This window comes from Myripristis murdjan, chromosome 12, assembly GCF_902150065.1.
Source record: "Myripristis murdjan chromosome 12, fMyrMur1.1, whole genome shotgun sequence".
NCBI classification, from domain to species: Eukaryota; Metazoa; Chordata; class Actinopteri; order Holocentriformes; family Holocentridae; genus Myripristis; species Myripristis murdjan.
The window spans coordinates 29041634-29311591 of NC_043991.1; the positions used below are offsets into that span (position 1 = coordinate 29041634).

Consider the following 269958-nt stretch of genomic DNA (forward strand, 5'->3'; position numbering starts at 1 on the left):
GCCGGTCAGGCATTTCAACAGTTTCAACAATCTCTACACTGTTTTTGTGTCACACTTGTAGCTGTTATCAGTAACAGTGACTTTTCATTTAATGGGAATACTGTAAGGGCTGTGCACATCATACTCCTACTGCTCCTACTGTAATTATCACCTGCAGAGCAGTGGCTGATTCTCACAAACACTCCCAAAGAGGAAGAGCTTCTTCAGTCCTATTCATCCTGTGCCCTCATACATGATATACAAAACCCTGCATGTCCCATCATTAAGGAAATTGTGTAATTGCTGCAAAATAATCACGGTGGAAAGCACACAAGTACATGTGTCATGGTGAACAACAGCAGAGTGTATCCCTGAAACCACCTGAAACCTCAATGACACCTTGACTGACTTCTTGCCAAATCTGGTTCAGGGGTTTGGCCAACCAGTGGGGGTCTACATGAAGGACGGCATCATGCAGTCCTCCTCATCTACCCCATAAAACACAGCTTCTAAGACATCCTGTTTTTCTGTTTGCTAACATCATCATGTTCACAAATTGAAAGTCTGGCCAAGTGGTGGTGCGAGAGGAAAGGTCAGTATTGCCATTGATCAGTATTGTTAGGTGTTCACAGCAAATTTGAAAATAGTCTAATAGAAAGTTGAGTTATCACATTCACAATCAGGATGTGTGGCAACAGACAGGGCAGATCCATAATGTGCCACACCTGTCACTTCAGGGCCATAATAACTTCATATGTTCACAGATACAGAGCAGAGAGTGTTGTTCATCCTGGTGACTGCTTGACATGCACACACACACACACACACACACACACACGCACGCACACACTCACGCACACACGCACACACACACACACACACACCCATATACCCATGACCAGACAAAGCAGACAAAGCAGCCTGTAGCCATCCATCAACTATCAAAGATCACATCAATCACCAGTGGTTCCAGTGAGCAGGATGACCTTGGGTTTTTTTTGTCTTCTGCATGTGCTTCTCTCACACACACAGGCCTTAGTACAAAAACACACACCTAAACACACATTTTAGGAGTGGTTCACCCAAAAAGGAAGATCTTGCCAACATGGATGTTAGTCAAAACACCAGTGAAATATTGGACTCACAGTTCACTTGCTTGGCTTCAAAATTTGGATTACACTGTTTGGAGTAATTTTATGGTCTCCTGTGGTGTTTTGGGGGTAAAAAAAAAAAAAAAAAAGCCTACCACTTCTATTGTTGTATTGCTGTTCTAGCTAACTGTGTGCTATGTGAACATATGAACTTCACCGGTGCTCCAGGTGACATGAATGACGTGAGTAGAAAATGTGTGAACTTTCATTTTGGGGTAAACTACCCCTTTAAGACACGTACGCACGTGCGCAAACACACACACACACACACACACGCTGAGACAAAAGGAACCAAAATCAATAAATAAAGCAAAGCACCCCTGGGCTGCTGTGAGCTGCTATAGGCCATTAAGCAGTAAATAATTCCAGGCACCTCTGACGAGACGTAGTGACTGTGTGTGCAGACAGACTGTAGATGAGAGAGAGAGAGAGAGAGAGAGAGAGAGCGATGGATGAATGGGCAGAGGACAGGACAGCAGAGCTCCGCACATTAAAGCAGAGAAATAGGCAGTAGTGCTGCAGAGAGAGTAGAGATGAAAGGAAGGAGTACACTGGACAGAAGGGATCCACATGCTAACCAGAAAAGAGGACAGGAAGAGGATAGACTGTAGGTGAGAGCTGAGAGAGAGGAACAGAGAAAAAGAAAGACAAAGGAGTGAATGAAAATAGACACACATGGCTTCATGCTTTAAAAAGTCATTGTTTCTACTATCAGCAAACACAAGAGGACAGAGCTCTGCTGAGATACACTGAAAAAGGAGAGGGATAGGAACACAAATTCATGCTTTTTTAGCTCACAGGTCATGAACCAGTGTGTTTGCATGAACGTAGGCATGCATATGTATGTGTGGCTCTTTGTCTGTACATGTGTCTATATATGTGTACTTTATGCAAAGAAGATGCTAAAGAGGATAAAGCTTACTTTACTGGCAGTATTACACAAAACATGCGGAGAAAATAGAGGATAAAAGGACACGGGAAACTGAAGGAGAAAAGACAGTGAAAAGTGGAGGATGAGAAAGACATATAAAGCTATAAATTTATGTCTCCCCAAGAAATTAGTGTCTCCCCTGACCCTGAGAAGCACTTGCCATTTGATTGATTGCACAGCAGATCGATATTTGAGTCTACGCTGGTTACAACAGCCGCCGGCCAAGTGACTGGAGTGTCATTCTCAGGTGGCTGAATTTACACTCTGGTCCCAAATAAAATTCCTCTCAAGTTCAGATTTAATTCAGGAAAAAAAGTATCTGTCAAAGTTAAATTCATTATTAAAGAACAATGAAACCTACGTATTTGACATGGGTAAAAATTAGATATAAGCTATCATCTGACCAAATGCTCCACTGCACATAATGAAATTAACTCTTCCATAATGCACCCGTGATTTTATCATTAACATTTTAAGTATGAGTAGAAAATGTGTTAAACTCAGACACATGTGGATGAAATTTTTGTCATGGAATACCAATTAATTTTAACTCAGTATTTACCAACAGCAGCTGCTGCTGTAATATGCTGTCAGGGAGACTAAGGCTTAGGAGTGGAACACGACTGCAGGCGAGGGAAAAACTTCATGTGAGACAAAATTAAACTTTGATACCTGCCCAAGGGAACACTAATAGTTCTGAACCCTTATGAAATCATTGCTCCTTTTTAATCTAATGTATAATTCGATAATTTAGAGGGTCTACCAACATTAAAGAACGATCAGTCTCATGGGAATGAACTTTGATTGTGAATTCTATTCTTATTTAATTCACACGCTCATGAACATTATAGAGGAATGGTCCACAAAGCCTTACAGTCAGAAGTTCACAGCTATTTTATTAACATGGAAAGCTTATACCAGACACAAAATATGGAGGAATCTCATTATCAATTGCTTGGGAAAAGGTCACATAAAGCCGGGTATTGTGCAAGATGAGCCAGGCTTATGTAAGAGCTGCAACTGTGATAGATAGACAGCGTAATATGAAAAAAGCCCTCTATCTATTTATGGAGAGAAATAGAGAGAGAGAGGTAGAATGCACTTTTTTTTTTGGTAAATTGTACAATTAACTATGTCTTTTAACTTTTAAAACTCCAAGTGACTGTGATTTCAGTTAGGCATGGCAGAATGCACATCCATTTTGCACCTTCACTGTCACATTGTTCAGTCACTTTTAAATCAGCTTCTTTGTAGCCAGAAAGTAGCTAAGCCCAATCGCAGTACTTTCAGTTTAGACTCTGAGAGATTTGTGCATAGAGATGACATAAGTCAAAATCTTTCCAGGCAAAGCAGATAAGCTGTTTCTGGACCAGTAGCATAAAAAAAAAAACTTTTGCCCTTGCAGGAACAGAGGATGAATGTTAATGTTAGTTATGGGAAAGAAAAATGTGTTATGGTATATTGTAGTAATACCAACGTGTGTGTGTGTGTGTGTGTGTGTGTGTGTGTGTGTGTGTGTGTGTGTGTGTGCGTGCGTTCAATAGCAGGGAGATGCAGAGTCAAAATAAACAATCACATAAAACAATTTCTGCTAGTGGGTTTAAACCTCTGTTGTGCCGTTTTAACAGGGATCAGCAAAGTGCTGGAGAGTGTAAGAGTTGACTATGGAGATGACCAATGATGACAACGCTATAAAGATTGCCAAGTACCACCATTACCTGTGCCACTGCAGTGGTAATGGCAGTACTTTCACCCAGTGGCAATCATCTATAAGGCATTAGCTGCTGTATGAATCCATCATTTATCAGTGTGCCTCAAGAAACACCACTGTGATCTGTGTGTCAAAGTATACCGCTGTACTGTGTTGCACATTTTATTACACAGGCAATGTATGCAGTGATATCAAGGATTTTATGTTGCCACAAATCCCCTTCTCTGGAGGCAGGCAGTTTGTCTGGAGATGAGGAGAGGAGGGTGATGGAAGTCAGATAGAGAGAAAATACAGATTGGAAGGAGGGTGAGGGGGAAAAAGAAGATAAGAAAACTGAAAAACGCATTGCCAGCATACATTAGTGTAAGCAAAAATGAAATGTGGCAGAAGACAAGAAAAGGTCAAGGTCTAATCAGTGCATTGGTTTGTTTGCCAAGAATCACTCCCTGCCCTGTTCCATCTCTATTCAAAGACAAAGAATTAAACAGCTACTATGAATTTTTGTGCGGGAGAGGACGTGAGTGCACACCTGACAGAGGTGGGAGGGGGCGCGACGAGATGGATAGCAGCAGTAAAGTGACAGAACGGGAAGGACAGAAATGAAGTGTGCTGGTGGAGGAGGAGAGGTTTTCATGGGCAGATGATGGATTGTGCAATTGGTGGGCAGGGAGTGAGAAAGCTGTGTGCATGTGTGTGTATGTGTGTGTGTGTGTGTGTATGTGTGTGTGTGTATACATGTGTGTGTGTGTGTGTGTGTGTGTGTGTGTGTATGTCAGGTTTAACCAGGGGTAACCAGGAGGGCCTAGAGGTCTTAAAATACAGTATGACAACCAGAAAACACATCATGAAAACATATTATTATCTGTCAATGCAAATTATTGCAGAAGTTTGGATCGGTGTTAACATAAATTGGAACCACAGCTAGAGTTGGACAGGACTTCAAATTATTATGATTAAATTATTGTCATTATTGCTTTTTTCATGTTTTGTCCTCACTCGTCAGACACCCGCCTACACACATACACAAACACACACTCACACTTACACACACACACACACACACACACACACACACATACACAGTTGGTGGAATCACTTCAATTTCCTCTCCACATTGTGCCAAAGCCAAACAGTGCTCTTGTCAGGACATAATGAAGGCCTAGATGACTGTAATGCAGTGGTGGCTATTTTGACTTAACTATAAATACATTCTTCCTGCTATAGAAGAGCGCCTCATTTAATGGAAAAGCTCAGCCTTGCCTCACAATCTTTCACATGTAGTTACTTTCTTTTCCACCTTGTTCACTGTTCTACCCTCTCTTCATCCCCCTAGCATGCTAGAGCTACCCGCGCTAGTGGAAAATAAACTGCCAAACAAAGTAAGCCAGCAGCCATTCATCCCCTTTGCCTACATGTATGGCCGAGTCGCCACATCAATCTCATCCTGAGAGGCCTCTGTGAATACAATTACTGTGGCTCAGCTCTGCTGCTGCTGATAAACGAACCATGAGCACTTTCACAGGCGGACACTTTGTGTATGGAATAAGCTGCCATGCTAACAGATCCCTATCAGATCTGGAACTGTGACTGTAATGTCTCCCCCATATTTGTTAACTTAAATAAAGGAGATTCTGTGGATTGTACCCTTCTTCAAACATTGCATTCAATTAGGCTTAATGGCTTTGTTGTATCCATGTTCACAAACTAATTTTTTGTTGAGTTGCTTATGGTATGAGCTTTCATTTCCTTAGAATCTACACAGGGGTTCATCAAGGGTCTGTTTTAGGACCATTTCTGATTGCTATGTATATTTTATAATATCTAAGTAACTGAAAAATGCTGATGATAAAATCCTGTATTCCACAGCCTCTTCTCGGTCCTCAGCAATAACTTGTTTTTGTTCATCTGCAACTGACAGAAAATGACAGAAAAAAATGAAATGCCTTTGCATTTGGGTGGAATATTGTGTTTTAACATACATGCTGAGGAGCTCACTTGTAAAACGTTTAATATGTAAACACAAGCTATGCTTCCCTTACAGACAGAAAAATGGTGTTCCATCCACATTCTTGTTTGCATCGCGTAGACGGTGATGCTATTTACACACATGTAGCAGCATCTACATTTAAATTATCAGTTGTTTAATGTCATAGCATTTCTTCTAATGGCCACTAAAGGCTGGCTCCAGACAATCTTCATACCTAACTTCATGCAAGTCAATACACAACACAAACTCACTGAAAATATGGTCTGTTTTTCTACAAGAAGTCAAAAGCTACTTATTGAGTCATTTATCAAGTGATTGACAAGGCAACATCAATGTGCAGTGATTGACAGGTTGCTCATGCATTTCCAATTAGGAGGTCTATCCATTAAATTACAGTGACAATGACAGTGTTTTTGTCCTTCCTGAAATGACCATGACCATTTACTGTGTTTCCTCATCAGACTGTGATTGCTCTATAGCTAATCTCCTATGCGGGTTAAGATAGTGTAGTTTTATACTGCTTTGTCTACAAACCCAAATAAGCTACATGCGTTTATTTTACAGCACATATTCTGGCTACAAAAAAAATGACAAGATGACAGTGCCTGTAAACATGATCTCCAGGCTTCAAAACACCCCTTCGGAAACCAACAGGTGATATTTTTCACATCCACTATTGTCCATAGTTGTATTATAAAGCCCTACTGGGGAAATGGACTTCTATCCCTTCTGCTGTACAAATTAAGGAATTGCAACATTAAAACTGAACTGAACTTTGCAATATCATGCAAAATTGGATCATCTTTTTTAAAGTTTTGAGTCCCCCATAAAATGGCTAAATTTGTGTGGCTAGAGATGTGGATATATTTTCTTTGACTTAATTCTTTTTTAATTGACTGAATTCGTTCTGTTGTTGTATTTGTATGCTGAGTTATTGATTTATTACATATATAGTTCTTTAAGTTTTGATTGTCTATTCTTATTGCCCTGTGCACTGAGGGTGCCCATGTAAAAGAGAGTTGCTACATGTATTAGTAACTGCATAAAATAATGAATGAATGAATGAATGAATGAATGAATGAATGAATGAATTTGTAGTTAATGTTGGTGCCTCTGAGTGTGCTAAACAGAGCTGACAAGCTGCCAGTGGCAGCCAAATTGAGTTATTTGTTCTATATAAGTAAGTAATTCAGAATTATGTAAATGTGGCATTTGACAAATTGTTTGATTTAAAATGACAGTGTCATCTTGACAATATTTCAGCCTTGTCATCAGCCTTTAGAGGTCTCTTCATATGATCTGCTCATTTCTGAGAGCTCTTCATTTGGGTTGGAGGCATCTGAAAATGTGTCTCACACTCCTATCCCACCTGAAATGTATCCTCCATTAAAACAAGACAAACAGAAAAGAGCCAGCAGTGAGTGCAAAGTTTGAGTTAGAGAGACTGCTGCAGGATTATTTGTTAAAAACCTAAATGATATTTTCCCACATGATAGCAGCAGTAGCATTATGCTTAAATGAATCTATACGTATCATGGTGTCCAAACAGATTGCGATACTGGGCAAGACCATGCCATCCTGGGCAAATAGTGTATAAAACCAGCTGGGGCAAAATTTACTCAAAAGATCATAATAATGATCATCATAATGTATTTACTCATTATCTATAAAATAAAATTTAAAAAAATGTTTATGTAAAACTGGAGCCCTTACCCTGATGTAATTCTCATGTAAAGCCTGTTCAGATCCATGCTGTTATTACTCTAGTTAAGCATTAAACACAGAAATTAGAACAATATGCTATATTAATATTACATCAATATCACTGTCTTAATACTATATACACCTCAGTCTTCTTGTAAACCAGAAATACCTTAGCCCTTTGTCACAAGGAGCAGCTTTCTCCATATGTAGCTCTTGTAGTAAATCTCTCTGGGTACAAAATATCACTAAAATGTTGAAAATGTAAACTAAAACATGGAAATGTGATGCTAAGCCCTTTGCAGGATTAAGGATTGACGTCTCTAGTCTGGAGGAGGCATGTTCTCTGTCCATGGTGCTGAATCCATGGGTACAGCTCAGGGTAGCTCTCCATGGTGCTGAAACGAGACACTCCTCACTGGAGGGAGAGTCAGTGAAGCAAACGACTGCTGTGAATACTAATGTTAAGAATGACCTAGACAGAGCTGTTGGCAGAGACTTGGGGGAAAAAAAAGGTGGTTGACCCTAAATGAGCGCAAGGAGAAATACAGAATGGAGAAAACAGAGAGCAGGACGGAAAATTAGAGGACAGCAAGTGGGCAGATGGGGAAACATGACTTTAATAGACAGAGGGAGACAGGGCCTGAAGGAAATGAAACAGATTAATGAAATGAGATATCAGACAAGGAGAGAGAGAGGGAGACAGAGAGAGTACAACTGTGGTTCACAATGGGGGGCACACTTGTACCCACCAAGTGAACCTGCGTCACACAGTGTGTCTCCCTCCACTTCTCCCTTACTCCCCCAGAGGCTCTGGACAGCCCTCATTATTTATGACCAGTGGACATGTGCCTCATTACACCTCTCTGCCCCTACCCCGGTGACTCATCCACCATCGTTCTTAGCCATTCTGCCCTGCAAAGTACAAAGACACAGAGATGGTAATTGTAATTCTCCCCGGTTGACGGGAATCCCCACTGTCACGTCTACCCACGCCCTGCTGACATTCAGGTGGCAGTGCTAAATGAACCAAGAAATCCTGGAGATGATGCAGAGCCATAAAGGTCTTATTTCATTCTCATGATGAGAGAGACAGAGACTGGGGAATGACAAAGCCCACACATCTCAACTCTTAGTCTTGTTTCCCATCGATCATTATGTTTTTCCCCTGCCTCCACTTTGTCTCAGTTGCTTTCTCACTCCTCAAATCTGCTTCATCTGACAAAACGAACAGAAGCTTCACATCACACGGAGTCCCCTGATCATTATCCAGCAAACACTTTAACTGAACTTGTTTTCTGAAAGCATTAGTTTCTTCAGCCCTGCCGGTCCCATCGGAGGCTTCTTCATTACAAATACAGCTGCTTTGTTCAAACCGACAGAACTTTATTTTAAATTCTAGTGGAGATCTCAAGGTTTCCAAAGATACCAAATGTTTCCTGCTAAATTAAAGGGAAATTTGTGTATATAATGAGGCACAAGACATCTAGATATCTGAAGCTACTTACTTAAATAAGCATATACCTTAATAAGCATTTTCAACAAGAATCACATGCCAAACCACAGTTTCAGTGGGAATTTATCAACTTGAATATTCATACCAATGAGGACTACATAAGTTTTTTCAGAAGTCAGTTTTGCTAAAAGTAATCCATCTGTGTCAGCCAGTGGCACATGATATCAGCTGTTCTACTACCTACCAAGAGACTTCCACGCAAGTGCTTACAATGAATTGCTTTATCGGCATTGCATGTGGCCTACACTGCAGCTCTGCAGGGTGTTGACAGTGATGAGATGGCCCCTTGCTCCACAAAGGCAGCAATCACTGCTGACTCCACGGTCTGTGCACTCCTAAACAAAGGTCTCTCTTTCTCTCTCTCTCTCTCTCTTGCTCTCTCTTGCTCTCTCTCTCTCTCTCTCTCTCTCTCTCTCTCTCTCTCCCCACAAAGCAGAGAGCATAAAGGGCTAAACTCCTTCACCTGAGGTCAACTGCTCATATCGTCTTCTGTATCTCTCCCCACACACACACGCATGGTGCCTGGTAAAATGTAGTTTTGTGTCCAAGCAAACATAAGGTACACACACGCACCCGCACCCATTTAATCTGTGGAACTGTTTCCTCTCTACAGTATCAAAACCAAACCGTGCTCTCATCAGGACATATCTTTATGAGTCTGGGACAAACACCTTGGAGTATGTGGGTACAGTTGTGTTAACATTCGGTAAAATATATGATTCACAGACAAAAGTTATTATCTCAAGCTGTGTTTGTCCTGATTTTGGCAAACTCCACTGACTGATATGATAATGGCAGCATCTGTAGGCCAATTATCGCCGTTTGACATGGAGAAGTATACAAATGATTTCACACAGCTGGGGGAAGGAACAGACAAAACATCGGAGACACTGCATGAAAAAAGACGTTAACTAAATCACAGTTACACAAGCAGCTACACAGGTGAATCTGAGGAACAAATCTGAGAAACAGCACTGTTATGCAAACGTTCAAATTGACATGAGACAGCTAATGGAGGTCAAAGAGAGGTCAAATTATTAAGAGATATTTGCATGCATCTGTGAGAAAAACAACAAACAAAAAAAAATCAGTGTGGTAAGAGGAACAGTCTCTACACTGGCAAAGAGGAATCGTGATACCAAGTCAGAGCTTGTTATTTCAACATGATAATGCCCCCATGAGCTCTGCAAAGCATTTCAGTTTTCAGTAGGAAGGAAGTCAAACATCAGGTGCCATGGCCTCCACAACCACCAGATCTTTCTCCATAGATAGGTTCTCATAGATTTCCACCTCCTCCGTCTTTCAGCAAACTGCAGATTTTCCTTCTTGAAGATGAATCATATGCTCAGTAATCCTATACATTTGATTAGGTTGGCTGATATTCATATCATGTTAGATGTATCCGTTATTTTGTTTACCTGTGCACTGCGGATGGATTATTTGATCAATAATTCCATACATTGCTTTCACACATAATATGCCAATAGCTAGTGCAAAGTAGAAATGGATGTCAGACATGGAGGGAAATGGGGTGTCACGCATGTGTGTGACAGCAGATAAAAGTCTGCTCTGGAGTACAAGCAGGTGAATTTACAGTGTTGTTCAGGGTATCATAACTTTAATAGTGCAGTCCTGCAATCCCATTACTGATCCAGAATCACCTCTGAGACTAATGGCATTCCTGCCAGATCTTAAGGTTCAACCATGGTGTGTGTGTGTGTGTGTGTGTGTGTGTGTGTGTGTGTGTGTGTGTGTGTGGTGAGAAAGAGAGAGAGAGAGAGAGAGAGAAGGAGGAGGGGTGCCTTCACTGTACGTGACGCCCATGCCTATCCCCACCTTGTCTCACCTTGGTGCTGCAGCACGCCTCACTCCCTCCCTCCTTCCATTTCTCTTCTTTCCATCCTTTCCTACCCACTAAATTGCTCCTAACGTCGGCTCCCAAGTGACGGATTTCCACTGCCGTGGTTATTAGATTCTGTTGTTCTCCAGTCGGCTGGAGAACTGTGGTCTGATTGTCTGTGCGGTAAAACAGAGGCTGTTTAGAGGAGGACAAAAAAAAAGCTGAAGAGGAAGGGTGACAGAGAGGGTAAAGGAAGAGAAAGACATAGAAGGAGAGAGGAAGGGTGCAAAGGAGCAATATATTTGGAGATGTAGGTGCAGGAACCGAAGAATATCAAGTGGGAGGGGAAACAGGCACATGACTGGACAGGCATACAAAGCAGGAGCTGAAATGATGAAGATTATGGTCATGGTGATAGGTGGCTGGACTTTAAACTGTGGGCCAAACCAGAAAGATTCAAGCTGTGTGCTTTACTATAGCTGTAAAAAAGCATGAGTGGTTATGGCTGGCTGTAGCTACAGCTGCCATATAAATGTACAGTACAAACCCATCAAGAATGGAGGATTTCCAAATGAGAAATGCATTGTAAATACACTGAAACAAAATAACTCAAATTCATTAGGGACATTCACTCAAATTCACTCAAATTCATTAGGGACATGAATTGTCCCTAATGTCAAAAAACAATGCATTTAACATTTTTTTTATACATTTTTGTTATTCATTTTTCAGCAAAGACATAGGTTTGGCTTGGTACGGAAAATTTTTAAGCATTTGTCAGACCAGTACTTACTCCCTTACTGTCATTTCCTGTATACACACATGCATGGACATCACACATAAAGAGCTTGATTCTGCAGAATGTTTTATTGACTTTATTCAGTGCCTGTATAGCTTGCACAGAATATTGATATTTTCAGATTTTCAATAGACCCTTTAAGACCCTATTTGAAAGTCAATATACTGCAATATGTGTTGGGTTAGACCTCCAGAGATTTCTGCAACTAATTAAATGGTGCATTCATGACACTCACGTAATGCTGAAACATTTACGTATTTTTCTTTAAAAACGTCCACGATCATTTTTATTTCATGTAACTCATGACCATACAGCCGGCCATTTCAGCATGGCAGAGGAGCTCACCTGAGACCCTGCAGCTCCACCTGCCTGTGGAGTTTCTGTGCTGGTCCAGCTGCTGCCACCAGGATCATATCCACAAACAAATCAGCGTGCTGCAGCTACTTTTCCATATAAATAATGCTGATGTTAAAACGACCCATACAGTAACTGGACTTGTGATCCAGTGGAAAACAGTAGGGGGGCTTGAAGTTTACTAAACATAAGGGCTAAACAAGTTATCCACATCAAAGATGGTAACTGTTCAGATATGATTACTGAATATTCTTAAGTTGGCTAAGCTCTTACTTGTAGTTTGGTTCTTCTTCAAAGAAAAAAAAAATCTTTTTGGGTGGCATTTTTCCACCTACCAAAATAATGTTGTCACATTTGAGCAATGAGCACATGCTTGCAAACGTCTTGAAATTTCAATATAAAACTGACTGATGTTAGTTAGGTCCAGCGAAGACATATTTTTTTAATGCTGTGACGTTTTAATTATTTAACAATAATGTTTCCAACCATAAATACCATCTATTTTATTCAAATCAAACGAACGCTCACTTCATCTCGTAGAACAGAAGCTAAAGCCTGTGTTGCCGCTGGCTTACACTCATGTGGTACAGACTGCGGGTTGCCAGGTAATCATGTCATGTATCCCCCATGTCCTGTGCTTTCGCGCTCCATCTCTCATTAAAAAAACAGTTTTTCTACAAAACACATAAACATGGCAACTCCGCAAGTCGGCATAGAAATTTTCGCAAAACTTTTTGACAAGATCACTTGACTTTGTTTAAAAATGATTGGTTGGGACAATTAGTACCTTGACATTAGCCAGGACATGTCCCTACTTGCTCAAGCTTTGCAAATGACATTTCTTAGTTACTTGCTGTGCATTTGCGTCATTTTAAACAGAACAATCTGTGAAACTGTAAAGGTTTATTACTTAGTAAATTCAGTTTAATCACCCTGCATAAAAACATAGCATGAACATATGTTATCTGGGTGGGGGATTCCTCCAACTGTAACTGTTGGAGGATTTGCATCAGAATAAACAAATCTGAGCCGTTCCTCAGGAAAAGACCATCGGGTATATTTAATCCTTGTCCATGTGAATGGGGCTCTACTACTGTGCTGCTACACTGCAGATGAATGAGACACCGAGGCTTGGGCTGGCTGTCCTCCCAGAGGCTGCCTGATGAATTATGGAGGCCTGTTTGTTGCTGTTTACCCAGACGAATGTGCCCTTGCTCGATTCATTCATTTCTAGTGTGTGTGTGTGTGTGTGTGTGTGTGTGTGTGAGAAAAAGACAGAGAGAGAGAGGGGAAAAAAGCCAAGGCCGTGAAAATTAAGCTCAGTGATGTCACCAGACATCAGCTGACTATAGATTTCCCTCTTGTACGTGGACACATCCACAAGCATGGATGTCTGTGTTGATGAATGAAAACACACAGGCACACACACAGGCACACACACACACACACAGAGCCTTTATATCTGAGGGCTCTGTTGGAGCATACCAAGGACCATCAGGAACAATGTGTTCTTTGCCAGGGAGGGTAATGATTTACAGCTGCTGGGGGAAATCATGATGAAGCTGACTGCCAGGCCACAGTGCCAGAGACTGTCTGTCCTGTGCTACAGTATATCTCTCCTTTATGCACAGGGGCAAAAAGATAAGACAAGAAACACAGAGACTGGATATATAACACAGACCGGCTGACAGACCAGCATACAGAGAGACACAGAAAAAATACATTCATCTTTAATGATTATGTGGTGCAGATGAGGAGAGGGTTTGTGGTTTGAGCTAAACCATGAGAAATGTCGATTATGAACAGTCTGCCAGTGTCCAGTTGTTTCACAGGCAGGAGAGCAGATTAAAGGGCAGAGCAAAGGCAGGCAGATGAGCAGACTGACGGGCGGGCAGATATTTCAACAGACAGAGAGCCACATACACAGACGGATAACAGAATGGATGCCAGGCGGGCAAACAGATACACAAAAGAAAACAAAATAGAATGACAAATAGACAGGCGGACACATACACAGACTGACGTGGCTGACAGCAACATGACAAAGGTCACATTCATCTGATTAAACCCTTTACTTCCCAGCGCTCCGTCCTGTCATGCAACCCGAGCAGGGAAAAGGTCAGATCTTTCTGACTTGGTTTCTCACTCACTGTGTCTTTGTATCTCTGGGGGCAGCCCTGTCAAAACACCTCAGATCTCTGCAAGGTTGGGAAACAACAAGGACCGATACTATAGGAAACTTTACCGTGGGAGGGGAGCAAGGAAGAGCAGAAGGGATGGGGGAGAGAGGGAGAAATGAAAAAGCAAGAAACGGTGAAAAACACATACGGTACACTGCAAAAACTCAAAATCTTACCAAGATTATTTGTTGTTTGACTTATTTCAAGTCAAAAATGTCTTATTTCTAGTCAAAATATCTCATTACACTTAAAATAAGACATGATCACCTCAGAAGTAACTTGTTTTTAGACAATTGTCTCTTGTTTCAAGTGAAAATTTGCTTGTTTCATTGGCAAAATTTGTTTCTTGTTTCTAGCTAATTTTCACTTATTTCAAGTGAATTTTCACTTTTTCCACTGGCAAATTTTGCCAATGAAACAAGCAAATTTTCACTTGTTTCAAATGAAAATTCACTTGAAACAAGTGAAAATTGTCTAAAAACAAGTTACTTCTGAGGTGATCATGTCTTGTTTTAAGTGTAATGAGATATTTTGACTAGAAATAAGACATTTTTGACTTGAAATAAGACAAATAATCTTGGTAAGATTTTGCGTTTTTGCAATGTATACATATTCAAGCAAAACTTTTATTGACTTCATTTCATTGCGCTTTATTTCACCATGAGGTCAACTAATAAGCCATTGAGGCAACGGATTGGAGTGGTAGACAGTAGTGGAAGGAAAGGTTACACTGAACCACACATCAAACCCCAAGCCAAAAATGAGATCCAAAAGGTGCCTAGACAGCTAAGAGGCTGCATGGGGGGGTATATTGTTTGATGGAGAAGGAGAGAGGGAGTGACATCCAGTGCGGCTGAGAAAGCTGAGTCATGTGCACCGAGATGAAGGATGGAGGGAAGGGAACATGTGATGACAGCCGAAATGAATGGACAGGCATGCAAAGCGAGAGGGGAGAAAGTGATGAACGAGTGTTCATTGGGCTGCAGGGCTGCTGGGTGGGTGAGCTATGGGAGACCCTGGTGGTGACAGGGTGCGCGCTCCCCTGGACCCTGAGACTGGCATACACACAGACACACACACACACACACACACACATGCTGACGCAGTACGCACTGATAGAGATGCACACACGCACACATACATCAGTGACCGGTTTCAAGGAGAAGGAAAGTGCTACAGTCACGACTTCAACTCACCACGCCGAAGACACTGCAGAGATGTGTCAAAGTCACGCATCGCAGTACAGTACGTACAGCACTGCGCTGACTGAGGCAGCTCAGGATGTTGCATCTTTGAAAATGAATCTGTCAACTCGTATTCACATACACTGGATACCAACTTGCATCCTTTTTTGCATAACATCTCAAGGCTTAAAGGTACACTTCACCGAAAAGCTTTGTATTTTTGCCCCACTGGAAAGCACAGGTCTTTATATCACCACGTTGGGTGGATCATCTTGAAATATGGTGACAACATTCATGTTGGCTAGAGGATAAAAACTGTCCATTGGTGACCCTGTGACCTCCAGCACGACCGACAGATCAAATTCTTAATGTTGCACACGAATGTCTCAAAAGTTTTTGCAATTCCATGAAACATTCATGTTGACTAGAGAATGAAATTTGGAAATGTCGGTGACCTCATGACTGTTGTTCTAGCAAGAGAAGGCCAGGATACATCTCCAAATCACAGCACACATTTGGTGGCAACACTGAGGTTGGTTAGAGGAGGCTTAAGGTGCTTGTTCATCATTTCCTCGCTCCAAGTCTTGATTGGCCCACAGATGGTTTTCAGTGCACGCCTCACTGAGAATGAAGATCCAAAGTCAGTAATTTTGTCAGGAATTCCCAATTCCATAATTACTCAACTCGACAAGCCAAAAATCTTCATCTTCCACTGTATAAAACATCCCGTGGTCAATTCTCTATTAAATATGTTATTATGTGGAATAACTATGTACATTTAACTGATTCTTCTTTGTCATTGTCCATATACAAAAAGAAACTTAAAAATGCTCTTCTGTTGAAGTTTATTGATTTAGAAAAATAGAACCACTCTAAATTATTTTTTTCTTTTTTTTAAAATGTATAAATCATTGTCTATTTGTATTGATGAATTATGATTTTACTTTTTTTTCTTTTTACATGATATTTTCAATTTGAACATTTAATATGTATTTGTGATTTTTGTATTGTGTGTATCTTAACATTAGTATTTTTTTGGGTGTGGTTTTCATATAAGCCTCTATAGGTTTCTGACCACACCTCACACATATTTTTCTTGTTTTTTGTTGTTGTTGTTGTTGTTGTTGTTGTTTTTATGTGATTCCCCACCTTTCTCTTTGTATTTGTACATGTGTGAAACAAATAAATGAAATGAAATGAAAATGAAATGAAAAAGTCTGCAGCCATTTCTGTTAGAATGGAGTTGACTGGTGACTTTGGCAAACAGCAGCAAAAAGGATATCAAAGTATTTCACATCATTTCACATTTTCAAACTCTTCATGCAGCACGAACCAAGTCTTGACCTTCCATCTGTATATCCAGTATTCATTGCTTCCCAAACTGATGTCCTTGAACTAAAATTTTGTTAAAAAATATTACTAAAAACTTGTAGGCCAGACTGGCACAACTGCTCATACATGAGGCCGTTTTCCAGAAGTTGTTCATTTAGCAATGTTTTAGTGAAAGTACATTACTTTGGGACATAATAAACATATTTGGAGAGTAAAGACTTGCACAAGGCATTTGAAACATACATTAAAAACTGTTTGTCAGCCATTCAGTAGAACTCAGGGTGTGTAAGTGATACAGAATACACTAAGTATTCTGTTAAAAATTATTTTTCAGTCGTTCTGCTCCCTGCATCTCCCCTTCATGAGTGAAGAGACACACAAAAACAGCAGACTTGGACCTAGTATTTTGTATCCTAATGTTTTCACACACAGGTGGCATGGTGGCTCAGTGACTCAGAGAGTCTGCATGTCTTCCTGTGGGTTTCCTCTCAGAGGCGAAAGACATGCACTTCAGCTGAACTGGAGACCCATACTTAATCCCTGACTCTGTGCCTGCTTCTGTCTGTCTACAAGATAGTCCTGTGATGGACTGATAACCTGTCCAGGGTATTTACATGTCCCAGTGCATGCTGGGATAGCCTGAAGCTCCAACATGACCCTGAACAGGAACAAGCAGGCAAAAAATACACTTTTCCAAAACACTTTTCTGAAAAGTATGAGACTCAAAATGTAATTGAAAAAAAAAAAAAAAAAAATCTGTGTGTGTGTTTGTATGTGTGCATCACCAATGGCCCTTTGTATGCCTGCACCCACTGCTTCCATCTAAGTTCACAGTAGGGAAGGCTATTTTTCAGACTACACACAATCCCACCGCTATAACTGAGCAGTAACACTGCACACACTTCTGTGCCTATGTGACTGCATACAAACTGAAACTCAGACCTTCTTTTTACATTTACCAATATTTTATTTGTCGTTAGCACCAACACCAAAATATATCTGAGTAATTCTGACGAAACCTGGTGTAAAAGCATATTGCTCACTCAAGTGTATCGTTATATTTCTGCTCTCACCAACACCTAAGTAACTCTCTTGTACAGAGGGCATCCACAACCTATGGCCCTGTTTCTGATTTTAGCAGCTACAAACCCCAGTGACGTACTTGGACTCTGCGGTGCTCCCACCTTGTGTTCCAGTGAGCAGTGATCGCAGGGTATTATTAGCCTGGCGGAGGGCTGAAATAGAAGCAGCCTAGCCCAAACTTCCTGCACGCACATACCCAGTTCTATATCAATCAGCACCTCTGGCTTTGTCTTTGTTATCTTGACCTCATTGTGTGTAACACCTTACACATCACACAGTCCACAGAATACAGGACCCTCACTTCAACATGCAGGTGTGATTTCTCTCTCTGCCCACAGCATGAGTAAATCTCTACTATAGCTCTCCCTCTTTCTCTGTACCCTCCTTATCTTTTTATATCGTTATGTTTCACACATTATATCCTGAATTGCTACTGAACTGTGAATCCGGAGCAGGGGTTTCCCCATCAGTAGGGCATTCTTAGTCTGGATTTGAACTTTGTTTTCAAAGTCCGACTTTATTAATCTACACTGCTATGTAGTAGCTTTTCAATTCTGCCTCTGCATGGACAATGTGGGTTGTTGTAGTCCTAGGTCATATTTTAGCGAGACTTGCAAGCTATCACCACAGCCCAATTTGAGACAGGATATGTTTGGGAATTGAAAAAAGATTTTATTTACTGTGTGTGCTAATGATTTGGGGTAAGAATTTACCAACTCACGACTATGCTTGTTAAAATGAAAGGTGCTCTGTTCAGAGGAGTTCAGCTGGCCACAGAGCCTCTGAGAGGCCAGTGATGTGTAAAGATGCTCTAAGGGAACCTGACATCACCCGATACTGATCTGATGACACCAGCTTGAAGTGACACCATCAAAATATTTGGTCTCTCCAAATAAATGGACAAAATGTTTTGTCCATGTTTTTTTTTTTATTATTGTTTTTTGTTAGATAGATAGATAGATAGATAGATAGATAGATAGATAGATAGATAGATAGATAGATAGATAGATAGATAGATAAACGACTCACAGCATCTCCTGTGTTTTGTTTTGTTTTTTGCAGCAGAAACGTTAGCACACCGGTCATCATTACCTGGACAATAAATCCATAGCTGATCTTTCTCTCCATCTGGGATGGGTGTGAGATGGACCTTGAGCCGGACAGAGGCTAATAGTGCTCAGAATGATTGCTTGACCTAAATGTCAAGGCTGTTTAAAAGACTCATTGTCTAAACAACAAGGTAGGTCAGGGTCTGCCATTACTCTCAGCAGAGTCAACATGACAGAGTTTCATAGGAAGGTTCATTTTTAAACACTTTGTTTTGGAGGATTTTGAGAGAAGCATAAGATGGAGACATTTGCACAATTAGCTCAGCAGTTTGGAGGTAAAAGTTTGATGCAATTTCCACTTCCACATCCTATTGAAAAGCTTTCTGTCACACTGTATGAATCACAGATAGGTAACTGTGAAATCGTAGTTTCAGTTTGGTCAGTTGATGCAAATTATGCCTGAACAAAAATAACCAGCCTCAAATAATCCTGCTGCATCCTGGGAGGTCTGTAGATTGTGCTGTATGCAGATTAGATTTAACCCATTGTTCTGACTATGGGACAGAGCGGTAAGCAGGAGACCAACAGCACCACAGTGGGAGTTTCAGCCAAGGAGTGACTCCAGCTTAACACACTAAACACTAATCAGGATACACAGAATGAGAAAGAATTTTACATTATGTCATTAAAGAAGCCAGAGATGTGATTCCAAATGAAACTGAAACTGAAACATTTTATGAAAGAAATCTAAAAAGGGAGTGTGGAAAAAGCTGAGAAAGGAAAGGGATTAACCCAATCCTGAAACAAATTACCATGCCATTAACAATTCAGTTAAAAAACATTTTATTGCAAATACACCAAATACAGTATAGTCCTTTAAGAAGTCTACTTCCAGTCTCAGGGTGAAATGCAATTTACTTCAAAATGCTAATAAAACACTATGGTGGGATGAAGCTATGATAGGGAGGTAGACTATTTAAGGGGTACATGCTAGAGTTCTCACAGTGACCCTGAGCCGACCCGACGGGTTCCAGTGGGTCTTGTCAGCATTTTTGTTGGGTCCCATCAGCATTTTGCAGACAGCATTTTGTTGTGGGTCAGTCACATTAAAAAAAAAACATAGGGTTAGGGTTAGGCTTTAGCGAGATGGGAAATAAATAAACCCTGATTGTTTATCATGAAATGCAACATGCACCTCTGGAGATGTGATCACAAGTGGACAGCAGAAGTTTATTCTTTATTCTATGGCTTTTAACTGTGCTTTAACTATTTCAATCTTTTATTTAGTTTGATTGTCAAAACCTTCACCTGTTATGCACGCCGTTACAAAATTTCCACATGTGCAACGCGGCTTTTCACATTTGAAAATTTTTATTTCACATGTCAATTTACCACTTTCACATGTGACTGGCAATATTCACCTGTGAACTAACATTTTCACATGTGAACAGAAAATAATGCCATATGTGAACTTGAACTTTTCATGTGATTTTCTTTTCACATGCGATTTACAGGTTTCACATGTGAAAAGAAAACAATGTCACATGTGAACTAGATATTTTCATATGTTGAAATTTCCAATGTGTGAAAAGAAAATTTGTCACACAAAGTCATGTGGAATTAGGATTTTCACATGTGACTGGCTTCTGAACTCGAGTTTCCACAAAAAACATGGTTTTGGAAAATGTGTTTCTCATGTTGCTTTTTCACATGTAAAATAATAACATGTGGAAAAACCAACATTAAAATCATGTGAAAAAATTAAATGTGTTTGTAGATCACATGTTCTGGTTTATTTCACATGTGATTTCATTTTATTTTTTCATAACGGCATATTGTATATTGACTGAAAATATAAATTTTGTACATAATTATGTTAATTTCTTATGGCATTTATTTTATTCACTTTATTTTGTAAATCCACTTTGTATGTACATTATTGCTTTTGTGAAGGACTGTGGTGCAAAACCTATTTAGTTTTTAAAGTGGGATATAGGAATTAAGGACACTGCCACATATAATAGTAAGATTAAAATGTAAAATATGAGTGATCAGCCCAGCAATACAAGTAAAATAAATAAAGGGTCTCATTATCATCAGCAGCAGATGTTTCTAGGATCAGGGTTCTGCAGGGTATAAGAAAATTGAGGGATAAAGGGCTAAAATTTACAGAATATGTTAATTAGTATACTTATTATCAGATGGAGTAACCATAAGCAAGTTCTCAAGCAGATGGCCGGCGGCAGAAAAATATTTATTCTAAGCCGAAATCTCTAAGTGATCACTTATGATTATGATGGTCAGTTGCACTATGTGACGAAATCAGAGACTTGGTTTAATTACCTCCACCAATGAGGGGAAACCTTCGGTGGGGGGGTTATGTGATCGCCCTGTCCACCCGTTTGTCCGTCAGTCTGTCAGCAGGAGAACTCAGGATAACTGGATGGATTTCCTCTCCATGAAACTTTAGAGCAAAAGGGCCAGCAAAGACGTGATTAACTTTTCAGGCCAATCAGCCTGAGGGGGACGGGGCCCTCCACCAGGCACAGCACATACAGAGTGGCAGTTTTCAAATGCATCCATGTTGTATCACCAAGCCCAGCTGGGAGGTTGGTCATGCGTCGAGGCGGCACTGACCAATTTTCCACACTGACTGCTCGAGAGAGGAGTGTCCTATAACAACAATATGTGCTAGAGGCGGTGGAGCTTGGCAGACACAGGGTTGTAGTTTCTAAGGTATCAATAACAGTGATGTTATTGACACCCTCCCCTCATCAGCTCCACTTCTGAGGCACTACATGGGGCCACAGCGTTCACTAATTTTAGTGAGGCATGACACTCATGGATATCAAATTTGGTGTCAACTGAATACAGCATCACTTCCTGTAAAACTGTGAACAAAAGGCATTTGGTTCCACATTCTGTGATAATTCTTCATCATCAGGGTCTATAAATGGAATTCGTCGGGTTTAATAGAAACTAGCCATATGGCTTTGGTGGAATAGGCAGTTTTTTTGTTTGTTTGTTTGGTCGGTTAAATTCAAAATGATGGAAAATCAAGCTGGTGGACATGAAAACGGCTGATTGGCACATTGTACAGCATGAGCTTCTGCATCATATGACCAGTCACAAGTCTCTAGGTCAGTCGGGGCAAAGTTATAAGCGTTTGAAAATCAAAAGGTTGTCCAGATGGTAACACAAGAGGCACGGGTTTCTGGACACACAATGGCTCTGTTGGTGTTTGGAATTAGCACTTTATCATCCTGAAGAGTTTCATAGACAATTACTCACAGGAAGTGGGCGTGAAAGAGCACTGGAAGAAGAAGAAGAATACAAAAACCTGCACTTTTCATGCTTGGATCCCTAATAATACATAGAAAAACAAACGGATTCCGTGCCTGGAGCCCTAATTAGAGAGCTATTTAAATGATTCATTACAGAGCAATCCTACAACAGACATATAACTTGGCACTGGAGGAAGATTTTAGGTGAAATATTTAAATTTGAGACTCACCACACAAGAACTGGCATACATATTTCTCTTGAAATGACATGGTTGATAGCTGGACCTATAGTATAATACTTGAAAAAGAAAGAAAAAAAGGTTAGGCTATCTACCTCTAAGGTACTTCTAGCTCCTGACTGTCTGTTGTGTGGGAATGGATTAGCACTGCAGGGAAATGAGGGCATCACACCTGCACTCACACAAACACACACACACACACACACACACACACACAGACATGTATAAACACTAAACGGATTACATCTAATAAAACACTACCCAGACAGACAGCCCTAGAAATGGCTCTGCAGATGTAGACACTATTTTAACTAAAATGGGCCTCGGCGCTGCACTCAGGGGGAAACACATCTCTCAGCAACAGACGTTCACTAAAGGGAGAGCGTCGCAATCAGCCTGCATTACAATCTGTGTATTGCTTTGTCAGCCCGTTGATGGAACAAAGCATTTGTGTCATGTCATGGCTGGCGAAGACAGAAGACAGCTTCAGAGGAGTGGGAACTAAGTTACAGGCTGACTGGCAGATGAGCTAACAGAGCGCTGTGCTGTTACCGGAGATGAGCGATGACTGCACCAGACTGATCCCTATCACAAGGCCTCAGCTCAGTATCATGCAGGAACTGCTCATGCCCCTCTGTGGAGAATGCCAATCCTAGTCCTCCCCTGAGTCCACCTCCAAAATGTTAAAATGCACACACACAGACACACGCAGGCTTGTCAGTAATTTTGTTAAGATTGGATTTGGTCAATAAGAACAATGCACCAGGCAAAACAAAATAACTGCAGTAAGGCAAAAGAGATAAACACTGAATGTGCTACATGGCAAATTAGCACAAATGTTACCAGCAATTATAAGACTTTTGTCTAGTTTGCAGGGAACGGTTCAGTGGATTCTGCGTGGAAGCCTTCAGAAGCAGAAACCTAATTCAAACTATGAAATAATAACCATACGTCACGGCTCAGTTCAATGCACTTGGATGACCTTTGAAGACGTGTGTGTGAGAGTATTCGGATGTTTCACCATGAAATGAAATCCTCCATTTGCATAAAGCGACCGATATTACAAAATGATTGGCAGGGCTGCTGTTCAAACTGTAGAATCCTTTGTGTGTTTTATATTTCATGATCAGCCCGAGGCACTGATCCTAGTGAAGGCTCTACACCTTTTGGGAAGTGAAGGCTGGTCAATGTCAGGTCCATGTTCTTTGAGTGACACTGACACATTACTGTTCAGGATCTGTCTGTGTGTGCAGATTCTATTTCTGCATGCATACGTCAGAGATGTAAACACCTGAAGCAAAGAGAGTGACCTACTTACCTGTTTAAGTCCTTTTTGTCCCCATTTTACAAACGCCAGCAGACAGGGGAGAGTAGAATGAGAGGAGGGGAAAGAGAGGGAGGAAGGGAACGAGCGGCGCAGTGAGGAGGGAGAGGGATAACAAGTGGTTTTGGACCATTACACCACTCTCTATGAAAAACGCCGCCTGTCAGTTTAAGGTCAAGTCGTTCCCTCTTTCTCCTGCCTCACTTTCCTGTAAGTGGCTATCATCTGTGCATCTTTTACTGCCTTTCACAGTAACTCAGTTCAGAGCGGACTCGTGTGCCAACACACTGCCACCGTCTTACCCAGCTGTTCACTGTGACGTTTCTTTGCCAAATCCCACATCTTTTCTTTAACTTTTGATACCATGTAGGATTTATGATTTTATGATTTATGATTTCATGTGTGCATGTTTTTTTTTTTCTTATGCTGTGCGGGCAGTGCATTTTACATTATTTTATTCTATTAAAATTATAATTGTATTATTATTTTATTTTATTTTATGTTATTTTATTTTATTTTAATATTTTATATATTTTATTTATTCTATCCTATTTTGTTTTATTATTTTATTATTATTATTACTATTATTATTTTACTTTATCTGATTTTAATTTAATTGATCTTATCTTATTTTATCGTGTTATCCTACTGTGTTTTTTTTACCTTTTTATTCTGCTTTTGTTGTGTTATTTTGTGGTGTTTTATCTTGCTGTGCAGCACTTTGGAAAACCTTGTGTTTGTTAAATTGTGGTACACTATATTACCAAAAGTATTCGCTCACCCATTCAAATGATCAGAATCAGGTGTCATAATCACTTGGCTTGGCCACAGGTGTATAAAATCAAGCACTCAGGCATGCAGACTGTGAAACAAGACATTTGTGAAAGAATGGGCCGCTCTCAGGAGCTCAGTGAATTCCAGCGTGGAACTGTCATAGGATGCCACCTGTGCAACAAATCCAGTCGTGAAATTTCCTCGCTCCTAAATATTCCACAGTCAACTGTCAGCTCTATTATAACAAAATGGAAGCGTTTGGGAACAACAGCAACTCAGCCACGAAGTGGTAGGCCACGTAAAGTGACGGAGAGGGGTCAGTGGATGCTGAAGCGCATAGTGCAAAGAGGTCGCCGACTTTCTGCACAGTCAATTGCTACAGAGCTACAAACTTCATGTGACCTTCAGATTAGCCCAAGTACAGTACGCAGAGAGCTTCATGGAATGGGTTTCCATGGCCGAGCAGCTGCAGCCAAGCCACACATCACCAAGTGCAATGCAAAGCGTCGGATGCAATGGTGTAAAGCACGCCGCCACTGGCCTCTAGAGCAGTGGAGACGCGTTCTCTGGAGTGATGAATCACGCTTTTCCATCTGGCAATCTGATGGACGAGTCTGGGTTTGGAGGTTGCCAGGAGAACGGTACATTTCAGACTGCATTGTGCCGACTGTGAAATTTGGTGGAGGAGGAATTATGGTGTGGGGTTGTTTTTCAGGAGCTGGGCTTGGCCCCTTAGTTCCAGTGAAAGGAACTTTGAATGCTTCAGGATACCAAAACATTTTGGACAATTCCATGCTCCCAACCTTGTGGGAACAGTTTGGAGCGGGCCCCTTCCTCTTCCAACATGACTGTGCACCAGTGCACAAAGCAAGGTCCATAAAGACATGGATGACAGAGTCTGGTGTGGATGAACTTGACTGGCCTGCACAGAGTCCTGACCTGAACCCGATAGAACACCTTTGGGATGAATTAGAGCGGAGACTGAGAGCCAGGCCTTCTCGACCAACATCAGTGTGTGACCTCACCAATGCGCTTTTGGAAGAATGGTCAAAAATTCCTATAAACACTCTCCTCAACCTTGTGGACAGTCTTCCCAGAAGAGTTGAAGCTGTAATAGCTGCAAAAGGTGGACCGACATCATATTGAATTCTATGGGTTAGGAATGGGATGGCACTTCAGTTCATAGTATGAGTAAAGGCAGGTGAGCGAATACTTTTGGTAATATAGTGTATATAAATAAGGTGGATTGGATTGGATTGGAAATCATTCTCACAGACTAAGATACAAGACACACTATATGGACAAAAATATTGGGCCACCTATACATTACACCTAGCTTTTCCAGCTGTTCTGTTATCTGCCTCGACCCACTTAGTTGTAGTTTGTATATGACACTGTACTGGTCACAGCTGGTTGCCACTCTCCACAGTTAAGTCTCAGGTACAAGTTAAGTCTCAACAATAGGACTCCCAGGAAGAAGAGGTGTTGCATCTCAGTGGTACCCTCCTGGTTGAATAAAGGATAAATACATAAACAGGGGGGTTGAGTACAGGCCTCCAGTTGAAGGGCAGGCTCTCTAACAAATTGTCTTCCTTTCTTTTTTCGTTTTGTTTTGTTTTGTTTTTATTCCATTGATCCTTTATTTACTCAGAGCAGTCTCATTAAGATAGCTCATTTGGACAGACTTGCTGCAGCAGCACATCGCCAATTTATGAATTACTGGGTTCATTAAGGTAAAACTTCCTTAGTACCTATTAGTCCTGGCTCTGTTTGGAAGTGTCATTACTCATTCCTCTACCCCGGTTCAAGCTCTGCTGCCGTTCTGTGTCACTTTCCACTGATGCAGTCAGACTAAATAAAAAACAAACACTAATCTCGCTTCAGCATGTGCTTTATCCGTTCTCTTATGCCTAAAAACACACTGTTTCTGCTTGTACAGCACACAGAAGACAGATGGCAATTTAAAAAAAAAAAAAAAGAAAGGCACTGATTACAACAACTATCAGGTAGTTTATTAGCAACAATTGATTATCAAAACAGTGTTTATCAAAGAACATAAATATAGGTACAAGTAAATGATGTTATACAGGATTATTGGTAAACTGCATCAAATTCATTACGTTGAACTAATCGGAAAAAATGTGTGCCAATCAAGGCACCATTTCTGAGGGAATGCATCTTGTTCTGTCGGGGTCAGCTGAGGCTTTGTTTATGGCACAATTCCATACATTACATAAGCACTTCATCCATTACCACCTCTCCCATTTAATAAAGTAGCAAAATACTCCTTCCTTGTGCCAGACTCTTAATTCATTGTGCTTGGTTGTTGGATACGACCCAAATCTCCAACACTACCACTTCAGCTGGTAGGTAGCAACCATTTCCTAATTTCAGACTTGCTCACACATTCTGTGTCTAAACTCCACGGGGACATTCCCACTACTGAACGCAGGATTTTTTTTCACTGCCTCGACATGTAAGGCTACAGGAACTACAGCTGATTTAAGGCCACTGTTTCATACACTGCAGCACTTAAGGCACACAAGGCACAATAGGGAGAAAAAAGTATACAAAGAGTTGCTTTGAAAGGCATAATGATGTGTAGGCTGGCCTATAAAAAACATTGTAGTGTAATACAGAGGCAAGTTAATCAAGGCTATATAAAGACTCACTTGTGGAGTGATTGTCTGGCTGTCTCGGATTAAGCCAGTGTATAAATGCTATAGCAGCGTCTGCAGGCTGTGTTTACATTTGTGAATCACATGTGATTATAAGATTTTATTTATTTTATACTTTTTCTTTTTTTATACAATACATGCATATTACTGAGACTGTACCTTTCTAACAGCAGGCAATAAATGCAAGAAACATGAAGAAATTGGTTTCTTTTTCTTGTGTTTGGAAAGAGAATACTTCAGATCCAGATCACTGAAAAAAAATCTGATGTAATTCTCGACAAATCATTTTCCAAATCGTGCCTGCTACAATACGATATCCTTCTGTGAATAACCGACCAGCTGCCTTGAATTGCCCCTTCTGCTTAAATTGCACAAAGGCATCTAGAGCTTAGACTTCACCAAGCACATCTGTAGTGTCTGCTGCTCAGTCTGTGTCGAGCTAGGGAGAAAAAAAAAAAAAAAAAAAAAAAAACAGAACAGGCAGAAACAGCTCTCTCACCACCCCAGAGGAAAAGTAGTGCTTTGAAGTGACTTGCAGTGACTGCTTCCCTCCATGTCTCTGGCACATGGGGACGAAGCATTAATAAGAAGCATTCTGCACTGCTATGACTCATGTAAATGAACAGAAGACAGTCTTCTGTGTTCACTGGCAGTAGACACACAGGTACACTGGAATACACTATGAATAACACTGGCTGTTCAAGGTCTGACACCACCTGCCTGCATTCTGTTACTGAAGTGACGTTCCACTTTTGTCAGTCATAAAGCCAACGAGGCCAAGTGATATAGGATGAAATGATGACAGTCTTCAGGGCAGAACGAGAGGTCGCCTCGTAGGCTGAGTCACGTAGGACAGACTGGAAGGCAAAGTGTGGCTCGGAGAGGTTAAAATGTGATGACCCGATTAGGCTGACAGAGTTCATCAGATGGGTCTTTACTTGCTGGAGTGCTTAGAGAGGACTTCCAGGATTTTTAAGTGTAGGAGACGGTGAGTCCAGTGGACTGTCAGGGGCATTAAAGGAGTCTGAGGGGTGGTTCACAGCTGTGTTGGTGAGGGGTGGAATACGGTACAAACATCTCACCTCCAGCTCTTCATCCTGAGGATCAGAAGCAAAATAAATTGTCTTCGTACTGAGAGAGGGGAGTTAAAATTGCATTTCCATGCACAACTCATTAAAATATAAGAGAACAGGTTAAAAATGCAACATATATGCTTTTCACTGAATAGACCACCACGTGAAATGTCACAGCAATCATTCCCTGTTTTGTGGCAAGTGAGGCTGTGGCCACTGCTTTGTATTAGCATGAGTCATTTTCTTCCCTTTTCTGTTACATATAAACTCTCCTAGAGATTCTGGTGTAATTTATTACCTGGTATTCTCCATTTTTTAATGATGAAATCATGCTTGTGTTTTTCTATTCCCGAAAAGCACATTCACGTTTATTTAACAGAATATATAAATGTAAAAACCTTCACATGACTCCTTTAGACTGCAATAAAACTACTGTGGAGGACATTGTCTCAAAACCAGTGCATTCATCACTACAGCTGCTAAAAAGATCCAAAAGGAGCAGCTGACTGTACTTTCTGACTGTATCTCACTCATGTAGAACAATCACTCAATGACCATTTTTAATTCATGGTGGTTCAACGGTTGTCAAAAGAATTTCAGTGGCTGAATGTGTATAAGCTGACTTTATGAAAAGACGAGGAAAACACTCCCCCCACTCCTCATCTTTGTTTGCTACATCTTTCTGTGCACTGTCTCTCTAACACTGGTGCACTTTACTCCTCACTGCTTGTAATGTCGGTGGATCTAGGAAATTAGGCTCCTTCTACTATCACACTCTCAATTAGGGATCGACCAGTATTGATTTTTGATGGTCAATACCAATCATTAGTAATCCAGGACGTCAGTAACGGATATTTAGGCCCAATATTAATTTGTAATAAATTTGAAAACTGACAGTTTTAGAAATGAAAAAGAAAAAAAAGAAAAAAAAGTCTGATTCAAATAATGCTGGATCAGGTTTCTTGTGTTTAAATTAGGGTTGTTAACATTAACGTATGTCATTAATTTGAGGACCTGAACACATTATAAAAAATTAAACAAATTAAGGCAATATTAAACTTTGCCCAACTTTTGATTCTTAACCCCACAGGTGGTCACACATGATGCAGCGCATGCTGCCGCAGCGAGCTACTTCAATACTGACAACAAGCAAAATGACTGATACGACAACCTGTAACCTGCTGGATGCAAGTTTTCTTCCAAGAAACTTTCTGATGGATCTCTGGACAGAAATAAAATCATACAGACACACTGCAACACACAACCAAACTGAGTGCTGCAGTCACTAAATGGATCTCCACAGACTGTCGGCCCATCAGAGTTGAAGACAACAGGCTGAAAAACATCAGATTACATTGGGGAATCCATCATACAAACCCCCTCAAGAAGCAACTTGTTTCAAAATACACTATACAACAGTGGAAGAGTAAGCAAGCAAGTCAGTTTATATATTTCAAATATGTGATTTATCATAATTAATCCATGAATACCTTATGATTAACACAATTTTAAAAGTTAATTAAATAAATTAACTACCGGTAATTACTTCAGTGATTAACTTGTGGCCTAGTTTAGATGCTTATGAAAGGCGTCTGACAACATTTAAATCCAGTAAAACTAAACCAAACCTGTAACCCTTCTGTCCTTAGGGCCGGTAAGTCAGGGAAACATGACGCAACTCAAGTGTTTTTGTTTTTCTGTAAAACTAAATTGTTCCGCTGTCTTTCAGACAGACAGGCTGAGTGGTTTTCATATCAGCGGTCATGTATATCAAAATTACAATGCAAAGTTTTGAAAAACTTGGAACAACTGCCATGGTAAACTGGCTGGGACCAATAACTGGTCAATGCCTTCTCTGAACCACTTTGGCTCTGAGGAACTGTGATTCTACATTTTCATGTCTAATTTAGCCAAGTTACACTCAAAGGTGAAAATGTAACTAGTAATATGATATGTAATGTATAAAATCCCAACAAAGGGTGGAGGCACACTACAAGAGTATAACTAGATTAAACCCCACCCCAATCAGCCTGTCCCACAAAAATTTTGTGGTATTATGGCAAGAATCACTTTTACGTTCCAAACTGAAATGTTTTCTAATCTGCCTAAATAACCTTAAAAAACACAAACATGCTTAACTAGGACAAGCAACCCAGTAGTGTGAGTCCACCCTTGTGATCAGAGTTTCGCACCGTGTCAGCAGTCTCCTCCCCCTCAGTGTGCTCTCCAGAGTGATTGTACAGCTCCATGTCAGACAAAGCACTCTCCGCTGCTTCCTCCTCATAGTCAGTGTGGTAGTCTGACTCCTCTGAAGGAGGACAGAAAAGCCATGAGTGCGACAGGCAGGCAGTGGGTGAATGAGAGGGAACAGGTGGAGTGTACAGGAGGTGGCAGATGAAGGTGGGTGGGCCCGTGAATGAGTAAGTCAGTGAGGCAAAGAGGGTGCAAGGATTGAAAAGGAGGTAAGAAGTTGAATGGGGACTGAATGAGCGATGAATGAGAAGTACATATGAACAGAAAGATGAGCAAGAAATGAGAGGATGGAAATGCATGTGTACAAGCAACATGTTCAACACATCCCAAGGACTATAGCAGCACATTACCCATCAGTGAATGCCCAATCTAGAGCTGGAGCTAAAGGACAGTTCTGCCTAAATAACATTAACAGTTTCCAAAAACAGTGACTGGCATCATACACTGCTCTTCAAATAAGTGGAATCACTTAGAATCATTCTATCACTTAGAAATTGGACTTATTTTTTATTCACCAAAGAAGCATTAAATTGGCTCAAAAAAAATATATACTACTACAATCTACAATGATCCCTGGTGCCGATTAACCTGCTCAAACTTTAGTTAAATGGAATAAGACTGAGACTATTAAAAGCACAGTTTTGTGCACTTGCTCTATTTTTTGGAAATGCAATGGCATCGCAAATGAAAGAATGGCATGGAAAGCACAAAGGTGCAGCAGCGAAGACCAAAAAAATACATTAAAAAATCATCTAATAGAGCCACCCACTCCCCAAGGTGAACAAGAAAGTGGTGGAGTATTATCATACCTTCTCCACTACGCTAGAATCTAGAATGACTCTTCCCCGCTCAGCTCTGAGCAGAAGGTAACAGTAACTGTCAGTCTAGAATGTATCATGTAAATTCCAGCAATTAGTCATGTGAATATCTCTTTCTTCGATTGAGTAAAAAAGAACATCAGTGCCTACTCAGTGACTCCATGTGGGAAATATATCTTTTAATGATTGTGAAAGAATTTCGCTTAAAGTATTTGCAGACTTGGGTTGCCCCGGTGGCTCACCGGATAAGAGGGCGTACCATATGTTAAGGCTGGATCCTGATCACAGCGTCCTGGGATTGAATCCAACCTCAGGCTCTTTGCTGCATGTCATCACCTGTCTCTTCCTGCCTGTCCTGTCTCTCTCTACTGTTACTGTCGAATAAAGCAGAAATGCCAAAAAAAAAAAAAAAAAAAAAAAAAAAAAAAATCTTAAAAAAAAAAAAAGTGTTTGCAGACTTAAGTGGTTTTAAAACGCAAGAACTCTGCTTTGAGCCGTCAAATTGTTCACACTTCTTCCTACCTATGTTACATGACTACAGCCTAAGCTATAAATACCTCCAACAAGGCTGTTTCCATTAGTATGACATAGCAGGAAAGAAAGAATGCTTTCAAAAATTGTATATATTCAAGATTTTGAGTTCTCCCAGGTGTCACTCAATCCACAACATCTGAGATGGCATAGCTGTATCTTGTTGGCCCAGTCCCCTCAATTCAAATCAGATAAATATTATGACCCTAAAAAAACAGTACAGTAACAATAAAATATGGTAAAAGTAAATGAATAAATAAGTGCAAAGATGAGAGTGATCGTGTCTGTGTTGATAATTTTACCATCCACCACTGGGGGTTTGACAGGCTCGATACGGGACACAATCTCTGCCAGGTCAGTGAAAGAGGCGTTAGGACATGTCACCACCTGAAAGAACACACACACACACACACATATAAATATATACGTAAACTGGAGTAGACCAACAGCTAGAGGGCTATGTGCATCTTATGCAGCATTAAATACTCATAAAAAGCAAAACCTTAAATCTGCAACCACATGCACAGCTGTAGGGCTCAGTATGTTGTTGATTTTATTTCCTCAATTACCAAACACCTCTTTCCTTTCCTCCACACACCTCTGATTCCCTGTTTTGTTGCTGCTTAGGGCTCACTGTCTTACCTTGCTTCTCTTCTTTTAATCCTTCTTCATATTTTCATGTTGTTTCTCAGAGTAGGGGTGAATATCTTATCTTTCTACCATAATTCTGCTGTGTGCCTCAGTTGCGCCTGTTTTTTTTTTTTTTTTCACATCGTTTTTATGCTTAAGGGTGGGATTTGGTAAACGGTAAATACACTCCTCTGTACTTCAGGAGCACGCTGACTCATACTGTATGTTTACAATTAAAATCAGAAGTCACAAGCGTGATATTCTCTCAGAACTTTCTGATTTCTGTCTTTTTGTTACCACATAGAAAGTGTGAGAACTCTGATGCCATTTTAACATCATATTAGATTTATGTAATCAGCAGTTCTTGATTACAAAAAAAAAAAAAAAAAAGCCTGTCAACCTGGTAAAGTATTACAGGTAGGATGTGTGTGAATTTTTTGAGAGAGCAGCACTCCAGCAGCTGAGGCATATAGCTCCACGGTGGTGCAAGCCACAAAATTATGATCAGAATTAATCTGCATGATAGCAAAAACTAGGACAATAACACCCAGGTTGAAAATAACTGGAATGATTCTTTAAGTCTGTTGGCGTTCTGACAGAAAGTCTCCCTGGTGTTTTTTTCTTTCACATCCACCATCCTTACATTGTTGTTGCTCTGGGTTTTGTGGAACTCCTCCTGGTGCCTGTCTTTCAACATTTTCTCCACCACTCCACTGCGACTCCACACGTCAAATACAGTCTTGCCATGCTGGTAGCCCACCTCCTACATCACACGGACAAATACACAGAAACAATCTCATTTCAATATTATCTTTTGTACTGCTGGCCAAAATCCCTCAACGTGACACAAGTTAGAATCTCAGAAATAATGTATAAGATGAGTAGCATAAATTAGGTTATATTTTGTCTGACATGTCCAACATGTGGTGTACTGATAAATTTAAATTGACCTGTAAAAACAAGACTACAGACAAGGAAAAGACCAGAATTAAAAATCTGAATCAGAAGAAGCCATTACTGTTTGCCACTGTCAGACTTACAGCGATCTCATCAAACTTGCCAAACTCCAGGGTGCGGTATCTGTCAATTGGAGGTCTGATGTACTCGCAGTAATCACTGTTCTTCACTGACTCCAGCTGCCTGACGCAGCACACGTACGCCAGCCGGGTCTGGATCTCTGCCATGTTCAACACCTAAGACCACAGCCAAACCAACACTGAGATACAGCATCACTGCATGCTCATGAAAACGTCTCATTTTAACTGAGGAGTGTAGATTAACAGATTTACCATTAAAAAAAAACACCCCCATCTTGTTCCCTCAGTCTTTTTAACATCTGCCATTTCTCATTCATCATCACTATTTTTAATTAAAAAACACCCTTTAGCAATATGATGTATTGTTTTCTTTAAAAAAAAAAAAAAAAATCAACTCCATCTCATCCCTTACTTTGACTTTCTCAGCCAGAGGATTGAGACGTTTCCATAGCAGCCACCAGCCTGAGAGCGAGTCGCCATAATTGGTGAGGTTGGTTTCGTCCTGGCTCCCCACGTCGATAGCTATCACTACTTTGGCCCCCATGGAGCGCGCCACATCAGCTGGGGGCATTGGAGGAAACACAGGAACAAAGGTGGGACAGGAGATGACATGAGAAGACCGTCTGATATTTATGCCTCATCCTTCCAGCAAGTTAGAATGTGCTACAAATGGATATTGAAAGGGTAAAACCAGAGATAAAAGAGGCATTTGCCTCACCAGACTGCATTAAAGTTTTTGTTGTTTGATGAAAAAGAACCTCTGTGTGCATTATCTTACTAATGCATCTTACCAAATGTTAAAAATTGATAGACTAAAAACCTTGACTAAAAGCTTTCCACTGTTGTTGGAACAAATTAATTCCGGACAGAACTACTTCAAAGCTATGCATTTATAAAAAAGCATCTAGCAATCTGATTGTAATAGCGACTCCTGTGGAGACTACTAAATAACTTGTTCTGATCCTGAACAAGCCAGTGCTATGCAATACCTATGAATGAAGCTACAAATTGATACTGCAGGTACACAGCAACCTGAGCACTGAGCCACATGAACTCAACTCTTCTCTCTGCTGGAAATGGCAGAACAAAGTCACTAAGAAACTCTTTCATCTTTGGGTAGTGTTAACTCCCCACGCATCATATATTATTTCTGATCAATTATTACAATTAACATAAAAAATCAAATGCATAATCAATTTATTCAACCCAAACTCAACAACTGATCTGTTAAAAGAAAAAAGACAAGAAAGAAAACGAAGCCACTGAAAATCCTGGTAAAATAGTAAAAGTGAAATGATATTGGCTAACAACAGCAACTAATCAAGGTATTTCATGGCCATGACAAAGGTATGTAGCTATGTTGTCTGAAAATGTTTAAAAGCAGCAATGCAATAAACCTGGTAGGTTGTTGATGTAGCCTCCATCCATCAGCAGGTGTCCATCTTTGGGGTCACAGAGGGGAGGCAGATACCCAGACAGAGACATGCTGGCACGCACATACCGCCACAGAGAACCTCAGACAGGAAAGAGACAGCTATTTAAATTTTAAGCCCATAAAGAACTTTTTACAGCATCAAAAGAAAATGTAATTTCCTGTTATATCAGCTAAGGAGGCACTTACAGCCTAGAAGAAGTAACAGGTGAGGGAAAGGGCATTACCTAAGTAACAGTCTTACTCACCATCAGTGTGAACTCTCATAGCCGAAGCAGAAATATCAGTGGTAATGTTGAAATACGGGATCCAAAGGTCCTGAACACACAGGAGATTACATCAATACGACAGATGAACATAACTGGCCCATATGACCATCTTATTTATTCTTAATCACCAATAGATATTTTTGGCTGCCAATGTGCTAAAGCTAAATGACAGTCATTTCTATGCAGTCTTCATTCAAATTCCCTCCATTTTAAAACCCTCCATTTAAATTCATCAGGCAGTGAGCCCACTCCTGCTCACCTCAATCTGTTTGCCCTTGAAGACGTTGCTGATGCTGGAGTTGAAGGCAGCACCCGAGAACATGGAAGTGACTGGGTAGGTCAAATCCAGAACCTTCTTAAACACCGATGTCATCTCCTACAGCCAAGGTCAGATAAAGAGGTCATAAAGTTTTCTTACCTCCAGACTACAAGATCTCCATCACCCTTATAAGGGCAAAGCAGAATTCTAGGCTTGAAAAAGAAGTGGTTCGATTTTGTGGGGTCTGTATAAAAATGTTTTTGCTGAAGAAAAATGTTTCCCTCTTATGAAAAATGTTTTTACTCCTTGCTAACAGCATAGACAACAGACCAGGCTGCAATGAAGGGGGTTTCATTCTAAAGCTGAACTATATACTCTCCTTTGTAAGAAAAAAAAAAGTATCTGCACACCATGGATAGAGTATGGATGGAGTATTTTTTTTTTTTTTTAATCTGACAGATGATTTTGCTTGGGACTAAGGTATGGCATTGTTTGGAGAAAAAAAAAAAAGACCTAAATTAATAAAGCCAGATACCTACCTAAATGAACACCTATTTATTGTACCTCATTAAATCTTTATTACATATGTACCATCTCTTTGTAACATGTTAATGATAATAATTTTGTTGTTAATATGGTAATGTTTAAATTTGTGTACCATCTAATGAATCAGTTACTTTTTGAAAAATTGCCCAGTGATGAAGTTGGGGATATTTGAGGACAGGGCTGGGAAAAATATCTATATCATATCACTATCATGATATGAGTATCAATACCAAGGTAGTCGGTCAAAATAGCGTGATATTTGAGTTTGTCCATCGCTCCATCCTATTTGGCATGCATTAAAATTGGAATTGTTGGGTCAGGATCTCCCACGTTCAGGTAACACTTGCGGTGGCTGGATCAATACTATACTAATACTATACTACAATATACCAGTAGCTACTAGAAGTAAAGTGGAAGAACAGTGATGGTCTACGCAATTAGAAAAGATTGGGTGGACATTCACCCTGAACGTGCATCAAAGCTATCCCAGGCCCATTTGAAGTCCAGGGAAGAACAAAATGTGTTGACTTTCATGGCTTTCCCTTCACAGTCACCAGCCCTCAACCCCACTGAACATCTCTGGGAACATTTGAAAAGGGAAAAGATGAAACACACTCCAACATCACAAGATACGGTACTCCAGGAGGCTCTAAAAAAGTGTTGGATTAATCTGGATTCTGAAATTTTGCCAAAAAATACTAGAAGACCATGTGCAAGCTATGATTAGATTAGAAATTATGTAATCATGTTTGTGTAATCAAATGTCATTTCAGTTAAAATTTGCATTAGTTTGCAATAAATTAAACAAAAATGTTAAGATGGAAATATCCTGTGACATACCCCTAACCCCAATAAATCACGCATACAAACACAGAGTTCAGGGGTGAATTGTTATGGCAGAGGAGTATGTGCACGAGAGGCGAATGTTGTTCAGAAAAAAAAAAAAACTCCAAAAAAAAAAAAAAAAAAAACCCTCGGTGAAAAACAGTTACAGATGCATACTCTTGTCACGAAGCACTGCAATGTGACAAGCAGAAAAACAGGTCAAGAAGAGGTAGAGGGAGGTCATTACTCACCTTTAGTAAAACTAGAATGAAATTACTTTTAAAAAAAAATGTTTTGTTCAAGAATTTACATTCTCTAGTACTTTGGATACAAGTTGCACTTTATAAAAGGGTCTGATATTATGAAGTTGACTGTGGGGTCTAAACTGGGTTTCTTAAGGAGAGCCAGGACTAATGCATGGTTAGAGGATAATGGGAAAGACTCATGGGCCAATGGGCAACTGATGGCCAATATAATGTATATGTTGAAGCAAAGACTGTTTCTCAGTTTTAAAGAGAAATGGTCAGATGACATCTGGCTGAAGCCCAAGCTTAGATCTTATATTCAGATGAAGGATTGTTCTGATCCTGAGCCCTATGTCACTTCTTTTCTAACCAGAAGCCAGAGGTCACTGTGTGCTCAACTGAGAAGTGGTATCCTGCCTCTGGGAATTGAAGTAGGGCGGTTCACAGCTATTCCTGAAGAGAAAAGGATTTGTAATGTCTGCGATTTAAAAGATGTTGAAAATGAATTTCATTTTATGTTTTATTGCACCAAGTATGATGACTTGAGGGTCCCTTTATCTGAGGCCATGCAAAACCAAAAACCTGAGCTATTCTGGGTAGATGATGGCCAGAAACTGAAATGGCTCTTTAATACTGAAGTATTTAAGACTGCAAATTTTACTTCTAAGGCCTGGAACAGAAGGCAGCATCTTTTGTTTATTAACGCAAAACCTGAGGGGTATATTTTGGAAGTGCCTGGATTTGGATTTGACTTTGGATTCCTGATTTATTGTGATGTTTATTTTTGTTGTTGTTGTATGTTTGAGCATGGTTTGTAATGTGTACAACACTGTCTTGTAAGTCCATATGGGCTGGGCTTCTGAAATTGAAGCATGACACTTAGATAAAAGAATCAATCAAATCAATCAAATCATATAATGACTTAAATGACTTTAATCTTAAAGACTGCTTGTAAATTTCTGACTGGGACAATGTCCAAGAGGGCAGATAATGTGGTCAAAAAAACAGCAGGGTCAACTAGAGACATTGTGGAAGCCATGATCAATCTCATATCCATGACTTTGTTAATAAAAAAAAAAAAAAAATTGTTAAATTCCCTTCATGTAAATTCCAAATTAAAGTTGGAAAGGGGACTTGTGACTTAATTAATGTTGCTGAATAGAATGGAGTTTTGCCCTTGCATCTTTAAATGCCTTCTGGTATTTAGCAAAGAGGTCTTTAAAATGTCATATCAAACTTGAAATATGTCTTTTCTATTTGTCCTCTGGCTTTCTGCAGTTTCTCCCTTTGACCACTGAAATCCTTTACTCAAGAGGAGGCTGTAGCTTTTGATGCTGTTTTTTTTTTGTTTTGTTTTTTTTTTAAGAGGAGCAACAGAGTTGTGAATTGATAAGCAACACATTAAGAGGAGAGATAATTTCCTAAGTATCTGAAAGGAGTGAAGAAGCTTTGATAATGTATGTGCTGGGTGCTAGTTAGTAGTTGTCAGAAAATTTACTGGCAGCAGCTGAGTGAAGAAAGAGGGGGCAGACAGGTGCACTGAATGTAAGGGTGGCATGAGGCATCTGATCATCAGTAACAATCGTCTTGTAATCAAGCTTTTTTTTTTTTTTTTTCAGTCAAAATGGGATGAACCAGAACACAGAAATCAATGAGGGGTACGATCTTTGTTGTGTGCTGGGCCATTTACAGAGGTTAAAAGAGTCAACAAGCTCCAGAAGTTCATTTAGCAGTGCATGAGAGGGACAACTGCTTCGAATATTAAACTCACCAGAGATTAAGATCCCGTTATGATACAGCTCAAATAGATGAATAAATACTTTGTTCTGCTTGAGCGGCTGATGAATTAGGACATAAAAAAACAGGGCCTTGCCACTTACAAAAACAAACAGGAATTCCAAGGAAGAGAATGAGACTATGGAAACAGCAGTGCACTTCAGATGTTTTTTTTTTTTTTTTTTTTTTTTTTAATGAATTACTGTTTCCCCACCATAAAGCTAGATTAGATGGACATGAGCAGTCTTCAGGAGTAGTATTATGCTTGGTATAAACTTAAAGCATTACTCACCAAGTCAATATAAGTTGAATGTGTAAAAATTCAACTTGTATTGACCGATGGCGATGCCTTCAAGCAGGTTTGAAAGTATTACAAAGCTGTGTGAATATTCCTAAATCTGTGGTTTCAACAGATTATGATGTTCAGACAATTTTTCCCAAACAATGCCAATGCAAACCCAAATCTGAATAGAGAAAAAAGAGAAAAGGAAGATGAGGAATGCTTCACCTCCATACATTATTTGAATGGTTGCGTGTTATGGTGGCATGAGAGTTTATGTTTTCAAAATCTGCCATTAAGTGTGTGATCCCCAGTTTTGTTTATTTGTGGTATGTGCCCAGCCTAAATGTGAATGTTTGAAGGATGAAATACAGCCAATCAAAGCATCACCTGTTAATACAGTATTGCTTGGTATTGTATAGCAAGTGTAGGCCTTAAATACCTAATGTGTTTACACTAACTAGCTGCAGACAGACTCACCATTGCCCATTCTCTTGCCCTCACCCTCATGCGGCTATGGCTGCGGTCCTCAGCATACAAAGCCCCCATGAGGGAGCCGATAGATGTGCCGCCAATAAGGTCCACGGGGATGCTTGCCTCACTGAGTGCACGAAGTATCCCCACCTGAGAACAGCCCCTGTGAGTGAGGGGGGACAAATAAACAGGAGGACAGAAAAAGAGAGTGATGTGCATGACAAGAAAAGAAAAGAGAAAAAAAATGATTTAATGCTGACTTCTTTGTAGTCACCACACATGTACAGACAGGCAGACACACAAGTATTGTCAGACAGCAGTGTGATTCAGGTCGAAAGAATCTTAATTGACTGTTTGCAACATATCTTTTAACTCCCTTAGTTACTGTTGCTACATCAGACAAACTTTGAAGATGGATCCTACCGCAGATGCTACTATCTGCTTCAGTGGGTCCCCAACAATACCTTTTTACTGTTTTATATTCTTGTCAAACATCAAAGTGCTGCAAAACAACAAACTCCAGTCAGTGCAATGTTGGACCAATGCCGGATGCCATGTTTGAGTGGAAGTGTTGGAGGAAGTAGTACATAGAGACAGATGCTAAGGATAGATTAGTCATTATTTCATAAACAGTCAGATGTGATCACAGTGGCTGCCACAGCCATTTAGCAAAATCAATAAAGCATATCTGAAACTGCTGAATGCTACATTATATCACTAAAGCTTAAAGATAACATTATACCCAATATAAACAGAGTCAAGTTTTTATGAAAATCTTGGAAGGTCAGTGAGACTATGCACTGTTAGTGTGCTCTGCAAAAGACAAAAAAAGCAGGAAAATATACACACACACACCCACACCCCCTTTTAAGAGCACGAATTCCTCCTGTCCAGAATGTTTGTGAATATTTTAGCTTCCTTCATTTCACACATAAATTCACACCTAATGAGTCATTTTTCTACTGATGGAGTTGTCAAAGGAAAAATCCTCACTTGAATAAATGTACTTTTTTTCCCTTGAGCTTGCCTCATCTACAACTTGCACCCACCATTGACATGAACCTCTCAATTTCACTTAAAAGTGGCTGTAAGAGAATATAAACACGTTGATAATGTGATCATTCAGGTATGGGTTTTATACAGGTGGAGAAAGCAATAGCAATAAACAGCACTCCCTGTTCAAAATGCAGCATATCTTGTGGCTGCAATGCATTGTGGTACACAGTTATTGAAGCTAGAGTTAGATAAGGATGATCTCAGAACTTACTGTTTCCTGTTAATGTTCTACATATCTGAAAAATATTTGGTATCAAACACCACTGGAGAAGCACTGGGAGTATCTTGACCTATGATCTTGATGTGTCAAGTTGCCCACAGGAAAAAAATACACCAGTAAACCATAAAATGGGAGCAGTAACACTGGCAAATCACTAATAGTTGTTTTTTATGTGTGTGTTGGAGGGGTTACCTGGCCCCTCCTCCTCCCAGGATCAGGGCAATTGCATTGCCAGTGAGAACCCGAGCCAAACGGGAGAAGTCTGAGTGGCGATCTGCTGGCTTCTGGAAGACACGCTGGTACATTTCTCTCTGAGGAGGAGGAAACACAAAGACCGTTATGAAAACAGAGAGATGGAATGAGAGGGTCACAGGGATAAGAGGAAATGAGAACTGAATGGAAGAGAGAAACACTGAGGCCGTGAAATGAGCGAGAAAGGGAAGAAAGAATGAAAAAAATGGAAGTATGAGAAAAAATAAGAGAGTGAGAGAGGGGAATACCAATATGAATGGGGAAAAAATGACATGGGAGAGATGAAAGGATGAGAATAAAGAAAGAAAAACGTGACACAGATGAAGGAAAGCCGGTGAGAAACCTGATACTGAGAAAAGGCTTTGATTCATAGGATCAAAAATAATGAAAAATGAGAGAAAAACAGATCTTTCAGCATTGACAAAATGTCAAACAGAATGCCATTTTTGTGTGCCTGTGCCTGTGTCACTCTGTGACAAAATTTCCATGCCTACCAGTTTGGGCAGACTCCTCTTGGAGAACACCCTGCGGGGACAAGAAAGGTGGAGGTGTCTGGAGATCCAGCTGCGCATATTGAGCCAGTCCACAGTTCCTTTGGGTGGGGGTCCATCCTCCCTGTGCAACAGGACCAGCTGCTTCTGGGCGCGCACTGCACTTCCCTCCAACATTCGCTCCAGCTGGAGGAAAACCATGGGGCACAACTGTTTCAGAACATTTAAAAACATGAATTTCTTTCACGTGGCTCCTCATAGATGGTATATAAGTATTTTGAGCACTAGCCCAGCCTGTTAATTCTATTCTGCTGGAGACTTGTCACGACTAGAGATCAGTGAGAATTCAAAAGTATGACTAAAGGAGTAACAACTTGTTTTGGCTCAGGACTTGATGTTCAGAGGCAAAATTGAGCTCGCACAGGGATTTTACAACATAAGGCAAACACTATACACACAAGCAAAGCCCCTTGAGAAATTAAACCGAATGTTGAGTGTTACATTGTACAGGGTTTTTGTATATGTTTGGGTGGGGTAATTCTGGAACAGCAAACAAGCAAAATCAATTTTCACTGAATTTTCATTTTTTAGGTGGCTCACCCACAGACCAGGCAGATTGTATTTGTTTGCAGCTTCTTTCAGTGATGATACAGTGTGGGTCAGTCTCTTGCTTGACATCAAAAGGTCTCATGAATCTGTTCTAAATAACTTCAGAAACTGGCGTGACTAGTCCTTCCTTCAACTAAACACCTAAGGACATGAAAGACATCTCTAATGCTACCCTCTGGGAAACTGTTCAGTGCACATCACTGTAAGCCTAAAAAGGACCACAGGGTTCTTTATTCATGTGTAACAGCCCTCTATCTGCACACTGCCATTTTGATAAATTAAGGCCAATCCACTTTTAAATTTTGCAACTATCTCCTTTGTTCAAGCAGACTCCACAGTACCAGAGGCAAAGTTTTGTTGAACTCAAAGACCACCAGGGACCCTCAAAATAACCAAGCCTTTGAAAGCCCTGCACTCAAGTCATACTGTGAAACTGAATCGCTTCCATTTCACAGCAATGGCTCAACAAAGTAATGGCTCAGTAATGGCTCAACAAATTTGTGACTTGTCTGTGGTGACAAAGATTATGAAATCAAGTCTTGAGTGGTGCAGCCATAATGTGACACTAACCCAGCTATGTGTGCTGGATGGTTTAGGGGAAATTCCTCTAAAGGTTAACATGAACTTTTAAGTGAAAAATGAATTCTGCCCTCTCTGTATCGATTGCTTCTAGTGACTAAATGGTTAAGCTGTTTCCAGCTACCTTATAGCCACTAGAAGGTATCATTTTATTCAAATTTTCCAATATAAGACTAATAAGACTCATAAGACTATACTCACTAGTCTTATGAGAATCAAACTCCTAATCTTTTCAGTATCAGTGTTATATGTTACCCACCGAACAACAAACAAAGACTTCTTTAATGAAACCGTTTTCAAAAACAAAGATGTTCTATTTCTTAATAAAAGAATGTTGGCATAAAATGTCTGGTGTGTTCACACGCCCAGTTCCACATTTCATTCCAGCCCTCCTGAACTACAGAGCAGTCAAATAAAGGCTAAATTGTCCGAAATGAAGGTGATATCCAGATCACACTGCACTTTTGGTTGCAGTCAATAGGTTCTCTGCTAAAGGTTTAGTGTTTGCGCAAGGTGAGAAGCTACGTTTGTGTAGATAAAATCAACCCAGAGTGATGAGTCATTCTGCACCTAAGCAAATATTGATCCATCTTTCCATTTCTGCCCTCGTCTTCTGTTGAAAGTGAATACATTCTTCTATTTTCTCCATGCCCACTTTTCCCTGTGAAGGCAATTACCTCTCCTTCATCAGTTAAAGTTGCATGTCTTCTCCCTCCATTTCGCTTTCCTCTCTGTCCTCTGCTCTTTCATGTATTCTGTTTGCGTGGTTGAATACATAGACTTTACAGCCATTGCGACCATTAAGCTGGCTAACCACGTGGCCATAGCCGTTATTCAAAGGCATAAAGATCAAGTGTTCCATAAAACACCAATTTGCTCTAACAAGAAGATGCATGCTATGCAACTAACACACTCACACAACTGTGTAAAGTGTGTGTAAAGAAGAGTTTATATTCAGTAACAACTAATGTGATGATTTCTCTGAACGGAAAAAACAAACCAGTGCTGGGGAATTTGAGATTGTATGGCCACTGGTCACCCAAAACTTGGAGCATTTGAGCACTTTGAGCCTGATGCTCTTATTCAGCTCCAGCTGTGCAAGAGCTTCACCAGACCAACCTGTCTAACAAAGACTGGACCACTACAGCTGCTCAGTTATCCATGGCTGTCTTTAAAGCAGACATTTTCATAGTGCAGCCCGCAGGCCAACGGCAGCCCTCAGAAACGTTTCAGGTGTCCTGCGATGAGTCAACCTCTTAAGCTCCAAGGTCATTTCTGAGGCTGTAGAGGGCTAGTTTTAAAGCTAGAGTATAAATATTGCTTCAAACTGAATTTTGGCGAGGGAAAAACTGGCATGGCCATTTTCAAAGAGGTCCTTTGACCTCTCACCTCAGGATAACTGAATAACAATGGTTCTATGGGAACCCGCAGGTCTCCCCTTCACAGCCCACCTTATGCTAATCCCATGCAGTTTGGAATAAAGTTTTTAACAAACTACATTACACAGCACTTTGCTTTTACAAATTGGTAAAACTGCATCACCTGGGTTATGCTGTCAAGTTAGGAATGGTTGCATGGCATTATGATTTGTGAGATGCCAACTCGCGGTACTGATTTTGTCATCATTGTAGTATGTTAGCCGAATAGTGGCTAACGTACCTACAAGAGGGAGGAGCTGGGGCCAGTGTGTAAAAAACATTGTATCAGTGAGGAGAAAATGAAGTTTGAGGAGAAAACAAGGCAAGGCTTACTTCTTTGTAGCTCACAGGTTGGACAAAGTGATGCGCCTAATCTGCAAGCAGGTCAATGCAATACGCAAGGAGGTTAATATAAAAGAGTAATCAAAAAATGAGCGAGGTCACGGGCAAGGAGTGCACAGCAATTTTAAAGAAGCTCAACTGCCCAGCAGTCAGTTTTCACAAATCTCTTTGAGCCTCATTAAGTACAAGTTGTGTTTACTTGACATTACTGGCTGAAACCATTTCCAAAGTATAAATTGCAGACATGTGGCTTTGTTAAAACATCTTCAAATGGACAAATGGGATTTTTTTCCTCTGCCAGAAAATCTTTCTCACATGATTCACAATTGCCATGACTTTTAGTCTAGAATAGGCTATTAAAGAAAAGATTTGTGTTGGAAGTATTTTGTGTTCTGTTTTTTCTTGGGCAGTTCTCAATCCAATGTTGAGTCCCTGAATTGGCCCTCGGCTTATTTACGTCTCAACTGCCTGCTTCCATTTTCCACTTCTCACCTGACCTCTAATCAACATCATACCTCCCCAACTGCAGGGTCCTGCTCCCCAAGTCCCACAATAATGATGCAGTCGGCCTGACGGATGCAGCGCTGTGTCCATGGGGTCAGGGTGTAGTCTGTCTGGTAGAGAACAATACGATGGATATCTTCCTGTTGGCCTAGCCAGCTGGACAGACGGTACTCATGGACGCTAGAAAAGAAAATAGTAGTTCATGTCAGGCAGCATTGCTTAGTTGGCAACACTGTAAGCCTGTTTTCTTGCTGTGCTAATAAAGCATATTTGAATTTAATGAGTGCGACAGAAAGAAAAACTCAAAAAATGAACCAACAGGTAGTGAGACAGAAACACTGTCAGACTAGACAGATTATCAGACTTCTGAAATTAGATATTTGAGGCTTGTTCAAGACTATTATTGATCATCACTTATTGTTTCAGTGTTAAAGTGTTTTTTAGCTGTGTCAGCAAACTAAATGTGATATTCCAGAAATTGTCTGTCACCAAACCTACCTGTCTAGTGCAGCAGCTCCAAGGCGTTGTTTGATTGTATCGCTGGTCAGTAAAAGAGTGGGACCTGTATGTGAAGGATCACAGCAATTATAGAAGATAGTAGCTCTGTAGTAGAAGCTCATTATTGAACCTGCCAGGGTTTGACAGGCTACCTGCCATAATGTGCTACTCTTATATTCACTTTCAAGAAAAAAAGATTGCTTGTTAAAGTAATGAAGTCCCTCCAACACACACACACAAACACACACACTTACACACCTCAAGTCCCTAACTGTCAGTCTACTCCTCTCTCCAAAACATTTGATGTTCTTGTTGTAATGAAAACCTACCCCGTCTTAATTGAGTAGGATGGATGTGAGGGGTGCTGTTTACTTCAGAGAAAAGATTCTCACTTTGTCCAAACCTCATGTGCATGCACTCACTCACTCTCTCTCTCTCTCTCTCTCACACACACACACACACACACACACACAGAAGCACACCTCGCTAGTCAGCACGAAGAGCTGTGTCTGATGACACACTCTCAGTTCGGCTTATTCAAGGACATGGGCAAATAGGAAATCAAAATTCATCTACTGGGCAGAGCCAGTGAGTTTAAATCTTAGCAGGGAGTACCTATAAACATACTGTCAACCCCATATCCTATCCATATCTTTAGCTAAGGCCTGTAAAGGCAAGGCAAGGCTATTTTAAATATAAAACATGTAAAGAAGAGGGCGGCTGCTGATGAGAGTTGCACAGCCTTGAAAAATGTGATGGTGTGAAAGAAGTGTAGGACATTTGTGTTTGGTGTTGAAACTGTGCGTGTGAGATATGTGTAATATGTGCCCAGGTGTAGCGATGCCACACGAATTGATACTTAGGTGCTAAGTTAATACTAAAATTTTGAAAACGATACTAGTACCAATGCAATGCTATTGCTTTTGTAATTGATAGTAGCAGCACAACTTGATACCTCACTGTAACTCAGTGTTCTTTGTCTGCACACTTTCAACAGTGGGTGTCTGCATGAAACACACTAAGGTGCTTACAGCTTACATGATGTAAAGCAAACTGAGTTTTTATTGTTACAGCAGGAAATATCATGCAGTTTCTTTGATGTGACATTAGTATATTATTGAGGTGTTTTGTTTTCCACATGAAGACTACAGCCAAATGTTGCAACCTCATCCACATGGACTGTGGAGTTTCACTGTATTTGTTAGCTCCCCAAATTCTGGTATCACTACATCCCTGCTCAGGTGTGTTGTAGGGCTGTGCCAGATTCACAATGTCCAGAGTTTTTATTTCTTACCAATGGCAATGAGTGCGTGCTGCAGCTCCAGGGTGAATGCTGTGAGAGGTACTTCCTCTGACACGGGCAGCACTGTCACAGTAGAGAGGTTGGACGCTTGATTTCCTGCGTCCCACTTACTGCCGGGGGTGTGCAGGGCCAGGCTGCGAGCTAAGGACATATATAATTGTCAGCACAATTTAAAAAAAAAAAAAACACTTATTTGGACAATATAAGCTAAGTCAGTGTAGATGAGCATGGAACAAGAAAGAGAGAGTGAGAGATTGTAAGAGTGACAGAGAATGCACAGATATCTATCAGCAGGATAAGCTCAAAACAAACTTTACAGACTAGGGGACACACATACACATACAAAACACACACACACACACCTGTAAGAGGGCCATTTACTTGTTGGAGGATCTTCTGCCCTAATAAGTGGATCAACCTGGTGACAACCTGAGACACAGAACATTTAGAAAGCAACTACGTGTTATTCATCACACAGACAGCTGTAGTGTCCTTCAATTAACACTGCAATGGTACAAGCTTTCAATCCTCACTCCCAGCACTGAGGAGGAAGAAACAGGTTTACCCCCAATACACTTTTCACATTTTGGACTGGCTGTATCAAAGAGAAGAGACTAACAACATCAACACTGCCACAGCTCACCTGAGGAAACTTCCTCTTAATGGAGCTCAGTGCCCCTTCTGGTAGCTTGGCCAGCTCAGAGTCTCTTACTGCGTGCACCGTGGTGGCTCTGTTCTGATGGGTCAGGGCCTCTACCTGAGGAGGAACGGAGGACACATCACATTGTTCGCTAGGTCAGGAGAGGACTGAAAACTCAGGGCTGGACTTTAGTCAAGGAGCATGCAGAACAACAGGATGATTTATGAAAGGACAGAACAGCGACACAAACGGTATAATGGAATTTCTCGAAGACGCAATGCTGTGTTCATTATATCCTTCCCTGACCTGCTGATAAGCAGCCTCTTCCACCCCATCAGCCAGCTGCAGCCATAAAACCGCTCTCAAAGGATGGAAAATTTCTAATATCGAGGACACTCAGGCTGTGAATGGGCAATGAAGTTGTGGCCCTGGCTTTTAGTCATAACCTTGGCTTTCTACCCTGCCCGGTCACCATATAGATCTGTGAGTCCTCTGTGCTCCAAGCATTAAAGACTACCCTTAAAGACAGTCCCAAAATGTTCAGTTCCAAACAAAACATAGTCCAAATCATTCAGTATTACCACCCATAACACAATATAATACCAAAAAATAAGTGACATCTTCACTTGAGCATACAAATAAGCTATGGAAACTGTTCTACCAGAATGAGCTCAGTAAAATAATACTTGGTCCATGTCCTACCATGACTGTTGAGCCTTTTTAAGCTATTTTCAGTTACTTCATAGTTTTGATGTTAAAGTTAATATTAGGAAAGAGCTAAAAATACTGTGTGATCTCTCCAGCTCATCATCCAGATGATGATGACGGCAACACAGTCATGCTAAATTTGTCTCAGAGTGCTAACCACCCTTGTAACAATCTTATTTCCCACAGACTCTGCAACGACAGCTACCCTCCCCCAGGTAACCATAGCATCCATCAACCCAGGTATTATTAGAAGCATCACTGCAGACACCATGCCACATCAGCCAATAGGATAGTGGTGAATGTACCAAAATGACTTTGTGCAAGAACTAAGGTGTGAAGGGGTACCAGAATGGGGAAATTCAACCAAAATAAGAAACGCACATGGTACCAGCTCTAGTATACTATGGTCCAATTTGTTTATTCATCAATAATGACACTGAGATAACATTGTTACCCTGTCTCAAAGATGTGCATATTATGTATGAATTTATTAAAATGTATGCCTATACAGTATTTCCTTTAACTCAAAATAAATAAAAGAAACAACTATGGTGTGCGCACCCACACACTGTTAGTCAGATCAGTGGGAAGTGTTGGCATTTGATTTTATTTGAGTTACAAAATGAGCCCTAGACCAACTTATTTTTGCAGATCCAAATACAACAAAGACCCGATTTAGTCAAGACCTTATCTAACATAAAAAAATATGTTTTTATGTTGTTAGGTCTAGAGTTGCTGCCTGTATGTAAAAGGCTTTAGTGCAAAAATGTGTATTTGTGGTGCTTTCAAGACATTAATGAAGCAGACTCAAATACAACTGCTCATTTCATCTGAGGTATACAGAACAAAAAAAAAGGAATGCGTTCTCAACCACGATAATCACCAAAAATGGTGCTCTAAACCAAAAATATATCCACACCGCCTAACATCGTCTAACATAGGATATAGAAGGCAGAACCACAGACAACTGTTGTATTTACAGAGATGGGGCTGTACTAAAACCCACAACTGGGTATGCCCCATGTAACCAGTGGTTCTGAACTAATTAATAGAAACCTTCCCCAAAAGATGTTTTGGTGGGGTTCATTATTTTACTGATACAAGAATAAGTTTTAAAGTTGAAGTTGTTTAACTGTTTGGCTTCTGGCTTGTTTATATAATGTGTTTTTGTTTTGTTTTTTTGTTTGTTTTACAAGCATATACAGTAGTGTTAATTACAGTTTAAGTGAATTTTTTATTTGATTTGAAAAATCAGGCTGGGTTGCAATTATGTTATTAAATGTAGGTTTTACATTTTTCCCAAATATTTTAACTCATTTTAGTAGTGTGTACAGTGTACAGTAGGTGTAAATGTAAGGTACTGATGTAGTACTATTTATTCATTTAATACATATGCAAAAGCGGATTTTTTTTGTTTGACAAGTGGCTTAGCAGAAACACTGAGCACACCTCATGCTGACCTGTAGGCTTTAAATATAGTCATGAATATTTATGACAATGCCAGTAGTAAACTGAGGAATTGCATTACCATGCAGTGCAAGTAGACCTAGTCTTAAGAGACCTATTAAGAGATCTTAGGCCCGGCTCAGACTTGGCATTAACCTCCGTCCTGCCTGATCTGATCCCAAGCTGACAGCTTTAAGTGATTCAGTTCACTCCTGACATAGGAATGGGTCTCAACATGTGACTCAAGTGACTTGTGATATGATCTCACCTCCCCGCACAATATGCAAATAAACACAGATATCATTTCAAACCCATTCTAACCCTTCTTTCATTTTGTGCTCAAAATACACAGAAAAAGTTGAAACTCATTGTTAAAACTCTTATGTGGGAAAATGTTAGTGTCTGAAAACAATCTGAAAACAAGCATTTATAACGTTCAACCTGAACCCCATCAGACCCAACCCGATCACGTTGGTTTAGGCTCAGATTATTTCATTATTCCAGCGCAATTTGAGAGGATCAGGCTCTGAGCTGCAGTGAATAAATAAACATGAATATGAAGTTGATCTTGAATGTGCAGGCAGGCAGGGGCTCTTCAATTGTTTTGCATGTGTCAGAAGTAACAGACAAGGTTTACGCTACCTGCAGTTCAGATTGTATTTGGTCCATCAGCTCTGACTGCACTGAGCAGAATCACACAGGATATTTTTCCTATTGGAAAACTGACGGGTCAGGCCAATGTTGGGATTAAAGTATGGGGTGCTGGGCTAGAGCAGCTCTTACACAGTGGACATCAGAAGGTCCTTCAATGTAGCTGGGGACACATATGCATTGATTTCATGGCAAATGAGTTTCCCCTTTGGGGATTAATAAAGCTATCCATCTATCATATGTGCTCACACTTCAAATGTGATGTGAACAAATGTGTTGCAAGCCACCTCTAAATGTGGCTTAACTGTTGGTATCTCAATGAATCTTCAAAACATTTTGAGTGGATTTAGCAGGGTGAACAAATGAGAATGGGTAAAATTTGGGGACAGGGGAGGGTTAGACGTGGCCTCCAGTAAATTACATTCAGTCCTGGTACCTGTGGGCGACACCAAAATTATATTTCACAACCATCAGTAGTTAATGTTTTACTTGGCTAAAATTAATCAAAACTCAGGTTTTGCCTACTTTTCAGGACAAAGAGGACATGATTTGGGACAACTGCTTGTAATTCAGGGCTGTCCCGAATTTTCAGGACAGTTGGTTTCCCCAGAGTTCAGACCTGTATTCAAGGCTGTCCACTTGTGATCAGATCAGCCAGGACAGATGTTAACGCCATGTCTGAATAGGGCCTTAGTCTCTTGTCTTAAACATGTACCCTGAAACCAGAATTCTGCCCCATGAAATCACGGTCCTTACCACTCCGATAAGGTCACCACGGCCATACTCTCCTGTCAGCTCTTTCTTGCCGTCCTCCTTCATGATGACAGAGCGCAGACGACCGCTCAGAACTATGAATGTACTGTCTGACTTCTCCCCCTGCCTAAAACAGATATACACGTTCACATCAATCCACATCAAATCTGAAAACAAGCTGATGACACAAGCCCATTTAAAGAATTTAGCTGTGTTCATGTCTGGAATGGATCAAGAAGTGACTGCCTGGTGCTAAGGCCGCCACAAAACCAGAAATTCAGTAGTCGATACCAATACCAGTGAATTTCCTCAATATGCATTAAATAAGTAGGCTTATACATAATTAGAAAAACTGGAAACTTCAACTTCATCTTTATTGATCCTCTCACTATCAGTTCTGATCAACAAGTGTGCAGAGTAGCGGCACTGACGTCATGTTCAACAACCGCAAGTTGACGCCGGAACACCAGCGGCCGGCACCGAAATGAGGCACCGAAATTTTCGTTCTTATTCGGTCTCGTTACTACCGTTACGTCGGAACCGGTGCCCTATTGGCACTGCATTTCGGTACCCAACCCTACTGGTATCTATCTCTAAAGTTGGCCTTTTTCATTACAGTTTTTTAAGACATACTGTAAAAAAGGTTTATCTGTAAACTACCTGTAGACAGCCCTTCCAGCTTCCACTGCCATCCAATCAAGAGCAAAGTCAATCTGCCTGACAAAAGATGACATCCTCCTCACCACTGTGTGTGCCACATTTAGCACTACAGTTGGCTCCACACGCATGATCCTGAGAGACAGACAAACACATACACAGACCCCCAGAAAAAAATATTCAATAGGAGCATTCAAATAAAAAATATATATACATGTGCATGAGGACAATGTATCTCATACCTGCAATACAGATATATAATGGTGTGTGCATTTGTGTGTACGTCTTCATGTGACTAACTCATAGAAGTGTGTCTTGGAGATGGAGAGGAAGCTACAGTCTCGCTGGGCTCGGACAGTGAAGATGAGAGGCTCTCCGGTGAGGACCGCTAGCTGACCGACAAGCTCTCCAGGGTGGGTCACAAACAGACAACTCTCCTCTTCACGGTCAATCATCCGCTGGTAAACATGTAGCAGGCCAGAGATCACAAACTGGATGCTCACCTCCTAAGGCATCAATGGGAGAGAAGAGACAATATCATAGATTTGGGCATAGGTTGATGCATGCAAAGGTCCAGTTGACACCCACTTGAAGTGATTTTGCCCTATGGACACAGATTTTGGTTTGTTTTAAACATGAAATGGTCTTGGTTACATACCTAAACATTGTCAAATAAATTCCAAATGGTGACATTAAAGCATAATGTTAAAATAATCACTCACATGTTTTTCTGTGTTGTAGAAATGTCTTGTGAGTTAACTTACAGTGAATTAAACTATTCATCATTCCTTGCAAACATTAGTACACTTTAACCAATAAAGTTGATTCTGATTCTGATTGCTCCGGACCCCCTGGAAATCCCTCAAGGATCCCTGAGGGTCCCAAGACCAGCACTGCTCTAGAGTATGGGTCTGTCGGTGTGTCTATAATATTGTGTACTTAAATGTAAATAACTTTTACATAGTGTAGGACACAGATTAATACACAGGACTAAGGCCAATGTAAAGTGTTACTATTAGTTAACAGCTTCAAAACACTGAGATACACAAACTAATGTAACATATTTTTGATATCTTTAATCATTTGGCTATTCTTAACCAATAAAGTTGCTAGCATTTGTGGCAATCCCAAAATGTAAATGATAGTTTGTCGCTGTCAGTCTTGAATTTTGTGCACATGTTCAAAGCTACAGTATGAGCACATTTGTCCTGCTAATTTTAATCAGCTATGTATTAGCTGAGGCAGTACCTCAGCAAAATATAGCCTAATATAATATATAATGGCTCCTGAGCACATAAAACTGTCCTATAAATTGAAGTTTGGAGATATAATATGTAATCTTCATCCAGTACATAGCATATTATACATTTTGAAAATGTATTGGGACAAGGGTTCCTTTTGACCTACTGAGGTGAAATAACAAAATTTCATGGCATGCTAACATTTTTTAATGGTTTGCAAAGGTCGCAGTGTTCTACAACCATACCAAAGGCTGAGCAAACATTTTGTGCAGCTGGACTGAGCCAAAAGAAAACCATTAGAACCCAATTACATTTTTCTGTATAGATAGGTTCAGGTCTCCCCATCAGCAGCACATCTTTAGCCCACCTGACTGACTAAGGGTCACTGCATTCTGACTTGTGCCTGAAAATACAGCAGCACGGTGCAAGGTGCTGACAATCTGAGAACATCAGCTGTAAGAGAAAGAGTCGCAGAAAGTAGCTGCTTTGTTCAAAACTGTGCTGAAATGCAATTTGGAATTGCTATGAAACTGACAGAGCCACACTGAGTCACAACAAAGCCTTTCCCTTACAATCTTGGGTTACAATGTTGCGGATTATGCTCCATAGTACAGTGAGAAGAAAAAAACTTGTACATACCCACAAACATCATAACTACTCAGTTATTACTATTAGTTATTCTAACCTGGTCTCCCTGACGAGCCACCACAGAACCTGCATTGACCTGGTGGAGGGTCACTCTGCCCTCCAGCAGGCTGGGGTCCTGCAACAGAAAACACACATACTAGTTTGTACATGAACACTTCAAAATTACTGAACAAAAAAGTGTGAGTTCCATGCACTGCCAAGCTAGTTGTAAAAGTGGGATTTTTGAGAAAACGCCAGGCTTATTCAGCAGGTAAAAAAAAAAGAAAAAAACACACTCTTGACAATGACATTAGTCCATTCTCAATAAAATGTAGATGTCACACTACACAACATAGATGCTGAATCCATCATAACTTTCTCTTGTAAGGATCATTCTAAACCTGTGTCTAATGCGTCAAACCTTTTTTTTTTTAAACAGCGATTAATAAAATATCATTTCAGGCATTTTTCTTCATTTTTTGTGATCAAACTGTTCTCATCTTGTTATCCCTCAACCTTGCTCTCTCACCTGCAACTGGATGATACCGAGCAGGTCCTTCTTTGCAGCCTGGAAGATAGCGTTGACCTTACTGGGGTGGACAGCATTACTGCGCCCCCCAGTGTCCGTATAGTGAAACACTGCCGAGGGTGTATGCTGCATTGTGACACTCTTCTTCAGAATGGACTACAGGAAGAGGGCAGGAGGGGGACAGATTAGGAGGGACAGGACAAGCAACAGCAAAAGAAAGGAGGTACGTCATATTGAATAGTATTGTGCATGTGATGCACAGCTGCAGGTACAAATGGAAGATGTTTGTGTTATATCTGGAATGCACAGCCTCATATGTGTTGTAAGGAATGTTCAGATGGAGCACATTATGGGGGGGGCATCATATGGAGGGGTGGGGGTGGGTCTTACTTTGTGAGTGACAGGGCTGGATGGCGGCTCGTCTATGGTGACTCTGGCTCGCTCATAAGCCATGTTCAGGTCATTTCCTGTAACTCCTGACAGAGGAGGAAGGTGTTTGGAATGGGTGTGTCCTTTTCTTTAAACATATGAGTGACTGTGCTAAATATGTACAAGTCAGTGAATATGAACAGTTTCTACTTATTGGACTCTTCAACCCATGGCACACACATTGGCTCTGTAAAGCCATTACACATAGCTGACCCACCTGTACTGTCAATGGGCAACGAGATGGAACGGGGCTTCCTGCAGGTGTTTGGAGGGCTGTCCTTTGCACCATCTGTTTAATATTAAGTACACTATCAACAGGGGATCAGGCACCATCACACGTATTGCAAACAGTTTTAATTTATGATTTGTGTGATTTATGTGTGCAGGAGAGAGCGGGTGACCTGTCTCTGTGGAGGTTTCTGAGCTCCCAGTGGGCAGCTCCTCCTGGAAATGTTGACGGCGATTTATCTTCCCAGGAGTGGCCTCCCCAATCACACTGTTGACATTTGACAAGGGCACTGCCTGACACTCCTGTCAATTAGGTCGAAATAAATCTGTATTTATCACATCTGTTAGCGTGTACCATGGTGGCATTAGTAGCATCTTGGGAAAATAGAAATACTTTTTTTTTTGCTTGTTTGTTTGTTTGTTTTGTAAAGGTACAGAGAAATTTAATATTAAGATTTTCACTGGAATGTGGGCAAATTACAATAGAGAAAAAACTCTCATCCTGTGTAACTTTAAATGTCAGAGCATGCACTAACTGTCAGGGGAATGTATCTGATTTCCACTGGAGCAGCCACTCTAAAAATGTAGTCAGGATATACAGTCATGATACCATCAGACACTTACAAAGAGCCTCCCACTCTAGCTCAACTGTTCTCAGCCCAGTTTGATATGAGACACAAAGTAGTGAAGGCAATAAAACACACTCACACAGAAAAAGTATACTCACAATACTCGATTAGTTTTGGGGTTTTTTTCTTGGCAACAATTTTCTTTTGTTTGAAGGGTTGCCAGTTGTGTTTACAAGCGTCAACATATGAAATGTTGAACTTCAAAAAATAATGTAACTTTATCTTAATTGAGTGTCTTGGGATTTAATTGACGAATTATTTGAAAATGCTTGACGGCTTACAAAAAAAAAAAAAAAAAAAAAAAAGCCTAAGTTATGATACAAAAAAAATGGTGTGTCATTCCATGCGTGCACACATTCCAAAAGAAAAAAAAAACCTTACAATCCACTGACCCCTTCCTGGTTCCTGAATGGCAGATTTAGAACCAGCCCTTTATCTCCCTAATACAGGAAATAAGCGATTTTACAGTTATGGACAACTCAAAGATGAGAGAGTTGTAAAAGCTGCCCTCTCCTTTACCCCTGGAGAGGCAAGGATCCCTTTTATTCAGTCCCTGTTATTTTGAAGAGCATCATGAAAGACTGTGTTACGATGCTGTGCTTAATGTTGTGTGAAATTAGCTTGCACGTGTGTGTCCGAGAGCGTACACATCCATCTGCCTGCTTGTGTATGTACATGTTTATGACTAGTGGTACTTAGGTATTCTATGTGAGTCACCCTGAGTGCATGTGTGTGTTTGTGTGTGTGTGTTAACTGATTTCCCTCCTACCGGATTGAAGAGCTCAGTTGTTAGGCCCAGGTAGTTATGTAATGCCAGGAAGGTGACTCTCTGCAGGCGCACCATGATGATCTGGAACACACATGAAGTCAAAAACTGAGGCAAACAAGAGCAGCAAAGGAAAGCTCTTTGTGTGCAAGGCCGTGGTGAAATCAAAGCCATGTTTTTGATGCAGGTGTATGTGCCGGAGGGAGCTCCTAAGGAGGCAGCATGTGCAAAAACAAGACAAAATCATCTTTATCCAGTGTGGGTTCAGTATTAGGGATGTTACCTGAATGACGCGCACAAGTGTCTCCGGGTACTTCTCAAAGACTGACTGAAACGCTGATGCAGGTAAACGCAAGATAGTGGAGCGAGATGCTGCGCGTGCCGACACAGTCTTGTAGGGGGCTGGATAACCCTGGCAAAAACAAAACAGTAAGAACAAAAAAAAAAAAAAAGGCAGTGAACAAAGAAGAAAAAGAGAATGGGAAAAAGAGAATGGCGGAGCTTAAAGCCTTGTTATCAACCTGTCATCATCTTTGATTACAGTGTTGACAGTCACCCAATCAGGCTGTGCTTCTGAAATGATAAATGGGATCAAGGGCATTTTTTTCCTCTCTCAAATTAATTGCACTTTCCATATGCAAAACATTTTCCATTTTAAAAAATTGCAGACATTAATTTCTTGATTTTCTGAATTTGAATACTTTATGTGGTATTCAAAATCTATCCTGGTAGTGTCAAAATAACATTCAGATGGGCTGCCTACACTATGAATAAAAAAAAAATATTCAAAAAATAATCAAAAAATGTGTACTATTTTATGAGATGGAATAATTGAATATATTTTATATCTTTCATACTTTCTCTCACACACACACACACACATTCATGACAATCCAAAGAACCCTAGGGCTATGTCCATACTAAGCCGGGTAAATTTGAAAAAGCATCTTTTTTTTTCCAACTGCATCTAGGCTGGTGTTCCATCCTTGCTAAGTTTGCACTTTCAACTTGAGAAAACAGGGATTTTTGAAAACACGCTCCAAGGTGTGTACATCTGAAAATGCCAGTCTGGCGTTACAGTGTGGATGAGGAGAATGGAGCTTTTTGAAAACGCTGGTGTAGGATTGTCATGGGATCAAGGCCGTAGACCGGTATTGAGCACACACAGGTCATACAAGTGGGACAGATTCCCCCTCCGGAAGTTTTACTGTGTGTTATCTTATGCATGTATTACTGTATGTGATCTATGCATTTTTCATAATTGTAAGCTATTTTACACAAAACAGTATGGGGGAGGCATAATGGATGAACAAAACGGGTTGAATGTGGAGTACAGAGATAATTGTTCTTGACAGAGATGCATGAGTGGAGATATGGACAGTGGAGAGGAGACAGAGGGAGAGAGAGACGGGATAACATGAGACAGACAGAAAGAGAGAGAGAGAGAGAAAGTGAGAGAGAAACAAAATAGAGGGCAACAGAGGACAGAAGCAGAGAAGTCAGACTGAGGCACAGATGGAGGAGAAATAAGGAGCTCACGGTGATGATGTCCAGAATACTGAGCAGGCTGTGGACACTGTCTCCTGGGAGCACGTCCTTCACCACTGGTTCTGTTCCATCCTGGAACACACAAGCAATAAATGGCCAACACAAACCACAGAGACTATCTGAACTTTGCTAAAAGGCCATGTGTCCCAAACATTCAAGACAGTTCTATGGGGCTTATGTGCTGCATATTTACACTGCACAGCAAAGGATAAAGCTCCTTTAAGCCTAATGAGTTTGATTCATAATGGACGCTCTAATGTAGATCAAGTAACACCTCTAACACATTCCCTAAGAGTCCAAGGTAGAAGCCACCACACGGATTTAATTCATACCTTGTGATCACCCAGTGACCCCAGTTACGAAATGCTGTACATGAATGAAATACTCGATCTGCTATGAACTGAGATATTTAATTGGCATTTCACTTTCTGTGCACTAACAATGCCAAAGAGGTCATACTGAACAAGTTTTCTGACACATTACCATTTCCCTGTTTTGTAGAGGCACTGTTTTGCATCTCAAATAAAGAGGCCAAGACTGAGCCAAACTTATAAACTTATAAAGTTACAAAGTAGAAGCTACCAGTTATTTATCAAAACACTGCATTTATCCTATTGCAAAAGTATTTCTGCATCTGCAACCTGCTTGGCATGGTTATATGAGGAAGTAGTTCTGCAATGGCCAAACAAAGCACTTGGAAGGAGAAGTGCTTACATGCATTTTGTTCTTACAGGAAATTAGCACTAAAAGGGATATAGGTTTGTGCTAGACTGAACTGGACTTGATTTAGCATATCCACAAATCACGGCCAAACTGGAAACAAGGGGTGTTGGGGTATTGGGTCTTGGAATGAATAAATAAGAAAAGCCTTTCCTCAAAAGGATAAATAAAACGTTTTTCTTATGTTTTGTTTTGTTTTTTGTTGATCGAGTTTTTTATACTTTTATATGTCTCTCTATTTTACGATAGACAGCCCAACAAAGGGAATACAATAAACAAATCAATCATATGTAATTCCAACATATTGAGTTATTCTTGGAAATATTACTATGGCAAGGAACACTGATAAAAGCTGTAATGAGAAATCAAATCAGGATAAATAAGTAAACATAAAAAATGAAAGAAAGGGTGCATAAATTGTCAACTACTGTTAAAATGAATAAAAATATGCTTGGGTGGCCATTAACATAGCAGGCTGTCAAGTACAGCCTATGTGTGGGCAACATGGCAACACTTATTAAACTTAATGTGGAAGAAGAAACACTTAGCAGCAAGTTATCGAACATCCTCCAATTACGTTCTTGCTGGTTTGTTTTTAAACTGTTGGCCCCTAAAAACGCAGCTCTATTGAAGCACTCCTGCTCAAGTTTAAGTGCTGCTCACAGGGTGCTAAATATAACAAGTCCTGACTTTTTAAATAACAACTGTTAGCCTTTGCTCCGACTGCAATTGCTCAATTGCAGAAGTTATAAACAAAATGTGAGATGCACAACAACCATTGTGTGGCCAAAACAAATTAAGTTCAGGAATTATAGAAAATAGAGCTCCTGAATGAACCTGAACCAAAAGTCTGCTGAACACTGGTCTGCTGCCTACATACGTTCTCATGGATACAGAGCTCTAGTCGTCCATCCTGAACAACATAAATGCTGTCGTCGTCGTCTCCAGGCCTGAACAGACCCTCGCCCTCCTGCAGCTCAACAAAAACCATGTGGCGGCACAGCTCTAGAAACAGGGGTTTCTCAAAGTGACCCAGGACCCTTGAAAAAACACAGATAAACATAGGAATCACACACACCTTCACAATGGAAAAAGACTACTTTATTGGGAACCATTCTCTTTATATGCAGCTTAAACTCACACATACCTGACATTCTTGAGCATATAGAGGACCTCAGAGGGCAGGTTGGAGCTCTGCACGTCAAACTCCGTTAGATCAGCCTCCAGCAGGGAGGGTGGGGGCTCCTTGGGCTGCAAGGTGGGGGGGTCTTTACGTATCCGGAGGATTCTGCCGGATAAACAGAATCACAAAAGCCATCTTACAAATTCTGCTATTCAACACAAAGACTCCACTAATTTGAGGTTTTTCAAACTATTTGACTGCTAATGGATGTCTCCATTCATATGCACACACACACATGTAACAATAGGAACTGTAATATTAACAGATCGTACTTGCGAGCTATGCTTAAAACTTTGGTTCTCTTGCGTATGCGCTGTGGTTGTTTGGACACTGAGGTAGTTGGGGTGGAAGGAGTAGAGGAAAGCGTCTGGACCTTCAATGCAGAAAAAGATATTCAACATTAAAAGGCTGCTGTCCTTTAAAACAGACAAAAAACATTTTCTCTAAGTAAAAAGCTAATTAGTAGGTAGAAACAGAGAATCTATTTTAAATGGGTGAAAGGAATAACTTTGTCAAGGCCAAACCTTGAGGAACACAGTGTTTATCTATCAGTGTCTGCCCTCTAGTGAATGAAAAAGCAAATATTTTTGCATTATGATTTTTTTTATAAGGGGATGCAATAAGATCATGAGGGCTTTTATTGATATGCAAGCTACATGTTTCAGTCTTGAAATATCAATGTGCATAACACGGATAGGTGGCTTTAAAACAACTTTAACGATAATGTTGCCTGTAGAGTTTCATACATAAGTGTAAACCACAATCCCTCAACAACCTTTAGGAGAAAATGAATACATTTAATTTCATGCAAGGAAAAAACTGAAAATTCTGCTCATATCATGTTAACATGCGGTACATATAACTAGTTATACTTGCATATTAATATGCAAGGTAAGAAAATATGTACTATAAATGCCTATACTTATTCATGGTTTAAGGATGAGTTTGATGAAAAGAGGCAGCAAGTGCTTGTCTACAAGTGTGTCTTTTGTGTGACAGAAAGAAAAATAGAGTGAACCTTTCGCATAATCTTCCTTCCATAGAAGAGCACTTTATCCCTTTTCCTGAAACGATAGTGCGGTACACCAGGCTGCTGTTCACCTTGTCACACACACAAAAACAAATGCAGATAAAGGCACTTTAGTCTATATTTGTATGCATTTTAAAAGTCACATTTTCAAACAAGCAGTAGTCCTTAATGAATCCCATACTGGGAAATTACTTTGTCATTGTTACACTCAAGAATCAGAATGACTGCATTATGAAGCTCAGGGAGAGGTGGATGCATTACTCACGGGCCAGCTTGTATCTCCTGTAAACAAAGAGCACCACGATGCCGATCAGAGAGACTGCTACTGCGGCTCCGATCAGTACACCAGTGAGCTAAAAGACAAACCAGAGTAAAGCCATAACGGTCTGTACATGTGGGAAGGATGCTTACTCAGAGGGGACAACACTGGGATACGGGCGCTGCTTCAATACACTTGGAAAAACAAGTTCTCTACTTCCTTGACGCAATCATTAATCTGAAAATGGCTTACTATCATTTCTCTATTGTGAGCATTAGCGTCAGTGATAATCCTTAAAGGCTGGAGGGAAAGCATTCCACAGACTATTTAAATATAATCTTATGGTCACTGAGGAAAAGGCAGGGAATTCAGGCCAGAACGTTCTGTTCAGCTGACAATTTTCAACTGAAAGACTGCAGCATAACATAATGCACATTGTTGCCTGAAGGTGGACATCCAATACAAACTTCCTGTAGGTTTGTTTTATATCAGCATGCACATCCCCTTTAACTTCCTTTGGCTATGCAAGGAGGCATAGAGAACTGGTAACATCACTGATTAAAAACAAAAAAAAACACATGCATCATGGAAAAACTGTCTGTACAGTAAGATAAACACTTAATGATTATATTCATTTGAAAGCTTATTTTCTTGCTATGCCTTCTCCTGAGACATCCAATCCCTGTTTTTCCAATATGAGCAATCTAAGCTTTTTAACCTAATGTGGGGTACACAAAATTCAAAACAGGCTCCTTGAATGCACATTAGAGCTGGACGATATGAACCAAATCAAATATCACAATATTTTTGACCTCAATATTGATATTGTGGCGATATTGTAGGAATGCCTGTTGGTGCTTTCATATATTTATACACAAGGGTAAATAATCATTAGTAATGTGGATATTAACCAAGACACTACAGACAAACAATAAAACAGCTCCAACAGTCTAATAGGTTCAGTGAACTGCATGTATTTACTGTAATACAACTTTTAAAACCAGGAAAAAACAACTTACGTCATATTACAATATCTGAAAACCCAGACGATATGTAGTTTAATATCATGATGTCAATGACATAATATATCGCCCAGCCCAATGGCACACATAACTTAATTTTCAGTGAAACAGACTCTTAGTGGAAATCTTTTGCAATTCTAAGCTCTTGTCTCATAGACAGCAGTGGAGAAGTGTTGATCTAAAATGACTGTGTCATGTCAGCTCTAAAATCAGAAACTTAGATGAGTATTTCACTGTATCAAAGACACCAAGCCATACCATAGTGGTCTGCATCCTCTCCTCCACAAACTGTTGCACTCGTGCTCTGATGTCATTTTTGCTGTTCATCAATATCTAAGAAGATTAAAAGAAAAAAAGAAAAGAACAAACCAAGTCAAATCTAATATACTTGAAAAATATTATAACACTATTAACTATTATTTTTAAGAAATGATGGTGCTTACTGAACTGGCCCAGGTGCACAAGGGTACGTCATCGTCTCCTTGGCACTCCATCCTGTCAATCGTTATGAGTTTAAACAAAGTATACAAGTACAGTGATATTGTATAATAGCGCTTTAAATAGCCCTGTGTGTTGAATTTTAAGGAGGGTGTCCAAGTTGCAGGAATGAAAGTTATATCAGGAGAGACATGGACTGTGCATTAGCTGCATGCCAGGCACCAGATCAGCCGGCTTAGCCTCTTGAGCCCAACTATGTCAATACATCATCTTTAACTTACACAATGAATAAAATGGCTGGAAAACTACTGGAGACACAATAGCGGCAAAATAACTGCCAGGTGTTTTGTGACTAATTTTGGCCGTTTAGCGTTGCCCTGACTGAATTCTGCGCTCTGTTATCAACAAGCTCAACGTTAGCTAGCCACGTATTAGCTAAACTAACATTAGCCATCCATGTACTTTGCTTGATAAGCTCAAGTTAGCACCAAAGTTAATCAACTACACGGCCAACCTTCACAAAAAGCCCGGTGTATTAAGACAGTCCTTACTTTCGCCGATGCCTGGGGAGGTGACTGTGCCACTTTCTCGTTGGCACTAATGCCCGCGGCCGATGGACAAAAGTTAGCAGGTGGCTAACAAAGTTTTCTTTTATGCTGACAGTTGCTTGACTCCGCCTCCTTCGCTGCATGGACCAATAGCTGCTGTGATGCCCGCCGTTGCCTCGATACCGTGCAAACTACTCATCCAATCAGACAGTTGAAAAATTCTTCCTGTTTACAAAATCGAGAAAGGCATCACCTGACACAGCTGTAGAGACTGTATTGAACTCTGCCCCTTGTCATTAGACATGAGGACATTGTTTCTGATAAATGTTAGAAATGTGGCGGTGACTTTTACCAGTTTGAACCGCTTGTCAAAAGATGTAGCCGAAAGAGCTGTCAAGTTGTGGATTTGTTGGCTGTGGACAAATTAGACCTCTTAAAAAACTCCGATTTTGATATTTGCTGATTTACTTTTGTGAGCTTCAGTTGCAGATCTTTCGGCTGGTGTCATGGCAGTCCTTGGTAGAGTCTGAGAGAGACATTACAGAGGAGTGACTATGACTGCAAGCGGTGGCAATGTGGTAGAGCACTGTGTAGTTTAGTGAAAGCAACAAACACAGCAAGATAATGGAGAGAATAAATAACTTATTAGTTATGTATAGAGTTGATACTATATGCCCCTGTACAGTAGGTGGCGTTTTGCACCCATTTACTTTGCAATAAGAATTAAACATGACAAAGAAGAGGAAGATGAAGAAGACAAAAACTGTCTATATGTATACATCTTTATCTATGTATCTATATCTATCTATGTCTATATCTATGTATCTCTTATCTCTCTAGATAGATAGATAAATACATACATACATACATACATACAGACATACAGACATACATACATAGCTAGATATATGTCCACTTTCTAAGGTCCACCTGTACAATCTAATGCTGTTCACAGCAACAGCTCTGCCATAAATTCTACTCTTTAAGAAAGTTTATAATGTTCAGTTTGTGTTAACATTGTGGAGAATGTGTACATTTAATTCTATGTTTATTATGGAGGTTGTAGTTTGCAGAGGTCTTGTACTGGACTGCATTATACTGAGAGGTGTTTGCATTTTTTTTTTTTTTTTTTTTTTTTTTTTTTTTGTCCTCCCTATTTATATACATGAGGGGGACAGAAGAGTGGAAACAGCTCTCAGTAAAATGCAGTCCAGTCCAACAGCAGCACTAACTATGAGGTCAGTGCCAAACACAGAACTGAATGAACACCTCTATTACTGTGACAACAAGAAAAGCTGAGCATTATAGGCAGCAGGAGAGGAAACTTTATGGCACAACAGTTAGATTGGATTGGATTAGATTGTACAGGTGGACCTAATAAAGTGGCTACTGAGTGTGTATATATACAGATATAGATACATATATAAGTGGATGTTGTGGACTACTGTTTTATTTCTATAAATCAGTTAGGTTGCAGCATAATAAGATCTATGCGGCTCAGTTACGTATAACACAGAAACTGAATTTAAACAAATACTGCTTTTCAAGAAGAAAATCTTTCTGATTGTAAAAATCAAACACATTTAGAATTCCAGCACCAAGTGGCAAAGCAACATTGCATATCGAGCATAGCTTTTTTTATCCTGACACCCTGGAAAATAAATATGCATATGTGATGAACAGGAGGATTTGCAAAGGAGTGCTTCTGAAATGCTTGTGCAGGCCTAGTTCACACAGTATGGACACAAACCACCGTTGCTCATTGTCACTGGAGACAGCTTAACCTCTGAAAAGAAAAAAAGGGAGCACAGATAAAGGACACTGTAAAAGGGAAACAGATGTAAACTGAGTGTGATGAGATAGAAGTTTTTAAGGAGCCATATCTTGGTGCACTGTCACCTCCTGGACCTCATTTGTAAAGCAGACTGGCTCTCCAGATCCCTTGGAACCTGCACTTGTGTCCACTGTAGTACTGACATGCAGCATAATTGTTGGTCCACACAGGAAAACGACTCACAAAATGTTTGAGAAATACACACTGAAATGTCCGCATGGGTGCTTTTTTGTCAGCTGAAAAAAAGGAGATTAAAAGATGGGATGGTTGAAAATATAAATATCATTAGAAAGCCAAGGCCTTGAATAAAAGTCATAAAACATGGTAAAAATGGTTCTGTAAAAGTCTGGGTTTTGGGCGGAATGTATTTTTGTCTTGCCTTGATGTAGACAGATTAGCATGTGGATTGTTTCATGTATTAGAACTGAGGTTTAAATTAAATTCACGATGCAGGTCGATGTGCTGTTTTCTCTCTTAGTGATTGGACAAGAACAATCCACCCCCCATCTGTTTGTTCAATAGTTTTGGGACCCATACAAATACACAACAGATTATACACATCATAACAAGCACATTTGATTTTTACATGGACTGTATGGAAACTTGATTAAGAAAAAACACTAAGGAAGAAGAAAATTAAGCTTCTTTATTATTATTTTTATACAATAAATTAATTCCTCAATGATGTATTCTTCGATAATGACCTAATCACACTATTTTTTAAACCTTTTTTTTTAACCTTTAACTGTTTCTTTCCCTTCCTGTTCCTTCTTTTTGTTTCCTCTTTCCACTGTCTATGGCCTCTGCTCTTGTCTCGATTTGCTTACTAAGTACTGAGCATATAACACCAACCACATTTACTTACATTTACATTACAGACATTTATTGAGCATACTGCCTCATGACAAATATTCATACCAAAACTTTGTCGGAACGTCTGCCATTTATATTTGATTACTTTACAGAACAAATGAAAATATTAAGAGGGTTGAGTGTGATGGACAATTTAAAACTGGGTGATGATAAATCATTTTCTACAGAGCTTAATGTTTTTTGTTGGTGTGAAAACTCACCATAAAAATAGAGATAAGTATAATTTCACATAGTCATTGTCTCTGCATCAGAACTATTCCATAGCTGAAGCTGTTTGTGTTGCCTGTAGTTAACATATATTAATTCAAAACTGGTTTCCAAAGATTTCAAAGCACTTTACCTCAGCTTATACATACACAATAAATGTATACCATGCGATTACATAACAGAAATCTTTGCTGGTATATACAGTGCTTATAATTGTGCAATAAGAAATCCACATCAGAACAATTACAAGGTGCTGCAGTACATCTACATATAAAAATCTGAAGCAACTTTGAAGCAGTGGCTTGTCTGCTGTTTGTACAGTATCAGAACCCAATTCATGAACACAACAATACAAAGGCAGCATGAAGCAAATCAGAGGACAAATCATTTTCATTAAGCATGTTCAAACAATTCTGATACAGATAAAATCGAAATCACTTTCCTGTGATACTGAAACATTATCGTTTGTCTTTTGCATACAGTGCTTGTTCTGCTCTTCTATCGCCTTGTTTTTGCTTTATCTCTCGCCCTCTGTTTATTTGGTAAGGTACTTGGCCACAGAGTGGTAGGCCAGGAGGATCTCTGAGTCATTGGGGCAGGTGTAGCGGAACTCGTCTTGCTGGTAGGCCTTATCCAGGTACTGTGTCAGGCCTTTTAGTGCCGGAGGAATTGCAAAGTCGCGGTACTTCTTACACACCACCTGGGCCAGAGGAAGACACACACATGAAAAAAGAAATCATTAGAGAGATTATCAACAGTTTGTGCAAATTAAAAAGTAAACTCTGAGAATCCATATAAAGACATTATTGGTGATGATCCCACTGATGCTTCTTTTACAGCTCTTCCACTTTGCAGCTGAAATTTCTGAGATGACATGAAAGCCTAGAAATTAACCCTGTGCTTTCTGTTGGAAAAAAAATCTTCCATCGGTTGGCTGAGTATCATATGTAACATATGTAAAATATGTGCAGCTGATGCCACCCCGGTGCGTTCTGCTGACCTTGACTATGTTGAGTTTGGGCAGCAGGTTGCAGTCTGCCAAGGTGAGCGAGTTGCCGTCCAGGTATTGGCGTGAAGACTCGTTGGCATCCGGGTTCTGGTCCAGCTCATGCGGGAGAGGGGTCAGTAGGTATCTGTCCAGTTTTATCAGGGTTTTAAGAAACTTCTTCTCTAGCACTGAAAGAGAGCATAATGTGGCATAAAGGTTCTGTCCTAATGTTGCGGTGAAGCAAAAGAAAGGAACGGCATGGGCTTTAAATCAGTGGCTTCCATGGTAGTTTATTTATTTATCACTCCAGATTATTTTGTGGCAGTCTTTGCTGATCTATATTGAAGCTATATCTATATTGATCTATACTGAAGCTCTATAGGTTTGTATGCTTTTATATAGTACAGTATCAGACAAAATGAGCATTATTTTCTCATCTCATTTTGTCTTTTACAATTTTTCTCATCAAGTATGTGCATTAATTATAGTCTCAAACTCTAGATTTGCATTTTTATTTATTTATTTATTATTATTTTTTTTTAATTCAAGGAACGTTTTGTGAGCAGGTAAGCTCTTTGTAGCAACAGCTTTACTTATTTAAACCAAGGAGCTGCCCAGCATTTGAGCAGCTGGCAGTGACGGCGGCTGTTAAGGGAAAATTACATTTTTGCACAAATCTTTATAATCTTCAGTTGCTTGCAAGTCAAGATGCATCCTCTTACTAGTTCCCATCATCTTGAAGTGGCAGTGAGGGCTGTGATGTACAACTGTCCTATGTAATATTTATTTTACCCATGGGGTCAGAATATCCTGCATGTGGAGATGGGATACATAAAATATTTTTGATCAAACAGAAAGCATGATATTATCGCTTTCAAATGTCAAACTGATGCTCTTACTGTCATTAAGTCCAGGGTTGCCATTCTTGATATATGCAGAGAATTTATGGAAGATGTCATCTCCAGCACCGTTTGACTCTTTGTATCGACAGCACAGTTTTGGATACCTGCAATTAGAGAAACAAAACCGTTTTTGACTGTACACATGCAGACATGAATGATTCATAACAAGATATGTCATAAGCATAATGTGTGTGTGTTTTTTTTTGTTTGTTTGTTTGTTTGTTTTTTCAAATGAATTCATAAATCTACACATGTGCATACACGTGTGTGTTTGTTCCTCCATATTCTTTGTTTTGCTGAAAGGACAGGTGATGCTCTCCACTTACTGTGGCGGGGCTAATGTCTCCTCCAAGAACTCCTCAATCTTGTTGGTGTCTGTGCGGACCTCACCGTTGCAGATGAGGAATGGAGGCTGAGAGCCGGGAGCCAAGTCCTTGAGCACCTCAGGAGCCCTGCCAAAGAACAGCAGGACACAAACAACATTTAGCTTGGCAAACCTGGTCAGATCCAAATATCATAACAATCAAAAACCTTCCAGCCATGAACCAGTCCAAGATAAGGAATCGGCCTTGAAATGCATAACAGGTTCCGTCACAAGGTATGCTGCTCCAAATTTGTGTCAACATCTTGAAATACATTTTCAGGTTATTTCTCAGTTACATAAAGTTACTACCTTGAGATAGATCTCAAAGATACTGACCACGACTACAGACATTTAATGATAGAAAGAAAGAAAGAAAGAAAGAAAGAAAGAAAGAAAGAAAGAGGGAAGGAAGGAGGAAAGAACAAGAGACATCTTAACCGAGAAAGGAAGAAAGAAAGAAAGAAAGAAAGAAGGAAGGAAGGAAGGAGGAAAAAAACTAGAGACATGTTGACAGAGAAGAAAGACATGTCCTGTCACCTCTTCATGTCCACAGTCGTGAGTGTGAAGTTGGCCCCTTTCAACCAGAGAATCATGAAGAGTCTCTGACAAAAAGGACAGTTTCCCACACTCTCGCCGTCATCACTGGCCTGACACACAGACAGGCAGACAGACAGACAGACAAGAGAAAGAAAGAGTGAGAAAGGATAATTTATTACAGTAAATGCAAACACACTGCAATAGATTCCACTATAAACCCGGCTCTATATAAAGAGTAAATGTGTTGCTCAAATACAGAGGAGTGAAAATCATGTTTTACAAATGTGACAGATTTCTAGTGTGGAGGAAACACTGCTCTAAAAGGCGCAGCAGGTGGCTTGGCTGTGAGGGAACCGTTGCGATGCGGCCGACCACACACAGATTCAAGCTCTCACGCCTCATTTTTGTTGTTGGGCCTGGTCACTCCCCCAGATGAGCGCAGCAGATAGCAGCTGCCACAAGCTGCATTCAGATCATACCAGCATCGATCAGGTGTGGAGTGGCTGCGTTACACTGTGGAATCCATCAACCTGCGGCCGCTGCTTGGCTTTAGGGCTGCTGTGTGAAACTGGTGTGAATTCCTGCACAGATATTCTTGTCTTGCCTGTTCTGCTCCGAAAGTCATCATTAAATTGTGTATATATTTCATACGGAAGTTTTTTTGTTTGTTTGTTTTGTTTTGTCTTTGCTTTTCAGCTTTTTTTAAACAGTGAAATTTTGGCGAGCTGGAAGAAAAGCAACCAACTAAAATTTCAAATGTCAAAGGATCTCTTTAAGATCATTTGAGATATGTTTGTTTTTGGATCGTTTGTGGCTGCTTACATTTGTGAGTTTACTGTTGCTTCTCATCAACATAAATAGAGCTTGTGTCCATATTAACCGCAGTTACACTTGTGGTGAAGCATCCAAGCAGGAATTGGAGGCGCTGATTTACACATCACAGGGTCTTACCTTAATGAAGAGTTCAATCTTTGGGGCCTCTGCCATCTCTCCCTCCTCTCTCTCTCTCTCTCTCCTGCTGTCTCTCTCTTTCTGTTTGTGTCTCTTTCTCCGTTCTTCGCTTCTTCCAGGGGCTCCACGGCTCCCGCTGGCGCAAAGACAAAGCAGAGCAAAAGCTGTGATGGTCCAAAGTTTTGCTTTTCTACACAGATGCCTGTTGCAGTGTCTTTCACACAGAAATAAAAGCACACATCAGAGTGTCACCCCTGAGGTCAGACGAGGTTGGCGGTCAAAGTGCTCATTGAGGGCTACTCACAGTGATGGCCACAGTGTGCACGGGATACAGCCGCACTGCTTTGTCTTCACTCCACCTGGATGTCTGTGTTCCAGTGCCTCACTCCTCCCTGTCTTCCTCTCTGTATCTGTTTCTGTCACCACACCTGTCAAACTCTGAAAGCCAGCCCACACCCCCCCCTGACTTACCAGTCCAACCAGCAAATCTGGATCTGTCCTCCAAGCCTCACAGCCTTCTAGCGTATTCTTTCTCTCTCTGTCTCTGTCCTGATTCTCTCCCTCCCTCTCTGTTTCAGTTCAGACTCTCTCTCTCTCTCACTCTCTCTCTCTCTCTCTCTCAGTTTGATTCAATAGCTGCCTTATCCTTATGCTGCAGAGATTATTTTCACTGCCATGTGAGCAAATGATAAACTCTATTTTCACTATTGCTGTTTACAATAATCAAAACAGGACAACACGGGCATGTATGAGTGCTACGGCTCATTTATTGGTGTCACCTGTTTTTTTTTTTCCTCTTCACATTATATTTTTGAGAACTGGAAAGATCAACAAATATGAGAAAAGTGTATTTTGCTTTTTTTAGGTAGACGTTTATCTTACAGTAGTGTATCTTATAAGAAATGAGATGTGGACAGGTTCTCTCCCTCTCCTTCTCTCTCTATCTTTTCTGTGTGTCTGTTTTGGTGTCTCTCTTAGTCCTCCTCTCCTCATCTTCCGAGCATTTGTGGTGTTTGTTTTGGACACATCCTGCCACCCGTGCTCTCGCTGATTAGGATTCACGACTGACTGAAAGTGCTCTCATCTACCAGGTATTTCCAGCAAGGGCCACAGAGGCTGTTGTGATGAGAGAAGTGAAGGAGAAACACCTCAAGCAAGTTTGCGTGCAGACATGGGGGTTACGAGGGAGAGAAGAGCAAAGGGAGAGATACAAAGCCTGTGTGTGTGTGAGAGAGAGAGAGAGGGAGAGGGAGAGAGGAAGAGAGAGAGATCTGAAGTAGAGGCGTGTGATGTCAGTTATTTATGACTTGGTGCTGTGGAATCTGCAGGTTACACTCATGAATATTGCTAGGTGAATTAAAGCCATTTACCTGTTAGCTGACAAACAGAATGGCTAAAGAAAAACTAGGGTGTGTATTGATCATATTTATGTGCTGATCTTTGTATTAAGGGCTGGGTTACAAGAGGTAAAACCCACAGCTGATGCTTTGATGGTTGACTAATGGAGATCCCCCTGGGAATAAATGGATTTATTCAGCTCTAGCTGGATTTCTTTTCCTTTTTTGTGTGTAATTTCATTCAAAGCTGTATAAAGCCCCTGCTGCAGGTGTGTAATGTGTGTGGAAATGAACCACCCCATGCAATACAAACTGGTTTCCCACACTGTCTGGGAAAAAAAAAAAAAAACAAAAAACAAGGAGACTCTGTCTTTCTTTGCCCTGCATGTTAAAGATGTCGCTCTTGATGCTGTTATCATAGTGTAGAAAATGTTGAACATGTTGAATTTGTGGCACTATTAACTATGGAAGATGAAGTGATGTGCAATGGTGACACATTTTAGTGTTTGAATCTGTCATTTTGAAATGTACAAGTTAATATGAATATCTTTTTCATGGTTGAATATATGAACATTAAGGAGGGCCTAAAAAGCATTTGCCCGTTGAGCCAGACAGGCTCTTGCTTTAGTGGTATAATACGATGAAACCATGTGGGGACTTGGGATTTTCAACCTATTGACAACTTTATGAACCTGTATAGCCAAATTCATGCAATGCGGCCTCTAAGGACCCCGTGGAAAGCAGTTTAATTCAAAACCAAACTATTAGATATTTGAAAGGTTTTCCGCACAACTAGCCATTTATGAAAGCATGCTTTAAAAAAAAATGTATGAAATGGTGAAATTACATAATTTCTTTGTTCAAATGTCAGGAGGAAAGTTGACTAACAATATTTTAAATCAAAATAAACCTCATCATTTGTCCACAAGAGACTGAGTCTCTGATGAACTCATTCTGGTGTACAATATACATTTTGAAATAATCAATACAGAGGCATGGATTTAGTGAGTGGAGCAGTGAGCAGAGGGTGTGTGGAATAAAACACAGCTTAGGGTTTTTGTCCAGATGAAATCACACTTGTGTCCTGAACCTTACATCAGCTGCAGTCTGCAGGGAGGCCAAAGGTCAGTATGTGCTCAGCTGAGAAGCGGCACCTTGACTGGGGCAGCTGAGCAGATTTAACCCTATAAAGCCTGAACTATGAAAGAATTGGCAGAAAATTCCAATTTTTTGAAACTGAACCCTTTATTTAGTCCTATAACAAAATACATAAAAAAAATAAAAAAAAATCAAGAAATATGTTATTACACAACCTTTCTGGTGAATGATATATGATATGTACTTGAAGTGCCAATGGTATGGTCCAGGGTGAACAGGGGAAGTGTTCAAAGGTATACAACAGTATTTTGGTCAAGTATTGATTAAACTGAAAACGAAAAACGGAATTGAAAATGTGTATCATATATGATACGAATGGCTTTATAGGGTTAAAGGTCTACCTGAAGAACTGCAGTTATGTAAACTTTTGTAATTTAAAAAATTAAAATGATTTTCACTCTGTTTCACGGTATTAGATAATGTGAACCTGTTAAATGTTTTTTTTTTTTTTTTTTAAGTAAAGTTTATAACAAGTGCATATACATCAGTAGACAAAATATTCTTTATCAATAGCAGGATAACTTTCCAGTAATGGAAAGACTCTCCTTATAATGTCACTTACTGTGTTATACTTACAAATAGGAGCTGCTTACATCTTTTTTTTTCTATTCACAGAATTCAGGTGTTTCATTGTACTGAATTTTATGATTTACGGTATATTTATCTTGAATGCACAGTTATAACTAAACTTATAAAGCATCTCGCCTTGCTCATGTCTAGCCTGTCAGGAAAGTGGTAAACTGCCTTGTAAGTCCAAGAGGGCTGACTTCTCCCATCTGTGAGATGGGAGAAGCTAACATACATACATACTTACACAATAAATAAATAAACCATTGCCTGTCATTTTATGTGTCTCCTCTGGGATCATGGTGATGATGGAGGGAAATGAAAAGGAAAAAAAACCCAGATGAAAAATGCAAAACATCTTGTTTATCTTTTGCTGGTGCAGAGAATCGGATCTGTGAAAGCTCCAGTCACACTCCTACCCCCTCCCTGTCGTGCCTGCAGAGAAACAGAAAGGCATTTGTTGTTTACCTTCACTTGACAGACACACATTGTTTGAAGCAATCAACAAAGACATGGGAAATAAAGATGGCTACATTTTACTGTAAATATATAAATTATATAAAAGTGTGTAAAATCTACTTGAAAACTGCATCTAATGATTGAAGCACCTCAGCTTCAAATGGAAGTACAAATTATTGTTTTTCCATCTGAGTGGTGCAACAGACGGAAACTGTGTCGGGGTTACATGCTATCAGGTTTGATTAACAGAAAAAACTTGAATGTAACTTCTACTTTATCATGTACAGCGTTGGGAGGGTTACTTTTAAATTGTATTCCACAACAGATTACTGATTACATGCTCTAAAATGTCATTTGTAACGTAATCCATTAGATTACACAAGTTAAATAACATATTCTATTCTAACGTATTCTAGTTGTGGAGGAGCAGGAGGATGAGAGATATTCTGCTGCCTGTAGTATTCCTATGATATTCCTGTAATGTTTCTATGATCATTCCAAAGCGTCTCTGCTGCTAAAAATACACCCAGACCAAATACACCTCTGCAACAAAATATTTGATTACAGATGTAGTTTTTGCTGTAGATGTTTGCTCCCATTGGACCATCCCCCTTGGTAAAAAATAACAAATCAGCTGCTGTGTCCTGGCTGTGTCTCCCCTGCCAGTGTCCTGTGGTGGGTGGCAGCCTGCCAGGTACAATTGTTACGCCTTAAAAAAAATCTTTGTGGAAAATACGGGCCTGAGTTTTAGTGCAGATAAAGCAAAACAAATAATGTGGCCCCTTCAAGTATTCTATTTTTGCATCCTGTTGCATTCCATTGCATTCAGAACACCACCAATTTAAGCTGTAACTGTAACAGAATAGTTACTCATATTTATTCATATACTCATATACTGAAATCCATAACACTGTTACCTGTATTCCGTTAATCCCCAACCCTGCTAACACAGCAGATATTATACAGACATATACAGATAATACAGCATCATTTGTAAGATCAAATGAAGTAATGAGTGTAATAGATATTACCTATTACCTAACCCTGCTTTTCTTCGCTGCAGCTTCTCATTCTCAAGGAAAAGAGCCAAACCCTAACCCTAATCCTAACCCAAAAACAACCTGTGACACAACACTGGAAAGACAAAAATCTTTAGGCAGTGAAAATTCTTGAAACCTCAAGTTAGGCTAGCAAAAACCTCTCCAACTTTGCTGTTGCAGTCTCCCTGCCACGAAGCTCAGAAAAAACAATGAAACATCCTGACAGACTTCAACTGTTTAAAACTCTGACCTGCACACACGCACACAATTCTAATTTAACTTTCTAAGAATGTAAGTTCTACACCAAACTGATGATGTCATCAACCAAGTGTTGCAGGATAACAAAATCTATCAAAATTTCATGTGCAAATACATTCGTTTGGTAATATTATGAACAAGCTATTATGAACTAGCTTGCTGGCTGGGAGGCTGTTTGTCTCTCTCTCCCAGAGTTCTTCCCTGAGATGGAATCTTTTCTTTTTGGATGTTTGAATCAGTGCTCTCGAGGTTCGACTGTGACGTCACGTGCTGTGTTTCATAAAGTCATTATAGTAGTCTCTATACTGATTGCAGGTACCGTCTTGGCTATCATGTTGGACAGGACAGGATAGCCAAGCTGGAAAGGAAGAAAAACCAGAAGGCGACTAAAAAGTCCAAAGTATGGAGGAAGATCAAACGACCATTTAAAGCCCCTTCTGCAGACTACCATATGTGCTCACACACACACACACACACACACACACACACACACACACACACACCTACATCAATATCAACCCACGACCCTGACACATTCAAGTTTTCCCCATTTTTTCACTGCCCCATAAAAATAAAATTAAAAATAAAAATAAATACAATGCTGCCTACTATTTTATTTCTGTATAATTAGAAGATCCATCACATTCAACTGTGTGTGTGTGACGTAAATAGTAAATGTGTGGTAAGATATAAATGCTGTTGAACTGGAAGTGACGTCACTGTTACTCTACATTTGACTCATCCTAGAGGCACATCATAATAACCATATAATACTAAGGTTGATGGTTATATTTTTGGTAGAAACAATGTATTTTTTTAATGTGGTATAAATATGAACCTCAGACAACTCCATCTATTTTTTTTTTCTTTGCACAATTCCGTCTTGTTGCTGATGGAGGTCAAATAGAGGTCAGAGATTACCCAGTGTATCTAAAATTACATGATGTTGTGCACAGTATTCTGCCTTGTATTTTGTACCATCTCAAAGTGTAATGTGGACTCTTGAATAAAAGAACACCAGAGTCTCCTGATTACTTCAATGGGCTAACAGTAAAACTCATTTGCCCATTTATCTGGTACTTAAGTATTATTTCCCTCTGTACCCGGTGTCATGCAAGTCAAAAAATGTGGCACACTTCCCTCTAGTGGTCATCAGTGGACACAACATACAGAAAATAACTAACCCTAACCTGACATAACATTTCAGCTGCATGTGGCCTGTGCAAGTGCAGACTATTTTGACAGCAAATGCACCAAAACCGGTGCAGGTTTTTAGCCCAAAAATAAGTTTCAATAATAATTGTCTATTCAGGTACATAAATACCTGGAAACAACAGATAGTAAAATCAGAATCAGATTCTTTGTTTATCCTTGTTACACCACACGGCCCCATCTTCGGAGGTGAATCAATTTACCCATCACCCTCTATATAATAAGATGCATTCTGACAAAGACTATCTACTATTAATCAGAGTACCTAACATTATGTCACTTAAAGTGGATAGCTTTTAGATGAGCGACAGCAAATAGTAATATAGTTAGTATTTAAATAAATCTACTATATATGTGTGTATAGGCTTGCACATAGTAGACTTCCAACAATAATTTGTTCCACAGTAAAAACTAGGTTGCAATATAGAGCCTGTGTACACACTGAAAGGATTTGGCAGTGACAGCTGGCTGCAGTGTGTGCATAGAGTCTCAGGGGAAGAGGTTATTTGAAGTTTTGTGGTTTCTGTCAGTCCAGTGTAATCAACCAGATGGTCTCCATTATAGCGTTAAAACAGAGCACAAAGGCACAAGAAATAGAAGAAACTGGTGACAGCAGCAGAAAAAAGGGGCAAAAAGTGCCTTAAAAGTGTGAAACTCTTTGTTTCTGATAAACAGCAAGTGAGAAAATGTGTTTAGTACCTCTTCCACATTCGAAATTACACTTATTTCAATGCTACAAAAAGCATGCTTACATCAATAGCATATCTATCATAATCTCTTGGCACATCTATGCTCTTGTTGCACATCAACACCTCTAGTTTCACACCCTGCACACCCAGTACCTCAGAATTAATGGGAAAGAATAAAAATAAACCGCCACTGCAAACCACCATCATAAATGTAAGCTGGCTATCTTGTAAACACATCACACTGACAAAAGCTGAAGTCTAACAAAAGGAAAGACTAAACATTGGTACTACCAGTCCTTTTCCTGCATAATTTATGGTTGCATGATCAGCCTTGTGTAATAAAGCTTAGCCTCAACACTTCTCCTTTTTACACCATATGCAACCACATAGAGACCACTTCATAATGCTTACACTACTTGCTGAGGTGACCAAACAGCATTCATTTCTTTGAGACCAGGAGAGAACGAAGCTATGCAGGGAGAGAAAGAGTGGGAGCACAATATGCAGCGCTGAGCTTATAACACACTCAGTATTCTCTGTCATAACTGCTTTCTCTCAGGGAGTCACGCCCCAGCTTCCTTGTGCGGGACTGCCACATGGTTTGAGACAGTCAAAGCTGAGCTGCACTCTTACCATCACCTCTCCACCTCTGCTTATTTTCATATGTTTTAAAGTAAAAAAAAAAAAAAGATGATGACTGAGGAGGGAGCTCAGACAGCTGCTCATCTTTTGATCAGGTTAGTGAGTTGAAACTTGGGGTGTATGAGTTTTGTGTTGTTCTGCAAAGTAATATATGTGTGTGTGGGGGGGGTGGGGGGGGGGATACTAGTAATCTGTGATAATCACAGCATGTAGTAATCTGCAACAGAAACTGAAATAACAGTGTCAGCTCTAACCTGCTTATATGATTTAAAATTTCATTGCCACATCCTGCTCAGGGTGCCCATGTCAATTTCAGTCTTTTTGAAACTGACGCTGCCGGTGTCAAGTTTCAAAAACCGAAAAATGAATAAACACTGAGCAAAAAAAAAAAAAAAAAAAAATCTTGATTTTAGCCATTTTTTGCTTTATTTTATTGTTTTATCCTGTTTGTGTGCACTTATAGATTTTATATACTCACTTGTCTTAAAGATGAGTTCTCAATCTGTGATCTCTTGCACAATATTTCCTTTTTGTTCTTCAGATTCGAGTTAAAGTGCATGTACATTTAGTTCTTCAACAGAAGCATGGCTCAAAGGACTATGCAATGAATGAGTATATCTATATCTAACTAATCAACTCCCAATCAACAATCTATCACCGTAGCTTGCTTGTGTTTCTTCTATGTGTTGTCTCCTATATCAATGAAAGTCATCCCATAACTCAATATTCATGTATATTTTGCTAGTAGCATATCCTTCTCCTTAGTGTTATGAATAAGCCTATGAATAACAAATAATGCAGTTAAAAAGGACCTGTTGCTGCTTATGATCTATGTTTTCTGGCTTTGGCTTTTGCTGCGGTGAGAGTGACATTTTTCATATCCAATCTTGTCCCTATTCTTTGCTCAGTGTCTCTCAAGAGGTGTAATCCGTCAGTTTGAGGGCCAGGCGGTCTGTCCTCCTCTCACTGGGAGTCAGTGGGAATGTCTAAAGGTGAGTACCTTACACTCACCACTGTCCTGGGGATGATGGGCCTGGTAGGATTCTATAATTACTATTATTATTTTATTTATTTTTTTGTTTGGCTGGTACAACAAACTTTTATTTGATCTAAGAGATCCCACTTAAAATCACTGAAGACATGACTTTAAAAAAAAAAAAAAAAAAAAGATAAAAAGATAAATACAAGGTAGTGCCTTCCTCACATTGTGTTGTTAGCAGTGGCTACAGTTTGTGGGCCTCATCTCATCTTGGTGAGATGAGATGACATGAAAAACTTGATCTTGCATAAACTGAGAAGAAATTGCCCATCACTGAACAAAATGCTGACTATATTGACACTTCAACCATGACAAAGAGTAGACAATTAGCAAAGTGGCTGATGCATTTCTGCAGATAAAGTAAGCTCACTAGTCAGCTTCATCATGTTTTGCAGCACCTCACACATAGTTCAACGTGTTGTCACAAATACTGTTCCTGCCTCGAGCACTGACTGGAAATGACCGTGCACTTAGCAAGGGTTGTGAAAGCACACTTCCCCTCATGCTCAGGACACTCACAAGAAATTCATCTGGCTTCATCTAAAATGGCAATATAAATTTTAAATATGATTAGCATGTTTTAAATGTTTGTAGTTGAACTGTGTAGATATTCAAGATCTGGGTACTTAGACACTATAGCCTACTCATGATTTATCATTAATTTAACTTAATTTTGTATGATGCTAAATGACCAGTCTCTGCTATCCAGTGGTGATCATTATCCTTGTCTTCACTTGATCTTTTGTCTAATCCTGTCATGCTGTCACAGGGCTGTTGTTGAGTGGTACTATACTGTAGCTCACAATGTTAATATAAATTGAAGCTGCTTGAGATTCATGAAACTCTTCATTCATTAAAATGTCAGTTACTGTATGATTGCGATTCTGCAGTGTAAATTGTAACTAGTCTTTTCCCAAATTTGTGGTAGTCAGAATTTTACAAGCTAAAACAAGACACAAAGAAATTATATGTAGTTATGTGTATTCCTGCACACAAAAAGTCAATTTTTGGTATTGAGTAGTTTTGTATAAAAATCATCAATTTTGGACCAATGACATTCCTTGATAAGGGTCGCTACATTACTTTGTAATGGTTTCTCAAGTTTGCATGCTTTTTACATTTTGCGCAATAGATGTTGATTTGAAAATCATGCCCTGCTGAACAAAACATGTAGTTATTGGTAGTTATCCAAGATTATAAAAAATCAGTAAAGAGAAATGTGAGAAGTAGAACTGACTGGTTGGTGGTTATTAGATGTACAGATTACAGTTGTGACATCTTAGATGTTCCATTATTTCATAACACTTTCTTCCAGTCTGTTCTGGACAAAGTTAAAAATACAAATATCTCTTATACTTCCACAATTTCCTCTTTCCTCTTCTGACAGGAATGTGATAGAGTGACCTGAAGGCCTGACTGAATCACATGAGGAGGCCTCTGCTCCGTTGCTTCCTCCCCGTTTTACCTCTCTTCTTCTTTGGTGCATGGCTGACAGGATTCCAGATTCTAGACCCCTCAGCCCTCAGTAACAGTGACTTTATCAAGCAAAACATTAACAAAAATGTGACTGTCTTAGTGTGGCACTGGCCCTTTGGCTCTTCTCACAGCCTGAGGGGTGATGTGTGCTGGAACCTCTACCACATCCCCCACTGTAGGCTGGTGGAAGAGCGCTCCTTATATAACACATCAAATGTGGTGGTATTTCACAATAGGGAACTTATACAAGGTCGCCAGAAGCTGCCCCTTCACCTTTCAAGGCCACCAGGTCAGATGTGGGCCTGGATGTCCTTGGAGTCCCCAGCCCACAACGGTAACCTGCGGCCCTACACTAATGTCTTCAACCTTACCATGACCTACAGGAGGGATGCTGATATCACTATACCCTATGGGGAGCTGCTGCCAAAGATCTCTGATAATAGGGAAGGTACAGTGGATGGTGTTCACCTGAATAAGAGCAATCTGGTCTGCTGGGTGGTTAGCAACTATAAGACCCACCACAGAAGAAGCCAGGTGTACAAAGACCTGAACGCAGTGGTTCCTGTACAGGTCTATGGTCGCTGGAATAAGAAACCCCTCTCCTTGAAATCCCTCTTGCCTACTATCTCTCGCTGCTACTTCTACCTGGCCTTTGAGAACTCACTCTCCAAAGATTATATGACAGAAAAGCTGTGGAGGAACGCCTACCAAGCAGGGGCAGTGCCTGTTGTTCTGGGGGCACCGCTGAATGATTACAAGGCTGTGGCTCCGCCCAACTCTTTCATCCACGTTGATGAGTTTGCATCTGTAGAGGGGTTGGGCAACTATCTCAAACAACTGGCAGAGGACAAGGAACGCTACGCAAGCTATTTCAGTTGGAAACAGCACTGGAAGGTGAAATTGTACACAGACTGGAGGGAGAGGCTTTGTAAGATCTGCACAAAGTACAACAGTTTACCTCATCATAAGGTTTACTCTGACCTGGAAGCCTGGGTTAATACTTTCAAGAGTTAACCACACGACATACACACACAGAGATGTGGTACATGATACACGCTGCCAGTGCATATCTTTGGTATTGTCAGCACCCTAGCATTTTTTGACACGCACATGCACTCCTACTCACTACACTCTCCTCTGACTTCATTTCCTGTAGCAAGCTTCTCTTTTGGGTCAGTATTTTTAACACAGCTTTATCACTCCCTACATGTTATCATTGTGCAAATAAAAATCAAATCAAGATAATAAAGTAAAAAAGGGTAGAAATACAAGGGGAAAGAAATGAGTATTCCATGCAAAACCCTGAATAAAACTGTATCCCTGATATGTAGCAAACATTGTGCCAAGACATGATGAGAAAACTAAAGATAGAAGTAAAGATAAGAAGCTGGATATGTATACACATCAACATGCTTTAAATACTGAAATATTCAGCAATGTGCATGTTATAGTTTGAATTAACTGAACCCTAGCATGTGTTGTTGTGTTGCGAGATTATCCATAACCTCCCATGTTTGGTATGCATGAAGGGTTTTGCTATCCATCTTGGAAAACGTTAAAACAGCTGAAATTTAGACACTGGAAAAATTGTGCACAAAAACTGAAACATAAGAAAATATTAAGTTGACTGCAATATCAATTTATGTCCTTTTTTTGATGGTGATCTTATTTTTGACCTCATTTTGGAACCACATGTAAACAGAGGTCACACAGCTGTGCGACCTGTGTACGGTATATATGTTTAATTGTAAATGGCGAGGACAGTTGATTAAATTAAATCTAATTAAAATACAGCCATTAACAGTATGCCTGAGTGACTTTTGTATACAATGGAGTAAGTTTCTCAGACACACTTTTAATATTTTGTTTAAAAAAAATGTTCAAAGGAAGCCCATGAAGTGAGGCCACGTCCTCACACCACCAGCTATGTACATGTTTGGTTCCTTAATTTATTAATGCTGGTTCATTTTTAGTTGTAACTGTAAGACATGCTTGCCCAGTGGAATATCATCGAACAACTTTTGAAAAATAAAACAGCATTTACACATTTATTTTGTGAGATGTGCAAAAATGTCACAGGGAACACAGAATTAAAAATGACGACTCTTCAGCATTAATATGGAAAAAAGTCAAGAAAGCCAAAATATGAAGTCATTTCATTAAATTACTAGGTACAGAGACACAGGTTAGGTTTTGGGTGCTTGAGTGAAAACATTTCAGGGTAGCGAATGTTTCAATAAATTAAAATATAATCCATTTACAAAGAATTGATTGAGGGGTAAAGTTACATGAAATGTGTCACAACCAAAATTGAAATGACTCCAGCTGTTACAAGACAAGCAAAGATTGTGACAGACGAGAATGCACAAACTCATGACAAACTCATAACATTACTCCCTGGTAGTATTATTAGTATTAACAATGAGCTGCTGTTGCTTGATAAATCTCATCCACGTTTTTGCCATATAATCCCTCAAAACATTAGCTTGAATCTTACCACCCCACCGTAGCTGAAAAGGTTTGCATTTACATAGGTGAGATCTGCATGGGCAAGAGGGACACAAAAAACTCAATACCCAACATTATAAAAACATTAAACCACTTTGTGCAAAAGCATTATTTAATATAAAAAAGCACCTGAAATGGAAAATTTACACATTCTGTGACGATAATCTCAGTCAAGCTGGTCTCTCCCTAAGATAAAGACAAGGCTTATGAGATAAATCCTGGGGCTCCAAAGTGATTTCACAGTGGTATGGGATCATTTTATTGATCCTTGTACATTAAGGAATTAGAAAGGTCATTCATTTAAAAAAAAAAAAAAAAAAAAAAGTTTTTAAAAAAATGTTGACTTTGTCAGATGAACTCCAGGTTTCATCACTGATCAGTGGATTATAGCCTTGCTTTTCCAGTTTGTGGCAAATAATTTTGTAATTTCCATCCACATATTGATTCAATTGCCTAAGACCTCAACATCTGAATTCTGAGCTTTGGCATGATATGCCTTTTAAATACTAAGTTAAAATTTCATTGGCCTGAGCTCCCCACATCTGCACCACAGAAAAGCTAATAAGGATTTTTAGTAATTCTGAGGTGCTGGCAGGAGTACCTTATCTCCATGACCCTGCACAGATTTTTAAAAACATCTCCATTCCATGATTGGACCTTTGGAGTTCCAGGATTGGCAACCATCTAACCAGGTCTTTTTTTTTTTTTTTTTACACCAACATTAATCATGAGTCTGTGGTATAACTAACATTTACAGTGTACCATCTAAGAATTCAAGAATAACAGAAAGACAGGCTGTTAACATGAAACACTCAAGCTCAATGCTTATTGACATTTTGAGTTGAGTTTTGAAAACGGTTTACCCTGGTGAGATTGTTCAATGATTGTCCCACGGCAACACCACACCCAATAACTTCACTCTGACATAAGTGAGAAATCAGAGGTGATGGGACTCTAAATCATAATTAGGCAAAAGGAAGTGGTGTATGGCAGCCTTTCAAGAAGTTCCGCTATCAAAACAGGAACAGGAAACCACATTCAGCTTGATCCATCTATGGCAGTCACCAGATGAGCCTCCTCGCTGTGGAGGCCGCCGCCCTTGAGCCAGAGATGAGCAGCCTGTAGCGTGACTAGATGTAGAGAGTCTCCAGCATGGGTGGGCGTTGAATAGATAGCTCAGTTAGGTGGAGAGGGAGTCTGTGGGGCTCGCCAGGACGACCAAAACATGTTTATCCAGTCAGATGACTCACCAGTCCAGGGTGCAGGGCCTGCTTGAAGACGTCTGGCCGGTGAAGGGGGGGCATATAGAGTGTAGGAGGGGCTCCAGGGTAGCCCTGGCTGGGAATTGGGGAGGGGGCCATGTTGAGTGTGGGAGGACTCTGCTCATAGTACTGGCCTTCACACTCCTCATCCAGCGGCAAGGCCAGTCGTTTGCCCTTCTGTCTGCGGTTACAAAACCACACACGTACCACCTGCCGAACAATATCAGAGAACAAACATATGACCAACTTGACACTGATTTCATGCAAGTTATGTCTTCTGATGCAAATGGCAAACACCGTCACTGACAGAATTTCTACATATTGATCTTACATCTCTCTCTAGGCCTAGGTCATCAGAGATGTGTGTTATCTCCTGGGTGGTAGGTTTGGGACACTTGACAAAGTAGGACTCCAGAGCAGAGCGCACCGTCCCCTCCAGGCTGGTCCTTCTCTTCCGCTTTCTGGTGTCTACAAAAACTCGCTCGATTTTGTACATCTGCAAAACCAGAAACATATTAGTGTGGGTTGATGCTGTGCCGAATAATCATGCTGCAGTGTATATTTGCCACTTATCTGCATATATCTGATATGGTTAGTACTTACTATCTAGACTGACTATGCACTGAACTAATTTGGGGCCTAAATGTCTTGCCCATGGTAATTGCCCTTGATTGGTGTCATGTACATGTACGTGGTGTCATCAGCAGGAGTGTAAAACCACGTGCCACACCATGCACCCCCCATAGCTCATGGTGCGAGACCCCTGCTATACAGCCAGCAGATGGCAACATTTTAAGCTTTACATAACAGTGAGCAAGTTGGTTAGGGTTTGCACAACAGGGAGTAGCAACCTGAAAAGCCAGCCCAGTCCCTTAATATGATCATAGTCAGTCTGTTGATTAAAAAGCGGCAAGGAATAGGTGAGTGGCAGACTTACATCCTGGGGATTTTCTGAAGTTTCAGCCTCGTTGAGCCATCTCTGAAGAAGGGGCTTCAGCTTGCACATGTTCTTAAAGCTCAGCTGGAGAGCCTCAAATCGGCAAATAGTTGTCTGGCTGAACATCTTACCTGCACACATACACACAAAATGTCACAAATACAAGCTTGATATAAACTTCCTGTATCACACCAATGTATCCCGGTAAACAACTCCATTTTCAGGGGGTGTAGATATGACAAGATCTGAGAGTTAATCCTTTAACAAAATGAGTATGAGTACAAACTCCAGTCCCCAAATGTTCAAATTAAACGTTTGTTCACGACATGCGTAAAACTTCACGTTGGGTCCAAACTTACCATATAGGTTTCCCAAGGCAAGGCCAACGTCAGCTTGAGTGAAACCCAAGGTTATGCGTTTGTGTTTGAGCTCCTTGGCAAATTGTTCCAATTCCTCAGTAGTAAGGTTCTCCTGCAGGAGGTGGAAAGTGAGGGATCAAAATCTCAATAGGCCTAAATGGGACTTTTGACATATTTAAATGTTATCTGGTAATGTGAAATGTGCGTGATCTAAATGCACTGAGCTCAAACTGAAGCCATGACCCAGTGAGAGTCCAATATTACCTCCTCCTCAGAGTCGCTGCATCCACCGGTGGAGGACCCGCTGCTCCTTGTGGAGGCCGGGTTCTGCGTCTGCGGCGCGGTGACAGGCTGGGTCGAGGTGCCGCTGAAAAATGCATTTCCTGGAAGCCCGTTGCTTGGTGGTGATGGGGACAGAGATGGTGATGATGCCGATGAAGTTGAGGGAATTTGATTATTACTGCCGGGCGGTGTGATGTGGGTGAGGCCGGACCACAAGGATGGGTTCCAATGGGCCGAGTAGTAGACTCCATGCGCCATGGCGGCGGAGGTCGGAGGCGTTGGGTACTGCTGAATCTTTATCTCCGTAGAGTATTCATCACCGGTGTCCTTCTCCGTCTTTATCTCGGGCATTTTAATCTGTTCCCTGGTTTCGGCTATAGGAGGACTCAGGTTTGTAGGCTGAGTAGCGGCTATCACCCCGGGCACCTGGCCCGTGTACTCTGGCGCCGCGAATGGATACCAATGTTTGGGCTGACCAAACTCTCCAGCCTGCAGGTCAGATCCCCTGTAGTCCCCAGTGACCGGGGGGAACGGGAAAAAGCTCTGAGTCGGTGGTGCTGTGATCCCATTGTAGGTGCTTTTGTTGAAGAGGAGACTCGGGTCTTGCAGGGCGCCGTGGGGAAGTTGGAGCGACCCAACAGAGCCCAAACCGTCCTGAACCAGGCCGTGGGAATAAGAGTTGGCCCGGCTGAAGTCATACGGTCGGCTGTTGCATTCTGAACCCGGGCTCTGAGATCGCTCTGACATTTTCCAAGTGATGCAGTGGCCTATAAGATGACTAAAATAGGCCCGTGGACAGAACTATAATCAGCGGCGATTGGTTGTAAGCCTACTCATTCGTTCCAGCTTAACCCAATTAACAAACCTAAAAGAGAAGTCCTCCAGTAGTGTGTCCAGCAAGGCTCTGTGGACAAATCCGTTGCAGAGATGTTAGGTCTACAAGCAGCCGTCTCTTTGGTGCTAGATGAGTCTAATCACCGACAAAGCTACACCGTAGAAAGTCCATTAAGTCGCGTTAGCACCGCCACCCACCCCACCTTGAAGCTCGACTGGTCCTCTCTGGCCTTGGCTCCACAGGTTTTCCTAACCGGGGGGGTGCGGGTGGGAAAAGGCCTATCTCTTCACCCATTGGCTACCAGGGCCAGTTGCGCACAGCTGATGGTGAATTTGTGAATGACCTTGATTCTTCCCCAGATGGTAGGCGTGTCTTCACACACCACTGAAACCAATTTGCCTCATACCACTGTTTTCTACTATCAGTCGAATTTAGGCGTAAGTGCAATGCGAAATCATCGCGCAAATATTCACTGGCCTATAATCTTATTCACCATTTCAAGGTGTAATCCATCCACCTGGACTATTTAGAAGGCCTATTTACATTGCTAAATAGATAACGAGTAGCTGCTCTGTAAGTGCATACGTTCCCTAACACTATAACCAGCTCACCTCATGAATCATTATGCTCAGTTTGTTTAAATTATTCAGCCTTAAGGAGATGCCTTTGATATTAAAAAAGTGAGGTTTCACCATGGTCTGAATTCATTTCAGTCACTAACATTTGAATTAACAAATTGTTGATAATGTAAACTTAAATAAGTATGACCAAACAAATGAAAATGCTTAATTCAGCCACATTTGATTGGAAACCACAAAGAGCGCAACAGCTGTTGGATATGCTGATTAATTTTACTTAAACGATTTGACAGCACAACATGAAATAGCTCCGATAAATAAATAAGTAAAAGACAAATGTAGCAATGTTTTACACCAGATTTAATATTTATTTCAGCTTTAATAATTAAAAAAAAAAAAAAAAAATACTGACTAAGCACTGATGAGAGATTTGTAACAGAAGAAGTTAGGCCTATTGAACAGGGTAGTTTTGTGAAGCTGCGATGAAAATTTTTCGTGATATATTACGCATAACAACAACAACAACAACAACAACAACAACAACAACAACAACAACAATAATAATAATCAATAATAATAATAATAATAATAATAGTCAAGCCTTTTTCTAACAGAGGTTCACCTGTCCTATCCCAAGAAATTTCTCTAAACAGGTTGAACTGCACTGGAAACAAGTCAGACAGATCATAGATCTGTCTTTTTACATTTCTTTAGGCTAAACAAATTTCAGTCGGCACTGGACTACATCATTTGATAAGATGCACGTCTGTACAGTGGCCTATATCGGCAGAGGTTGTAGACAAAAATAAAAATAAAATGAAATAAAATAATAATTTAAAAAAAAAAAAAAGCTTGCAACACCAGGACTCGATTTTGAATCTGGAAACTGGGCCATCTCTGACATTAGAAACCTAACCGAGACTAGAAATAGAAGAGAACAGTCCTCAGCATTAAGGTGAACTTCTGCCACTCAGCCTTGATCGGTGGCCATTGAAAGGGCTGGATGGCCGCAGCATCAGTACAGATGTGCTCCCCCAGTGCGAGTCTTTGGCTACAGATTGCAGCAGGAAGACGCACTGCGGGAAGGGAGAGGGGGTGCCATTGTACGAGCAGGCCCCGGGGCACCCCGTGGATTTCAGATCCCGAGTTGCGATGGTCGACCATTAGCTCCTTTTCAGATTGGAACAATAAGTCTCAACCCTTTGATTCTTCCCCACACCCACCCCCTCTCTTGAAACAAACACCACTGAAGTTTCACTCTCGATGCCTATACGGGTGTAAGAAGGGACGGGTTTCTTGGCCTGCTCTAGTCTTGTAGTAGAGGAGTGGTATCATATTTTGGAGTAAAGTCTGGCATATAATGTTCCAATGCTCCAAAACACAGGTTCAAGTACAACAAAGTCTGCAGATGTAAAGCTGCTGTTTTTATAAATGTAGTTTATAATTCTTTAGGCCTAAAGACTGACCCTGCTTATTGTCCACAGATGGCATTGAGCTTGAAATGAGCCTTGCTAGAAAAACTATGAACAGTAGCCCAAACCCTTTAATAAACTGAATACCATATTAGTAAAAATACTTCTACATGGATAATTTCACATAAGTGTAGAAGTCTATAGAAATATTGGCCATACAATGTATTTAACTATGAAGAGTAAAAGCAGTCATTGTGAAGAATGGTTCCTATCAGAGTTTTAAATTATGAGCACATTGACCTATAGGAAGTATTTTAATCTTGTATGTCCGACTGCTCCATACTTTTGCCAACTTCCAACTCTAATAATACATTTTATTTTATGGTCTGCATGCAGAGGCATACTCTGCTGAGTAACTCCATCCCTTAAAACGGAGGCATACCTACTTGCAACTTTGTCACAAGCTGCATATGAACAGAAATGAACCATTCAACCAGAGAATGATTTTCACTATTTAGGTTGTTCGGTTTGATTCAATATTAGAGGAGATCTAGAGGCTGGGGGAAAATGCCAAAATACAAATAAATATATGGAATTGTTTTTTCCTATCGTAAATCATCTGCGGCAAAAATAATCTCACAACCCCCTGGGAGGGGTCCCGACCCCCAGGTTGAGAACCCCAGCTCATTCTGTGCTATGACCAGGGGATCCATACTGTCCCTGTTCTCCCAGATACAAAGCCATGTAGATACAAGACCAGGGGACCTTGAGGAGACCACAGGAGTCTGTCAATAGCTCAAAAGACATCAAACTCCAACTACATAGGCATTGTCCTGGGCCATGGACTTGGGAGAAGAATTGTCATGCAAAAGAAAGACAGTGAGCCAGATAGTAGACCTTAGGCAGGGCTTCAGAGAGAAAGGGACAGGAGAGCACGGGGCTCTGAGGGAGTCCAAAGGAGGGAGGGAGGAGGGGGAGGACGGCCGGTCCTGAATAGCCTGGTACAGTGAGGAGGGGATGAGTGAGCTGCTAACTTGGGATTTAGCTGAAAAGCCTCCAGATGTCTCAGATCTTGTCTTTAGCTCCTTTTAAGTGGCCTCTTCAAGACACCTCAGAGATCTGGCCTTTGCTCGCCGGGCAGCTCCAGTTAAGCACAGCGAGAGGGAAAGTGTGACATAAAAGAGGGCCTGTTGACACGGTAACAGTGTTGCTGTGTTGTCGAATACAAGTTGCAGCCAGTCAAAGAAATGAAGAGAAAACCGCCTCTAACTTGAATTTTTTTGACCAAAACATGCCCTGCAGTATCAAATTATATATTCATTCGCTCATGAAGTTAATGCTTCTTCCAATTCTTCATCTTCATTATCATCATGAACATCATCATCATCATCATCTTCTTGCCATCATAACAGACTCATGCATTCAAAGAATAGCAATACTGGATATACATATACTAATAACTATAATAATGCTGATAATACAGATAACAACAACAATAGTAATTATGATCATGGAAAAACAGACATATTAGAACAGTAAAAACAGTAAAAATAAATAAAGAAATAAAGAAGAATAAAGAAGCTGCAAAATTACTGTCAAGTAAAATAAAGTCTATAGCAGTATAGTAACCCTGCATTCTCAGTAGCAACCCCCCTGCTGAACAGCACAGTCTTTTCCCCCAAACAAGTCTGATGGCTTTTTGATTTTCTTCCTAACGGCCCTGTCTTGACACCCACCTTCACCCACCCCGAGCCCTCATCTGTTGGCCAATTGGCTGCCTTCCTTCCACTCTCCACCGGCACAATGGCCTTTAACGGCCCTTGGCATGTGGCTCAATGGGGAGAGGAGACTGACCCATCCCCTCCCTTCACACACGGACATACAAACACACACACACATAAACCCACACAGAGATAAACACAAGCATTCTCTCTGCCCCCACAAACGCTGCACCATACACACACTTTCTGGGTGTAGTCGTATGTCCCGTGTGAAGGTAAAACAAGGTCAAACAGGATCATCAATGCCACGCAAGCAAGGAGAGAAGAGGTTTGAGGTGGCGAGGCAGACGGGTCAGTGATACGTTGATAGGTGCAAGGTTGCTGGAGACAGAGATCTTAAGAAAGGGAATGCTTAAAGCAGTCTTATCAGTTACACAAGACAAGATGGCTCATCACCATATTATTTATTATCTGTTCACATGGAACATTGTTCTGTGACATGGCCTCTAATTTTGTCCATCTCTGTGGGATGACCCAGTGAACTGACAAGGATCTGGTTTTATTGCCTTAGTTAATCTCATCTGTTGTGTGCTTTATTCCTTTGCCGCTGCTGTTTCCTGTTTTGAATTTGTTTGAATATTGGCTTGACACACCTCGGCTGGTACCAACAATGAGCATTATCATTACGATAAATCTGTTTCTATAGATTTGGAAAACAAAATAAACCTTACAGAAACTCTAAATCTGATACATTGTGTAAATAAGACAGCGTCAGAGTTGGTGCAAAGTTTATTTTTTCACTTTGATGGAGCTAGGCTAATGACTCCCATAGACTTCAAGTCTTTATGCTAAGCTAACCCGTAAAGCTACCCATAGGAACCGAACCACTGGATGGATAAAAGGTGAAAATGGTGTTGAATATCTTGTCTCAGTCAGGGGAAGTTGGAAAAAACATTGGAATATTCCTTTAATCAAATCATGCAACTTTTACAACTGTTCAAAACTGCTGACCTCACTATGTACAAACTACAACCGAGTCCTGTCACACTACACACTCAAGCAGTATTCAAGCAAATGATTTCTGTGTTCCTAACATGACACACATAAAAAAGGGAAAGCGTCGGAGTCAGTTTCACATGTGGTAAAAAGGTTTATTTCCAGTCCTTGGGTCTGCATGTACAAATATCTATAAAAGGTGAACACTCTCACTCTTTGTATGTACATGTTGCAGCACGAGGTTAACTTGGGACTGACAGGGAGAGTACTGAGAGAGCAGAGATAATGCAAGAGAGTGATATTTACCACTTTCCCATCTGTCAAGATATATGTCTGAAATTTCATCCAAGTGGTTACAAATCACTTTGCCATGCCTCCTCCAACCACAGGGTGCATACATACAGGAGGCAGAGTGAAAGTATCAAAGCATTGTCATGATTCAAACACATCACAGTCAAACCATGCAACAGACATCATCAGGTACTTCATTTCCATATATATTAATATATTCTTAAAATCTATATGTGCATTTTATATGAGAACAAGTAAAATTTGCAACACCAATGGTAACATTTTTAATGCAAAATCTTGTGTTGGGAAGTTTTTTTTTTTTTTTTTTTAAAGAGGTATCACAGATATGTGATTTTAGGTAGAGTTTTTCCCGGGTATCTATAGGGAATCTGGTTTAGCTACTAGCTATGCATGACAAGAGGACAGGGCACCTGTTTTGCAACTTACTGGTGTGTGTGTGTGTGTGTGTGTGTGTGTGTGTGTGTGTGTGTGTGTGTGTGTGTGTGTGTGTGTGTGCACGCGCACTGTATGTCTGCTATTGTGTCACATTCAAAAGGAGGCTTTGGGAAGTAGCTGCTAAAATCAAGAAAACAACAAAGGCAAGCGAGGGCAACACAGAACATGAAGGTCAAACGAGACAAAACCATGGTAAAACATGAAAGCTTCATGTTAAAACACAGAAATGACCCCAAATGGTGAAAGAAATACAATAACAAAGGGTCCAACATATTTACTATTAAAAGTAGTACTTGAGGATATTCCACCAAGGAGGATTAGAGCCTTAGCCAGATAACTGTGGAAAGGAGGATGCTATATCCTGCTGATAGTGATTTCAATCTGTAAAACAAAGATCCTGTCATTTATAATGAGGCTTTCTAATAATAGGCAAAATTTCAGAAGATATTCAGTGGCACTTTTGAAAGTTATCTGGCTAACTTGCTTATCCTGCTTTGTGTAATGCTCCCCTGGGGGCTAATATCGTAAACAACCCAAAAGAAAACAACCATGTAAGACCGAAGCCAGAAGGGCTTAGTTTAGATGGCTCATCATCACCTCATCCTCTGCCAGGATCCTCCAATTCTATTCACGCAGTACAAGATAATGTGGTTTCTTCTAGGGTAGAAGAAATGGTGTGTGTGTGTGTTCATGTATTTGTGTTAAATGTACAGCATTCATTTGTGGTTCCCCTGAACAGGTAAAGTGGAGTCATCAAACAAAGGGTTCTTCACCTCCATCTCCCCCGTCTGTAAAGGAGGAAAGCAAAATCAGCACAAACAGTATTCATGAATGTTGTGCGTGTCTGCATGTGTGTTTGCAAATGTGTGTCCACACCCACCGGTGCAAGTCCAGGGCACTCATACACGGTGAAGTCTCCTCCCACCTCCTCCTCATCTGACGTGACCTCAGAGTCAAGGACTTTCTGTTCTGGTTTGGGCCTGACAAAAAGACACACAAGTTCAGTGTCTGTGTGGGAGAAGGGGCACGAAACAGACAGCGACAGGATGTAGGTGATGTTTTGAATTGAGAAGAAAACAAAGATAAAGAGATAAAGAGATACAGAGAGAAAGACAGGCAGAGAGAGAGACAGACAGACAAAAACAGAGAGAGGGAGGAAAACAACTCACTTTCCCATTGACAGCATCTGTTGTTTTTGATGTTGATAGTGATACATTTGAGCACTTTGGGCCAGAGACTTATCACCGACCTGAGAGGGAAACAACAGAAAGGCAAATGAACATAGCAACAGACATGATGGACATGTTAGAGAACAGAAAGTTCAATTCATAGTGCACATCCACAAATTTGACAGTTACTGCTGAAGGGAACAGGGAAATGTGAAATGCTGAGTGCTTACCGAGGTACCATTGGCTGTAGGTGGAGACTTACTTCCCCCTCCAAACGCAGGGTAGTCCACCTTCTGAGCCAGACGTGATTCATTCTGCAACCTGTAGGGGGCACCATGACTCTGAGTCTCTAGCAGCACTGAGGACCCTGCCACTGAACCTTCCCCCCGAATAAGCCTGTAAACTTTATGTTGCCATGCAAGTAGGCTTTTCTCAGCCCAGACAATGAAGGGGAATCAGCACTGAGAAAATGGCCTGATTTAACAGACTAATGAAAAAAAAAAAAAAAAATTTAAGTTCCTAAATAATCCACCAAACCACAAGGTAGTCTAAAGAAGAGACACAGGTTAGAAATTAACAAAAAATATGTAGATTTGTAAAAAAAAAAAAAAAAAAAAAAAACAGGAGCTCAAAACAATCCACAATCTTGCCTGTACTCTTTTTTTTTTATTGCAACAAAAGCGAACAGCACTCAAGGGCAGAGCACTGTTTTCTGTTAACACTACTTGCCCCATTGCCACAGCAGCCCTGACCTGGATAAGCAGCTAGAACATGAATAAACAGATGATTTCTTAGCAAGCTTGAGAGGCTGCAATATTCAGTGACTGATCTTTCCTGAGATACTGTGGAACGGGTTCCTGCCTACGAGCATTTGGCTAGCATTCAGCAATGTGATGTGCACTCCTAATGAAAATCACATAACTCCCTCTTGTATTTTCTGAGCTCAATTTCAAGAATAATGAAAAAATGCAGGAATAATAATAATAACGTAAATGCTTTTGACAATAGTTGCCGTCAAATTAAGCATTGTATTTGCTTAGAAAGGATGTGCATATTTTCTGATCCTATTAGGAATGATTTATTGTTTATTAAACTACATGTTTCATATCAACCTAGAAGTTTCAAAAGTTATATATAAAAAAAAATAGAATTCACAACAAGTGTGACACAAGCACAGACATGAACATGACCCCTTTCCTGTTTAGTGTTTTACAAAATTCATTTCTGTCTACATAACAGGCATTTCAACACATAAAGTATAAACTGTAGATCTAAATTGCTCTTGACCAGAAAAATATGAATCAGTGGGAAGAAAACTTTCTGTAATGTTAAAATGCAAATTGCCTTCAAGTTCTAAAAGAAATTCTGTTGCTGTTTGTAATTCCTGCTATTGCTTCCTTCATGCTATTTAATACTGTAATTTAATATATAAACCATAATATCCACCTGAATGGCAATTTGTGGTGGTGTGCAGTATTTCAGAACAAAGTGTGATTTTATGCTGAAGCATTTCTTCTTATTATTTCCATTTTTCCTGTTAGAATGCACCACACCAAATGTCTTTACTTTGAAATGTAAATACTATCAAAAGTTTAACTATACAGACAGTACACCAGAGTCCAGGTTTTTGCTTTTTTAATTAATTTGTTTATTTTTTTGGTTCTTCATGCATGCCATTGAAGACTACTTACAAAAAAAAAAAACCCAGAAAAATCAGGCTGTTCTCTTGTATGATATTCTTCTTTTGAGGTAAAATGGAAGCCACTGTAACTACCAAAAAGTCAAAAATGAAATACTTTGGCATTCTCCTGCCACGCCTATGGCTTTCGCTGTTCAGTCTTACCTGACAAAGCAGACAGTTGCGAGGATCACAGCCACAGTGCCAACCACGACAAAGACGGAGATCATAACTGCAGGATGATAGAAAAACCAGGCAAAGACGAGTGAGAACACCATATAAAGGAGCAGAGAATTAACAGAGGGAGTCAGGTGACCGCCTCACTGACCCATATATGAGGCGGCAAAAAAGTGTAAACATGGCATAGTTTATTTGCTCATTAACAGCTGTTATTAAGCATGAAGTCACATCACATACAAACTTGTGAAAGTATGTACAGACACATCAGAAAGCTGCGCGTTTGATAAAACTGGGTCAAATGACATGCACTTTAAGAGGAATGAACATGTCGGAGCAAAAACTAAAGCGTGTTGAGTTGGAATACAGAAAAAACAGGCAGTGAGCGTTCTCTAATAAACAAACTGTAGCTTGGATGACCTGCTTTAGGTTGTATTTTTTGGGATACAATAAAGTAATTTCATGTCAGTGCACCAGTGGAACTGAAGAATAGGGCTGAGGGCATCTGATTGTTTACTGTTATTGTGCTAAGAACACAAAACCATACTCACTGACAATAGCAGTGTCCTTCTTGTGTATTGGGACAGATGATGGTCCACCTCTGTCCTCAGCTCCAGTAACCCTGTGCTGGGGGGTTGAAGTGTTGGGGTGGGCAGAGACTGGGTGGTGGGGGATTTTAGTGGTGGTGTGCAGGGCCTCAGCTGGAGGACGTACTTGGTTTCTCGGTTTCGGTTTAGGAGCATCTAACTGGATTTTACCATCTGTCTGGGAATGGGTGACTGCTAGAAAGAGAGAGAGCAAGCAGGAGAAACACAGTCACTCTCACAGTAAGAAGTCAGAGAAGGAGACACAAAGAGGAAAGCACATAGGGTTCTCCGAGGAAAGGGCACACTGATATTTCATGGAGAAGGATGTCAAATAAAGGCCATAAATCAAACCATAATTTGGGATCCCGTCAAACAATCCATGAATGAACTCTTGAAACCGAGGCAAACACACACTTCCCAAACTTACAGACGGAAATGATATGAATGTTTCTCTCACCATGTGGTTTGGGTTGTTTCAGTGGTTGGACCTCAGACACACTCTGCTTTTCGATGACAGAGTGAAGGTAGTCAATCTCCTCATCCAGGTCAGGATAGGGTACTGCATTGCCTGGAGGACACACAAGATTCAAAGTTTCAGAACTTCTGTGCTACATGTGTCAGTGTTTCTGTGAAATTTCACAGAGTGACTTTGAAAAAAACATCTTACCATAAAATAGCTTTTATCCAAACACTGGACAAACAAACCAGGCAATACTGCTTACCAGTTACACATTTGGACATCCTAATAACTGCGGCATACAGTTTAATCCCAAGTGCTACAAGCAGTGCATACTGGCTTGATTGGTGTCATGCACGTTACTATTAAATTTGCAATTTTTAGCATTTTAAAATGTGTTTACAGCTAAACAATACTGCAACCACTACTACTACTACTACTACTGCTATATTTGACCACATTTTCATGTTGAAATGGGTATAGTTGCGGTAAACTTCTCATTAGAATGGCATGTCCATGTAGGACACAACTATTTATTGGAACCTGATTAACTGGGAAATTATTATTCCCTCAAACATAATTCATGTAAACCTGAAATTAGAAACTTGACTAGTTGGCAATTCAGCTCTTGTGGGGTATGTTTACACTGCAAAAACGCAAAATCTTACCAAGATTATTTGTCTTATTTCAAGTCAAAAATGTCTTATTTCTAGTCAAAATATCTCATTACACTTAAAATAAGACATGATCACCTCAGAAGTAACTTGTTTTTAGACAATTTTCACTTGTTTCAAGTGAATTTTCATTTGAAACAAGTGAAAATTTGCTTGTTTCATTGGCAAAATTTGCCAGTGGAAAAAGTGAAAATTCATTTGAAATAAGTGAAAATTACTTAGAAACAAGAAACAAATTTTGCCAATGAAACAAGCAAATTTTCACTTGTTTCAAGCAAATTTTCACTTGAAACAAGAGACAATTGTCTAAAAACAAGTTACTTCTGAGGTGATCATGTCTTATTTTAAGTGTAATGAGATATTTTGACTAGTAATAAGACATTTTTGACTTGAAATAAGACAAATAATCTTGGTAAGATTTTGAGTTTTTGCAGTGTAGTGTTTCAAGGCCTGAATAACAATTCTTAAATTCTAGTTGCTCATGACTTGTGTGCGAGATGGAGAGAGAGAGAGAGAGAGAGAGAGAGAGAGAGAGAGAGAGAGAGAGAGAGACTGATTGCATATGCTGTCATGTGTGTGATTGTGGCCATCAAAGCAATAATGTGCACACCTCTGCATGTGTGTGTCTCAGAGTTGAGTGTGGTACGATGGACAGGGAGTGTGCCAGTGTGTGTTGTTTGTTTGGGACCTGGTAAAAAGGCAGACAATACCTAAGTGCTGTTTAACAACCCTGTAGCCCAGACAGTTACCCACATTCCTGGAGCAGGACTGGGGTCTCCGGGGTGACCGGGGCTCCCAGTGTGTGTGTGGCCAGGGGAGGAAGCACCACAGGGGGCAGGAGCAATCAGCCAAACCCCTGCCTCAATGGGCTCTACTATCTACGTGCACAAAAGATCTCACAGCTCACTGCTAATGGAGGTGATCAATGTCCTATCTACCTCTACAAAGCTACCCTGCAATATATCAAGTATCCAAACACTTTTGCAGTGAAATCTGGAAAAGAGGGAAGTTAGTGAAAATTTAAAAAACTCAAAGGTGCTCGCCAGATAAGAGCGCATACCATGTGTTAGGGCTGAATCCTGATCACAGCGTCCTGGGTTGGAATGCAACCTCAGGCCATTTTCTGCATGCAATCCCCTCTCTCTCTCCCTCCTACCTTTCCTGTCTCTCTCTCTACTGTGACTGTCAAATAAAGAAGGAATGCAAAAAAAATCTCTATTTGAATTTTTCCACATCCTTGGCCACAGAAGTGCCGCACACTGTCACTTTGTACATCTATGTTAAAACTAAAATGAAATATCAATGAATTTTTCTAGTGTAAATTTCTCAATACCAGTCTTATCTAAATAAATACACATGCATATGCATTATTACATACGGCACCATCACATTAATATTTAGAGTGTTGCCTTTCACCCCAGAAGGCTTGGCCATCTGGCTGAACTGCTGTGTGTGATATGATGTGCCAGCACTTTCACTGTCTGCTTTGTTTTCTCCTTTACCCCCCTCCATCCATGGCCATTTAGTGCGCTCCATAGCAGGTGTCTGTGGAGGCGGGTTGCACCATCTGCACTTTGCAGGTGGTTGAGTGCTCCAAGAGTGCCAGTGTGCTGGCCGGCATTGTGTTGCCAGTCATGGTGCTTGACTTGTGACGTAATCTATGGTTTAAATTTCTAGGATGAATATGACAGAGATGAGAGATTTGCTGATCGATTTGGGTCAATCTGAGTGGATCATTTGATAAAGGTCTGATGTGGGAACTTCAGGTAAAAGGAGCAGAAGTAAATAATTCACGTAACAAGTGGTGGTTGTCGGTGTGTGTGTTCACGCATGTGTGAATTGTTAGTAAATTGTTACACACCGAGTGAGTACACACACCGCTCATTGTGTAAGAGAGTTTTGTCACTAGCCTGATAATGACCAGTAACCCCTTGAGAGGCACCCAGGGGGCAGTCGGGTACTACAAACAAACACTAAACAACTTAACAGGGACAGAAGCTCGCACACATCTGTGCCATTCTCTGGTCCCACTTAAAAACCACTCACGTCTCTGCATCCCCCAGCCACACATACACACACACACACTGATAATCAGAAACACACACCCTTCCTTCCTGCTGTCCTTCCTCACACGTAGGAACCTGATCGCTAGGCCACATATTGCATTAACTGCAATATGTGCAATATTTCAAAGATTGTGTCCTGATTATTTCCACAGCAATTTTGTCTACATTTATGCAGTTGAAAACTTGAGCAAACATTTCCTTCTGCCAAAGCTAGAAACATATCTCATTTGTGTTATTGTGAAGAGATAGTGTCTGGAGCTGCCATTGGATAACAAGTATGTAAGATGCAAAACCAAAACAACCAAACTAAAAGCAAAGACAGCTGTGGAAAAACTCAGCACTTTGAGTGAGCTCAGATGAAGAGCTTGCGTATGAATGTCCGTTATATTGGTTTAAGGCCTCTTGTGTTGTTTGACATGACACATGCCATCGTGACTGCATTCACAAACAAAAGGGCAGCATTAGTGAGGGAACGCAGAGGCTGAGCTCATCAGTCACGTCTGTCAGTGTGAGCCATGCTGGTGTGGATTCTCATACACAGTACATCCAACGACTTGTGCAGATAACACTCATCTCCCACCACGAGGCTTTGCTTTAATTTGTTACCAAACAACTGACCTCCCTTTTTGAGATCTCTGTTAATGCCTGCAGGTGATTCATGTCCAATCTCCTCTGACAAAATTATCCTCTAATATATCCAATATGTGCCAAGGGTGCATTTTGTATTGTACAAATGACTCACTCTGTGTTTACTATGAGGGGAAGCCAGAGATCTCTACTGATGAGGATGTTCTTATATCTTGTATAAATATGGGCTGATATAGGGATATGTTGATTTTCTTGTAATAATGGGACAACATTCACACTGTACATCCTAAGATGCCCTGCCCACAGAGACTACCCAGCGGTTGATCTGTACTTATGGTATCCTGCTGCCCTCTTGTGGGGAATGTGAAGCGGGGAAAAAGCAAGACAAAAAGGCAAAAAAAAAGGAGAATGACATACAGAAGGCAGAAAGAGAGCAGTGTGACAAAGAGAGGCTTTCAACAGGTTGCTTGTAAGCATAATATAACTTATTCTGTGGGTCAAACTGATGGACATCAAAAAATCAAATTCTCTAAAGTGACATCACTTATGTTGTAAGTTTGGAAGCAAAATGTGTTGTGTACTAGTGGTCAAATGGTCTAAAAAGCGTGAGATCTGAAGATAAAGATCCTTGGTAGTCAAACATTTTTCCATTCCATGTACCCTTTGCAGAGCCTCTTGAGAAAAGGTCTACGAGACGGTAAAGTTAAAAGGAAAGGGGAAAAAAAGGTCACAGTAAACACAGAGACTCATATCTAGTTTATTAGGTAGTGTACTCAGATTTAATAAGAGTGGCCAACAGTTAAAATGCAGTTTTCTTTCAATTTTGCCCCTGATATCTAAAGTCAAAAAAGCGAAGTACCTCATAATTTTGAGAGACATCCGCCTGCTTTGCAAACAGTCTGTCGCCACTGACTGTAGTGCCTTGAGTCAGCAAAGAAAATGTTGAATTGCTCTGGCAAACAATAACTCCCTTTTGGCCTGGCCTGGCTGTACGTACGGCATACCACATGCATAATGTCCCATCTGTCTCTCACTGAGTATTTTAACTAGAAAACACCTCTCCAAGGAACATTTATAGTTCACAATAAACCACTGAGCTAGCAGAATTGTGGCTATGATCCAAATACGCTAGATCAAAGCCCATGAAGTGCAATACAAAGTTGGCAGACAGGGTTTTTAAATAGAAAAGGCAGCATTTCTCAATAAGGAGCTGAGGTTGAGTCTTCCTTCAATACTACTTAAACAGATAAAGACCAGTTTTTGACGTTAATGCATTATTATGTTTCATCCCAAAGGTCAGGTCGGTGATGTAAGAAGCAATAAGCTTCACAAAGTCTAGCCATGAGCTGACAGCAATAGGGCAGACTGTGTCATGGACAGATGTCTCCATGGGCATCTTTGCCTGGGTTTTTGGCTCTTTTTCTCACTCCCTGTCTGCTTTCCTTGATGTCTTTTTTTCTTTCACCCATATTTTCCCTTTGTTGTTCACATCGTTCTAATCATGTAATCCAATGTAATGTAAAGGTCTGTTGCCCCTTAGGCACCTGCATAAACACAGAGGCTAGGCTGGCTCAAACAATTAATCCGGTTTAATCGTGACATTACTCTTACAAAATCTTATTACTGGTGTTACAGCCCCGAGACAAACAATGGGATCATGATTTAGAAACCAATATTAGACCAGAAAGCTATAGACCTGACTGACTGATCTTAGTTTTGAAGCACAAAAAAAGCTATGTGTCCACTTCACTGCATGCACCAGACCACCACACATTAACTGGATCTTCAATAGTTAATTAGTAGTAACCCTTCCCACATGCACCTGCATATTTAGTGTATAGCTAGAAAAATGGTGGATGTGAACACAGGGTTTAAAAAATGTTTATTCATAACTGTACTCATCAACAGGTAAGTGCTATAGACAGACTAATGCTGACCAACTAATGCATGCTGTGATTATGAGCAGACAGATTGGTGGTGTCCTATTGCAGTATATAAAAAATACATTTACATAAATATTTACAGCTTGAGTTCTGCAGCCTGCTGGATGAGCTGAATGGCCATTCAGTTATAGTTTAGGATCTAACGTCTAAACTAAACGTCTGTGTTGAAACTACTGAGTTTGACTCTATGGCTGTGCCACTGTTTAGTTGCATCTTGACTTAAGATACACTTGAAAGGAGTCCTCTTAACAAAGCAGTGATGTTTTCACCATCCATGGCTCATAACCCAGCTTAATGCCAGCTATTTGACAAGATAGTGAGAGAAAAGGAGGATTAGCCTAGCTAACACTATTAAGCATCAACAAACAGCTGAGTTATCAAGAAAATAGTATTTGGGTTACATTGTAGTTTCTCTCTGATATTACACCCAGATTTTTGATACACAATAATTAGTGGATTGGATGACTAAGCAGGTAGAGGTAAATATTAGATCAGCTAGAGCAGTCTTTAAAAAACAGTCTTTAAAAACAGGAAAAGACAACACTTATACCGTATCATGGTATTACAATATCCAATATCTCAGACGATATTTAGTCTTATGTCACGATATTGATATGATATCTATATATTGCCCAGCCCAAATCACCACTGGCCCTATTGAAAGTGTAACCATTAAAATTTTAGCAAGGCATTAACATGAACTTAGTGAGAATTCATGTTAAAACTAGCCTAGTCTAAAACTAAAACTAGTCTGGACCAGCCAGCCAGTTCACATATTTTAAAATCAATTTGTAGCCTCACACCCTAGCACCCTAAAATGTGTGTGAACTGATTTGAAGGTATCCCCGCAGAGCCCTCAGATCCTTCAACAGTCATTTCTGTGTAGTCCTCTATCCTAGACAAATTTTTGTAATTATGAACACCCCCCTGCATTCCCTTTTTTCACTTCTTTGTTATGATAGTCTTATGCAGTGGTGGTTCTGCCTATGTTGCCACCCTAGGCAACATAGGCCCCCCCGAGAGTGACAATTTCCCAGGCGGTAACAACCGCTATCGCCCCTCCACCCACGGCGCCCTTCCCAGAGCCGGGGAGGGCGACAAGCAGGGGCACCGGCACCTGCATTGATAACAGAAAACTGCTTAGCAGCGCTGATGATTTTTTTTTTTTTTTGTTTTGGCGCTCGTGCCGCCCCGCACGTGACATGAAAAAATGCCGCCCCGGGCAGCTGCCCGCTTCACCCGTGCCTAAAACTGCTACTGGTCTTATGATATTAAAGCTCTTCTTGAGGCATCTTAGAGATAAACGATGTGGTTTGTGACAACTAGTGGTGTTTTGTCCTCCTCCGCTGGTGACCAAAGGAATTGCAACAACATTGACCGCTGTCTGCCACAGCTTATGGTAGCCTGCAATAGACAGGAAAACAATCTCAAGGAAGAGCATGCTAACTGAAGCAGATATATGACAGAAATATGTCCCGAGGAGGTAAGGTATCACAAACAAAAGTAATAGCTGTTTGTCATTACAGGCTTGGGGCTGCCCATGCGCATACTCACTGTGGCAGCATGCCGCCCTTCTCTATCCATATCAATCAAATTCCATCTCTGTGTGCACCACTTAACTATGTAGACTAAGGAAGATGAACAGAAAAAAGAGCGAGGAGGACAGAAAGGTTGAAGTACTTGAAGACTTAGAGAGGAGCCTGGCTCTGCCTTTAGCAGCTATTTAAGCTCATATAAAGACCTGCCTTCCACAGTCTGTTTGTCCTTCTAATGAACAAAGGACATGGCTTCTAGGTATAGTGTGTTTGCCAATGGGAGTGTACGCCTACATGTCAAATACAAGCAGCTCCTTTACACACAATGACAAGTATTCACTGCCTTCCAGGTTCACCTTGCGTCTACCTAACTCTATCTCAGGTCATTTACAGTGGGTGAAACAGCGAAATAAGCATTCATTCCTACATCATCAGCATTGAAAGTGGCCAACAGCAAGCAGAGCATGGCCACAGCATACACATGAATGCTACAATCCCCCACAAAGATCACAATTGTGATTGAGTGCTAATTAGGGCTGGGCTATAAATCAATTAGATCAATTAATTTATGTTTTAAGTGAATGCAAAAAATGATATTTTGACAACATATGCTATAACATTTTAAAAGCAGCTGAGCACTCTGTCAAACAAACCAAACAATTCATTCATCTACACAGAAGGTGGATGCCCAGGAATGCATGCGTGAATCACCTGATCATGCCCACTAATCAGTTTTAGGGGCTGATGAGAACTTCAGTGTTGAGATTCCAACCTGATGACTACTTTAAGTACAAAGAGGGTACTGTTTGTCTTTGACATCAACTGCTTTTCTACTTTTCTATGCATACTATATTGCTAAAGCTTGGTGGGCACATGAGAGAGAGTGCATTATACAGGTGTATGTTTGTTTGTACCTTAGAATGTATTTTCATCCTGCAGCTCTCTCATGCATAGCATACAAGCTCTGAGCTGCAACACTGAATTATGCATCTTTTCTCTGAAACAGTTCCCTTACACATAAAATCCTCTTTTCTGACTCAGCATCTACTAAATGTCATGTGGTTTCTGTAATTTTTGAAATCTTTGGAAAACTCGTTTTCTTCTCCTTCTTCTTCTTCGTATATATATATAACAGTACACAGCTGTACACTCAACTATGCTGCACAACAAGTAATGCAGTTTGCTGCCGTGGGATATGGCTTCATGAGACAGAAGATAAGATAAAGCTTGAAATCGAATTTTAAGACAGAGCAAGTGTGTGTGTGTGTGTGTATTTCTCCTGAAGAGAAAATACTGAAACCTGATTAGATCAAGTTAACGTCACTACACAGACTCTCTATAAGAGTAAGTTGCATTCAAAGAAAAGTGTGAGTAAAAAAATCAACAGTCGACAGGAATGAGCACAGGAGGAAAAAGAACAACCGTCCAAGCTACTCCAAGGCATGGAGAGTCATATGTCACAAGTCTATATGATTTAATTTGGAAGTAAATACAGACAGGTTTTACGGTTTTCTACCTAAAATAGCAGCATTTTAATAGTCCTCATTCACATAATCAAAGTGTTGGAACAGATTCTGCATGTTGTGAAAATAAAGGATGATTGCTAGTTTGTTTTTTTTATCTGTATGTGATATAGATTGTTTTTGGGCATTCCTGCTTTATTAGACAGGCACATTGGAGAGAGACAGGAAAGACAGGGCAGTAAGAGGAAATGGCAAGGACTGCCGCAAACTAAGACAGTATTCAACATTGGAATAGCAGCGATTTGTTTGCACTGATCAAGTGATCGCCATTGATCTTTGCTACTTTTATACACAGTGTAATGTCTAGGTGTCCCAGTACTTTTGTCCATATAGTGTGTTTGTGAGGTAAACATCTACAGGGGTGCTCAACATTTCTAATGATTCAAGAGAATATCAGAAAAATATAAACAAAAAATGAATATGCTTTGATGGATTGCCTTGGAGACAATAGTACGGTGCAAAAACATGAGTGATGGTAACAGTGGGCTTCAGCATGAATACTAAACGTATATCTCTTTAAGATCTCAGCCCTCTAAAATGGAAACAATATTTTGTCTGGACTGACACAAACCCGACTTCACTTGTGCAGTTTGGTGTCAGTTCTGCTTCTAAACTACAAAGCAGTGTCTGGACAGCGGCTCAGTGTTCTTCTGGTTCGTCACATGAGAGACTCACTCATAATGTGCAGTGTCCCTGACAAACCAAGCAAAGCAAATAGACAGTGTTTAAGAGAGAGAGAAATGATAAAAATCTGGGTCATTCATGCAGCCTGTTAGCGTGTGTTTGTATGTGTGTGTGTGCGCGCGCGTGTGTGTGTACATTCAAGTCAGCGTGAAAAAGAGACAGAGTTGTGTCCCTTGTGGATCAGTGTGTTCTGGTGATCTCTCAGAGGTTTATGTAACCACTTGAGAGAGCTTAACTGAGGCCAACAGTCAACTGCATTCACAACATCTCTCTTGCACACACAAAAAAACACAAACACACACACACAACAGCAGAAATCGGAATCCTAACGATTTACCGGCTTATTTCAAAACATCCTTCAACACTGCTGAAATAAAAACTCTCTCCTGCACAACGCTGTAATATTGATCTCTGCATCGACCCTCTCCTCTCCATGTCTTCTCACATTTATTTCTCTCTCCCTCTCACGGTGCCATCGCTAATTTAATCCAAGCCTGTATCCTGTGCTGCAGACCCAGCTAAATTATTAATCTTGCAGAGGACACACATGCACATACAGCACACACACACACAAGAAAGAGGCAGGACATTTCTATTTCTCCCTCTGATTTCCATAGCTCTGTCTCAGAACATGTCATGCGTGCCGTGTGATAGCATGCCACGTAAATTTGAAAAAGAAAAAAAAAAAAAAAAAAAACATGATTCATTTTCGCAGCTCGGCTCTTTCGCCGAATGAAATTAGATTACGCGAGGGATCTGGAGTGATGGAGAGAGGGCAAGATAGCAAGAGAGGGAGGGAGAGAGGGAGCGAGAGAGAGAGAGATGGAGGGAAAGATGCATGTCATCTAAGTGATTAAAGTCGTCCATGTGCGGGGGTGGTGTGTGTGTGTGTGTGTGTGTTGCAGAGACAGCAGGGGCGGATTAGCGGAACAGTATATCAGACTGCAGCACACCATAGTGGCCACGGAGAGACAGATATGGGTGGAGGCCCGGAGGGAATGGGAGAAGGAGGGAGAAGGAGCGCAAGAGAGGGGAGTGACGACGTCTGAAAGGAAGAGAGAGGAAAAGAAAGACAGGACCTGGAGACAATTAAAGGAGATTGATGAGACATTAAAAGGGAGCAAGGAATTAAAAGATCAAGTGAGAGATGAAGGGGGGGCAAAGACCGGCAGGGAAGAAGGGGCAGAGCGCAGGGATCGATATGCGATTGAAATGAAGGAAGAGGTGGGTGAAGCGAGAGATTAATTGCAAAGAAAGTAGGTGGAGGCAGAGCAAACGTGGAGTACACATGGAAGGAAAGAGAGAAATAATAGGAGAGAGTGAATGTGTAGGTGTCTTTGTCCTTTGTCTCTCTTCATCAGTTCAGTTCCTCTTTCGTCTGACTGAACTGCTCGACCGCCTCAAGTCCTGAAGCCGTCTGACATGATCAGTCCACTTACTGTTGCTGCTTTTGTGCTGCTCACATGAAACAGTGGGAGGACACAACTACTGCTCCATGGGCACGGGATGTAAACAGTTACTACAGGGCTGGAAGCAACAACTGCTTTGAATAAGCTCCATGGTCTGGGGGAATACTCTTTTCTGATTGGCTGGACGGTGTGCGTTAAAACGGAGTGATGAATATGCAGTTTGGCTCAAGTCTAATCACACAATCCCAACAGCAGAATGTTTGGTATATAATGTTTTTTTCTGAGTTTATAGTTGTCATCTGTTTTTAGTCTGTTTCTCTTTGTTTTTTTGTTTTTTTTTCTATGATGTGGTATTGGTACATGCCAAACCTTATTGGTATGTTTTCTCCTTAATGCCTTTGTGTTCCATCAACCAAGGGCGTAATATTAGCTTCTGATTAGAGGGATGGGTATGAGTGTGTGGAGTCTACGAATGTTGTCCTGGTATTAACATCCGTCCTGCGTAAAGTGATCACAAGTGGACAGCTCTCAGTCCATCCGTTCACACCTGGCAATAGAATGCGTCTCCACATGCGTCTCACCTGCCCACTTGTGATCGGATCTGAAGTTCCCACTCAATATTGCAAAGAAACACGTTACATTTCCATGCAGGTTGTTTTTTAAGAGAGAGAGAAAAAGAGAGAGAGAGAGTGGGATAGCAAGAGTGATAGCGACAGAGAGCAAGAGAGAGATCATGTGCACAGTAAAGCAGACAGTTACATCATACAATGGAATTCTTCCTTTTTACACAAAAAAATGGCATTTAAAAGGCCCAAGGCCAATCACAGGAGACGTACTTCACATCTGAAAGTTCTTACAGACTACATCCGATCACATCAGCTCAGCTCAGATTATTAAATTATTCCAGAGAGTCGAAAAGGGTTCTCCACTTAGGTGGATTTCAATGTACACATTCACACTGCCGCCTGTAATATTTCCGTTGCGTTCCTATAGTAACTCAATTACATCTAGGGTTCGAAAGAACGTGCTTAATTATGCTGGGGCACAAAGTTTAAGAAGTAGCCTCCATATTTTATATGGAAGAAAAGCCACCTGCATGTTGTCAATACATATTTTAGAGATGCCCCAAAATTTCCCAAATCATGCTTTTTTAGGGGAACTCATGGGGAGCTGGATGTTCCCTGGCTCCTGTGTAGATCCCACCCTGCAGGTAGGTAGTTTGTGTTTTTATTCATCAGCCAGCCACTTTATAGCCGACCTGCGATTCATTTTGCATCATCTGACGGTTCAGAATGAGGCAGATTTTTTCTGTTGGAAAAGTGACAGTCTGGCGGGTGTCGGGGTGTCGGCCTGGACCAGCTTAAGACAGAGGACATCAGGTGAGTAGGCGGTCCTTCGATCTGTCTTGAGACACGTGTGCCTTCACACTTCTAATGCGATGTGGAGAAAAGCGTCCCAGGCCACCTCTGAGTGTGGCCTGAGTGATCGGATCTCAAGACACATTAAGGACACATTGCTCCTGTTTACACCTGGACTTAGAGGTGTCAGCTTGTAATCAGATCACGCAGGATGGATGGTAATGCCAGGTGGAAACAGGGTCTATAATACGCTCCTGTAAATCCATTTAAACTGACAAAGGCACAGCTGCATTAGGCATGTCTATTAAGTAAATCATTTGTGTGTGAGTTTTATTTTCTTCATTATGGGTTAATTTATCACAGCACCTTACTGTTGGGGATGAAATTGCTTCATTTCAATACTGGAGGGGCACACGTCAACCCATGCCCTTAAACTATGCCCTATAGCCATGAACCATATTGACATTTCAAAACACTTCAAAAGCAGAGAAATCTATCAGTCAGCAAATTCTGCTGTTTTCTGACAGTGTGTGAGCATGCATGTGTGAGTATGAATTATGTTTTTCTTCCTACCGTGAGGATGGTGCCTCTTCCGAGCCACACAGCGTCCTTCCTCATTCTCCTCTAATTTGGAAAGGCAGGGGCCACAGTGGGAGGAGCCAGGCTTGCAGAAGTGGCGTCCCTCACGGGCACAGTCTATATGGCGAGGGCACTTACTGCCAGCTGGGTGAGGGAGAGGGATGCAGAGAGTTTCATTAGTGTCCAGCTTCATACCAAGGTGAACCACACTGAGGCTTGGAGCATTTTCACCTTCAAAAAGATTATGATTGGACAATGAAATAACACACCTTTGAATGTGCAGGATGAAACGCAGTCATGTCATTAAAACCAAGGAGTCAACTTTCTCACCATTCCAAAATTATTTTTAAAAAGTTTACACTACAGTTTAACACTAATGTAAAAAAAATATATACTGGAATTATTGTGAGAGATACTGTAGTTACAGTACGCCATCAACACCATATGGCATCAATTTTTATTCTCACTGAAAAAAATATTAAAAAATTGATGATGTGATTTTTGCTGGGGTCAGTACCAAACAAAGGTCTAAAGAATAGAATTTAGAGGCCAAGATATATAGCACCATAATACATCATTGGTAATGGTATTCAGTCACATTTTACCTTTATCAAAAATTGCAGCTCCTGCAATTTAGATACTGTACTTGGCCAATTTTGCTATTATTTTGATTACTTGTTCAGCCCTAGTGTACACACAGTGAGGGTGATTGAAAATACCTGCTGAGTCCATGATTACATTTTTAGCAAAGTACGGGGTTCCTGTACATTTTGCTGATCCATAAACACTGTCAATTCTTAATTTATTATTTCTGTAAAATAGCAGTTTGAATATCTCACTTTGGCTTGCTACTGCTATTACATACAAGCACTCTTATTCATTTTTTCCCAACACCAAAAAACACCAAAAATCAGCTTTCACAACATTATGTTCCTACTAGTCCTGTGTGTTTCACCTTTATAACACTCCTTACATTACCAAGCAAGTTACTGAGCTCCATTCAGGCTTGCCAGATAGGATGAGAGAATTCAACGCTCTGAAAGTACATTTAAATACTTGGTTTGAAACTGATGACTGATCTGACACTATCTGAATTGTCTTGATGTGGTCAGCTCCACCTGCGCGGTGCTCTATGTGGGTTAAAGCACAGTTATTTGCTATTGCAATCAAGTCAGATTATGGCTTATCTGCGGCAGATTTGCCACAAAAGAGACCTGAGAAACCATCCAGCCAGCAACTCCTCTGCCCTTGCTTACCCAGAAACACACACACACACAGAGAAAGAGAGAGAGAGAGAGAGAGAGAGAGAGAGAGAGTTTCTATCACTTCAGAGGACATTATATTGACTTACATTCATTTCCTGGAGACTTATCCTAACCTTAACCCTAACCTCTACTAACCCTAACCCAAACCTTAACCTAACCCCAAAGTTCGCTTACCTTTTAATCAAGTCTTCACCCTAAACTTAATGATTTTCGCTAAGGGGACTTGCTTTTTGTCCCCATAAGGGAGGCGAGTCCCCAAAACATAACTGTGTAAACGGATTAATGTCCTCACAACATCTGTAATATGTAGTACACACACACACACACACACACACACACACACACACACACACACACAGATGGAAACACACACCCACAAGACAAAGTGGGTCACAATAGCACAGCAAGTGTGTTTTGCGGTGGAGGCCAGGTAAAGCGCTGAGCCACAATCAGGAGGGCTAATGAAGCTGGCAGTGCAGCACAGGGGGCGAGCTAAAGGTGAGCAGCACAGCAGGCGCTGACAGTGGAAGAAGAGACAGAGGGCAAGATGAGGTGAGAGGAAAGTAGATGCCTGGTATTTCCTGCAACTCATTCGGCCAGATTTTATGCTTGTGTGTGTGTTTTTTTTCTTTTGGCTCCCGGAAGATTAGCAACTACATTTTGTGGAATTAATGGGGATCCATTCAATAAACAACAGCTAGGGCTAGGAAATATAGCCATATCACATCATTACTGAGATATGAGATTAGCTATCATCTGATATTTTCAAAATCAACATTGTAATTTAACTATAATACTAAAGCTTACTTATGCAGCACCTTTCAAAACATAGTTACAAAGTAATAAAAGGCAGAATCCAATATGTTTGTTCATCATATCCACATTAGTAATGACTGTTAACCAGAAAAAATCTGATGTGTGAGGATCTAATGAAAACACCAATAGCCTTCTCTCCTGTATGATCACAGTATGTTCAATGTCTGGGTGGTCAAAGTTATTGTGATATCTAATTTTGTCCATACAGTCCTACTTACACCAGCCATCATTTTTTAGGAGGCAACATTTTAGCCGCTTTGCTGCAACGTATCAAAAGGACATGTGTGTATGAGAGGTGAGTGTTGTGAAAATGTGAAAAACACAGCTCCAAGTCAGAAAGTAACTGTAGCTTGGATGGCCTCTACGTGACAAGAGTTTCAAAGACAGAGGCAGCAAACACAATTTGGGCTCGTTGCAGGAGGGGGGCCATGTTTGGAATATCAATCTCTTTCCATAGCCGGTGGGCAAATGAGCGAGAACGTTCCTGTGGGACGGCACAGTTTTTAAATAAGCTATCTTGTAAAACATGCTCCGCAGAATTAATCGAACAGGGCTGCCTTGCTGCACGGTTCAAGCTGCCTTCAACTTTTACCGTTTTCATTACAGCCCCTACAATGTGGCTAGCATGCTCAAGTTTTCCTCTCAACATCAGACGCTGATGAAAAGAGCAGCACAAAGGAGACAGACCCTCCCACATGACCAAACAGACACTTTGTCCCAACATCTGACCTCCTGTCTCTCAGTCTAACTTTATATGTAAGCTTTTCTGATGATTATACACAGATTTGTGGACAGATTTTCACAGGGAAGACCATTTTTCCAGTTTCCCCCAAAGAAACCCACCAATGCAGCAACATTACAATTAGGCCAATGTTACATGTGAACCGTTTTCATGCACCTTGGTTCCATGCAACTGATTTTTGGAGGTGCATCCAATGAAAATCATAAACTGGGTTGACATCATCATTTTTTTTTTAATGTTCCCTATGGGTTTGGTGACATAGCAATGGTAAAAATGTAATTTACAACATGCAACTTAAGGCTAAACAGGGAATAATTCTGACATGCACGCCTGAGTGAGACTCAACAGTGACTGTTGTGAACTTGGTGCTATGAGACACATCCTACATTTGCATTTCAAAAAAACATTTTTGAAAAGCATTTCTGTCCCTTCTATTTTACTGTTCTGTGCGGGCAGTCCTTGGTCCTGTCTTACATTTTCTTTTTCATTCTATAAAAGAGAGAAAACAGATTTACACCCAACAGGATATTGCTGTAGGAGAAATCATAACAGCCTCCATGGCAACAAGGCCTAGCAACAGGAGGGCGTGAGTTGCAGGAGGAGCAGATGTGCAGAAATGGAGAGCTTGAGGGATGAAGAAGAGATGGAGGAGGGATGCAGGGATGCTGCCACCTGTATCCTATCATTAAAGGGCAAGACGATTTGGAATGTCAACATTTTCTTGGGTCTTTCATTTATGAACACACAAAGCTGTATGGCTGTAAAAAATACTTGTTCAGCATGCAACTCAGATTTAGTTGATCATAAACTCAAACTAAAACTACGGTAAAGAGGATGTTTTATCTCAACATACACTCCGATCTGTTTTTGTCTCATGGAAAATGGTCTACAGTTAGTTAAGGACATGCTGAAAAATTGTTTATTTCAGAAAACCTGTGTGGAAAACACATAAAAAAATACATGCTCTGTATTTTGTATTTCTATCTTTGAAAATTCCATGCCACCATAGATAGATGGGTAACAGATAGAGCCAGACCTGACACCGAAAAAAAAAACCTGACCTGCAAAATAAACAACTAGAACTGAAATACCAAACCCACATGGAAAAACTAAAACTGACTCAAACTCCAAACTGACTGTAAAATAACTACAATAACGCTGGCAGGTAAGAGCATGCCAACAATAGAACACATACACATGCACGTGCACGAAAACACGTGGACACACTCAGGCCCAATTGTATAAACACCAAGTCATCATCACAAATACACCGCAGGGACACAAGTCCACGTCCTTTTATGCCACTGATTACACTGATGCCTCGGGGAATGAGACGAGTGACGCATGTGTAATCTGAGAAGGTTTGTTGTTCTCTGTGTGCACAGCGAGCTAAAGAAAGAGGGAGAGACGAGAGTGTTAGTTAGGTATGTGAGAGCGGGTGCATTTTTATTCTGCGTGGAACAGAAATGGAATTTCTTTGCCAAATTGGCCCCCATTCCGATGAGTGTGACATGCACATGTGCCAAGCCGCCGTACTCCTGATTATTTAACCTCTTTCTACTACACTCCTGCTTTCTCTCTACACTCTTGTGGTCTGTATTTTTACCTGCCACATGTCTTTCTGTCTGTCTGTCTGTCACCATGGGGTCACAGACTTTCACCTGACCTCATCGTGATCTCATTTCATCTAAACCCTTGGACCACAGACAGAAAACACGACTGTGGGAAGACTATTCTCCAGTTGGACGTGAGGCTCAACAGTGTGGTACAAAAACCAACTGTTGCAATGCAAAAACGCAATAATATATTCTTTAGTGTGATAAATGAACGCTTTTGCATCATATTTTTCCTTTGATGATGATGTGATTTTTGCTGGGGTCTGTACCACACACAAAGTTTCTTATGTCTGGAGAATGTGATTTGCAGGCCAGGAAATCTCTGTCGCACCACAAACGTTGCATTAATGCAAGCAGTAACATCAACTTGTCTTAGGTAAAGTACATAGTTCACACATAGGACACACTCCTGCATGGACAGCGCATAAAAAGACACCAATTGGCAGGAAGCCTCCCTTCATCCTTCTGTGGACATACATCTTAATTACTCATCCAAATATATATTTGGTTCTTTATTGTCCATCTTCCTCATCTTCAATAAATGGAACTCCTAACATTATAAATGATGCCAAAACAGTGAGAAATAAACATTATTCATTCAGCAGAAATTTTATTTTCCCTTTAACACCCAAATTAATTCAATTTTAGCCATTTAACTCATGAGGGCTAGATAAAATCATTGTTTCATGAAGGAAGCTAATTTCCTTGATTACTTTCGAAACTCAGTTAATTGAATTTTCATTAATATAACAATCCTGGGGGCGCCCTGATAGCTCAATAGGTGGAGCGTATACCACTTGTTCAGGCTGAGTCCTGATCACGGTGTCCTGGGTTCGAATCCAACCTCAGACCATATGCTGACCCCTCTCTCTCCCCTGCCGTTCCTCTCTCTCTTTATACTGTTACGATCAAATGAAGCAGAAATGCCAACAAATAAAAGGTTTAAAGGTTTAAAAAGGTTACCAAACAAAACCAGAGCAGTGTTGATAACTGGACAAAAAGAAATCTACGCTGCCTGAAATATTCCTCTCATAAAGCCTTTATCAAACTGCACCACTGTGTCAAGCGAGTGGCCAAACCACAGGAGACTGCCAGTGTGCCATTGCTGGATTTCTGACAGTTTTATCTTCTACAGCACACTGCCAAGGTATCATGTCTCCAGTCCTTTTTAGCCTCTTCATTTCCTTCATCAGCCCCCTCTCCCTGCCTGCCCCCTTTTTTCATCCCGCTCATCTCAGCCATCGGGTCTTTCATCAAGTTATTTTTATGACCCTTTGATCAGGTAACTGTCTGAAGATTAAGGACGGCACGACCAAATCAGGGGCAGGTGACTGTGATAAAGTCACAGATCAAAAAAGCTCATTTTTATCTCAACCGTGACTTTAGCCACTGAGTCTGAATTAAGAATTAGCCAATTTATGCACATTAAAAAGGTCAACTAAAGTGACACCACTGCTAATTTGAAACTTGCAATAGCTGCCATGTAAATGAATCACTGAATCAGTGATGGAAAAGGAGGGGCATTTAATTCCTGTCATAAAAGGAGGCAGCCGTGGCGTAAAGGTGAGAGAAACAGGCTTGTGACTGGAAGGTTGCCGGTGCCCTTGTGCAAGGCACTCAACCTACAACCACTGCGGTGAAGCTGCTCAGTTAGCAGCAGTGCGGACTGTGGCTGTGCTGAGCAGCTCCCAGGTGTGAATGTGTGGAGCGATGTGTGGTGTTGCTGAAAAAGAGCTTATATACACGTGCTCAGCATACCACCCCAGGAAAATACAGGAGCAGAGAAAGTGGGAAAAGCAGGCTGTCTGATGTTTGGCCTCCACTCAATATGTCCGCTGAAATTCAACACCACTGGTCACATTACTATTCATCATGTGGAAAGTTAATGTGGTGGAACCTACTGCAGCCACAGGAAAAGAGATAATTATTCTTCTCACACACGCATACACTTGTAAGCGCTTCCTTACAAAAGTGTGAGGCAAGGAAACAGTGAGAAAAAGACGGCATGAAACAGATCCGTGAGTGAGAAAGCAGGGTCGGGCTGTAACCTTAAAAAGTGCGTTCAAACCCCTGCAGTAGCAATAATCTTGAAAACACCTTGTAATAATATGCGACTGTTGCGGTATCTCACCACATAGACTAAACTCGCTGCTCGCTTCCGCAATGGCACTTTTCTCTGTGCACATGCGAATCAATAAAAGATGCTCATTATGATCAGCATCACAATAAAGCAGCATCCTCGTGTGATTACCGCTAGAACGAAGGCACCAGAGATGAGGATGCCAAGTTGTCATAGGGGGTGGTCTTGCATCAACATGCCTCCCAGTGCAGTACTCGCTAATTAGAGAGCCCAAACAAGGAGAGAGAGAGAGAGAGAGAGAGAGAATGAGAGAGAACAACAAACACAAAGGGAGTGCAGCAAGAGTGAGAGTGCAAGAGAGGTAAGGACAGTGGCACGGGGAGGGAAAGGGAGTGAATACGCATAAGATACAGAGCTCTTCCTACAGTATACCAAGTCGTTTGGTATTGCCAAAGACAATGGCAGAGTACAAAAAATATATTACGTAACTCAGGGACTTACTAAGTCCTTGGATCGAGTAACAAATGACTTTTCTAACCATCTGCTGCTGCTGTTGCCAGGCTCTGTGCTCAGCAGCAGCTCTGCCAGGAAGGGCTGAGGAGCAAACAGTGGCATTCTAACACAGACTGTTGCACAACTACACTCACAGAATCACACACACCATTTCCTACTCTCCCTTTCCCACACACACACACACACACACACCTTGACACTCAGCTACTAATTGGTTTACATTTACTGTATTTCTTTCTGTCTCAGGAGCAGAAGCAAATATTAAGCGTCATACAAATGTGCTGCTGCTCCCGTGTGTGTGTGTGCGTGTGTGTGTGTGTGTGTGTGTGTGTGTGGGAAAGGGAGAGTAGGAAATGGGCTGGCCGGAGGGGTCTTGCCCTCCCATTGTGCATACTTCCTGGCTCTCTGATAGCATACAGGAAGAAAGCCAAACAATCCAGATCAAGGAGAAACACAAGTGACACATGACTGGGGAGGAGATCACAACGTCTGTTTACACCTGGATAAAGTCTGTGTACATGTGTATGTGTGTGAGAGAGTGAATGTACATTCGTGTATGACTTCTTGTGTGTACACACTGGATGCTGCAGGTATCCGCCTTGCCTGTGTCTCAAATGGCAAACACTCCAACCAAACCAACAGGCTATTTCTAAAGCCTCGTTTCCATCGGCTTCACAGAGGCCAGGTGGGACCAGCCATTGCATTATATGGTTTAGTTTGCGTTCATGTTGACATTTAACATTCATCTTTTAGGCATTCAACTGATGCCCTTATGCAACATGACTTATAATGAGCATAATGGCAAGGAGAAAAAAGCAGACGCCATAAAAGGCAGGTGATAGTGAAGAGTGCAAGCGATGCAGCAATGAGTCCACCAACAGGTTTAAAAACAGCCCAAGGACTGATCATGTATGAGAGACTCATGTTGGGAAAAGAAATCAGTTGGAGGGATTTTTTTTTTTCACCAGCCTAGCCAGCTCAACAACAGCAGAATTTCAAGGACTACACTGATGTTTTGCATATTTTAACCCAATATACTGAACTGCATGCAAACCTTACATCAGTGCTGACTATTTTCCAAAGAATGCCATAATTTTTATTGAAATGTCCAGGTGATGAACCTACTCTGTAATTCTCTGCCTCTTCAGCTAACATTCCTGGTTGGGTATCAGGAATTTTTGAATTTAGTGTGTCAATCTTTTTTTTCAGGGATTATTTTCTTTCTTTTTTTCTTTTTTCTTTCTGGCTGCTGAATTTGAAGTCCTATATGTCAGAACTACCAACCAGCAAGTGAAAAAACAGAGGGCGTGCAGAACTTCCAAATCAATGCTACATTAAAGGATCTTTGACTAAATTAAACCCAAGAGGGCTGGATTGCCTGTCTTGCGCAAATTTGCGAGGTGATTCTTGCATCGTGAAGTGACAGGAAATTTGTATCTGCTTGGAAGGTGAAGTACTGTACTCGGCCATCACCTCACTTTCACAGTACAAATTTTCCTCTCCATAAGAGTCAGAAACTGAATCGACATAAACTGACGAATTGTGGAGCCGTTCACAGTGACCAGTCTGTCACCCTGCTTTATGGAATTTATTTGTGATTTCATTTTTTCCCGATTTAAAATAACCTAGTTTAAACTCCATCTCAACATCCTTTTAAGGGTTGTGTGAAGAAAAAAAAAAAAAACATGTAATTGTGTTGTCTTTTCTAAAATGTGACTAAAGAACCTCTGCTCAGTATACATTTTAAATAAGCTTCTGTATACATTTACTCCAAGTAAACTGGTTATTCACCCTCTGTTTAAAGAGAATCTCACACTTTAATTTGAGTAGGATGCTTGGGCACCTTTTCCTCTCCTGAATTGGAGTTTGTGGGCTAAACATGCAAACACACACATACGAAGATTTCATGTACATCAGATAAGCATTAAGGTCTAGTAGCAGAAAACAGTGAACAAACAGCCAACAGTTTGCAAAATATCCCCCCCACACAGCAAACAAATGCAAGGTTTTCCGAGGTTTTCAAAGTGGGACGTTTACAGACTGCGGGTGAAAACGATGGCCATGATTTCTAATACACTGACTTTTTTTTTATTTGTTATCAAAAGGAGACGGTGCTATTGAATGTAGCTACTATATGAATGTCTTTGGTTACAGAGAATGCCCACAGTTTGTTCAAAGCTTTGTCCAAAGGAAAGCCCACAGTCTAAGATCTGACGTTCCTTAGCGTTAGATAGTTCATTTGGCCACGTTTGAAAATCAGTGGAAACACTTTGAACCAGACAAGACATGACGCCGTATTTGTGGCAAATGAAAATGAGGCATTAGTTTCATTGTCAGCTCACACCTCCTTTTCACAGAGACGAGTCCTCAGTCTTTAACAGCACAGCAGCAAAAGCCAACACATCAACCCACACTGTTCCAGTTCTCAGAATACAATCAGAAAGCCTGACTCTGCATTGGAAACTGTGCCTCTTATCAGATTCTTACTTGGCACCACTGTGTTGTGCAGTTGTCTGACAATCTCATGAGAAAGTGGTGGAATGACCCACTCATGTTAAATTCCTTTACCACACTTGGTACAAACTAGCGCATAAATAGAACCTGTTTGCTTCAGCTCACATATATAATGGTGAGACAGGAAATAGACTGGTAGTTGTGAGAGCACATAAATAGATTAAAGTGACAAGGAAGTGATTAAAAGCATGAGTCTTGCTCAATGTTGAGGAAGTTCTTAGAGGAGAGAGGTGGAACAGATTAATCTTCAGTGTCTCTCTCTTTAACCACTCTCGTGTAGCAGCCATGCCTCTCCTTATCTCGCCCCGTGTCTATCATGCATCTGCTGCCTTATCTGTTGTAATCATTTCTGTCATGTTTGACAATGACGTTAGTGACCCATTACACAGGATAATTACTGTGTCATTACCATTAGAGCAGAGCAGGACACTTCGCAGCAAACAGAACAAAGGTTTGAGACATTTGTGCCATTACATCATGTAGGTGGAAGAAAAAGTACCATGTTTTTGTTCTGTTTCCTTTATCTCTCCATGTCTCGGCCTCAGGCTCATTAAGTAGGCCTCGTAACCAAATTGGCATTGTACGCTGTGGTGACAAAAGGCACTGCCATTCCTCATGAGTATCAGCCCATTTCGACCGCAGGTAGTTTCCCGCAGGTCTCAGATCGATATGATTCGGAGCCGGAAACGTCTGTGCTTCAACCACATGGAACAGGGTCAACATGTAGGCTAGTTCCGGGGAAATTATTTACCCCAGAAAAAGTCCCTACTCAGGGTAGGCACTTTCGAATCCCCCAGGAACTCTGATATGGAGGACTAAAAGGGACAGAATGAAATAAATAAATACATCTTTAAATAAATACTTAAAAGTGTCATTAATTAATTAAAATGGGAATTAAATAAATAAATGTGTCATTAAATAAATAAATGTGTCATTAAATAAATAAATGTCATTAAATGTGTCATTAATTCATTAAAATACCAGTTCATTTAATGTAAAAACATATATATAATTATTTCATTATTTATTTAATTATTTCATGGACCGGTGTTGCAGTGCTTCATGAATTAATTTTATCTGTCAAAGTCACCCATCAAAGTCAGTGGGCGGGACTAACGTGAATCTAGCCCAATCGATTGCTTAGGTCTGAAGCCTGGAAGTCTGCCGGAGCCGGGGGAGTTTTGCCGAGAGCCTCTCCAGTTAAAGTTACTGCTTCTCTGAGTAGTTCTGGGCAACTTCTCCACATTTTGTGGCTGCACCTATCTAGCACGCATCGCGCACCGCAGTAACATTTGCTCCTGCAAATCCCCCATTTGCTTGAACCGAGTAAAGGTTGCGCCACCAAGTGTGTCAGAATATCAAATCAAATCAAATCAAATCAAGCTTTATTGTCATTAAGCTACACATACAGCAGTAGTGCACACAAAATGAGATAGAGTTTTTCACTTGGGATCCCCGACTGATGGTAAAGTCAGCAGTTTAAAAGTCTAACAGCTTTCTGGAGGAAGCTGTTGCTCATTCTGGCGGTTTTGCTTTTCACCGTTTGCCTGATGGAAGCAGCTCAAAGTATTTGTGGAGCGGGTGAGAGGGGTCTCTGGCAATGTTCAGTGCTCTACTCCTGCAGGGATGGGATGTTTCCATGGAGCCATGTCTCCGCAAAAGCAAGCACACAGCAGTCTCTCTCCTGCGGGTGTCTTAGCAAGCGTAGCTCGTCCAGCTTGTTGTCGAGGGAGCGAACATTAGAGAGCAAGAGCCACGGTCCTGCTGGTCTGGAGGGGTTAGCCTATAGCCTTTAGCCTGTAGCCTTTAGCCTGTAGCCTTTAGCCTTTAGCCTAGCGTGGATCCCGGCTCTCTTCCCCCTCATTTGTTTACGTTTGCACCGCTTGCGCTCCCTCCTCTCCCTGGTGACAGCCGGTGTAGACGCAGGTAAAATCCCGTGCTGGCGTAGTGTGTCCACATCAAAGCAGAGAGCCTCAGTTCTTGCAGCATGCTTTACCTGATGTTTAGTAAAGTCTCTCGGCTGTAGGTTATGCAACCTGAGCGTCTGGGTTAAGCAAAACAGTTAAAAACTTTCACTCTAGAATATGTTTACTTGCTCTGCATCAATCGATTATCTGAAGTCGATCTGTCTTGGCTTGCTGTGCCGGGTAACCAATCAGGTGTTAGGATCCGCCCACTGACTTTGATGGGTGAGTTTGACAGATAAAATTAATTCATGAAGCACTGCAACACCGGTCCATGAAATAATTAAATAAATAATGAAATAATTATATATATGTTTTTACATTAAATGAACTGGTATTTTAATGAATTAATGACACATTTAATGACACATTTATTTATTTAATGACATATTTATTTATTTAATGACACATTTATTTATTTAATTCCCATTTTAATTAATTAATGACACTTTTAAGTATTTATTTAAAGATGTATTTATTTATTTCATTCTGTCCCTTTTAGTCCTCCATACTCTGATGGGCTGGAGTTTGTAGCACAACATTTCTGATTGGTCAAACACACACAGCGTGGCTGCTTCAGCTTGTGTACCACTTCATTCATAAAGCAAGAAATAGTATTGATTTAGGACCAGTTTCAGACGAGGGGAGGGCATTTCTCTTTGCTTGATCACATTAAAAGTAAAGTGAGGCTTTTCTGCTGGCTTCCCAACTCATTTGGAAAAAAAGAAAAGAGAGAAGGAGAGATAAATAGAGTGATCGAGCTGAGAGCTCGGGCGACTGACAGAGAGAGACACCACGGTGGGTCTGCGAATGAGCAAGCAAGTGAAAGAGAGAAATACATATTTCCAATTGTTTCATGGTGGTTATGTCTTAAAATACAAATTAATAACCATCAGGCACTCAATAGATGATTAACTGTGGAAACTCGGGCACACACAGCTGCAGGACTCTGCTTTTTCCCCACTAGACAGGAAAAAGCAGCTCGTCAGAGAAAAACACAGTAAAATGTGTCAGATATCTGTCAACAAAGGAGGACCAAGGACTTAAAACAGATTAAATAGCCTGATACTTCACGACTGTATAAAGTCATAGGTTAAACAGCTATCACTGTTTCATACATCAAGTAATCTGGGTAATCGGGGTTGAAAACTGGCTTATGTGGCTAACCACAAATGCAAAAGTATGCCTGCAAAAGCACATATGTCGGCAGATTTCTGCTTCCTTCCAGTTGTCACATTATCTGGTGAAGAGGAGGCTAAGGTGACAGGATTCATCAGAGAAGAAAAACGGCTTAATCTGAGCTGGTTCTGGTTTGGTCAACTGTCTCTGTGTGGTGATCAATACTGCCCCTCTTATTTCCACGAGGTCTGTGCAAACCCACTGGCCTGACCAGGGCAGAAGGAGGAGAAAGGAAAGACAGTAGACAGAGAGAGTATTGACAAACACAAGAGATTATTAACAAAGACTCTGCAACAAGGCCTTGGCTAACCACGTGTTATTTTTTCTTCTCTTTAGTCTAAAGCTAGACCTCCAGGTTGAAAGACCAATGGTCACAGCAGCATAACTGAGGCAGACTTATAATAGATAGATAGATAATAACTATAGGTCCTTTCCTGGCCTTGTGTAATATGAGTCTCATAATTACGCCCCTATAATTGGGTTTCAGTGTCTTTTGTCTCTGTGGTGAACACTGGTGATGTCATTTTACCCTCAAAGACCACACAGCCTACATAACAGATCCATTTACTACCAGAAATGGCACTCTTTACATTGCAAGAGCATTTTCTAAATTGCTTGAGGGAACCACTGAGCTGCAAGCCTATTTCAAACTGGACATATAAAACAACAACAACAACAAAAAGGATTCAAACAAAGGCAACAAAGCAATGCATGGGCCGCCATAAACAGAGAAAAACCAAAGAAAGCAATACAGAAATATTCACATGGCGTATTTCCTGTGAGCTGCATTTGATTCATCATCCTCAACCAGAAGCTCTTAACATAATAACACAGCCAGCATAATCTCCTTTTTCTTTCACTTCTGGAAAATTCCACATTAAAGGTCGATGTACTCCACTGCCGTGTTCCTCATTCCAGGTCGTAGATAGTGATCACCAACATCGCCTTCTCACGAAACTGTAGACTGACTGAGCAAGGATCAGTGAGTTTTAAGATGCTGACTGGAGATTTCTGAATGCAGAAGTATTTCAAATAGTCAGCATCTACTGTTATGGCAATTATATGGAAGATAAAAAAAAAAAAAAAAATCAGTCATGATAAATTAACCAAGAGAGCATGTGTCAGTCCACCTGACTTTTCTCACTGTGTGTTCTCTCTTTCCACTGTGAGACAGATGAATAATCCTGCTGGAGGGCAAAAGGTGCTTAGCCTGAAAAACACCTGGGTCAGTGTGTGTGTGTGTGTGTGTGTGTGTGAGTGAGAGAGAGAGAGAGAGAGGGCGAGAGAGTGTGTGGCCATGCATGTAAACACCCCTTCATGTACCTTTGTGTAACTGTAAAACATAAACCCTGGATAAGAAAAAAGGCCGCAGGCAAAAGCTCTGAATAATAATCAGCAGACCAAATGCTGCGTGGGTTTGGGTAAATGACAAACCTGGCATTTAAAGAGCGCGGCGGCACAATAATGATCAGGTTGAATGGGAAAAATGAGGAAGTTAACTTGCAGGGAAGATGACTGTTTTTTGTTTGCAGAGGAAACCTCAGTCTAGATCAGCTATAAGACCATATTCATACTGAGGAAAATGACTAATCAACAGCGGCCAATTCAATTTGAAATAATGATTTTTATTATGTGCTCGTCTAAGCCTAATTACACAGATATAGGCTGCTAATTCTGTATCTTGGCCAGTGGACTTGGGTTATGCAACCACTTGGGTTTATGTTTGATTATTTCCAGCTCAAGAGCTAATGTTATGTGGACGCTTTGGAGTGAGCTAACATATGATGAGGTGTCCATGTTTGCTGACTAGCACACACTTTCGACTGATGACAAATTCCAGCAACATCATCCTGAAACCTGCACCATTTGCCTCTGAGGCAAAAGCAAACACAGCGGAGGTATTTTTTAAGTAATGAGGACCTCCACTGGGCCCATCATACATTTTAACAGTTCCATTTCAATCGTAGTCCTTGTGGAGGGGTAAAATACAGGAGAAGAGGTTATTCAGGTTAAAGACCTGTGTGTTGCCTCTGCAGCGGACACGGCCAAAAATTAAAAGTGCATACGTAGGATTTTATAAACCTAAGTTACACACATCGTCACACAAACATTACGTCGGCCCGGCTGCTCAGCCAACAATCTCTCCCTGTCGTTTATAAGATATCTTGATGGACCTTGAACCATCACCTATTAAGCGTATTTAACCCGCCTTAACATTTTCCAAACTCCCAGAAACCAGAGTCATGTCCTGCCTGTCCCTTCCAGATCATGACAGGATGCTCTCCCCTTATGGAGAGAAAATCACCATCTTGTTTTTATTCTGGAGGCGTACTATATGATTCTGTAAAGACACAAATAATTCATGCAGAGGACATTTATGTAATTAGTTATTAGGGGTTGAAGCTCTTAGGGCTGAAACCCTATCGTTTGCTTTGGTATATTATTATTTCTTTCTAACCCAAATTCCTGTAAGATGATAAATGGCAGAAACATGAAATTTTGCACATTAATTGGAAATTTGGCGCAAATGCTGCCCAAGAAATTTGACCCCAGATGGGGGCACTATAATTAAAAGACAAACTTTCAAAATTCATAACTCCTATGGCACAAGTCCAATTTATATGAAACTTGGTACAGACGACCATCAATCCTCACTCTTCAAATCTGCCTCAAGATGCCATAAACTCTGCCATATTGGATTTTCTGCCATTTTCAATTTTTCCTCATGAAACTTGCCCACATAGATACCAACAAGTTTTATTCAAATCGACCACTAGGGAGCGCTATGTCCAGTCATTACAAAACTGGCAGCATGTATCCTAGTCTGAAACAGACCCTTAAAGTAATTATTCAAGAAGCTGCTGAAGCTTTCAACTTCTAATAGTCTTTGTTGGCTTGAACCCTGGAATTACCGCTTGCAGCTATATTTATTACTTGGTTCTTGGGTAACTTCCAATACATCAGTGCGTATAGTTCAGCTGTATGAACAAAACACATGAGAACAACAGCACCCACTGACACAACATGAATGTTACTAGAAAAGGCATACGACTACTGATTCAACAAAGCACATTGCATTTTTTTATTGCCAATGAGTACCGTTGCTGGCGGAGCACAAAAGTCAAGGTAAACATGCAGGTTTATGGCACGGAAATTTCTCCACAAGAGCAAAAATCACATTAAATTCCATTTCTTGGATGGTCTCCTCAAAACTGATATACAGATTTTGATTTTAATATGAATGTCAATAAATGCATGCATGTTTTTCAATACAATTTTGATCCTGAGCACCTAAAAAATGAATAAATTGGGCAATAAAAAAATGACAAAGATTACAACTGGCCAGAAAAGGTTGACAGCATCTCTGTTGTTTGCCACCCAGCTCTTTCAACAGAGAATGAGGTAAAACAACTAAGTGCCACGTCACTGTTCTGCTTCTTCTACATGAGCAAATTGTCCAAACACACTTTTGATTTTATGCATTAGGCTTAGAGTCATCAGACACACTGAGGTGTTAGGTTACTGTGAAAGCTTTTGTTTTGATGGGCGGGAGGAGCTATTCACATTTGTGCTGAAACTCTACCATGACTCATCAATTCGTGGAGTGACAGAAAATTAATTTAGGATTAAAAAAAAAAAAAATCATCATTTTCACAACTGATTAATCATGTTATGTGTGTATCATGCAAAAATATCAAACAGTTGGTGGTTACAGCTGCCATTTTCTGCTTGTTTTTCTCCATTTCAATTGCTATAAAAGCAATGCTGGTGTTACTTTGTGCTCTGGTCACTTGTGAGAGACATTTGTCATTATTTTTAACATTTTTATCTCTTAATTGAAAAAAGTAAGTGTTGCAGCCCTAATTCAAATGAGTTTAATATAAATTTGTGTACATGTTAAATTAGCAAAAAGTGTGCGTGCGTGTGTGTGTGGGTATCTGTGTGTCCCATCAGATTATGGGTAAAAAAAAATTCTTGCTTAAGTCCAGCTGTTGGCTCTCCCACAGGGTTTCTATGTTAAAAGCTGAGGGGCAGATTATCTCCGAGCTCAACAGAAAGCAGACAGTCACTAAGTAGACATCCATCACCACCCACCCACCCACACACACAGACACACACACACACATACACACACACAAAAGAGATATCAAACTAAATTTTTCATTAATATTTTTCATAAATATTTCCAGTGTTCTATCATTACATTTAACCCCCAGTTCCATACACTCTTGTGCTATTACTGCTGACAGTGATTTGCCCAGATCTCAGAGGTGGTGGCGGGACACAAGCCTCTATACAAAGCAGTCCGTACAAGGAAATGTACTGAATAACTCAAGTTATGAGGAAAAGAAAGCGTTCCCTCTGTCCCTCCCTTGTACTTTGTCTGACACCGGCAGGGCAGCCCGCACTTGTTTAACCTGAGCCCAGCACAACAGCCAGCTCACAGTGTATCACGTTGTAGCTACTGGGCAACACAAACAACAACATGGACAACAACAAGTGAAGTAAACAAAAACACACGTGTTGTCTCACTGGATGATTTGCCTCGAAGGTTTTCTCTTGAAAAATAAATAATGATAACACCAGCCTACTGAGTGACAGCGCTGCACTTTGCCAGTTGCCAGGAGCTGTGTGACAATGCACCAATTAAGGTTATTGATAAGACAACGGGTTCAAACGGAGCTGGACAGTCGAGGAAGACTGATTGGTCTTGCAGTGTGTGTAGGTGTGTGTGTGTTTGTTTACCTGGAAGGCCAGCACACACACTGACGGAGATGACACACAGCAGGAGCTCGGCCAGCAGCAGCGAGGAGGCCCGACGCTGTCGTGGCTTCCGCGGACTCGGGAGCAGCATCCTCGGGGTTTCTTAAGAGCGGGGAGCCGGTGACGGGGGCAGGGGGCTTTCTGTCATTCCCCCATCCCTTGGAATTGGGGCAAGCCGACGACTTCAGCCAAAGTGACTGAACAGAGCAGAGCTAGCGACAGCCGCGACAAGGTTTTAGCAGGTAGCGGGGGAGCGTAGTCAATCCTCACACTGCGCACCGTGTAATCCGCGACAGAGCTAAACATAGCGGAGCTCGAGGCAGGGGGAGGAGGGGGCGGGAGCCGTGCCGCATTCGTTGACTCCTCGTAAACTCGTACAACACACCATCTCCACTCCTCTCGCAGGTGTTGTCTCATTACAGGTGCGTTCGGGTGCAAAATTTGGCCGCCCGTGCTCGGCTCGGTCAAGTCAAGTCACTTTTATTTATATAGCACATTTAAAAACAACGGCAGTTGACCCAAAGTGCGTTAAAAACGTGGCAGAGGAGTCTACAATACAAATGTACAAGATTAAACACAAAAGCCAAAACTAAAGGCACAGAAAAGGTTAAAACAAGTGTTAAGATATGAAGTAGGCAATTAAGATGAAATGAAGAAAACCCGTAAAAACTGAATAAAACCGTCAGCAGATTAAAACTCAAAAGAGGACACTACAGATAAATGAAAAAGAAACTTGACATACTGAACTAAAAACGAGAGAAAAAATGTGGGTCTTGAACTTTAATTGAAAAGTGTCGGTGGTGGGGCGAGAGGCCAGTCCAGAGCTGGGGAGCAGGACAGAGACAGCCCGGTGTAGAAGAATTCATTAGAGGGTGTGGAGATGAACTAATATCTTCACATTGTTCATTGTGTCAGATGGATTAATTAATAAACATGCAATTCATCACTGAAGGCTGCTGAAATGGCAGAATTGACGTTGTGCTGTGACAGAGCCCTCAGAAAACTTTCTTCTTTTTTTTTCGATACCAAAATAGCGCATCTCGCCTTGTGCTTCATCATCTCGGCCTGCGTCAGTTATAGAAAAAAAAAAATCAAAAGGGTCGAGCAGCAACTTTTCGTGGTAGTGCAAGGAAGTTACTGGTAGAAAGGAACAGACATGAACTCTCACACCGAATCAGAATCGGAAGAGGGTATGTTAGCATGAACATCAGTCAATTAAGTTAAATTATTGGCTGCTAAAGGACACCAAGTCTTTCTTTCTTTTGTGAGAAAAATGAGAGTAAATGACGCTACGCATGGATAGTCATGTTTTCAAGTTTCACAGAAGATCTCGCTCTCTCTCTCTCTCTCTCTGAGACTCTGAGATCTGGGCAAATCACTGTCAGCAGTAATAGCACAAGAGAGTATGGAACGGGGGTTAAATGTAATGATAGAACACTGGAAATATTTATGAAAAATAGTAATGAAAAATTTAGTTTGATATCTCTTTTGTGTGTGTGTGTGTGTGTGTGTGTGTGTGTGTGTGTGTCTGTCTGTCTGTCTGTCTGTCTGTCTCTCTCTCTCTCTCTCTCTCTCTCTCTCTCTCTCTCTCTCTCTCTCTCTCTGTTGGGTTATGTCAGATTACACGTTTCCCACAGCACATGAAGGCAGCACTAGGAGATTAGTTTAAGAAGAAATTACAGCAAACAGTGGCTCTAAGCGTCATCGCGCTGTGGAAAAACCGGTACAGGCACCTGACAAAGAAGCAAGTCACCGAACAGCTGTTCCGCTTTCTTTACATTTTCACGGTGTGGGAACTGAATAAGTTATGCCGCTCACAGCTGTGGTGCCGACTCCAGATAAATGAGAGATGATCCTGTGCCCTGAGCTGGTCTGTGTTTCCACAGCACAGTGGCGATTCTTTTTCAGAATGGGTGAACAGCAGTGAAAGTACCAGTACCAGCAGAACCAGTGGTTCATGTCTTTGGTCAGTGTGTAGTTGATCCTGTGTCAGTTACCTGCTTTGGAAGAGGCAGAATATCCCCACACCTGAATATTTCTACCACCATTGTTTGGCTGTAGGTTTAATGTGCTGCATTAAAACTTATCATGAAGCCATCTCCTCATATACACTGTATGGACAAAAGTATTGGGCTATACCTCTAAATCACTGAATTAAGGTGTTTTATTCAGTCCCATTGTCACAGGTGTATAAAATCCAGCAGCTAGGCATGCAGTCTGCCTTTACAAACATTTGTGAAAGAATGGCTCGCTCTAAAGAGCTCACTGAATTCCAGCGTGCTGCTGTATTAGTAATGTAACAGGATGCCACCGCTGCAACAGTTGGTGAAATTTCTTCCCTCCTTGTTATTCCACCATCAGCTGGAAGTGGGATCATTGCAAAGTGGAAGCGTTTAGGAACCACAGCAGCTCAGCCACCAGGTGGCAGCACCACGTAAAGTTACAGAGCGGGGTCGCTGAGCGCTCATAGTGCGTAAAAGTGGCCAATGCTCTGCTGACTCAGTAACTGCAGAGCTCCAAACCTCCTCTGGCATCAACATCAGCACAAAAACTGAGCGCCGGGAGCTTCATGGCATGGATTTCCATGGCCACCACACCACAACTGGACTCTGGAGCAGTGGAAACTGTGGAGTGACCAATCACGCTCCTGTATCTGGCGGTCTGATGGACGAGTCTGGGTTTGGTGAACGCCAGGAGAACGTTCCCTGTCTGACTGCATTGTGCCGACTGTGCAGTTTGCTGGAGGAGGGATAACACTGTGGGCTGGTTTTTCTGGGCTCGGCCTCGGCCCCTCAGTTCCAGTGAAGGGAAATCTTACTGCTTCAGCTCACCAAGACATTTTGGACAATTTTCTGCTTCCAGCTTTGTGGGAACAGTTTGGGGAAGGAAGGCCCTTTTCTGTCCCAGCATGACCCAACCCCATCCAGCACCTTTGTGATGAACTAGAACAGAACAGGCTTGAGTCAGGCTTATGAACACCATTATATAAAAATATGCTAGTCTAAAACTTTCCCTGATTCCTAGCCCATCAACTCAGCCTCATAAAGGCAATAGGATGACAGTTAAAAAAAAATACAATTAAGTCCTCTGGTTGCCTTGTTCAGTCATGAGCCACTGCCACCTGTTCAGAGCAGCCTTTTTGAGTGCACAGCTCCAAATTTGATTACTTTAATGAAAAATCCATGCTTGAGTGGTTGTGGACCAGTCCAAAAAGAAAACACTATTTGTCACACAATCTCACGATCAATAGTTCCTAAGGTCACTATGCAATTGAATTACACAAACCAGTTAGAAACATCAGGCAGCCACTTCATAATTGAATGACTAAAATAAAGTTAATTTGGGAAAAAATGAAAGATTGCACAAATCTGATATCACATTTGATGACGTGCTTCCAGATCCAGTAAGCTAATAACAAAGAGGAAAGGAGATGTGAAGTTATGACTTTAGATTTATTGATGAGTTTGCCTCAGCTCACAGTCAGCAAATAAACACTTCTCACACAGTACAGGAAAATGTGAAAGAAAAACAGGACCATGTCATGCATCCCTTTGGCACTTTTTGAGCTTCAACTACTCATCAACAGAAACCTTCTATTATAACTGACCATAATAAATACAACAAAACAGAAATAAATAAAAAAAAAAACAAAAAAAAAAAAACATTTTCTTCTTGTCCATGGTCCTTTCTACTGTGTTCATAATAATGGTCTTATGACCATGCACACAGTCTTGAGGTATACAGGTTGGCAATGCCTTATACACGCACAAAAATAAAACAGACATGTCATGTTGGATTAAGACTTGAAATGATCTCAGCAGCATAAAAAAAAGAGGTTGACTGCACAAACATGAAAGAAAATAAAATATACTCTGGCACCATAACCCAATTTTTTCCTATACAAACATCAACTCACATTCCCATGTAGAAAAAAATGCAACAAAATTTCATATTAGTGAGATTAAAGGAAAATGACAAAATAACATAAAAAAAAATACCAAACTGACTGCATGTAAAGAAGCTGTACGTCTTTCTGAATTGTTGCATATTGTTGTTACACATAATAATGCCCATGAAATGAGTCTTAGTTTGTGAAGAGCGAGTGTGTGTGTGTGTGTGTGTGTGTGTGTGTGTGTGTGCATGAGAAAGAGACGGAAGTTAATGACAGAGCCTTGACAAGAGATCCACCAACACTGGCTCCAAGATTTCATAGTAGAATTGATATCAATCACATTTTAGAGCCAATCTTACAGGATCCACTTTAACAGTTAACATTCCTTTTGATTGGTTTAAAAATCTTAAGCTGTACTGTAACAACCCTACTCGATTTTCCTTTCAAATCATGTTAAAAATTTGATTCAAATTGGACTTTTTCATGATTTGATCCAACAGGGTTTTTTTCTTATAGTACATTTTAACTTAAATAAATGTCTCAATATCGTGTTATGTAAATAGGATATTTGTGACACTTTACAATTACTGATGACATCTCTCTCACTCTCTCTCTCTGTCTCTCTCTCAAGCACACACACACACACACACACTCAAGCAGACTGTGGTCATCCCTGTCAGGATTGGCCACAGAGGAACATACAGTATGTGTGTTCCAAAGTGCATAGCATTCTGGGACTGGAAACCAACACTTGGACCTGTGACGCTGCTTCCACAGCCAACTGGTGCAAATACCACATGTAGCCGTACATGTAACTGGAGTTGCAAGACAACCTGCTTTGGTAATTCATGAAATGTTTTAAGAGGACTGAGACTACATGGTTGTTTATAGGCTGATCAAGCATTGACACCTTCTGGACAATGGAACTCATTTAAAAGCCATAATTGATTTTCAAAAACCTAATTCCTAGAAAGGTGATTTTGTGAGCACAGATGGTTTTCATCTGGCAGCAGTGATGTATTAGGTCAGGCATGGTCTTGTGTGTTGTAGTAATCACATGCATACACAGCACGCAACCCAAAACACAAATTAGTATAAAGGCGCACACACAACCATACACACACACAGCAACACAAAGTTTAACCTGCGCCAAACTGCGTTCACTGTTGAAATTCCCTGAAGTAGCCTACCAGTACAAGATAAACAAAACTGGTTTCCAAATTGGCCCCAATATACCCTTCATCTATTGGCATTATATTACTGAGAAGTTATGGTAACCAATGCAAACAAACAGGCCAGGTAAGATCCCATTCACCATCACTAGATATTAACATTTCTTTCTGAAATGGAGCAAATTACATCCACATTACACAGTTGAGGGAACACCATACTAGGCACCTACCAATCTTCTATTATTTTATTTCTATGCCTCCAACAGTTGAAAGGTGCAATCTAGACTATAAACAAAACTGCATTGCATAAAAAAGTAACTGAGTGTGTTTCTGTTGCTTTTTCAACTGCTCTCCCCTAAGGTGAGGCAACGTTAAAGTTCTATTTATTAATCTATTTCAATATCACCACCAAAAACTGTATGTGCCTACAGTAGCAACATTAAGCTAGGTTTAGGCAGCACTAGCCCATGCAGCTTAACCTACACTCCATCCTTTTGTGTTTTTTAGCCTTTAATTAACCTGTTCAAACATGAGATAAAAACCCTCATTTCAAGAGAGACCTGCACCATGCAGGAAAAAGAGTTCCAATACAAGCTTCAGCCTTCTAGCTACAGAGCCATCTTGAGGTTTGAGACTGCATGGATCTTCCACACTGCTGGACTCGCCTTCATCTGTTGTTAACATGCAGGCAGGGTCCATTATGGCTCCATCTGGGGCAGTGGGGGCTCTGAGGCACATGCCATTGAGACACTGACACAGGGCCAGTATTAGGAGGCTGCTGCCTTATTGTCAGTGTGAGCGGATCACAGGAACCTGGCTGCTTTGGGATCAGCAAAGGTCAAGGATTTGTGTCTGGTCCACTGTTAGAGTTGGGGCTCTGAGATGAATCTAGGGGAGAAAGCACAGCTGCTGAGCATGGCTCAGTGCTCTCATTCTCTGATGCCTTCGTGCAGTACTGCTGCTGTGACTGCTGCTCTCCTCTGAGCTCTTCTTCCTCTTCCTCTTCCTCAACGAGCACCTCTCCTTTCTCCAGGACAAACTCCAGCGTGGGCCCTCGAGCTGCCCCTTCCTCCAGCTCCCCGTCCTCTGCTAAACGGAACTTGATATTCATCGCAAGAGGTTTCTCTGGCTTATCTGGACCATGAAGAGGAAAGTGAAACAAATGTTAGTCTGGGTTGAGAATATACAGATTTACATCTAAGAGGGATACTAAGCTTTTGGCAATGTTCATAACAAGGAATCAGTAAACATTTTGTCCTGTACAAATGATGTCCCCATCAATCCCCTGTCAATCTCTGTAGCTTTCAACTAGTGAAAATTAAGAATTTTTTATTATCACTCACAATGCAATTTAATGGTGATTTTATCAGCAAACACATAAGCAACATAATTAAGTAACAGTCCTGAATTCTCAAGTGAGTGAATTACACAGCGCATGAACTGCAGTTCATGAAGCATGACATCATGACACACCACCACACAGACATTCTTCCAGTAGTGCGATGAAAAGACAGACTATAACTTTTTCAACTACAAAAACAATTGACAAATTTCTCATTATTTCTCCTCCAAACAGTCCCACAAAATATTTCAGACCAATGTCAATGGAATTTAAGTTGTTTTACTACCTTTAAAAGGCCTCATATCGAGATTTCTGAATTTAAGACTTTAATACTTTTTAATGCCTTGCAGGTACCCTGTCTGTAGAGTCCCCAACCACAACAAATGTGCCCATTTTAGAGACTTATCATACACATAGGTATCATAACAATATATTGATTAAAAAAACATCACAGATTTCAGCTTAAACCTGTGTGCTGTGCCAAGACTGCAATACCGCCCCTGTTAACAACATGTGCTCCACTAGATGCACTGGTGTCACAGCAGGGAATCATAAATCTGCTCACCATGTCCCAGCTGCCTCTCCTTGGGCAGCAGCAGCACATCTACATTGTGATGTTCCTCCAGAGCAGCTGTGAGCACAGCACCCTCACGGCTGAAAAGGAAAACCAAAGGCAGGCTGATGTCTGTGGTGGAGTCGCCGTCTCCAACCATCTGAAACAGCGGCGTCTCTTCACTGTTGCTCCCCTCGCGGTGGTCTGGGAAGCAGAATAGTGGAAACACAGAGTGAGCAATCAGAAACTGAGTTCTATTCAAAGTACGCCTGGATATCAAAAAATCAATACTAGTACTGATATATCCATGCTATACTGATATTGCGATATGAGACTAGATATCATAATGGGATATGCTATTAGTGTTGTCTTTCCCTAATATTAAAGGCTGCATTACATGATGCACTGTACATTATATTTCTATGGTATTATATTCTATTATGTACCATCATATTACTATTCTTGCTGTATTATATATGAATCTATCATATTGTTGCTTACTACTATTATTATTCAGGAATGTACTATTTGCCTACCTCCATTGGTATTTTCTGGTGGCTACACTACCACTGCACTGCATTCCATCCATGTATCTATTTATTACAGTCAAGAAATACAGTTTTCTGAATGTATTAGACAGTTCTAGCTGTTCTATAATTTGTCTCTACCTGCTTAGTGGTCATATCAACATTACTGATGTTTAACTGTTTATCAAAAATCTGGGTGTGTGTAAAATCTCTGGTGTGTAAATATCTTATGAAAGCACTGGTCGTTCCTACAAATAGTGTCACAATATTTTGAGGTGTTTGCTCAAAGATATCTTTGTCCATATCGCCCAGCCCCACTTTTATGATATTTGACTGAATTAAACCATAGCCGTGTGGCACTGATTCTAATTCAGTAAACTGATATGAGCTTTATTCAGTAGGCAAGTACTTGGTCCACTACACTGAAATTTCTCAAAGTTTGTTTCAGTGAAGGGGAGCTTGTCTTAAATTCATGGAAAAAAGCAGTGGGAGAGTATTTTGGCAAAAAATAAAAATAAAAATACTAAAAAATAAAAGACAGACTAGCAGCTACTTCTTGTTGTGAGGCCATGTTTACACTAGGCCAGGTAAATTTGACAATCTCCACAACAATTCAACTCAACATCTTTTTTGACTCTGACTTGGCCTTCTGTCCACATGAAGCTGCCATTTTTCACCTGAGAAAATGGGGCTTTTCAAAAAGTGGTGCACATTTGAAAACAGTTGTCTAGTGTTATAATATGGACAGGGAAGTGGAGCTTTTTGAAACCGCTGATGTAGGACTGTCATGTGATCTAGGTCTTGGTCCATTATCATGCATGTGCAGACCAGGTGTAGGCCCAGTAGAGCAGTTTAAGTTTTTTGGGGGGCACTTCAATGTGTATGGAGGGACACCCAGCTTACTGTGGACATGCCCTGCAGTACATGCTTGTGTTGGCTGCTACACACAGCTCAAATATGGGTAAGAAGTTTATATATTTGACTGTGCATTGTGTGTGTTGTATAGAATACAGAGTGTGCTTCAGGTTTCAGTTCCTGTGGAAATCCTCACCTATGAAGATGACTCCAATGGCTCCAGCTTCCTGTAGCCTACGAGCCTTGCCAGCGAACATACAGTCACCACGCAGTGCCAGGGCGATATGGCCTTTAACCTCAGCTGCATTATCTATGGGCCCACATGCTGTGTAGGGAGATGCCTTCACTATGCTGCCCTTCACCTGAGGACACAGCAGTTTGTGTGTTAATGTAAGTAGTTGCGTGGTTGTGAGATCAAAGAGTTTGAGGAAGTCAGGGTGAGGAGAGAGGAAGAAAGAAAATAGAGACAAAGAGAAATGCATTATTTACAGATGAAAACATTCGCTGTTTGGCAAACATGCAACACCTGGAGTATATCGCAAAATCTACAAACAAGAATCATTTGATTTAACCTACAGAATAAAACAGGTCTGTCAATAGCTGTGAATAGTAAAAGGTCTCATTTATTCAAATTAGTTTCCTCAAAAGTTTGAGATTTTATGAAAATTTGGCTTTGGGTTCATGCTGTTGCTATGAAAGATCTGTCTGATATTAAAATAACATGACTTGCTTTGATGTCTATATGTCATCAGGTCAGATTGACATGACATTTTTTCAATCTCTACTTTATTTTTTTCTTCATTTTGCTGCTTTCTATTTTTTCTCCTCCTGTGTAAAGCGCACTGCATTATAATGTAAGCATGCTGCAAAAACACATTTTGATTGATTAACCGAGCTCACCCCATGCTCCTGCTTGGTAAGGTCCATTCCAAACTTGGCAGGTCCAGCAGTGAGGACTGTCCTACCCAGAAATGGGGGAGATATGAGCTGAACAATGTGTGGCACCACCTCTTCCTCCTCTGGCGTTTGGCTTACCTCTGCCACAAGTTTTACCCGGTACACTCCTTTATGTTCCTGCAATAATTGAATTATAGAAATTGGATTGAAAACAATAATGCATACTAATGATTCAGTATGTTCTAATGATGCAACTCGATTTATTTTTTCAGACGTATTACTAGGGTTGGGCAATATGACAATATGTTAATACAGGTCAACATTTCATCATGGGGGATCTGGGATATTGTGGGATATTGAAGGTAAACAATCCTTGTGTTATTTCCATTCCTACCTTTCTCCTTAGCTATAAATTAACTGCTTTCAATCAACTACCACCATACTGCAGTCTGTACTAATCCCTAACCACCATAAATAAAAAAGCACAGCAATCATTTCAAAAAGCAAAACCAGACAAGAAATCCATTTACAGACAGACATCTCACTTTTTTCCTTACTTGAAAACCTCATGCTACTACCAGAGGGGTCATGCAATTAGATTAGCCACTTTTGTAAATTCAGAGTACAGAGCGGCCACAGCTGATGAAACAAAGGAGGAATTTATTAAAAAATGTTCCATATTCTATTTATAAGTGTTTTCTGATTTACTCAATCTGGCACTGCTCAAAGCATTCCAATTTGAACTACAGTGCAATGTCCAGTTGGTTTAACAGAGGGTAATACAGTGAACATGTTTAGTCAGCTCCAAAGGAATGTGCTGAAAGCTTCAAATCGCATGGCTCAACATGTTGCTCGAGTGCATCATCAGGAACAACCAGCTAAACAACCAAATGGAGCCAACTTGGAAAGCGCTAGCCAAGTCAATACAGAGATGCTCTCCCTGCCAAATGAGAAGTAAATATTGGCAAGAAGTAATTGATGTTGTACCACTGAAGACAGCAGACGAAACTGCTTATAATCATGGGTATATTATCACATTATAGTGGAGGACTAAAACCACTATGTGAAAGGACTGACTGTCCTGAGAATCTGAAACATTACTTGGAGAGAAGCAAAGTAACTGACAGTCTTCAGTATTTTTTTTTATTTATTTTATTTTTGTTGTGTTTTATACAGTCAGATGTTATAAATATTTATTTTATGTTTTACTGGTCTGTACTTTTTTAATGGCTGAATAGAGCCCTGTACTGTCACCAGCTGGGTTGTACCTCTCAATAACATGCAAGCTAGCTTCATAATACAAATAAATGGAAAATATTATTATGCTTGACTCATGCATTTATGAAAATGCACAGATGTAATGTTTTTTTCCCCATATTGCCATCCCTTTAACCTTTTGTAATACCCTGTATTTCGCTTTAGCTGATGATATGTTTTAGTAAGCAACAGCAATATGGATGTAGAAATACAAGAAGAACAGAAATACAGAAACGTAGGTAGTGGTTCACGTTGAAAGGTGTGTAATGAGTAAACAAAACCAAAGTACCTTCTGACTTCCTGTTTCTCCAGCCATGGCCTCATTTAGTGGGGTGAGAGAAATGCCCATGCTTTTCAAGAACTCCACTGGCTCCATGCCACTGTCATGGAGTGGCAGTTCAATTTCCCTGTGAAACCCAACCAGCATACACAGACACACACACACACACAGACAAACAAATCAAAATACAAAGTAACTATGAATCACTAATTTTACCAGTAATTTCACTCTAAATACAAAGCGCACCCATGTGATTTGACACACACACCTGACAGGCAATGGGTGAAAGGCTCGTCCAACCCCAGTGAGGTACTTGTAGCTGTCCCGGATGGTTTTGGCAAAGGAAGGGTTGTTGGGGAACAAAGTCTGGGTGCTGGGGCAGGAGTACGTGAACAGGTCCTCTTCTAGAGAGATGGGAGCTGCCTCCTGAAGCACAGGGCCCACAGTCAAAAATTTTGCTGGCACTTGTTAGTTCCTACGCTACTATGTCAATTAACCAATTACAGGGTTTGTTAGCAATTGTAGCTTCTCATTAGGTAGCTGCTGCATACTGCTTCATAAAAATAAGTAAATAAAGTCCTGAAAACTCCATAATATCATAAAATGCAAAATGCATGATGTTATGTTCTTTTTGATGTAGAACATAAGAAGAAGTCATTTTTAACATTTAGATGTAATGATCTAGCATTAAATTGTGAAGTTAGAACATTTAAGAGCTAAATTAATCACTAATAATTTTTCAGTGGAGCTAGTTATACCACAAACTTCAGTTTTTAGGATGGGCTTTTATTTGCTTCTGTCAACAAAAGCAACCAGCCCATATTTGGAAGCTGCCAGTGTGTGGATAAGGTATAACTCATCTCCAGTTGTTCACACCATATAATGAACAATGCCAGATAATTTCACTGTTGTAGGTTTACTAATGAAGATATATGTTGATGTGTGTGAGCTCATTTTTCAATAGTTGATGCTCCCTAAATGCTGTGACATGGAGTCAAGTGTGCCATCAAAGTAAAAGCTACACAATTTAAAGCACACTGGCAGCAGTAGTCAATTTAAGGAGCACTAAACTAAATAAATAAACAAATAGTCTAAATAATGAACATAAATCATAACTGTTATACAGTCATCTGTCTGCAACTTTCCCACAACTGATTGTAAATAAACTGCCAATGGACTGGAATTGTTATAGAGAGCTGTAGCCTGTATGCAAAGTATTATTGGGTTTTAACGGAAGTTTTTTGGTAAATGTTTGAAGGTTATATCAGTTTATATTAATCAAAGATTCAAAATTCAAAGATAGCTATATTGTGTGTTTGACTGTGGGAAAGAGGCTGTCCTTACAGTGTTGTTGCCCTGACAGGGGGGCTGGGTGGTGGACAGGGAGACAGGGAGCAGGTGTGCCTCTGTGGTGAAGATGTAGTCATCGATATCAAAGGGCAGTTGGCTCTTCTCAGAGAACAGCAGGTATAGGTATTTAAACATCTCTGCCAGGAAGAATGAATCCATCCTACACACATACACACACACACACACACACACACACACACACACACACACACACAATAATTGTCTACAAATTTTCTAGACAACAAAATCTAATTTCAAAATGTTACTTCTCGTACTTTTATTGCAGTTTTTCCAAGTTTCAATTATAATGACTATTACATTAGGAAAGACAACTAATACAGTGCCATGTGGGCAACCAAACATGCTCCTGTCAGCTTAAATATGATTTGAAGTATATTGGTCCTACACACTACCTGTCTTCATGTGTCCCAGTGCGTACATCTTGTACTGCAGCAAAGCCACAAGGCACCCTGGCATAGGCATTGAGCTTCTCCACGATGGACTGTCCCACCCTGAGGTAGTAGGGGTCGCCTGTGGCCTGTAGAGAGCAACACATGGTGCATTAGCAGTAGTATACAGACACATTGTGCCTATAGTGTAACAGAAGGCTTATTTCAGAGACATAGTGAAGTCCAAGACTGACAAATTCAATTGGAGATTTCAAACTGAACAGTTTAGGCCACAATGTCAGCCAAGAAAACAGGACCTACTAGGAAGATATAAATGTCTCATAACCAATTATAGTCGTGTCAAGCTTGTTAAGTATGACTAATGAGTTGCTAAAATGATTTTAACAGTGGCAGCTGGTGCACAGTTCACTTACCAGGGTTGCCTCATCAAAGCAATAAATAAACATGACTCACTAGCGCAGGTGCTCCACTGACAACACAAGGAGCCAGACTCTAACCTTGTTCATTGTATCAGAGGAATAACTATGCTCCATTGATGTCTGTAATAGTCCAATTATTTTTTTCACCTTATAGAGGTAGTAGGTGCTTTCTGCAAACTCTGGCCTCAGTGGGTGTTGGCCCCAATGTACTCGAAACTCTGTAGTGAAAGCCTACAGGAAGATGAACAAATAAATAAACAAAAAATGCATATTTTACATTTTTTGGATGGTTCTGATAAAAAGCGTGACAAAAAATCACATATTACACTCATTTTTTAAAAACATGTTACAGGTATTTTCTACAATTATCTATCAGTATCACATATCTGAAACACTGATCAATGGCTGTCATTCATTCATTTATTTATGCCTTTTTCATACAAATACATAAAGCAGCCATTGCTATATACATGCCATAACTTAAAATGGGCCGTGTACTAAAAATGTTTTATGACAGCCACTGAATACAGGACTTCAAACAAGGTGCTGATTCTTTACCTCTGGCAGAAACTTGTGCTGTTTAGTGACTTGGTAGAGCATCTCATGGGTCTCAATGGCTGGTTTCAGATCTCCTCTCAAAACCTGTAGGTTAGGTTGACAAAATGTTCTGCATAACAACACTCAAGTCTGAGATTTACAAATCAGCAATTTCAATCATCAAACACTCTGAGAATGAAGCCCATCATGACTCATGGCTTTGAGGACTGCTATTGAGTAGCAGATCCACACTTAAATGCCATATATTTTGTTACCACAAATGGGTCCAAAACAAAGTGGTGTGCTAAGAGACAAATGGAATCAAAATGATGAGAAAAACAACTATGTTCACCTGTGCCAGAACAACAAAAACTAGTTATCATTCTTTGCATGTAGATTATCGTAGTGAACAATAGATGTGGTCCTCTGTGGTGTAGGCACAGAGGGATTCTGCACAGTGCTCTTGAGCAGCATCACATTTTATTTGCTAATAGGCAATTCCTAGTACACATCATCTTGTAACTGCAGATCATTTCTAAACACCTGTCACCTGCCTACAAGCTATTTAGGGTACTGCATCGCATTCTCTATTCACAGCCCAATAACAAATATAACTGAAATATCAGTTTGCAAAACAAATGTTGTAGCAAATCTTGGAGTGCAACAATTTCTTTTTCTTTACTTTTTCATTGCCACTGGTGTGAATTTTACTATTTTAATGGTGGAAATTCTGCTTAACCCAGTGCATCTAAAAACAGAGTTGCTGACCTGCAGGCCAGGAAAGAAGGCAAGGAGAGAGTCCATCCAGCTGCGCACGCTCACAGTGGGGTTGTGCATGTGCACGTTGAGCAGCAGGGGAGGCTGACTGATGTACTTCATAATGGCACTGTAGTGCTGTAGTATACAAACAGTGTGAAAAGTTGTCACCAACATGTCATCAGCCCAGTCAATCACTCAGTAAACACGTCACGTGGTGGTCACATGGTGCTGCAAGAGCCAAGTGAAATACAGCAAGTAGGCACTGCTTGACTATAGATGCATGTAGGGGGGAAAAGTAAGAGTGGCTTACAATGTTGAACCTCTCCAAATAAACATTGTCTCCGAGCAGAATGTAAGCCTTCATCAGATACTCGTAGTATGAGTCGATACCAGCACCAACTCCACTGTCTACAAATACAGAGGCAAGAGACAGGGAAGATATGAGCATTAGCAATCGAACAAGAAGTTCAAAATGCAAATGCAAATGTCTGTGTGTGTGTGTGTGTTTCTGAATTGCTCTATGTTCCCTGTCATAGTAGTCCAATTTTAGAACACCTGTATGGTTCCAATTTGGTCTCTAGCTGATGCCAATGTTTTGACAGAGTCAGAATGTGTGTGTGTGTGTGTGTGTGTGTGTGTGTGTGTGCGCGTTGTGTTTGCCTTACCCCTCCGGACCCAATCTCCATTGTGGATATTGATGACTGTCCCCACCAAGTCGCTTCCTCTCTGTCTTTTCTCCCACAGGACATCCAGGGCCTTCCTTGCATGTTCCTGTCAAACAGGAACAGGTATTATGGCCTTAAATAAGACTTATGTTTCTGAAAAACAAGAAAAATCACATAATTGATGTATGCTTTCATAATCCAAACCACTGACATGAAAACATGAGCTGTTGCAAGGACATACACGTAAGAAAACTTTGATACTGTACATATTTTAGTCATCATCATCATCACAGAGAGCGAATTCAAAATGCACTGGGGGTCTTTCCTGGACCTTGATGTTTTTTCATAGACCATCCAAACAAAATATACATGTACTAAACTATGGATCCGAACATAAAATTAGGACCTAAAAAGCCTGATTTGACACTTTTTGCTTCCTAATCCCTTAAAAGAAGAGAGATCCATTCCTTCATCCATTCTATCTGAAAATTAGAAAAAATGTATGTAACCAATCCAAGTGGAGATGTAGAAAATGCATTTAAACAGAAAATACCATGAAGGATGACACAAATTATTATTGTTATGGACACTTAATGTTAAAGGTGAATGGAGAAAGGGGAAGTATGGAGAAAATGAGAAGTAATACCTCAAACACAGCTTCTCCAGATAGTCTGCTGAGGGCAGCAAACTCCAGGATCATGGTCCCTGCACAGGCTGTACAGGTGTCCGATTCAGTGCCTGTGCGTGAGAGGGGATTCAGGACTCCATACCGCAAGTTCACCTGGAGAACCAAGAATAAAAAACTTTATACAACTGGAGGCCATGGGAGAATTGTGGGAGACTAAGCAAACATTCAATATCTGGTTTAATGGACTAGCAATCAATCCACTGATATTTTGTAATTAAATAAAGAGTACCCTGGGGTAAGGAAGGCCACTTGTGGTGTTAAAGGCAGGCAGTAATCGATGGCCCAGCTCCTTGGCCATGTGTAGGAGCTCATCTTCATACCACTGCATCCTCTCTCCACGCTGACGGAGGTGGTCAGCCATCACATGGGCACCCAAAAGGCCTCTGGAGAACAGTTAGGGAAGGGAAGGGAAGAAAGAGATGAAATGGAAAAAAATAGAGATTAAAAAAGAATAAGAAAAAAAAGTGGGACAACTTGAGAATACTGAGTAACCAACTAGTAACTAACAAGCCAATGCCACTTCTGTCCAGTAACAGTAATAAGCCATACTGTGACCTATCACTGCATAGTGAAGAAGAACAATCAAGAGAACACTGCTACAGGCATTTATTGTCATTATATAAAACAAACTTATTTTTTTTAAAGAACTGTTGAAAAGAATATGCATACCCCAAGACTCTGATGTTGGTTTCAAACACAGATACAACCACATCATTGTCCAGGCGCACCTCCCTCACAGTCTTCCTCACTGCATCTTCAAAGTCATCAAGCTTGTTCAAAACCTGAACATACAGGCAGGCAGGTGAGAAAGAAAGAATGAATGAATGAATTAACCGATTAAACAAAACATAGACTTCTTCACTAACTCACATTATATAGTTACTACCGCTCTGCATAAGCAGGAGTGTGGAACACTAACTGGGTATGGACATGCAGTAAGACCAATGGCCCAGGTGTATAAAGCTAATGTTTTGTTTGTTATCCTCACTATTGATGTCTCAAATGCTCAAGTATTTTACAAGGGGGTCAAGGGGTGTCAATCCTGTTTGCTTGTTCTGAATTCGTGGTATTATAAAGCTCTCTGAGGCTGTGAACAGTGTTTTTGATGTCTAAATAGACCTGAACCTGATCTTACTCTAAGCATGCCCCAAAACATCATGTGCACATCTCGGGGATGAACCGGTCAGGGGGACCAGACAATCTTAAAGGACAGAGGCTGCCACTTTCAAACGTATGATCCATTCCTCACCATGCAAAGCAGGGTCAAATGAGGTACTCACCACCAGGGTATCAAGAGTGTCAATCAGTGTGAGTGAAAACCTGGAGGGGCAGAAAAAAAGGTCATGACAATCTGTGGTACTGATCCAGTTTCAAAATGGAATGAAGTGTAACAACTGTGCAGCGTTTCCAATCATATTGTGTTATACAACGTGTTATAAAAAGGGATGCATTGTGTTATGCAGACATGCTTTGAAGACTTCTTTGCAAATTTCACTTGAATTTGCTCGTAATCCTGGTATCCCAGAAAAACTAGGGCATCTCTTCTAAGCCAAATCACATCTGTCTAATTGGAACAGACTACAGCATAATAAATTCAATAGGGTATGAAGTCATGGTTTCTTTTGAAGACACAATGTCATTTTCAAAGAGTAAAAATTACATAAATATCACCCTTCATATTAAATCCACAATCTCTGACATATTTGCTGACACAAAAAGATAATATGCACATGCTATGACATTGTAATATTTTTTTCCTATTCTATCACCTCCAGATTTAGCAGACATTTCTAATTTGCTCTGACATTTGGAAACAATACAAAAATGCAAAAAACATGCTAATGACAACTATGGTAATTAAGATGTAGAACATGTTTCTTTAATATATATATATTTTTAAAATATTATTGTTATTATTTTAATGTTGCTTTGCCAGTATTAAAGAAGCTCAACAAAGACTCTGATCATAGCAGTTAAGATTTTCTAGCATAAAGAAACATTAAAATAAGAAGACAAGGTGGATAAAAAAAACTGCTTCTGAAATTGCAATAGTTTTTTAGGTTCTTTGAGTTCTGAAATGAGACAAAATTGATTCAAATGATTCAGAGCTGGCTTAAAAAGGATTTTTTTCTGTGATGTAGATCTAAAACAGTTCAGAGCAACAGGAGTTGGCATAGGTTTTTAACATTTTATCTATGCCCATTCCTAAAGAATAGTGAATCCTGAAAGCAAGCAAAGAAGAGTCTGAGATCTGACCGAAAAAATGCTTAGAATCAGCAACTGATAAACAGGGAGAGACCTCATGGGATCGTCTTAGATTTCAGATGCAGGTGGATGAGGAACTTACTTGCCCAAGGAGTCATCTATGTCGCCTCTGTTGGGCTCCAGGCCCCGGACTCTCCCCCTGCAGCTTAGAGGCATCAGCTCATCTGCTGGGTAGGCATATTTCTGCAAAAAAACAGTAACACAGTGCACACTTTCAATCTGGGGAAAAATGTATAATTCTGTTTCATGTGTGCAGAGGACCAATGTAAACAAGTCTTATAATAATGAGATTGTTTATTAGACCATTGCCATTATGTCCAAGTTATGAAGAGCAAGATGAGTTCCACCTGTAAGAAAACGTTTTTAGGAACAAAAAATAGTAGAACAGTAGAATACTATGTTATAATGCTGTTACATACATATCTATATATCTAAATCGATACCTATACATGGATATAGACACATGTATGTACATATGTATGTGCGTGTAAAAATGCAGGTATGTACAGTTAAGTATGAACTTACAGGTACATACATGTAAGCACATAAATGTAGCATAAAGCTGTATATAGATTTATTATGTACAATACATGGATGTATATGCATCAATGTGCAAGTGAAGAGCTGAAGGTGTACGGAAGCAGAAGACGAACATGTGTGTTAAAAACAGTCACCATTCACATGAATATTCTCTCTTTAATCACTTTAAAAACATGTCCAACTAATGCACACAATATGCTTCAGCTAAACACCTAAACAACGGTGCAAGCTCACACTTTAAACATAGTGATAATCAAAGGTGTTTGCATTACATCACTAATCATGCAATGTGCTTATGATATTATGCAGTTCACTGTTACTGTTGGACTTACCATGTAACTGCCGTAAGCATGATCAAACATCTCTACAATCTGGTCCCTGCAACAGCAACAAAAGCAAGCAAATGAATTTAAAAAATCTAATAACGCACATGTGATAGTGCTTGGTCACGGTCTTCTCTAAGGTCCCACGCTCAGTCACAAGCCAACAAGAGATTAGCGTTTATACACTCAGTAGCCACTTTATCAGGTCCACCTGCACAATCTAATACAATCCAGTCCAACTGTTGTGCCATAAAGTTTCCTTTCCTGCTGCCTACAATGCTCAGCTTTTCTTTTTGTCACAGTAATAGAGGTGTTCATTCAGTTCTGTGTTTGGCATTGAGCTCATAGTTCATGCTGCTGTTGGACTGGACTGCATTTGATTGAGAGGTGTTTCAACTATTCTGTCTCCATCATGCATATAAATAGGGAGAACAAAAAAATAGAAACACCTCTCAATATAATGTAATCCAGTACAAGACCTCTGCAAACTACAACCTCCATAATAAACACAGAATTAAATTTACACATTCAGCACAATGTCAACAAAAACTGAACATTATAAGCTTTCTTAAAAGGTAGAATTTATGGCATAGCTGTTGCACTGAATTGCATTAGACTGAGCAGGTGACCCTGAGAAAGTGGATACTGAGTATGTATTTGTCTCAAAATACTTCACCTGATAACAGTCTTTTCCTCTGGTGTCATGTTCTGGCTCTCCTGACACCTCGCCCAGCCCAGAAGACTGGTGATGAGTATAGTCTTCAACATCATTCCAGTGCCAGGAGGGTTGCCCAGTTCCCAGTAAAGCTTTTTGTCTCTTCTTCCCATGTAACCTCACCCTTGGTTTGGCTTTTGCACGGATAAGCAAAACCCTGTCTGTCTTTGGCCCGGCGTCCACACAAAATCAGACAGTCCAGCAGGAACAGCTCTCCTCCTTCAGAACCCTGATCCTCATTTTGGCTCTTCACCAAAATAGTTAGCTATTGTTAAGCTCTAGCTAAAGGCTGCTTCTGTTAGCTGCCTCCCAGCAACATGTCCATCTCTGCGCCGCTGCCTTGCTACGAGCACCACATCAGGTGACCCGCTATCCTTGTAAACAAAAGATGCAGCGAGCTACAGCTGAGCCTCCCTGGTAACAGCACCAAAATGTCAGTTGGCCAAGAAAAGTGAGGTCTGTTCAGTAAACAAATGTTAAACAGACATAACAGCACATTTTTCGTTGTCTGGTAAAGCCATAATACGAATGAAGAGGATTTTTTTTTGGCTTTTATCAACAGCTGACAGTGAAGGAAGTTTGCTCTGTCGCTACCGCTGGCTAACCAACAGAGCAGGGAGGATCCCAGCCAGCTAGCCAGCTAACACCAAGTTACTAGCTCGCCATAAGCTTATTAGCACGGCGAGTTAGCATACCTAGCTAATTTAGCATAGTCAGAAAAATGCAGGTAGTCTGGAGCGACGCACACATGTAAATTTTCCGGGTTCACCTGCTATCTAAGCTAGAGAGCTACTGCTGTCGATGACACGTAGGACGTCGCTAAAGATGACCACCGTGCTCCCTGACGTCGTGTGCCGAGCTGTCAACGGTAGCAGCCGTTTTTTTTTCCCCCGGCTGCACAGAGCACTCTCCCACTTCCGGGGGCGCAGAGAAGAAAAGAGCCACACGTCACTGCGTGGGCGGACTGAGAGTCTGTTAAAGTCATATTTAAATTTCTTTTACTGTTATCTTCAATTTTACTGACATTTTTTTTTATCAGTTGGAGTCAATGTGGCTTCAGTAGTTTAAACCTCCAGGCAATTGTTAAAATAAAAAAAAATATATACCCATGGCTTTATGTGTCTTGTTGACTACTTAAATAGCCCTTTAAATAACACACACACACACACACACACACACACACACACACACACACACACACACACACACACACACACACACACACACACACACACACACACACACACACACACACACACACACACACACACACACACACACACAAAGTTCTTGTGGGAGTCATGAATCATGTTTTTCCCTCCCAAATGTCACACTTATCAGTCAATTTTATGTTTACCCACTTGTTCCCATTAAATTAGGAAAAGTCATTAAATATGAAGCAAACAAAAAAATGATGATAATTATGTATTTAGAGAACACTGAATGGGTGCAAACTGACCCCAAGCATAATAAAAGTGTTAAAGTTTATACACAGTCTGTGGTCCCTACTCAGAAATTTCAACTGGGATTGATGTCTGTCATTGACATTTAGTCACATTTAAGCGACTCTGACAGTGTGGGGTTCCATGAGTTTGATGGAGTATTTTCTTACATTTTTTCCAGCTGTGTTCCTAGAAAATTTAGAAATGCATGATTTCCCAAGATATAAGGATATAAGCTGCAGTTCTGAACAAGTTCATCAAGCAGTGCACGTGGTTCATCATTGTCTGGTTTATTTGTTATTTTCCAAATTTTCATATTTGTTCCTTTGTCTTGTTTGGAACAATAGTTTTTCTGAGTTGTGTGACAGCCTCCTCTTGGTCTTTACAGCCATACAGGTGAGGCCACACAGGCCTGTATTGTCCCCTAGACACTGACATAAAGGCTTTGTAAGGTTGCATGTCCTTTCCTTCCTCTTTGTTACTTACTTACTTTTTACTTACGTACTTACTTTTTCACTTTTGGAGTGCCTGCAGTGCATTCCAGCTTGTAGTACTTTAGTTTCTCTGATTCCAATATCACCCTCCACATTTGTGATTTACATCTGACTACTAAGGAACCAGCTGTCACCTCTTTTCACACACCGTGTAATAGGCAAGCAGTTAAGAGGGATAAGGTCTGAACGTGTTATTCTCAATGACAAAACACACTATGATGTTACTTTGTCATTGAATTTCAGGGGGATGGAACAATAATCTGAGTGTGGCTCAGTTTCACAGCATTTTCTGCCGACTCATTGTTGGTTGTGGGGTTTCTCAAGGCAACACTGGCCATGTGGCAGCAAAGGATGAGAGCTGATAATGTTGACACTGCCTCGAACCCATTTGATAATGTCAGTGGTGTGATACTGGACTACCATGCTTAAGTTCTACAGTTGCCATGTACTGTCAATTTCTTCCACACTTTAATATGCCACCCTTCATTTTGGAGGAGCACAAGCTTAAGACAAATTAGTGTTATAAGAAAGCCATCCAATGGCAATCCCAACCACAAATCTAAAGGTTGGGAACCCACTCCAGAGCTGGAATGCAAAAGTGGGCAATTATCTCAAATCATCAGATCAAATCTGATCAGTTTGAATGAGATCAAATCAAATCTAGTCTAATTGAAACAAATTATGGCAATATCAACAACATGAAAAAGAGTAAGCTGCTCTACATGCCTTGGTGCCACCCTAACCTTTGGCAATAAAATAAATGGAGAGCATATTAGCCCGTTTCCTTCTCTCCTGCTCATGGTTGTGTCAGCATTAGGAAATCTACAGCTGTTAACTTCTCCTTTATTCAGTAGGTGGCAGTGAAGGACCAACAATGTACAATTGGCACCACAGTCAGAAGTTAGTGTGTAAAAATGGCAGTGAAATCTCTGTGGAAATGCGCATAAAGGAGCCTCCTCTTTAGCAGATAACACAACAAATCCTCAGCTTGTGGTCCTGAATAAGGTTTCAGGTTTTGGTTAATTTGTGTGGCATTTTGCTGATATAAAAAAAAAATGCTCAGAGAATGATCTCAGAGAGTACTAAATGAGTAGGCCTATTGATGAATCACATATTAAACATGGAAACCAAGCAAAATCTATACAATTTTGATTTGACTGATTATTTAATGACAGATATGCACATGCTTACAAGGGATTCTTTATCTTTGTGAAGGTCCTGGATAGGGTTTCCCTCCACCACACCCTTCTACCAATAACCACAGTTGAACTTACAGTATGTGTGTACTTTATGTGCTTTGGCAGGCTTCATGTCAGGATTTATGACCTTGAATCACTGTGGCACCTCTCTGCCATCACCATGTTCAATGAAACTGATGTCTGGAACAACAGATCATGCACTGCTTGGAGGCAGGAGAAAAAATAAGTGAGGCTGAGCTGCTCTTATCCTTGTTCTCCAGTTGCTGCTTTTGTTTTAGAAGCACAGCAGAAAATATACAAAATAAAAGCCATAAACTAAGCATATTTCTCAATACTGCATCCCCCCTCATGACTCACATGCGGTAATAAAAGACGTACTGCCCTGAAAGCAAATACACCTTTACATTACTGCACCGGAATGTGCGCATCCCATTACATCTATTTCTACACACAAACAATGGTCAATTGAGGCTGGGAAACAAGTATAAATATAAGAACTGCTTCGTGTAAAGAATATATAAATCATCACTCCCAAGAAATACTTGTGCACTGCTAGTGTGGAAAACGAGGAGGAGCTGAGCAAAGAAAAAAGCCTGTGTGATTCAACTTCCCCCAGCTGATGGGCGTCGCCTGCGCAGCTCCTCTGAAAGGTGTGGCGACTTCTCTAAACTATCCTACCGACGCTCCCACACTGCCAGCAGGCCTTTTTCTCTCTTAGGTAAGCCGCTAAATACCTTCTCCAGCGTTTGATGAGCTGCCTGGATGTCTTTGGTGCCTGTATACTTTTTTATCCTTTATTTCTCTGCCAGCTGTTGCTGAGGAAAACAGCAGCCTGTTTGCGTTTTCCTCGATCTCAACGGAGTGCATGCAAACCTCGACATTTTATTCAAATGACTGTCCTGTAGCTTTGTTCAGCTCGGCATCGCCTTCTGCTCAACTTTTAGAAGTGTCAGAATATCGTGTCCTCATTTATGTATTGATTTATTTATGAACTGGGAGAAGTGGGTCCCAGCAGTGCTGGCAGTGAAAATCAGAGGTGATAGGTTGAAGTTGGAGAGAAAGGTGTGGAGAGGTAAAGACGCACAAAGAGAGGGGGGGCCGAGAGCTGTCAAGCAAATGCAGTTATGAGTTTTATTTTAGTGAATAATAAGCCATGTAAGTGAATAAATATATTTTACATGATTATGCAAGTATGCAGTGAGTTATTAACATTCGTGGTAATATGTAAAGAAAGCATCCTCATAATAAAATGTTATGGAAATAATATAATAATAAACGCTTCTTCTGCACAGTTTGGAACTGTCCTCCACAGACATGTCTGTTTGGGTGAGTGTCTGTCCGCACACTGTTATCTGTGACTGATAATATGATTTATATGAAGGGTAAATTAGATTTAGGTTGAAAGTAAAAAGATAATGTAGATGATAACAGGATATTTGCTGACTTATATTCCAGGATGACTTGGACCTGCTGTTAGACTCCCCCTCCTCACTGACTGTGACAGTAAGTTGAACAAACTCTGTGCTTTCTAATTTCACACGGACTGTCATTTTTGGGCTGCAAGAGCCAGGCAACTTTTATCCTCACAACTTACTTTGTTGACTACCTGAGAAATTTTAAACAGTATGCTGGCAGATGTGTCAGACTTACACATTGCAGAGAAAACTTACCATTGTTTTGGCTTGTGCTTGGTGCAAATTTCCAGCCCTGAGTGTAACAGCATTTTTAATCGTACACATAGAAAAATAAAGGTACTAACTGGAACCGAATAGTTCTGTTCTGATGCCATAGAGGAACCAGTTTTGGTTCCACAAAGAACCTTTTAGCTAGAGGTTCCTTAAAGAACCATATGTACAGATGGCTTTTTAAAGAACCCCCAAAAGTGCCTCAAAGAGCCATCAAAAAATATTTCCTGTAGGAACCATAAATGATTCTTGAAAGAGCTTTAGCAAAAATAGGTTCTTTAAGAACTATTGTTAAGAAAGTTCTGTGTGGTTCAGGAAAGAACATTTTTAAACTAATTTTTCAGTATAAATGGTTCCTCGAGCATTTCAAAACAAATTATTATAGGTAGGTCAAAAAATATGAACATCAACGTTCCTTTTTCCTTCATTCAGTTACAGACAAAGTAATACATTTGTCATCTGTGACGGGCATTTTTCACTGCTTTCTGAAGGTTTATAGAGCAAACGATTAATAGATTAATTGAGAAAATGATGTGCAGATTAATCTGATGAAAAGAACTGTTAACTGCAGTCCTAATTTCATGCTGCCACCACCAAACTCAAAATGAAGAACCTTTAGTACTTTAAAGAACCACAGAAAGTTTGAAGAACCAGCCCCTAAATGAAGAGGTTCTTCAGTTGGTGATGGTTCTTTGTAGAACCAGAGAGCGTTTTGAAGAGCCATTTAAGAACCATTTTAGAGCATAAGTTTCTATTGTTAAAAAAACATTAGGACTGAAATGTAGAAAGTGGAATACTGAATATTAAACATGAACCGGTGTAATCACCAGCAGATGGATATGCATTTACATGTGCAGCACCTCTAATTATCATTCAGTTGTTTTCATCGTGACATGACTTGACTTGTGAGTGTGTTTTCTGTGTTTTTCAGTCCAATGCAAGAGGAACTGTGAAGGACAAGCTAGATTTCAAAGTGGTTGAGGATGTGGCTGCACTGAGGAAGGCCGTAGAGGGCATAGGTAGGCTTACACAGTCCCCTCCACCAGAGGGATTGCTGTCAGACTAATGTGTCAGACACTTTGATTCAGTTTCACCACATGTTCATTTCTACACTGTTAACTGGGTTACAGTGCAGGTGGAAGAACTTTCGCCTGTGTGTTTGCGTATGTGAAGCTGTAAGTGCATTGTTAATGGTAGCTTTTCTTTTTCTTAGGTACCACAGAAAAGACACTGATTGAGGTGCTGGCCCAAAGAAGTAATGCTCAGCGTCAGATTATTGCCAGTGCTTATCAGAAGGCCACAGGAAGGGTACGTAGACATGAGTACACCATTTTTTCTTTCAGATAGTAATTTTAGCTATGGAAGGAAGACTTGAAATTATTATATCTTTGTTGCACTGACCTCTCACATCATCTCTCTCCATCAGACGTTACAGGCTGACCTGGAGGGCGACACCCATGGAGACTTTGAGGACTTGCTAGTGGCCCTGCTAGCGCCCCCTGCTGTCTACGACTGCAAAGAAGTAATCAAAGCCATCAAGGTGAAACTGTGTTCAAATAATTTTAAAATAAATTGACCCTGCTTGAACATGCCTAAACAGATATTTAAATATGAAGGATTTTTATTTAATTAGCCTTAGTTTCCTGTTCAGTGGTATAGATTATGAAGTAAGGGTGACAATGCAGTGAAAATAATCTGTCATATTCAAAGCCCAAATCTTTTGTAAATTCAGTTTCGGAGATTCTGCAGATTTTCTTTAATCTGCAGAAATCATCAGTTTTCCTATGACGTTTTGGTTTTTGGTTGATTTTAAGTTCTGCCTCCTAAATATGCTCTGCTCAGTGTTAAAAGGGACTAAAAACGATTTATGTGTCGTGCTTTTACATTTTTTGCAGTTACAATGTGCTGTAAATTAATAATACAAAATGAACTTAAAAAAGCAACTGGAGGGGATGATACAGTTGCTTCATTTATCTGGTTTTCATTTGTTCAGAGCCTTTAGTTGTTCCTGAATTGTTTACATGTATGTGGTTATACTGTGCTTTTCTCTTCAGTGACCTGGCTCAGCAGTTCATCATTTAGTTTTATGGCTCAAGACTTCAGATGGTTTTCACAAAGCTCCGTCCCTCATGATCGTGTCATTTGTCAGGAATCTGTTTGGCCTCTCTGTCAGAGTTACCTGAAGCAGCCTGATGAGTTGGTGTGTGTGTGACATGCAGGGTGCGGGGACCACAGAGAGCACGCTGACTGAAATCTTCGCCTCCAGGTCCAACAAACAAATCCAAGCCCTGTCTGAAGCTTACCTGGCAGGTCGGTGTCTTCACTGCTTACTCGACAGTGCACCAGTTAGCAGGGCAGGATGATTGGAAAGACTTTGACAGAGGCTTGCTGTGTGTGTGTGTGTGTGTGTGTGTGTGTGTGTGTGTGTGTGTGTGTGTGTACGCTAGTGTTTTTCAGCTATCATACATTGATACTGTATAGATATTTTGAAACTGTTTTCTCTTCAATTCATCCAAGAAACGGGGAGATCACTGACACATGACCTGAAGTCTGAGGTGTCTAATGACTATGGCAAAGCACTGCTCCTCTTGGCTGAGGTACGTCATATTAAAACAATGTGATGCAGATGTGCTCTATCAACCACTAGGGACTGTCAAAGATTTATAGTTGCTCCCAAAGCAATAAAACTATTCAAGCTCAACAGCTCTGACCTGTTTCTGAGGAAAGGAATTTAATCAGTAATGCAGTATTTCTTCTGTTAGAGGCTTAGTTTGTAGAGACTGTCTTCACAAAAAAGGGAAGTATATCACCTTGGTTATGAAATTACATGAAACCACATGTATATATGACAATAACATAAATACAACACAGAAAGAGACTAGTCTTACTACATTAATAGTAGGTTTAGACAGAATGCACAAATACCATCATGAATGTCAATATCAGAGCTGTGTTTCTGTGTGTGTCCTCCCAGGGGAAGAGAGATGAGAGCACTCATGTGGATAACACCAAAGCAAAGGCAGATGCTCAGGTACTGTCACCCACATTCAGGTCACACACCGTGTGGTCAAAGCTGACTTTTCCCACTTCCCTCTGTGTCTCTCTCAAATGTACAATACAACTACTGGTGTTTACTGGTGTTACAGTGTTATCTACAAAGCACATTTACTAACATAAAGTTTCAATGTACTTTGCCTGAATATTTCCATTTTGTGAGACTTGTACATTTTAGCCTGCTGCACAAGTTACTTTGCAGAATAAGGCATACACGGCACATGTAATATAATGCATCATTTAACTTTTCTCATTAAACCATCCAACAGTCTATGTGTAAGTTAGATCTGACACCAAGTAGACTACCCACAAACACTAAGGTACCACTCAGAGGTTAATTTATCAATAATTAAAACTCTGACAAGGACTGTTCTTCAGAATGAGCACTTGTCCTTTTCATGCTCAAGTTTTTAGCATTTTACTGCCAATACTCAGTTACAATTTTTAAAATGGCAAAGGATTTGAATACAACACCAGTTGTTTTCCAGTGACAAATAACTGTTAGTTTGTAAAAAGTACAGTGAGCGACTGAGGATACAAAAAATATTTAACATGAAGCCATCACTGTAAAACACAATTTGATTATCAGATTTTTTTGTTGTTGGAGTTGAAAATTGCAGCTGCCATCCATTACAAATAATAATATCCCCACTGCTGGCACACCTCCAGATCACAGTCAGACAAACAATGATGATTATTTTCATGTTGTTGCCTTGACCTTACACATTAGCCACTCATTTCCTCAGTTTACATAAACCACTGATTGGGTAAATTTTGAACATGCTTATGGTGGCCTTCCTACTGTCTAAGTGGCCAGGCCTGAACTTCCTGCATATTTGAAACTTGAGTCAGACAAGTCTGATCAGTGTTTTGTTGTGGAGTGATGTGATTCATTTCCTTAGAACTCTGCAGTCACAGCTCATTTTGATTTCCCCCTCTAATTTCTTATCTTCATCTCTCCTCAATCTGTGGCCACGTCCACACCCATCCTCCCTGCGCGCTTCCCTGCGGCCAGGCCCTGTACGAAGCAGGGGAGAAGAAGTGGGGGACTGACGAGAGCAAGTTTATCGACATCCTGTGCCACAGGAGTGTTCCCCAGCTTCGACAGAGTGGGTCGAGCATTTCCAACTAACAATTAATTCCTGCAGAGATCCATAATAAATATTGGTGTGATATTTTATGAAGTGTTATATTCAAACGTGGAAAGCATGTACATTTTTTTTTTTTTTTTTTAATAGCTCTGGTGGAGTACAAGAACTTGAGCAAAAAGACTCTGCAGGAGAGCATTGAGAGTGAGATGTCTGGCAACCTGGAGAAGATACTAGTGGCTATTGGTAAGAAGACTCATCATGTCTACTTCCTTACACTCATTTTGAGCAGTGCTTCTCAGTTTTATCTCTATGGTCCTGTGACTTCAAAATCATTTTTCATTCTCTTATTACATGCACTCAGCACCACCCATTTTGGCTGTAACATGGAAGGGAAAAATACTGTATGTGCTTTTTTTTTTCTCCAGTCAAGTGTGTAAAGAGTGTTCCTGCATACCTTGCAGAGAGGCTTTACAAGAGCATGAAGGTAAGCTATACAGTCTGTCTATCTGCATGGTCGGGGCCTTTTTAGCCCCAGCAACCACAGTTGTAGCTGTGGCTCCCAAAACAAAAGCCACAGATTGTTTTGTTGCATCCCATTCAGCCACACAGACCATTCCATTGGTCACCAGTGTTGTGGAAGGGAATGTTAAGCCACTGTTGCTGTGACAAAGTTCACAACACTGGCTGAAATGAGTGTCAACAGGCTTGTGTATAAAACACAAACTGTGCAGACACATGAGCAACCATTACCAAGTGAATTTATTGTGTGCTTTGATGATGAATATTTGGGGAATTCTCCACTTCCACTGTGGACATTGAAGATGTGAAGTGTGGGGAATTTGTTGAAGTGTGGGAGTTTGATTGCTTTTTGTTCTACTACTACATACTGACAGCAGAGGAGCACTTGTTGAGAAAGGAGAAACTGTATTTCTTTCTATTCAAATATGAAAGTTTCTTTTTCCTCAAGTATTTGTCCTGTTTTCCTGCTAATTCATTGCTCTGCTTGGTGCAGGGTTTGGGTACCACAGAGTCCACTCTGACCAGGATATTAGTCAGCCGCTCAGAGGTTGATTTGCAGGACATCAAAGCAGAGTACAAAAAGCTGTTTGGATCTTCTCTCCTCTCCCAGTTGGAGGTCAGTGCACACACCAACCCACATATATTAGAAATTCAGTGTTTATCTCACTGTACTTGTATTTGTAAATCTTATCTAATAAAATTTCAGTATTTAGTGCGTTTTGGACATGACATAATAGGGTCAAATATGGTGTACTTTAGCAACCTGGATGAGGTGAAATTTCACTGCGATGAACCTCACTTATTCTTGAAACATAGTTGTGATTTGTGATCTTTTTTTATGTTTGTCCAGTCTGAAGTGTCAGGTAGCTACGGCAATGCCCTGAAGCTTCTCTGTGGCCCAGACGAGTAACTCCTCCCACTGCGTGATGAGGAGCATGTGGCGTGCAAGTGCAGCTTAACCCCAAAGCAGATGAGATCCATGTGGGAGAAGCACCTCTGCTAGTGATGACCAGTAGTTCATGCAGTCGGTATTTTCGTACTGGGGTCATTCTCCAAAAACGGTGGAAGTGCTGTCACTTACTTTCGCAGATGCCAAAATACTTTAAGTTGACCTAATAATCACATTCATTATATATGTTTAGTAAATAAAGACTGTCTTTGCATTGATACAAATAGAAAAATATATAAAAATTTAAAAATATATAAAATAGGAATTTATTTAAAATGCCAAGTTCAAGGAATTGTCTTGTCACTTTCATCATACATGGAAGTGAAGCCTGTAGTTTTAATTTAAAAAAACTTTTTTTCATGAATTAAAGCTCATTCACATTTACATAACAATACATACACTGAATACAACATTGATATGATAAAGAAATAGAAATTATTAATAATAATAATATCAAATAAATATCAGTCACCCAAAATTACGTCATTGGTGTTACTGCTACACAAAGCACTTTTATTTTGAAGTAATGAACTGACCTTGAGGTACTTGCTGGATCAAGAGGCTATTTTGTGCAGTGCAGTGGACACAGGCATAAGGTAAGTCAGATACATCTTACTTTCTTTGTTTTAAATGTCATTTTATCTTAGAATTTTACGTAAAGCTTTTAAGTCTGTCATTGGTGTTACCCATTCCATGGCCCCAGGGGTAAACATTTTATCATAAAAATGTACTACATTGAAGAGTTAAATGATTTAGATATTGACTGAAGGCATGTGGACTGACAAATGGCAACCATTTTGTTCAAATTGTAGTTTTATTCCCAAATTGTCACTGGTGTTACCATCACTGGTGTTACTCTTCTTCCTGGTAACACCAGTTACATTCCTATAGAAATGAGCTTCAAAAAGACATTACTTGGAGAAAAAAGGTGAATATATTTAAATCTTTGTCTAATTGTTATCATTATTCTTGTTTGCTTTTACTTCAGAGAAAGCAGTGGCATGTTAACCAAGCAAGAGACAGACATCTGATGAGAACAGTACAGGCAGTCTTGACCCCCCCAGTCTTCACCAGAAAGATCACCTCCCCACATCTCAAGGTATACCTTTAAATTGAGAGGTTACAGTGTAGTAGGTATAGTATGTTGTTTCTGATGGCATTTTCGATTGTTTAAAACATGAATTGAAATTTACTGTTTTATTTTTATTGTCTTTGTTTTTGCTAAAGTTAGAATGAGATGAGATTTTTTTTTTTAAGCCCCATGGGGTTTTCTCACCTGCACAATCTGTTTCTTTGCTTGTCAAAAGGTTTGGTTTGTTGTTGTCTGCACATAAATAAATAAAAATAATAAATAAATAAATAATGTCTTGTTGAGAAGTCATTGGTGTTATATTGCGTCACTGGTGTTACTACATGTTTTTTTCAGGGGTGTGATATTATAAATGTATTTTTTAAAACTTTCTAGCAATTATTTGTTTGTTGATTCATGATGTAATCATTATTTGATACTTTTGAGTTAGTATCAAACATGTTGTTTGTCAATCCTTTAATTGTTGTTGGTTTGACAGAAAACAAAACTGTGGTGCAAATCAAATGTGTTCCTTCACGGTTGTTTAAATGTGCAATATTATCGTAAAAAAACAAGATAATCAAATATGTTTCATGGTCTTATCACTCTATTAATATGCCTTTAACTAAATATTCAGGCTGTGTTGAGAAAAAATATTTTTATAAACATTTAATGTTGCTTACATTACTGGTAACACCAATGACAAAAACACGGCACACTAATTCTTTAGTTAAATGTATAAAAATAATAAAAATACTTTAAGCTTGACTTGTTGTGGATTCATGAAGTTAAGAAGTTAGGTATTGCTGTTAAAGATGTTTTAGGGGTGTAAAAAGGAATGCATTTCAGCAGATTTGTGTCACCCAGATTCCACCTTTTCTGGAGAATGACCCACTGATGTGATTGCTTGAATTTGGATCTAACATTAGCTGGAACTATCTGTCTACAGCAACTTTTAATGTGAAATTACAGGAATATAAACCAAACATTTCAAAGATTTTCAAGTCCAGTCCCCTGTAGACAAGACTGAAGGAGTCTGATATGTGCTGTGTGCTCTCTCACTGAAACGCCTTGTGTTGCAGGGGAAAAAAAAAAAAATCAATACTACCTTTTATGGATATGAAGAGGCTGGTGAATGTTTTGATCAATATGACTATATTGTGTGTGTTCCTTGACTGACAGGTGTAATCACACAAACTGCACATTTGTTTATTCATTTTACCTTCTTGTATACTGTAATACAAACAGTTTAGTTTGAGAATACAACAATAACATTAAACTGGTTTTCAAACACATCATTGTTATAGCTTGCTCATGTAAAAAAATGAAAAAAATATTCCAATCCAGTGTTCTTGAGCAATGTCATGTCAGTGATATAAAATCAATTTTGTTTCTTCTTATCAGAGTTTAAAAATCTTTTACAAGGGAGACCTGGGCCGAGATGGCATCAGAAACTAAATCAGTCACACAAAAGAATAAAATCCAAAATGGTAAAATACAGTACACTGCATTAAAATAAAATACAATGCAAAAACGGACAATACATACCCAAGCAAAAGTGAAAATTACAGAGTGATCATGTGATAACACAGACAAGTGATACGAGCAACTAAAGCTGAGGTTGATGCACAGTCCAGGACCAAAATTGTCTCTCCAGCTTCAGTCTGAACAAAAGGCACCTGAAGATGTAGTTCACTGCTAACCCTTAAATGATGAGAGCCTTGTGTAAAGGACAATGTTGAGGGTGGATGCAAACACGTTGGTCATTGGCCACTAATGCTCTCAGTGTAGCATCTTATGCACATGAAAACCGACCTACCATGTCATATAAAGTTGAGGTGTTCTATAATGGGAGCAGGTGGTATCTCTTAAAGGTACCCAGAAATAAAGCTTTGCAAAGGTCTTGAGGTAGGAAACACATTGAGTGTGTTAATGTGGCTACAAGGACAAACAACAACACTGGGTACCTTTAAGGCACCATGACAGTGGGGGTCAAGCTTGGTTAAAGCAGATGAACAGGCCAACTGATCAGCTGAAGCAAAAAGACCAACTGATATTTATCTGTGGCAACAAACTAAATTCACCATGGAGGGTTTGAATAGGGTTTTAGCCATGACTTTACAAGGAACAGTCATTTTGGCTTTAAAACAAGCTTTGAATCAAGCAAGCCATTCTGCAATTAATTCAAATTTGCCTGCAAATTACTAAGTACAGTCCCAGGAGAGGCGATGCATGAGTAAAAAATTAGATCATCAGCATAAATGACACAGTGAGTGTTTTGTCTCATCTCGGATATTTCTATGAATAAGAAAAACCAAAGAGACTAAAATAGATCCTTGGGGAACTCCCTCACTGAAAACAACTGTGTCAGCTGGTTAGCCAGCTGCAATCGGTTAGATAACTCTTAAATCAAGTGATGATTTAGACCTGATGCTGCCTGTCATCAGGGTTTTAAGGAGCAAGTGAGTGGTACATAGTTTCAAAGGTCTGGGTTTAGTCCACACTTTATATTAGATTTTAGATCATCCAGTACTTTCAGCATAGCAGTTACTGTGCTACAGCCAGACCTACCACCAGACTGCATGCTATTTTAATACATTATTTGATCCCAATAATGACTTCCGTTGCTCAGACACAAGGGACTCCATGACCTTGGCTAAAGCAGCGGGGTTTGAGATTGCTCTATACTTCTTAATATCACAGGGATATCTGGATTTCAGAATTGGTATAGCAAAAGGTTGATAAATCATGATAAAATGATAAATACAGCAGTAAAAACTGAGGAATTGAAAAATGTCTGAGTGGTTCAGCGTCCTACATGTTAAGAGAAAACCAACCAAACCATACAAAGTTGATGTGTCCTGTAAAATGTCTGCTTGAGATTTTTTAAATTCAAGGCCATCTGGACCACTCAGCTTTTTAGGGTGTCAATAATTTAGGGCTATTTTTTTTGCATTACACACAGAACTGGAGGCACAAAGAGACGGGTGTAAAATGAAAATGAACAGCAGGATTTGCTGGAGTGTGGTTGTTGGGACTGAGCCAAGAGCTATCACTTCTGACTCAACCAGGAGACATTATAAAGTTCACCAAAACAAGCTGCCCAGACCTTGTTGAAATGCTTTATTTTATGGTTTTGTTAATGTTGCTGTAACCTACTCCGACACAGGTCATGAGGACCTTGTCCCCCCCTTTCATTTCATCTTCTGAAGCCTTCTGCGTCTCCATCTTGAACATGATCTGGAAGAAATCTCTAATGTGCCTGAGGAATTCGATCCTAAGGAGACAGAGTGAGAGATGTGCAGAGGAGGGACAAAGAGGAAAGAAAGTCATTAAGTGATTGAGATAAATGGGAACATAGTTTTTTGTTTGTTTTTTTATCTTCCAGAACATGCATGTCTTTTATGTCATATAATCCTAAAAGAGAGGATTACACCCAAACCATTTGTTGTATAAAAATGTGTTCCAACTGAGACAACAACACATTCTGGGCCAGGAGGAGGCATGAGGAAGCATCTGGAATAACTCATGATGGTAAGAAAAATGCTCAAACACCAAACAATACACAAAAGGCATGAGTCCCAAAGCGGTTTCCTTGGTTACTGCTATTCCACCCTGTAGAACCGATGTCACACCAAGGTCAAGTGCCATCAGTCTAAATCTGTATCTGCAATACAATCCACATTCTTAAAAAAGGCACCCAATGGAGTTTTCCTTATAAACAGACTTTCCTGCCAAAACACGCTGTTTGTGTCTGAGGCCAAATAAACATGTTGAATGCATTTCCTGTGTCAAAAGACATTTGCAAAGCCTTATTTGGAATATTCGGAAAGTTGCATTGTGTAAGATGTGGCATCTTGCTCAAGGCGTGATGCAAGGATATGTTGTGGTTAACAAAAAGGGGACCCGCTTTCCCTGATGTGCACGACAGCACCACTAGTGGTCACAAACCGCACTGGGCAAACTTGAACCGAATCCTCAGAGCCATGACGACAAACCTACATGATTCAAAGAATATTTACATAATTTCAGTTTCACAGAAGTCTTCACATGAATTTGCTGCCCATGGATTCCCACGCATACACACGCATTAGGCAATACACAGTGTAGGATCTGTCGTAAGGTGCGGAAGGGTGTATTGTGATGGCACTGCCAATCTTCAGTTATCATAGTACTGTACTTGAGAGGGACACAGCACCGGTACCATGATAACTGAAAATGGACAGTTCATTGTCCATTCATCACCTACTCCTCCTCCACGACGATGACACGGATGAGTCTGAAATTGCATTCCTGCTCAAGTGCGTTCTCTGAACCATTTATCACATCTGGACAGCTTGTTCCCAGCAACTCCTTATAGCTGAAATGCTGTGCAAACTGTAAAAAAGTCACTTGAGGCCCGTTTTGTTTATTTATCCTTTTAAGCCTCCTGTTATGTTCTGTAGTTTAAACTTCCACAAAATTATTATAACTAAAATTGTTATCAAAGTTTATGTGTCAAGTACTTTATGTTTCTTTGTTGATTACCTAAATAGCCCTTTAAATAAAACATAACTCCCTCCCACCCCCACTTATACATCCAGTATTCCTATTAGGCGACAATGGAAAAATATTCAAATCACCATAAAATCTCACTGATTGACCTAAAACTGGAAATAATTAATTTTTGGTGTTTTAATGGCTTTATATTATGTCTAAGTACAGATTTTTGTTATTTATAACCAATGCGTTACAAAATGTGTACAGGACATTGAAAACATATCATCATGTGAATTTCATCTTTACCCGGTAGTGCCCATTACATTAGGAACACTCATTAAATATGAAGCAAAATTTTTTTATTTAGAGACGTTAAACATTGGCTGGGGTCAAATTGACCCCAAACATAATGGGAGGGTTAACTGGCACAATAAGCACATCATGTACAGTACGCCTGGCACTTTTGTATGAAAGCAGAGGAACGGTGATGATGTAAATACAGTTGTCCCTCGCTATAACGCGGTTCACCTTTCGCGGCCTTGCAGTTTCGCGGATTTTTTTAGTGAAATTTTGCATGCTTTACTAGACTTATTTTTCTACGAAGGTTTGAACTTTGAGAGTTTAAACAAGAGAGAAAAGTGAGAAAATGTTAATGCCTGTCTGAGAAAAGTGTATAAAGTGTGTAGTGAGGGGTTTTACAGCCTTAAAACATCTATAATAATTGTAAAAAAAATAAAGCTGACTACTTCGTGGATTTCGCCTATTGCGGGTTAATTTTAGAACGTAACTCCCGCGATGAACGAGGGACCACTGTACACGTGCAGTAAGCAACCTGATAAAAGAGCGCCTGCAAACACACAAACATATACAAACGCAGCATGTCAAACAACTGGAAGAAAACACATATCCGAGGTTGATCGGAAGTAACATAACAGTGGCTGGTTTGTTTTTCACCACTGTTGTTTATTTGACCGGTGTTTCCAGTGGAAAGAGAACTTTGGAACATTGCCCCTTGCCAGGAGAGGACTGGTAGAACAATAACTACATGTGGGGTGCTCGGGGTTTTGCACTGGTGCACAACAGAGTGCATCCCTTAACTTATTATGAATAATAACTCAAGGGGCAACCTGGAAAGAAAAGTAGGATGAGGGGCTGTGTGTGTGTGTGTGTGCATATGTGTGTGAATGAGTGACAGCAGCTTACGTGTATGGGGAGAGAGGTCCCAGCAGCGCCTTGGACACATCCTGCTGGCCCAGGGTCATGAAGAGCAACGCCAGGCTCTGATTGGAGGAATCAACGCAGCCACCCTAAAACAGAGACGGGACGGCAACAAAAACAACACCAGAAACACGTCACCGAGGTGGAGATTTTTACGGAGAACTCGATCACCTCATGGGAGCAGATCAATACCTCTGAGAAAACGCTGATAGTCACATACACCTGAAAAACACAGGAGCACAATGTTGTGTTGGCACCTCGCAGCTCCACGACCGCAGATATTAAATGGTGTTGCTCATGTTCTGTGTCCACACACACACACACAGATTTAGCAGATTGAGAAAGCATGCATATGTATCAACAAGTAACATGACCCATACACACACACACACACACAGCCATCTGCAGAGCCACTGGGGTCAACTCTGGCTGTCACTAGCTGTTTTCAGCAGGACGGTTGGCTGTCGCTCTCGTTGACAGCCACACTGATGTGGACGTGACTGACCTGAGCACTGAGACCACGAGTGACAACTGTGTGTAGTGCTGATGTTAATGGGGAGTAAAAGACTAGAGGTCATCAGACTTTTTCACTTTGGACCCAAATTTAGATATTCATGTCTCAACCTGGGACCAAAACCAACTAAAACTCACTTTATTCTTATCAGACTTAAAAATATATCTATATCTATATCTATGTATCTATATCTATCTATCTATCTACATCTATGTATCTATATCTATATATAGATATAGATATAGATATATAGATAGATAGATATCTGTAAATTTGTCTATATATCTATATCTATCTATCTAAATATCTATATCTATCTATCTAGCTATCTATATATAGATAGATAGATATAGATATAGATAGATAGATATAGATATGTATAGATATATCTATATCTATATCTATAGATATATCTATATCTATCTATCTATATCTATATATAGATATATCTATAGATATAGATATATCTATATAGATATAGATAGATAGATAGATAGATAGATATATATATATATATAAAATTAAAAAAATCTACTTTGGTCCGAACCTAAAACCATCACTGATAACAGGCTGTCAAAAAGTAACTGATTTTAGAAACAAAAGACATTTTTAATTCCTAATTCAAATGCAGCCTAATTGGATTTCAAAACATGCAACAGCGATATGGTACTCTAACTGAATTTACAGCTTTGCTACATATTTTTTAGTCTCACAATAAAATGTTATTCTCCTCTTTTTCCAAGTCAGAGTGGGAAGTCCACCCTCCCAAAGCATAGTGTTAGTTGTTATTAGTTTCTGGGGAGTCCAGATGTAAGACAACAGCACGAGCCAAGATCTGAGCTGAGACAGTCTGGGGGAAGTCCTTATGCTTCTGCAACCTCCTCGCCACTTTCTCTACACTCTTTTATCGATTGTTAATGTTTCTTCATCAATTTCAGCTCTGGTCCTTCTTTTCCTCACAGCTGCTTCCACCCCCTCCTCCTCATTCCTAACACTTGCTCAACAGGCTTTCCTTCTTGCCCTCAGACCTTCAAGCCTCATGCCTTCTTTTTTTCCACATATCTGAGATATTTGGAGGACAGAGGATCCAGTCTCTCTCTGTAAGTAATCACATGCCATCATGATTACTCCACGGCTAAGCTATCTGTCCATGAAGCCACATTCTCCATCCAGCATGAAGACCAAATAAGACTGGACACACCCTACATAATATTCTTAACCTAATAAAGCAAAAAGCTATTTTTGTACATTTTTATAGTTCATAATATTCCTGTTATGTCCCATATTAAGAATTTTGAAGATATGGGACAGCTGAGGCCACATGGGGTCAATTTCTTGTCCTGTGCATCCATTCTTACAAAATGTGTAGACTGCCTATGCGATGTAGGCCCCTCGAGCGGCAGCATGCCATTGTGCCAGCTGGTCAGCAGCAATATGATTCAATTACATAATCATATCAACAAAACCATGGTGACATTGTTTTCAGAAAGCCATCTAATGTTGACAAGGCAGGGATTCTCTAAACTACACTCCCTCTTTGACTGGGTGAGGTCAAAATGACTGCCTGAGCTATGAAATCACACATCTGAATGCCGGCGCATATTTTTTTATGACTTCGGCAACGTCAACACAGCAACACTGAGGGGTCATTTTCAGCGAGAATTACACTTCACTTCCATCACAAGACAGCATTCTCCTCCGTTTAATGAAGTTAAGATGCCACAAGGGGAAAGCTCTGGTTCACTAGTGTATACTCTCTGTAAACAGGATACTTGGTCAATTCTTCATATATTAAATGTTCAAATCCTACATATCTTAATTTCTCTCCCTTTTCCTTTTATTTTGTAATTTTTTACCTCACTGGACAGCATTTTGGTCAAGATGTTATTTTAAAATCTCTAGAAACAGCTCTATAAATAAACTGACTTGTCCGTGTCTAAACAGAACATCCAAAATTAAACTTAAAACCCACAGTATTATATAATATTCTCCATTTAAAAAAAAAAAAAAAAAACAGCATTCTAACCAACAAGAAGAGCACTGGGTTTATATCCACCGGGCCTGTTTGTCCGTGCGTCCATGCCTTCTCCCTGCCGCCTCCTGTAGCACACACACTGTGGAAGTGCTGCCATGTCCGTTCCAGGTAACTCAAACGTCATGACACTGCAACACTTTGTGAGTAAAATAATATATTCTGAGATGTTTCGATACCAAACACTCCATCCGTTCTGACAGCTGTGTGGGATTCAGCTGACTTCAGGCCCTGCCTACAGGGGACGCGTTGCAGACAGTTAGACCGCCAACCTGCCATTAGGCCTTCTGGAAAAGTCCCTTGAATCCTTAACATCAAAGTCAACCCCCCCCACCCCACCAACAGTCGACTCCAAATGGGACGTTTGTGTAACAGTAGACAAACTAATCCAAGAAAGCCCCATCCACTGACTTTACACAAGCACACGTTACTGCAGAGCAATAACAGAGGTTGAGTTGACCGGAAAAAAAAAAAATTTGAATAGCAGAACTGCAATGCACAAGGCCACCACACAATAAACTCAAGCGGTTCAGCTGCTGAACAGTGGGAGATATAAATGTGAATGGTTCCTGATTCTGGCCTAATCCCATGTGTTCTTGTTACAGTGGAGGTGAGGGCCACCAGTTACTGCCCTGGACTGGCCAACAAGCCAAACAACAAAACAGACTAAAAATCAAGTTAATCCAGACTTGGCAAAACAATCATGTTTTGACTGGACCCAGTGCCTAAAACACTCCAAGTCTAGATATCTTACCGAGCAGCATAAGCAGTATTATATTCTACCCCTCATCCCCACCCCCACTTAGTTTAAGCTCTAAAATGGAAATGGAGCCACATGTAAATGACAGCAGAGAGACGTTCAGGGACGAGGCACATGACAAAATACTTAAAAAGTCCTGACCTGCCAAAACAGGCCTTCACACAGCCATGATATTATAGCAACTAACTCCCACAGCAGTTTCAGAAATTTAAAGTTGGACCAAGTGTCGAGTTTGGCACTTACGTCAGCTCCCGTCCATTTCAGGCGTCGTTTCCAAAATCAAAATGTTCATCGTGCACCTCTGGTTTACTACAGCTACGAGTTGACTGTACTGATTAACCATAAAACAAACAGGCACACACATACGGGGCGCCTATGCCCTCAAATGCAAATCCGGCACCACCTCTGTCCCTTTCATAGCTTCAAACATTAACAATCCCGGCAAAGGGTGGTCACGCGTCCATCTCATCCCGCTGCCATCCGTTCTCCTCTGCTGTTGCTCCAGCGCCGCCCGGCAGCAGCAGCAGCAGCAGCCCTGTCCTCCCGCTGTCGCTGCCAGCCATCGGCCAAACGCTGTGAAATTTCTGGATGTGGCCGGTGAATTTATATGTTCTACCGGCAACTTTAGCATTTTAAAAACAAACAAAAAAGTTCAGAAAGGTTGCATTTCTGAATCCACCCTCTGTTGCTGCTAAACAGAAACTTTAGTTCCCCGCCCTGCTGCCTGCACTTAGAGGGTACATCCAACAATATTCGCCTTTCAGAGCTAATCAGCACTACCTTGTCCAGCTAACTGGACTCACATGGCTCTTATGAGAGAGGGGTGAGAGACAGAGCCATGCGGTGGCAAACATACAGAAATCGCTGGATCTAATTGAATATGTTTTGAAGAAGTGGGCTCTTTTTCCTGTGTGTGTGTGTGTGTCTGTGTGTGTGTGTGTATATATATGTATGCAAGATTTTCCATGTCTGCATATGGTTATAGTGACGGCTCTGTTAGCGGTGCCTCATCGTTATTATATTACACTTAAACTTCATCTGTGTGTTTTCCATGTCCTGAAACTGGCTGCCTTAAATCATCACTCAGGAACATAATATTCAGCTGACACATCATCTACTGCATCAGCACAAGTGTTAAAAAATTACATCAGTTTGATGAGTGCAATCACAACCATCTGACCTCTTCAGAGAGCTTGTGTCCTCAAAATATTACATATTATGCATAAAATAAATTAAAATATGGTATGTGGTATTACGGAAACTGCAGTAAAATTTCACTCAGGCTGTTATAATTCATTGGTGTACAATATTGAATTATATTAGTTCAATGCGTAAAAAGCTGTCAATAATACTGGTCTCTCAGCACTGTCCTGCAAACACACCTACAGAATTAAATAAATAAAATGCACATTTCATTTAGTCTTATGATAATCTACAGTAATTTTTGTTTACAGAAAATAGAATTTCCCATCTGCACACGAAATTGAGAACGTGAACACTCAAATCTGCCAAGGGATTGTTCACTGAAATAACACTGGAGTAAATATCCAGCTGTCCGAGTCACACTCTTCCACTACTTCCTTTGACGACGGCATTATCAAACAGGCCAAATGGCACCAAATAAATGACCGCTGCAGAGGTCTGATTAGAATGGGAACGCCCTTTCTTCACTTTCTCATTCCTTGGTACTGCCCTGGGAGAATTCTCTCTCAGCAAAACGCCGGACTGGAGTTGCAAGTCATTACCAGGGAATGTGGGTAAACAAGGTTGCAAGTGTGGTTGTTTATATGCTGCTATACTTACGTGACCTAACTGACTCTGTGTGTGTGTGTGTGTGTGTGTGTGTGTGTGTGTGTGTGTGTGTGTGTGTGTGTGTGTTTGAGTCAGTGAGTGAGGGATTCCCCAAAAATTTTCCTCCACAGAGGGCATCAACAGTAGTGCTGGGTATCGATTCAAATTTCAAGAATCGATTCGATTCCAATTCACAAGATTCAGAATCGATTATCACGATTCGATCCGATATTGATTTGGTTAGTTTTATTAAAAAGCATTTTGAGCTGTTACTGAATTACATGCCTGTCTTGCTATGCAACACATTAATACTTGTATTATATTGTGTCATTTGACAACAAATTAATATAGGTATTGATAATTAAAATGGCTGTAAGACTGGTAAAAAAGGCTAGGACCACCTTTTGTTGCCCAGAAGAGATATGATGCTCAAACACTTGGTATGTAGTGTTAGTGTATGTTTATGAGTTGTAGAACATAATAAATTATCTTGCAGGAGTAGATGTTTATCAGTAAGCGTGAGTCAAATAATTTAACAATATGTTAAATTATTATTTGTTTTAAAAAATTTAAATTACTTATCAAACAGACCTAACAATTCAACTACCAATGAATGAGCAGTAGTATGCCTGTGATAACATAGATAAGTAAAAAAAAATAAGTTGAAGTGATACCTCTTCTCTGAATAGACAAGCTAAGCCAGTGTGCCGCTGTTAGTCAGTGAAAATAGAGCGGAGTGGCAACTCTTCGCTTTGTTACACAATCTATGTCAGTGTGCTGCTGTAGCTGCGAGTAGCTGCAAGTTTCTTTGCCTTTTGGACTTGTACGGTGCCGGTGCAGTTGTTGTAATGTTTTTTCTTGGTGGTGCGGGTGCAGGTGAAACCACTGGAGGGGTTGTGCCACCCAGATTTACTTCCCTCCATGTAATTTTCCCTAGACATATGTTCATATTCCACACAAAAACAGCATTTTTTTATATATATATGTATATATATATATACATATATATACATTAAAAGATCGATCTTTTGGCGTACAGATCGATCCATGGGAATTTAAATGAAGATCGATTCAAAATCGGAGGATCGATGCCTTCACAAACATTAATAAAAGAATGGCTCATTCTAAAGAGCTCACTGAATTCCAGAGTGCTGCTGTATTAGTAATGTAATAGGATGCCACTGTTTCTGGACAAATCTAGACAAATCAATCAATCACAGGGACAGAAAACTTGAATCCCTACAGGTGGCATGAAAGTGTTTCATCGTTTTCATGATAGCCCTGTTTTTCTTACTTCCATAAAAAGATTTTCCTTTTGCACCAACTGTGCTGTGAAGATTACACGCTTCTGCCTCAGACTTGATGGCTAACAAAGTCAGAAAGTGGGTGTTGCTAAAAATGCCATCAAGGTTGTGTATCCTCCACCAACAGAGAATGGGCTTAGCACGGAAAAAGAGGCACTGCGGCAGCTACGGCAAATTACACAGAGAATTAAATACAGCAATAATGGCGCTCAAGTCAATTATTTCCTCATCAGAATTCCACAAGCATTTCCATAGCTGAATTAAAATTGGTTTTATGGTTTATTTGACTAAAAGGGCACAAGCCATATTTGTGTGAAGGCTGAAAATTTTGGCTGGACTTCTGAATCTGACAGCAGGTTTGTGCCTTGGAACGTTTCCAGGCCACAGTAGCTATGCCAATTGCCAGTGAGCAAAATCTTTTCATGGCCTTTTCAAAATAGCCTAGCTGACCCTGTAGGCCAGTCACGGATGAGAGGGGGATTATGAAAATTACTGAAGTGCTGAAAAGCAGCTGTTGAATTTTGACCAATTAAAAATTCATGTCCGAGATCAAAACAGAGCAAATCCCAGACATGTACCATGAATCTTTTCATCCAAGCCCGACTTCAAGAGCCGCATCACCAATGAGTGTGCGTGTGTAATGTGTCCATGTCTGTAGGCGTCGTTGCAGTGCTCACCCGATATATTTCCTCCAAAAGAAGTTTGGCACAGTCCCTGCCAAGGTCCTCTGGAAGAACAGGGTCGCCCTGACCCTGAGGCGTGGACGACATCTCAGCGCTGAGGAAGCAGCCAGTCAGAGTCTCCGCCACCAGCGTCAGACCAAAACCTGGAGATCTGCAGTCAAGAGACGGCAAATATTTGGGGTCTGGTGAATGGGTGCAGGCACTGATGACGTGAACAGAAAATCAGCTTTGAAAGGAGTAAGGCAGAGGCATTTTTTATAATTCTGGTGAAAGCAGTCCAGAAAAAAAAAAAAGCTAAACAAATACAGATCACGGTGCGTATGGAGCAGCAGCACCAGACCAGCTGTGAGCGTGTTCAGGCTCTAAATGCATTTCAAATCAACTCTGGCACAATGCTTATTCCTGCGTCTGCTCCCTCAGTCGACTGTGCTGCACTAGGCTACACTTTAAATGACCAAACACTGAGGGAAATTAAAATGCATGACACAAAACAGAAAAATGTTACCAGGCAGAGGAAATTACAGCAGCGCTTTTGACCGTTCAAGCTGGCAAAAAGCATTACATCATCAAATATTATTTTCCATTATTACACTCTTCAAATAATTTTGAGCACTGACAAAAACACGTGAAAGCACATTTTCACCGATTACCATGAATTACAGTGAAAGCACTCACTTGCCAGAGTTGGCCCCCTTCATGTGGTCGGTGTGGATGTAGATATCTGGAAGGCACTGGTTGAGGACGCTCCTGGCAGAGTCCACGATGCGGTTGGCCATTTGGGGGGAAACTCTCACTGAGTATCTGTGTTCACATGGTCAAGGAGGTTCGATGTATCACGTGGAGGTGCTGGTACAAAAACAGGAGCTGCATGGGAATGAGTCCACTTGTTGAAGAGTCCAGCAACCACAATCAGAGGCACGAATGACTGCCATATATTTATCTAGCTATAAATATCTACATCTATTTATAGGTACAGATATTTATAAAAACATGTTACATTACTGTACCCCTGAGTCAAAATTACAGCTCAGTCATTATGTTGATTGAAGAATTTGTGTGCTTGCAAAACCTAATAGACAATCTACAGGCACACAGACACCTTTGTTTAAACATAAATTTAAATTAAACACGTAGAAAAAGAGAGAGTGAGAGAATGAGAGAGATATATCAGGTAGGAGTGGATGATATGGTAAAACAAATCAAATATCACAATATCATGGACTGAATACCTCAATATCAGGATTAGGATACAAGGATACAAGGAAGTTTATTTGTCATTATACAACAGGTTGTATAGTGAAATTAAAATGTGGTTCCCTCTTGATTAATTAATTGATTAATTGTTAATTGTTGCTTTCATAAGACACTTAGAGTGAGATTTTTCATAAACATTCATCAGGAATGTGGATATGATGACCAAGCAGGGAGAGGCATACGACACAACAGCTACAGCAGTCTACCGGTTAACTTCAACACGAAAAAGATACGCTACTCCCCGGATCCTCTTGATCTTCCCGGGGTCGGTAAACAGGACGGGCCTGACGGTCCTGCGGACGGGACAGGTGAAGACCACCTCTCCTCCACCACCAGGTGCCATACCCCTCTTCACCACCTGGGGTCAGCAGCAGGGAGCGCGAGAGAGAGGGGAAGAGAAACTGACTTGGTTGAAAACACAACATTTCATCTGCGTGCCGCACATATCAGGAGGAAGTGTGAGATAACAGGAGAAAAACCTGCAATATCATATCTGAAAATCAAACTGTTGTGTTTTCTAAAACTATGAGCGGACACTGCACGGCCAGGAAACACTGTGCTGCCCTCACCTTGATATCCAAGCCCTCTCCTTCAAGGCCAAACTTCTTCATCAGAGGGATGGCTGTGGACTTGAGCAGGTCAACCTGCAGCACACAAACAAAGCACTGGTGTGACTCCAGGCTGCTGGAGGCCAAACTAAGCCAGAAGAAGAGGAACTTAAACAGGGAACAAAAGGTAATAGCTGGTCTCTGATTTGAGGGAAGGTGTGTGTCCTCACTGAGGGATCGGTCGGGTCGTTGGTGACTCCCCTCAGCGTGGCCCTCAGCGCAGTCTTCATGAACGGGGCCAGCATTAACAGGGCCTCGAGGTAGTAGCCGATGGAGCGCTGGGGGTTACAGTCATGCTCCACAGAGCCACCACACAGCAAGCCAGGCTGGTAGAATAAAACAGTACCTTGACGGGACAGAACAGGAAGTGTGAGTCGATGTTTCAGATAGCTGCACATTCCTGAGGCTCACGGTCGTGTGCTAATGGAGCCTCTGTGCAGAAATCCAGACCAGTCGGTGGGAGAAACACAAAGAAACAACCTACATTTTCCAAAACACTTACAAAATGGAATCTTGCATAGAAAGTAAGATCTCAGTTTGGGAGAGAAACGCTGTTTTATTCGAATTGACAGGCGGATGACAGAGGATGTTTAAAGATTTATGAAGGTTTTATTGGTTGAAATTTTCATTCCCAGCCACTAGAGCAGGATGATGTCACTGTTTAAGATGCTCTGCCTCACAGGAAGTAGAAGTCATGTGAGGTCAATTCATGGGGACTTTAAGTGTCACCTTAGGCTTCTTTGTAAAACAAATTTGCTTATTGTGTGGTCAGATTATCAAAACTAAACAACAGCCATATCACAGACCTTAGCGCAGGTAAGTGTCTGCATTGTGAAACTCACCTGTCTGGTTGATCTCTATTCTGGTGCCGTTGGTCACTTTATCTAATAGCCTGATGAAGCTGGCCTCAAAATCTGGAGGAAAAAAAAAAAGATCAGAAATTGTAGCATGGCGAGCCAGTCTTATTATTAACATCTGAACATTTGGAGTGAGAATTTGAAGCCCAAACTCAATGCCAAGAGTTAGCAAACTTTTTTTTTTTATTTTTTTTTTATCTGAGCTAGGTCACAGCTGCCCATATGTTAGGATTTAGTGTTAATGAAGCCATCTGACAGTGGCTGCTAGATATAAGTTTCCACAGAGCTGAGGCACTGGCTGCAGGGTGGGTGTGCGGGGAGGACACACTCACTCTTCCAGGGAGTGGCACGACCCGTTGATTCTGCTGGAAAGAATGACTCTGATCCCGCACACACACTCTGTAAACCAGCCTGACCCCTCCGACCACAGGCTCGACGCTCCCACTGGCAAACACTAAACCTGCTTTTCCCCCCTATCTGCCGTGTGTGGTGTACTCTGGAGCCGCTGAGGTGCTGTACCATCATTCCCCCACATGTGATGCCCAAGAAATAAATGCACTTCCAACTGCGTAACAGCTAGCATTAGCTGGCAGGCTAACCCAGCTGAGAGATTACGACGCCACATGTGAAGAGTGGAGACTCACCGCGCAGCCCGGGGTTGTCATCCCTCGATCGGATGTTTTTGATCTTAACCCGTTTGCCGCTCAGTGTCGACAAGACGAGGCGCTGCCTGAAGAAATTGCAGCCGTCGTATGTGAGCGCTTGGCTTGCCATGTTATTGTTGTTTCTGTCTGGATCCGTGGAATCCACGTGTGTTTGTCTGGGAGGAAAGTGGGTGGGAGGCGAACGTACGGCACGGCAAGAGGGTCAAACTTGCCTTTTTACGATGCAACGCCTCAGCTGGCCACTAGATGGCGTCTGATTCCCACATACTGACACCGGGCCGCTGAGTGGCTGCTTATTACATCATTCGGCCTGGGCTGAACGTCTGGTGAGGGCCAGATGCCGCTGTCGCCTAAGCATTTTATTTTATTAACCTTTTGTGACGCGATTTGAAGCGTGGGCACTAATCCCTTACCTGATCTCTCAGGGTCCAGTACACAGAATCAGACGTGACAATCCTCTGTGCCAGAGAACATACATACAGTACACACACAGAGCCAGAGCACATGGTAACAAATCACAGGCAACATCAGACTACACTGTAATAAATGAGCGTGGCGATGCCGCATTAGCCTCATTTAAAGTTTGCAGGGTTGAGTGTTATTAGGTTTACCTGTCGGCAAATACACAGCCGATAGGCCGCCTATAAGGCCAGTTAATAGTCTAAGCTGAGGTCGGTTTTGATTGGTCCTTGCTGAGATGGTCTTAGCGAGATGGTCTTAGTGCCAGTCCAGGTAATACCAACATGACAGTGCCTAAAATAGTTAACACTGAACTGGTAAAACCAGCATGGCCAGCACACAGTTATCACCAGCATAACCAGCCTGACTGCTGTGGGCTGATAGTTTCCCCTCCCTGGACAGACATTTTGTTGAAGAAGGACCAAGACACTCAAAGGATTAACTGTCAGTTCTGGCGTCTGAGAAACACCCACGACACCCACTCAGCACCAGCTCTGCCACACTCCCCTGGAAGGCTGGAACAGGCTCCTGATTAGTCCCTATAATAACACCGTCAGCTCGGCAGCTCAATGACTGACATGTATTTTGATTGGAGACAAATGGCCATTGCATATAGGCCTCTCTGTGCAGTGTCAGACTTCACTTAAACGTTGTGTAAGGTGATTATGAGGCAGCATACTGGCTACCCCACATCCCAGGCCACGGAGCCGACTCCCTGCTCAGCCCTCCCATCTCCAGGTCCGTCCACTAGGGAGGCTCGGGGGATTAATCACTGCAACCTTGTTAACATTCGAATTACATAACCGTATTATACAATAAACAGAGCAACATTCCCGTCAAAGCATTAAAAATACGATAAATACTCGATAGCTTTGTTTACTTTAATGACAACAAGTGGAACCGAGCGAGGAAAGGAGCTCCTGCGCTCAGCGCGTCGCCAGGTGAGCGGCATCCTGCGGCGCCGCAGTTTACCTCCCAGACGTCTTCCTCCTGCCTTCACTCGCTTCTGGAGGGCTGAGGGGGGAAACAGCACAGGGTCCAGTGAGAGCCGAGCATGGCTGCAAAAGACGCGCCCACTCTTGGCAACTGCGCACTTCTTTGGGTAGAAAGTGCCTGCACCGAGCACGCATGAGAAATCGCTTGGCTGAGCATCCAGGGGGCAGCTTTCATGGGAAGGACAGTTATCCGGTTTCTAGAAACTCAAAAGTAACCGAGAATTGCCAGAGATGGTTTTACAGACGATATTCCGAGCGGTCATTATGGGACCTCCCGGATCTGGGAAAGGAACCGTGTCTGCGCGCATTACTAAAACTTTTGGACTGAAACATATTTCCAGTGGGGATCTTTTGAGAGCCAACATCAAAGCCAAAACCGGTAAGATTGAACTGTCAGTCCGCTTAGCCTGTGTGTAAATTATATTTCTCTTTGAACGTCGTTTGGCTACAAACATAGGCATATTTCAAGTTTCCTGTGTCTATATCTATTAAGCAAAGAGAGAGAGGGAGAGACAGAGAATCATAACGTGTGCTCTAATTGATGTGCTTATGAGAAATGTGTAGTCACGCAATCACAAATGTATAAAAATCTCCAAAACTTATGATTTTTTTTTTTTTTTACCCAACAACATTATGCACTGAATAGGCGTCAGAAAATACAGAGTATAGTGCAAGAAATTAAAAACTGAAAGCTGTGTTTTCTGGTATAATGTGATAAGAGCAACACTCCCTGTTACAGTTATACTTCTTATCTTGTTGCAGCCTCAAACTGCAAGGGCTGCAGATTTCAAGAACTGGACTAGAAAAGAGTAGATTAGAAAAGTATAGCATAGAATAGAACAGAACAGAATAGAATAAAATAGAATAGAAGCTGAACATATCCACCCCCTGCACAGGTGGAACTGAACAAACAGCGGTTGTGGCATGTCAGCTGCATGCCTCCTGGCTCCCTCCATCCAAGGTCAAGATGGTTATTAGAGCTGTACAAGGCGGAGTTGCATGTGTATACCGTAAACACCTGACTAACACTATCTGAGCATTAGAGGGAGGCCCACTACTCCACCGGCTCTATCACCTTGGAGGCAGATAAAGAAAAAATATGAAGATAAGGAAAGCTCTGTACTTTTGTTGTTGGAGAGGACAGAGGAAACTACAGATGAAGAAGCAGCACTTTTTTTTTTTTTTTTTTTTTTTACAGCAGCATCATGAAGCAATTTCTGGGAAGGAATTGCTTATTAAATCTGAAGACTCCAATTAAAGGTAGTTGTAGGCTTTGGGGAGGTCTTCAGTGGTTTCAGTTGAGTTTTAACCTTTAGTCATGCACACATGGTCTTTTTCAGCACCACATTTATACATGCGGCATATGCATGTTTATTATTTTTGGCCTGCTCAGTATTATCACATCCTTTTATTGCTGGCAAAAAAGAGAAGGAATTCTTACTTTCTTACTCTGACTTTCCACACCTAGATTTTCTCAGCCAGTCCTTGGATCTCGACTAGTGACCTTCCAGTCCCGAGCCCGCTTCTCTAACCTTGAACACACCTGTAACCTTGGACACTTGCAAACGTTTTTACCAGATGCCACAGTGTCAGATGTGGCACTCATATACTGGATATAAACATCACACATATGATCATAATGTAATAATAATAATATTGCAGTTAATAGCCAAATGTTGCCATGGTAGACAGATAACCAACCACACAACAATCTTTATTTACTAAACACCTTGTTTTGGGTTCAAAGTTGGCCCAGAGCAAATTGGTGCACACTCGCTACATTTACAGATGAAACAATCAATAAATAGAAAGATAAAAGTATCTCAATTTATGTGTGAGCACAAGACATGAGCTATTGCTTTCCTTTTAATAATTTCTCCTGTTTTATTATTTATGTGTAGCCCTCAGTTTTGCCAGTGTTCCAGCCTCTGCTCTGTGTCACTGAGACTGAGATCTCAGCCACATAGTAAAGTCATTCCTGCAAGGCTTGTCAGGAAATTCCACTCTTCCGCTGGACACCGACCAATTAAAGTGGAAGTGCTATGGAAAATCTGTCTTGCCTTAAATGGGACACACAGACCATTAAGGTTTGTTTTTTCTGAAAATTAAAAAAAAATATCATGTCTTTGGAGACCTCGAGTTAAGCAGATGTATCCTGCTGCGTTCAAGGTGGTCTGGGATTTTTCGATATCTCAGAGGATATCTTAGAAATTGCAGATTTGAAAGTGGAAGGATGGCAGGAAAATCAAAAAGCCATATTTATGATGTGCTTAATTTGCATTGTCCTTCTCTGTATTTGACCGTGTGTGTCCGCCAGAGCTCGGTCTGCTGATGAAGTCGTGTATTGACCAGGGCCAGCTGGTACCTGATGATGTCATGTCTCGGCTCATCCTGAGTGACCTGAAAGCCATGGACCAGACCAGCTGGCTGCTTGATGGTAAGAACATACCAAGACAGACTGAGTGAAACATACACACACATGCACACACACACACCATCCCCCATAAAGTGAAAACTAAGGCCTACCATGAGCTTAAAGGATCATACTGGTCCTATATTGACTTCTTGTCCATGGTCTGTTTGTGCATCACAGATATCGATTGAGTAAGTGTGTGCAGAATGTGCTTTTCTATTCAGAAATCAAGGCTATCTTACCTCCATGCACTCCCATTCACACATTCAAAGACAAGAAAAACCAAGCTGCTCCCACTCCGTTTTTAATGAAAAATCTTTTTTTCTTTGAGTATATTCATATCCATGACCAAAGAGCAGCTTCTTTTATGTCACTACTGTTAGTTTCAAGAAAGCTCTCCTGCTTGATGTTTTTTTCCACTCCTGTTAAAGCTCACGAAATGTGGAAAAACATCTCTGTGAAACTTTGAAATTGCTCTGCATACGTAATTCCACCTTGTGAATGCTGACATGTCCTTTCAGAAGTGCCAAAGTGTTAAACAGCTCTTTTTTATCTAAATCAAATTATAACTATGAGGGAAGAAGATGAGGAGTCGAAAGGAGCTCTGGTGACTAAGATGAAATTAAAGGACATTGAGAGCCTGGAACCCTCTGGGCAGGCCTGGGGAGTTCAGCCCCTGCAGGCACACATGCTCCTCTCCTGCAGAGGGTTACAGACAGACCTCCTGGGGGACTCAGTAAATGCTTTCAAGTAAATGCTTTGCAATTACCAACCGTCACACCAGGAACTGTGGGGTATGACGCACCCGACAAGGACGTCCAGAAAAAACAAGACAAGTACGGACAAAATAATGACATGAGTGTGTTCTTGAAGAAGGCCAGCCGACCCGCTGAGTGTCCAGCAGGAGCTGCTAACAGGAGCAGCTCTGAGAGGGGCTTTCTGCTCCAGGAGAGGCTGACTAAGCCGTCTGCAGGACTCACCCAGTCCTGCAACATGGACATGGAAGCATGACTCAGTGAAACAATTAAACATGTTCTCTGCCACTGATGATGGAGCTTATATTACTTTTTGTGGTATGCCACACCTGTTGCCACACCTTAAGATATTACACCAAGCCCTAGTGGCCAAAAAGGTCTTTGCAGAATGTTGGGTCCTGGCTCTGTGTTGCTGGCAGCTATCAGCCTCCAGTCAGTCTGTTATTTCTTGACAGTGGTGGCCTGTGCTCTGTGGATGCTGGGGGTGGCTGGTCCTGATGGTGCTGTGCTTGGTGGGCTGATGACGCTGTCCCTGCTTGACTGGATTTGGGCCACGGGTGGTGTATTGTTTTTTCACTGATTCTTGGGAATTTGGATAAAACAGGTTTTAATTTTGAAAAAGAGCAATGTTCAGCAATGTACCGGTGCAACCTCCTCATTTTGCATTTTTTTCATAAAATAGGTGTTTTTCCAGTTATTAGCCTACTTTGTTTTTGTCAGCACCGTCACCGTAATGTTTTTTTTATTAGAAAAACATATTTTTGTATTAAAAGAGACTAATACTTTAATAATTAATTAATACAAATTAAAATAAACATATATAAAAGAAGCTTACAAATGTGTAAAGGACCCCCTGATTATGCCCTTGATTCTTTTTATTCATTAAAATGTTGTAAATTTCCAACAGAAATGGCATTTTTCTTAGTGGGACATGATTTATCCAAATTCCCAAGAATCAGTGTTTTACAAACGCCCGTCTACATGGTGTGCAGCCTACTTGATGCAAGGCTTGTGATTTTTGGAGTCTTGTCATTATCTTGTGGTGTTGCTGCCATGGCCTCATTGATTGTTGCATTAATATCATACTCCCATTACCATCTCTTTACTTGATGTTGGGGCTCAGGTCAGAGGGGGTCCAAGTCTTTTTGGGCCGTATCTGAACAGCCAAGACAGTCAACCTGATGACAACACACACACACACACACACACACCACACATATCTGTGCCTGCTTAGCAAAGTACTTTGCCAGTACACTCAGATATCCTCTCATCTCTTCAGATATCCTCTGAAAAGTGTCCACTGTTTCAGAAAAGTGGTACTTCCTCTCAAGAAAAATCTATTTCCAAAATTTTATATGCAGCTTTACAGAATATTTTCAGAAAAAGACTAGCACTGGTTGAGCACTGAATTATTCATACTTTCAAAATATTGAGTCATGTGCAATTGACAGTGTGTTTACTAAAACCTGATACACAGATAAAATGGTTTGGAACGGTGCTCTTTTGTTACTCATGAATGGCTGTGCACTGCTTTCTTTGTCTTCCATGTGTCTGTGTTTCCTAATGTAAACTTAAAAGAAAAACAGATCACAGGCGTTACATAATCAGAAATGGATATTAGTCCGCAGAGGTTCTCCAGAGAGTGGATGGTTGGCTGCAAGCAGAGCTGCTTTGAGTTTTCTGCTCCCAGAGGAACGTAACAAGTCGAAAACTCTTTGAGTCTTCTGCTCCTCATATCGATCTGACATTCTGTGTTGCTACGTGATCCAAATCCTGGCAACATCATTTATCACATCCTTCATAAAATGTACCGCACATTGCTCACCTTTTTTCTCTCTCATCCCTTTTTCCCCCTCTGTCACTCTTTTCCTCTTTCCGTCCCCAGGTTTCCCTCGCACAGTTTCCCAGGCGGAGGCTCTGGATAATGTCTACCGGGTAGATACAGTCATCAACTTGGATGTGCCTTTCCAGACCATCAAACAAAGGCTGACGTCTCGCTGGACCCACCTTCCCAGTGGCAGGGTCTACAATGTGGATTTCAACCCACCTAAAGTCGCTGTAAATACATTTTCAGTGATAATCAGTACAAATTTCTGCCTAGAATTTTTGCTATGCCACTAATTTTACTGTGCATCTCTCTTACTTGTTGAGTTTTTTTTATTTCTGATTTCTGGCTGCTCATCTTTCTTTACTTGGCTCCAATGGGCGACTGGTTTTGGAGCAAAGCAACATATTAGTAAAAAAAAAACATACATAAAAAGCACTAGACAAAGGCAAAAGTGGCTCTAAATGCTCCATTGCAGGAGCAACAAACAAACAGACCTATGGAAACAGCACAGCAGCAATGAATCAATATAGGAATACGATATCATATGTTCAAATGATGCAAAGAACAGCTACCTATGCAACAGTAAAAACTGCAATCAGACTACGTGATCATTTCTTGGAATGAGATGGAATGGCAATTCTGACAAATTGCATTGCTGCTAGTCGCTGTGCAAGCATTCACCATCCAATTGTTGTCTGTTTGTCTCTTACTGAGCTTAAATCATCTGAAATTTAGGGCTGAACAATTGAGCAAAATGCTGTCCAAATCGCAATATGGGCAAGAGCAATAGACAAATCACACAGACGCAATTTTTTGATAAAGGTAAAATATGTGACAAAACATGATAGGAAATTATTGTTATGGTGCCACAGAGACGTCCTGGCCTGCAAATTGTATTCTTCAGATGTAAGAACATATGTTTACTAGCAGAAATCCCACAATGGCAACATCATTTTTATACCATGTGGCCATCTGAAACAGAAATATCCTTGAATGCCCATCTAGCCATATATTTTACTCTGGACCTGAGGCGAAGAGTCAACATCCAGACACAAAATGATTGATAATGGGCAAAACAAAGTCTGGGGGACGACAGGGAGGGATAGAAAAAAGTGATAGAGACAGGATGCCAACAGCAGAATAATGAGATGCACAGTCGAAACAGAGAAAAATGAGAGGGTGAATGAAAATGAGCTGTGCGTAGTGACAGACAGAGAGGGGGAGATACAACAACAGGCCCTTTGTTTGCTTTGAAAGCCCAAGTGGGGGACCTTTGCACTCATCCCATGTAATTACACACCAGTAAACAGAGGTGTTTTTAGTGCACTGGTGTATTGTTAGTAGAGCAAACAGTAGCAGTTACAATATTTTTTTTTCCTCAAGCAATAATGAGCAAGCTCTCAACCTTTACAGAGTGAGAGGTCTGCTCGACAACGTCCAAAGGAAAAGGATGATGACTAAGTCAATCCCGATGGGCTGCATCAGAATCTCCAGATTGTTTCTGCTGAGGATTATTCACATCACAGTTTCATGATTCACACAATAGGGATTAAAAGGCAGGCAGGGCCCATGGAGGCTGCTTGTTTTCATTCCCTTTGAACACAAGATAGATAGATAGATAGATAGATAGATAGATAGATAGATAGATACTTTATTCATCCCGAAGGAAATTCACAGTTTTCAGCAGTATCCACAGAGTACAAGATTAAGTAAATAAAAAATAAAGAATAATAAAAAATAAATAATAATAAAAAAATAAAGAATATAAAAAATAAAGAATAAAAGATGACACTCGAGATCTAAAGATCTAAGTACCCAATGTGCAAAAAACAATGTGCAAAAAACCAAAAAAAACAGTGTGCATCGATGTATAGAATGTGCATAGATGTGGGCAATGTGCAAATTTACAGTATAACAACAGCAAATGATAACACTGACTAGTCCCTCTAGTCCCACTGGCTGAAGGTGTGCAAGTCAGTGACATCACCTGGTGTCACCTGTAGGCTTTAGAGGAAATGAGAGCCTGAAAAATCACAGCCACCACGACCCATGACTGCCCATGTCTGGACAAATGTTTCTAAGTTCTTCCCTATAAAGTAATGACACATTTTTTAAGACCTTTTCACATAATATAAACTGACTGTATTTTAATTTTCTGCTGTAACATGACTCCAATCTAATTTTATTCGAATATGTAAAAGGTCATTTAATTCAGGACCAAAGAATCCTTTTAAAATGTCATAGTACCTTTTTAAAATGGGATGATCTTCAATATAACATTTTTATTATTGTGGGAAAGCTGACTTATTACTGGAGATTGTGCAAGATTTCCTTTCATGGACAGTAATTATACGAGGAACAAAGCAGAAAATTATTATGGCTTTGATCTTATGATGTATTATAAAGCTTTTTTTTTTTTTTGGTTGTTAACAGCTATGTGGAGGAAGTTTGACCTTACCCACAGCTTTAAGTGCCTGTTCTCTGTTTGTCTGAGCCATGGCTCGATCTTAGCTGTGGTGTCTGTGGTCTTGTGCTCATATTCTTACTGTGCTGGTGATTTGCACCATGTCAATGCTGGACTTCCTGCATTGTGTGAAGGAATAACTCATTTATGGTTAATCATTGACTATTCCTCAAAGTCCAATTTGAGAAAGAACCATGTAAGAAACAGACGTACAAACAGGAATCCAACCTGAGCAAGAGTGTGTTTGCGTTTGTGCATTCATGTTATTTAAGTGTTGAAGTGTTTAATTTTACCTGTAGACGTGCTGCAAGCCAGAGAAACATTATCTAATACTTAGAGCTAGGGATGCACAATATGGAGTTTTTCCGATATGCTGACATTTTCCAGCTCTTGTGGCCACTTGCCAATGCCGATTCTGAAGTATACACATATTTTTCCCACCTAATTGCAGAGAACATCAAATCTCTCCTGTAGTGCAATTCACATTTTATTATGCCTATTCATACTCTTATTGTGATGGCCCAGTTGCGCGTTGCTTTTCAAAATGTTGCTAAATACAACTTAAATTATGTAAAACATGCCATATGTATATTTATTAGGGATGCACAATATTTTTTTGATATGCGATATGTCAATGTATCAGCTGATACTGATAATGTGTCAATGTTATCGTGCATCCCTACGTACAGCTTCTTTTGTACAAAGCCTTGTCCTTATAGAGTTTCCCAGGTGAAGTCAGGCTGATGCAGCTGCTGCTCCTTCAGTGTAGTTGTATTTCAACATGGAGTTGGCTTTTGCTGCTGTAATGCTCCCACAGTGATGTCAGAGCGGGAAAACATCAAGGCGTTGGAAGACTTAAGAGGCCACAGAGCAAAACTCAGTGTAATGTGCCTGTTTTTAAGATGACCCCTTAACCTGCATCACCACACAGTCACAGAGAGTCAGATAAGTCATAGGAGTCAGAAATTCATTGAGATTTTTAATTGAGCTGAGTGGGAGAAAGAAATCACTAAATAGTTGCACCTCCCGTGCGTGTCGGCTGGTGGAGACTACGGGATCATCACTGGGACAATAATCCTACTTGCAGGAAAATATCCAACAGCTCAACTCACTTGTGTTTGAACCATAAAAGGTCAAACTGGAAACAAAACATGATATCTTACACGAGGTGAAAATTCAAGTTGAACCCACCAAATTCTGATAAAAGTTATGCAGCCTTCAAACTGCGAGCTTTCTCCCTCCTCCTGCTGAGCAGAGCTCTGTGTGTCTTGAAGTGTTTACATTCCTCCAGGTTTCTGCTGTGTCTGGGTTTCAAGGGTGTCTGGGTGTCTGCATGCAGGCTACAATGCGTGTAGTGTATCATAAAAAATACCAATATACACACCACATATTCATATATGAGAGCTTCACCTGACTTGCGCAGCAGGTGATCAGTGTTAGGAAACCCAAACAAATTGAACAGACTTAGTATTGACTTTATTTTCAAAGTTCAGGGTGTTTTTCCTATGTTGTCAACCTTGTTTTGGTGTATTCTCCAGGGTTTGGATGATGTGACAGGGGAGCCTCTGGTGCAGAGGGATGACGACACACCGGAGACCGTCATGCGGAGACTGAAGGCCTACGAAACCCAGACTGAACCGGTCTTAGAGTACTACAGGTATGATAGTACAGACACATAAAAATAGATTGATAGATAGATAGATAGATAGACTTACTTTATTGATCCCAAACTGGGAAATTCTTATGTTACAGCAGCAATAGAAAATATCAATAGAAACATAAAAATAAAATTAAATAGAATAGAATAAATGCAGAAATATATACAATAAAGACTAACCTAAGAATATGAGATATGAAATGTGAAATATATGCCCCACCTACAGTAGTTACACACATCCCCACCCACCTGTCTCTCTAAAATACTACTACATCACACAGAGGCACGATAAAAAGAAGGCCTACAAGTCCTACAGGTAAACCTGTACTGCACTTAATCACATGTAATGTAGTGAACCTTGACTTAGGACCTGCACTGCAGCATATCTCACTGAAGTGGACTCCTCCTCCTTTTGGTTACCTGTCTGTCCATGTAAGTGCAACAATCCAGGTGAAAGGCCTTTGTAAGAGTATCTTTGTGAACCTTGACCTTGGGCCTGGTTCTCTCTGCACATTCCTTCAGGTCTGAGAAACGGCTTACAAAGAAAGACATTCCAGCAGGACCAGCTGGAGGGGGCATGAGACCACGGAGCTCTTCTCATTACAGGAGCACAAACCCTTTGGACACTACTCACAAAATGTGTGCTTTTATCTTTTCGCTTGATCAAAACCAACTCCCAACTATAATTGCTCGCCCGTGAACCCAGTGTGAATGGCCATGCATCATAGTTTCTATTTCTGGACTAATTAAGTAGCAAAACATTAGTCAGTGCTCTCTAAAACCACAGGGATGTACATAGCTAGTGTCCCACTTCTTTTAACTCAGCTTTTAAGAGGCTGTTCATCACAGAAAACAGAACAGAGGAGATAAATAGATCAGTATAGAATAGAATAGAATAGAGCAAAACAGAACAGAACAAACAACAGCACAGAATGGAATAAGAAACAGTAATAACAGAAGAAGGTGACAGAATAGTGTAGTCTTCAAGTATGAAAATTGTCTGACTATGCTGTATGGATTTTTCTGATTTATGTATTGCTGGGTCCATTGAATTGCAGTTACCATGGTGACTGACCGTACAACTTCCTGGTATTTTTTTTGCCCTCACAGGAGCAAAGGGGTGCTGGAGGTCTTTTCTGGAACAGAGACCAACAAGATCTGGCCTCACGTCCAGGCTTTCCTCCACAAAAAGCTCCCCGCCGTCAGTCAGTGAGAATGTCCTCGTCTAGAAAGCCCAGGCTGCCACGAGAGGACTGCGAAGTTTACCAGCAGAAACCACTCCACATGCATGGTCCAACCTCTGGGAGCAGAAAAGTATCCTAATGCCTTTCAGCGTCGTGCCAGTCTAGTGTGAACGGTCTTTAACTGTAAGTTTCAAAATTTGGACCAAGGATGTTGTCATGTTGTCACAGCTGTTTCACTTTGTACGTGTGTGCTGCACTTTAGTTGCACTGCTGCCACGATGTCGTTTAAATGATCTTAACTATTCTCAGGAATGTGTGCAAAAAACCTCTTGAAGTCCAACATTGATCAGTGTCACCGTTACAGAAATGACGGGCGTCCCTTCTCTCCAGAATTTGCCCTTCTAAAGCGAGGCAGCGCCGGTGAAAATCAGATATGACAATCAGATCGCACGTAGCAGAAATTCAAGGTCACTTTCACCAGAGGTGTTACAAAACGACGTGAGCATTAGTCGAGGGTGATAGGCCAAGAAGATCTTTGTTTCCATTTTTGTTGCGACATCTACAGTGACTTCAACCTTAACTGACACAGGTGAAGTCAGCTTTTTTCTGTTTTGAGATTTAGGACTAGTACAATTTTCCTCTGTCGTAAAGATGAGCACACACTTCAGCTTTCCTTAAGCTCATCCAACGTCACAGTTTCTGCCACAGTTTAGAAGGGCATTCAAAATCCTCCAGAGAAACAATCTCATTATTCCATCATAATAAAATGTGAATGATAGCGGCATTAGGGCTGAATTTGGACATTATTCTGCATTTGTCCTAAAGGGAGATGTGCCTTGTTCTTTATTGTTGTACATCCTCTCTCTTGCACTCAAGTGCCTTTTGCTGCTTTTGAATGTAGTTGATCAATACTTTTTTTTTTTATTATGAATATGAATCACCAAGCTATTAATTAAATAAATAAAAAACTAGCTGATCTAATGTATAAAATGACTGCACAGATTGTAGTAAATGCTTAAATTTTTTTTTAATTTTATCACAAGAAATAAAATGTAACAATTTGCTGTCTGAATGTTGCCTCTGAAACGAGCCTTTATCATGCACTCCTTTTTTCAGTTATTCAGAAACAGATAAATATACTTATGTTTGACATCAAGTTTGACTGTATAATGGGAAATGTCATAGAACAGAGAACTGAAGCACAGTTAGCGCAGAAATAACATTCTCTTGCATCAAATATCACACTTAAGGCCTCATGGAATTGAGTTACCCACATTCTTGTTTCCACAGTTATATCTCTGAAGGGTTTATATGTTTATATTGCTGAAGTGTTCAGATTCACCAAGCCACATGTCAACTTGCCTTGAAATATAGATTTAATGTTTCTTTGAATAATATATATTTCTAATGACTTGAATCCAATATTTTGTAACACATCACCTCTTCTGATATGAATATGTATATATGATTTGTAATAAACTGATACTACAAATCACCTCATTGATTGCATTTATTACAAAACAAAATGACAACTGGATACTTTTCCATTCTGTTCTGTGTTGTGCTCGGTGATGTGAGGCTTGCGTGCAGCTGCTCGGCCATGGAAACCCGGCGCTCAGTTTTTGTGCTGATGTTGATGCCAGAGGAGGTTTGGAGCTCTGCAGTTACTGAGTCAGCAGAGCATTGGCTACTTTTACGCACTATGAGCCTCAGCGCTCAGTGACCCCGCTCTGTGACTTTACGTGGTGCTGCCACCTGCTGTGGTTCCTAAACACTTCTACTTTGCAATAATACCACTTACAGATGATGGTGGAATAACAAGGAGGGAAGAAATTTCACCAACTGACTTGTTGCAGCGGTGGCATCTTGTTACATTACTGTCACAGCAGCACACTGGAACTCAGTGAACTCTTTAGAACGAGCCATTCTTTTACAAATGTTTGTAAAGGCAGACTGCATGGCTAGCTGCTGGAGTTTATACACCTGTGACAATGGGACTGAATGAAACACCTGAATTCAGTGATTAAGAGGTGTAGCCCAATACTTTTGCCCATGCAGTGTACTACTAGCTTCATTTTCAACACCACCCCTGATAGAGTTTTATTTATGATAGTGTTTGTTTTTTCTGAGTACATTTGCTGTACCACAGGGTAGAAGCTGCTTGTACTCAGTCTTGATTTTCTGAAAAAATTGACTGAGTGGTGGGACATCCCACCATCCCATCCGGCTGCGCTCCAGAATCAACAATGCATCACACACGATTTAAGTCGAAACCACGTGTACTTTAATGCACCAGGAGATAGTCAGTTCCACAATTTGCAATATAAATCTTATTGATCATCTTGCTCAGCAGATTTTCACAGATTTCAGCTTGCTAGCATTAAAGATTTGGCTCTGAATTTTGAGGGCACTAAAGGGGCCAGTAAGGTGGAAGCCTAATAATCAGAGCAAGCTCCCTTGAACACTGTGGCAGATAAAGTCAGGAAACACCAGAATTTAAAAAAATAAAATAAAAGAATAACATTGAAACGAAATGTCACATAATTCAAACACAAGCTCATCTAAGGCCTGCTTGTAAATGAAAAAAAAAAAAGTTTTCAATCAAATCAAAGCGATATGGATTAAGGAAGAGTAATGAGGTCAAGTGCTTCAGAAATACCCCCTCTGCCTCTTTTCAACCACTTTTCTGTTTTGAAAGAGAAATATAAAGTGCAGGAGACATTCAGATGTAGAGATATCTTCTCTACATACAAATATAAAAGTCTGTTTGTGGAGAGCGCAGCCCTTTTCCCCCCTCCATACTGGTGCTTTGTTTCTCCTACTTAAGTGCTGATCCAAGAACCAAGAACTTTAGCCAACACATGATATACAGCAGTCTTTACATGGAGCACTTGTAGAAGGAAATTGGCGGTAGTGATCCAGCTTGAATTCTGTGTAAAATAGATGGAAAGCTGGTAAAAAGGAGTTAGCCCCAGTCTGGCCCACCATTCTACCTAAAAAAAAAAAAAAAAAAAAACCCACCCAGACCAAGTCCATCTTGTATGTAGGGAAAGACGGAAGATCACCAGTGCAAATGCCACAATAACCATTTGGCATGATGAAAAACAATTTGTTAACTGCACTGAGCGGTCTTTACATTTTCTGGCTGAAACTTGCAGCTCTTGAGTGAAATAAATGATCAGGGAGCAAACCTTATTAGTTTAGATTAATAAGAGGTTATAATGTATAACAGCCAAATATGACAAGTATTATTGCCTCTCTTTACCTACTAGCTGTTTGCCCACACAGCTATTACCATGAGTCCTACATCCAGATATTACATGAATATGGATTATTTGTGTCATTTACAAGCTGTGCCAACAACTGGACTGATCTTGCCCTTCACAAAATGCAAATTTGCATCACTACTTAGGTGCATTCTCTATCAATAAATTATATTACTGGTTACCCAGCATGAAATGATGGGTACATTAGTGTATGCACTCTTCTTACTCCGTCCAATATGGTTCTGTAAGCCTGAATCATTTCAAGTACAGAAAAGTTTGAAAAAGCCAAGTGAACAAGAGAAATTCCTTGTAAGTGTATGTTGAATATGGTGTTGTTTTCTGTGAACTGGAAATCCCATTCACACTTTGGTAACAGTGTGGCCAAATGCACCTCTGTTGACTTCACAGGTCGGTTGTGCCCTGGGGGAAATTACACATGATTTTTTTAAGTTATGCACTATTCAGACAAAATATGAACATCAAAGATGCTTGTTATGCATGACAAATGGAGGAGGTTTACGTTTTAGTTGGAATTTCCGAATTTTAATAATTACTATAAGCCTCTCTCCAGACAACACTGAAAAATATTTTGTCTAAAACATTTAATCAACCATTGTCCTGCCTTCACTAAGACAAACAGGCAGGACAATGGCCAAAAGGCTATTCCTCATGTAGCGCCATTCCCACGGCCACGTACGCGCTGGCCTTGGTGCGTGTCATTCTAACAAATTATTCAGCCTGAAGGAAAAGCCAGTAAGACTACCTTGGCAATAATTCCCATTCTTTATTGGTAAAGCAGGGTTATAGGATAGGCTATCTATTTTTCTCTTGTCAACTTAGGTTGTTGCTGTACTTGGGAAAAGGATGGCAGCTCTGTACGGCTTCATGGCTCAACTCGGAGTGGAAACACATGTCAACATGTCAAGCAGCTGATTATCCCAACCGCCTAGACAAGGCCGAGCTGCTGACTGCACCTTCTGTTTGTTCTGAGAGTAAATGGCCACTGATCAGGTGCCCTTGTAGCTCACCAGATAAGAGCACAGCCCACTTGTTAAAGCTGAGTCCAACCCACAGCATCCTGAGTTTGAATCCCATCTCAAGCCATTTGCTGCTTGTCATCCCCTCTCTTTCCCCTGCCTTTCCTCTCTCTCTCTATCAGTCTCTCTCTCTCTCTCTCTGAGATGCAGATCTTGTTAAACAACAATTCCAGTTCCCATTCCTCATATATCCACCTTGCACGAGTGTCAGCCACATTTCACTTAGTGTGACCTGCACAACGAGCAACAGAATTGACTTGGAAGCGTCTCTGTACAGATCTGCTGTCATTTCATTCTCGTCTGCTTGCTTGCAGCTGTGTTTTCTGCGAATACAAGTTCAAATTACCACGAGGAATGCACTTTTGGTTACTGGCATGACAGCGGTGAGTGAAGTAACTAGCTCAAAATCTATCAAAGGCCTTACGCTGAAGACAATTTCAACAGAGGCGTGAGACTGGGTTTTAATAGCCCTCTAAACGTTAAGCAACGTTCTAATATCAATACTAATAGATGTCCACCACCCTGGGTCATATTTCAGAGGTGGGCAGTAATAACTGAATATTAACCAGAGAAACTGTTCATTGTTTTTTTTTGTCATCTAGTTTACGCACTTAGGTTGGTCAGCTCTTTACCTCTCAAAAACAGATGTTTATTTGCAGGGATAAATGAAAGAGTGTTATCTGAAGACAGGCTTATAGAACTCTTATCCTCCATTACTAAACCCAGGGTTATGGCACAACCCATAATTTCATTAGCAAATATCCTGCAGGAAGCAACTCGCCAGACATCAACCAAGTTACAAAATAATAATAATAATGATGTTTGTTGTTAAGAGGTACATGGTTACCTGCAGGTTCTCTTGTGCAGTCTGAACATGAGATGAGGTGCAAAAGTTGACAAATGAGTGCCAGTGAAAACTGATCATGCTTTTATTAATCCCTGCTCTGTACTGGCATTGTCAGCATGGTCAGCTGTAGAAAGAGGGCTTATTAATTCAGGTTGTTCCTGTGGTCATGGGGGGGACTGTGGTAAGGGCCGGAAAGGAGAGAAAGAAGGCGGGGGGCTGACCCCACATTTGCTAGGATGTCTCCATCATGCGTATATCATCTGTTTCTGTAGTATCGTCTTTTGTCCACCTCCCTGTGCTGGTCCATAGTCCGGCTTCTAAACAGCGCTTCACATGGTACTCTGCCACCTGGTGGAGGCACAGAGAGATGGGAGGTCACAGTTATTCAGGGGACTAAAACAATTCGCAGGTGGCAGTGAGCATACACCGATCAAAATCAACTCCAGGTTTGAACAGAGAGGTAGAGAGACAAAGAAGGAGACAGAGAGCGCACCAGGAGGATTAACCTACTGACCCTAGACAGAGGATTACAAGGTTACATAACTGCACTCTGCGTTTGTCTCCTCAACATGTCATTTACTCAAATATGAGCTGAATGAGAAACATTTTTTATCCTTAACTCACAACATTCTCTGCTTGAAGTGAAACACATTTATGAGGAGCTCCTTCAGTGAGGAGCATTGATTGGCTTTTGAGTTCAGTTTGAGACTCAGGTGTGAGGAAATGTGCAATGACCAACAGTTCACATGAGACCACAAGAGCTCATCCTTCTGGCTAGAGATCTTTCCTATGTGGGAAAAAGGAGGTGGTTCTGTTCTCCGAGTAGCTGTTTGGCAGCCAGTCAGACCATGGGGCCAACAGAGGGGGAGGGGGGCTTCAGTTTTTCACTCTTACAAAGAGCTTTCATTCTAAAGATCTCTGCACACACTGTGCACTGTAGCTTTTGAAAATAGTGCAAGAGCTTTGTGAAGTGTGCTATTTTGGGGAATCTGATGCCTTTATTTTAATTTTGTAACTATTTAAGAAATCAGTCACTCAGTCTCTTTGGTGTGGACCACTAGTTCAACTTTTTTTTTTTTTTTTTTTTTTTAAGATTATATAACTCATTTGAATGCATTTTGTGACTCTTTTTCCCTCACAGTGGGGTGATGAAACTTTTTCTCTGACGGCACCATTACAACCAAAACACTCCAGAGGTCTCTGAAATTTTGATGAAGAATGCAGGAAATTTTAGAATAGCACAGATGGTAGAACGCCATGCAACAGCTTAACATAATAATGAAATGTAATAATAGGAGAATGACTGAGAATTACTGAGAGCTGCCAAGATGGGACATTTAGAGAGAAAAGAACATGGCTGCCACATTTACTATTATCTTGTAGTTTGGAACTGTACATAAATACTCAACACTCAAAAATATAGTGACTTTTGGAAAATTAATTAAAATATCAATAGCATGCCTAGAACACAAATCTGATCTGCACTCATAAAATTGGCTTCTGTGCTGCTTTATAACAATAAACTTGAATTGGCTTCATGATTTGATATTTTCAAACCAAGAGCAATAAGATATAAAAATAGTCTGGCCAAGCTGATTGCCTTTGGGGGCACCTTCATACATTTCTCCAACTCATACAGCTGGTGGACTGGCACAATTACTCCTGTGTGTCCATAACGTGTTTCAACAGATAGATAGATAGATAGATAGATAGATAGATAGATAGATAGATAGATAGACTTTATTGATCCCAACCAGGGAAATTCTGTTGTTCCAGCAGCAACAGTAGAAACATATAATAAAGTTAAATAATTTAGAATAAAAGCTAAATATATACAATAAAGACTATAAAGGCTAAAACAAAAAATATACAATAAGGGCTAACCTAAGGAAAAGAGATATGAGATGTGAAATATACAGATGGTAATGAATATGAAATATACAGATGGAATTGAAGTATATACATGATTGTATAGATAAGGAGAGTTAGCATGAAACCACGAAACCAAGAACCAAGTGGCAGAACCCGATGCCCGGTACTGGGATTCAGGAACTAACTGACTTGATTCGGCCTCTTAAGGAATCACCACTTCCCCTCCAGTCTGAAAAACAGTGTGAATGTATATTAACCTAGGATGTAATATATAGATAATAAATAGATAATAAATATATATAGATATAGATATAGATAGATTATAAATAATAATAAGATAACCTTCACCAGGGAATCATAGTTGATGAAGGCTATCTGCCAATAATGCAATCATTTGCATTCTTGTAATTAAAAGCAATATTTTTTGCGAGGGACTTGCCAGATCATAATAGCTGATGGTACTATTATTCAAAAAAAAAAAAAAGGGTATTTTACACTAGAGTTTCATTAAAATAAGGCTGACACGTCAGAAGCTGACCCAAACCAAAACATAATTTCTAAATTTGGTCCGGACCCAATGGAAGGTTCCTGGTTTGACCTCCAGCTCCTCCGGAGAGCCTGTCTAAGTGTCCTTGAGCAAGACACTGAAAACCCTAACCACTCCTGATGGTCAGCGTGGCACCTTGCATGGCAGCCTCTATCATCAGTGTGTGTGAATGTGTGTGTGTGTGTGTGTGTGTGTGAATGCGTGAATGTGAGGCAAACATTGTAAAGCAGTTTGAGGGGTTGGTAGACTAGAAGATGCTATATAAACATCCATTTAGCATCGAATAAAATGATAAAGTCAAGTCCATTGCCACTAAGGTGATTCCTTCTATAATTCTGTAATGTGCATCTCCTTCCATTGTTCACTGCTCTTCACTACTTTTCTACTACTATTTTTAAGATTTTTAGATCCCCTTATCCACAGTTTTAGTTCTTTCTGATGATCTAACTGTTTTCACTTGTGCTCCCTCCCACCGTGTCTCCCACAGTATTAAAACATCTGTTGTCAACTTGTGTCTTGCGGTTGCATCAGCTAAAATGCAGAGGCTAAACAAAAAAATGAGACTGCAGAGACAGAATTTTTGTGCCTGCAGTGTGAGGAAAAATTTTAACTACAAACAGAATATCACAAAATATGCAGTAGAATTAATGATGATGTTTTTCCTCATAGCTATATAGATACAAAATCTGCTCCAAATATAATGATATAGAACTATACTGAGCCAACTGAAAAGATAAATGTAACTACACCTTTTTTAGTGACTGTGAAGTCACTGGGAAAGAGAACACACAATTACTTACTTACTTACACACACACACACACACACACACACACACACACACACACACACACACACACACACACACACACACACACACACACACACACACACACACACACACACACACACACACACACACACACACACACACACACTTGAGTACTTTCTTGTTTGACCTGTCGGAGGAGCATGGAGTAATGGCTCAAGGCTGCCATCTTACAGCCTCTGGGGGTAACTGCAATAATCTATCTTTTCTAAAATGGAAAAGTAATATCCTTTACCAGTTACTTTCTACGAAAGTTTTTTTTGAGAAAGTTTATAAAGTTCAGTTTTTGTTGACATTGTGCAGAATGTGTAAATTTAATTCTATGTTTATTATTGAGGTTGTAGTTTGCAGAGGTCTTGTACTGGACTACATTATATTGAGAGGTGTTTCTATTTTTTTGTCCTCCCTATTTATATACAAGAAGGGGGACAGAATATTAGAAACAGCTCTCAATCAAATGCAGTCCAGTCCAACAGCAGCACTATGATCTCAATGCCAAACACAGAACTGAATGAACACCTCTGTTACTGTGACAGAAAAGCTGAGCATTATAGGCAGCAGGAAAGGAAACTTTATGGCACAACAGTTGGACTGGATTGTATTAGATTGTGCAGGTGGACCTGATAAAGTGGCTACTGAGTGTATAAATGCTTATCTCTTGTTGGCTTGTGACTGAGCGTGGGACCTTAGAGAAGACCGTGACCAAGCACTATCACATGTGTGTTATTAGATTTTTTAAATTCATTTGCTTGCTTTTGTTGCTGTTGCAGGGACCAGATTGTAGAGATGTTTGATCATGCTTACGGCAGGTGGACCTAATAAAGTGGCTACTGAGTGTATATTGTCACTAGATAGATTCAAACATATATCATCCAAACCTACTTTCAAAAGTAATCAAATTTACATTTTGTAACATTCAGCCATACCTGTGGATTCATGGTGCGGAGAACATTGTGTAAGATCTGCATATCCTGGAGCTGGAAGCCGGCCTTCAGTTCCTACGAATGGATAACATTTTTTTTTACTACTAAGTCTTGCCAGTTCTAGTGTCATGTGCACAAATAGTTAAATGCAGCAAATACTCCAATTTGCTCTTATTTGGTATTTGTGAGGGGGAAGGTTGAGAGATATGGGCTGCTGATGCATATAACTTCGTGATCCATGGCTTCTAAGTAAAACAGCTTTGAGGCTTGTACCAGATTGGGTTGCTATGGTAACGGTTGTTGACATGTTGCAGGCTTGCCCACCCTGATGTCTGTGGCTCAAGAGGAAAAACATGTTGCTGCAGTCAATGCTCACTTGTGCAGACATGAAATTTTAACTTCAAAATTACCATCTTTGTCAATACAGTGCCCTTGGCTTTTTTCCTATTTCCTCTAATTAAAATGTATTTGGGGTGGGAGGGAATCATCTGATTTACACAACATGCCTACTGCTTCGAAGATGCAAAACATTTTTCATTGTGAAACAAACAATAAATAAGACAAAAAAAAAGCTCAGCTCTGTGGAGTGTACGGCTAAAAAGTGGACTGATGGACAGATACTTCACTCTCCTCTGTGGTGCTTTCCAGCCCCGGCTGTGAGTTTTGGTGGGCGGCCCTCTCTTGGCAGGTTTGCTGTGGTGGCATATTCTTTCCATTTTTTAATAATGGACTTAATGATGCTCCGGGGGAGGTTCAAAGTTTGGGATATTTTTTATAATCCAACTCTGATCTACACTTCTCCACAGCTTTGTCCCTGACCTATCTGGAGAGTTCCTTGGTCTTCATGTTGTCGTTTGCTTTGTGGTGTTGCAGGCACCAATGAAACCTTCATAAATCTTTCAACACCCTCTCTCATCCACCTGTCCCTTCAAATAAAACTGTGTTTCTCGCCCAAACTGAGATCCTGTTGGTTTGCACTTGAATGATCATTCCCTGCACCATGTCCCACCCAAACATCCTGTTTCAACAACAAATAAATCAAATCAAGAAGGTAAAAGTCCATTTCATGAGGTCTATAACTAATTATGTGACTTCTGGTGGTCATTTTTGGGGCTTCATAGCGAAGGGGCTGAATACATGCACCACTTTTCAGTGTTTTTATTTTTTAGAAATTTTTTAAACAAGTTTTTTCTTCATTTCACTTCACCAATTTGGACTATTTTGTGTAGGTCCATTACATAAAATCCAAATAAAACTCCATTTAAATTACAGGTTGTAATGCAAAAAATAGGAAAAAGGCTAGGGTGTGAATACTTTTGCAAGCCACTGTACCTGCTGTGTGAAAATGAGAACCAAGAAAGGAAGGGTTGATGGAATGATGACACAAACACTGACAAGCAGCTTTGCATCTTCATCTACAAACCTTCCTATTGTAAATGATGCAAATACAATGAATTATAAACTCTCTCATATATAAATGATGCAAATATGCAGAAACAATATCTTGACACATTTGTGCGCACATTTGCACATCCTTCATTTTCTGCAATGTCCAAATATGATTACTTAGTGCTAAATTTAAGTTGTAATTAAGTAATGCAGGTTTGATCTGATGAAGGTTTGCTACTCCAAAAGCTTAACAATAAAGTCAACATTGGATAGATCTAAATGTGTCTGTTTTATAAATTTCAATCTGTAATCAAGTAAAATGAAACCTTTTCTTCCATTTGATTTTTTTTTTTAGTGTTTTGCTTTGATTGGCTTGACTGGGATGTACCTGACGGGAGAGGGGATCATAGCATCACTACAGAGAGCAGAGACTCTGCAAAAATGTGCAAAAATGTGTGTATCGCTTTCTCATTCACAGTTATGAGTCCCCTTCAATGATTAAATTATTAAGTTTTCTCTACGCTGTTTGAAAATCACTAGGCCTGCCTAAAGTGGTATGGCAAACCTCATTTAAATCTAATTTAATGTCTGCAATCATGGTGTATGCATGTAGAAACTGTCACAATTAACATTACAGGGATGGGAAAGCAAAAATAAATATTCTAATCATGCTGGAATGTTTTTATGATCGCAAGAGTAGATTAATTAAAAAAAAAAGACAGTACTCTGTACCTGTGCATAACATACTCAAGGTTTTAGGGGGGATTTATCCTGTCCATATTACTATTTAATTTAAATTTAAGTCATTTTATTTCTTGTGCTCACAGTGCTATACATAATATTCCTGGAAGACTAAATAGCTGTAGAAATCTATCATTTATGACTACTTTTACACAACAAATTAACCCAAGACTTTTGACTTTTGTATTATATAGGGTATTGCATATTATATAAACATCACACAAAAAGTAAGGAAATTTGTGTTTGGTAGATTATTTCTTTGTTGTAACAATGCTTCTTGGCAATAAATCTTATACAGTTGGAAAGCCTGTTTATCCCCCTTTTAAAGCCAGTGGCTCTAAAACCTTTTTGGAGCCACATTTGTAAGGAACATTCATTTGTGGGATGAGCAGCAGAGCTGAGTATGTGAGTTGTGCCCATGAAAAATTTGCCAAATCTTCTCTGCCAATGCCAAACAGCTTATTCTGCTGTTGCTGTTGACTCTTGTTTTGAGCTTCTGGTACCCCAATCAGGCACCTGATTGGCAGCACCTGTGAGCATGGGCCTACAGTGCTACAGTGGTCAGTAGGTGTCTGCTCCAAGAATCAGCATGTCACGTTTGACTGATCTGGATAGGGCCTGTGCGATAGGGCAACTTCAAGCTGGTGTTCTGCAAAACCAAGTTGCAGCATTATTTGAAGTGAGCATTGTTACAACAAAGACATAATCTATTAAACACAAATTTTCTTCATTTTTGTGCTAAGTTTATATGAAATGATTTGGCACCACTGAAAAACAATGGCAAACTTTCTGTATTTATTTCTTAATTTAGATGAAATGCCATATCTGACTTTTGATGTATGCTTGTCAGGAGTCATCAGGGCCATTCGCTTCAATTTTTCCATGTTCAGCCATAACGAAACATCCTGAACATAATGATTTGTTTTTCCTCACTTACAGCCTGCCTCATGCGCATTCATCATCTTCACTGCCAGCAAAGTCATTACACAAGGCTAAAATGGTCTCTTTTTGACAAGATCAAAAACTTTATGCAAATTCACGGCCATGTGTGAATGTAGCTTTTAAACTATGTACATCTTTATACCTTCTTACTGATATAAACTTCAGTGAACCTACACAAAGATTTCACCATCAACAGGCAACAGGTCTCATTCAAATCCACCACTGAGAGAAGACAGGAGATTGTAAGTCATGAATACCTTCAGCAACAACACTTACTGGAGGTAAAGATTCAAGGACTTCTTTGGGATCAAGTCTGCAGCGTGTATTGACAGTCTCGCTGTCGTTGGGTGTATCCTCTTTAGACTTGACAGTGTACTCTTTCACTCTGTGCTTGAAGGCCTCGAGCTCTGTATGGAAGACATCTAGGTAGCCCTCTTGTCCTGCCTAGAAATACACAGGGGAGAAGGCAGAAATATTAGGACCAATTTTACATGTTTGCTGGCAAACACTTGTCTGCAGTAGGTCTGTGCCATATCATATTGTTCATGATAATATCGGTATAAATTTGTACATGAAAAAACAAAGTATCATATCATGATATCAGTGATATAGCAGGATGATGACATGTTGATGCATTTGCATACTCCACAGCCTACAGCGTTCTCTCACCACAACAACACACCAAGCAGGAATCAATTCAGTATTTTCTACACCACCCAGGTAAATTAACAGCTGCCAAAATATAATTAAACCCACTGAGGGTTTCCCATTAGCACCATTAGCACTTTGGTTTGCCCAGATACAGTCTGAGACATGTTATTAGTAGAACTGGGGATCAAAATTCATTACTTTTATGGCGCTATAAATGCCACTCTATGATAGATTATTAGACAAAGGAAGTGTTATTCAGCACCATGTAACTTTCCACTGGTTTGATCTGTTAACTACTATTAACTACTATTAACTAGACTTAAGATGGTGAAGTAAAATATGGGCTATTGTATTTCTTCAACTATAACCCCCCACCCCCACCACCTCCTATTTGGGAAACACTGTTGTGTCTTTTTTTTTTTTTTTTTCCCATATTGTCTTGAACATCATTAACGCAAATTATCATGAAATATAGTGTTATTATTTTAAGTCTGTATAATCCAAGCCTAGTCTGCAGGGAACAAAGACATCTGGGCATATCTGTCCTCTGACATTCAGTATTTTGTTTAACAGGAATTTTACGGCCCTGTTTCCACTATAAAACTGACAGATTCAATTTTTTTTTTTTTTTAAATAATAACATTTTCATTCTGCATTTTGTAGAATGTGGCTTACTAGCTGACACAGGGCCAAAAATAAGTAAACACAACCAAAGCAGAAATAATCCAACGAAAAGAGAGGATCAAATTATATATTTAGTGGCAAACTGTTGACAAATTTCCAAACATCTGACAGTAGGCCAATAATCAGCGCAGTGTATTGATGTGTGTGTGAGTTTGGTTGTTTACTCTCAACACTAACCTAACTATGTGGTCAGTGATGAGATGTCTTCATTTTTTTTCTTATACTGTATTTAATTTGAATAAGAACTACTGCCTGCACTGCCGTTCAAACACACCAAACAAAATGCACTGGTGATGTGAGAACCACTATCATAACTGTTATCGCCCCCTGTTGGCATGGAGTGCAAACAACCAAAACGAAAGACTAAATGCACGAAACATAAAATACACTACATTGGAGGATACAAAGAAAGGACTGCCTGCAGTATACCATTGGTGCAGTACTCTTGTTTCTAAAATCTCTATACATGGGCAGCTCTGTCATTCACAATATCATTCATACACGGAAATAATTCAAAGCATGCCACAAATGATGGGCAATGTCCTCTCTTCTTCTTGTTTCTGCAAAGCCCTCATTTTCCTCCATTCATTTTGTCTATTTATAAGTCTAAGTGACAGGAAAATAATTATAATGATAAAATTCCTGAATTCCCATAAAGGAATTTACGGAGGCATAACATTCAGAACAAACATGTTACGTCTCCTCAGGATAAATTAAGATTATTCTGAGCCTCCGCATTTCCCCAGAGAAATCCCTGCAAATAGGTAATAAATAAATAATACTTAAACACCGGAATTATTTTTTTTTTTCTTTTGTCTGAAGTGGTGGCTTTTAAATCACCATGTTACGATGGTAGAGGGCTCAGTGCTCCCGCCTCAGGTTTTGTTTGGACAAAAATATGAAGCTCAATCCACACTCTACTCCACATCCACTATTGATTAGATGCATGCTATTCAACAACACTGGCCTTACTTTGGCTTTGTGGAAGAACTGTCTGAAGCAGCCTCTGGGATCCTGCTGGGAGTTGGAGGCCATCTCCAGGATGAACTGCATGACTACGGCTTGATGCGCCACCTGCTCCATCAGTGCCTCTTTCTACAAGAGACAAAAAGAAAAGAGTGTCTGTATGTCTCAGCAGGACACAAATTTAATTTCTTAACCACAAGCCATAAACCACTTGAGCCAATCAGAACATAAAAGTGAAATCTTCAGATGCATTTATTTGTTTATTTCTTGTTTGTTTCTACTATGCCATGTTTCAAAACAGTGGCTCTACAAGCCCATAATCATAAATAATTGGCAAAAAAAATATTGTCTTTGTAGCAAGGCACTCTTATACATAAATATGTCTGATCCCACACTGGAAGACTCTGTACTTGGATTCTACACATAAGCATTTGTATACTGTGTTACTTTCAAATTAGTTTCAAAATGATGTGCAAATTAAGACCCTTTGGGGATAAGGAGGCATCTGTGCCCACACTCTTATCTGAGGGTGGCTGACCAATTTATTTTGAATTTGAAAAAAAAAAAAAAAAATCTAAAATCAGCCACTGTATGATATTAATATGTATATGGTGCAGTAAGTCTGTGTGGGGGCTCAGTCTCTTGGACATCTAACCACAACCAGTATGCACAGAAAAACATTCAAGTGCTTTCTAACCCCTTCCTGCTGTAGTCTGAAGCACCATAGGATCAGGTAGTTGGATGTCTCCTCACAGATGAGATGAGGCAAGTCTGACAGGAATCTCTGACTGTCATCCCATCGCCGCAACATGCCTGACAAACACATAAAGCACAGAACTACCAATTAATGCTAATGTGATAGTGATGATTTCTCAAAACCTAGCTTGTTTTGCAAGCTAGCTATCTTAATTTTGAATGATAATTTTGGGTCATAACTCATAACTCAAGTTTTAACAAATAATGGGCACACAACCAAACTGAAATGTGTTGTCATTTTTTGTACAAATGACCAAAACCATAATCTTAGATTACTTTTCTCTTTAATTCTATGAGCTGCAACAAGATGGGCTTCCTAAAAAGTCTGGGCTCAGTCTAATTTTCATTCATCTCTCAAACAGATGGACACAACTCTGTCCAAATGGTATTAATGTTACAGGACAACATGGATAACATAATCTTTTATGTTAAACATTTGTGATTTTGATGATTTATTCAAGATACAGAGTTAAATAATACTCTTGTACACTGTTTACACCTCATACTTTTCAACATGAGTTGTTAGATAGATAGAAAGATAGATAGATAGATAGATATACTTAATTGATCCCAACCAGGGAAATTCTGGTGTTCCAGCAGCAAGAGTAGAAACATACAATAAAGTTAACTAAAAAATGAATAAAGGCTAAATATACACAATAAGGGGAAGTTGAGAAATTTTGGTAATTTTAGACAAAACAAATTGCAGATTTTAAACCACACTGGGATTCAAACTGACACAGGACTGTGAGGTTGCTGAATACCAGTAGCTGGTTTGTCTTGTAACCATTAATCCCACCAGAAACTGGCCTGTAACAATCTTACATGATGCTCTGCATGAGACTTTAATCAATGAAAATACATTTACAATACCCACTCTTCTCAAGTGAACCTGTTTCAAAAGATGATCTGTTTTATCACTACTGTAAATTAAGTAAACACGTCCTTTATTACCACTAATTTGACAGCAAAGTGATTAGTCATTTTTGATTTGGTATCGCACTTACCGAAATGCCTGAGCTCTTCCTCATACTTCTGGAGAAATGTTTTGCATTTGTCCTGATCCATTTCTACAGATTTATTTTGGGCATTGATAATGCTCTGCAAGAAAGAGAAGAGATATGAACTGACTGAAAGATAGCACACTGTCAATGTAAAGTGGGTTTATACAAACACTCAGTGAGATGCTGTATTAGACTACTTATACAACACAGCATTACTTGTGCTAAATTAGATGCAGCTAAACAGCATTGCATTCACATGCGATGCCAACTTGGCAGATCCTGGTGACTGCCTTTCCCCACCAGCATATGAACACAGCATAACAGTTAGAGCTTAAGGTACAATATAACAAGATCACCGTCAAAATCTAACCAGCTGATCTTTACTCCAGTGGCTATCAAATTATAACCATATGTTGACAACCTGGTGCTTAATTAATTCAAGAAATATTTGAAGTGTCTGCTGATATACATGATGAACATGATATCCTATCAGCACAATCACAGCTTGTACATTTACCTTAACAACAAGCATCAATCATCATTCACAATCATTCTATCATGACACTGAGAGTCCTGTAGTAGGTTTTATTCCATTTTACATTTTTGTCTTATATGTCACAAAGATGACTCAGTTGTGGTAAAAAAAAAAAAAAAAAAGCCCTACTGTTTGCAGTTACCTTATCAAAAACATCCCAACTTCCGACAGCTCCAAGGACAGGGCTGTGGCTGGGGTCCTGACTTCCCAGCATGCTCTCCTTGCGGTGCCATTCCTGCTCAATGTGTGTGAGCTCTGTGGGGCAAGCCAAAGTCCGGGCACGTTCCTGCTCCAGGGACTCGGAGCCGTGGACCCCAAGAGAGCATAGCTGGTCCTGGGCTTCAGCCAACCTCCAGCTGGACACGATAGAGGCCTTCACACAGCGCTGCTGTCTCTGACACAGAGACGCAATAGCACTATCACTAAGGTGGGACGATGCTGACTGAGGTGGCTGGGATGTGGAGAGAGGGGAAGGGAGCTTGGGAAACAGAGGGAGAAGAAATATTAGCGATTTAAGTCAGAAGTGAGTAGTTATTCTTCCCAACACAACAGGGTGGTGACATCGCTCAGGAGGTAGACGGTTGGCTCGTAAATGGGAAGTTTCTGGTTCAACCCCCCGCTCCTCCAGAGAGCATGCTGACACTGAACAGCAGTGTGTTAATTTGATGCATATGTTGCCAGGAGCTCTCAGCAGTCGATAGACTAGAAAGGTATGATATACATTTACTGAGAAAGATCCAGGCTTGTCATACATTGTGCAAACCAGGGTAGGAAACTCATTTTCCTTGCCCAGAGCTTTGAAAAACAGGGTCTTCAAAAATAACATTTCAGCCTTTTTTGGCTGGTGCTTATCCAGGCGCAATCTCCAAAAAGATGGAGCTGAGGAGTAGTAAATAACTTTAATAGCACTTATCCAAATTTACAAAGTGCTTTGCAGGAAGGCATAAAAAACAGACGTAGTAAAATAAATAAGGGGGGTACAAAACACATTACAGAAAAAAACATTGATGAAAACAACATTTAAAGGTTCCTCAGGTAGGGTGTGTCACAGTCTTATTGTCCTGCTGGCTAATACACAGTCCATTTTACATTTGAGTCTGGACCAGGGATGGGCATCCTGCATAATCTGGAGGTAGAGTATGACTTCCTCTTCTACGCAGGGACAATCAGCAGTGTCCTGCCTGAGGATTGGACCTTCCACCCTGGCTCAAAGAGAAGTGGGATCTAGCCCTGTGCTCTACACAAAATAAAAAAAAAATCAATTTCATATCTTAGTTGTAGCCTGCAGAAAAAGATGCTAAAAATGAGATTATATGGTCTCCAGTTAGATTCCTATCAAGCTACATTCTGAACAAGATGGAGACCCTCAGGTGACTTAATTTAAGCATGAAGAAAGAGCTGGAGCAAATATTCCAAACAAAATGACATAAAACCAGAGATAATCATCTGATAAACTGTAGAGGATAGATGTAACTTTGTTTTATGCATGTGCACTGTATATAATAGGACTGTACTTAACCTTTTCTTTCAGTGAAGTCACCATCGGAAAACACTTCCAACTTTCTGAGATGAAAGAAACACCCAGAATATCCCCAGTCATTCTGAGTCACAACCCAACTATATTAGCTTTCGCCTATCATGACCAGGCCATGCTGTATTTGGCGCAGGGTGGGATGGACAGGGGCTAAAAATAAAGAAATGTTGTGTCCATCTATCCATGGCCACACTTAGAGCTTTCCTGATGCCGGCTCTAATCAACAGCCATTCCACACAGCTGTCAGTGCCTGAGAATCTCAGGACCTGAGGGAATGGAGAAATGTGGTGTGTGGCTCACTGTGGCCTCTGATCTCATCCACCATCATGCACACAAGGCTGAGCTCTCGGAAATACCTCAACAGCTTCCTTACGGGACTGTAGAGAGACATTTGACGACGATAACAGTTTGCAAACGCTGGCATTTGACAGAAGTGGAGTTTGGCTTTCACTTGACAACCACAGCAATCTCACCTAACCATAACATAAGCAACATGACACGCTGTTTCTATAATCCTGCTGCTGTGACGCTTGTTGTCCACCTGCGACACGGCGGTGCCCGCTCCGAGCTGACTGACAGGGAAATTGCGGGGGTGAAAGGTGATATTAGTGCCGTGGAAAAGCTTAGAAAACCGGACACAAGCCTGCAGGCAGCTAGGCTAACTAACTTGCATGCTCCGAGTTGAATCAGCTTGTAACGGGCTTGGCTGTTTTCATACTAGTACTTCTAACACACCAAGTACGGGATTCAAAGGCTAACTAAGTTAAGAAACAAGTGCTAATGTTTGGGTAAATACCTGCTGGGAAACATGAGCGGAGCCTCTCGCCGTGGAGGCCGGGTCACTGCGAGGCTCTTCATCGGGGAACATCGAAGCTCCGTTGCCCAGCCACTCCATCATGGGTAAATAACTAACGTTAGCAAGCTAGCCCTACACTTGCTCGGTCTAGCTAGCTGTTTGAGTCTCAAAAACACTGTGCACCCTGAAATAAACTGTCTACAACGGTCAAGTTTAATCCAAATAGCAGTCTTTAATAGCCATTAAAGCAGGCTGGGATACTGACGCACCGCGGAAAGAGTCCAGCTCCCTTAAATAACAACGTAGTAACAAGCTCGGTTTTACAAAGAGTCGCTGTGTCGTTCTGAAGGATGACACCGAACACGTGGTAAACAACTTTGGTCACGTGATCAAAGACAGCAACCCTGCAATATATTTTGAACGAAGAAGTTACAGGCTGAGTAAATGATGGACAGCACGACAGATCCGCTAACACACACACACACACACACACACACACACACACACTTTTAATGAGCTGTCTATGTTGTTTAGAAAACGCACTAATATTTTTATTAGAAATCATCTTGAGGATATATAACTATTTTCCATATGTGAGTGTAGATGGGTATATTCAAATAGAAAACAATGGAAAATTGTGTTCCTGTTACCTTATAAATATGTAATTCTAAATAAAATAAAGGAGTATATGTTTCAGCTTGTGCGCAGGTTTTATCCTGTTAAAGATATTATTGGTAAATAGTACTTGGTAAATAGTACTTCTTTTTGGTTTGATTTACAGAATCATTTCTCCAAAAATTTCGACAAACATTTCTTCCTCACAAACACTCATGTATCACTCATGTTTAACAATCCCAGGTTTTCAGCTGATGAATCTTATGTAACAAATTTTATTATAATTTGGGCTAAATATTATATAGGTAAAATGATGTGGATTAAATAATTATCCTCCTTGTACATTTTTAATTATTCTGATTTTACTACATATTTGACTACGGTTGAAAATGTACAACTCTGAAATCACAAACAGGCAAAAACTATTAGATAACTCAGACGTAATTAATTAACAACTAATTAGCAAATCTTGAAAGTTTTTGTTTCTCTCCCTTTCCCTTAATTTTATTATTTGTTATTCATTGTAATTGAGTGTAATTTATTTTAATGTTGTTTTTTTTTATAACGAAGTATATGTACAGCAATTTTAATAAAAATGTATGTAACATGTAAAAATAAATAGATAAAAAATAAAATAAAATAAAAATTGAATTAAAAAAAACCCTAACCCTAGTCTTGTTGAATTTCGTTAACATCGGAGATCTCGCATGACGTCATACTGCATAGCAACCACACAAAACGGAACAAGTTTTTGATGGAACCGGAAGAATGGCGGAAGTGGTGTGATTGTCGCCAGGAACCATGCTTACACGGAGGTGACCTTAGTTATTTTTCGTGTTGTAATGTAAATCTGTGTGATCGCACAAATCCAAATTGTCCGCGGACAGCGCCGAGCCGCCGCACGAGCCCGTCGCAGCTGAGAGAGAGAGCCGGTTTGAGTTAGAAGCCGCCGGGGCAGGGACAGCAGCAGAGATGGCAGAGGCACACCAGGCGCGCATGCAAAATGTGGTGGAAGACATGGTGCAAAGCCTGGAGAAGGACCATATCCGCAAAATGCAAGTAGGTGGCTGTGTAAACATGTGGAGTGCAGCATGAAAGCGCGTCTCGTTTCGACCAGTTTGTTTGCAGATCGTGAGATTGTCTGCGTGTAAAGGTGTAATCTGCGTTATTATAAGGACGGATTCCTCAGTGTCATGTATCCATAGCTGGATGACTAACACGAAGTCCTATCACACAGGGCCGCATGTTCAAGTGCAGCGCGGAGTGCTGTGACCGCTCCGCAGACTCCATGTCCCAGGTGCACCAGTGCATCGAGCGCTGCCACACACCCCTGGCCAAGGCTCAGGGCCTGGTCACGTCAGAGCTGGAGAAGTTTCAGGTGGGAGAGCACACCTTGACATTACTGTGCATTGTCCTCCACTGTGACCACGTCAGGTTATCTGTTGTCTCTGTCAGTAATAGGGGTGGAGGGAAAAAAAAAAAAAAAAAACAGATTCTTTTATGTATTGTGATTCTTTTTTTATTTTCTGAATTGACAAGGAAAAAATGGCATGGCTGCTTTGGTGATTTTCCTGTGACCTCTGACCTCCAGATGTGTGAATGAAAATGGGTTCTCTGGGCAGCCACGGCTCTCCCCTTTGCAGACATGCCCACCTTAAGCTAATCCCATGCAGTTTGGGCCACAAACCCTGCAGTCCACATGTGTTCTTGTGGCCTGTTGTAAAATGGTGTGTTTGTGCAGACTGGGGCCTAAACAGTCTTGGAGTTGCATCAAATTGGCTTTGACTGGAAAGCTGAGACTCTTGTGGATTCAATGAGCCACATTTGATTCATTTGGGATGATGTTCGCCCCCATAGCAGCCATTTCATTGTAGTGAGAGCATTTTTTGGAAACTTGCTGTCACTGTATTAAATGACCTATAGTGACCTCTAGGATCACAGCCTCATGAAACTTTACAGCCACAAGCTAGAGGAGAATTCAAATAAACAAAAATCACAATGAGTTATAATATTGAATCACAATCCTTAAGAATCGCAATACATATCGAATTGGTACCCAAGTATGGTGATAGTATCGAATCAGGAGGTGAACATGTTGTCCCAGCCCTAGTCATTAGCAGGCTTCATGTGCCCTCCTCCTCCTCTTCCTCCAGGACCGTCTGACCAGATGCACAATGCACTGCAATGACAAGGGAAAAGACCTCTTCGACTCCGGGGCCAAGGAGCCAGCAGTGCGGGCCCTGATGGACCGGTGCGTGGGTACCTGTGTGGACGACCACGTTAACCTGATCCCCAGCATGACCCGCAGACTCAGAGAGAATTTGGACTCTATACAGCAGTGATGATCGGGAGCAGGATGGCTGCAGTCCATTTTTTAGACAGCCGGGGCCCATTCCACACACCACAGCAGGCAGGGTTAGTGGACTTGGTCAGTAAAGAGGGTGGGGGGAGGAGGGGGAGTCCAGCTTAATATGAAGTGAAACAGAATATGTGATGTACTGTATCTTAGTGAAGTGATCAGGGTGAGACAAGTTACTCTGAATGTTGCTGGGGATGAGTGGTATCGGCATGCATTTCACAAATCTCAACAAACTGAATGAACAAACGCGCTGTGAGACTTTTTATTGTACTTATCTGTGTAACCTCCCCTGACACGTGGAGCTGCAACATCCTGGCAACAGTGTTCTCAGTTTATTCGTGGCATGGCAACAAGAAAAAGAGATTGCATCTGCTGTCATGTAACTGTGTACGAACAGAGCATGCCTGGTTGGTGTGCAGGTTTAATAGCACGCCCCAGCAGTGTCAACCTGCGCTTCATGGTTCAAATTTTTGGAAACGCACAACATGCCAATGACACATCTCATGAACCTCAGCCCAGCCGCCAGAAACAAGATGCTGATGCTTTTCATGTTTCTGCAAACCAACAGCTACACTGAAATGTCCTTTCTGAACTAAAAATATGTAACCTAAAATTCATAGCCAGTGTGGTGGAGCCTGCTTCAGTGTCACATCAACTGAGAACATGAACTCATTAGCTACTTCAGCCACTTTTGTTCTCTTCTTTAGCCACCAAAGCCACTTGGGTAAGGTTACGAAAAGGTTCGCTGTCATGGTTTAGGTTAAGAAAATATTGGTTTTCATTGGTAAGGTTAGGAAAAGGTTAGTCGCCATTGTCATGGTTAAGGTTAGGAAAAACATGGCATTTCAACATATCCCTGGTTTGCAGAAGCATAAAATGCCGACATACTTTGGATTGAAACTCCTCGGGCCCCTCCCACCTGTGTCTCTCATCCGTCTCCGTTGTCTTGCTGTCAGATTTCCAGTGTGTGCTGTGCTTGTCCTCCCTCGTCATGAGATCTGTTTATATTGAAATTAAAATACTTTAGATGTTGGTGGTTTGGGACTGCATTACTACCACTGATACAAGCACGTTAGAAAGAAATTCCCAGTCGTATCAATATCCAGTTTGTTGTAATGATTGCAGTGCAGTATTCCATATCACTTACAAATGTTTGCAGATGGCAGCGATGTAGAAAATTGTACAAGAACAAGCCCAAGCCACAGTGACTGCACTCCAGATCCCACCTTTTCTTAAAATCATACTTAAGCATACTTTTCAAGCATTTCCAGCACCTTAAAATTGTAGTATATTAAATATGTGGTTATATTTTTCTATCTATCTAGATACATATCTATATATTTATCTCTCTCACTCTCTACATATATATTTATAGACAGAGGGATAGCTCAAAATGATTACTTCACTTCATCACATTAAATCAGATGTTATTTGCTATAAACAACTAAAATTGTGTTTAGTAAGAAGGGAGACAAATTCAAAGGAAAACGCCACAAAGTTTCAAGTTTTGAAGTGATCACCGACACAGCGATTCACTGTGAATGCAGTTACCAGTTCAAGCAGTTTCAATCACTTTGTTCAAAATCCAAGCACTTTTCAAACCTTGAAAATACCACATTAAGATTCAAGCAATGTCAAGGATTCCCAACACCTGAATGAAACTACTATTTTTCCCAATGTCACACTACAAGTAGAAACAGGTTAACTTTTGAATTTCGAACTTGGATCAAAGTAATTCAATTATGTAATCAGTCAGGTAAGTGAAAAGCTTAAAAGGTATTACTGGTATGTGAAACAACAGTCTTTTTATTAGCCTACAATGCAGTTATGTTTCAGGTGTCAGGTATATTCCAGATAGTCAGATTAACTTATTTCTAAGTTGTAAATCCAGTCTGCAGTGATGGTTTGAGATGGGATTTTAAATTACACTTCTCACAAAAAGTTAGGGATATTTGGCTTTTGGGTGAAATTTATGGAAAATGTAAAAAGTTCACGCTACAGTGATATTATATCATGAAAGTAGGACATTTAAGTAGAAGCATACACTGGTGATTTCCTCATCTCAAACAATTTCTTGAAACAAAAGCCAACAACAGTGGTGGATATACCACAACAAAAAATGTCAGTGTCAATAACTTGTCATGTGCCGTTGAGCATCAATTACAGCTTGACAACGACGTCTCATGCTGTTCACAAGTCGACTTATTGTCTGCTGAGGCATGGCATCCCACTCTTCTTGAAGGGCGGCCCTCAGGACATTGAGGTTCTGGGGTACAGAGCTCCGAGCCTCTACACGGCGACTCAGCTGATCCCATAGGTTTTCTATGGGATTCAGGTCTGAGAAAGTGCAGGCCACTCCATTTGAAGTACCCCAGTCTCCAGCAGCCGTTCCCTAATGATACGACCTCGATGAGCTGGAGCATCAAACACCTGATGTTAAGTTTGCTGTTAAACGACTTGTTAGAGAACAGCAACTTGTGCAAAAAGTACTGAAACATTGAACAGTTGGACATGTGCATTCAAAAGTTTACAGAAGGTCACATTAAGTTCACCTGTAAACGTTATAATGCATTTTAGGTTCATCCTGAAATTTCACCCGAAAGCCGAATATCCCTAACTTTTTGTGAGTAGTGTAGCTGCACTAAGCAAGAGCTGAGATAACTTTTAGCTTTCCAACAAAGACACATATGTAAATTTTAAAAAGTGCTGAAGTACCAGCAGTTTTCAGAGGTTATGTTGTGTTGGATTACTTGTCCAAGTGTTTCAGTGATGGTCTTTCAGTCAAAGGTTACTACAGGTAAACATCTGCAACACAGCAGATTAAGTCATTACAACTGGCACTATTTAAAGGAGTAATTTCACTGAGTGGTATTTTCTGAGTGTGTGAAGTCATTTCTGCATGCATTATCAGTGACAGTAAGGAAGTCAAATTGCTGGACTGTTTCTCAAGTGCATTATGTATGCCCCGTTGGACCTGAGTGTATAGATCCACAAAAGAAACACATTTGGTGTGGTGTGTTAATTCAGAAATTATACTCTGGCAGAAGACAAGTCCCCTGCACCAGCCATAAAAGCATCAAGAAAGCAACAACTGTGTGCTTGAACTAAAGATCAACGCAGCATCATCCGATAGCACCACAGCCCACTGGGGTGGGCAGTTTTATTGGCAGTCAAACATTTTATACATTTTTTGAAAAATAAATTCATACAAATGAAGTAAAAATAAATAATAGAAACAACAAATGAAAAACAACTTGAACGTTGAAGTTAATCACAAATACAATGGCATATACAGGCGAGTCATTAAGTACAATGCAAGTTAGTAGCAGAGCATGAACCTGAAAGAATTCTGACAATCACTTTTGAGTTTTTAAAAACAACATGAGGTAACCATCAGTCCTTAAAACTGCAAAAGTAATTCATGTGGCATGAGGAGCAGTGTCAAAACTCCTGACAACACATATGATGTGTCAAAAGGGGAGCAGAGGTTGCCTGTCCAAGTTCAGCGACAGTGATACATGGACATTTGACAGTACAGTTGTGAAATACCACAAACTATAGCTCAAACACCGACTTGAACTAACATCTCTGTGACAGTCAACAAAAACAGTGCATCAGGAGCATTACAAAGCTTGCATTTATGACAGGGCTTCCATTTGGAGACCAATTATATCCAGGGACATCACGCAGGGACTCCTGTGGCTGATCTCACAGAGAAAGATCAGTGTGTTAGCCTGGAGCAGGTTAGGTGTGCCGCCTAAATGTCACGCCACTGCCAAGTTAGCTTGCTTACCTACTGACCCTGCTCCATGAGACTGACTACAGAACAGCCCACAAGGTAAGATGGTCTGATCAGTCACCTCTTACCTCTTTTCCTCCATCTGGACTGGTTTACGTTTGGGGAAACCCAAAGAATACCTTCAACATGATGTCTTGAGGGAACACAGTGGACATGTAATGGTAAGACAGTCAACCCTGGGAGACTCACCAGGTCCAGTGATTACGCTGCATGGTTATATAACAATCAAGGAATATGAGATCATTTTACGAGACAAGAGGTTCCCCCAAGGGGCATATGCTGTTCCCAAATACAATTCCATCTTCAAAGATGATAATGCTCCAATACACACTGCTAAACACAGTAGTTTGAGTAGTCTGATAGACACCTGGATGAGGTCAAAGATCCTCCATGGTCTTCACAGTCGCCCAATCCCCACATCACTGAATGTTAATGGGAGGGTCTGGAGTGGAGTTTAGAGTGGATTTCCACCCTCTTCCTTCCTCAAAGAACCAGAGCTTTTCCTTCTTGAATGGTCCAATATTCCAGTACAAACAATTCAGGTCTTTCATGACAGCAATCCAAGAAAGACTGAAGCACTTCTGAAGGCAATGGGTGGCCCTATTTCTTAATAGGTAATAGATACTCATGTATTGTGAGGTTTACCTCTCTCTCTCTCTCTTTTTTTTTTTTTTTAGTAATAACCCATGTATAGCTAATGTAGAATGTGCCAAAATAGTAAATATTTAGATACAAAACGTTTTCCCTAAACACTAAACCGAGCATGCAGATGTCCAATGCCAAAATGGCATTTGATGTGCCGGAGGCCAGCTGGATTGTAGATCAAATTTGTGTTGGTGATGGGCATACAAGGGAAGCGTTATCCCGGGAATGATCACAGTTTGTTGTCGGACAGGCCATCAAGACACGCTGCGGGCACAGCTCTCTTGTTCTGAGGCGTCCGGCCGATGGTCCAGCTGGGGCGACGTATACAGGAAATTACAGCACACATACAGGGGGAAAGCCAACAAACGGCTGTCCAGGTTCATCACAACATACTCCTGAGTGATGGAGGGACAAGGAGGGAACGTTAGCTTTACAAAATCATGTCAAGTGCACACCAAAGGCATGGCAGTAGAAGCATCATGTCTACATTTTGGGTGTGAAGTACAAATGTTAATGTTTCTCACTGACCTGGTCCTTCTCAAGAGTTAAAAGCTGGTAACCTGTTGAGCGACTGCAAATTAGCTTTCCATGGCTATCAAATGAGGCAAGACGTAACCTGGGCAAAGACAGACAGTACAGTATCTGGTAAGTTTGATAAGATCAAAAGGGGCAGGTATATACATCATGTTACTCTTACTATTAAACTACCTAATATAATTTATACCAACTAACTCAGTTCAGCTGCACTGGTCTGTGACCTAGAGCAAAGAATGAGGTTCCTATTACACTTTGACTAGATCCTTTTTCTATCATTTCAAGCACAAACTGACCAAACAAAAACTGAGCCCCCAAAAATGTCCACAACAACAAACACACAAGTACAAAAGCAAAACAGTATTCACATCATCCCAAGCAGACACATTTTTTTTAGACCTTTAAACTAACTGTATCCACTAACCAGAGGTGGGCACATTTATAATATAACACAAAAGCTCAACCAGAAACTGTTTGTTTATTAAAAAGTAAGATTATACAATAGCACTTATCAGATCCATGGTAACCTTCCTTCTTAGACTCACCACTGCACTGCACTTTAATATTACCACTGTAACTACTGAAAACTACAGAAATAATCTAGCCATTAAACATTACTTTCACATCACTGGATCATGCACTTATTCCTGTACATGGTTACAAAAACAACTCTGGTCAAAAATCATTTCTTCAAACAAAGATTAATCTGCAATGAGATCCCATATCACATTGGAGCAATAACCTCTATTAAGTACTTCAAACAGGTCTGATGGAGGGACACACCTGCAACCACTGATTCAATTCACACATACCATCTCACTCCCTCTACCTCAGCCCTGTCCTTTGTTGTGTCTGTGGAGCTCTTTTGGTTTTGTTGCTGGGTTTGCTCTTGGTTTTTATTTTGTACTGTGTTGTTAACTGTCTTTTATGTGCTGCAGAACAGGAACCTGCAGTAAACCACTTTAACTGAGTCAGTTTAACCAGTGTACCATTTTTTTAAAATCTGGGATGTTACTTTTCCTCTTAAATAATACAATGAAAATGAAATGAAATGAAATATCACAACTGAATTACAGAGTAAAAATTAACATAGTCTGAAAATTCTTCTGCTTAACCTCATTAATGACTTCCAGATCAAATATGTATAGAAAACTGCATATGTTCATTACTGGAAATTAAAGGTATGAGTAGGTGCATGAACATGAAAGAACATAAGCCAGTTTTACATCTAAACTACTCAACTATTCTCTAAGTCTTGCTGGGGACAAGAGCGACAAGTAGCGTTCACACTGTTACTTATGCTATGCATTCTAGCAGGCAGAGTGTGAAGAAAAAAAGAGAAAAAAATCCTACTATGAGAACATTTTGGCCAATCATTTTGAACCACGTTCAAACTTGATGAAGCGTCACACTGATTCATAAATAGTATTTTTCTCAGGTCTACACTGAACCTGGTTAACAATTCAACATCCTGAGATTCTCAACACAATAACTTTCTTTTTTTTTTTAATCGATCTAAACAGTGTTCAGATACAGTGAATGTACTATGTTTGGGTTGATCTCGAACCTGTATGCCAGATGTCTCCGAGGTTGTAGACTCACAGCGCCCCCACATGGCTGACTCAACGTGTTCCTTTTGAAGACTATGAAGCGATTTGTGTAGGTCACCAGCAGGTCAAAACCAAAATTAAAGCCTGTCCACCGCCAGCAGTACTGAGGAGGGAAGATATATACATTTATAGCTACAGAAAATGATACACAATAGGCTACCTTTCATTACAAAAATCAACAATTTAAAAAAAAAAAAAAAAGTTCAACTGACATCGCCATCTTTGGTGAGTTTCCTGCCGCATCTCATACTGCTCAATTCAAACTCCTCTTTGTTGGCTTCCTGGGGACTGAGGACAAACAGGTCCTTTTATCATCAAGACAGCATCAAAACTATACTTACTGCATATGTCATGATTGCAATGGTGTACATCTCAGGTTCTCACCCATTATCATTGTCGAATTCTGTCCGGAGCATGGCAAACCACTGGTTTTTGTACACTGATGCCAGCCAGTCTGGAACATGACATATGAATAGAAAAAAATATATACATACAGTGCATAAACACACAGACACACTGATTACACGTTCATAAAATGACTCAGGATAAAACCAGATCTTACCTGGAGGCAAAATATTGTCTCTCTCCAAGATGCGTGCAGATGCAAGGTCATTAATGATATACTGCAGGCGGACATATTTGAAAACGGAAAGAAATGGTGCACCTTCTCCTGTATTCAAGAAGGGCTCTTTCTCACAGAGGTCTGTAAAAAAAAAGAAAAAAATAGGGAAAAAAAAGTCCAACATCTCTGTGTATCCAGCAACAAAACAACCGGGGTATGTAGCTATGTAGCAAAACAACTTGTGGCTTTACCTGCCCTGCGTTTGCAAAGCCAGGCATCAGCATCAGCCAGAAGCTGCTTGATGGGACCGTCCCATGATGGATTGAGTTGCAGAAACATCCACTACAAAAAGATGAGGTTATGAAGAGAGTTACTACAGAGAGCTTTAAAAGAAGTGAGTTCACTGGTAGACAATAAGAGCTTTTTTCTTGTCACCTTTTTCAGAGTTGTGTACACATCCATCTCCACTTGCATGACAAACAGATCAGATGAGCGGATGAGCTGCTCCATCAGTTCTACCCTGTGAATACAGCACACTTTCATGTACATAATATCTATAGAGCCTCAGTGGTACTGTTGCATACAAACAAGGATGTCCAGATTTAAGGACAGCCTCTCTCCACAGGCCATGTGTATGCTTAACAAAAGACAGCTGGACTAATCTACTTATACTGCAGTAGAACAGCCATTCCTATTCAAATCAATAGTCAGATGGTCATTTTTATGTGCATCACTGCCACTGCAGAGACCTTCCACATTCCAGTTGGTGGTAATCATTTAAGTTTATTTACTACTTTTAGCAAACAGCCGCACCACAGCATATTTTCTCAGTTGTCCAGATTGGGACACTACTGACATTTTAGTGCCCTGTACGTGCATCATCAATACAGCAACTAACCACAAACACCATTTTATTCTGAACTAACCAAATGACCACATCAAACAGTTCAGTGTCCGCTCTACTCCAATTCAGCAGAATTCCATTCCATCTGTTTGTTTGTTTGTTTGTTAGCAGGATGTCTCAAAACGTTATGCACAGATTTGCATGAAACTTGGTGCAAATGTTGATCATGGGTCAAGAAGAACTGATTAAATTTTCACATTCACTAGCCAAGGCTGGGCGTGGTAGTGAGGATACCTTCACATTAAAATGCATATAACTTTTGGACAGATTCATGCAATATCACAAAACTTTGTGGAGAGGCCGGTCATGATGTCAGGAAGCACAGATTAGCTTTTGGCCAAAAGGGGTTGTGGTGGTGGGCGTGATTGGCTTTTGTGAATATGGAACTGGCATATCTAGACTTTTTCACAGCCACTTTTGACATGGAATAATAGGGTAAACACGGGTGTTAGGGATGACATTAATTAAGGCTCTGTTGCACTTAGGTGTAACAGAGCCAGGGCCTTGGTGTTGCTCATGCTGGCTCACTGGAAAGGCTCTGTTACACCTACATGGAAGGGAACCAATAACTGTGGTTTGAATCCTGGTTACTCCTAAAAATTAAGAGGCATCTACTCTATTCTCTTTACTGTGACACTGGGTGGATGTAGGACAAGGAGGCACATAAGAACTTCATGACCTTGATTCTTTCATTATAAAAAGGAAATCACACTGATAACACCTCTCACTTTTACAAGTTATGGTAAGAGGGTGAAGAAGAAGTAAAGATGAAGAACACATACCCAAGTTCTTTCATGAGATCCACATTCTGGTGGGTCATAATGTTGTTGAGAAGCCACTCAAGACACCTGCAAGAGATGTACAAACATGGAAACCATGTACTTCATAAAATCATTTAAAAAAAAAAAATCACATTTACATATTAGATGGTGTGATGTGAAATAAATTAAATGAATGAAAGTCTAACTTTTTCATGACTGATGCCAAGCCGTAGATACTGGCACAAGAATAGTAACTACAAACTGTCTTCACACTTATGTTTTCCTTCATGGTTTCTCCGCACTGCTGGATCAAGCCATCCTGTTGAAATGAACACATCACAGGATTTCATTAGGATTTGGGTTATCTACTGTCTCAAAAATACAGTTTAGTTTAGTTACATAAATGACAAACACCCTATGGCCCAGGGACTGACACATTAGAAAAGGGGCTGCAGGTCTGCCTCATTAATACTCATGTCTGTCAAGGCTGAATTTGTATCAGTATTTCCCCACTGTATATCATCACCAGTTTCTCGACACAGGCAGTGCACACATTTATCCAAGCCCAGGAAGACATAATGTCATACAAAATGAGCATCAAGTGAATCCTCAGCCAAAAGCACCTTTCCCAGTCACAGGACATCCAAATGACACACAACACAAGTAACAGCCAAATGAAAAAAAAACTACCCAAATGCCATTTTGCAGCTAAACTGAAAGGTTCTAAGAAGCTCACATGCTGCAGATGTGTTCATGTTTGAAATGTAAAATAAAATACATGGCAACGATTTCAGAACACCCTTCCAAATGGTGTGTGAACAAGATATTCAATTATATTTCAGTTTCATACTCAATCTAAAAACTTTCATTTGTGTCTTGTGTCTTAACTGTGTCTTGAATACTCTATTTTTGAGACATAAGTAGCAGCTCAGCAGACTCAATAAATAAAATGAAATAATTCTAGTTCTTGGTAAATGATGAAACTAAACTGTGCTTGTTTGTGAACTGAAGTTTCTGAATCTTTAGTAGCACTTATCAATCAGTGATGTAAAGGTATGTGGTATCATTGATATTAAGCTATTCATCTTTCAGCTGCTAATGTATGTAATAATAGTAATAGTGCTGTAATAGCTAATAGTGCTGGGCAATATAAACAAAATCAAATATGATATTTTTGATTAAATACCTCAATATTGATATTGTGATGATACTGTTATTATAAGTTATTGATAAGTTCAGAAAACTGCATCCCTTTACTGCATTCAGTGTTTAAAACCAGGAAAAGGTAACATTTATGCCTAATCATGGTATTAGGATATCTAAAATCCCAGATGATGAGTAGTCTCAAATCACAATATTGATCCATAATGATATATTCCCCAGCCCTAGATATTAATTAAAGGGTGTAGTGACCATATATAAATAGATGCATTCAACTAAATACTCTAAAATGCATGTGTTTGTAAAAACTGTCCATGTAAAAGCGTCTAGTTTCAATCCATGTGATAACCTCACCAGACAAAAATTGTGACTATCAAGCTACTGACCAGCTGGAGCATACAAGCAGCGGCGAGGATACTGACGACCCGACTGGGCTTGATCAAAACATCGTCCCGGTAGAGGGATCCAAATACCACCTGGAGAGCTGTACACACACACATAAAGTAGCACAGTACTATCAGCAAAACAAAGTACCCAGTCCAATTGCTCTTTACTGTGGCTGCGGTGCTCACCTTCTGTGTCAATGTTCTGGTCTGGGATCTCCAAATTAATTACCATCATGTTAGACTCCTTCCAAGAGCCACTGAACATGCTGGAAAAATATCCTGACTGCACAATCAAAGAAAGAGAGACAGGGTGGAGGGGGGTGTTGAATATTAAATGAAAGGCAGCAGTGTATGAATGGAAAGAGTTTCTTGTAACATACTGTGTATGTTTGTGTTTTACCTGGCACAAGTACACTTTATGGAGATTCCACTCCTCTCCCAGGGCACAGATGCGAATGTCACTATTTTCTCCATTCAGGAACAAGGTCTGATAGATATATCTTGATGTGGTTTTCAATTTCTTCCTGTTCAGGTTGAACACATGCCAGCAAAGGGGAAACAAATGCAAGGATCAAACAAAAGGCTGTCAACTACATGAGATGTGACATTTAGGTTTGTTTGTGGGACCTTTCACAATGAGATCAATCCCTTGCCTGCGGGGCACGTCTAGTATGGTGCTGTCCTCCTCTTGTTCACTGTCACAGTCACAGTAGGCATTGCGTTTCCTCTTGCTACACTCACATCCACGTTTGTGACTGGTGCAAGCGCCTTCCACAACCTCCTCCGGGCTATGAGAGGAGGCTTGAAATCTGCTGCCGAGACTGCCCATCTTCAGCCTTCTCAAAACAGACACATAAACAGACAAGACATGTCTTAGTATGTGTGCCGTGCGAAGTCTCACTCAGCAAAACACACAACTGTTCCTGATGAGCAGGCTGGTATCTTGGCATGGCAACCTCTGCCATCAGTGTGTGCCTGTGTGTGAACGAGTGAATGAAGAGTCCGCTGTCTAGGAATGCACTAGAAAATGGGACTGAACCATATATCGATATCATGTCACTATCTAGATATGAACATGCATGATGTTGATATCTCAAAAGGAAACGCTTGGTCTGTTCTGATCAATAAAGTACTTCGTGAAGTAACTGCATTGTCTATGTCAATTTTTTTAAGAATCTAAAGTGAACTCAGTTTTCACTGTTACACTTAAAATATTGATGAAGCATTGATGGAAGCAGAGGTGGCAGCAAAGTGTTTGATTTTTTTTTTAAATGCATTTTCTACTTCCATTTTCTACCAACATTTTTGCAACATTTTTTGCACTGGCCATGGTACTTGGCAGAAAAATATTTCAAAAGGTGGATGATTGAAAAAAGTTTGAGAACCATTGGTATATCTTATTGCTATCGAGAAGTTTGACATAAATATCGAGGTATGACATTTTATCCATATGCAGCCCTATTAGACAGACAAAGACTGGCAGATCCATCTTACTCTGATCAGATCCTAGGACTGTTCCCAATACTGCCACAAATGCAATCAGACAGCAGAATGAAGGAGAAGCAGCATTATAGTGCAGCCCTACTATAAAATGCAATCCAAATAAGGCAAAATGCAGTCCAACAACAAGTAAGAACATCGGATTACTTGTCTAAGAAAAAAAATAAGACAGCCTCAGATTTACTTGATATGGGACATTTATGTTGTCATCTGAATGACTGACAGCAGCTGTGTCTGCAGCCCAACAACCTCAGGTGTGAACCATGCGGAGCACAGAGCGATGTCGCTGTTAAAATCCACTTTCATGTCTCAGTAACTCAAACTGCACGTAACTGCAGAATTATTGCAGCGCCACCTTGAGGCTTTCCGGTTATCATTGTAGGTGAGGTATCTGGCTAGAAACAGGGCATCCTTCCAGACAGCAGTCAGTTTTTGACAAACCCAGTCAGTGTATTAGTCAGTCACCTGCTAGCATGCGATATACAGATTTAACAGGTTAGCAGACTCAGGATGCGAGCCACTCAAAGTTGCCGCAGCGACATCTCGAGGCCGTCTGGGCTACTGCAGTGCAACTTAACGATAAATTTTGCCGAAATGTCGGCAGCTTACCTGCTAACCAGCACAGGGCAGTCTGAAACAGCAGTGTATCTGACAGGGTAAACAGCTGCTTATTTAATGCCACGCAGGTTATCCAGCGTTAAAAGGCAGGTCCTCCCTGCTCGGTCTGCTAGTCAAACCGTGGAGCTAACGCTAGCTGTGCTGCTACATTCACGAACAAAAACAAGTCACGGACAAAAACCAACAGCTTTGCTTCTGACAGGCCGTTTTTCCTGAGAACACTTCTCACGTGTTATCACGGAAAGCACTAGTCACATCTAGCTGTTTTTTCTATATCAAAGCGATGCAAACCCCGGAGGCAGGGCTGGTGCCATGTCAACTAACCTGAAAATTTGTGGTCGCTTTTTGTCTTCTTCTCCTTGTTGCTAGTGGTAATTTTTACGCCAGCGACATCTGCTTTGCGCAATGGTGCCACCTAATGTGCAACAGGTGAACTGCAAGTCTGGGAAACATGGCGACCTTGTTTTGTATTAGAGCAAGAGATACTATATTTATACATGGATAGATGATGACGATGGGATTTATTTTATGGAAACACTCAATTAACATAATTTTTTATGTCGTGTCTCGTTTTCAACTCTTTTCTGAAATCTTTTTCTTCATTGCTGCCCTCTCATTGTTCCTTTCATTGACAGTTTGCATAAGTTCAACAAACATCAAGACATGACATATTACTCCAAAAACAAATTCTACACACATGTAAATATCTGAAACAACTGATGAGTCCTAGTGTCTGTTTCCATTTTCACAGCCTCACAGCTTTTGAGGCATGCCTGGGGTTGTATGATCAAAGCTTCCTAGTAACAAGAGTAATTTCACAGTTTTCAAAATTGTGAAATTAAGAAATTGTTTGAACCATTTTATACGTTATAAGTAGGTATATGATTATTGGTATTTGGTGATTATGATGATAGATATTTTATTGACCCTGAAGGAAATTAGGCATCCAGTAGCTTAATATGACACACAAATTAAATGCACAACATTGGATACTTAAGATTTTGGACCACATGGTCCTGTACATGTGCATATTGTTGATGCTTTAGATTAATATTTCCACACTGCAAAATGATTGCTCAATGACACTGAATAAAATAAGTAATCAACTGCAGCTGGTTTGACTGGCATCACGCAACAAAGTCTTCCACCAGGCCCCTGTACTCCACCCCTGATACACCACATGATAGCAATATCATCCAAGAACTTCTGCATGTGTCATGTCGTAGTACTTAAAGTCCAGCATGTACAGGGTGAAGAGGACTGAAGAAAGTACAGTCCTTTGAGGTTCTCCTGTGCTGCTACCTATAGTCTCTGATGTGCAGCCCCTCAGCCTGACAAACTGTGGTCTACTGGTGAGGTAATCTATGATCCAGGTCACCAGGCGTGGGTCCACTTGCATCCTCCTGGCCAGCTTTCCTCTCAGTTATATTATCAACAGTGTGCTCCTGTTGATAATATAACCTTTGGTTTGGTGATAGAAAAGAGAAAAGCTGGACTACTAGTACATACCGTAATAGTCCATGTGGGGGATGGCGTGGCTCAAGAGGCAGAGCAGTCATCTGGGAACTGGAAGGTTCCTGGATCAATTCCCGGTTCCTTCAGAGACCATGTGGAAGAGTTTGTGAACAAGAAACTAAACCCCCTCACCACTCCTGATGAGGAGCTTGGCACCTTGCATAATAACCTCTGCCATCAGTGTGTGAATATGTGAATGTGGGGCAAAACACTGTGTGGGGTGTGGGTCTGTGGTCCTAGTAGTAATGTTTCAGGGATTGGACTCTGTGTGCCTTACAGCTGAGTATGAACAGCCTATAATGTTTTCCTTCATGAATGGTTTTCAGTGTCTGCTGTGTGGATAGAGCTGTTTGGATGTTGTGAAGTGAGGAAACTCCCATTTTTTTTCCTGTTTTTTTGAATGGAAACCATTTATTTAGTGTCACAAAATGAACAATAAATGAACATAAATGTACTGTCGGCGGTGCTACTCAAGTGCTCCGAAACCAAGCAATTGCACTGTGGGCCCAAAAGTCCAATATCTACCTCACTATCTCCTAGATTTTAACAGTACAGTAGCAAGCACATGCTGTCGGGAATATAGTAATTCCACTTAGAGCATGCTTGAGTAACCCCAGAGAGTGGTAAATACAAATGGGAGAGTTTTTTTGTAGTTTACTGTTTTGTATTCATGAAGGGATCAACATCCATATAAAGTAAGATTAATGGCTCTACAAGGCATTGTTCGACAAAAAAAAAAAAAAAATCTTTTTTTTCCTTTTTTTTTAAAATATATTTTTTAATTTTCCATTGACAGTACAACAACAAAAAACAATACATTGCACTTAAAACATGTATACGCACACAATACATGCACACACAATACACACACACACACACAAACAGAGGCGCACACACCTTACAGAGAGTGGCCTGGAACTGTGTGATAGGCGCAGAGCCCCTGTACGGCCATGCACCAGCAGGTCAAGGGCCCGACCCCAAACCACTGCAACCAGACAAGACAGAGAGCAGAAGAGGCTACACTGGAGCCATCACACTACATGTTTACAAAAGACATACCCAATTCGAGATTGAGATCTTTTGTTTTCCTTCTTGAAGGTGTTCCTATATGATATGAATGCTACTGGTTTGTGTTTTTCTGGGTGGGGTGTGTTCTGGTGGAGGATGGGTGTGTATGTATGTGAGCTGGGGAAGGGTTTGCTTTTCTTTTTTTTATTCTTAGAGGTATGTTTGAGATGTGTTTGTGAGCCTAATTGGGGCATATTTTATTTAATGGTGCTAAAAGTCCAAGTCAAAAGTCAGTATTTTAATGTGCACTACATCTTTTTTCATTGTTATGTACTGCTGACTGTATGCAACCCAGTACAACAGTTTACAATTTTAACAGATGTTCTTTCCCCACATAAAGAAAAACATTCTATGTAAAGATTAAAATAAAGCAGCTCAAACCAAAATTATACTTGAATCTACCAAGAGTCTGTCTGGCAGGGCAGACCTCTGTGAAAAAATGTGAAAACCTCAAACAGTTTCTTCCAAGGAAGCAGCATGATTGCAATCATTTTTTTTTTTTTTGTAAAAATCTTTACTGCAAACACATTCAAATATACAAGCATTTCAGATATGTGCTCAACATAAGTGTACAGGAGTATGAATAAATAAATATTCCAAAACACCGTTTGAATTTTATTTTATTTTATTTTAGTGTTTATAAGTTTGATAGTCTTTGTATATTCTGTAAACTCACATAAAGAGAGAAATTGGTTGTAATCTTTGTCATTCTGCACTTATGTATATGATATTTACCATATAGAATCAATAAGTTTACCATGAAATCAAGATTTATCATGTTCAAAGTCAGGAATGACATTTTTAGATTTGATTTTAAAACATTACTTGTTTTACACAACATACATTCTTTCATTCAAGTCACTTGTAATCATTTCATTGTAATCACTTTTTTCATTGTCATCAGCTCCTTACCACCATCTCAATTAGATATTAAAAAGTGGTTATCACTGAAGATATAGACAGCATCCCAAATTTCTCATAGATAATCCAAATTTTGCAGGTTCTGACTTGATTGATATAATTATTCCCATGGGTAATATCACATCCATTGTTGTAAGAGGAAAAACAGCAACCCTTCTTTTGTTTGGTTTAGTCATGATTTAAATTTTTTTTTTTTTTTTTATCACTCAAAAATAAACTCTTTCAAAATATCATCCTGTGTGTTTTTGTCTCTCTGTCTTGTATTTTGTATAGTTTAGTGTGTATGCAGTAGTAGTGTATAAAACCTCGATACCTCAGTTATTCACTTTTTAATTCACTCTTTATTTGTATTTAGCTTGCTGATGCTGAGTGTGATGCATTGTTTGTACGTGTCCTTTTCGAGTGTTTATGTTCGTCATTTTTATTTATTTATTTTGTATATTTTTCTTCTCCTTTTTCCTTTCCTTTTTCTTCCCTTTCCCTCATCTGTTTTCTTCTTCTTTTTCCCTTCGTTCCCCTATTTTTTTTTCCTAAAAAACAAAAAACTTCCTTACCACTGCCGGCAGGAGGTGACGTATGTCGTGATAGGGGGCGTGACCATCTGGGAAACCAGCCAATGAGCGGAGAGCTCTCTCGTCCAACATTCCGACCCCTCCCAGCCCCCCTCCCCCCGGCTGTCCTGTGTGGACTGTGACACGTAGGTGCGCCGTGTGTTTACGTGACCAGGACGCTTGTACCTGGGCCAGGGGAGGCGGACAGGACCGTTCTGCCGGCCCGTCTCGAAACCGTCTCACGATCCCGAAGAGCTGAGAGCATGGAGGCGAGGGACGCGGCTGCAGGTAGGCTGTGCGCTGAGGCTGGCAGGCACTGTGGCGTTGTTGTGTGTCGAACCTGTTAGACAAGCATTTGGCCCCACGGTGAGCTGCTTACCCAACCAAGTCCTCCCTGCAGGTGCTCGCTTTGTTGAGCAGACCTCTGAGGCTGTGGGCCCTGATGGGGGCCAACAAGCTCCACAGCAGGATGCGGCTGCTAAAGCGGAGGGGCCCCCAGAAAAAAGCAGGATGGAGCGGCTGTTTGGCTTCAGGACGGAGGACCTCAGTTCCTGGCAGCGCCTGGTCGCCCTGCTGAACCGCCCCACTGACCCGGCATCTCTGGGCATCTTCCGCTGTTTGTTTGGTAAGCTGCTGCGTAAGCTGCCTTCAGTCTGATGGCATTTGTAGATCTGATCAGTCAGATGGACCTGCCAGTCTATGTGTCTGTGATAGGGCTGCACGATGTGAACAACATGTCATACCTCGATATTTATGCCAAATATCGCGATAGTGATAAGATATACCAGTGGTTCTCAAACTATTTTCAATAATGCACCCCTTCAGAATTTTTTTTGCCAAGTACCCCCTTACCAGTGCAAAAAAAAAAAAAAAGTTTCATAAATGTTGATAGAAAAGTCTGGATAAAGAGGGTCCAGCCCAGCTCCATCAGTGTGTGAAACAACAACCTGATGCTGAGGAGATTTGGTTTGTTTCTGTTTTTGCTTCTTTTTCTCTTCTTTCTCCTTGTGTTCAGCTGTATCTCTGCTACGTTTCAACCACTAATCTGTTTTCTGGATTTTTTTTGTCTTATCTTCCCGGTCAAAGTGAACAGACGTCCTCCACACCAGCAGATTTAAACAAATATTCAAACACACACATTCGACACCCACAGGAAGCCCAGAGGGAAAACTGAATATCAAATGTGGCTTATCAAACTCACAACATTTTTACTGAACTTATTAGAGCATAAACTAATTATTTTTGGAATAATGTATGACTGATATTTTTTTTAAATGAACATTCGAAAAAAATCTCACCCACTCCATGCAGTACCCCAGCGCACCCCCATTTGAGAACCACTGCGAAATATGATATGACTATGGCTTCACACTTATTTGAAATTGTAAGTGTAGCACCAGTGAAAATTCAGCATTCCTCAAAAAACAGCATAATAAAACCAAATGCATGTAGAAAATGCAGTTACTTCACAAAGTATTTTATTGATCAGAACAAAGTAAGCAGTGTCTCAGGGTAACCCTAAATTTGATACCATCCATATCCTTTCCTTTTGATATATTAATATCACGGATGTTCATATCTAGATAATGAAATGATAACGATATGTGGTTCAGCCCTACCATCTGACTCCATGATTTCAGGCATGCTGATGGCCATCGACATCACCCAGGAGCGTGGCCTCAGTCACCTGGACTACAAGTACCTGGACGGCGCCCCGGTGTGCCGCTTCCCCCTCTTCAACTTCTTGCAGCCGCTGCCGATGGACTGGATGTACTTTGTCTATGTGGTGATGTTCCTGGGTGAGCTGCATTCGGTGTTTGATGTGTTGTGGACTTGTGCGTGCTCGAAGCGTACTTCCACAGGGCGGTCAGTTGAAAGGTTGTGTTCACAGTTCAAATCAGCTCTGCTCACCCAGACTTTGTGAACAAAGGTTGTCCTCACTTTTGAAGCTTATCTGCACTCAAATATTGAGTCAGTGGCTGTCACTGTCTTGACTGAAGCGAAACGCACGTTTATCAAGATTCCATGAGCTTTATCCTTTTTTTTCTTAAAGTCCCCAACAAATGACCTCACATGACTTCTACTTCCTGTAAAACAGAGCATCATAAATAGTGACTTCATCCTATACTATAAATCTTTAAACAGCCTCTCTCATCCACCTATCCCTTACAATTGAGCGATCATAAATATTAAATATGTTTGATATATAGATGAAAAAGGTCAGCCCACTGGTAGATTAGGGTGGTTAACACTGAACTAAGATTTGGATGATGCTGAGTGTTGGGATGAGCCAATCTGGTGTAAATCAGCCCAGTAATCCCTTGCTGCAGTCCCAGCATCAGTCAGAAGTCACTGCTACATCCTCAGCTCATTCAGAATCCAACGATTAGGATTTTACTTTACTTATGTATCTCTTCACTGTTTATCACCTAGAACTGATTTACTGAAGAATCACACCAGATGACACTTCATTAAAGCCTGTAAGATCATATTTAAAACACATCTAGATGTAGAACGTTTAATCCAGTATTATTCTGAAGGTCACTCTGGCTTTTCAAAAGGTCAGAATTCAAAGGTCCATGTGTCCTTTTAATTCAAATGTTATAAAATCTCTCCATTAGATCTGCATGTAGATCTAACCATGCAGTTGTGCTTGTATGTTTTTTCTGTGAAGGCGCTGTGGGCATCATGCTCGGCTGTTTCTACCGCCTGTCCTGCCTCATGTTCATTTCAACATACTGGTACATCTTCTTCCTGGACAAAACGGCATGGAACAACCACTCTTACCTCTACGGCCTCATTGGGTTTCAGCTCACACTCATGGACGGCAACAGATTCTGGTGAGATGCTACTTGGAAGTGTGTGTGCATGTGCCTGTGGATGTCAGCTCACCAAGTAGAGCCATTTATGCACATATCTATTTAGATGTATGGAAAACCTTTTATGTAATATATAATCCAATTTATGAGTATACATAGAATAATATGCTATTGCAATACAATATACTATATACTAATGCAATGAGGTAAGGTAGGATTATAAATATGTGCGATAATAAATATGTTCAAAATGTGCATTTTTAGGTCAATTGATGGATTACGGAAACCTGCTATAAGAAATGCCCATGTGCCTCTGTGGAACTACACTTTGTTGAGGACCCAGGTTTGTAGACATCCAAATCATTTATATATCTGGTGGTAAATTTTTAAATTGTATGAATTACTAATGAACGTGGCCTGGATACGGTTATTGTAAATCTGTCTACTTTCGTTGTTCCTTGAAGATATTCATTGTATACTTCATCGCTGGAGTCAAAAAACTGGATGCCGACTGGGTGGAAGGATACTCGATGTCGTATTTGGCACACCACTGGCTTTTTGATCCTTTCAAGTGAGTACAAATTAGCAACTCCACAGAAAGATTTGTTTTTTTTAAATCATGGTACTCATTACACAGTAAAGAATTTGTACTATGTCCAATCATACAAAAGATATATATAGCAGGGGAAATAAAAACAGAAACAAGCACATAAAATCTTGAATAAAGCGCAGCTCGAGAGTTTGGCAGCTTTCTTGTGTTTTAGATTCCGGAATTCTTGAATATAACGAGCCGTTTGATTCTTTGTGCACTTACATTTGTGTATTTGGAAATGGGTGAGCAGAATCATTAAGTTAATGATATAGAATTGCTTTTCCAATTTCCAATTTGCACGTGAGCAGCTCCAGAATAAAAGTTTGAAGAAATGATCGCTGTTTTTCATCATCGGGTCAAAATACTGCCAGTCTGATCTTGGTGCATCTCACATGTGTTCAGAGTGATTCTGCCTGTGGAGTTGGTGAGTCTGCTGGTGGTGCACGGAGGAGGTCTCATCCTCGATCTGACGGCTGGCTACCTGTTGTTTTTTGATGCCACGCGACGTTATGCGTTCATCCCTGTCTCTTACTTCCACTGCATGAACTCTCAGCTCTTCAGCATTGGTGAGAACCAGTTTCCAAAAAAGATCTTGACGTTGTGTTTGTGTTGAGCTGCATCCCTTCTTTAGTATTGTCGTGGTGCATGCCATTAATTAGATCTCACTTGATGATAACCTGAATGCTGTCTGGTTTAAATCCTCCACAGGGATGTTCTCCTACACAATGCTGGCCACCAGTCCTCTCTTCTGCTATCCTGACTGGCCAAGAAGGTTCTTTGCCCGCTTCCCATCACTGCTCAGGCCCGTCCTGCCTTTCACGACCACAGATATTCAAACCAGTGCTTCCTGTGTCTACCCTGAGACCCAGAGTTCAGGCAAAGACCGCCAGGAGACCCGGTCTGCCACCAGGCCCTCCAAACTGAGGCTTAAGCACAAGCTGGGAGCCATTTTCACTCTTCTCTATTTGGCTGAACAGTTTTTCCTGCCGTATTCCCACTTCATCACACAGGTATGCCTGCTTATCCTGTCCTGTTGACCATTTTATTGGTTTATTAGCTGCAATCGGTCAGTTGGTCGGCTAAAAATGTACCCAACCCTTTGGCAGCCACAGTTTTTACCCTAGGAGGCTGAAAGACAGACAGACAGACATGTACATACACACGAGAGTCTGGATTAGGCTGCATATTTTTGTCTAATCCAAGATGGAAGCATAGTAACCGAGTCCAACCTGAAAACGACAGGGATTCTTTCTTTGTGTCTGAACCCGACCTGAGCCTGAAATTTGGCTTGTCCTCCATAAGTAGGTTACAGTTACTGCCTGAAATAACCGAGCCAAACCCGAATATAATCACTACATTTTTGTCTGAACCTGACCCGACCCCGGCTCGGGTCGGATATCACACTCCAATACACACACGCTGTCATAGGTTGGCAGTTTGCCCCACATTTTATAATAATAATAATAATAATAAATAATAATACATTTTATTTGTAATGCACTTTACATTTAACAATCTCAAAGTGCTACAGAGAGAAAGAAAAAAAGATTAAAAGGATCAATGAAAAGTTAAAAGGATTTAGCCATGCCCACTTCCATAACTTAGGAACTGTTTGTTGTCGACACATGTGGGAGGCATCATTGGATTCAGTTCCTTGGTCCACCAAGCTGTGCCCACCCTATAGCAACCAATATTTTGGCAGCTGGGTTTCACCAAAACCAGTGAAATTCCACAATTTTCGATACCTGATTCGTTACCACAGCAAAAACAGAAATCCCATTCAACACTGCTATATTTAAAAATGTAGAGACATTAGCAACAGAACAGAAGTTATCTATGTTTCAGTTATTTAAGCATATAGGCAACACTAATGTGTCGCCTTCAAGCAGAAAAAAAAAATCCTTATTTTCTATTTTATTGTAAACAAGAGTAAATGTATAACATGTTCTGCTGTAGCAATAAATACAATATGATTATGTGCGCTCATGTGGATTTCCAGTCCTGTAAGCATGACTGACACTTTCAGTGTTTCATGTATTTAAATGTATAGACTAAGGCTGCAATAGTACACCAACACAGGGTGAAAGCTCAAGTGATGGTTTTACCAATACTACAAACACAGGTATTTATATCATTTCAAAATGTTGGCATTGACGTGGTGCTTAAGTATTGATTCTTGTGGTATCCCTGTAAGATACAGACCTATATGTTTTCTGAAAGAACTGTTCAGCAGAATTGATTAGTGGCCTCCCACTAATCAATTCTGTGTTCTGGATGTGTTCATTGTTATATAAAGCGCTCCTGGTATTTTTCCACACACAGATGTTTTGTTCAAAAAGTGTGTACGATTCTGTCAGCAAAAGCCTTTTAAACCGCCTGAGTCACCAGATGTGTAATTGCTCAATCCGTGTCAACACAGTTACCGGCCCACAGCAAACAGTAGCTCAGATTGGCTTTGTCAGCAGCACGGCGAGGGCTGCTGCGGAATTGTGGGACATGTGGCTACAGAAGTATACACTCATCCTTCGGCCTCTGATATATGAATAGTTGCATTTGCATTTCCCATTCATTAATTATATATTTCAAGTGATGGCTACTATACTAATCAAAAAGAACTGTAGAAAAAAGCTGCAAAATTGACTTTAAAATCTTTCACAATGTGATTTTAAGAGTTAGACGCTGAAACTTGTCAGCATTTATTAAAACAAAACATACAAATAGTAGCATTACTACACTTGCTTCAAACGTAATAAAAAAAAAAAAAAATTTTTTTTTGGTTAGTGTTACACATTCCTAATTGAAGTGTTTGTTTCTCTCCAGGGTTACAACAACTGGACCAATGGCTTGTATGGATACTCCTGGGACATGATGGTTCACTCCCGCAGCCATCAGCACGTCAAGATCACCTACAAAGACGGGAAAACTGGAGAAATAGGATATCTGAACCCAGGGGTGAGTCACCATGTTACACTGCCTCTGTATTAAGCTCCTGTCTGTATTCACCTTATTAAATTAACGACTACAAAGCCAACCAAAATGTTCGGTGTGTTCTGCGAAATCTAGCCATGCCAGAAATGAACTTACCCTGTTCATTTTCTGTGTTCAGTCCCACAAACTTACATGTATGAATGGAATGATGCCAGGGTTGAAGCAATCTGACCTTGCAGCTTTTCCCATACAAACGTCTTACTCAACACACTTTATTTCCGTATTCATCCCCACACTTTAAACCAAACTACCTGTGCCAGGGCCGAAGTCACCGCACCTCTACTTCTATCATGACAGGCTTCAAAAAGGGCGGCTCTGCCATGTCTAGAAAAGCGGATTAGCTGTTGCACTGGAAGTTCCAAGACAAAGTAAACAAAGATGGCCCCTGCCTTGTTGTCATGGAAAATAAGATGAATACTGTATGTTGTCTGTGCAGGTGTTCACACAAAGCCGTCGCTGGAAGGATCACGGGGACATGCTAAAGCAGTACGCCACATGCCTCAGTCACTTCCTGCCTCGCTATAATATCACGGACCCCGAAATTTATTTTGACATCTGGGTGTCCATCAACGAACGCTTCCAGCAAAGGTATTTGTGCAAGCCTTTTCACTGAGAGGGAATGTCTGCAAATCACAACATCACTCTGTGGTTTTCACATTTGCTTTGCTCTTCCCTGTAAGGATCTTTGATCCCCGTGTGGACATTGTCAGAGCGGATTGGTCACCTTTCCGCCCAAACCCGTGGTTAATGCCCCTGCTGGTAGACCTCTCACCTTGGAGGACCAAGTTTCAGGAGATTGAGGGAAAACTGGACAATCAGACTGAGATCGTCTTTATTGCTGATTTCCCAGGTTACTAATCTCTCCTTGTCCTAGTCCTTCTTGTCAGTGTTTTAGAGTGTAAACCATTACAGGAGATTCATATACAGTTTGATTTGATGGGATGGGTGGAGGTTTGGGGCTGTTTTTTGAAGGTTTCATATGAGTAGAATAATTTATTTGCGCCAACTGGTGCTTCATGAGGTCACCATTAAAGATGCACTGTTTTCGAGGAGAGTAATAGGAATTCATTTCATGGTGTCTTGTGTTCGTCAAAATGTGAACTTTTACTGCTCCTTTCATTCTTGAGAAACAGGTCAGATATAAGTGAGAGCATTTATATTTCATATTTAGGTCTCCACCTGGAAAACTTTGTGAGTGAAGACCTGGGCAACACCAGTGTCCAGGTGCTGCAGGGCCAGGTGAACGTTGAGATCGTAGAGGAGAAGAAGAACTATACTCTGCAGCCTGGTGAGCAGATGAAGGTACATCAGTACATCATCTTCATCACTGATATTATCTGGCTTAACATAGAATCACAGGCATTTACCACAGCGTGTGTGTGTGTGTGTGTGTGTGTGTGTAGCTACCTGCCGGGGCCTACCATAAGGTATACACAGTGTCTGAAGAACCTTCTTGCTACATGTACATCTACGTCAACACCACAGAGGCAGCACTACAGGAGAACTTCACTAAGCTGTTTGAGCTGCAAGAGCGAGTTCGCAACGGAACAGGTGAAGCCCTGGTCGTGTCAGCAGGGAATAACACACACTCACCATGAGGGATGTGTTTTGAGGAAAAAACAGTTAAATTCAACAGGGTGCAAAGTCAAGAAAGTAAAATCAGGTTCACATCAGGGCATGTATTTGCGACACGATGTGACTTAAGCATTTCTTGATAAAACCCTATTTTTTTTTTTAATTTAATAATAATAAGTAAACCATTACAGTTTAAGGAGATTCATATACAGTTTGATTTGATGGGATGGGTGGAGGTTTGGGGCTGTTTTTTTGAAGGTTTTATATGAGTAGAATAATTTATTTGCGCCAACTGGTGCTTCATGAGGTCACCTTTAAAGATGCATTGTTTTCCAGGATAGTAATAGGAATTCATCACCTGGATTTATCACCCAGCCCTAATAATAATTAGGGCTGGGTGATAAATCAATATTATGATTTAAGACTAGCTATCAGCTGGAGGGATTTTGAAATTTGGATTTGTGATCCTCACAGTATTGCCACAATATCGATATCACGGTATTCAGTTAAAAATATTGGGATATTTGATTTTGTGCCAATCGCCCACCATAATAATAACTCCTGGAGCAGGGCCTCATTGAACTGCTCTCGCCAATATTACACTGTCTTTCTCCTTTTTTCAAAGTACAACAAAGCTTTATTGAAAGGCTCGATCAAATGTGTCAAAAAAAAAAGGTGTTTGAGGACGCTGACTGGAATTTCACCCCCACAGAAACCGAGCCCCTCCCACCAGAGCTGCAGCCGCTTATGTCTGCAGACGACAGCGACGAGTCAGAAATTAATGCCACCGACCCGATCGTCCGGCTGTTCCTGAAGAGGCAGCGTCGCATGAAGGAGGTGAAGAAGCGCAAGGAGGCCAACGTGCTTGAGCGACTGAACCGCTTCACTGTGAAGAAGTACTACATGATACGAAGGGGGTGAGTGGTGCCCAATTAGAGGACTGATGACATGCGAGGTTTCATATTTGTCCCTAAAACCACAGAAAATGTATAACCAGTGTGAAGAAGGTGACTCATCCATGACGGTGTTTTGTCTCATCTTTAAGATTCTTGATGACAGCCATTGCTCTGCGAAATCTTGCCGTGGGCCTTCCTCCTGTGGAACAGCTGACGAGGGAAGTCGCCTTCGCCAATATGAAAGAGCCTCAGGCGGAAGCCAACGACGATGAACGCCTCAAAGATGAAGTCGGTCACGGAGAGCTTTAAAGGAATTTTTAGGAACAAAAATATAGAAGTGCCTGTGAGCATTGGATCACACAGACAAATGTGTGGGTACTTACTACTGGACTGTTACTGCACCGGGTACAGTGCTACTCAGAGATCAAAGTTGTTTTTTTTTCTTTAATTTTTATGCATCTGAAACTCTTGGAATTTCAGATAAATATCTGATGTCAGTATTTTGTTACACAGTTGAATTTCAATTAATGAATTTCAATTTTGAACAGGTTTCTATGAATTGTGGCTATAGCAAAATAAGCTTCGCTGTGCAAGATCACATGTATTTGTTCACTGGTTTAGGTATTTTATATTTTCTGTAATTCAAGCCAACTCATACAAAACCATTTATGAGCATACTTGCATTTCCCTGGCCTGAGAGGTGGTTCGTTTTCAAAGGTTATGGCTGCTCGGTTCCTGTGAATGAAGTCGCTAACCCCATAATGTGACAAGAATTGAATTACAAAAAATATGAAACATCACTTGGTGGCCTGTCAGATAATTGCCTTCTCTGGTCCCCTTTTATAATAAAGAGCTAATGTGGAAATGAGTGATGATGTGATTTTAATCAAAAGTCAACCGTACTAGAATCAATTTTACATTTAACTCCAGTTTTGTGGAAATTACCAACTTTATTGGTCAGTCTTAATATTTTACATATTGCCCATCCTAAAGTGCTACAGTAGAACTCCAGTGTTGTTCATCGTAGACATTATGGCACATAATTGACACATTTCATACAGTCAAGAGCACACGCAGTACAGGGTTACACTGTATAAATAAATACAAATCTACAAGATGGATCTCTATGAAATGACATTTTGTTAAAACACAAAAGCATGACCTCAGGATTCATTTTACTCAGTACATATTCAAACAGGTCACAGGTCATCACCATAGTGCTGGTTAGGTCACACAAGGAAAAGAGTGATGGTGAGTCAGTGAGCAGGTCAGACAAGTTTGGTGTCATCTGGAGTATCTACAGAGGTCATCGGTTAAACTGTAAGTGTAAAGTCAGATTTAAAAAGTGTTCACAACAGCTGATGCTTTTCAGGTTCCCAGGTAAGATTCACTTACAGGGAACAATGCACGAGACAATTAGTATTTTGTTTCATATTGCACTGTATTGCACTAAGTGTAATTCCTTTTAAACACCACCAACTCCACCCCTTATAAAAATGCTCTGTAAAAGAATATCTATTTTGCATCACCCTACATGACATGTGATTGTAACGTTTACCACCACAGTGGGAAAACTGGTCTACATTAGGTGTAAATTCAACATCAAATTTAATGTCACGACTACTGTTAAATACTGGCCTCTGCAAATGTAGTTCATACAATGCACATTTCCCTTACGTGTGAAAATCAATGATCCTCATTTATGAAGCTTTCAAATGCCAAAAACATAATCTAAAAATTGCATAGAGCAACGCAAAAAACAAACAAAGAAAAATTAGCTGTCTTTGGGTAAGATTTGTTTTAGCCCTAGTAAGCAATAAAATCTTTAATAAATGTCTACATAGCAAGCATGTCTGTCTACAAAGGGCAGCAACTGAAAGCACAATTTTTTGAGTGAGTTTATTTTTTTTATTCAGATTTTTAATTTTTAATTCTCTTTAACCTTACAAGAACTTTTATTCTCTCTATCGTATGTCTTGATTCTCTGCCTCCTCTCTTCATCATCACATTGCATCAATATTCTCCATCGTCCCGGGCCTCCTTGCATTCAGACCACTGTAGTGTTGAGGAGCTGTCAGTTGTCATTCCTAAAAGCCACTAGTTTAATTATATTTGGTTCCCACTGATGTTTCACCTCCCCCTCTCTGCATCTCTGTCTACTTGCCACGTTGATAATGAAGTTTCATTTTGTCCTCTCTACACCATGTTTCACACCATGCTGCTCCATTCTCTTTGCAAACCTTTGTCATCTTCTCTCAACTCACTATTATCACATTACTGCAAATTATGCCATCTTTCCATCCTCCTCCTCTTTGCTCTTCACTCCATCCACTTGATCCTTTCACCCCTCTTTCAGCAGGCTGGCACTTGCACATCTCTATCTGCTCTTTCTTTTTTACATTCTGAAAGTCCTCAAAGTTTAACCCTTCACTCACTCCTCACGATCCACTGTGTGAGAACAGGTAAGTCAAGCAAACGAGGTTTACGCAGGTGAGAAACCTGCAGAAACCTGGTTTATCAAATTAACCCTTCTCATTTCAGGTCCTCCTTTTCTCCTGAAAACACGAGCTGCTAAATCAAATACAGCTGTGACATCAAGCAATTTTCTGAAACTGCAACATCTAAATCAGCAGTTCTCAATCTGGGGTCTGGGGACCCCCAGGAGTCCTTGATGGGGATCCAGGGGGTCCCCAGAAAAATAAGGAAAAATTTAACTTCACTATTATTTCATTGCCTAAAAGTTAGCCAAATGAGATAATGTATAAGAATGACTATTTTCTTCATAGTTTTCACATTCTTCACTGTTAATCTGCCAATCTACAGTATAGAAAGGTATAGAATAACAATTTTTTTTTTCTAATCAGGATCCCTGAGACTACATGTTACGGGTCTGCAGCTTGATATCTATCAATTTGTGGTTCCTTGACACCAAAAAGCTTGAGAATCACTGGTCTAGACCACTCACCTCACCTTCATGTTCCTCCCTCTTACACAGCTTGAAGCACACGTTTCTGTTTGTCTCACTGAATGCTCCAACACTGGCCTGACCTGACACCAACACTCCTGTCTGCCTCTGCCACAGCCAACGCTGCCTTCAATCTCCCGTCTCATGTCACATCTTCTTGCACGCCCTCGGCTGGCTCATTTTAGCTGCTCGAAAATAATTCAAATCCCTGGTGCTGGTGTACAATGTTACTAAGCGGGCTGCAGCTCTCTACCTCCAGGCCATGGTCTGGCCTGTGCTGTGTGTTTGGCTTCTGCTGGCCAAATAGCTGGCAAATATCTGACCTCCACATTTCCCTCCTGAGTCCCCAGTGGAGGAATGCCCTTCACTGCTGAGTCACTCCTGATCTTCTGAACGCTGACCTCTTCAACAAAAACCTCATGTCCTCCTTACAAATTGAAGCTTATTCTATCATTGCCCTTATTGACGTCGTTGCCTTAATTACAAGCCTTAAAAGTCGCTGGATTACAACTCTGTAGTAACATGGAGTACAACAAAGGCTTCCAAATACATTGTGGCTGGTTGCTGCTGTTGTGGCATGTATTTAGAAAACTCACCAGGTGTCTGTGTTAATTTCATCCCTTATCATTGCACCAAGCACCTTAGAAATTAGTGTAGCCTATTCTTCATATCCAGCTTATGTTTTTTCTTCTTACATTAAAAACTGATCTGTCGAGATACACACAAACGGGAGAGTAACTGATTACATTCCTGTTTGTTACAAAAGCTCTAAGTTTGTTGGGCGCCACTGAAAGCTGTTATTCCTGTCTTCCCTTTTATTTATTTGCAGTTTAATCCTATTCATGGGATTCATTGATCTGTTTCTTACGAAAGGTAGAAACTGTGACAATACTTTTAAAATAAATTAAGCTCTATATTTCAAGAGAATGGTAAAACTGAGATCAGATACTTTATGATCTATTATAAATTATTTGTAATGTTGTTTCTAATGCCACTAGATCAGTCAGCCTGACCAACAATAACCTTATAGTGGGCAAAATCATTGCCACTATTTTATCATCAGAACAAATGACTTACCTAGAAAATTAATTACATATGGCTGAATATGGGGAATTTTAATAACTATGATTATTTTAAATATCTTTTAATTTAATAATGAAGATGGAGCAAAAGGCTGTTAATATGAGAACAAAGCATGATTGCAATTTATAACAAATATTCTACCGATACTGTAAAAAAGGATTATGCATATTTTTTTTTTTTTTTGCAGTGTAGTGTATTTTGTTTTAAGTGTATGCAGTTTTTATTCCTATTTTATGCTTACGCAATCCTTCACTGGTGAATTATGGAAGGTTTTATCAACGAGACTCCATGTATGTTGACATGTGACATCCATCCCAACGCACACCTCAAAATGGCGTGAACATCTGAAGCATCCGTTTGCAGCAGTGAGCCCTCCGCGGTGGCTTGGTTGAACTCTACCTTGGCTGAAGGTCTGGGTAGAAAACTCCGTGTACCACACCTTCAATCACAACATTTGAAAATGTATCTAAAAGTGGAGAAAAGAATTGTAAAACTAGGTTAATGGACTTCGGTTTGCCCACGCTTGTACAGTAGTAAAGTACCAGAAACGCTTCATCTGTCCAACTGTGCTACTAAAATGCCTGTGTTTTTTAAAAACAGAGTAAAGTGCTGCTGCCAAGGGTCCATCTCTGATGCTGCTTGTCAATGTGGGCGATGTGCTGTTTATATGATCTCTGGCCAGCTATGGACTCTACTATATCATCTTCTCCTGCATCAAAGATCCTCTGATTGTTTGTATTGCACATTCTGCTGTCCTGCTGAGGGATCCCTCATTGTCTTTGGTTCACCCCAGGTTTCTCTCATTTTCTTCCTAATAAGGTTGTCTTGGGTTTTTTTTTTTTTCCTTGTATGCTGACAGGCAAGGCTGTATCGGATAGGCAGGCCTGCTATGTGCTGTTTGTTTCTGTTGTCTCCTGTCTGTGTTTCACCACCTTGCTCTGAATTGTTGTTGACTAATCAGATGCAGGCAGGCTCATTTGTTTGTAACGATCTTTGAGACATGGCTGTGATAATGGTGCTACAGAAATAAATCAGCTTGAGCTTGAACAAAAGTGTTATGCATGTGTGACGTGCTCTTACCGTGGGTAGATGGTAGTAGGTAGGGGTCTCTCAGAAAGAGCATGACTGGCTGGTGTGAAAGTTTACTGAAAAAAAAAAAAAAAAAAACACAAAGAAAGGGTCACTATGTGCAATCTGGTGACCTGGTGGGTGGCTGAGAAAACTGCATACAAATCAGCCAATACCATGCAGGACAGACGTACAGTATGAAGCATTCAAGCCAGCATCAGCTACATGGTGGATTAAGTTCAAGCTGTACAGGGCAAATAATGACTGAAATGTTGACAGGTCAAAACGGCAGAGCAGCACAAAGAACTACTCTGAGCTGCAACAGCATAACAGTATTAGAAATATAAATAGAAACAGAAAAAATTACTGACCTTGATTCCTCTGATTCAGTATCAAATGACCTTAAGGAAAGAAAAAAAAAACAATCTCATCCAGTATCTTGGGAACTTGAACTCTTCTACCAGTGAACAATGTCACAAATGCAACGCTCATTTTATTGGAAACCCACAATTCAAACTTACCCACAGCTTTCTGTTTTTGGCACTGAAGGAAAATGGCGGATATTCAGGAAATCCAGGAATATCTTTGGAAGAACCTCATTTTCCATAATTATAGTCTGCAAAGAAGAGACAAAACAAAAGCAAATTGCATGTGTGGGTCAAGAGGCAGTATAGAGTCCTATGCATGACTTTGTTTATGTTAGGTCAAACTGAGCAGGTTGAAATTGTTGGTTTTAATCCTTTATCTTGCCTACCTGTACAAATTATAAATTTATTGTGTATTTCAGGCATAATATATTGGATAAAATTTAAAAAATGCATCATATAAGAATGTGCCAGGATCAGTCAGAGTGACTGCGACCCTCAGCATTGAAACTGTATCAGCAGAGAAGTCTACGTGCATGACAATGACCTCATACACTACAAATAAAGAGGTTTCTCTTCTTGTTTTAAAATCAAAGGGAAAGTTAAGGTAAAGTTCAACCGGTGGAGGCGGGTGGAGAGCTGCTCAGTCAGTCGTGTGTCTGCGTCCGCTGGACTCTGTACCTGCAGATAGAGCTCCAGGCCGTGCCTCCTCTGCTCCAGCACTTTGGGAACCCAGTTTCTAACATGTTTAGAAGGAATCTCTGGCGGCTTTATGCTCTTCTTCAGCTGGAGGGATTGAGAGGTTTGGACAAATTAATGTCTTGAATGTGTGCATTAAAAACAGACCAACACTAAGCGTCTACAAGTGGCGCAAGTGTCGACTTTTCCTGGTTATAAAGGCTACTCTGGAGGAAAGGCGTCTGGTCTCCAAAAATTATGTTCTCATACAACTCAACTGCTTTCTCATTTATTTTTCAAGGGGAATGAATTTTATTGTGGATTATGTCAGTTTGTATCATAAGAGCGTTTGTAATCACTAAGTCTGAGGCAGGGATGCACAATGATACTGGCATGTCATTGGTATCAGCCAATATCAGCCTGAAATAAAACCTATTTCACGCTGATATGCAACATAGGTCAAACTGGTCCTGGTTGTGTCTACTGTCAGGCTTGTCTCTGGGAGAACATCATATGTAGGTCAGCCTGTTTAAGGAGGATGAATCTTTTGGTCTGAAATAAAATAGTTTTTAAAATATGGCATGTTTTACATAACCTTAGTAGAAGCAGTTTTGTCACTTTGCCCAGTGAATCTGTACATTTTGAAAAGCACTGTTTTCCATGGCTGCATCTGCCAGTGGTCATCATGATGAGAGCAGGCATAGTAATATGTTCATTCCACTACAGGAGAGACTTGACATTCTTTGCAATTAGATGGGAAAAAAATATGTGCAAAAACAGTTATTGTCCATCGACCAAGATCAAAAAATCCAGTATTGTGCATCCCTAGTCTGAAGTCCACTATATCAGGATGGAGTGGTGGCAGATGGGTCAACAACCTTAACCAAGTTTTTTTTTTTTTTTTTATGCCAAAACCTTAACCAGGTTGGTTTTATACCTAAACCTAAACTTTCCCTTACCTTAACATAGTAGTTTTAGTGGCTAAAGTGACAAAACTGGCTAAAATGATATACAAGATATGTTGATTGGACACACACCTGATATGGACAGAAGTATTGGACCACCTACACATTACACCTACAGGAGCTTTTCTGACATCCCATTCTAAATCCTAGAAGAGCTTCTGCTCTCCTGAGAAGGCTTTCTCCGAGATTTTGGAGTGTCTGTGGAAATTTTGGCCGATTCATTTATGAGGTCAAACACTGATGTTAGATGAGAGAGCGTGGTTCACAATTGGCCAATCTGTCATTCAAGAATGCAGTTTAGTTGTATGAGAACGTAACTTTTAGGACACAGGTTTCACAATATCAACACTGAGGTATTCAGTCAAAAATATTGCGATATTAAGGTTTTCCATATCCTCAAGTCTTATTTTGTAGTGCACAAAAACTCACCATTTTATGCAATGCATGAAATTCGCTGTAACGTTTCTCAACAGTGTGTTGTCTGCCATTCATGAGCACCTCAATTTTAAACACCTGAAAGCAAAGGAAGAAGGAAGGAGGAAGCATTACTTTTAACAAATTAGAGGGGAAAATTCCCGTCTTGAATGTCAACCAGCTGGTTTTCTTCAATTATGCTCAGGAGATGATATACATTTTGCATTCATCAGCCAGTAATTTCCCTTCACAAAGCATACTGTCAGTCCCCAAGCTGCCTGTCGGTGCCTATGTCAGCTAGATGTCAAGAGGAAGCATCTGGCTGCTGTTGTACAAAAAAAAGTGATCTGTCAGGAATCTCTGACAGACACTCTCCTACTTCCTTCATTCAGCTGGGCCCTTCCCTAAAAGGTAAGGTTAATTGTATGAATTCTCTCTTTTGGCCTGCATAATGTTGAGGAGAAAGTCCATTCAAGAGTTATCTGAGCAATTTTAAAATGTATACATATAAACACATCTCCCAAGGCAAACAGACAAATGTCAGAAATTTTTGGAATAACTCAAAAAAATATTTTCTACACTTATACACATACAAAATGCCAAAAAAAAAAAAAAGGCCAGGAGATAAAATAGATAAATGATCTATTTGCAGTGTATGGCTATGTTACAATGAAAAAACCTGTTGGCTAACAAAAGGTCTCTGTTGATACTTGATATGTTAATACTACAGACTCTCTAGTCGCAATACATTTCACATTTCTTTAGCTGGTTACTTGATCTTTGCTTGCTTTCTTTACAGTTTGCAAATAGCTTGGAGATTGGGCAAGACATGACCAAAAGATGACTTCAGCACTTTTTTGGACTGAGTAAAATCAGTGTCAGTCACTTCACACTTCCTTACTGGCTGACACATCACTGTGCACGCACATCCCTTCAGCACCACCCGCTCCTGATTCACATACTGTGGTGCAATGACACTTTGACACTTTAATTTCTATCCCTTGTTGCCCTCATAAGAATCACACCATTGTGGCCAAATATTGCAGGACAAATATATGTTCCATCATGGTATAGTGGTAATGGCTCCTGGATATCTGGGACTACAAATGTCGAGGAAAACAGCTCACTGTGCAGATAAATAACTGTTTGATTAGCTGGAAACTGACTTGACTGACCATGGCCAATAATGTGCTGGTCAATTAAATTTTGGAGAAATTATGACCTCAGGTTAAAAAAAACAAACAAACAAACAAACAAAAAAAACACCAATAAAAATAAAATAAATATTTCAGAGATACATTTTTTCCTTACAAGATCAAGTCCTCACAGACACATAATACATAAATGCTATACTATATAATTTTTTACATTACATTTTTTTACAACTAGGATTAAAGCACAACTAGGATTCGTGCACATATTGATCAATCACGCACACATTTTTATCACAAATTTCTAATGCACTTGTTTTTAAATGTCCTTTTCTATTTCTTTATTTCACTTATGCTTATATTTTCTCTTGAGCAACTGCAACGGACCCTTGAGGATATTTCTCAATCTGATAATTTGTTTAAATCAAACACCACTTATATTAACGCAAACTAGGAGACAGTGTAAATATTATGTCAGGCTAAATAAGGAGTGTAAACCGTGCTCTGTAAATAAAAAGGTGATTAATGTGCCCTCCCCTCCAGAGATATGGAGCTCTGTTTACAGTTGACACCCATTGGCACTACAAGTGGGTACACACGACGCCATTAGGTCAAACTAAATGAACGTCATACACTGTAGCGCCTGAACTTTAGATTTTTTTTTTATTTTATTTTTTTTAGCTAAAGTAAATGGGTCACACATTTTTAATTTTTTACGCTACTCAGTCGTGTTTTGTCTTGAAGAGACGTGACTTCGAAATTAATGGACGCAGCGTTGGTCTCAATAAATCAATAGCTTGACCGACAACTTCAAAGCCCCCGTACTGGTATTATCCATTTTCCCTTTATTATTTGTAATGGTACACACAGCAGCTAAGTTACGCTGGGTTTCGGTGTCAGCAGCACCGCAGACAGAGCCAGGCAGAGTGCACAGAGCGGCTTACCGTGTAGCCTTTCTCGATGGAGTTGTTCTCGGAGCGGAACGACGGGATAGACACTCTGACCGGGTGCATTTTCTCTCAGCGAGGAAACATCTAAACAGCAGAATTCAATGAAAAAGCAGAGCAGAGCCGCCTTGAAGGCTGCCACACACTGCTGCTAGTTACTCTCCAGCCCAGTTCAACATCACTTGAATCGGGTAAACTGCGCCATGCCTCTCTGCTGCCACCTGGTGACGAGGAGGACACACTGCTGCACTCGTGTTAATGCGGACGGTTCTCCAAAAACCATCCGTTTTCCACAACTGCTTGTTGCCATTCAGGGTCACAATGAGGCTGGAGCCTATCCCAGCATGCAGTGGGCAGAGGGCAGGGGTGGATAGTTCATCACTGGGTGAAGACAAACACAGACACACTCAGATCCTGTCCAACAGTTCACTGATCACTGGTACAGATCACTGTTAACTCCTGGGGTCATCAGGGATCCCAAATGCATCTCCACTGATCAGACTGTAGGTCGTTTGTACAGCAGCTTATTATGACAAAATTTACATTTTAAAGTTAAGGGACCTCTGGCGGTCCTTATTACTACACAGTGGTGTAGTATTAATATTGGTGTAGTATTAATACTACACTGTAATGTAGTATTAATATTAGTGTAGTATTAATACTACACTGTAATGTAGTATTAATATTACACTGTGGTCTAGTATTAAGCCAAAGTCTGTGTAAGGAGGCTGGTGGAGTGATGGATGGGTCAATCAACACTACGTTCACTACGTTTATTTTTGTTTGCTTATTTGTTTGTCTATTTGCTTGATTTGTCTTTTATTTATTTATTTTTCCTTTCCACTATGTCTCGTTAACAGTATCACCAATAAAAAAAACAAAACACCACGTTCACTCAGCCAACCAGAATCCAAATCCTGTGTCAAGCAAGAACAGTGTTTGCTCAGCTATCTGTAAACATAAGCTAATGTTTCATAACCTTAACCTTGACCTTTTCCTAACCTTAACCATCATGTCAAACCTTTTCCTAAAAGCTGTGACACACCGAGGCAATGGACAGCCATTAGCCAATGTTTGCTCACTGCTGAGCGTCTGTGGCCCGGGTATTTGTGGTGTGTCCTGCATCATTGGCACTAGTCAGACCCCTGCTGTTGGCTGTTCAGCCGATTGAACTTGCTGAATCAGCGGGGGAGCCAGTCAGTGAGAGAGATCACACTGACTGGCAGACAATCAGTGCACGAGAAGAGAAATTATTTTTCGCCTGTCTTCCTTTCTTCTTCCACCACCAAAAGACCAATGGCTGCAGTGCCATTCACAGCTTCTGATCAGACATACTCTGGATTAGTAGCCTGTGGCGAGTGAGAGTACTATGAAAATGGTAAGCAAATGCTGCTTTGTTTATGGTTTGTATATTTGCATTCCTGGGTCCTGGTCTCCCTTGTTGAGTGACTAATACAATCTACTGCCACCTGCTGGTATGGAGCCTTATGTACTCTCATGCAGGTGGCCGTTGGCTGTAGTCTCTGCAGGGTGTCCAAGGTCAGCTTTTTGGCCCCAACACAGGTGATGTGAGGCGACACAACAGTCGGCCTTTGTCGCTGCTTGTTCTTTGATGTCAGTTTGGTGTGTCTGGGCCTTAACCTGAACAATAACCTTTTCCTAACCGTAACCAAGTATTTTTACTCGCCAGCCTTTAGTTGGCTGTGCTGATGTTGTGTCCCATTGTCCACTCGCTTTTACAAATTTGTATGAACTGAAATGATAGAGGTGCCTTGTTGTTTTTGATGGTGTGTGTGTGTGTGTGTGTGAGAGAGAATTCACTTAAAATTGATCATTTAAAAAGAAGATACAATGTCACAGAATTTTATTCAAGTAGATTTCATCAAAAGATCTGAAGAGTTTCCTTCATCGTACTGTATATAAATACAACAAATACATTTTCTTTTAAACAATCATTTCTGTTTTATTATTTTAATCTCAATATAATAATTCATAACGACTGAACAATGTGATTTGTTGTTGTTGTTTTTTATTTTGCTACTCTGAGCTTACTTGCATTTCTTTTTTTTTTTGTCTTTTCACTATCAGTGAATTGATATGATGATATGAAATGCAAGCCTATACAGTACAATGCAAAAGAAGAATAAAAACAGAGACATTCAAAAGAAAGGGTGAGAAAAGAATATGAATATGAATAGCAAGGGCGAGAAAAATACTTTCACACACGAGCAAAAAAGATGGATTTAAAGCTATAAGGTATAAAGCAAACACATTTAGCACAAATCACATGCGATCAAGTCAAATTACTCATACTTTTATAGAATTTGTGAGTATTATCAATTATAATACAGCTTTAGGCCCTGTTTTCAAAACCTTTATAAGTACATTGTTTATGTGTAGAATACAGAAAACAACACCTTGTAAAAAACTAACCAATTAAAAATGTCGATTCTATAAGTATGCAGTCCTCGTCACTGTCATTTACAGAGCTGCTCCGTAGCGGTGCTGTGAATGACTGTCATTTCTTAATATCTGAAAGAAATAATAATGCAAAAAACACCTTTATTATAGTATTTCTGGAGGGTAATATGAATATCTCTGGAGCACTTCTAACCTAACAGTGTCTGAGGTGAACGGAGATACTCACGGTGACATGTGACAACCTGACACGTAGGCATAGTTGCCAGTGTAGCGGACCTCACAGCGCACCACGTTGTTGCTGTAGTCTGACTCCGGCACCTGATAGCTGGGGTTTACACTGATCTGTGGAGCAAAACAGAGATAAAATTGATATTAAAAACTCTTATCGACAAACGCAGCGACAAAGGTTGTGAGAGCAAAAGATGTGCGTGTGTTTTGCGGCGTGCAGTGTCAGGGGTTCAAATCCAAGGGGTTCGTTCCCAAAGGAGAGCGACCAACTATGTCATCTGGTATTTCGGACAAACCTTGAGGACATAGTTTCCAGGTTTCACATCTGTGATGTCGATCCACTGGCAGTCAATGTCTGCATTGTAGGTATCATAACATCCTGGACTCAGCCCCTGCAGGTGCATAACATCTGACTTATAAATCACATTCGCTGGCATAAACACATGACTATAGGCACTTTCACATATAAAAGAAAATACAGCCAAATTTTTTTGTCTGTTTTTTAGAGCCATTGTAGGGAGAAAAAAAAAATACAGAAATTTGTGACTTTATGAGCTCAGATTTTTTTTTTTTTTTTTTTTTTTAGCTTTTTTCCAATAAGTTTGTGAGTATTTTGCCACTTTAATCTCAGAGAATATCCATGTTTCTTCTTGTAAATGTACGACTTTAATCTCAAAAAGAGTTTTCTTTTCTTAGAATACACAATAAACCTATATCTATAGTTTTGGTTCAGTCTCACAGGAGTTCTTTAGATGCAGAGGCAAAAGGAAAAAAAAAAAAAAAGTTTCAGCCAATCAAATTAAAGTCTAAAAAAAGCCTGGGAAAAGGAGGGGGGAGGGACTAAGATTTTGCATTTTCTGCATCTTGCACTCTGCATTATTATTATTATTTTTTTTCAAAATCATTTTAATCATACTCTTGTGTATATATGGTGTGCATAGTTACACTTTTTATGTAGGCTCAATTTCTTACTTCTGTATTTATTGTTGTAATATTTTGTAGTATTAATGCACATATTGGGACTTAATGCACATACTTTTTCCAAATTTCTTTCCAAATCTTTTTTAACAGTTCTTATTTCTTTTTCTATTTCTTAGAATTTAATTCTTCTCTTGGGAACTGAACAACTGCAACTGACCCAATTTCCCCTCAGGGATTCTGATAACATTTTTTTTTTTTTTGGGTTCATTTTCACAGCAATATTTTGGACGGAGAGGAAACAGGAAAAAAACGTTTCAACCAATCAAATCAAAGCTCTAAAAAAGACAGGGGGAGGGAGGGGGTCAGCTCAGTGTGTGGATGCTTTGTTTACTGAGGAGCTTCTCATAGAAATCCAGGCAGGAGAGAAAAGAGATCATCAAACTGCCATTGGGTTCTGTGGAAATACTCATTAAACCTGCCTTCAAGGGCAGAATTTTACTTCCTCTTTCCTATTCATGAACCTAGTTTTTAATACTATGTGTCAAGTAAAAACAGGTTGAGTAAAGTAAAATCAAACCAAATCAAGTCCTCCATTCTGGTCTGAGGTCTCATGTGACAAAATAAAACACTGTTGAATGTGTGAATATGTGAATGTTTGGCCAACAGTGTATTGCTATAGTTTATGGTAATCTTTATAATTATTGTTCTAGGCCTTTATTCTGTAACCAGCCCTTGCAATCCATAATTGTTTGTGATTAAAGCAACACCACTGGACTATTTACTGCACGGTGATTATATGCAATTTGCCTTAAAGACCGTAAATAAATGTTTTATGTAATAACAATATTTTAACAGTGGGTGAAAATGGAGATGTGTGGTGGTTATCTCGGTAACTATTTTGGTAACCTGGGTGTGTGCAGTGCAGGCAAACCGCCTGTAGTAGCCGTAGTCACAGGAAGTGTCTTCCAGGCAGAAGCTGGCCTTGTGGCCCTCTGCCACCGTCCTCTGTGAGCTGGAATCCAGCAGGTCGTAGTGGCTGAACTCGTCCATGCTGTGGAAATGCCTGTGAATAAGCAGCACAGCCTTCTTAATATACTTGAGCACAGGACCCCGACTGGGTAAATTCAATGTCAATCTGCTTTTTTTTTTTTTTTTTTTTTTTTTTTTTTTTAAACAAGGGACTTCTGTCATATTGATAGACCCATCCGGGACAGAGGTATGAACCATTTTGGGTTCCCAATCTGCACTTGACTGGACTGTTTCACACTGAAAAACATTTTGTGAGGTATGTCCTGTCATCTCCAGATGGCATCCTGCTCATCTCATGGCTACAAATAATTGTGTCTGGAGAAGAAAAAAAAGGGTATTTATCTTGACCATCCTATCACTGCACAAAATAAAATCTTATCATAGTGTGACTGATGGGCAGTTAACTGTGAAATGAATCTGCATCGTGTTTGCAATCCGCTTTCATTCCACAAATGTCAGGACATTTATTTAAGGAGACTAAAGGAGTCTGGATTTTAACATCAGTTGACTTTCAAAACACAGCAAAAAAGCAGTATAGGACTAGGATCTACATCAACAGTTGGCTGGAGCTCTGCCAGATGTGCTCCATCACAGGGATTAGCACAGTGCATTGCTTGTTTTAGAGCATAACTATGGGCTGAGGTAGTTATACACAGATTCTGTGAGATCAAGACAACGAGGCTGTTTTCCACAAGCTCAGCAAGAAAATAGAAATGTTTGCCACTTTTTGGTCCATGTTCCTCACTGCCCCTTTCTTATACACTGCATGGCTTTTTTTTTTTTTTTTTTTGCAATCGGTGGCAAATCTATAGAATTTCATCTGAAGCTCAGTCACATGTAAAGGCCGGCGCTGTTTTCAGTTTATACAAAATGTATACTCAATAGAAGTTTAAAAGTCTAAAAAAGTAAAACTCATGTGAAGTAGTCTGTGTATTTATCGAAGCTATATTCTCTTCAGTGCAATGACTCATGAGTGAAACATAGCTAATAGTACCATCAGCGGTGCAACAGGGGGTGCCATACTACAGTCACACACTGTTCCTTGACTGACAAATGCCAGTGATACTGAGACTTTGGTCATCATCCATTGTGTAGGTTGTTTGCACATTTAAACAAAGACAGATTTACATTCCAAGTTACAATGTGTTAATAAACTTCCCAATGCCCTATTTTCTCCCTCTAACTTTTTCATAAACATATGTGAAACACATAAAATTTAAATGGTTACATAAAACCTAAATTATATCTGTAAAGCAGTGGCCCAGACTACTTTTTATGAACCTTCTCATTGCATATCCAGATCCACAGTTCTCACATAAGCACTGGAAGTACTGAGTTGGAGGCCGGTGTTGGTTTACACAAGCCTGCATGAATGTCTCAAACAAATGAGTCTAAGGAGAGCAACATGTTGGCCGGGATATGCAGAGCAATGCAAGAAAACAGCCAAAAGTCACAGGGTTTTATTCTGAGGTGCTGGAGCAAAGACGGACAGCGCCGATGTGAAGAGGTTTACTCACTGGTGACAGCTGTGCCATTCCCATGAGTAGCGTGGTCTGCTGGGCAGGAAGTCGGCTGTGCCCTGGTTCTTGACTCTCTGAGGGAACCTCAGCAGCATGCGGGTGTCATAGTCCCTGACACTTGACCTGTAGGCTGAACTGCATGCACACACAAAAGAGGAGGAGATTTAGAATACAACACTGGCCATTTAGACGCAATGACATCATCAATTCAATTCAATGAACTTTAATTATACATTAGGAGCTTTGTTTGTGGAAAGCATCAGTTTGTATACGTGCAACTACAACGTACATACATTCCCCAGAACTCAGCACACCAAGGTGGTTTCTTGTGCAAAATCCCCTCTAGTCAGTGGAGCAGACTATGACTCTGTGCTAAGGCAGCTTACGTGCAAACGCTGGCTGGAAAAAATATTTTGAAAGTGCGCGGTTGTTTGGGTTAGTTTTCAATAATGTGTTTACCAGTTGTATTTTTCCCCTCAGGCGAGTTCCAGTGATTAAACTTTATAGTATCCCATCACTCCACCCTTTGACCATGAGCAGCACAGTCCCGCTTCATTCTACCTTCATCCCCTGGTTCCACCAGGCAACTGGTGACCACAAACACTTTAGGTGGTGGTTAGGGCACAGAGCTGTGTGAAAACACAGTCAGACTTGCCTGCCACGCTGGGTTTTTTTTTTTTTTTTTTTTTTTTTTTTTTTTTTTTTTGTTCTTCCCCTCACGTGGACCTGTTTTGACAACAGCCTACCTTGACAAACAGTTTTCTTCGGCTGCACATCTGAGGTTGTACATTGGGACTCTCTGCACGTAGGCGGAGGCCTGGATGTAGTATGGGTCTGGCACAAGATCAGGTAGACCTAAACAATAATTCATAAATTATAATAACAGCATTACTACATTACTAGTGACAATGCTAATGATAATTATGACAATATTTGCTAAATTAAACAATAAATAAAAGGCTGATAATTACATGAAAAGACTAACAAATATACAGATTTGGCACATAGAGAGCCAGACAGAGAGCCAGACAAATAGATAGATAGATAGATAGATAGATAGATAGATAGATAGATAGATAGATAGATCCAAAGCTATCTATCTATCTATCTATCTATCTATCTATAGATCAGCAACTTTGGATATAATTTTTTTAAATTATATTTAGCTGAACATTAAAGTAGTTTATTTCCGAGAAGCCTTGACTCCTTCTTACCGTACTGGTGGTAGCTTGTGCCATAGCCCGGTCTGGGCCTGGGCCTGGGTCTCTCATAAACATCGTAGTAATTGTAGTAAGGATTATCTCTGTCAGTGGACTTGTATGGGTCATAAGGATCATCACCAACCATCATGTCCTCTCTCCTGACCGGGGCTCCATCCTGGGTCTCATTCGTCGTGCTGTTCCTCTGCGCCTCTGCGTGGCCACCTGGATGGCCGTGCTGATGCCTCAGATGCCTTTGGGCCTGAGGTGGCACCCAGCGGGAGCTGCCGGCGCTGGACGCAGCCTGGCCGGAGGTGTCCGAGGGTCTCCTCGCCTCCCTGTTCACGTCTCCATCGCGAATGATGGTGACAGGTCCTGCTTGCACTTGCTCCTGTGCGCCCCTCTGCCTCGGTGGCTGATACTCCGAGCCATGACTTAAAATACTAAAAATCTTGCCATTGTGTGCCCACTGTAGTGTCTGCCGGAGAGGCGTTCTCTGGTTATTTCCTTGCCGTGTCTCGGGATTCCTCTGAGAGTGGGCAGCTTGCAGTATGAAAACAAATAAATAAGCGCATGCATATGCGTAAAGTGGCGTGCCAAATATGCGTAATCCCATAATGACTTGAGTTGAACGAAACTTAATGTGACTGAACGAATATTTCAAATGAGCGGGGATATCACTTGTCTGTTAAATATGTTTCATTTCTATATAAAGTACATCCAAGGAACAGAGAATAAATCCTAACTTTATACGTATCCGTGTGGACTCATAGCCTATCGCTCTGTTCCTACGCGTGCAGATGCGTCTAGTGAGATGAGGAGGAGGAGTTCAGCATTTGAAGTTTCTGAATATGTTATACAAGTCCAAAATGGTACTGCTGCTCATATAACCGCTGGGTACGTGAGGCTGATCAGACTCGAACCCCAACTAACCTCATGCGTCTGCCCGGAGCGTTTAATAACTGCACGGCTGCCCTTTGAAAAACAATCCACGTGATTTAATGACATTTCTTTTATGCATCACAAATAACAAGAAGCCACATATTAAGATAGAGATACATATAGAAACAGACATACACACGCACACACACACACACACACACACACACACACACACACACACACACTTAGACATAACATTTGCAAACTCTCTCTTGTGAAATTCACCCAACAATATGGTTGGTTAAATGACACCACCTAATTCCTAGAGCATGTGTAGGATCTTTTTGCCAGATCAGCAAACACACCATGATAAATGGCTCTTACCCTGACTGTTGGATGAACTCCTAACCAAATTGCAACACACAAGTGCCACAACCCTCCGTACACATCAGCTCGTCTTATAGGAAGAGCACGTAAATGTAAACATGATTCTGTAATGATCTTGCAACATGCCATTTTTCTTTCTGGGAAATCATCCCCCATAAATCAACCCCTCCCCGTTTCCTTAATTCTCCCTCCTCTGGCTCTTTTCTGGAAACGTGAAAGAGTCATCACATGCTGCTCAGGTCTGCAGACTAATCTTGTCTAAGGTAACAGCTATTCTGAGCAATAAACAAATGAAGCTGTTGGTCTTGATCCTTGAGGGCTTTGATAATGAGTCTGGGAGCAGACTGGCCACGCTGACCCCAAGGTCTCAGTTAGATCTGAAGCCTTTGCTGTAGTCCAATGAAAACACCGCCCTGTTGTTAACACCACAGGCATAATGCATGGCTTGGGAAATTTAATCAAAGGTTTTCATTTCCCTCTGTCTAGCAATCTGGGAAAGACTTTTGAGAATCGACAGAGTTGACCACACCATGGCTGCTGCTTAACCGCACCAAATTGTCAGGAGTTTAAATCTCACAGGTCACAAGAGCACCATTTTATGAGAAGCATTTGCTTACATGCGCAGAATCATGATTCACCATAACAGGTAAGTGGGATTACCAGAGATTAATGTTGAGCTCTGCAAGCAACAAATGCTGTTTCTTTGGTTAGAATTGTCAATTAATTATGAAAAAAAAATGCATACCAGGAGTTAAAATTCAACATAACATACACGGTCAAGTCCTAGTCACTAGCTAGAAAAGCCCTGTCTTAGACGCAAAGGTTAGGAGACCTAAGACAAAAGGAGGTGTGTGATCACAACACCTGGGAGTTCAATTACGGTGTCCCATATCTTGACACTAGGGGGCAGATGACTGCAAATAATAAGGGGTGCTGCATGCCATTTTCCCTAGCCATTATCAGCTCTCAAGGGAGTCTGCTAGTGGTGGTGGACGTTGGAAACGTGCTGCCTGAGTACTCCACACACACACTTAAAAGGGTATTTCTGTCAGGCATTGTTTTTTTTTTTCTTTTTATGATTTAAACAGCTTTTTTTGAAATTTGACTCCCACTGCTTTGCTATTTAAAAACAAAGAACAACAAAAACTGAAATAGTGCGATCTGAAGCCATCAGTGAAATCAGATTGCACCCACTAATTCTGCAGAAGCAAATAATTTGTGGAATTGCTCTTTAATTCACTACCAACTCTAGAAGCATAAATGGTAATATAATGGTAGAACAATCCTCGGTTGTGGGGGATTTTCTCCATTAGCTGCAAAACAACACTGTTTGATAGTGATCCAAGAGTGAAGTTGGCTGTTAATGGCTTTGGCTCAAACTTCAGACTGTTCAAAGAGCAGCTGAGCAAAAAGACATTTGTCTGTCAGGTAGAGTACCTTGTGAGGATAGTTCTGTGTGTTTAACGTCAAAATCTTTACACAATGCGGCAAAGTGGGGTTACACAATCTATTATCTTTGGATAATGGAAGCTGTTCAGTATTATAGAACAGTCAACGGTGCATATTCCAGTTGCAGGTCATGTGATATTACATTTTTGCTTGTATAAGCCTTGAGGACGAATCAGCGCCGAGAGGTATTATATGAGCCCCCAAATATGTATCCACCCTCCAAATGTCTTAGATGTACCAAAGACCCAGAGATAAATTGGAGACATTCGATACAGATTGTGGTTGAAGCCACCACTGGCTCAGGATCAGGATCAAATCTGAAATACATCTTCTGTATGTAAAACCAAGACTTGACTTTACAGTAATCCAGATGAAATAAAAGCAAATGACTAAATGTCTAAACACATACACTGCAGCAGTTCTGTCTTTGCAGACAGAATCACAGCCGCTTCAGCAAATAGTTGAAATGCTGTTTTGCAAATGTTTCCTGTTTTCTCTTGCAAAAGTGTCCTCTAATGTTCTTTTATTTTTCTTTGAACTCCAGACTAATTTTTCCGGTGCCGTAGCCCAGCGGTTTCCAAAGCGGGGCCCGGGGACCGTCAGGGGTCCTTTTGCAGGCTACAAGCAGATCCTCAGCCAAGTGAGTAATAATTTAACGTCACTGTAATTCAATTTTATGAGTTATTATTGGAATATTATGTTTTAATCTCACTACTTTGCGTCTGTCTTTTCATATCAGCATCCTTGGCATAAAATCTCATCAAATGAGGGTCTGCAGCTCAACTTGAGGGCCTGAAAACCCCCTAATAAACTAAAGGTATGGGCTGATTTCAAGAGGACAGAAAGATATGCCCGGTCTAAAACAGCTATGGATGCAATTTTCTTTTGGCCGAGATGTGGTGGTGTGTTTACTTTGAGGATGACGGGAGTATACCCCTGTGATTCTGCATACCAACAGTTCCTCCAGAGAGTGAAAGTATGTGCACATGTTTCTGAGTTGTTTCCACTCACTTCCACGGAACAACAGGCCGACAGACAGAACCAGCTGTACCGGGCCACTGTTATTTTTCACTCGTAATTCATTGAGCGTTCTCCATGCAGACTCGGCTCTCTCCAGCGAGGGCAGTGCAGTGTTTCCCCCCAGACAGTGGAGCCACATCTGCAAGGAATTAGCCCAGTTCTTTTGTCCACGTTGCTGGAATTCTCCCCCACTTCTGATTTTTTTGGGCACTGCGCTGAAGTAGAAGTATTTCAACCAGTCCACCACTGAGCTGGAGTATGAGGAAAAAAGCGACAAAGCCCACTGAATATGAGAAATTCATTCAGCAAAAAGAAAACGAAAGGCCACGCCGTGCTCTCATCATCCCCATCCTTTCATGATGCTACATTTACCAGAAAATAAACCATTTTCTCTGACTCAACATCTGGCAAAAGTCTGCCAGTAAGCATAAACTTGAGTGTGACGTGACATAAAGCCTAGGCAATAATATCTGCAGCTTAGGCGGACAGATATTTTCTTATTAGATATTATTATAGCTTTAGTGTGTTTAATATGTATTATAACCTTTATGACCATAGCATCTATTACTGCTGTTGATGCAGGTTTGGTGGTTTTCTTTTTCTTTATTGAACTAGTAAGTGATTTTACAAGACATTCATTAGAAACCCAGTGTGTACTTTCAAAAATATATGACCATCAATTTGAAGCTAAGCATTCTCACTCCAGTAAATCTCGCTCTTTGGTGGTTCTCATCTGGCAGAGGCAAAGTTTCAGTAGCATGATCTCACTGTAGTGAAGCTGGACCACACACGTATCACTCAACACATGCATGAGGCCGACTTCCGCGTAACACTTCTCAAGACTCCTAGTTATCACCTCAAGTATTAACTCTACCTTCTCCTAATCCAATTTGCAGTGTGCACACTTACACATTTCCTTCAAGCATTTTTTAATAGTTTCTCGAACCACGTGCACGACTCAGCCTTCTCAAATAAGGTCAGACTCAGCTCAACTCACAAAAAAAAAAAAAAAAAAAAAAAAACTACGAGAGAAACAGACAGTTCAAATATTTTTTCCCTCTTTCATAAATAGTAGGTTTCCATTACTCTAGAAGCAAGGCTTGTGTTAACCCCCCACCCTCCCTCATCATCACCACCACGCACACACACACACACACACACACACACACACACACACACACACACAGAGTGTGGTGGACTACGTGGCACTCTGCACATGTACACTCAGCAACCAAGAGGAGGAGCACTTCACCAAGACACAACCCAGCAAACCTTACATCGCTCAGTGACTCACTCGCACTCAGACAGACTTCACCTCTCCCACTCCTGTTATCAGTCTTATCCCACATTCTCAGGGATGGAGGGGCAGGCTCCAGAAAAAAAAAAAAAAAATTATTGAGTGCTCTGGGGTATTTGTTATTGTATATGATAAATCATTTCAGGATTTATTTTTCTGTTTTTGGCAGTACCACAGCATAACAAAAATGTGATGCAGCACAGGCACAAATCAGGCTACCTTTCACTGTAATGTTGTTATGTTGAGGCCTTAAAGCTCAAGTCTAGGGATTTTCATGTTCTGACTTGATTTTTGACTTGCTCTTTATTTATTTATTTATTTTTGTTAATTAGAAAGTATTGATCTTCACAAAAGTTCATAATACATGAAAAGCTTTTTTATGTTTTGCATGTTTTATGTTTTTTTTTTCCCTTACTGTGCCAAAAATGACCCAAACCTTGATTTCAAATCTGAGGTATGTACTGAACAGGTTTTTTTTTTTTTTGTGTACCGTTACACCCCGAATATACACTCGGTGGCACAATCTAATACAATCCAGTCCAACTGCTCTGCCACAAAGTTTCCTTTCCTGCTGCCTATAATGCTCTGCTTTTCTTGTTGTCACAGTAATAGAGGTGTTCATTCACTTCTATTTTTGGCATTGAGCTCATAGTTAGTGCTGCTGCTGGACGGGACTGCAGTTTACTGAGAGCTGTTTCTAATATTCTGCCTCCCTCATGTATAGAAATAGCGAGGACAAAAACATTAGAAACACCTCTCAATATGCAACACAGCCAGTCCAACATGCAGGTCACAAAGCTTGTTGGTTAAGCCAGAGACTCTAAACTGTCCCATAGGTGTGAATGTAGCTGTCTGTGTCCGACTGGTGGCCTGTCCAAGGTGTGTGTCTGCCCTCTGCTCAGTGCATGCTGGGATGCAGTCCAACCCTGGGTGACCCGGAATGAGAATAATCGGGAGTAAGACTTGATGAATGAATCTGTTTTCCCACACAAAACCTCCTAACTGACTGAAGAAAAGCATTGTAATACTGTGTCAGTTCCCCAAATTTATCTACTGAACCGTCTTAAATGTTTGTGTTTTATTGGAAAAGTAATAGAAGAGGACTGAGTAAGCATGAATTAAAGAGTTGCAAACAGGAGAACTGTCAATTGAATGGAATGAAATTCCTTCATCTCCAGTACGGTGTATTCAAGGGCTGGTTGCCATAAAAGCCTTTTGTAAGCACCAGTTATGTCATCACAATAGCTCTGTTTCATAAATGTCATTTGTTTAAAACAGGACAATGGCTCCATCTACAGGAGGAATACATTCAGATTATATTTTTACAGAAGATTACACAGCTAATGTTCCATTTGCATCATGGAACGCAGAGTTAAAGTGAAACCAGTGGACCATGTTGGTTTGGACGGCAGGCGTCCAGTCTGAGGTCAGAGTGTTTACACAAGGCAGAGCATCCTGGCCTGATCCACTTTTGATGAGTAGCTGATATATATTCAGAATGATTTCCCAGTTTCCCCAAGTGTAGGGTTGCTTTCAATGATTTTTTATTGTATTTATTTATTTATTTATATTTATTTATTTATTTTTGCATGGCTGGAATCTGTGAAGCAATACACTAAGATGCTATCTTCATTTTTTTTAAACCACCAGCAAATGTCCCTTCTTTCTTTTTGTATTTCACATTCGACATCAGCCAGGCAATTCAAAATTTAAGTCCCATTAATAAGAGAAATAAACAGTGCCTTTGTTGTTGCTTTGTTTCTTTTTAATTATTGAATGCAAAATACAACAGACTCAGAAAGTCACAGCAAAATAAGCTTTGCTAAAAAAAAGCGTAGTGCACAAAATACAGAAAGCATCCTTCAATTTCATCAGAGCGGAGAGTATTTATTCAGCATAATCAACTCTTAATAACAGGTTCATATATAATACTGGTAACGACATCATCAAATTAGACTATAGACAAAGTAGCCTGTTGCTGTTGAAGTGAACGGAGGGATTTTCAGTTCAGTAGTTTGCACAATGTAACAGTGTTCAAAAATGCTAGTGCAGGTGTGCTACGGTGATGTTTCATGTTCATTATGTGCAAAAGTGTGATGATTTGTTTCTATCTCAGGAAAATGAAAAACGTTAAATACGTGTAATCCACAGCTTTGAGGCATTCAGTTCCATTAACACACAAAAAAAATGACAGCAAATTAATGAATATTTGATACGTCCTGATTATCTGAAAATTAAATAGTTTAGAGGTTCACTAATCAAAACGGACGTGGAAGCAGACAGACCAGTGTTGTGCTTGTTTCAGGGCGGCGGTCCAGAGAGGTAGGTCATACAGTGAAGATCAGGTGACCCGAGAAGAAGCTGTCTGTGCTCAGGCCATTGCTTCCCTCACTGGCCTCCAGCCACACCTGGTCCCCTGGCTCCAGCTGCAGCACCGTGTCCCCTGTCGATGTTTGCCGACCACCCTGATACACCTTAAAGCTGTGCAGCACCAGCTCACCGTTACGCCACAAGCCCACGTTTCCCACCGGGATGAAGGACGTACAGACGAAGTTGAACTGGTAGACCCCACGAACGGCGCAGGTGAACCGCCCTGTCTGTGTGCTGTAATGGTTCTGTCCGTTGTAGATGACCTGTCGGAAGCGGATGATTTTTTCAGAAGAGGGGTTGTAATTGCCCAGTCGGACGGAAAAGGCAGATTGTAGCTGTGTTGCATTGTTGCTGGGTGCTGCTGGGCCGGGAGGTCCTATCATTCCTGGGGGACCTGAGGAGAAACACAGGAGGAAGGTCAGATGGGAACGTACAAATCTTTACTTTATTACTTTTAAAGCTTCCCTTGGTCTCTGTCCTACCATGCTATAGATATTTTAACATCTGGCCACAGTGAGTCCAGGCTGTTAGACCTGCACTCAGGCAAGATCCAGGGCCGTTTTAAGGAAGCAGACATTTGCTATGCTCCCATTAGATAGCAGTGTTAACTAACGTTCAGTACGTTTCCTGACCTTAACCATCACCTTCTCCTAACCTTGACAGTCATGATGAATCCTTTCCTAACCCTAACCACGTCATTTTCTTAACATGAACCGTGACCTTCTCCTAACCATACCTGTGGGGCTGATTATGACTGATAACATCCATTCAACGATGTGATAACGCTCACACCAAGCAGGCGCACCTGGATCTGACTGTAGGAGTGACTCACTGATACATTATATTGATTCCATGTTTTAGTCAGCTGAGTCTAAAGGGACCTCACTTTAGTCAAACCTCAGCAATTTTTCGTAGTGCACCATTAAAATATCATCACTGACAGGATTTCACGGAATTTGCTACCATCCATTTTTCAATTTTGTTTGATTTGCTTGTTTTGTTTAGTTATTTTTGTCAGTCAGTGTTTAATTAACCTGCAGAAATTTTCATATTTATGTTAAAATCATTTGTTTCTTGCTATTGTGTTGCCTGTAAAGCCCTTTGTACCTCTATAATGAAACACTTTATCAATTTAAAATGTATTATTGCAATGTAACTTTATCATTCATTGTCAGTAGTTGCTTTGTGAGTCACTACATACATTTTAACAATATAGTCTCTAACACTTGTCACGTCATTCAATATATCATGGTGTTAGAACTTGTCACAATAAGATTTATATTATGTGGAGCCATCTGAAAGACATTCAGCACAGTGTTTAATGCACATACTCTTAGATAAATGAATACCAACATAATAAAATAACTAATGAAGTGAAAGACATTTCAATTGACTACCTCGTTGTCCAGGAGGCCCTGGTGGTCCTGGAGGTCCTGGAGGTCCTGAGATAAGTTCACAGTCTGCATATCAAGAGGATACAGACATATCTTATTTAGCCTCATAATTACATCATATTTTTAAAATATGCTTGAATGATGAAATCAGCTCGTGTTTGGAGCAAAGGCCCTCCACCAAGATGACAGAAACTGAGAGAAATTGCAAAAGACTGCAAGATTTTAGCATGTATAAGCAGCACTGAATCTGACCTCATGTCCTCTGACATCATCACAGTTAGCCCCCGGGCCTGCAAGACCAAACACCACATGTGAAGTATGATTTTTGATACAAGTGATTAGTAAAGAAACAAATAGACCAGTTTGAGCACAGGCTGACAGTTGGCTGCGATGCTTAAACCTAGAGTAAAAACCACAACATAAATAGTCCCCACAGTCAGTGCCAAAGAGTTTCATCCAGACGTGTTTCACCTGAGCTCTCGCAGGATCTCTCTCTCCAGGCAGACAGGTTCAGACGTCGGATGCTGCTGCAGCGGACAAGCCTATTCCTTCTAGATATGACACTGAACGGATCTTGGGGGACATTGTTGATGCCGGTGTTATCACAGATGATCCTGGACAGGGAGGCAGAGGCCAGTGCAGCCCTCTGTCTGCTGGAAAAGACACCGGGGCTCTCATACCACAGCCTGTAAAGTGAAAAGAACAGAGGACATGAGTGACAGCACAGATTGCATTTGAACTGCAAAGATACACAATGCTTAGTGAAGACTGGGCAGCCAGCACTAGTCTGTTTGCATAGAGTAGGACTAATTAAAGGCTATTACTGCCTCCAGTATATATTGTATAGGTATATATTCCCCTCCTTAAGACACAAACAGACACACACTGATACACACTGAAAACAGATGCACACTGGTTAACTCCTCACCTGTCACCCTGGCGGATTCTCTGGAACTGTGTCCCAATGAGGCAGGCAAACAAAGGTCCGACACGGCCACCGCGAACAAACGGCTCTGCGACGCCTCCCAGCCAGACGTCGATGTTGGCAGGGGTGCCATAGAGCTGCAGCAGCCGGCGGGCCAGGTTGGTATTGTTGAGGACCTGAGCCAGCTCAGCCTGGTTCCTCGGCTGAGACAGCCCGCAGAACCGGCGCCACGCATTGTAGCCTAGTGGGGCGAACAGGAAAGAATGAGTAGATTGGATGGACGGGGGACTGGAATTAAAGAACGAATAAAAAGAGAAAAGGTTGGCAGGATTGATAGATGATGCACTGTAAAAGGTCACAGCGGAGCATGTACCAGGCAGGCCGTGGTCACGTCCTCTCTGCATGTTGAGAGAGCCCAGGTCCAAAGCCAGGTGCTGCACAAACTGGAAGAGCCTTTCCCTCAGAGCGTCCACCATCATCTGATCCTGAGTGTTCAGTTTAGCAGGACGACCGATCAAACCACGGAGCAGGGGGTCGATGCCACCTGCACATGAAAAATGATGATATTCTTTTTAGTTGTCAGTCTTAGATCGGGTCGCTGAAACTCAACACAGCTGCTTTTCAACCCACTCACCCTCGAAAACAATCCTCCAGGGGGTGAAGAAGGCTTCGTACAAGGGGACACTTGGAAACCGAGTATTTTCCCTGAAGTTGGCGTCAAGGCGGGACAACACAGGCTGGATGGCCAGATGGGCAAAGCGGTAAGCTGCTGTTGCAAATACATTGGCAATGCTGGGGTCAACATTGGAGTTGTAACCGGGGTAGCGGCCGAGCTGTCTGCGCATCACGTCGTCACCCACGATATGGGGCAGATAGTCCCGGAAAACAAACACCTAGAGGAAGAGGATTTGTTTGGGTATTGGTCATTACACATTGTATACATCGATGCACACTGGTTTTTTGTTTTTTTTTATCATCTATTTATCAGCTATTTATCATCTGTTTATACTGTAATTTGCACATTGTCCACATCTATGCACATTGTATACATTGATGCACACTGTTTTTTTTTTGTTGTTGTTGTTGTTTTTTGGTTTTTTTGCACATTGTTTTTTGCACATTGGGTACTTAGATCTTTAGATCTCGAGTGTCATCTTTTATTCTTTATTTTTTATTATTCTTTATTTTTTATTATTCGTTATTTTTTATTATTCTTTATTTTTTATTATTCTTTATTTTTTTATTTACTTAATCTTGTACTCTATGGATACTGCTGAAAACTGTGAATTTCCTTCGGGATGAATAAAGTATCTATCTATCTATCTATCTATCATTAGGGTGCAAAAGATATGCACTGGAGATTTGGATGTAAATCTGAGTGAGCAGAGGCGGACAGAGCTGGGTTGCTACCTGTGTGTAAGCCCCCATGATCTTGCGGGCCTCTTGGTAGAGCGTTTCACTGTCCCACTGTGGGTTGATCCTCTTCAGCTCGCGGGCCAAGCGGTTGTGCTCTCGCAGGAAGAGCGTGTGCAGAGACGTCAGGGCAATGTTCTCATCCACACGGACATCGCCTTGAACACAGAAACACACACTCAATGAAATGGAAATTGCTAGGAGTCATCGTTTTCTTCTTGTCGTCAAGTCAAATACAGGGTGACACAAAAAAACGGGAACTTTTTAACAATCCAATAAAACCAAGAGTGATGGAAGACAAATATTTTATTCATAGTAATTGAAACCGGAAAACATGCCATTTAAGAAACAATGATGGAATATTCATTTTTTTAAAATTGTGCTGCCACTTGCTCATGTCTGCCAATACGCACTTCAAAGATTCCCGTTTTTTGGGGTCACCCTGTATTACATCATATGTGGTGTTTGTTATAAAGCTCGTACTGACCTGCAATGAAACAGGGCACTTCCCTGGCATTGGTGTTGTTGGTGACTCTCGCACGTGTGGCGCACATGTTAACCTGCAGAGTGCTGAAGGGCAGCAGCTCACGTCCGTTGTCTCTGAACTGGGCGTTTACGCGCATCAGGCCCAAATCGTTGCTGAGGTCACGCAGGTTAAGTGCCAGCTTCTCCTCGGAGCCATACACTTGGCTAAGATCCAGGAAGGCCGTCAGAGCATTGATCTGCTCTCTCTTGTTGGCTTCTCCGCCGAAATTATAGGCGGAGTATCCTGTTCCGCAAACAGGTGCGGATCTGAATGAGGGGATACAGCTGTCCGGGCCGGTGGGCAGGCGGGGGTCACGAGGTGGAATCTGTTTGGAGAAAATACAGACCAAACGTTATATAGACGGAATCTTTTACTGGAAACACAGCAGGGCTGTATACTAGTAATGTTTCAGTTTGACTTTGAGCCATGACCGCCGACCTCAATGGGGATGCAGGGTTCAGTGCGTTCACAGCTCTCCTCACAGTCCACACCGTTGCTGAAGGAGCGGATGCTGGGGGAGAAGGGCGTGAAGGTGAGGTCGTGGTCGTTCCACTGGCCAAACAAGGTCACCATGTGGGTGAACTCTCTGTCGCTGACCACGTCCCGGTCATTTGTGCTCAGGATGTTGTTGGACACTTGTCTGACCTGATAGAGGAGGAAAATTGGTTTCTTAGCTTCTCTATCAGCATTTAGAATACACAGTAAAAGCGTTGCTGGTGTGGCATTTGAAACATCTGTTGCAGAGGTCATACCAGGGGGAGCATGAAGTTGTTGAACCTTCGGTTTCTGTCCCAGCCTTTTGGCACGGAGATTCCATCATCGTACTCAGCAGGCAGCCAGCGGGTGAATGGCGTGTTAGAGGCTCCACGTCGAGGGTTCTTTCTGTAAGCAAAAACAACAGATCGACGGTTGGAAACTTCTCTTGAGAAACCTGAGGTAAATGTACACATACTTTGCGGTGGATGGCTGCAAAGGATCGGACACATTGCCCAAACATTTCCTGTGATTGTAAATACCACTCAGTCTCACAGACTCTCAGTCATGATATTAACAGTTTCCATTAAACCAGCAAATGAAAACATTGCATCTATGTGTAAACATGTGCTTTTATGTCCGTTGAAGAAAAGTTTTTTTTTAACTTCCTAAAATAAAATAAAAGTTGTACATTAAATTTTTTCTGTTTCCATGTCACCAAAGCTGTATGGAACATCTGAAACCCAGTTCATGATTTTCATTGTATGGAACTCCAAAAAAACTTAGCTGCATGCAACCAAATTGAATGAAAAAGTTCCACATGTAAATTCGGCATACGTGATGGCTGTGCTTACCAAGGAAGTTACAATAACTGTGCTTGGTCAGAAGGAGATACCACTTAACATTTTATAATATGGAAAAATTACAAAAAAGAGTTTTGCTCACTTGTCTGAATAAATATCTAGAACCTTGTTCACTGAACAATACACTGTTTATGTCATGAAACTACTGATGCTATAGAGACAAAATATCAAAGGTGATACTTGGAATCAAAAATCTTAAATGAGTCCTGTCTCTTGTTGCACTCACAGGTTGTTGCAGACACTGGTGATGGTGCGGTACTTGTTAACGTTCTGAGTGGTGCGGCAGGACGGCACCCTGACACGACCTGAGCATCCGGTTATGTTAGACAGGCTCGCCAGTTGCTCAGGAGTCAGTAAATCTGAGGAATGTGTGTGAGAGAGAGAGAGAGAGAGCCGGTGAGATATTTAAAGGTTTAAAAGTACACGTGTCTCAGGTTTCATTTGTGTGTCAAATCAAGTCAAGCTTTAATCCAGTTTTATTTGTACAGCCCTCACTCGGTTACACTTTCAAAGACATTCATGGCAAGCATATTAAGAGATTAAACTGACACCACGCAAACTTAGACTCTAAGTGAGAACAAGGAAGAAATCCCATGAAAACTCGGTGGATATGTTTGTCTCTACACTTGAGTGTGTGTGTGTGTTTGTGTTGCCTTTGTCTGGGCATCTTGTGTCACACTGACTGCTGACCTGTTGCGTTGAGGGAGCGTTTGTGCAGGCGGTGGGCCCTGTCGTGCAGCAGGCGGAGGGTTTGCGCCAGGTAGTCTGCAGACCTCACGGCGGAGCGAGTGTCTCCGCGGGGCTGCTTCATCAGACGGAGGACATCATGAGGCCTCACATGTTCCCTGCGCACTCTGCTCAGGCTCCTGAAAGAGAGGCCAGTTGGACACATGGTTATGGAAGGAATACAATCCCATAAATAGAGATAGGATCTGATTTTTTCTTCTCTTTTTCTGATGACATGGTAGCAGCCTTTATGTGAGCAGGACAACTCAAAAAGTGTATGACCCAGTCCTCTAAAAATAACCACTTATTTCTTAAGCTATGAAATTACATTATTAAATGGTTTCAACTTGTGCTGAATGATCTGTGTGCAGCTTTGCAGAATACTGTAAGAAACAGCATTTAGAATTAAAATTAGAATTAGAAGATACTTTATTCATCCCACAGGGAAATTCAGGTATCCAGCAGCTTAAAAAAAAACAAAACACGAACATATAACATATAATAATAAATAGATAAATAAAAAAATACATATGAGCAGCATACCATAGCATAATAAAAGCATTTCAGTAGCTGCTTTACAAAATTCCTTAGAGAGACAAGTCACTAATTTGCCCTCCAGGATGAAGTACGCTCTAAGGGTAACTCACTCATCTCTGGAGTACTTATAGGCTTCATCCACAATTCTCTTTGCCTCCTCAAAACAGCTTTGAAGAGTAGAACTGTCCAGACCTGAAAATCAAAACAAAGACAGTTTCCTCCTCTATGAAAAAGGAATTTGAAACTTTGCAGCTGAATGTGGCACAGTCATATTCCAGAGTAGACCAGGACAGGCTGAACAGATATTGGTGTGTAGTAATGTGGCATCATAACTCAAGCACAATCAAGAGTAACTGTTAAAATAATAAAAAATAATAATGATCATAAAATAATAATAATTTAAAAAAAAACTCTTTATCATATAAAGGATGTACCTGTTGTTCTGGAGTGACTGGGCACCAGGCAGAGGCCCAGTGTAAGAAGAACACAGAAAAGTGGGCTCATCTCTGAAATCTATGATAAATCAATTGTCAGCATCAAAAATCAGATTACAGTATTTTCTGTCAATATGTGCATTAAAAAAAAAAAATCCCTAATAAATATACAGACGCTCAACATACAATTTACAAGCCTCAGAGTTGGAGGCATTGTCTTACCTGCGTCTCTGAGGATTTTCTGCAGATGTCAAAATCTGAAGGTGATGTTGTGTGACTGTTGTGGCTTATTTATAGGGCGTTAGGCGTTAGGCCCCGCCCCCAGTGGTGATGATGAATCTGTATTGTTTTTAACTCTGGAATGCAGAATCTCTTGCACAGCCAATACACTCTTTGGTACTCTAAAGAACCCTTGAACCTTGATGTTCAGGTGAGGCTAATAACAGTAAATAACAGTTCCTGCTTCCTTCTTGTTGTGAGGGAAATTACAGCATTGCATCTTATCACTCTGCTGCTACGGCTTTGATTATTTGAATGACTAACAGTATGTTCTATATATTTATATATATATATTTCTAGTAACTAGGAGCAACAGAAATAGTCACAGTAGTGATAGTAACAGCATCAGCAACAATATTATTATTTGAAAGTACACTTTCCTTCTTTCTAATTCAAACTTTAATAATATTAATAAAATAAACTGCAGCTATATTTTCACACTTCTGTTTTGACATTTATTTATGAACACGTTTATTGGTCATGTTTCATTCACTATGTAGGTTATATCCTTTTACATTGCATTAGAGTTGACATCATCATGGACAAATGGATTTTGTCTTTCATTTTCTTTGGTTTTAACTCATTTTTGGCGGTGCATCGTGATGATGCCGTTCTCTAGCTGATGTGATGGGGAGGGAAATCACTGCTACGTGCAGGAAATATGTTTATTATGTTTATTACAGCCATCAAATAAAATCCATAGTTTACACAGTGTTGTAGGCGTTGTAGGTTTACGCACGTGTTTGGATTATGGGAAGCTCTGGTACCTTCACGTAACAGGCCAGCCCTTATTTAATTTAAGGTGTTAGCCACAACTGGTAAATAATTCATTGGTTATCTGTGGAGAGGTTTGGGCTATGAGGAAGAAGGAAAAACAAAGTGAAGTCCAGCGTAATTCAGTCACAAAGCTGTGTGTGTGCGTGTGTGTGTGTGAGTAACCCAGGTACACACGCAAGTGTACACAGGAGGGGACTCATCTCCATTATGGAGACAAAAAGCAAGTCCCCTCAGCAAAAAACATTCATTTCTAGGTGAAAACTTGATTTACAGATACGCCGCCTTCAGGGTTATGTGAAGGTCAGGGTCAGGTAGGCAGTGGTTAAGGTTAGGGTTAGGAAATCACTGTAAGGCAATGCAATGTCCTCTGAAGTGATGGAAACCTGTGTGTGTGTGTGTGTGTGTGTGTGTGTGTGTGTATGTGTGGAGTGTGGTAGCGGAGAAGGGGCTTTGTTATTCACAAGCATTCATTATCGAAGCTACAACATGAAACAGCATATGGTTGCTGTTGGGTGAAAACCTTATATCTCCAATATCTCCATTTTTGGTGATGTTCATGTTTTTTTGTTTTATTTGAGTATTTACATGCTCCTCTGTGTGTTCAGAAAGTTCTACAGCTCATGAAACCTTTACAAAACAAATTCTATAAACTGAAAATCAACCTTCTGACAAGACTATTTTCAGTTTTTTTCAGTTTCTGAAAAGTCGATATTATGGAGATATGGAGGTTTTGGTTTGACATGCCGTACAATGGCTGTCTAATTCATCAGAGGGCAATGTACCCATGAACACAGAAGGGAAATACTGGGAGTCGCACATAAAACAGCATCATAAAACACTATTTGATGATTATTATTATGACAAACAGCTGATACCATTCATTAGTGTACCTGTAATGGTTGTGGTAAGTGGGGTAATTCTGGTGGCGTAATGCATTGCAGCCTTTTCATGCTATTGTTGATGTTCTTGGCGGCGCTGCCTGTTATCCAGGGCTTTAGCTGAGCTCTCTTTTTTCATTTTGTCACATTCCCAGCACAAACGTCATCTTTCAAAGATCAATCAGTGGAGGCCTTATCAGTGTGGCCTCCTTTGCAGTCACCAGCTGGCCTTGATCCCGACATACATGGTGAATAATCTGTTTGACAGGCTGTACAGGAGCACCTTAAGGACAGTCAGGCAAATTTGTCTATGCAATCCATGAGATTCACCAATCCATGAGGTAAATTGCTTAAGTTTTGGTCAACCATCAGTAGCCCTAAATCAGCAACATTCATCCACAGATGTCCAAATAATTGAATAACAAAATATTCATTGTGAGTGGCTTCATTTTCAAAAGAAAAGACTATTGGAACATTGAAGAATAGATTTAATGTACACCTCTATTTTTATTATTTATTTATTACTTTTTTATTTTTTATTTTTGTTATTATTTTTATTATTTAATGTACACCTCTATTTTTATTACAGTAAAAAAATATATGATGTAAGCCCATCATAAAAATCTGAATTCCTTAATTTACAGATTGTGAAGAAAATTTGACAGCCACCAATTACTTCAGTGCTTGATATAGTATATCCAGTGATATACAGTTTTTGCTCATAATTTCAATGTGAGTTCTGCTCTGTGAAAGCGAGCCAAAGTGTTGAATTTGCAACACGCTCAGAAAAGTTGCACTAGCGGTGTCTAGTTCCCCTTAAAGATGGTCAGAATGCCGAAATTCATGGCATTTGTTGAGCCACAGTTGGTCAACAGCATGACACAGCAAGAACATGTGGTTTTACCAGTTTGATGGTCAGTGGGGAGCCCGGGTCTTCTTAGGTATGTTGCAGGCTGGGAGGAAAACAATGTTCAGTTGGGTAATTCTGCTTTTACAATCAAGATACGAGTCTGCTTGGTGATAGATGAGCACAAAAAAACATTCAACTTAACTCACTGAGACTGAACTTATTGTATCTATTTTTAACCCTGTGAGCCTGACACCAGCAACAACAATGCCCAAAAGATCATTGTACTTCCCCCGGACTTGTCCAGGAAGGTGTTGAGTGCGCTGCATGAGTCATTTATCACATTTGCAGTCAAACCCTTACTTATCTCTCCGAGGTGTGTTAACAATAAGTTACTATACAAGGCAATTTAACGTAGACCTCACCTTTGCCACACACATAATGAGGAAACAAAATGCTTTTACTATAGACGATGCATTCAGGGAAGACCACAGTTTACAGCCTCTTCTCAAAAAGGTTTACATTGAGGAGTCTGGGACATACGGGAAAGTATCCATTTATTGCCGTGACCTGCAATCAGCGTGACACACATTTTGGATTGCCTTAATTGACCCTTTAATGAACCTGTATCCCTAAACAGTGCAGGTTGTATACTGGCATTTTACTGGAGTGTTTTTTTTTTTTGTTTTGTTTTTTTGGTAATGACTTCCAGGTAACATCTGCAATTGTAGTCTAATATAAACATGAATTAAACAGAGTTGCTCCAAGGGATTTCGACACAAGGATTTTTTTTTTTTTTTTTTAATTATAGAACACAAAACAACATGTATTTAACAACATAAAACATCAACAAAGACAATATATAAACTTACAATAAAACCACACATATCCAACAACATAGAACAAAACATAACAACACATAACCAACGATGCCTAACTACAACAAAACAGCACATACAATCACATAAATACGTGCATACCTCTCATTTTTATACATGAATCCAAAAAAGTATGCCTTTTAACTCAAGAAAAATAAAATAAATAAACAAATAAATAAATAAACAAGGATTCTTATTAATATGATTAAATGTCAAAGGATAAAAACGTCATAAAATCTAACTGAATGGCATTGGGAGTTGCATGCCGTGAGCTCATAACCCTAAGATGATAAGAAATGAACAGTTCTGATGGGAAACTGGATCACTGTTACAACAAAGCAGACGCCATAGATAAGACTGCAGCAATCAGGACACACTGAAGTCTAATGATGATGCTGTGGGTTTGTGTGTTTCCAAACGCCCTCCGTGTGACTTTGACACAACACAGGACGAGCGCTGAAGCCCCTCTCACACGTACAGCAGCGGTTAGAAGGAGTGCAAGTTCAAACTCTGACTTGGGTTTTTGACGGCATTCCAGCACACAATATTTCTCTCATGAAACATCACACATGGTCTTAAGTCTTTTAATACACCGTCACACTAGGCACACTCAGAGTTAAATTATTTCCAAAAGCTGAAAATTGAAACTCAGAAGCGCCTTTCCTGTTTTTGTGTCATCACCACAGTGTCATTATTTACAGGAGTGCTACAGGTTGCCTAACTTTAAAATGTTGCTGCTGCACAAACATTTGTGCTTTCATGCTCAGGAAATAGTTTTAACTGAAATGAAATAGTCAGGTAGCTCTTGTTTTTCCAAATTGTTTCAAGAGAGCGGCCTGTCTATTCTCCCAGCATGCACAGAGGCAGCAGGAGGGCTGAGAGAGAGCTGGAGCAAGGTGAAAAGGTCCCAGGCCAGCAAGGACACATAACACACACATTTTGTCTGTACACATTTTGTAATTGTACAAAACAGTTTGCCCAGAGGAACTGGTCCGAACCACGACTCAGTCACTGATAGTCCCATGAACCACGCTGAACATGTAAACCATAGAGTCATGACCTCAGAGTCACAAGTCTGATGGCTTGACCGAGATGTGTACAACCAAAATTGTACAAACTAATACAATAAATAAATGGTGTGTGCATATACACTCAGTAGCCACTTTATTTGGTCCACCTGCACAATCTAATACAATCCAGTCCAACTGTTGTGCCATAAAGTTTCCTTTCCTGCTGCCTATAATGCTCAGCTTTTCTTCTTGTCACAGTAACAGAGGTGTTCATTCGCTTTGCACAACGCAGGATGAGCTTGTTCCTGGATGTGTTTTTTTATTGTGTATATTGCCCTTGCACAGTTTTCCCATTGCACTGTTTTTTCCCATGTGTATCCACTGTCTCATGTGCATTTATTGTCTTGTGGCTGTTTTTATTTGTCCATGCAGCACAGCAGTACCCTGCATCCAAACCAAATTTCTCCCAAGCGAGACAAATAAAAACTCTTGACTTGACTTCTGTGTTTGGCATTGAGCTCATAGTTAGTGCTGCTGTTGTACTGGACTGCATTTCACTGACAGCTGTTTCCACTATTCTGTCCCCCTTCATATATATAAATACTGAGGGACAAAAAATTAGAAACACCTCTCAATATAATGTCGTCCAATACAAGACCTCTGCAAACTACAACCTCAGTAATAAACATAGAATTAAATTGACACATTCTCCACAATGTCAACAAAAACTAAAAATGATCAACTTTATGGCAGAGCTGTTGTATTGAACTGCATTAGATTGTACAGGTGGACCCGAGAAAGTGGGTACTGATGTTTTTTTTAACTCCTCCATCATGGGTGTTTCAAATCCATTGCCAGGGTCTTGAAAAAGCCTACTATAAGGGATATCAACTTCCCACAGTGAATTGCAAAACACATCATAATAGGTGATGAGTCAGATTCTAAAGGGCCTGCCTGGTGGTGAAATTGGCACAGAACTGAATGTTGAAACAGAAGCTCCTTGGGTAGCCCCAGACGCACCTTGTGATGCCCTCAGTGTCTTCTGAATGTGAGCAGAGAGCTTCATCTGAATGCACATTTCCCAAGTGAGCTCTGAAGCAGCAGTAGCTATAAAAACATCTGCTAACCTGTTGTTGCAGTGCTAGTACAACGAATAGCTATTTCAGTTCCAACATGCAGGATACTTTCACTTTGCTGGACTGTTGGTTGGTCTTACCAGAGTCCAGATAATATCATTACCCTGCGAGAGGAACTGAAGCCACCCAGTCCTGCTGGGATGGATTATTGCCAAGAATGCAGAGCCTAAAACTCCTTGGCGTATAATTAAGATAGTACTCAAGATTAATACTAAGAATAAGAAACAATTAGAACAATAAGGAAACCCAGTTAAAATGCTGAACTGAGTTTAGCCATCCTTTAACCCATCTATCAGCCATTTGAAGGGACTTTGCCTTAAGGACCCTGCTATGGGAGCTACTTGGGCTTGTGTACTTGAACACTGAAAAATAGATAAGTAAAAATAAAATGTTAAAATAATCACTCAGATTTTTTTTTTTTACTATGTATTACTCATTTTATTGAGGATTCCCCAAAAGCCTGTCAAACTGGATCCCTGGGATTTCCGCACTTTGAAAACCGCAGGACAAGAACAAGTCCTAGACGTAGAGACAGTGCAGGCGTTGAGGCTTCAGTGCCTTCATTGTTGCATATGTTGGATCATGAGGCGTTTTTTTTGTTTTGTTCCATGGATGCAGTCAGCACAACTGAACAAGTGATAAAGCACCGCTGCAGCTCAACAAGGGTCAGATTCTGAAGGTGCTCTGCAGACGCATGGTACTGAAATTAGGAGGAAGTGGCATTGTTTACCAAAGCAAATTCTTGAGCTAGGCAGGTACAAATAATCACCTGGGAAAGCGGAGAGAAAGAATCTTTGTTGGAGAGTACTTTGAAAGATATGTCACCCAACACCACCTACTTGTTCCCTCACAGGTTTGGTGACACCAGGTACTTGGATCACTTGGTCAAATCACTGCCAGCACTGCACCCAGAAAAACCAAAAAGGTATTAACACCAAAAGCCCCTTCGAGGAATACGGTAAATATAATAATGCTGAGGAGGAAAGCTGAGCATAAGTGGCAGAGGGCCATGTTGCTGGT

The 269958-nt window shown here is 40.6% G+C and overlaps 16 protein-coding genes across 30 annotated transcripts; 5 read left to right on the forward strand and 11 right to left on the reverse strand.

The window, feature by feature from the left end:
- Nucleotides 1-26391: 26391 nt before the first annotated feature.
- LOC115369060 (patatin-like phospholipase domain-containing protein 7) lies at nucleotides 26392-62967 on the reverse strand. 3 transcript variants are annotated; one of them, XM_030065568.1, is made up of 36 exons: nucleotides 62872-62967; nucleotides 62326-62377; nucleotides 62141-62215; nucleotides 60867-60954; nucleotides 60590-60672; nucleotides 59844-59944; nucleotides 59536-59676; nucleotides 59269-59428; nucleotides 57660-57740; nucleotides 56404-56532; nucleotides 56124-56204; nucleotides 54899-55028; nucleotides 54715-54786; nucleotides 54459-54544; nucleotides 54069-54224; nucleotides 53598-53675; nucleotides 51972-52177; nucleotides 51675-51806; nucleotides 51018-51141; nucleotides 47460-47573; nucleotides 47179-47245; nucleotides 46808-46957; nucleotides 45514-45577; nucleotides 45027-45195; nucleotides 41567-41749; nucleotides 41013-41131; nucleotides 39551-39707; nucleotides 35399-35515; nucleotides 35119-35188; nucleotides 34836-34952; nucleotides 33851-33999; nucleotides 33442-33594; nucleotides 33045-33164; nucleotides 32074-32158; nucleotides 30362-30477; nucleotides 26392-28193 (listed from the first exon to the last, which is right to left on the reverse strand). In XM_030065568.1, the coding sequence occupies exons 2-36, from the start codon at nucleotides 62374-62376 to the stop codon at nucleotides 28047-28049; spliced, it is 4071 nt and encodes a 1356-aa protein (XP_029921428.1). In that variant the 5' UTR covers nucleotide 62377; nucleotides 62872-62967; the 3' UTR covers nucleotides 26392-28046. The 3 variants fall into 3 exon arrangements, with proteins under 3 accessions (XP_029921428.1, XP_029921430.1, XP_029921429.1); XM_030065569.1 differs by lacking the exon at nucleotides 26392-28193 and adding an exon at nucleotides 31500-31614; XM_030065570.1 differs by lacking the exon at nucleotides 30362-30477 and having other exon boundaries at nucleotides 28057-28193.
- A 2432-nt stretch (nucleotides 62968-65399) lies between these two features.
- Nucleotides 65400-69936, reverse strand: clic3 (chloride intracellular channel 3). Its single transcript, XM_030064583.1, has 7 exons — nucleotides 69829-69936; nucleotides 69525-69660; nucleotides 68574-68683; nucleotides 67999-68124; nucleotides 67670-67776; nucleotides 66783-66958; nucleotides 65400-66482 (listed from the first exon to the last, which is right to left on the reverse strand). The coding sequence occupies exons 2-7, from the start codon at nucleotides 69558-69560 to the stop codon at nucleotides 66318-66320; spliced, it is 720 nt and encodes a 239-aa protein (XP_029920443.1). The 5' UTR covers nucleotides 69561-69660; nucleotides 69829-69936; the 3' UTR covers nucleotides 65400-66317.
- Nucleotides 69937-79350: 9414 nt separating this feature from the next.
- LOC115368615 (alpha-(1,3)-fucosyltransferase 7-like) lies at nucleotides 79351-81112 on the forward strand. The gene has a single exon (XM_030064812.1). The coding sequence runs from the start codon at nucleotides 79351-79353 to the stop codon at nucleotides 80413-80415; it is 1065 nt and encodes a 354-aa protein (XP_029920672.1). The 3' UTR covers nucleotides 80416-81112.
- Nucleotides 81113-81435: 323 nt separating this feature from the next.
- On the reverse strand, nucleotides 81436-85839 carry pou5f3 (POU domain, class 5, transcription factor 3). Its single transcript, XM_030066020.1, has 5 exons — nucleotides 84732-85839; nucleotides 84468-84579; nucleotides 84109-84239; nucleotides 83503-83667; nucleotides 81436-83381 (listed from the first exon to the last, which is right to left on the reverse strand). Exons 1-5 carry the CDS (start codon nucleotides 85494-85496, stop codon nucleotides 83139-83141), a joined length of 1416 nt encoding a protein of 471 aa, XP_029921880.1. The 5' UTR covers nucleotides 85497-85839; the 3' UTR covers nucleotides 81436-83138.
- Nucleotides 85840-90425: 4586 nt separating this feature from the next.
- Nucleotides 90426-125215, reverse strand: npdc1a (neural proliferation, differentiation and control, 1a). Of its 4 annotated transcripts, none has more exons than XM_030065159.1 (10): nucleotides 124901-125214; nucleotides 107460-107609; nucleotides 95107-95217; nucleotides 94614-94844; nucleotides 94051-94117; nucleotides 92438-92528; nucleotides 92208-92287; nucleotides 91919-92018; nucleotides 91735-91826; nucleotides 90426-91071 (listed from the first exon to the last, which is right to left on the reverse strand). In XM_030065159.1, exons 1-9 carry the CDS (start codon nucleotides 125007-125009, stop codon nucleotides 91755-91757), a joined length of 1011 nt encoding a protein of 336 aa, XP_029921019.1. In that variant the 5' UTR covers nucleotides 125010-125214; the 3' UTR covers nucleotides 90426-91071; nucleotides 91735-91754. The 4 variants fall into 4 exon arrangements, with proteins under 4 accessions (XP_029921019.1, XP_029921017.1, XP_029921020.1 ...); XM_030065157.1 differs by having other exon boundaries at nucleotides 90426-91095; XM_030065160.1 differs by having other exon boundaries at nucleotides 90426-91826; nucleotides 94614-94841; nucleotides 124901-125215.
- A 1272-nt stretch (nucleotides 125216-126487) lies between these two features.
- Nucleotides 126488-145298, reverse strand: LOC115368865 (ER degradation-enhancing alpha-mannosidase-like protein 3). Of its 2 annotated transcripts, XR_003929085.1 has the most exons (21): nucleotides 144326-145298; nucleotides 143659-143704; nucleotides 142869-142969; nucleotides 141802-141841; nucleotides 141191-141303; nucleotides 140751-140904; nucleotides 140480-140614; nucleotides 139834-139939; nucleotides 139479-139576; nucleotides 139178-139303; nucleotides 138431-138514; nucleotides 138020-138103; nucleotides 137457-137581; nucleotides 137038-137203; nucleotides 135962-136119; nucleotides 135703-135820; nucleotides 134160-134333; nucleotides 133456-133621; nucleotides 131890-132081; nucleotides 129406-131116; nucleotides 126488-126520 (listed from the first exon to the last, which is right to left on the reverse strand). XR_003929085.1 is itself a non-coding variant. In XM_030065264.1 (20 exons), exons 1-20 carry the CDS (start codon nucleotides 144475-144477, stop codon nucleotides 130821-130823), a joined length of 2634 nt encoding a protein of 877 aa, XP_029921124.1. In that variant the 5' UTR covers nucleotides 144478-145298; the 3' UTR covers nucleotides 128352-130820. The 2 variants fall into 2 exon arrangements, 1 of the variants encoding a protein (XP_029921124.1); XM_030065264.1 differs by lacking the exon at nucleotides 126488-126520 and having other exon boundaries at nucleotides 128352-131116.
- A 2803-nt stretch (nucleotides 145299-148101) lies between these two features.
- Nucleotides 148102-157028, forward strand: anxa3b (annexin A3b). Its single transcript, XM_030064926.1, has 15 exons — nucleotides 148102-148217; nucleotides 148792-148825; nucleotides 148955-149002; nucleotides 150116-150203; nucleotides 150398-150492; nucleotides 150611-150724; nucleotides 151404-151494; nucleotides 151702-151781; nucleotides 152159-152215; nucleotides 153254-153347; nucleotides 153477-153572; nucleotides 153755-153813; nucleotides 154342-154464; nucleotides 154699-154886; nucleotides 156760-157028. The coding sequence occupies exons 2-14, from the start codon at nucleotides 148814-148816 to the stop codon at nucleotides 154756-154758; spliced, it is 1017 nt and encodes a 338-aa protein (XP_029920786.1). The 5' UTR covers nucleotides 148102-148217; nucleotides 148792-148813; the 3' UTR covers nucleotides 154759-154886; nucleotides 156760-157028.
- A 1782-nt stretch (nucleotides 157029-158810) lies between these two features.
- rcl1 (RNA terminal phosphate cyclase-like 1) lies at nucleotides 158811-172223 on the reverse strand. 2 transcript variants are annotated; one of them, XM_030064925.1, is made up of 9 exons: nucleotides 172011-172223; nucleotides 171352-171423; nucleotides 170680-170855; nucleotides 170471-170545; nucleotides 170135-170259; nucleotides 169323-169448; nucleotides 168642-168798; nucleotides 161549-161652; nucleotides 158811-159143 (listed from the first exon to the last, which is right to left on the reverse strand). In XM_030064925.1, the coding sequence occupies exons 1-9, from the start codon at nucleotides 172138-172140 to the stop codon at nucleotides 158990-158992; spliced, it is 1119 nt and encodes a 372-aa protein (XP_029920785.1). In that variant the 5' UTR covers nucleotides 172141-172223; the 3' UTR covers nucleotides 158811-158989. The 2 variants fall into 2 exon arrangements, with proteins under 2 accessions (XP_029920785.1, XP_029920784.1); XM_030064924.1 differs by lacking the exon at nucleotides 172011-172223 and adding an exon at nucleotides 171699-171842.
- An 841-nt stretch (nucleotides 172224-173064) lies between these two features.
- On the forward strand, nucleotides 173065-184858 carry ak3 (adenylate kinase 3). Its single transcript, XM_030064927.1, has 5 exons — nucleotides 173065-173864; nucleotides 175803-175922; nucleotides 178539-178711; nucleotides 182484-182602; nucleotides 183713-184858. Exons 1-5 carry the CDS (start codon nucleotides 173717-173719, stop codon nucleotides 183813-183815), a joined length of 663 nt encoding a protein of 220 aa, XP_029920787.1. The 5' UTR covers nucleotides 173065-173716; the 3' UTR covers nucleotides 183816-184858.
- A 1189-nt stretch (nucleotides 184859-186047) lies between these two features.
- cdc37l1 (cell division cycle 37-like 1) lies at nucleotides 186048-203473 on the reverse strand. Of its 3 annotated transcripts, none has more exons than XR_003929095.1 (9): nucleotides 203104-203473; nucleotides 200916-201251; nucleotides 200242-200335; nucleotides 199176-199291; nucleotides 198485-198607; nucleotides 196454-196621; nucleotides 193109-193180; nucleotides 188937-189284; nucleotides 186048-186716 (listed from the first exon to the last, which is right to left on the reverse strand). XR_003929095.1 is itself a non-coding variant. In XM_030065464.1 (8 exons), the coding sequence occupies exons 1-8, from the start codon at nucleotides 203203-203205 to the stop codon at nucleotides 189168-189170; spliced, it is 1128 nt and encodes a 375-aa protein (XP_029921324.1). In that variant the 5' UTR covers nucleotides 203206-203473; the 3' UTR covers nucleotides 186048-189167. The 3 variants fall into 3 exon arrangements, 1 of the variants encoding a protein (XP_029921324.1); XR_003929094.1 differs by having other exon boundaries at nucleotides 186048-187472; XM_030065464.1 differs by having other exon boundaries at nucleotides 186048-189284.
- Nucleotides 203474-204463: 990 nt separating this feature from the next.
- Nucleotides 204464-207109, forward strand: fam136a (family with sequence similarity 136 member A). Its single transcript, XM_030066062.1, has 3 exons — nucleotides 204464-204777; nucleotides 204956-205096; nucleotides 205872-207109. Exons 1-3 carry the CDS (start codon nucleotides 204691-204693, stop codon nucleotides 206058-206060), a joined length of 417 nt encoding a protein of 138 aa, XP_029921922.1. The 5' UTR covers nucleotides 204464-204690; the 3' UTR covers nucleotides 206061-207109.
- Nucleotides 207110-209202: 2093 nt separating this feature from the next.
- gmcl1 (germ cell-less, spermatogenesis associated) lies at nucleotides 209203-218972 on the reverse strand. 3 transcript variants are annotated; one of them, XM_030065718.1, is made up of 15 exons: nucleotides 218882-218972; nucleotides 217093-217275; nucleotides 216840-216963; nucleotides 216626-216722; nucleotides 216440-216537; nucleotides 215099-215211; nucleotides 214914-214979; nucleotides 213663-213747; nucleotides 213479-213569; nucleotides 213228-213368; nucleotides 213050-213119; nucleotides 212878-212953; nucleotides 212623-212768; nucleotides 211050-211137; nucleotides 210776-210916 (listed from the first exon to the last, which is right to left on the reverse strand). In XM_030065718.1, the coding sequence occupies exons 2-15, from the start codon at nucleotides 217266-217268 to the stop codon at nucleotides 210776-210778; spliced, it is 1512 nt and encodes a 503-aa protein (XP_029921578.1). In that variant the 5' UTR covers nucleotides 217269-217275; nucleotides 218882-218972. The 3 variants fall into 3 exon arrangements, with proteins under 3 accessions (XP_029921579.1, XP_029921578.1, XP_029921577.1); XM_030065717.1 differs by lacking the exon at nucleotides 218882-218972 and adding an exon at nucleotides 218549-218871; XM_030065719.1 differs by lacking the exon at nucleotides 218882-218972 and having other exon boundaries at nucleotides 209203-210916; nucleotides 217093-217268.
- Nucleotides 218973-222745: 3773 nt separating this feature from the next.
- On the forward strand, nucleotides 222746-232347 carry ggcx (gamma-glutamyl carboxylase). Its single transcript, XM_030065151.1, has 15 exons — nucleotides 222746-222900; nucleotides 223013-223237; nucleotides 224253-224411; nucleotides 225287-225452; nucleotides 225696-225774; nucleotides 225896-226002; nucleotides 226426-226589; nucleotides 226732-227033; nucleotides 228844-228975; nucleotides 229448-229599; nucleotides 229692-229861; nucleotides 230183-230313; nucleotides 230415-230562; nucleotides 231299-231503; nucleotides 231632-232347. Exons 1-15 carry the CDS (start codon nucleotides 222876-222878, stop codon nucleotides 231789-231791), a joined length of 2325 nt encoding a protein of 774 aa, XP_029921011.1. The 5' UTR covers nucleotides 222746-222875; the 3' UTR covers nucleotides 231792-232347.
- Nucleotides 232348-232412: 65 nt separating this feature from the next.
- snx24 (sorting nexin 24) lies at nucleotides 232413-241361 on the reverse strand. 2 transcript variants are annotated; one of them, XM_030065152.1, is made up of 8 exons: nucleotides 241116-241361; nucleotides 239036-239119; nucleotides 237645-237749; nucleotides 237120-237214; nucleotides 236970-236999; nucleotides 236611-236675; nucleotides 235930-235996; nucleotides 232413-232800 (listed from the first exon to the last, which is right to left on the reverse strand). In XM_030065152.1, the coding sequence occupies exons 1-8, from the start codon at nucleotides 241182-241184 to the stop codon at nucleotides 232767-232769; spliced, it is 549 nt and encodes a 182-aa protein (XP_029921012.1). In that variant the 5' UTR covers nucleotides 241185-241361; the 3' UTR covers nucleotides 232413-232766. The 2 variants fall into 2 exon arrangements, with proteins under 2 accessions (XP_029921012.1, XP_029921014.1); XM_030065154.1 differs by having other exon boundaries at nucleotides 235856-235996; nucleotides 241116-241359.
- Nucleotides 241362-243570: 2209 nt separating this feature from the next.
- Nucleotides 243571-249196, reverse strand: loxa (lysyl oxidase a). Of its 2 annotated transcripts, XM_030065445.1 has the most exons (7): nucleotides 248452-249196; nucleotides 247984-248092; nucleotides 247235-247372; nucleotides 245595-245751; nucleotides 244064-244159; nucleotides 243766-243881; nucleotides 243571-243650 (listed from the first exon to the last, which is right to left on the reverse strand). In XM_030065445.1, exons 1-7 carry the CDS (start codon nucleotides 249050-249052, stop codon nucleotides 243644-243646), a joined length of 1224 nt encoding a protein of 407 aa, XP_029921305.1. In that variant the 5' UTR covers nucleotides 249053-249196; the 3' UTR covers nucleotides 243571-243643. The 2 variants fall into 2 exon arrangements, with proteins under 2 accessions (XP_029921305.1, XP_029921306.1); XM_030065446.1 differs by lacking the exon at nucleotides 243571-243650 and having other exon boundaries at nucleotides 243762-243881.
- A 6022-nt stretch (nucleotides 249197-255218) lies between these two features.
- mpx (myeloid-specific peroxidase) lies at nucleotides 255219-263384 on the reverse strand. 2 transcript variants are annotated; one of them, XM_030066070.1, is made up of 16 exons: nucleotides 263356-263384; nucleotides 263134-263212; nucleotides 262810-262891; nucleotides 262127-262302; nucleotides 261663-261795; nucleotides 260852-260981; nucleotides 260538-260744; nucleotides 260061-260424; nucleotides 259571-259731; nucleotides 258795-259053; nucleotides 258534-258704; nucleotides 258164-258401; nucleotides 257707-257921; nucleotides 257488-257525; nucleotides 257239-257301; nucleotides 256147-256235 (listed from the first exon to the last, which is right to left on the reverse strand). In XM_030066070.1, exons 2-16 carry the CDS (start codon nucleotides 263201-263203, stop codon nucleotides 256221-256223), a joined length of 2322 nt encoding a protein of 773 aa, XP_029921930.1. In that variant the 5' UTR covers nucleotides 263204-263212; nucleotides 263356-263384; the 3' UTR covers nucleotides 256147-256220. The 2 variants fall into 2 exon arrangements, with proteins under 2 accessions (XP_029921929.1, XP_029921930.1); XM_030066069.1 differs by lacking the exon at nucleotides 257488-257525 and having other exon boundaries at nucleotides 255219-256235.
- Nucleotides 263385-269958: the final 6574 nt, after the last annotated feature.

Excerpts from the sequence above, each read along its gene's own strand:
- fam136a (XM_030066062.1), top strand. The coding sequence starts at position 204,691 with ATGGCAGAGGCACACCAGGCGCGCATGCAAAATGTGGTGGAAGACATG. Across the intron at positions 204,778-204,955 it reads ACCATATCCGCAAAATGCAA|GGCCGCATGTTCAAGTGCAG; the intron begins GTAGGTGGCTGT and ends CCTATCACACAG. Across the intron at positions 205,097-205,871 it reads CAGAGCTGGAGAAGTTTCAG|GACCGTCTGACCAGATGCAC; the intron begins GTGGGAGAGCAC and ends CTCTTCCTCCAG.
- mpx (XM_030066069.1), bottom strand. The coding sequence starts at position 263,203 with ATGAGCCCACTTTTCTGTGTTCTTCTTACACTGGGCCTCTGCCTGGTG. Across the intron at positions 262,892-263,133 it reads CAGTCACTCCAGAACAACAG|GTCTGGACAGTTCTACTCTT; the intron begins GTACATCCTTTA and ends TTTGATTTTCAG. Across the intron at positions 258,402-258,533 it reads ACGTGACCACGGCCTGCCTG|GCTACAATGCGTGGCGCCGG; the intron begins GTACATGCTCCG and ends TCGCCCCACTAG.
- rcl1 (XM_030064925.1), bottom strand. The coding sequence starts at position 172,140 with ATGGCAAGCCAAGCGCTCACATACGACGGCTGCAATTTCTTCAGGCAG. Across the intron at positions 171,424-172,010 it reads TGACAACCCCGGGCTGCGCG|ATTTTGAGGCCAGCTTCATC; the intron begins GTGAGTCTCCAC and ends TTTTTCCTCCAG. Across the intron at positions 170,856-171,351 it reads AATAGAGATCAACCAGACAG|GTACTGTTTTATTCTACCAG; the intron begins GTGAGTTTCACA and ends TGTCCCGTCAAG.
- loxa (XM_030065445.1), bottom strand. The coding sequence starts at position 249,052 with ATGGGATTACGCATATTTGGCACGCCACTTTACGCATATGCATGCGCT. Across the intron at positions 248,093-248,451 it reads CACAAGCTACCACCAGTACG|GTCTACCTGATCTTGTGCCA; the intron begins GTAAGAAGGAGT and ends ATTATTGTTTAG. Across the intron at positions 243,882-244,063 it reads CTGGAAACTATGTCCTCAAG|ATCAGTGTAAACCCCAGCTA; the intron begins GTTTGTCCGAAA and ends TTTGCTCCACAG.
- LOC115369060 (XM_030065568.1), bottom strand. The coding sequence starts at position 62,376 with ATGGAGTGCCAAGGAGACGATGACGTACCCTTGTGCACCTGGGCCAGT. Across the intron at positions 51,142-51,674 it reads GCTGGAAGGGCTGTCTACAG|GCAGGGGGAGAAGTCAGACA; the intron begins GTAGTTTACAGA and ends TATCTGTTTTAG. Across the intron at positions 41,132-41,566 it reads AGAGGAGTCTGCCCAAACTG|AGAGAAATGTACCAGCGTGT; the intron begins GTAGGCATGGAA and ends CCTCCTCCTCAG.
- npdc1a (XM_030065159.1), bottom strand. The coding sequence starts at position 125,009 with ATGCTGCTCCCGAGTCCGCGGAAGCCACGACAGCGTCGGGCCTCCTCG. Across the intron at positions 95,218-107,459 it reads GAAGAGGCACCATCCTCACG|GCAATGCAGTACCCTATCCT; the intron begins GTAGGAAGAAAA and ends TGTGTCCTCCAG. Across the intron at positions 94,118-94,613 it reads GAAGGACACTGCTATTGTCA|TTATGATCTCCGTCTTTGTC; the intron begins GTGAGTATGGTT and ends ATCATCCTGCAG.
- anxa3b (XM_030064926.1), top strand. Across the intron at positions 150,204-150,397 it reads GAAGGCCGTAGAGGGCATAG|GTACCACAGAAAAGACACTG; the intron begins GTAGGCTTACAC and ends TCTTTTTCTTAG. Across the intron at positions 151,495-151,701 it reads GTCTGAAGCTTACCTGGCAG|AAACGGGGAGATCACTGACA; the intron begins GTCGGTGTCTTC and ends AATTCATCCAAG.
- pou5f3 (XM_030066020.1), bottom strand. The coding sequence starts at position 85,496 with ATGTCAGAGCGATCTCAGAGCCCGGGTTCAGAATGCAACAGCCGACCG. Across the intron at positions 84,240-84,467 it reads TGCCTTGGGAAACCTATATG|GTAAGATGTTCAGCCAGACA; the intron begins GTAAGTTTGGAC and ends GTATGTGTGCAG. Across the intron at positions 83,668-84,108 it reads CTTCAGAAAATCCCCAGGAT|ATGTACAAAATCGAGCGAGT; the intron begins GTAAGTCTGCCA and ends CTGGTTTTGCAG.
- ggcx (XM_030065151.1), top strand. The coding sequence starts at position 222,876 with ATGGAGGCGAGGGACGCGGCTGCAG. Across the intron at positions 222,901-223,012 it reads GGCGAGGGACGCGGCTGCAG|GTGCTCGCTTTGTTGAGCAG; the intron begins GTAGGCTGTGCG and ends TCCTCCCTGCAG. Across the intron at positions 229,862-230,182 it reads CTTTATTGCTGATTTCCCAG|GTCTCCACCTGGAAAACTTT; the intron begins GTTACTAATCTC and ends TTTCATATTTAG.
- clic3 (XM_030064583.1), bottom strand. The coding sequence starts at position 69,560 with ATGGCAGAGGCCCCAAAGATTGAACTCTTCATTAAG. Across the intron at positions 67,777-67,998 it reads GAGACATTAGCCCCGCCACA|GTATCCAAAACTGTGCTGTC; the intron begins GTAAGTGGAGAG and ends CTCTAATTGCAG. Across the intron at positions 66,959-67,669 it reads CAACCCTGGACTTAATGACA|TGCTAGAGAAGAAGTTTCTT; the intron begins GTAAGAGCATCA and ends GCTCTCTTTCAG.
- LOC115368615 (XM_030064812.1), top strand. The coding sequence starts at position 79,351 with ATGAGGAGGCCTCTGCTCCGTTGCTTCCTCCCCGTTTTACCTCTCTTC.
- gmcl1 (XM_030065719.1), bottom strand. The coding sequence starts at position 217,268 with ATGGGCAGTCTCGGCAGCAGATTTCAAGCCTCCTCTCATAGCCCGGAG. Across the intron at positions 213,120-213,227 it reads AGACAATATTTTGCCTCCAG|ACTGGCTGGCATCAGTGTAC; the intron begins GTAAGATCTGGT and ends GTCATGTTCCAG. Across the intron at positions 212,954-213,049 it reads GAATTCGACAATGATAATGG|TCCCCAGGAAGCCAACAAAG; the intron begins GTGAGAACCTGA and ends GTTTGTCCTCAG.
- ak3 (XM_030064927.1), top strand. The coding sequence starts at position 173,717 with ATGGTTTTACAGACGATATTCCGAGCGGTCATTATGGGACCTCCCGGA. Across the intron at positions 173,865-175,802 it reads CAACATCAAAGCCAAAACCG|AGCTCGGTCTGCTGATGAAG; the intron begins GTAAGATTGAAC and ends TGTGTCCGCCAG. Across the intron at positions 182,603-183,712 it reads CCGGTCTTAGAGTACTACAG|GAGCAAAGGGGTGCTGGAGG; the intron begins GTATGATAGTAC and ends TTGCCCTCACAG.
- cdc37l1 (XM_030065464.1), bottom strand. The coding sequence starts at position 203,205 with ATGATGGAGTGGCTGGGCAACGGAGCTTCGATGTTCCCCGATGAAGAG. Across the intron at positions 198,608-199,175 it reads TCAGACTACAGCAGGAAGGG|AAAGAGGCACTGATGGAGCA; the intron begins GTTAGAAAGCAC and ends TGTCTCTTGTAG. Across the intron at positions 193,181-196,453 it reads TCCTTGAATCTTTACCTCCA|GAACTGAAGGCCGGCTTCCA; the intron begins GTAAGTGTTGTT and ends ATCCATTCGTAG.
- LOC115368865 (XM_030065264.1), bottom strand. The coding sequence starts at position 144,477 with ATGGGAAGAAGAGACAAAAAGCTTTACTGGGAACTGGGCAACCCTCCT. Across the intron at positions 141,304-141,801 it reads ACACTCTTGATACCCTGGTG|GTTTTGAACAAGCTTGATGA; the intron begins GTGAGTACCTCA and ends CTGTATGTTCAG. Across the intron at positions 138,104-138,430 it reads AGCACAAGTTTCTGCCAGAG|GCTTTCACTACAGAGTTTCG; the intron begins GTAAAGAATCAG and ends ATCTTCCTGTAG.
- snx24 (XM_030065152.1), bottom strand. The coding sequence starts at position 241,184 with ATGCACCCGGTCAGAGTGTCTATCCCGTCGTTCCGCTCCGAGAACAAC. Across the intron at positions 239,120-241,115 it reads CCATCGAGAAAGGCTACACG|GTGTTTAAAATTGAGGTGCT; the intron begins GTAAGCCGCTCT and ends CTTTGCTTTCAG. Across the intron at positions 236,676-236,969 it reads ACTGAATCAGAGGAATCAAG|TAAACTTTCACACCAGCCAG; the intron begins GTCAGTAATTTT and ends TTTTTTTTTCAG.